General features: G+C 42.1%; 5 protein-coding genes across 21 annotated transcripts; 2 read left to right on the top strand and 3 right to left on the bottom strand.

Annotated features, from left to right (window-relative positions):
• Positions 1–25,751: 25,751 nt before the first annotated feature.
• NSD1 (nuclear receptor binding SET domain protein 1) lies at positions 25,752–173,330 on the top strand. 12 transcript variants are annotated; one of them, XM_045447278.1, is made up of 24 exons: positions 25,753–25,871; positions 27,803–27,916; positions 28,657–28,746; positions 90,104–90,239; positions 99,004–99,176; positions 101,500–104,071; positions 119,417–119,541; positions 121,617–121,887; positions 123,079–123,188; positions 125,886–125,961; positions 128,321–128,439; positions 129,387–129,530; positions 131,725–131,848; positions 138,435–138,635; positions 139,948–140,127; positions 145,989–146,145; positions 147,608–147,813; positions 151,753–151,865; positions 156,826–157,095; positions 158,440–158,556; positions 159,834–159,975; positions 163,043–163,149; positions 164,896–165,100; positions 166,935–173,330. In XM_045447278.1, exons 2-24 carry the CDS (start codon positions 27,887–27,889, stop codon positions 168,563–168,565), a joined length of 7,299 nt encoding a protein of 2,432 aa, XP_045303234.1. In that variant the 5' UTR covers positions 25,753–25,871; positions 27,803–27,886; the 3' UTR covers positions 168,566–173,330. The 12 variants fall into 12 exon arrangements, with proteins under 12 accessions (XP_045303156.1, XP_045303234.1, XP_045303211.1 ...); XM_045447255.1 differs by lacking the exon at positions 25,753–25,871 and adding an exon at positions 26,049–26,118; XM_045447239.1 differs by lacking the exon at positions 25,753–25,871 and adding an exon at positions 26,228–26,350.
• On the bottom strand, positions 164,632–176,402 carry RAB24 (RAB24, member RAS oncogene family). 5 transcript variants are annotated; one of them, XM_045447368.1, is made up of 9 exons: positions 176,286–176,402; positions 176,134–176,202; positions 175,855–175,933; positions 175,679–175,746; positions 175,503–175,602; positions 175,238–175,288; positions 175,036–175,098; positions 171,845–171,915; positions 164,632–165,208 (listed from the first exon to the last, which is right to left on the bottom strand). In XM_045447368.1, exons 1-8 carry the CDS (start codon positions 176,400–176,402, stop codon positions 171,863–171,865), a joined length of 600 nt encoding a protein of 199 aa, XP_045303324.1. In that variant the 3' UTR covers positions 164,632–165,208; positions 171,845–171,862. The 5 variants fall into 5 exon arrangements, with proteins under 5 accessions (XP_045303324.1, XP_045303315.1, XP_045303339.1 ...); XM_045447359.1 differs by lacking the exon at positions 164,632–165,208 and having other exon boundaries at positions 171,734–171,915; XM_045447353.1 differs by lacking the exons at positions 164,632–165,208; positions 171,845–171,915 and adding an exon at positions 174,541–174,918.
• Positions 176,403–177,035: 633 nt separating this feature from the next.
• On the top strand, positions 177,036–180,438 carry PRELID1 (PRELI domain containing 1). Its single transcript, XM_045447332.1, has 5 exons — positions 177,036–177,144; positions 177,705–177,930; positions 179,164–179,277; positions 179,391–179,469; positions 179,701–180,438. The coding sequence occupies exons 1-5, from the start codon at positions 177,053–177,055 to the stop codon at positions 179,847–179,849; spliced, it is 660 nt and encodes a 219-aa protein (XP_045303288.1). The 5' UTR covers positions 177,036–177,052; the 3' UTR covers positions 179,850–180,438.
• Positions 180,439–180,513: 75 nt separating this feature from the next.
• Positions 180,514–186,175, bottom strand: MXD3 (MAX dimerization protein 3). The gene is made up of 6 exons (XM_045447342.1): positions 184,618–186,175; positions 184,259–184,364; positions 183,580–183,609; positions 183,338–183,452; positions 181,088–181,271; positions 180,514–181,013 (listed from the first exon to the last, which is right to left on the bottom strand). The coding sequence occupies exons 1-6, from the start codon at positions 184,685–184,687 to the stop codon at positions 180,898–180,900; spliced, it is 621 nt and encodes a 206-aa protein (XP_045303298.1). The 5' UTR covers positions 184,688–186,175; the 3' UTR covers positions 180,514–180,897.
• A 23,108-nt stretch (positions 186,176–209,283) lies between these two features.
• LMAN2 (lectin, mannose binding 2) lies at positions 209,284–229,378 on the bottom strand. Of its 2 annotated transcripts, none has more exons than XM_045447311.1 (8): positions 228,953–229,378; positions 228,666–228,784; positions 216,058–216,175; positions 215,376–215,455; positions 215,032–215,193; positions 214,810–214,924; positions 211,731–211,850; positions 209,284–209,962 (listed from the first exon to the last, which is right to left on the bottom strand). In XM_045447311.1, exons 1-8 carry the CDS (start codon positions 229,146–229,148, stop codon positions 209,802–209,804), a joined length of 1,071 nt encoding a protein of 356 aa, XP_045303267.1. In that variant the 5' UTR covers positions 229,149–229,378; the 3' UTR covers positions 209,284–209,801. The 2 variants fall into 2 exon arrangements, with proteins under 2 accessions (XP_045303267.1, XP_045303277.1); XM_045447321.1 differs by having other exon boundaries at positions 209,824–209,984; positions 228,953–229,363.
• Between the last annotated feature and the right edge of the window lie 743 nt (positions 229,379–230,121).

Below are 230,121 nucleotides of genomic sequence, written 5' to 3'. Positions count from 1 at the left end.
CACCATCGACTGGATGGAACTCTTATACCCTCTGCACATGCATGTGCATGTGCCTGCCCTGGGACTGTCCCCAAGGGAGCTGGCAGCACCCCTCCCCCATCTGCTCAGCATTAACCAAGCTGACCGTTAACACAGCGTGAAAGCCTAAAACACAGCTTCAAGGCTGCTGCCTGCTCCCACGCTCTGCTGCTCAGGCTGGGGGCTTGTGGGGGCTGTGCCTGCCCCGCCTGCCCCACCCTGGCCAGTCTCCCGGGCAGCAGCTGGTTGCCGCCCAGCTAGGCTGCAGCTGTCCCTGCCTGCCTGGTCCTCCCCTGGAGAGACCGTCATGGCCCTGTTCTCAAACACCCTCTGGGGAGGGGGTGAGGAGATCAGTTTCCCAGGGCTCTGAGCCTGGAACCTTCCCGGGGTCCATCCAGGCAGTTACTGCTGCTCTCCAGCCCCTGAACCAGGGTGGAGTTACCTGACCCAGTGCCTGGTGCTCCCTCCTGCCCTGTCCTCCTGGGACAGGACAGACCCTTTGTGGAGGCCACCTGGATTGCCTCATGGCCTCCCAGGGGGTGGCAGCTGAAAATACATACAGGGTCAGAAGGGACAGGATGTAAGAATCTGGGGCTGGGAGCAGCCTGAGACTGAGCAGCAGCTTCTGGCCATGCTTCTCTTCCTGTTCCAAGTCTCTTCGCACTCCCACCAGTGCCCCCTCTGACTCACCATGTCCCAAACTGAACTACTCATCTTCCCACACAAAGCCACCTCCATGAGGACCCCTACCCCTCATCTCAGGGAAAGGCATCAGGCCAGAAACCAGGGAGTCATCCCTGACTACTTCCTTTCCGTTGGAACTCTATTCCCTAATGGGATGGAGAGAACACCAGACTTGGAGCCAGGAGGTTCAAAGCCTGCCACTTCCAGTGTCCCCAGGCCAATGCTATTATTTCTCTGATTGTCACTTTCTTCACCAGTGGGGTACGCCTACTCTGCCTACCTCCCAGGGCTAGGAGTTTACGATGAAATGAGACTTGGATGAGCACATGCTTGGGAAAGGATGCCATGCAGAGTTCACATGGGTTTTGTTGAGCATTGCACTGAGAACTGGTACTTGGGCTTCACAGCAGCCCTGTGTGTCCTCCTCCTAAGTCACCCCCTCCCAGCCCAAGGCCTCCTCCCCTTCTCTCCCATTCCCCTGCAGGTGGCTTGGGAGGCAGCTTCCACAAGCAGCTCTTGGCTTATGCTCCCCCTGCACTCAAGGACCCCTGCTAGCTTCCAGGAGCATGCAAACTTTCTGAGCCCCGCTCCCAAACCCAGTCTTCCACAGGAGGTCACTATGCCTAGCCCAATCAATCACATGACAGGCAGGTCCCTAAGAACTCACCTGGGGGAGGAAAGTGTTGGGAGGCTAGAGTAGTGACAAAAACAGGGAATGATGTATGAGAACTCCCATTTTTCCACTTTCCCATTATAAGCCCACGGCTGAGCTGGGCTCAGCCACCCACCACTGTCCCTCACTACAGCCTCACCAGACAAACATCAGCCTTCCCAATTTAATGATGGGGAAACTAAGAATGTGATAGGCCCAGGATCACAAGGATGGGAGACTAAGGAAGGAGCTGAGTTGACCCCTGTCCCCCACCTCCCCCAACCTTCCCCAGAGCCTAGGTTCCTAGAAGGTCCTGTGCACATGGGAGACCAGAGTCAGGTCACTCAGAATGACAGAGGCAGATGGTGCCTTGTAGGTCTCGGGGGCCAGGAGGGGTTCCACTACCCACCCTGTGCCCCCTCCCTGCCAGCCTCCTTGGCAGGCACCCGCTTGCCACATTCCTGACATCCCAAGTCAGAATGAGACAGATGCTGCTAATTCCCCCATGCAAGCTTTCCGTTCCAGCTTCCCTCCCCCGAGCCTCTCAGACCAGCATGGCAGCATCTGGAGCCTGGCCCTCTCAGTCTGCCAGAGTTCTGAATGGCTTCCTACCCAGTGATGCTGGCTTCAGGAGCTTGCAGAAAAAGCACAGGGTTATCTCCAGACTCTGCCATTTGCTGGTTGTGTGTGTATTAGTCAGGGCTCTGGTAGGAGCAACAGGTAGATAGTCACACCAATCTGGAAAGTCCAAGCCAAGGAACAGGAGTCTACTGGGAGGGAATCAGCACCTGGGAGGGAAGGTCAGGTTGTCTGGGGGGAGGGGGGGGCGGGTCACTAGGGATGTTACGACTGAAGTTACCCTCTCTGAGCCTGAAGCACAGAAATGATGACACGTCTCAGAGAACTGTTAGAAGCCCTCAGTCAACAATGGCTGTTGTGGGGCACCTGGGTGGCTCGGTCGGTTAAGCGTCCGACTTCGGCTCAGGTCATGATCTCACGGTCCGTGAGTTCGAGCCCCACATTGGGCTCTGTGCTGACAGCTCAGAGCCTGGAGCCTGTTTCAGATTCTGTGTCTCCCTCTCTCTCTGCCCCTCCCCTGTTCATGCTCTGTCTCTCTCTGTCAAAAATAAATAAACATTAAAAAAAAACAAAAAACAATGGCTGTTGTTACTCAGAAATTAGGAGGGAATGGCTCCCAGGGCTGGGTTGCCATGATCTCATTCTCTCCTCATGGCAGCCCTTCCTGGAAGGCATTTTTATTCCTGCTGCCCAGATGAGGACACTGAGGCTCAGAAGAATGAAGTGACTGGGCCAGGGTTACATGGGGGCAATTGAGAGAGTCAGTGCTTTGGACTAGGTGCTCTGTCCTAGTGCAGAACTCATTCTCACAGCCCCAACTGCCCACTGTTCCAAGGACCAGGTTTTCATGAAGAGACATCTACTAATGAAACGTCCATGCACGCAGGTGGATGGACCTTCATGACACCCAAGCACAGAGCTCTTTGAGCCCCAGCCCTTTGACTTACATCCCTGTCACCTCACATGGCTGTGTCTTCTTGGGCCACACTCTTTAGCTAAACCCTTCTTGCCCTGTTGCTCTCACTCAAACCTAATTTCTCCAGGAGGCCTCCCTGGTTCTCCTTTCCAGCCTGGGCTCCTCCTCCTGATGAGTCCCGCTATTCAGAGGTTAGAGAAGAGATGCTCTCAATTATCTCCTTCCCCATGGGGCCCCTGGGTGGCACAGTGGGTTAAGTGTCCCACTTCAGCTCAGGTCATGATCTTGCAGTTCGTGGGTTCAAACCCCATGTCGGGCTTTGTGCTGACAGCTCAGAGCCTGGAGCCTGTTTCAGATTCTGTGTCTCTCTCTTTCTCTGAGCCTCCCTCACTCGTGTTCTGTGTCTCTCTCTCAAAAAAATGAATAAACATTAAATAATAATAATAATAATAATAATCTTCCCCTAAACTGAACACCAGGAAGCAAGCACTGCTTTAACAGTTTTTTTAATCAGTAGTTCTGAAACCTTAACACATATCAGAATCACCTGGAGATTGGGGTGTCTGGGTGGCTCAGTCAGTTAAGTGTCCAACTCTTGATTTCAGCTCAGGTCATGATCTCAGTTGGTAAAGTCAAACCCTGCATTGGGCTCTGACAGAACAGAGCCTGCTTGGATTCTCTCTCTCTCTCTCTCCCAAAATAAATAAATAAACATTAAAATAATAAAAAAAATAAATAAACTTAAAAAAAAATCACCTGGAGGGCTTGGATTGCTAGGCTCCACCCCTGAATTTTTTATTTGGCAGGTTTGAGGTGAAGTCTGGAAATCTGCATTTCTAATGAGTTCTCAGGGGATGGGCACCACTTTGAAAAGGACAGTTTTATTTTTTATTTTTATTTTTTTTAATTTTTTAACGTTTATTTATTTTTGAGACGGAGAGAGACAGAGCATGAATGGGGGAGGGTCAGAGAGAGAGGGAGACACAGAATCTGAAACAGGCTCCAGGCTCTGAGCTGTCAGCACAGAGCCCAACGTGGGGCTCGAACTCACGGACTGCGAGATCATGACCTGAGCCGAAGTCGGACACTTAACCAACTGAGCCACCCAGGCGCCCCATGGAAAGGACAGTTTTAAAGAGGCATACAGTTTAAACAATTTAAACAAAAACCCCACTGGCATAAAGGATTTTCAATGAGAAGCAACCCCTTATACCCACTTTCTCTGCTCCCCAGGGGAAACTGTGTCTTCTTGCATGCTCCCCCCTCCTCCTGTTTGTATAGCCCTAGATCCAACTTAGTGGTTACTATCCTTGCCCCTAAAATCCAGGGCCTCGCCTGGCAGAACCAAGGGGCAGTATAGTGCTGAAGGAACATAAAGAGACCCATTCCCAGGTACAGACACACTCAGGTGCACACCCTAGGCCTGCCACTGCCCACCCCTTCCCACACCCCAGCTCCCTGAGAGTCTCCCCTCCCACTCCTCCACCTGCTGCAGGATTTAGCCTAATCCCTGAGTATGTGCTTAAGGCAGCTGCAGCTCTCTCTGAGGGGAGAGGGCTCCCCTCTGGAGGAAATCTCCTTGTATTCTCTTGCTATGGAAATCTGACCTTTGTCTGCACCTGGGCCCCACGGCTGGGGTCTGTCCCCAAGAAGTGGCTGAGGAGGGGGCGTGAAATTGCCAACAGCTGAACACACCCAGCCTTTCCCCACATCCTCTCCAACCCAGTGGCTGTTCACATTCCATAGCACCAGCTCTTTCCGGGCCCCCCAGTGCCAGGCTCATGTTCTTGTGTGGGTATTTGGGGAGCAGCCTGACATGGCCCTGCTGGTCTTGCCACCTGGCCCTGCGTGGGATGGCTGTGGATTCCTCACAGCTCTTGAACCTCCAAGTCACCCTTGTACCCTTCAGAACTCAGCTATCTCCTCCTCCAGAAAGTCCACGCTGAACTCACAGCACAGCCTAGGCATTCCACTGCTTTGCACAACTGGTATGACCCACTGATGTCTCCTTCTGTCCCACTCAGGGCAGGGGCCTCTCAGGCTCCACCTCTGGGAACTCAGGCCCAGTGCAGAGCAGGCCACTCTAAGGCTTGTCAAATAACCGTATGATCTGGTAAGGGTGACAACGTGGTTCCCAGCCAGACAGGTCCTTTCCTCCAACAACTGAAGCCCAGGAGAGGTGGGTTGGCTGGCAGGACTGAGACAATGAGACCAGTATCAGGGGGCACAGCTCTAGAATCTTTAAAAAGGAACAGCTCTTAGATCCTGGGGACCAAGATAATTATTGTTGCTGGGGGACCCAGCACACATGCTTAGGAGAGCTTCACCAACACGGCAGAGCTTCTAACCCTGTGTGTGTGTGTGTGTGTGTGTGGAGGGGGGGCCTTCTGAGCAACCCCTGAAGAGAGGTTAAAAATAAATGACGGGTAGCATGGAATTCTCTAGCTCAGCACAGTCCAACAGAACTTTCCGCAATGATAGAAATGTTCCAGATCTATACTGTCCAAGACAGTGGCCACTAACCAAATGTGGCGCCTGCGACTGAGGAACTGATTCATTTAGTTAATTTAAACATAAATATAAGGAGCTGTGTATGGACAGGACAGCTCTAGAGCCTTCACAAAGGGGCTGCTCTAAATGCACACATGGGGAGTTCTCTCCAACTTTACTGAGGGGGAAATGGGAGGTACAGTGTGCCTAGGGCATTCATATCCATGTGAAGTAAGTGCCTGAGGTTGTAGGGATGCAATGGTTGGGGAACGGTGGGCAAGTGGTCACAAAGGTTGCTTCTGGGGAGGGGAACTAGGCAGCTAAGGTAAGGGAGGGAGGGGACCTTTGTTTCTTTATATTTTTGTACATGGTACGTGCATTACTTGTTTACAAAGATTAAAAATAGAAATTTTTTCTTTAAAAAGTAAAGAAAAATCACCAGAGAATTAAAGTACTCCCTTTGGGTACACACCAGCTTCCAAGGCTGGCTGGCCCAAACCTCAGGCTGCCCCATTGCCAGATTCAGAACCTGCAGGGCCTAGCACCCTCCTAGACAGCCATACCGTCCTTCTGCCTGCTTTCTACACCAGCTCAGGCTGAAACCAAGGCCTACTAGACGCAGCCGGAACTGATCCCCGCCCACTCCCCAGATCCCTCGCTTACCCCTCCTCCACCTAGTCTCCAGCCCCACTAATTGTCTTTCTTTTTTTTTTTTTTAATTTTTTTTTTCAACGTTTATTTATTTTTGGGACAGAGAGAGACAGAGCATGAACGGGGGAGGGGCAGAGAGAGAGGGAGACACAGAATCGGAAACAGGCTCCAGGCTCTGAGCCATCAGCCCAGAGCCTGACGCGGGGCTCGAACTCACGGACCGCAAGATCGTGACCTGGCTGAAGTCGGACGCTTAACCGACTGCGCCACCCAGGCGCCCCTGTCTTTCTCTTTTTGTACCACCCCAAGCTTACATGAACCTCAGGGCCTTTGCACTTATAGGTCTGTGCCTGTAATGCTTGTCCCCTGGTTCTTTTGGCTGGCTCTCAGAACAAAGGTCACCTCTTAAGAGTGTCCTCTCCTGAACACCCTGGCTAAAGTCCTCCCTCTGTTATTCCATATTTTAGCCCTTTATTTGTTTCCTTCTGTAACTATCTTATTTGTTCATTCTTTACCAGCTGCCACCTCATTAGAAGGTGAGCTCTGAGAAGCTAAAGGGCTGTTCCGTCCACAACTGTATCTCAAATGTCTACAATGGGGTGTTTCACATAGTAAGTAGTCCATAGATGCTCATGGAATGAATACATGTTGAATGAAATTCCCAAATTCAAAATTCAAATCCCAGGTTGGCAAACTGATCTCAAAGAGGCCTCCCAAACCCATTGGGAGCTGAGACAATGCCCCTGTAATGTACATGTAGCCTCCTGAGGGAACCACAGTGATGGGCCCCACAGTATCCACAAAAGAGATGGTCAACCCACCCTCTGACTTGGGGCCCGGTCCTGATGTGGAGCTGGAAACCCAGGGAGGCCTCAGGACTGCCAGTGCCCTTAAAGGACCTCCAGACTCAGGGTTTCTGCTTGTAAACCAGCATTCCCCCACAGTGTTGAGGATAGCATGGGAGATAAGGGATCAATCTCTAAGAAAGGATTGTAAATATACAAGAAAAAGACACCTCCAGATGCAAATACAGAGAGCATATGATAAGGTAATTGACCGATAAGGATACAAGCATGTGAGAAGATCCTAACAAAAGAGTCCAAGAGGGGCACCTCAGTGGCTCAGTCAGTTAAGTGTCCAACTTCAGCTCAGGTCATGATCTCACAGTTCATGAGTTTGAGCCCCACATCAGGCTCTGTGCTGACAGCTTGGAGCTCAGAGCCTGAAGCCTGCTTCGGAGTCTGTGTCTCCCTCTCTCTCTGCCCCTCTCCTGCTTGCTCTCTCTCTCTCTCTCTCTCTCAAAATTTAGAAAGCTAGAGAATGCCAGGTATGGGCAGGAATATGGGGGACCTTTCTAGACTGTAGGTATAGCCATCCCAGGGCCGTCTGGGAGCTTGCAGCTAATTACATAAATATATATCCTATGATCTAGCAATTCTGCCCTGAATGTACACCTCCAACCCCCAATCCTCACAAATGACCACACAGAAAGGCTTGGGATGGGGTTGGAGGCACTCTGGAGTTCATTACTGGGAAATGAATCAGTAACATGTATGGAGGACCCAATGGACATAGCCACATGGAGGGACCTCAGAAACCTAGTGCTGAGGGGAAAGGATAAGAAGTAGAATGAGCTCTAAAGCATAAAGCCATTTGGACAAATGAAATGACACAGAAACCACACATTACGAGAGCACACACAAAATCATTAGCACAACTACCTGAAGGGCAGGGTGGTAAGAGTGGGGAATGAGGATCAAAGGGAATTCAAAAACAGACAAAAGAATGAGGCCCAGGAGAAGCAGGTGCCCAGGTGAGGGGTCAGTGATACTTCTAGGGGAGGTGACCCGGGTGCTCAGGTTGGGAAGAATGAAGAGCTAACCAGACAGAAGAAGGTCTAAGTGTGTGTGTGTGAGTGTTGGGGGGGCAGAAGGTGCAATAAATCAACAAATGTTTATTGAGCACCTACTATAGGCCAGGTGCCATTCTACTCATTGGGTATACCCTGTGATAAAGACAGGTAAAATCTAGAGATGGAGACAGACATTACACCAACTCCTAGGAAAGTGCTAAGTAAATACAGACTCTCAAGGCCAATTGTCTGCAGCTCTGATGGTGACTACAATGGTGACTGATCCTGACCTGGCTCAGAGAAGGGCTCCATGAGGAAGTGATATTTGTGATGAAGGAGGGGAGCACTTGGCCTTGTGGTTAGTGTTAAGCATTCCAGGCAGAGGAACAGTCTCCATGAAGGTCTGGAAGCAGGCAGAGGAGTGGGGAGAATTTGAGGCATTCAATTCCAGTCACTTGGGCAGAGCATATACAGAGTAAAGGAGAACATGATGCCAAATGCGGCCACACTACAGACAGCCTTGCAGGCTGTGGATTTCATTCCCAGGAGAGTGAAGAGGCCAGAAAGCAAGGGGCTACTAATGCAGATGTGGGGAGATGGGTGAGGAGACTGTCACAGAATCTAATTGATTCTGGATGCTACAGAGCTGGGAACAGGAACAGCACTCCCAAATATATACATGGTCTCCCAAGGGGTCAGAAATAATGAGCCCCAGAGAGTCTACAAAGGAACTGTCCACTTCCCCTCTTATTCTCTGACCTGGGACCAGCACTATCCTGCAGAGCTGCATTGCAGTCCCCTAGGCTTCCACCAGAGGTAGGGGGGCGGCCTAGGCTTGGAAGGGTGTGTGGGGGGGGGGGGGGCGGTGCTGGTAGAGGATGGAAAGAAGTAGAAATTTATCTAAGATGTAGAATAAAAGGATTTGCTAATGGGGACAGGAAGGAGAGGAAGGTGGTCAAAAACTTGTAGATGGAAAAGGGCCAAGAATTGGGAGACCAGGTAGAGTCCACATGTGTTTTAGGCGCCTGAAGAAGGGTAACAAGGAAGTAGGCAGGGCAGATAATGGTGAAAATCTAAGACGAATGCACTGTGCTCAACCCTGAAAAAAACCAATAGGGACCCAACACCACCCCCACACCCCCATCCTTGTGCCTTGCATCCCAACCTCTCCCAGCTTCATGCCTGGGCCTCTTCCTTTCCTTTCCTCATCCACCTCTTCTTTCCTCTCTGGTCTCTGCCTTGTAATTGTGTTCTGGGAGAGGTCTCCAGCAGAGAGAGAGAGAGAGAGAGAGAGAGAGAGAGAGAGAGAGAGAGAGGAGGGGGATACAGTAGGGTGACGGTGCCACCTACTGGAAGCTACAAGAAGTGCAGCATCCCACCTCATCCTGTGGAGTGAGGTTTGCGTCCCTTGGGCTATACCTACAGAGGTTTCATGAGGGGATCCTGTGAAGAGATGTCTTCTCCTGCTGGTGATCAGGTCATTCCTAGAGGACTATTCAGTTCTGGGTGCTGTATTTTTAAGCGTGGTGCTGATAAGCTCCTCTCCACCCCACCCAGGGGAATCACTGGTAAACAAAACTACTATAATTTTTATCCCTGCTCTTGGCGCCTGGGTGGCTCAGTCCGTTGAGTGTCCGACTTCACCTCAGGTCATGATCTCTCAGTTCACAAGTTCAAGCCCCACGTCAGCTGTGCTGACAGCTCAGAGCCTGGAGCCTGCTTCGGATTCTATGTCTCCCACTCTCTGCCCCTCCCCTGCTTGTACTCTGTCTCTCTCTCAAAAATAAACTTTTTATTTATTTATTTAATATATGAAATTTATTGTCAAATTGTTTCCATACAATAAATAAACATTTTTTAAAAATTTAAATTATCCCTGGTCAAAAACCTTCCACTGCCCTCAGAATTGGGTCCAAGACCTTTTTTTTTTTTTTTAAGTTTATTTATTTATTTATTTTTTTTAGTAATCTCTATACACAACTTGGGGCTCGAACTCACGACCCTGAGACCAAGAGTTGCATTCTCTTCCGACTGAGCCAGCCAGGTACCCCTGGGTCCAGGCTCTTTAACAAAGCATTTGAGGATTTAGACCTGGCCTTAGAAACGCTTCATTCCTATTAGTTTCAATCCCAACCTCCTCCTTCTGCTCTCCCTCCCCCGTTCCCAACACTCCCCCAAGCATCTCCACCCCTTTTTACAGGTTGTTCTCTCTTCCTAGAACACTCTCCTTCTCCCTACCGGTTTTCCAAACTCCTACTCTTCTTTCAGATCTCAAATTCCATATCTGCCAGGAGGAGATCTTCCAGCACCCCAATATTAACTAGGCAAAGAGGGGAGGGAAAGAGTGTTTCAGGCAGTGGGCATGGCATGTGCAAAGCCTACAATGCTTTCATGGAAATGGGAGGGGGCTAGAAACCAGAAAAAAGGACAGAGCTGGCACACTGCAGCCACAGACTTCCACATGGCCTGGCCAGTTGAAGGGTTGATTCCTGGTGAGTGACAAGATTTTCTGATCAGATGTATGTTTGGAAAGGCCCACATGAAAGTAAGCCAAAGCCAAGTGAGAAATGCCAAGTGAGAAAGGCATTGAAGAGGCTAAAGTGGGTGTGGGGAGAACAGGCAGGGGTTGCAAGGTGGGAAATGATGGGTGGACCTTTGAACCCCTACTTCTTGCTGTCTGGGTTCTGAGTTGAGACTCCCAGTTTTTGGCTGTAGCCTCCCAGAGGGGACCCCTACTTACTTCAGTGTGTTCCACACCAGCTCTGGCTGCCTGCTCCAACCCCCTGCACCCAACTTCTCATCTCCTGGTGCTAGGTTTCCAATGCTGTCCGCCCCTCTGACCTAGAACCTATGTACTATGGGAGCTGCCATCCCATTTTAGAGCAGGATAGGACACTAGGCTCAAAGTTGGGAAGTCAGTACTGAGTGGCAAAGATGATGAACCAGAGTCTGTTTGCCCGTCTGCCTCCTCCACTACACTAGGTGGCCTAGCAGTTACTGGCAGGGCTCTGTCACCTCACAGCTGGCTGATTTTAGGTGGCTGGCTTTACCTTTCTCTGCCTCAGCAGAGATTATTCAAGTCTTCTACAAAATTGGAGTAATCACAGTAAATTGTTCTATGGGGTCTGTGAAGAAATAAAATGTCCATAAGGGGCCCAGCACAGCACCAGGCACATATTAGATGCTCAATAAAAGGTTGCTGTTCACATGAATACTGTCACAGGAACTTAACATGCTCATTGGGGAAATGTGTTTCAGAGTCTTGAATCAGGGGAGGACAAACAAAGCTTATGGGGTAGGGGACAAGCTGGGAAGGGAGAAGAAAGCAAAGAGAGCATCTCAGAGCAAGTCTGGAGCTAGGATGCCCTGAATTCCAAGCACAGAGCAGGTGTCAAGGGCACCAGCTCTGAAGGCCTTGAATGTCACATCAAGGAGCCCCCAAAATTTTGGAGTCAGAGAAGGTGCAGATAGTTCCTACACCCAGGGGTGGAATGCTTTCTCCTCTACAGGTGACAGCACTGGCCTTGGAGGCCCGAGGGAGCTAGGACAGCAGAGGAGGGCACTGGCAGCAGGGAGCACATTCTCAATCCTCAAACTTGAGTCCAGGGAGCTCTTCCCAGGCTGGAGAACCTCCCCTATGTAATTCCCCAGCTAGTCACACGGTGGCAACAGTGCAACATGAAAGTCCTCTTAACCACCCTTCTTTTCAGCCAAAACAAGAGCGAAGTACCAACGTATTCTAGGTACCTCTAAGAGCTCCTGCTCCCATCACTAGGCAGTGCTGCCTTGGCTGAGCCTACAGGTTAGACTGCCGTGGAAGTGAAATATTAGATAGGACACAGAGGACTTTCACATTGGCTTTCTCTCTCAGAAGTTTAGCTCACTTATGTAGCTTTTACTTTTGGAGGTGAGGTGATGGGACTGTTTCCATCCCTGCGAGGAGAGGAACCAGGATGAGGGATGTAGCAACTTTAAGCACCTCCTCTGTGCCAGGCACTATGCCAGACATTCATTCCTACATGAAATTAGCACACAGTAATGAGGCATCCACTGTGTGCTGGTCACAAAAGACAGCAACAAATAAAGAAATATTTATATGTTTATTTTACATATAAAGATAGATTTTAAAATATATTTGGATTAGAAATGAGCACACTGCTTAACAAACATTAACTGAAGGGCACCGAGCTGGCTCTGCCAGGGGAGCATGTGACTCTTGATCTTGGGGTCGTGAATTCAAGCCCCCACCCCTGCCGTTGGGTGCAGAGATTAAATAAAACTTTAAAAATAAATAAATAAATAAATAAATAAATAAATAAATAAATAAATAAAGTAAATAACCTACCTTGAGCCCGAGGTACCCAAGACATGCAGGTAGCGAGTTTGGAGCTTTGAGACAATCTAGACTAGAGATTGAGACTCAGGCATTGCTGGCATTTAGGGAATGCCAGTGATGAGCAGATGAGACTCCTCAGGAAGACTGGGTAAATGATCAGCAAAGTGGGCCTCTATTTGCTGGACAGGAAAAGTGGGAGGCATGCCTGCGACATGAACGCATAGAGAAAGGCTTGTAGGAGGGGTAACAGACAAGAGTGGGAGTCCCCGGAACCTTTTCAATTCCAAGAGGTCAACAGAGTCCAATGCTGCCCGAAGTGGAGCATCAAAGGTTATGAAATGCCCCCAGGTTTGGTCAAATTGGGACTGTTGGTGACCTGAGGACAGCCTGCAGGGAGATGAGGGAGGAGATGAGGGAGGCCCTAGGTGGTGGAGAGAAGAGGCAGAGTTTGGCTAGAGGGGCAATAAGGTTTTTCTCCTGAGAGAGCGAGCGAGACTACATTGTGGGCTGCCATGGGGGAGCAAAAAGACCGGAAGGTTGGAGCTCCAGAGCAGCATGAGGAGCAAGATGAACAAAAGCGGAGGAAGCATGAGGGCGGGATCCAGATCCCAAAGGAGAGCTGGCACAGTCGACTTCCGTCTCCTTCGGGGAGCAGTGGGAAAGAGTTGGTGACGGCAGAGGGCCAGCGGAGACGCTGGCTAGATCTGGAGCACGCCAGACATCACCGGATACTTGGCGGCCTTTTCCCGGTACAACCCAATAAAGATCACCTTTTCCTGACTCCAAGCCAGCGGTGCAGATCGCGCGGCCCACGGCCTGGCCACCGCTGATTGGTCCGCGGGAACCACCTGACCGAGCCGGCCAATCAGAGGTGCTCTCCCAGGAACGCGGCCCTACGTGTGGCTCAGAGCTGAGTCCCAATCTGCAGTGCAGCCCCGCGGCCCAGAGGGCCACGTGCGTGTAGCCCCTGTGGACCAGGGCGGAGCTCCAAGGCTGCGGAACTCCAAGGCTGCGGTCCTGCCTTCCCCCACCATGCCGGGTTTCCGCCGGCTCAGAAGTACAAAACCCGATCCCTTTTGCTAAATCTTCTTTCTACTCTCTCGCCCAGTGTTGCTGCCTGGCCCACTGGTCCAAAGCGGTTATTTGGAGGAAGACAGAACCAAGTTCAAGTCACTCACCATGTGACTTACGACAGGTGTTTGATATTTTTGAGCCTTAGGTTCCTTATCTGTAAAATGGTACTATTGATACTTACCTAGAAGTTTTTGTGAAGATTGTGAAACCCAGTTCCTGGTACGTGGTGAGCTCCCAAAAATTATTGGTTATGTTTTATGATTGTTAATACTGCTAACTATCCTCAAGGAACTCACCATCCTTGTCACACATGGCCTTGTGTTAAGGCTACTTTTTATTCCTGATGCCTTACTAAGAATGTAAACTGCTTGTCATCAAGGATGTGCCAGTATGCCTTTTCAGTCTTCTGACCTTACAATCCCTTCATTTGTTTTCCCAAGGGTAATTTTAACCTACAGAAACAGAAGTTGTAGAACAAAATCATGGAATCTATAGCACAGAAAACAGCAGTTAGATGAGGATATTTCTAACACAAAAGGGTGTACTGGAAGAACATCTTTGAAGGCCAGCTCTGTAAGCTTAGGCAGACCTTGATTTTTTGAATCTCATTAGAACAATAATCATGAATCACTATTCAAACTCATATTAATTCCCAACAATCCCACTTTATAGAGAAGATACACAGGTACAGAGAGGTTCATGGCTATTAAGTGGCAGAGCTGAGGAATTCAAACCAGGCCTTCTAGGTCACAGCCTGTGTTCGTAACTTCAGAGCTTGCTGCCACTCAGACACCAGCACAGGTAGCTAGCACACTAAAGACCCACCACACGGATCTATGGAGAGGGAAAAGGCTTCTGCATCCAGGATCCAAAGGAGGTTAGTGTGGCTGAGAGGTGGATAAGGAGGGGAACAAGGTAGGCAATGAGCCTGGACTTGCAGGCAGGACCTCATCTTGGAAGGGTCTTAGGCCATAGTGAAGAGCTGGTGTCAGCACATGGAAAGCATGTGACGGGGTGTTCTAAGGGTGTTTCTGACTCATCATTACCACAGGTCTGGGATATAGAAGGCAGCAGGGGCCTCTGTTACTATAGTTTAGCTTCAGTCCCTGCCCGCTGGAGAGACCCAGGCCCAACATGGCCCTAAATTCCCTGGCAGCCCCCTGGGCTCCCTCCCTGGGCAGGGCTGGAGATGCCACCAACATGAAGCCTCCCAAGTCCTCCTTTCTGATCTTATTTGTTGATGTAGGCTCATTAATGCAACTAACCAGACTTTCTGAAACCAACTGCATCCTCCCATTGACTATCCAAGCCTGTGCTTCCAGTTTTGATTTGGAGATGTCCTATCATTTAAGGTCTCTGAAATTCTCCCCAGGGTTCTTGTTATCAACTCTAGACCCATAAATTGACTCTCCCTATAAGGGGCCCAGGATTTGCGGGGGGGGGGGGGGGGGGGAAGGGGTGGCTTTTTGACTGTCAGGCCTCAGGTGGTCATCTCATTATCTTGTGTTACCACTCACTCTTTTGGAAACTCCCTGGGATTCTCCTTCTCACATTCCCTGTGTTTTCTTACTGCCTCTCCCATCCCCACCAAAGACTTCAGGTCCCATCTCCTCTGTGATGACTCTTGCAGTATATTCTCTTGCTTGACTCTTCTTCCAGATCTTTAAACCACATGTATGTCAAGCTGTGGACAGGATGTCTACCCCTAATGCCCCTTGGGCTCCCCAAACCTAACATGTCCAAACACCAGTAGCTGCCTTACTTAAAATCATTCTTGCTAAAAACTTTAACCCAAATCTAATCAAGCCCCTGACCTAATGTCCACTTTACTGGAAATGCAGGGGCAGAGGAACAGATTAAATGACACCAAGGGGAAGCATCAGCTAACTGCAAACAAGGGGCATTCTCAGGATAACTGGCCTGGTCACTTCAAAAGCCAAATGTCATGTAAAACATGATGTGGGGGCATTTTATTATTTGTTTATGTTTTGATGTGTGGGAATTTTATCATATGATTAAGATTTTTTAAATGTTTTTACTTATTTTTTGAGACAGAGAGAGACAGAGCATGAGCAGGGGAGGAGCAGAGAGAGAGGGAGACACAGAATCCAAAGCAGGCTCCAGGCTCTGAGCTGTCAGCACAGAGCCTGACATGGGGCTCGAACTCATGGACTGTGAGATCATGACCTGAGCCAAAGTCGGATGCCCAACTGACTGAACCACCCAGGCACCCCTGATGTGTGGGAATTTTAGATTATAAGAGGCATAAGAAATACAAAGACCAATACAATATATGATGTTGATTAGATTATGGGTCAGAAAAACCATCTCCCAAAGACATTTGGCGAAAATTTGAATATGGAAAGAGTATTAGATATTGAGAAATCATTGTTAGGTGGTATTTTGGTTATATAAGAGAACATCCTCATGTTTGAGAGAAGTTTGCTAAGTGCTCAGGTGAGAAGTATCAGAATATATATTTTTCACTTTGAAATGCTTCATAAAAATTATCTATGGACAAGTATGCCACAAAATGTTAACATATATTGGAGTGCCTGGCTGCCTCAGTCAGTAGAGCATGCAACTCTTTATCTCAGTGTCCTGAGTTCAAGCCCCATGTTGGGTGCAGAGCTTACTTAAAATATCTATCTATATATTAACGTATATTGAATCTAGATGGCATTGGTCATATTTTTCTTTCTTATTTTTCTGTATGTTTGAAAACTGTCACAATACAATATTAACAACAACAACAACAGAAAGAATCTATTTCCTATCCCTGCCCCAGCCATATTTCTTCTGTCTCCCCATCTCAGTGGTTGATAGCTTCATTCCTTTAGCCACCTTATCTGAGCTGGAAACTGGACCCTGCCTTGACTCATCGTATTCCCTTAATGCTCCTTTTTAGTTTCCAGGTCCTGTCCATTCTACCTTCTGAAACCCTTTAGTCCATTCTTTATCCCCATTTCCCTGCCACCATCCTGGTCCAGGTCACAGCTACCTCTTGCTTCATGACCTCAGCATCTTCCCAGTTCTCCCTCCACTCTCACCCTCCCCCATGGTCCCACGGCCATCTTTTTCAATGTTACATCTGATCTTGGCGCTCCTCATGCCAGCAGAATTAAGCCCCAATGCCTCTGAGCCTTTTATAGTCTGCTTCTGATAACTTCTTAAAACTCTCCTCTCTCCCTTTTAGCCACATTCAACCATTTGGTTCCTCTATATGCCTTTTATATTCTTTAAGAATACCTTCCAGAAGGGTGTCTCAGTTGGTTGAGCGTCTGACTTTGGCTCTGGTCATGATCTCACAGTTCATGAGTTGGAGCCCTGCATCGGGCTCATTGCTGACAGTGCGGAGCCTGCTTCAGATCCTCTGTCTCCCTCGCTCTCTCTGCCCCTCCCCACTTTCAAAAATAAATAAACATTAAAAAAAAAAAAAGAATATCTGCCAAGACCTCCTGAAGGGTGGAGAATATTACAATTTGCAGACAAAAAGCGTGTAGACAGGAAGTCTAGAGACTAGCCAAACTCATTAAGGGGCACAGGCATGTTGGTTCATTTAGCTGGGCCTCATTTCTATTCCCAAGCTGGCCCCCATGGCTTACCTTTGTCCCTATCCCAAGAATGTTGGCCAGCTGTGCTGCCATAAGTCATAACTTTTTTTCCCCCCATTAAGCAAAACCTAGTTTATTACTGCAGTAAGGGAGAATACCTCCCTGACTAGATCTCAGAAGACTTTTAAGGTCTGGGTTGGGATGGACTAAAGTAGATATTTCAATGAAGGAATCCAGCCTCAAGTCATTCCGGCTTTTAGAAGTCACCCACAGAAGGTAGCCCTGTCTAAACCCTCCTTAGCACTTCACACTATCCTGTGTGTGTCTAGGGATGGCTGGCACTTAGGGTTTAGAAAAGGTTGCCTATGGTCAAGGGCTATGTGGTGTAGTTCTCCTGTTTCTGCAAGCCTGGGTGCCAAGGCTACAACCTTACATTCCCCCTTGCCCCTTCATCTACTGTCCCCTAGGACCCTGAAGGAATCTAATCATGAGTATGCCAACTGTTTAGGTCCAACTCTGGGCTCAGGCCCCAAGGCCCTCAGCTATTCTTAGCTTCCTTGAGCCTATACCTCCTGCCTTCCCTCTTACTTCCTACCTCTCCAAGAAAACAGAGGCACTGTGAGGGACCGCTCTCAATTTCCTTCCATTCTCACTTAAAACATAGTGAGACTCTATTTTGCCTTTCCCTACACATTCTCAGAGTATAAGGGATTTCTCCTTTGCTCCAGGGCCCATCGCTTCACCCACAATACATTCACACACTTTGCACCTCCTTGACCCGAGGGACCTCTTGCTCCTATACCTTTAACCTTCCCCTCCCAATGGCTTCTTCCCAACAGCATTATACACACTCAAAGATTTGTTCATTCAATCCACAAATATTTACTGAGCACCTAAGCACCTACTCCACACCAGGCCCTGTTATGGGCATTGGAAACACAGCAGTAAAGGAGTCTTGACCTCTTGGTACTTATATTCAAGACAGTGAGAAAGATGGGAGTGTGGGGGGTGGGAAATTAGTCTATGAAAACTGTGTAATACATAAAGATAGGCTTATCAGTCAATGGAACAGATCGATTGAGAATTCTAAAATAAACCCATGCTTCTGTGTTCAGTTGATTTTTCATGAAGGATGTCAAGACTATTCATTGGTAAAAGACAATGTTTTCAACAAGTGGTGCTGGGACAACTGGATATCCACATGCAAAACAATACAGTTAGATCCCTATCTCACACTACAAATTAACTCAAAATGGATCAAAGTCCTAAATGTAAGACCTAAAACTATAAAACTCTTAGGAGAAAACATACGGGTAAGATTTCATGAACTGGGATCAGGAAATGGTTTCTTAGATATTACCAAAAGCACAGCAACAAAAGAAAAAAAAATCGGCAAGTTGGACTGCACAAACATTAAAAACTTTTGTATTTTGAAGGATTCTATCAAGAAAGAGAAAAGACAATTCACAGAATGGGAGAAAATATTTGTAAATCTTATATTCAATAAAGGACTTGTATCTAGAATATGTGAAGAGCTCTTTTAACTCAACAACAACAAAAGACAAATTAACCAATTTTAAAAATGCACAAATAATCTGAGTAAACATTTCTCCAAAGAAGATACACACACACACACACACACACACACACACACACAAAGAAGAAGAAGAAGATACACAAATGGCCAGTAAACACACTAAAAGGTGCTCAATGATTATTAGTCATTAGGGAAATGCAAATGAAAATCACAATGAGATAACATTTTACACCTACTAGGATGACTGTACTCAAAAAAAGCAGATAACAACAAGTGTTGGAAAAATGTGATGAAATTGGAACGCTTATACATTGCTAGTGAGAATGTAAAATGTTACAATTACTTTGGTAACATCTTCAAAAAATTCTTCAGAGTTAAACATGGAGTTACCATCTGGCTCAGCAATTCCACTCCTAGATTTATACCCAAGAGAAATAAAAACCTACCTCCACACAAAAATTGGTACACAAATGTTAAAAGTAACATTGTTCAGGGGCGCCTGGGTAGCTCAGTCAGTTGGGCATCCAACTTCGGCTCAGGTCATGATCTTGCGGTTGGTGGGTTCGAGCCCCACATAGGGCTCTGTGCTGACAGCTCAGAGCCTGGAGCCTCCTTCAAATTCTGTGTCTCCTCCTATCTCTGCCCCTCCCATGCTCATGATCTGTCTCTCTCTGTCTCTCAATAATAAATAAACATTAAAAAAAAGAGTAACATTGTTCATAATAGCCCCAAAGTAAAAGCAACCCAAATATCCATCAACTGAGGGAAATCAATTGATAAACAAGTGTGTTATATCCATACAGTGGATTATTATTTGGCCATAAGAAGGAGCGTAGTACTGATACATGCTACAAGATGAATGAACCTGGAAAACATTATGCTCAATGATTAAAAAAAAAGCCAGACATAAAAAGACCACATATTAGGGACACCAGGCTGGCTTAGTTGGTAGAGAATATGACTCTTGATCTTGGGGTTGTAAGTTCAAACCCCACATTGGGCACAGAGATTGCTTAATAAAAATTTTTTTAATAAATAAAAGGCCATATATTAAATGATTTCACTGATATGAAATGTCCAAAATAAGCAAATAGAGACAGAGAGTAGAGTGGTTGCCAAGGCCTAGGAGAAGGGAGGGAATGGAGAGTGACTGCTAATGGGCACAGAGTTTCTCTTAAGAGTAATGAAATGCTCTGGAATTACATCATGATGATGGTTGCATAACTTTGTAAGTTTATTAAAAACCACTGGATTGTACTCTTAAAAGGGTGAATTTTATGGTGTGTGAATTATATCTCAATAAAAATAAAATAGAGAAAGAAGTAGTAAAAAAAAAAATCAGATAATTTCAGAGAATGGCAATTGCTCTAAGTCACTTCAACGGAAAGATGTGATAGAGTGACCTGGAGTGGATAGGGTTTCTGAAGGTGAGGGAGGAGCCAGGAGGTCCTGTCTGAAGAGGGACTCTTAAGCTGATTGACAGAATCCTGGGAGACCTGGGAGGGCAGTCCTCCAGGCAGAGGAAACAGCAAACACAGGCCCTGTGGTGGAACAGTTTACACAAGACCAAGTCTCTTCTGCCTTCAGAAAAAGCTCTCTATCTCTAGTCCCTCTCCAACAATTGCCTCCCGTTTTCTACACAGCCACACATTTTCCAAATGGTTTTTGCCTAAGGTCTTCATCTTGGGGATGTGAAGATTTTCCAGATTATTCTTACCATGGTTGTTTTCCCAGTCACAATTTTTGCCTAAAGTCTGCACCTGATAGATGCGAAGATTTTCCAGATTGTTCTGACATGGTTGAAGTTAATGGAACAAGTACCCATACTTAAATAACTTTTATTTATTTATTTTTTTTTTAATTTTTTTTTCAACGTTTATTTATTTTTTGGGACAGAGAGAGACAGAGCATGAACGGGGGAGGGGTACTTAAATAACTTTTATATGAAATCCTTGGTCTACCTGAGAAAATACCTCTCTCTACGTTTCTTTTCAGATGGTTTTTATGTGAAAAGCTACATTTCACCCAAATGACTCTCCCCTGCTGGAGTACTTCAGGAGAGTGGGTGCTGGGAGACCCCTCAGAGCTTCCCAAGGACTTCTCTCACCACAAACTCAGGGCAAGGCTCTAGCCTTGTCTGTCTGTCCTAGGACTAGAACCCAGCAGGGGGAAGGTTGTCATCGGGATGCATAATAATATAATGGCTTTAATTGAGAAACGGAGTCATCTTTTTGGACTGATAGTCAGTCAGTTGGCTGAGGGATTTGATGATGGGGCCTGACTGCCATTTTAGAAATAAGGGGGATGTTTTCTCCAGATCAATAGAGCTGAAAAAAAATAGAGCTGAATCTACAGCTCCAAGGTTTTGATTAAGATGTATTTAAAATTTTTTTAATGTTTTACTTATTTTTGAGAGAGAGAATGGGGGGGGGGAGGGGTAGAGAGAGAGAGGGAAACACAGAATCCAAAGCAGGCTTCAGGCTCTGAACTGTTAGCACAGAGCCTGACGTGGGGCTCAAACTTGTGAACTGTGAGATCACGACCTGAGCTGAAGTTGGGAGCTTAATTGACTGAGCCTTCCAGGCACCCCAGGGATGGTTTAAGTCTTACCTATTTGGTCCATAATTTAAACCATAATTCTTTTGTCTAATGGAGACATGAACATGGAGAAGAGGGGAGAGGACAGATCAGGCATTAGGAAATGTTTCTCTAGTACTTCTCTGTGCCTCACAGTCTTGGGCTTGGTCACTGGAGATCAGAGAAGTATATGTCCTGAGCCTGGTGTAAAGGGCTCACCAACCTGCTGGGACTGTATTTGGAAGCCAATGGTTACTGTAGTGGCTCATTCAGAGAAAAATGACTGCCTGCTGGGGTAGGATCAGGGAAGGGTTCCAGGAGGAGGAGTCTTCTAAACTGGGCCCCGAAGATTGAGTAGGAGTTTGCCTGACAGTAGAAAAGGCAGAGGGAATAGTATGAGCACAGGCTGGATGGAATACAGTCTGTCCAGGCACAGTGAGTACATTGGGCAGCCAGGGAAGTGATGAGGGCAAAAGGGCAGGGATCAGTGGTCACCACACACAGGGCTTTCATAAGAGAATATCTGAGAAAAAGAACACTTGAAGGTGGAAACTTGAGTCCTTCGGGCTGGGGCTACATGGTCAGATTAGCAGAGAGAAACCTGGTATTTGGGGTAGGAAGGAAACACTGCTGGAAAACTATATGGCTTAAGATGTGGCCAATCCTTCCTTGATCTTAAGTAGAAGCTTGATCCAGTTCTGGGGAAACCACTGAGTGGGCAGAGAAAGGAATTCCCAACCCCTAGACCCATAAAAAGGGATGATTGTGGTGTTTACCAGCAGCATTTAGGACTAATTAGCAAAGGCCTCCATACCTCCCCACCAGACCTGGCTGTTTAGTCAGAAAGCAGATGATGTCCACGTCCAGTGGAGATGAAGAGTGTGAACTGGGAGTTTGGGTTAGGAGTTTGGTTTTGACAAAGTCATGCTTCCTCTCCTGAAGATGGGGAGAACAACAGTGCTCAACTCAGGATTAAATGAGAGGGTGTCTTGGAGGATATCTGGCACAAAGGAGGAGAAGCCACAACTGTTACTGATATGACAGTTCTAGCATATCCCAGAGGCAAGACCCTGGCCAGGGTAGTGTTTCTAGAGGAAGTACCAATGTCATCTGGACACTGCTGGCAGAGTTAGCTTTGTACTGCATAGATGTGATCCATAACCTTCCATGGTTTCCTACTGACCTCCAGAGAAAGCCTAAATTCTTTAAAAACTCTTTTTATTATTATCTTTTTAATGTTTATTGTCGAAAGAGAGGGAGACAGAGTGAGAGCAGGGGAGGGGCAGAGAGAGAGGGAGACAGGAATCTGAAGCAGGCTCCAGGTTCCAAGCTGCCAGCACTGACCCTGACATGGGGTTTGAACACTTGGACCGCGAGATGATGACCTGAGCCCAAGTTGGACCCTCAACCAACTGAGCCACCCAGGTGCCCCAAGCCTAAATTCTTTAATTTGAACAACAAGGCCCTGCATAGTCAGGCACCCATGGCCTTTCCTATCCTTACCTGAGACCTCTTATTGCTTCCCTGACTGCCCCTGAGGCCTCCCCAAATCCCCCAGCACCTTCAGCTTCTCTCTTACTGTTCAGCTCTCTACCTGGTTTTTATTTATCTGCCTTCTTCACAAGGCTATGAGGGGAGAGCTTAATAAATATCTGTAGAATTAATGAATGAAAGGGGGGCAGTTCTAAGAAAAAAGGGGTCACTGTACATTGGCCAAAAGTCTTGACAGATATCTATCTCAGCAGGGTAGGAATTATCAGTAACTATAATTCACAGATGAGGAAACTGAGACTAAGGTAATCTCACTGCCTGACACTCAAATTCCTGAACACCTGTGGGTGAGGCACTGTGTTGGGCCCTTAAAGATGGTGTCTGTGTGCCAGCTAAGAGCAACAGATAAGGCCAAGCACACCAGGTGACAGTTAAGACTCTGACACCTTGCTTAAACTTTTGGACTTCAGTTCTTCACAGGGCTGCTGAAGGGTTAAAGGAACTAAGGTGCGTCAAGTGCCCAGCATGGTATCTAGCATACAGCAGAGACTTAGCACGTATTTGATTCTAATCTCAGTCTTAAGGATGAGAGATACAGGGCCAGAAAAGGTCCCTGAGCAAAGATGAGGAGGAGGGTAGGACCAAATCCTGTCCCTTCTTCTCTGACTTCAAGAGCCAGTGTCCTTGTGAGAATATGTGGTCCTGTGGGTCCCTTCAACACAAAACAAACATACATGAGGCGCTTGGCCAGGGCCCGGTGGATGTGGAGGCCCCAGAGGGGGCTGTTGTAGTTGAGACCATTGCAGCCAAATTCTACTTAACAGGCAGGAAAGTCCAAGAGTTTTACCCTGGGGTTCCAGTAACCTGTTCATCCAGCTGCCTGTCTCCCTTTTAACCCCTACTGCTTTTTCTTGGGGGCTGGAAAGTTGTAAAGAGGGCTTCCCGTATTGCAGTGATGTCCAGAGGTCAGCTCTGGGAGGAACCATTGGCCCCATACCTCTTCATACTCAGCACCTTTATTTGTCTTTTCCTGAGGCCTGGGGATTCCTGGGGCAGGCATCTAGTCCTTTGTTTTTCCCAGCACCCAGCATATCGACCAGAAAGCAGAAATTGTTTGCTGAATGAAGCAATGAATTACATTTCAGCATTCAGCAGGTGCTTAGTCTGCACAGGCTCCTAAAACTTACCTTTCCCTTGGAAGAACCTCACAGCCACCCCTGTTCATTGTGCCACAGGTGAGGAAACTGAGGCTTGGGGCTGTTAAGTGACTGGCTCAAGCCCAGACAGGGGCAGCTCTGAAGCCCTCAGGTTGGTCTGTGGGAAAGTAAAATGTTGAGAGGAGCCTTGATGAATTGGGGCAATTGGCAGGGGGTAATTGTCAGTCAGAAATGCTTAGCTCAAATTATTAGGTGTGAAAAAGGAAACAGTCAAAGCTTCCCCACTGAATTGCCCAGATGGGGTTGGCAGGAATGACTCCTTAGCAGAGCAAGGGCTGGTCCCTGTAGGGCAGGACCCTGTGGTGTAGACCCAGCTTTTCTCCTGCTGGTCCTAGTGCACAGAACACTGCCAACCTTACTTTGTACCTGGGAACCTTCAGAGTACCTCAGAAGCCCCCTGGGGTCATAGTTGGAGTGCGGGGGTGGGGGTGGGGGCGCATTACTTTGGTTCCAGGGGACATCTTCCCTCTAAGAAAGCCTGCTTGGTGTCTTGGCAGGGGCTGCATCCCAGCACCTACACGGTGTGCTATGGACCTGTTTACTTGTGTGTCTCCAGGGCTGGACTGTGGGCTTTGGAGAGTAGGAGATTAGGGGCATCCTCAACTCCTAGTCTACTGGGGCCAGTCTCCGGGAGAAAGGTGGGGAAGGATTAAGGGTGGCGTTTAGGGACTCCCGTGCCGACGCCGCGCAGGACAAGGCCAAAAGCGGCCTTTCTCCCAAGTGGGCTCACGGCTAACAGATAGAAGGGCTGCGGGTAAACACTCCACTGGGGCAATAATTATGCACATTTACTAAGCCCAGGGAGGACTCATGGTCACGTGGCTCTCGAGGGCGGCGCCCTCAGCTTTGAGATGGAGTGAACTCTAATCACAGAAGGCTTTCTGGAGGAGGCGGGATTTTTATGGCGGTAGGTTGTGGTTTTCTCTCAACAGCGAGGATGCCCTTAGCACTTTAGGTTAACAACTAGCTGCAGAGGTGAGCTTTTTGCCGGGGTTCAAGCCCAGGGGGCGACGAAGTCAGAGAGAACTGGGGGAAGGGCTTAGGGGGCCGGAGTCTCGGGGTGAGGCTGGGTTTGGTTTCCTTGACCTGTCCTTACGCCGTCTTTGATGGTTGGACGCGTCGCGGCCGCTCTAGGCCAGAGCTGCGGGGCCCCGCGCGCTGGGTGCAGGCCTCGAGTTCCAAGACGACCTGGGAGCAGACAGCACACCAGGCCGAGGATTAGGCGATTAGGCCATTAGGCCTGGCTGGGCCAGCCCGGCGGTCCGCCCTCCCAGCGCAGTTCCGCCGGGGTCCCGAAGCCCGGCTCGCAGGGGCGAGGCGCGCGCTCCCGGGGGATGAGGGCTGCGGAGCAAGCGGCCTGCGCTGGGCGGCTGTGGCACGAGAGGGCCATCTGCCTGGGTGCGGAGAACTGCAGCGTCCGCGGTGCGAGGCGCGGCCCCTCCGGGCCCCCAGCTCGCGTCCTCTGCCCCGCGCGCACACACCTACTGACGCCCGCCCGCGCCTGCGGCCCGAGTCCCCGTGCCAGGCCCAGACCCAGACTAGGCGCGGGAGGCGGTGCAGGGATTAGTGGACCCCTCCCCCCCGCGCTCCCCTCGCCCCGCCCGAGGCAGCGAGGACCCCTGGGCTCGGGGGTGGTGAGGGAGCTTCGTCCCGGTGGTGCCCGGGCTGGGGACACGGCCTCACTGGGCGGGGGCCGCACGGCGGCAGGCCGAGGTGCGGGCGCGCAGTCAGGCTGCTGCCCGGCTCCGGTGCGGGGGGTGGGCTCGGCGCGGGGGTCGCCTGGCTTCATCCCCCGGCCGAGGCCACGGCCGGGCAGGCAGTGCCCGGGCCGGTAACCCGACCCGACCCGGCTCCCGATCGCCGCTCACCCCGCAAGGCCGGGCAGGGGGAGGGAGAGAAATAGGGAGGAGGGGGAAGGGAAGGGGTGGTGGGTGAGGGGCTGTGGGGACCGCAGGGCCGAGTCCCCAGCCTGACTGCGCTGCTCTAGGGCGGCTGCCTGTTTTCCCCGGAACGAGCCAGCCCCCTGCTTCGCGGGCGTCGGGCCTGCGGCAGGAGGGAGCCCTGGGGCTGCACAAGCTTGGCTCTGGGAGGCAGACCCGAGCTGCTGCCTCCATTTTGTTTCCTGCTCAGCTTGGTCTGTGGTGGTGGTGGTGTGGGTTTGGGGTGCGGCTGGGCAGGGGGTTCACCTGCGGCCACGCCTGCTCGGGGCCTGAGGCTTCGAAGACCCCAGCCCAAGCCCCCAGGTGAGCCCCGCGGTAGGAGGGGGGTTGCCTTGGCCTCGGGCCGAGCCGAGCGAGCTGAGGGCAGGTGCCCAGTGGATGGGGAGCCGGGCTGTAACCTAAGATGGAGGCTGGGACTGACGCGGGCCCGAACGGGGCTGGCTGGGCGGTCGGACAGGCCTCAGCCGGGCCAGGTGCCGCCGGGGATGGGGCTCGAGACGGGTAGGGTTCAGGAGCCGTGTGCAGCCCGGGGCCAGCGTAGCGCCCTGAGGTAGGTGAGGGGATCTGAGTGCCACCCACGACGCCCGCAGGCCCAGACACTCCGGGGAGGCGCGCGAGGCCCCTGGGGAGCCTGCCTCAGGCCCCGCCCGGGCTGCCGGGCCGGCCCGTAGGCCCGGGCCGCGAGCGGGCGCGCAAGGGGAGGGGAGGGGGCGGCAGCGGCGGCTCCGCTGATTGGGCGGCGCGCTCGCGAGCCCGACTTCACCCGCCCTGAACCCCGAAGAGTGAGGAGAGGGAGCGCGCGCGCGGTGGGGGGAAGGGGTGCGCGCGCACTCGGTGCCCCAGCCGCACGCGGGCCGGCGCGAGGCGCTGGGTCGCACGCGCCGCCGCGGGGGCGCGCGCGGTGGGGGTGTGAGGAGGAGGAGGCGGCGGCGGAATAGGCCGGGGCAGGTCGCGCTCGCTGCCTTCTCCCCTGAAGAGAGACGCGGGGGGGAGGGGGGTGCAGCGAGCGGCTCCGCTCTCTCCCCTCAGCTCCGCTCGCGCCCCAGTGTAATGAGGGTCACCCCCTCCCCCCAGCCGGCCCGGGAGGGGGCGCGGGGCACGGTAACTAGTGCGCTTGGGTGGGTGGCGGGCAGGCGCGAAGAGGGAGGAGGCGGCCGGGCGGGGAAGATGGTGGTGGCCGTGAGGTGAGGGGCGCGGGTGAGGGCCGGGCGCGGCGCGGTGTTGGTGGCCCGCGGCGTTGTTGCCGCGGGCCCCCTCCCCCTCCATCACTACCAGCCGGGCTCAGGCCTAGCCGGCCCGGCCGCGGAGAACTTCCTCCCGGCGCGGCCCGTGCCCCGCCGGCCTCCCGCGCGCACCTCGGCCTCCGCCTCCCCACAGGTAGCCAGCTGGTGGGCGCGGGGCCGGCTACCCTCCTGCAGCAAACTTTGCTTGCTGCTTAATATTGATGAGTGCGATCGGCTCGGCCAGGAGGTGCTGCCGCGGCTGCGGGAAGGAGCGCGGCCCGGGCAGGCGGCGGCGGCGTCGGCAGCAGCCATGTTTGTCAAGCTGTAGCAGCTGCTGCTGCCCTGACTCGGCTTCGCCGGCTGCCTCTGTTTCTCTCCCCCTGCCGCGTCGTGGCCTCTGGGCCCTGCAGCCGTGGACTGAGCAGTCTTGCAGTCTGAAAGGCGAGGTTCGGGGTGCACCCGCTTAGGCCGACTCGCCTGCGGCCTGGGCACGGCCGCTGCAAAGGCTTCAGTGCCGGCTGGGCGCAGGGTGCAGCGCTATTGTGACCGCTGCGCCCGAGCGATCCAGGAAGGAGGAGGGTAACCTTTTTGTGCAGCGTCCGGGAGCCCCCTTCGAACCCTGCAGCCCTCTCCCTTTGGGAGATCCGGCCGCTGGACACCCCCCTCCCCCCACCAGCGGGGGATGGGGAGGACAATTTCTGTTTGAGATTTAGGAATTTCTACTGCCAAAGGGATTTTAATGTTAGTTCAGCCCAACTGTCCACCAGTCTGCACTGCAGGAAAAAGGGACGGGCTGTTTGCATGTGGCAAGATCTGCCCAGCTCCGGGAAGATGGAGTTTGCGGAGGCTCACCGAGGCCATTTTTCCATCGTCAGCTGGGGAACTTTTTCCGCCCATGGAAGTGCAGCAGAAAGGCATTGAGGCCACTAGGCCTTCAGAAGTGGCTGCCATTTTGAAGATAAGAGTCAAATGGCCTGTAAACTAAGATTAATTGCTGTTTTTGGATTTCAGGTTGATGCTGGCCCAGGATGGATCAGACCTGTGAACTACCTAGAAGAAATTGTCTGCTGCCCTTTTCCAATCCAGTGAATTTAGATGCCCCTGAAGACAAGGACAGCCCTTTCGGTAATGGTCAATCCAATTTTTCTGAGCCACTTAATGGGTGTACTATGCAGTTATCGACTGCCAGTGGAACATCCCAAAATGCTTATGGACAAGATTCTCCATCTTGTTACATTCCACTGCGGAGACTACAGGATTTGGCCTCCATGATCAATGTAGAGTATTTAAATGGGTCTGCTGATGGATCAGAATCCTTTCAAGACCCTGAAAAAAGTGATTCAAGAGCTCAGTCGCCAGTTGTTTGCACTTCCTTGAGTCCTGGTGGTCCAACAGCACTTGCTATGAAACAGGAACCCTCTTGTAATAACTCCCCTGAACTCCAGGTAAAAGTAACAAAGACTATCAAGAATGGCTTTCTGCACTTTGAGAATTTTACTTGTGTGGACGATGCAGATGTAGATTCTGAAATGGACCCAGAACAGCCAGTCACAGAGGATGAGAGTATAGAGGAGATCTTTGAGGAAACTCAGACCAATGCCACCTGCAATTATGAGCCTAAATCAGAGAATGGTGTAGACGTGGCCATGGGAAATGAACAAGACAGCACATCAGAGAGTAGAAATGGTGCAGTCAAATCGCCATTCTTGCCATTAGCTCCTCAAACTGAAACACAGAAAAATAAGCAAAGAAATGAAGTGGACGGCAGCAATGAAAAAGCAGCCCTTCTCCCAGCCCCCTTTTCACTAGGAGATACAAACGTTACCATAGAAGAGCAATTAAATTCAATAAATTTATCTTTTCAGGATGATCCAGATTCCAGTACCAGTACATTAGGAAACATGCTAGAATTACCTGGAACTTCATCATCATCTACTTCACAGGAATTGCCATTTGTAAGCAGTTTTTGGTACAACTTAAATATATACATAAGTGTATATATACAGGCAACTTAAAGGGAAACATAACTGATTGGTTTTTGGTTGTTTATCAGTTCACAGCTGAGTGCCTATTGCTAATGATAGGCTTTTTGGGGAGATTTTACTCTGATTTTTAAATTTATCTCTGTTGTATGATTTTTTTTTCCCTCAGATTTTTCCAGTTAACTCTCAGTTGAGGACTGGCTAAGAGTTAAAACTTTTAAGGGCCTTTAATTGAGTTCAGGTTTCATTTTTCAAGATGGAGCATACATTTGTTTAGTTTTACTTAGTTATTTTTTAAATGTTTTGGCGTACTGGTATCATGAGTGCAGGTGAACCAGTTAGTTTCCTGGAGTTCTTTTTTTTACGTAAGGCCTGGCGTGTTTTTTTAGTTGATGGGGTGATGCTTGCTTCACATTGAAGTGCATTTTGGGTACAAATTGAAAGTAGCTAAGATGAGAAGACCTTCTTGGACATCAGTCAAAATTTGAATTAGGCCAGTTTTTCTGAACTACCTGTTGTGAAGGTATAGTATCCTATTGCTGTAGGTAACTGCCACCATCAGAGTAGACTCTTGAACTTAGGTTTTAATTTTGAAGTGTTTGTGTGTTGTGGTATGTGTAAGTGTATAGAAACGGAAGAAAATCTACTTTGAGTTGTTATTTAGTAGTGCTGTGTATTGTTGTTAACGAGTGGTAAATGATAAAGTTCTTTTTTATTTGATCTTATACAGAATTTCTTGGACTGTCCATAGTTAGCGGAATGCTCAGTTCTCTTAACCTCAGTTTCATCACCTTTAAAATCAAACTTCTTGGTTGTTAAAAAATTTTTCTCAGCTTTAAATATTTCATTCTGGTTTTGTTTCTCCCCAGATGTATTGTTATGGTCACCTGCAGTGTGGTGCGGAGGATCTCCTTACTTCCATGCCTCTGCAATCTGTATAAAAATTTAATCAGAAAAAAAATTGTATGTGGTGACTGTTTTGAGTGCATTAAACATTCACTTTACCATATAGCCTTGATATTCTTTAAAGTCACAGAGAATGTGGGTGTGTTGCTTTTGTTTGTTGATTCATGTTTTAAATATGTTTTAGTACTCCTTGGTTTCTTAAGTTGGCAGTTGCACATTTTAAAAATTTGTTTTGGTAGTCACTTTGAGTCTGTATTGTCCTTGGTATTTTTTAGGGTGGATAAGTTGTGTTGGTGACCTATTGGCAGCTTAGACAAACTCTTTCTTGGGTTCACATGGAAATTTTTTTACATATATAGTGATGCCCTTGTGTTTACATAAAATCTTGCATTTGACAGTGGAGATGTTTCTCTAGAAGCATATATATAATGACACATCTGTTTCTTGTCAAAGAGATGTCATTGGAATATTGGCTCTATTATAAACAATTGAAAATATTGGAGCCTATAGATAGTATGTTATGTATCTAAAATGGGAGTTAGCAAAATTGTATATAAATAGAAATTTTTTTTTTCTGGCAGAAAGTATAAATTGCTTAAAGACTTTATGGGCTTGAAGAGGCGAGTAACCAATTGTAGGCCTTTGGTTTAAGGTCGTGGATGCAATGCATTGCTTTGATTTTTGCCTTTGATATTTTTTAGCTGAAGATTTGAAATAGTGAAGTTAGTGTTAGAGTGCAAATTTAGCTGAATAACATAGTTTGGGAAAGGTGTAATTAAAAGTAATTCTATATGGCTACACACTTAATATATACAGATTACTGCACAGTTGATTCATTGCAGCAAGTATAGAGCACTTACTCTGCATTAGATTCTGTGTCTAGGGCTGGAAATTTTAGAGAATCATTAGCAAATGCTGTTGGTATTTTTTGTTATGTGATACTTTGATAAAGATTCTCTTGGTGAGAGTAATATAGTTATTAGGATTGTAAATTCCCTTTATAGAGTTAGAGAAAGGCACATGATTCAAAATCATACTGTCTTATTTTGTATGTCTAGCTATAAGCAGACTGTTTGCCCTCTGCCATAAATAAGCAGCCTCTTCAGTTTATCCTCTGCTTTTCAGTTATTTTATCTGAATATAGTGATGTGAATAATCATTGTCATTATAGTTACTAATCCTGACTTGGTGCTTTTATATCTAATTGGGTTGACACCTTCTAATTCCTGCCAGTGAACGTATGCAGTGTATAGTGCTTAATAATATGTAGGTACTTGATAAAATACTGAAGGAAAGTTGGTCCCAGAGCTAAGTTTAAACAGGCAATAATTTACAACTTATTAAGTGCTTTGGTCTGTATTGTCTCATTGGATCTTCATAGCTTTGTAGTGAAAGATGTCATAAAACACAGGTCATCCTTCAAGGCACTTGAGATTATTAGAGACAAAACTAAAACCCTTGAAATCCTAGAACTATCTCAGTACTCTTGGTTTTCTGTAGTGACTTCTGAAGGTCTCTGACACTCTTGGCTGGGCCTGGTTTACTCACTAGGCTGTTTGTAGCAGTTTGTTTTCTACTCTTCCCTTAGATGTTTTATGGAGAATTTATATTGTGGTGGTATTCATGAATTTAGGGATACTCAAAATTCTTAGGATGTAGCTAGCTAGCTCCAGGATAGTCTGATGTACATATTGTACTTTTAATTTAAAGAAGGTGACTAAAAATGAATCCACTTACAGTGGGAACTAAAATTTCATAATAAGGAGAAAAGGGTTTACTTAGGATTTTATATCGAAAAATTAAAATGAAGAAATATGAAAATAAACTTTTTAAACCTTTATCAAAACTTTGGTTGTGATGGCAACTATTTGTTATAATAAGGCAAGAATCAAATTGAGTAAAAAAAATTTTGTCCAGGGGCACCTGGGTGGCTCAGTTGAACGGCTGACTTTTAATCTTGCCTCAGGTCATGGATCTCAAGGTTTGTGGGATCAAGCCCTGTGTGGGGCTCTGTGCTGGTAGCGTGGAGCCTGCTTGGAAATCTCTCCGTCTCTGCTCCTCCTCCTTTTTCTTTATCTCTCTCAAAATAAATAATAAGCATTAAAAAATTAAAAAAAAATTGTCCAGTGGAATTGTATAAGAGGGAGGTGACATACTTTATTTTGTTTCACTCTCTCATGATTATAATGAGGTTAAATTTTTGTAAAATAATGAGGTAATCCGTTTTAGTAAGGTTCTCTTTTAAAAGTGTCCACAATAGGGGTGCCTGGGTGGCTCAGTCGGTTAAGCATCTGACTTTAGCTCAGGTCATGATCTCGTGGTTTGTGAGTTTAAGCCCCGCATCAGGCTCTCTGCTGACAGCTCAGAGCCTGGAGCCTGCTTCAGATTCTATGTCTCTGTGTCTCTCTGCCCCTCCTCTGCTCACACTCTGTGTCTGTCTCTCTCAAAAATAAATAAACATTTAAAAAGAAAAAAAAGTCCACAATAGAAAATTTCAAGCATATACCAAAGAGAGAATCGTAGAAATGCTTGCATACTCAGTGGTAACTGCTATTTTACTGATCTTGTTTTATTTTCCCTCTGTTATGTCATTGACTTACATTGTTTTTAAGTTTATTTAAAGAGAGAAAGTGCATGCGTGATTGGCGGAGGGTCAGAGAGAGAGAGGGAGAGAAACAGAATCCGAGGCAGACTCCACAATGTCATTGAGGAGCCCATCGTCAGGTTTGAACTCAAAGACTGTGAGATCATGACCTGAGCCAAAACCAAGAGTTGGGTGCTTAACCAGCTCAGCCACCCAGGTGCCCCAACATATCTTAATCCTTTGATGTTTATCATGTCACTTTTTGAAGTTTCTGTCCTATTATTGTTGTCAGTTGTCACTTGTTTACTGGTTGACCTAGATCATCTTTTCCATACCTGTAATCAGAGTGGTTTTTCTTTATTATTTACACTGATTTCAAGAAACACAGCATCTTTTTGCCAGATTTGTTTGCAGTTTTACCTTGTAATTGGCACTGTAATAGTAGTTCATTATTAGGTGGAGATAGACACTATATTGTCCATAGGAAGATGTTTGAATAGAGGCTTCTTTTTGCCATTTAAAAATAGATATTTTGGCATTGTAACAATCCTGTACAATCTTGGGGATTTACAAAGTACTCAAAAACCACCCACCTGTACTGAGTTCTATGCTGTGGATGTTTAAGTGGTTAAAGAGTTGAGTAGAGAGATGAATGAAACCTAGAGTAGTCAAGGCTTCAAGGAAGAAGTGGAACTTGAATTGGCTTTGGGTGGGTTGGGTTTGGTTGGGTTTGGAAGGCTGTTTTCGTCTTCTTAAGTTTATTTTGAGAGAGAGAGCACAAGGAGGGGAGGGGCACAGAGAGGGGTGAGAGAATCTCAAGCAGGCTCTGCGCTGTCAGTGTGGGGCTCAAACCCACAAACAGATCATGATTTGAGCTGAAATCAGGAGTCTGGATGCCTAACTGACTGAGCCACCCAGGTACCTCCTAGAAGGGTATTTTGCATGTAGAGAATTAAGTGACCATAGTATTTTCAGGAAGTATTTGTTGAGGATTGGTTGGGTAGGATAAGTGTAGTCTGGTAATAGGGCCTAAAAATTTGGACTGTGGCATTTGATGTTGAAGTGATAGGACTAGGAGCCAGCAAGGGATTTTAGCTGAGATGTGATCTGATGAAATCTGTGTTTGAAAAACTTTGGCTGGGGGAGAATAGAGGCAACCTTAGGATGTCAGAGTCTGTTGCAATAGTAGTTAAAACTTAGACTTGGGGGCACCTGGGTGGCTCATTCGGTTAAGCGTCTGACTTTGGCTCAGGTCATGATCGCACGGTTCGTGAGTTTGAGCCCCCTGTTGGGCTGTGGGCTGACAGCTCAGAGCCTGGAGCCTGCTTCAGATTCTGTGTCTCCCTCTGTCTCTGCCCCTTCCCTGCTGATGGGCTGTCTCTCTCTCTCAGAAATAAACATTAAAAAAAAAAACCAAAAAAACCCCAACAACAACAAAAAAACATGGGCAGAATTAGTAGTAGAAAGAAAGAGGGTAAATCGAAAAGATTATTTCAGAGGAGGGAAATTGGCAGCCATTTTGGGCTATCTGGTTTGGAGGCAAAATCAGAGTCTGGATTTGAGGAAAAAAGGAGAGATGAGTGCAGATGATCTTTGTACGGCTTGTGGTGGTCCCTGAGACAATGATTCCTCAGATTCTCTCTGCTCTCCTCATCGTTGCAGCAATTCTCTGCCCTCTTCTTTCCTGTCTAAAAAGAAAATAGATCCTATCTCCATACCTCTCATGTTCTGCTCTCATGTCCTCCCTGCTAGAGGACCTGGTGTTACTCATTCCTCTTTCCTCTTTTCTTCTGGAGTCTATTTTCTACTTTTCTACTTCATTTTTTTCTGCCTAAAAACGGGATGATACCTTCCTATTCTAAAGGCATCTTCCTGTATCCTATAACCCTTCCAATGATCTTTCCCCTTTAATGGTGAATTTCTTGCAAGAGTTAACTGCTTTTTTAACCTCTCCTTAAAGCTCTGTGGATTGGCTTCTATATCCTCTACTCTGCTGCAACTGTTCTTTTATAAGTCCCAGGTGACACTTCAATACTTACCCTATTAGATTTGCAGTATTTGACCACCACTCCTTTAAACAGCCCTTCTTTGCTCACTGTCTTTTCTTCCTCTTTGATTCTCTGCAGTCTCATCCACTTTCATGGATTTACTTTATTCTTATTCTGCTGTGTGAAAATGCTCTTGATCTGACTTCTGAGCTTCAGACCAAGAAATTCTAATCGCCAACCAACTTTCTCTTCTACCTATATCATATTCAATTTTGAACCTATCCTTTATGCCAAACATGCATTTCCTTTTGTGTTAATGACGGCATCATCCTCCTGTTCATTTCAAGGCTGGAAACTTTGGAGTCGCTCATTTTTATGATCAAACCACATTTGAGTGCTTTCTCTGTGCCAGGCACTGCTAGTATTAAAAGGTAAGACCTACTTTGTGTTTTTAAGGAACTTTACTATTTAAGGAACACCAGTGTAAACATTGACAATACAGAATAGTAAGTAGTTTAATAGGTCTTATAAATACAGTACTGTGGCATGTCTGGAGTAATCCTGAAGAACTTCACAGAAAGGTTATGTATAATTGAACAGAGGCATGCCAGTAAGTAAGAAGGAGTAGGATATAGAAGTGCCAAGAAATTCTTTTGATAGGAATCTGGGAGAATGGGGTTGTCAGGAGGTAAAGTATAAACATAGGTCTTGTATGCCATCCTATAGAGTTGACTTTTTAAAAAATTTTTTTTAATGTTTATGCGTTTTTGAGAGAGAAAGAGCGTGAGCAGAGGAGGGGCAGAGAGAGGGAAACACAGAATCTGAAGCAGGCTCCAGGCTCTGAGCTATCAGCACAGAGCCTGACGTGGGACTTGAACTCACTGACTGCGAGATCATTACTTGAGCTGAAGTTGGATGCTTAACTGACTGAGCCACCAAGGCACCCCAAGAGTTGACTTTTTTTTTTTAAGTTTTTATTTTTACTTTTATTTTTTAAATTTTTATTTAAGTAATCTCCACCCAGCATGGGACTCAAACTCATGACCCTGAGATTAAGAGTCACATGCTGCTCTTCCGACTGAGCCAGCCAGGCACTCCATTATGCGATTTCTAAATTACACAGATTCTCCAGTCTTTTTTTCATTTCTTAATTCCCATTCTACTATGAGGTCTTTATCACTCTTCATATAGTTTTTCTTTCCAGTCTGTCTTATCCAAAATTACTTCTGACCTCCAAAATGAGAAATTCTAGGTCTCTGGTTAAAGCTTTACCTTCAGTGCCTCACTTCTTTCCCTATTTACCTAACAAACAAAGCCCATATTTAGTGCCTCTTTGATAGGACCCTTTCTTGACTTTCTCAAATCTCATATATGGTATATCCAAGGTGTTCTGGGTTCAGTCAGACTGAACTATTTACTAATAGATTAGATTTGCTTTACTTCACACCCTCCCCTGGCTCATGTCTTTATCCTCTTGGTCTGATTCATCGTTGCATTTTATAGTATGTAGCATGATGCCTTTTTTGTAGTAGTCCTTTATATAGTTACCAAAGGAAAGGGTGGATGGTGCTATTATAGCAGTACAACTTGGGGAGGGAAGTAGATTTTATTTTACTTATGAAAAAAAATTTTTTTAATGTTTATCTGTTTTTGAGAGGCAGGGAGGGGCAGAGAGAGAGGGAGACACAGAATCTAAAGGAGGCTCTAGGCTCTGAGCTGTCAGCACACAGCTCATTGTGGAGCTTGAACCCACAAGAGGTGAGATCGTGACCTGAGCCGAAGTCAGAGGCTTAACCGACTTAGCCACCTAGGTGCCCCAGGAAGTAAGTTTTAGATAGGAAGGTGATGAATGGACTGTCAGCTCTTCTCCTCGGTGTACCAAATTTTAAAACCTCAGAATTTTTTTGACTTTATCTCCTCATGCACTCAATTTCTAAGGTCTTTGAACTTGAGTTTCCTAATATCCTAATATTTTTCTCCACATTCTCACTTTCAATCTTTTAACAAGGTAATTTTTTTTTTTTTTATAAATTTTTTTTTTTTTTTCAACGTTTATTTATTTTTGGGACAGAGAGAGACAGAGCATGAACGGGGGAGGGGCAGAGAGAGAGGGAGACACAGAATCAGAAGCAGGCTCCAGGCTCTGAGCCATCAGCCCAGAGCCCGACGCGGGGCTCGAACTCCCGGACCGCGAGATCGTGACCTGGCTGAAGTCGGACGCTTAACCGACTGCGCCACCCAGGCGCCCCAATTTTTTTTTTTTAAAGTGGGCTCCACACCCAACTTGGGGCTTGAACTCATGACCCTGGGATCAAGAGTTGGATGCTTTACCGACTGAGCCAGCCTGGTGCCCCCTCACTTTTCAGTCTTTTAATTGTGAATATTAAATCATAGTGGTCTTATTATTATTTTTTTGAGTTTATTTTGAGAGACAGTGAGAGCACGTGAGTGGGAGGGGGTGCAGAGAGAGAGAGAGAATCCCAAGCAGGCTTCACACTGTCAGCACAGATCCTGACGTGGTGTTCAGTCTCAAACCACGAGATCATGACCTGAACCGAAATCAAGAGTTGGACACTTAACTTACTGAGCTACCCAGGTACCCCGAATCATAATGGTCTTAAATTGAACAGATCTCTGAGTGTGTCTGAGTGTGTACTGTTCTTCCTGTTTAGTTGGAGAAGTCCCTTTAATCTCTGAGGCCCAGTTCCTCATCTCTAAATTGGGGCTAGTACCTTACCTACAGGTTTGTTTGAGAGTGCAACAAGATACTAGATGCTAGTTCTGAAGTAGGTGCTCAGTAAGCAATGCCTATTATATGCAAAAACCAAACACCTTTTGGGAGAGTTACTCGTGAATTTCGAGAAGCCTGTCTTTGCATTTTTGCTTTTTTTTCTTTATTCTTCTGAACTCTTCTGCCTTACTTGGTAAGTTAAAGACATAAACTACTGTTGACAGTTTCTATTTCTGTTTAATAGAATTTTATCCATTTTTTCTTGGTAATCACGAGAATTTATTTTGTGTAGTGGGATCAGGATCTTTGTGTACTCCCAGCTGTTAAGTGGTATAACTTTATTATGTTGTTTTGCTGGTTGTCTTTTGTCATTGTCACGGATGTAAATGTTATATCTCTACCCCCTAGTTTTCACAAGAACCCACTGAAAGGAGATCCCATCTCTTTTGCAGTGGTGGGTTTGATTTTCATTGAATGATTGTTCCTTAGACTTTTAAAATAATTTCAAGTGTGGCCTTTTGAAGAAATGGCTAGGATTTTTTTTTTAAATGTTTATTTATTTGTTTTAAAAGAGCAAACAGGGAAGGGGCAAAGAGAAAGGGAGAGACCAGAGTTCCAAGCAGGCTCCGCCCTGTCAGTGCAGAGCTCCATGCTGGGCTCAAACTCAGGAACTGTGAAATCATGACCTGAGCTGATATCAAGAGTGGGACACAGGGTGCCTGAGTGGCTCAGTCGGTTAAGCATTTGACTTTGGCTCAGGTCATGATCTCACAGTTCGTGAGTTCAATCCCCATATCAGATTCTCTCTGCTGTCAGCACAGAGTCTGCTTCGGATCCTCTCCCTCTCTCCCTCTCTCTCCCTCTCTCCCTCTCTCTCCCTCTCTCTCCCTCTCTCCCTCTGTCTCTCTCTCTCTCTCTCTCTCCCTGTCCCCCCACTGCTCACACTCTCTCTCCTCTCTCTCAAAAATTAATAAAAACATTAAAAAAAAAAAAAGTCAGATGCTTAACCAACTGAGCCACCCAGGCACCCTGGCTGTGATTCTTTTTAGTTAGAAAGGTAATAAATATTTGTGGCAAAAAAAAGTCAGACTTAAAAATGGAAGGTAAAAGTTTCTATTTCTGTCACGCCTCATGTACTTAATGTTCTATTAAACTTTTCTTTTTATACAAACCTTTTCTTTTTTTTAAATTTGGTAATGTAAATGGCCTGTATACGTGTTCAATACCTTGGTTAATATATTAAGGACATATTTTCATATGAGCATGTAGATAGAGCTCCACTCTCATTTTTATTATTGAAATTTTTTACTGAGATAAATGTAGATTCACATGTAGTTTTAAGTAATAATACAGAGGGATCTCTTGTGCATTTTGCCTGGTTTTGCAATGGTAATGTTTTATGAAAACGTCAAATATTACAACCAGGATATTGATGTTGATATAATCCATCAATCTTGTTCACGTGAACCCAGTTTTTGTTTTTCATGTTTTTTTTTTCCTAGAAGAAAATTCTGTATTTCTAAGAAGATGTGTTCTAGATGTCTCCAGATCTACCTGTATTCATTTTGTGTAGTACGTAGAATATATAATGTGTATATTAAGTTCTCTACATTTTTATCACTGGTGTAGGTTCACATATGTGTCACCACGGTCAAGATACTAAACAGTTCCAACACCACAAGTATCCCTCCCTTGGCCCTTTTATATCAAATCCATTTCTTTTCTTACAGCTCCTTCCCCAGCCTTTGCTAATTACTTACTCTGTCCTTTGTTTGTAAAATTTTGTTATTTTAAAAATGTTACATAAATGGTATCATATAGTATATAGCTTTTGGGGATTGGGTTCTTTCACTTATATTGTGTAAGTTCCTGGAGATTCCTTCAGTTTATTCAATGTATCAATATTTTATTCCTTTTTATTACTAAGTAATATTCCACACAGTGTATATTCCACAGCTTGTTCAGCCCTTCACCTGTTAAAGGACATCTGGCCTTATTCTAATTTTTGTCTATTGGAAGTAAAAGTGCTATGAACATTTGTATATAGGTTTTTGTGTAAACATAAGTTTTCATTTCTCTGGGATAAATGCCCAAGTACAATTGCTGAATCATATGGTAGTGACATGTTTAGTTTTATAAGAAGCTGCCAAGCTGATTTTCAGAGCAACTCTATCATTTACATTCTTACTGGCAGTATATGAGTGATGGAGTCTCTTTGCATCTTTGCCATCATTTGGTGTTATCACTATTTCTTTCCTTTTCTTGGTCTATTTTTTTTCTTTTTTTAAGTGTTTTTTTTTTTTTTTTTTTTTTGTTTTTGATAATCTCTACACCCACTGTAGGGCTTGAACTTACAACCCTGAAATCAAGAGTCACATGCTGTACCAACTGAGCCAGCCAGGCGCTTCTTTTCCTTTTTTCTTTTTTCTTCTCTTCTTTTTTTAATTTACTTCCAAATTAGTTAGCATATACTGCAACAATGGTTTCAGGAGTAGATTCCTTAGTGCCCCTTACCCATTTAGCCCATCCCCCCTCCCACAATGCCTCCAGTAATCCTCTGTTTGTTCTCCATATTTAAAAGTCTCTTATGTTTTGTCCCCCTCCCTGTTTTTATATTACTTTTGCTTCCCTTCCCTTATGTTTATATGTTCTGTCTTAAAGTCCTCATATGAGTGAATCTTTTCTTTCTTTTTCTTTCTTTCTTTCTTTCTTTCTTTCTTTCTTTCTTTCTTTCTTTCTTTCTTTCCCTCTCTCTCTCTCTCTCTCTTTGTTTCTAAAATTCCAGTACAGTGAATGTACAGGTTATATTACTGTGAGGTGTACAGTATAATGATTCAACAATTCTATACATTAGTGTGCATCAAGATAAGTGTACTCTTTTTTTTTTTTTTTTTAAAGTTCATTTGAGAGAAAGAGAGGGCAGGGAAAGGGCAAAAGAGAGAGGGAATGAGAATTCCAAGCAGGCTCCAAACTGTCAGCACAGAGTCCGACACAGGGCTTGAACTCATACTGTGAGATCGTGCCTGAGCTGAAACCAAGTCAGATGGTCAACCAACTGAGCCCCCCAGGCACCCCAAGATAAGTGTATCTTACTCTTTTTCACCCCTCCCCGAGATCTACATGCCCTCTGGTAACCACCAGTTTGTTTTCTATATTTAAGAGTCTAGTTTTTTGTCGGTCTTTTTATTATTTTTTTTTTTTCAACGTTTATTTATTTTTGGGACAGAGAGAGACAGAGCATGAACGGGGGAGGGGCAGAGAGAGAGGGAGACACAGAATCGGAAACAGGCTCCAGGCTCCGAGCCATCAGCCCAGAGCCTGACGCGGGGCTCTAACTCACGGACGGCGAGATCGTGACCTGGCTGAAGTCGGACGCTTAACCGACTGCGCCACCCAGGCGCCCCTTTTGTCGGTCTTTTTAAAAAAATTGTTCTTTGTTTCTTAAATCCCACAAGTGAAAAATATATTTTTGTCTTTCTGTGATTTATTTCACTTAGCCTTATGCCCTCTAGATCCATCCATGTTGTTGCAAATGGCAAAATCTCATTCTTTTTTATGGCTGAGTAATAGTCTGTTATATATGTATGTATGTGTGTGTATGTGTATGTATGTATGTTTTGCCCATTTCTAATTGGATTGTTTGATACATATATATATCTTCCATATTTTCTTTATTCATTCATATGTTGATGAACATTTGGGTTGCTTCTATATCTTGGCTATTGCAAATAATGTTGCAATAAACATCGGGGTGCATATATATATATATTTGAATTAGTGTTTTTGTATTCTTTGGGTAATACCCAGTAGTGGAACTACTGGATCATCTGGTAATACTATTTTTTATTTTTTGAGGAACCTCCATACTGTTTTCCACAGTGGCCGTACCAGTTTGCATTCCTGCCAGCAGTACACAAGGGTTCCTTTTTCTCCACTTGCCAACACTTGTTTCTTGTGTTTTTTTTATTTTAGCCATTCTGACAGGTGTGAGGTGATGTCTCATTGTGGTTTTGATTTGCACTTGTGTTGTCACTGTTTTTATTTCAACCATTTTGATAGTTATATAATGATCTCTCATTATGGTTTTAATTGGCATTTTCCTGATAGCTAATGATGTTGAACATCTTTTTGTGTGCTTATTTGCCATCTGTATATCCTCTAGTGAAATATTTTCATCTCTTTTGCCCATTTTCTAATTGAATTGTTTGATTTTTTTTTTTAAACTGTTGAGTTTTGAGAGTTCTTTATATATTCTAGATGCTTTACATTCTTTGTAATGGTTATATACAAACCATAATTTTAAACATTGCTTCCACTTTTAGATAATTTACTAGAGAACCAACAAAGTCATACACATTTGTGGTTTCCCCTTAATAAGTTGGAACAGATTTTAGTGTTGCTTTATTAGGCAAAATGACTTATTAAGGTTTCTAAAGTCCTTTTCACATTCCAGTGATTTTATATAAAATACCATAATATTCTGCTAAAGATTGCTGGAAGGATAAAATCCATTTTGGAGTATGAACAATTGTATTTACACATTAGATTAAATTAAAAATAATTACTGGTTATATGATATCCCCTTATATACCAGGAAGAGTCTGAAGGTTAGTCTTTGTAAATTGCAACGGTATATTCCCCTTGTCATTTCAAATTTCTCTTGATAGTGTAATTGGAGCTGTTGGGGGTCCCTGGTGCAAGTAGGTGATGTAGAAGTTGTCTCTGTACTCACTAAAAATAATAGACATTAATGCCATCCTAATTGTCTTTGGAATTTTACATCTAAAGGCATTTATTCAAATTACATTTGGTTCAACTGACAATGTCTTGAATTTGTTTTTGTAGTAAGTATATCAAGGAATAGCACCTCTACTTATGCCACCATCAGTAAAGAATTGCAGAGCAGTTGTTGAGAGGTAATAAAATCTACATTTCAGATGTTCTTCTTTAACATAGTAGAGTGGGCAGAAGTATTACAGTGCAGTTAATGAAACCACTGAAATAATTTCTTTGGTGGAGTAGATGTTAGAGTTGTAAGTAGAGTCTTGATAGGTAATATCTGTGGAATTATTTCCTTGTAATAATTTCATAATAATGTTTGTGGAATTATTTCCTAAGGATAAACTGCTGGTAGTAGAATATCAGGGTAATGGGTTAAATTTTTTGTATCTTGATGTATGTACTTCTCTATGGCTTTCCAAAAGGATCGTACCATTTCAATAGTTTTGGTTTTGGTTTTTTTTTTTTGCATTTCTTTTAAATTTTTTATTTATTTTGAGAGAAGGAGAATGAGAGTGCAGGAGGCGCAGAGAGAGAGGGAGAGAGAGAATCCCAAGCAGGCTCTGCATTGACAGCATGGAGCCTGATGTGGGGCTAGATCTCACAAACTGTGAGATCATGACCTGAGCCAAAATAGAGTTGGGTGCTTAATTGACTGAGCCACCCAGGTGCCCCAATCTCTTTTCAGTTTTAGTGAATGCTTTTCTGTAGTTGTACAGCTGAAGTTTGATTTTTCATTTACCCAGATCTGTGTTTTGAAGTGATTTCTTTTATCGATTCAAAGCTTATTGTGCTTCTATGTATTTGATTAACTTTACAGACATAAAAATGTGAAGAAATCCTATCTGTCACAGTTACTGATTTAATATGGATTTTATTTTAATATCCAGTACCATGATGATGACAATTTTTATAGTGTCTTTAATACCTTTTTGAAAACATAAATTCTTAAAGCTGTGAAAGGAATGTTTCCCTCTGTATTAGTTATCTATTTTGCCTAACAAATTACTTTCAAATTTAGCAGGCTAAAACAAACATTAATATCACAGAGGGTTAGGAATCTGGGAGTGGCTTAGTTGGGTGGTTCTGTCTCAGTGTCTCATGAGATTACAAGCAAGATGTCAGCCAGTGCTGCAGTCCTCTAAAGGCTCTAGGATCCCTGTCTAAGAAAATGTTGCTGGTTGGCTGTAGGAGTCCTTAGTTCCTTGTCAGATGAGCTTTTCCATAGGGCTGCTCATAGTATGTACTAGTTTCCCCCAGGGTGAGTGATCCAAGAGAGGAGAGACCAAGCAGGAAGAATTAAGGGGATAAATGTGGGAGGGGAAAACCATGGGTTGAATACCATGAATACCTAGAGATGGGAATCATTGGGGACCATCTTGGAGGCTGGTTACCACACCTATCCAACAAGAAATGAATTTAAAAAAAAATTATTTTTAAAATAATGTTTTTTAAAGTTTTATTTATTTTTGAGAGACTGTGTGAGTCGGGGAGGGGCAGAGAGAGAGAAGGAATCCCAAGCAGGCCCCTTGCTGTCAGAACAGAGCCCTGTGCGAGGCTCAAACCCACAAAACTGAGATCATGACCTGAGCCAAAACCAAGAGTCGGATGTTCAACTGACTGAACCACCCAGGCGCCCGTATTTAAAAAAAATTTTTTTTAAGTTTCTTAAAATGTTTATTTTATTTATTTTTTTTAAAAAAAAATTTTTTTTTTTCAACGTTTATTTATTTTTTTTTTTGGGACAGAGAGAGACAGAGCATGAACGGGGGAGGGGCAGAGAGAGAGGGAGACACAGAATCGGAAACAGGCTCCAGGCTCTGAGCCATCAGCCCAGAGCCCAACGCGGGGCTCGAACTCACGGACCGCGAGATCGTGACCTGGCTGAAGTCGGACGCTTAACCGACTGCGCCACCCAGGCGCCCCAAAATGTTTATTTTAAAGAGAGACAGCGCAAGTGGTTGTGCAGAGGCAGAGAGAGAGAGGGAGAGAGGGAGAGGGAGGGAGACAAAGAATCTGAAGCTGGCTGCAGCCTCTTGAGCTGTCAGCACAGAGCCTGACATGGGGCCCGATTCTATAAACAGGGAGGTCATGACCTGAGCCCAAACCAAGAGTTGGATACTCAACCGACTGAGCCACCCAGGCATCCCTATTTTTGAAATAGTTCTTACTTTTGTTTATTTTTGAGAGAGAGAGAGAGAGGCAGAGAGAGAAGGAGACACAGAATCCGAAGCTGGCTGCAGGCTCTGAGCAAGCTTGTCAGCATAGATCGCGATGCGGGGCTTGAGCCCACAAACTGTGAAATCATGACCTGAGCAGAAGTTGGACGCTCAACTGACTGAGCCACCCAGGTGCCCCTTGAAATATTTTTTAAATGTTTATTTTTGAGAGAGAGAGAGTGGGGGAGGGACAAAGAGAGAGGGAGACAGGATCCAAAGCAGGCTCTGCACTGACAGCAGAGAGCCTGATGTGGGGCTTGAACTCATGAACCGTGAAGTCACGACCTGTGCTGAAGTCGGAGGCTTAACCGACTGAGCCACCCAGAATCCCGGAAATGAATAGTTTTTTTTTTTTTTAATGTTTATTTATTTTTGAGAGACAGAGACAGAACGAGCAGGGGAGGAACAGAGAGAGCGGGAGACACAGAATCCGAAGCAGGCTCCAGGCTCTGAATTGTCAGCACAGAGCCTGACCCGGGGCTCGAACCCACGAACCGTGGGATCATAACCTGAGCTGAAGTTGCACGCTCAACCGACTGAGCCACCCAGGCGCCCCTATGAATAGTTTTGATTAAAGGAGAAAGCTTAAGGGGCGCCTGGGTAGCTCAGTCATTAAGCATCTGACTTTGGCTCAGGTCATTATCTCATGGTTCTTGAGTTTGAGCCCTTTTTCAGGTGAGTGTGAGCCCTGCTTCTCCTTTTCTCTCTCATTTGCTCCCGCCTTCAAAAAAAAAAAAAAAAAAAAAAAAGAATGCTTAAGTATGCAAAATAGACCATGATTAACTACTCTTTTTTTGTTTTGAGAGAAATTTCCTGTGAGCGGGCAAGGGGGAAGAGAAAATCCTATTTTTTTTGTTTATGTTTATTTTGAGAGAGAGAGAGATTGGGAGAGAGAATCCCAAGCATGATTAGTGCTGTCAGCACAGAGCCCTGCTTGGGGATTGATTTCACGAACCTTTGGATCATGACCTGAGCCGAAACAGAATCAGAAGCTCAATGGACTGAGCCATTAGTTGCCCCAAGGGAGAGAGAAAATCTTAAGCAGGCCTAGCGCTGAGCGTGGAACCCAATGTGGGGCTTGATTTCAGGACCCTAAGATTATGACTTGAGCCAAAATCAAGGAGTCAGACCCTTAAACTAACTGAGCCACCCAGGCACCTCTCCTATCTATCTATCTATCTATCTATCTATCTATCTATCTATCTATCTATTTATTTATTTTTAAGTTTATTTATTTTGAGAGAGGGAGAGAGAGAATATGAGCGGGAGAGAGAGAATCCCATGCCCAGCATGGAGCCTGAGGTGGGGCTCGATCTCATGACTGAGATCATGACCTGAGCTGAAATCAAGAGGCAGACACTTAACTGAGAGAGCCACCCAGGCACCTCAAAATTTTATTTTTTATTTTTTAACTTATTTTTATTTTCTTAAATGTTTATTTATTTTGTGAGAGAGAGCACCAGCAGGGGAGGGACAGAGAGAGGGAAAGAGAGAATCCCAAGCAGGCTCCATACTATAGGCATGGAACCTGACACAGGGCTCCATCTCATGAACAGTGAGATCATAACCTGAGTTGAAATCAAGAGTTGGATGCTTAACTGATTGAGCCACCCAGACACCCCTTTTATTTATTTATTCATTCACTTATTTGTTTGTTTATTTATTGTACCCTTCACACCCAGCATGGAGTCCAACACAGGGCTTGAACTCATGACCCTGAGATCAAGACCTGAGCTGAGATCAAGAGTCAGATGCTTAACCAGTTGACCACCCAGGTGCCCCTAGTTTTTAATTGTGGTAAAGTACATATAACATGAAATTTTCTACCATAACCATTTATTTAAAAAGTTTATTTTGGGAGAGAGGGAGGGGAAGAGCGAGTTGGGGAGAGGTAGAGAGAGGGAGAGAGAATCCCAAGCAGGCTCTGCACTGGCAGCATGGAGCTGGACATGGGACTCAAACTCATGAACATTGAGATCATGACCTGAGCCCAAATCAAGAGTCAGATGCTTAACTGATGGAGCCACCCAGGCGCCCCAAAGCACAAGGTTTTTAATTTTGATCAAGTCCAGTTTATTTAATTTTTTTTTTCTTTGTGCTTTTGGTGTCATATGTAAGAAAACATTGTCTAATATAAAATCAGGAAGATGGGGCATCTGGTTGGTTTCAGTCAGTAGAACATGCAACTCTTGATCCCGGGGTTGTAAGTTAAAGCCCCACATTGAGTTTAGGGATTACTTAAAAATAAAATCTTAAAAAGATACATACTAGGGGCGCCTGGGTGGCGCAGTTGGTTAAGCGTCCGACTTTAGCCAGGTCACGATCTCGCGGTCCGTGAGTTCGAGCCCCGCGTCGGGCTCTGGGCTGATGGCTCGGAGCCTGGAGCCTGTTTCCGATTCTGTGTCTCCCTCTCTCTCTGCCCCTCCCCCGTTCATGCTCTGTCTCTCTCTGTCCCAAAAATAAATAAACGTTGAAAAAAAAAAAAAAAGATACATACTAAACAAACAAAAAAAAATAAAATCTTAATCAGGAATATTTACTCCTATGATTTCTTCTAAAATTGTATTTTTGCTCTTAAATTTAGGTCTTTTATCCATTTAGAATGTTTTGTATATGGTGTGAGATAGGAGCCCAACTTCTTTTGCATGTGGGTATCTAGTTGTCCCAGCACCATTTGTTGAAAAGATTATTCTTTCCTTAGTAAATGATTTTGGCACCCTTGTAAATATGTCAGGATTTATTTGTGGACTCTCAATTATGTTCTTCTGTTGATCTGTATGTCTATCCATAATTATGCCACTGCCACACATTTATGATTGATATAACTTTGTAGTAAGTTTGAAATCAGGAAGTATATGTCCTCTAATTTTGTTTTTCATTTTCAAGGTGGTTTTGTTTATTCTGTCCCCTTGCATTTTCATATACAGTTTAGGATCAGCTTGTCACTTTCTGCAAAAAAGGGAACTGGAATTTTGATAGAGATTGTGTTGAATTTATAGATTGTTTTGAGGCTTTTCTTCATCTTAGCAATATTATCTCCAATCCCTAAACATGGAATATTGTTTCATTTATTTAGGTCTTTAATATTGTTTGGTGGTGGTTTATGGTTTTCAGCATACAAGTCTTGCACTCCTTTTTTTTTTAAACATTTTATTTTATTCTAATTTCTTAATGTTATTTATTTTTGAGAGAGACAGAGTGTGAGCAGGGGAGGGGCAGAGAGAGAGAGTGACACACAAAATCTGAAGCAGGCTCTAGGCTCTGAGCTGTCATTACAGAGCCCAGTGTGGGACTCGAACTCACAAACCATGAGGTCATGACCTGAGCCAAAGTCGGATGCTTAACCTGCTGAGCCACCCAGGCGGCCCTCGCAATCCATTTAAACATTTAATTCTAAACTTTTTTGATGCTATTTTAAATGGAATTGTTTTGTTTTGTTTGTAAGTAGGCTCCATGCCCCAACACAGGGCTTGAACTCAGGACCCTGAGATTGAGAGTCGTGTATTCTACCAACTGAGCTAGCCCCTTAATTTTGTCTTGGGTGATTTGTTGTTAGTCTGTATATCTTCTTTGGGAAAGTGTGTATTCAGGTCCTTTGCTCCTTTTTAATCAGATTATTTTAATCAGACTATTTGTTTTAATCAGATTTTTTGTGTTGTGTAAGTTCTTTGTATATTTTGGATATTAACTTCTTATCAGATACATTATTTGCAAATATCTTCTCCCATTGAGTAGGTTGCCTTGTCATTTCGTTGATGGTTTCCTTCACTGTACAAAATCTTTTTATTTTGGTGTAGTTCCATCCCCTCTTCATTTTTAATGTATGTATTATATTGATTTTTTTGTATATTGAACCAGTTTTGCATTCTTGGGATAAATTCCATTTTGTGTAGAGTTGTATATTTTTTGTAGGTTGCTGTATTTGGGTTGCTGGTATTTTCTTGAAGATTTTTACATTTTCAGGCATTAGGGATACTAGCGTATAGGTGTATAGTTCTCTTGGAATGTCCCTGTCTGGTTTTGATATTAGGGTAATAATTGTCCTGACAGAATGAATTTTACTTAATTTTTTATGTGGTTATTTTTATAGTAGGAGTTACTTTCTAAGGTTTTTTGTTTTTTTTGTTTTTTTTGGTTTTTTTTAGAGATGGGGAGGGGCATTGAGAGGGAGAGGGGAATCGAGGATCCAAAGCGGGTTCCGTCCCGGCATCAGCAAGTCCGAAATGGGGCTGGAACCCATAAGCCGTGAGATATGACCCAAGCTGAAGTCGGACACTTAACCGACTGAGCCACCCAGGCACCCCAAAGTCACTTTTAAAACTTAGAAGTTAGGAGCACCTGGGTGGCTCAGTCAGTTGCGTGTCCAACTTCCACTGGGGTTGTGATCTCATGGTTTGTGGGTTCAAGCCCTGCATCTGGCTCTCTGGTGTCCGCAGGAGGCTTGCTTTGGATCCTTGGTTCCTTTCTTTTTGCACTGCATGCTTTCTTTCTCTCAAAAATAAATAAACATTTAAAAAAAATAAAAAAATAAAAGTGACACTAGCAAGTATATTTTATTGTACTATTGCATTTTGATAATTACTAACAATAACTGAGACAGTGCATTCATTTGCCAGTTATTTTTTATTTATTTATTTTTTTTATGTGCAAGCCATTTGTAAGATGGGAATATGGTAGAAGTTGGGGCAGGGGAATGTGTGCTAGGCTGAGAAGAATACGATTTAGGATTCCAAAGATTGAAGTAGCTGCTGCTTTAGGAGAATAAAGAGTTGAATATGTTGTGATTAGTTAGGGAGGGTGGGGCAGGAAAGGATGTTGTTCAAGGTGGGTAGTCAAGGTCTAGGCCTTTACCTGAGTTCTCCCTTTTTTTGTTTAAATGATTGGATTATATGGGGCGCCTGGGTGGCTCGGTCGGTTAAGTGTCTGACTTCAGCTCAGGTCATGATCTCACGGTCCGTGAGTTCGAGCCCTGCATCGGGCTCTGTGCTGATAGCTCAGAGCCTGGAGCCTGCTTCGGATTCTGTGTCTCCCTCTCTCTCTGCCCCTCCCCCGTTCATGCTCTGTCTCTCTCTGTCCCAAAAATAAATAAAACATTAAAAAAAAAATTAAAAAAAAAATGATTGGATTATATTCCTCCCCTTGTATTTAGTTGTATTTAGTTATTTCTTATTTTTGGTTGCTACTCTTTAGGAAAAAACATAGATTAAATCCCATTTAAAAAAATCGTAAGAGGGGCGCCTGGGTGGCGCAGTCGGTTAAGCGTCCGACTTCAGCCAGGTCACGATCTCGCAGTCCGTGAGTTCGAGCCCCGCGTCAGGCTCTGGGCTGATGGCTCAGAGCCTGGAGCCTGTTTCCGATTCTGTGTCTCCCTCTCTCTCTGCCCCTCCCCCATTCATGCTCTGTCTCTCTCTGTCCCAAAAATAAATAAACGTTGAAAAAAAAAAATTAAAAAAAAAAAAATCCTAAGAGTTTTTCTATGCTGTTAAGGATTTTTTAAAATTGACCAAACTGGAAATCATTATAGCATGTATGTATGTATTTATTTTTAAATATAGTTTTTAACTTTTTTTTTTTTTTTTTTTTTAAATTTTTTTTCTTTTCAACGTTTATTTATTTTTGGGACAGAGAGAGACACAGCATGAATGGGGGAAGGGCAGAGAGAGAGGGAGACACAGAATTGGAAACAGGCTCCAGGCTCTGAGCTATCAGCCCAGAGCCCGACGCGGGGCTCGAACTCACGGACCGCGAGATCGTGACCTGGCTGAAGTCAGACGCTTAACCGACTGCGCCACCCAGGCGCCCCAGTTTTTAACTTTTTAAGTAAGCTCTGCACCCAGCATGAAGCTCAAACTTACAACCCTAAGATCAAGAGTCACATGCTCTACTGACTGAGTCAGCTAGGCTCCCCTGTAGTTTTTCTTTTTTTTTTAAGTATTTATAAACATTGTATTTAATTAGCCTTATTATGTTTTTACTTTTCTATATGAAATGTGAAGTAATTTAATTAACTTCTCCGTTAGTTGGTAAATAATGACAAAGTTATAAAGATGAATATGTTGTATAGAAAGGCAATTTGGCATTGTAGAAAGAACATGGGCTTTGGAATTGGACAGATCTCCATTTGAGACCACACTTGACTCCTATGTTTAGTGTCTTAATGCATAAAATATTTGGAAAATTAAGTTTTAGCACAGTGCATGGCATATGGTGGATATTGGCTCCTATTGTTAATTATAATATTTAACATATATTGAATTCCATATGCTAGGCAGCCAGGCTCTCTACTAAGCACTTAAGTATTATCTCATTTTATAATCCTCAGAACAACCCCATGAGTTGCTAGGCACAGTCATTATTTCAGGTTTACACATTAGGAAATACAAGGTTAGACAGATTGAGAGGTTTCCCAAGTGATGGTGCTAGTATTCTAGTCAGGGCCATCTGGTTTCAGAGCATTTTTCTCTCTGCTATGCTGCCTCTTCTGTTACAAAGGACTAAGGGCACTGTTCATTACTAATGTATTTTTAGTGGACTCTTGTCTTATAAATGGAAGATTAAATTGGAGGTAGACATTTGATTATTAGTTTCTTTCATGTCTGCGTGTCAAGTTGGCTTAAAAACATTGGAGAGACAAATGTTACCTGCAAATCTGTACTGTATTTTAAAGCTACATGTTAACTTCTACCTAGTATGAGAATTTATTTGTTTGATTTGAGTTATATCTATTTACTAATAAATAACCACAGTGTCAGTGTAACTATGAAGTAGTGAAATGTTCTTTAAGTTTATCATACCATATACAAAATGTTCCATTTAAAAAATAGTTACCTTAGGAAACTAGACACTTAGTTTTTTTGTTTTGTTTTATTTTTTTAAGTGAAAAGACTTTTTTTTTTAAATTTATTTATTTAAAAAAAAATTTTTTTTTCAACGTTTATTTATTTTTGGGACAGAGAGAGACAGAGCGTGAACGGGGGAGGGGCAGAGAGAGAGGGAGACACAGAATCAGAAACAGGCTCCAGGCTCTGAGCCATCAGCCCAGAGCCTGACGCGGGGCTCGAACTCACGGACTGCGAAATCATGACCTGGCTGAAGTCGGACGCTTAACCGACTGCGCCACCCAGGCGCCCCTGAAAAGACTTTTTTTAAGTTTATTTATTTTGATACAGAAAGGGACAGTGTGAGTGGGGGAGGGGCAAAAGAGAGAGGGAGAGAATCCCAAGCAGGCTTTACACTGTCAGTGTGGACCCTGACCTGGGGCTCGAACTCAGGAAACCGTGAGATCATAACCTCAGCCAAAACCAAGAGATGGATGCTTAACTGACTAAGCAACCCAAGTGCCCCTAAATACTTAGTTTTTAAGAAAATGAGATCAGGGACACCTGGGTAGTTCAGTTAAGCATCCAACTCTTGATCTCAGCTCAGGTCTTGATCTCAGGGTTGTGAGTTCAAGCCACACCTTGGGCTCAATGCTGGGCCTGAAGCCTACTTAAAAAAAATGAGGTGCAATTTAAATAGCTTATAAAATTTACCATTTTAGCGATTTAATTTATGTATTTATTTATTTATGAGAGAGAGAGGGCGTGCTTGTGCAGGAGCAGGATAGGGAGAGGGGCAGAGAGAGAGGGAGACATAGGATCCAAAGTGGGCTCTCTGCTGACAGCAGAGAGCCTGACACAGGCCTCAAACCGCAAGATCATGACCTAAGCTGAAGTTAGATGCTTAACCGACTGAGCCACTCAGGTGCCCCACCATTTTAATGATTTTAAAGTATACAGTTCATTGGCATTTCTTTTATTTACAGTGTTGTGCAACCACTACCAGTATTTAATTGCAGAACATTTTTATCACCCAAAAAGAAACTCCTGATTCTTTAACCAGTTGCTCCCCATTTTCCCTTTTTCCTTTTTTTTTTTTTTTAAAGATTTTGTTTTTTAAATTTTTTATTATTTAAGTTAAAAAAATTTTTTTTTGGAAAGAGAGAGAGCCAGCAGGCCAGCAGGGGAGATGCAGAGAGAGGGAGGGAGGGAGAAAATCTGAAGCAGACTCCATGCATCACCACAGAGCCTGACTTGGGGCTCAAACTCAAAAATTGTGAGATCATGACCTGAGCTGAAAGCAAGAGTTTGATATTTAATAAACTGAGCCACCCACCTGTCTATAAAGATTTTATTTTTAAGTTATCTCTACACCTAACGTGGGTCTTGAACTCAGAACCCTGATATTTAAGAGGCACATGCTCCACGAGGTGCCCCTTCCTTTTCCCTAACCCATGGAAACCACTGTTCTTCTTTTGTCTTAATGGGTATGCCAACACTAGACATTTCATAAAAATGGCATTAAAGTATGTGGCTTTCTGTGTTTGACTTTTATGTAATATCGTGTTTTCAAGTTTCATTCACATTATAGTGGGTATCAGTACTTTTATTTCTCTTTGTGGCTGAATGATATTTCATGATGTGGATTTACCACATTTTTTTAGTCATCAATTCATCGATATTGGTTTGTTCCCATTTTTTGTATTTTACTTATCTATTTTGTTGGTCATATATCTTTTTTAAAAATTTTAATTCCAGTATAGTTAACATAACAATGTTATGTTAGTTTCAGGTGTACAATACAGTTGAGCAATTTCATTCCTCACCCAGTGTGTATCACAAGTGCACTCCTTAATCTCCATAACCTCTTTTACCTCTCCTCCCACTGACCTCCCTTCTGGTGACTATTAGTTCTCTATCTTAAGATAGAGTCGATTTCTTGGTTGTCTCTTTTCTCTCTTCCTTTGCTTATTTGTTTAGTTTCTTAAATTCCACATATGAGTGAAATCATATGAAATTTGTCTTTTTCTGACTGACTTATTTCTCTTAGCATTATACTCTAGCTCCATCCATGTCGTTACAGATGGCAAGATTTCTTTCTTTTTTATGGATGAATAATACTCCATTGTATACATATATCACATCTTCTTTATCCATTCATGTATCAGTGGGCACTTGGGTTGCTTCCGTTTTTTGGCTACTGTAAATAGTGGTATTATAAACATCAGGGTGCAGATATCCCTTTAAATTAGTGTTTTTGTATTTTTTTGGTAGACACCCAATATTGTGGTTGCTTGATTGTAGGGTGGTTCTACTTACAACTTTTTGAGGAACCTCCATACTGTTTTCCATAATTCCTATACCAGTTTGCATTGCTACTACCAGTGCAAAAGTGTTCCTTTTTCTCCACATCCTTGCCAACACTTGTTGTTCCTTTTGTTTCTATTTTTTGGCTATGATGAATGATGTTGCTGTAAATAGTTGTATACAAGTTTTATTTGAATACCTATTTTTGAATCTCTTGTGTAAATACCCCAGGGTGGAATTGCTGTGCCATATGGTAATTTTAACCTTTTTCCCCTTTAATTTTTTTTTTTGTTACACAAAAGTGTACATATTTATACTTCTTTTTTTTTTTTTTTTTTTCCAACGTTTATTTATTTTTGGGACAGAGAGAGACAGAGCATGAACGGGGGAAGGGCAGAGAGAGAGGGAGACACAGAATCGGAAACAGGCTCCAGGCTCTGAGCCATCCGCCCAGAGCCCGACGCGGGGCTCGAACTCACAGACCACGAGATCGTGACCTGGCTGAAGTCGGACGCTTAACCGACTGCGCCACCCAGGCGCCCCTTAATTTTTTTTTTAACGTTTATTTATTTTTGGGACAGAGAGAGACAGAGCATGAACGGGGGAGGGGCAGAGAGAGAGGGAGACACAGAATCGGAAACAGGCTCCAGGCTCTGAGCCATCAGCCCAGAGCCCGACGCGGGGCTCGAACTCACGGACCGCGAGATCGTGACCTGGCTGAAGTCGGACGCTTAACCGACTGCGCCACCCAGGCGCCCCGTACATATTTATACTTCTTGATAAACTTAAAGATCAGTATACATCTGTAGAATTAGCACCATACATAATGTCATACATTGAACCATGGGCTTAAAAGTTTCTTCCCTCTTTTTTTTTTAAGCACCTAGGCGGTTAGTTTGTGGATGTGCCCTAAATGTTTATTTCTTGTTTTTTATTTTTTTAAATTTTATTTTAGAGAGCTAGAGCGTGAGCAGGGGAGAGGGGCAGAGGGAGATAGATAGAGAATCTTAAGGAGGCTCCATTCTCAGCTCAGAGCCTGATGCAGGCCTCCATCTCATGACTGTGAGATCATGATCTGAGCCAAAATCAAAAGTTGGTTGCTTAACCAACTAAGCCACCCAGGCACCTCCCCTTTTTCTTCTTTTGAGAACATTAAACATAAGACCTATCCCCTTAACATATTTTTCAAGTATATAATATAGTATTGTTAACTGTATGCACTATGCTGTGCAGTAGATCTCTAGAATTTATCTTGTATTTGTGAAACTATGTATGCTTTAACTAACACCTCCCTGATATCCTCTTCCCCCCTCAACTACCATTCTACTTCTGTGAATTTGACTAGTTATGTTTGTGATAATAAGTGGGATCGTGTAGAATTTGTTTTTCTGTGTCTGACTTATTTCCTTTAGCATAACGTCTTCTGTGTTGATTTATGTTGTAGTAAGTGGCTGGATTTGTTCCATGAGTTGTTGCCCCATGTTGGGTGTAGAGCTTGCTTTAAAAAAAAAAAAAAAGTTGGGGTGCCTGGGTGGCTCAGATGGTTAAGTGTCCGACTTTGGCTCAGGTCATGATCTCATGGCTTGTGAGTTCAAGCCCCGCATTGGGCTCTGCGCTAACAACTCGGAGCCTGGAGTCTGCTTTGGATTCTGTCTCCGTTTTTCTGCTCCTTTCCTGCTTGCTTTCTCTCTCAAATATAAAATAAAACATGAAAAAAAAATTTTTTTTAAAGGCTGAATAACTCCATTGTACGCATATATACCACATTTTCTTTAACTATTCATGTATTGATGGATATTTAGGTTGTTTCCAGGTCTTTGCTATTGTAAATAATGCTGTGGTGAACATGGGAATGTATATATCTCTTTGAGATCCTGATTTCAATTTTTTTTTTTTTTTGGTGGTTATTTATTTTTGAGAAACAGCGTGCTTGCGTGAGTAGGGGATGTGTAGAGAGAGAGGGAGACAGGATCTGAAGCAGGCTCTGTGCTGACAGCATACAGCCCAATGTGGGGCTCCAACCCACAAACCGGGAGATCATGATCTGAGCCAAAGTCGGGTGACTTAACCCCCTGAGCCACCCAGGTGCCCTGGTAGTTCTAGTTTTATTTTATTTTTTTCTAGTTTTAATTTTTTGAGAGACCTCCATACTGATTTTCATAGTACCAATTTCCATTCCCACCAACAGTGTACAAGGGTTCCCTTTTCCTCCACATTCTCAACAACAGTTACCTGTTTTTTTTTTTTGAGAATAGCCATCTTAATAGGTGTAAGGTGACACTACATTGTGGTTTTGATTTGCATTTCCCTGATAATTACTTACATTGAGCGGCTTTTCTATGCCTGTTAAACCATTGTATTTTATGTCTTCTTTGAGAAACGTCTATTCAGATCTTTTGCCCATTTTTTCTTATTTATTGTTTATTTATTGTTTTTTAAGCAAGCTCTACGCCCAATGTTAGGCTTGAACTCAGGACCCCAAAATCAAGAGTCACATGCTCTACTGACTGAGCCAGCCAGGCGCCCCTTTTTTGCCCGTTTTTTTTTTTTTTTTTTTAAATTTTTTTTTTCGACGTTTATTTATTTTTGGGACAGAGAGAGACAGAGCATGAACGGGGGAGGGTCAGAGAGAGAGGGAGACACAGAATCGGAAACAGGCTCCAGGCTCTGAGCCATCAGCCCAGAGCCCGACGCGGGGCTCGAACTCACGGACCGCGAGATCGTGACCTGGCTGAAGTCGGACGCTTAACCGACTGCGCCACCCAGGCGCCCCATTTTGCCCGTTTTTAAATTGGATAGTTTTGCTGTTGGGTTATAAGAGTTCCTTCTACAAATTGGATATTTCCTTTTTACCAGATATATGATTTGCAGATATTTTCTCTCATTCTGTATGTTGTCTTTTCACCTTGCTGATCATTTCCCTTGGTGTGCAGAAGCCTGCATATCTATTGTTTTGTTTCCCATGCTTTTGGTGTCATCCAGGAAAGTCATTGCCAAGGCCAGTGTCAATAAACTTTTCCTTTATATTTTCTTTTAGAACTTTAAGGTCTTAAGTTTAAGACTTACTTAATTTAGAGTAGATTTTTGTATATGGTATAAGTTAAAGGTTCTATTTCGTTCTTTTGTAAGTGGATATTCACTTTTCCCATACATTTGTTGAAGAGCCTGTCCTTTCCCCAGTGTATATTCTTGCCCTTGTTGTTGAAGATAGTTTACTATAAATGTGTGGGTTTATTTTTGGCCTCTCTTTTCTGTTCTTTTGGTCAATATGTCTGTTTTTATGTTTGTTTTGTTTACTGTAGCTTTGTAATGTATTTTGAAATCAGAAAGTGTGAGACTTCTTGCTTTGTTCTTCTTGCTCCTCATTATTGCTTTGAGTATTCAGGAGTCTCTTATGGTTCCATATAAATTTTAGGGCTTTTTTTTCTATTTCAGTAAAAAATGCCTTTGTAATTTTGATAAGGATCGAGTTGAATCTATAGATGGCTTTCAGTAATATGTACTTTTTTGGGTAAGATTTTATTTTTAAGTAATCTCTATGCCCGGTGTGTGGCTAAAACCCACAACCCTGAGATCAAGAGTTCCATGCTCTACTGGCTGAGCCAGCCAGGTGCCCCTCAGTAGTATATACATTTTGACAATATTAAATCTTCCAGTTCATGAACACAAAGGTCCTTTTTTTTCCCCATCTTTCTTTATTTTGAGAGACAGAGAGCATGTGTGCACACAAACGAGGTTGGGACAGAGAGAGAGGGAGAGAGAATCCCAAGCAGGCCCCATTCTGTCAGTGCAGAGCCCGACTCAGGGCTCCATCTCAGTAACTGTGACATCATGACCTGAGCTGAAATCCAGAGTGAGACGCTTAACCGAATGAGCTACCCAGGCTACCCCACCGCACTATTTTACATTCCTACCATCAGTGTATGAAGATTCTAATTTCTCTACGTCCTGGCCAATACTTACTAGTTTTTTGTTTTTTGTTTTTTAATTATATCCATCTTAATGAATGTGAAGTGGTATCTCATCATTTTATTTGCGTTGCCTTAATGACTAATGAGCATCTTTTCCTGTGCTAATTGGCTATTCATCTTTTTTGGAGAAATGTCTATTTGAGTCCTTCACTTATTTAAAAAAAAAGAGTGTAAAATATACACACATAAAATTTATATTTTAAAGATTTTTAGGTGTGTATTTCAGTGGCATTAAGTACATTTACATTGTTGTGTAGCTATCATCACCATACATTTTCAGACTTTTTCCTATATCGTTTCCTTTATCTTTTTCTGTTGTTGAGTTGTAGAAGTCATGTATATATTCTAGATATGAGACGTTTATTAGATACGTGGTTTGTAAATGTTTTTTCCTATTGGGTGGATATCCTAGCACTCTTGATAGTGCTCTCCACAAAAAACTTAAGTTTGATGAAGTCCAATTTACCTGTATATTCTTTTGTTGATTGTTCTTTTGGTTTCCTTTTTATGAATCTGTTGCCAAATCCTAGGCTATGAAGACTTATTGCTGTGTATTTTCAAAGAATTTTATAGTTTTAGCTCTTAACATTTAGATTTTTGATGAGTTTGAGTTAATTTTAGTATGTGGGGGCAGATAAAACTTTGTGTTAAATTTTTAATAGCTTTATTGTGGTATAATTCATACACCATTCAATATACCCATTTAAAGTATGTAATTTTAGGTATTTGGCTGGTTCAGTCAGTGGAGCATGAGTGTTTTGATAACATGGTGTTATAAGCTCAAGCCCCATGTTGGGTGTAGAGATAAAAAAAGATAAAATCTTTTTTTTTTTTTTTTTTTTTAAGTTTATTTTGAGAGAGAGAGAGTGAGCTAGCTTGAGTGGGGGAGGAGCAGAGAGAGAGGGAGAGGGAATCCCAAGCAGGCTCTGCACTATCAGCACAGAGCCAGATGGAAAGCTTGAACTCACAAATGTGAGATAATGACCTGAGCCCAAATCCAGAGTTGGATGTTTAACTGCCCTGAGCCACCTAAGTGCCCCAAGATAAAATCTTAAAAAGAAAAAAAAAAGTATATAATTCAGTGATTTTTAATATATTCATTGAGTTGCACATCGATTACCATAATCAAACTTTAAAAATTTTCATTATGTCATTAGCAGTCACACCCCTCAGCCCTAAACAACCACCAGTCTGTTCTTTTTCTATGGATTTTCCCATTTTGAATATTTCATATAAATTGAGTCATATAATATGTGGTCTTTGTGACTGAGTTCTTTAACTTAGCATAATGTTTTAAAGGTTCATTCATATTGTAGCATGTATCAGTACTTTGTTCCTTTTTGTAATTAATATTCCAGCGCATGAATATACCACATTTTGTTTATCTGTTCATCAGTTGATGGATCTTTGGTTTGTTTTCACATTTTGGCTATTATGAATACTGCTAGGAAGATTTGTGTACAAGTTTTCATGTGGGTTGATGTTTTCATCTTTCTTGGGTATATACCTAACGAATCCACATTTAATGTTATTTGAAGTTTTAAAATTAAGTATCATAATTAAAATGAACTATTTCTGAATTATTACACCTGTTGTCTTGTACAACTCCAATATTCTCCTCCCCCTTTTTAAAGAACTGTGGTAGAATGCACAAAATGTAATATGTCATTTGATATTTGTACATTGATACTTGTACATTCATAGTATTGTACAGCTGTTGCCTCTATCTAGTTCCAAAGAATTTTTTACCACCTCAAATGAAAATCCCATACCCATTAAGCAGTCATTCACTTGACATTTATCAGTCTGCTTTCTGTCTCTCTGTATTTGCCTATTGTGGATATTTCATGTAAATGAAATCATAAAATACATGTCTTTTTACATGCCTGTAATACTTACATGCCTGTAATAATGTTTTTTGCTTAACATAATGTTTTCAAAGTTCATCCGTGAAGAATGGATCAAAATTATTATTTTTATGGCTGAATAGTCTATTGTTATTTAGTTACCACAATTTTTTGTCCATGCATCAATGGACATTTGTATATTTTTTTCACTTTTTGGCTATTATCAGTAATACTGCTGTAAACACATGTGTTTAAGTCTCTATATAGATACATATTTTCATTTCTGTTCTGTCTATACCTAGGAGTGGAGTTTTCTAACAGTTTTATAGTTTTAGTTCTTGTATTTAGGCCATTGATCTAATTTGAGTTAATATTTGTGTATGGAATGAGGAAGGAGTCCAACTTCAATCCTTTGCATATGTGATTCACATATCTCAGTACCATTCTTGCATAGACTATTCCTTCTCCATTGAATGGTGTTGGTGCCATTGTCAAATATCTGTTGAACATATTGGTGAGGGTTTATATCTGGACTCTCAATTTTATCCATTGATCTGTTTCTCTTATGCAGTATCACACTGTTTTGATTACTGTAGCTTTCTGTTAAGTTTTGAATTCAGGATGTATGAGTCCTGTTTTTTTTTTTTTTCAATATTGTTTTGTCTTTTCTGTCTGCTCGCAGTTCCATATGAATTTGAGATTCAACTTTTCCATTTCTCCAAAGAGGGTTTTGGAATTTTCATAGAGTGTGCATTGAATATGTACATCATTTTGGGGAGTATTTAAGTTATTTCCACCTTTTTGAATATTGTGAATAGTGCTGCTACGAACATGGGTGTACAAATATCTGTTTGTGAGTGCCTGCTTTTACTTATTTTCAGTATATAGGAGTGGAATTGCTGGATCATATGGTGATTTTTTTGTTTACGTTTTTGAGGTATTGTTTCCAATTTTTATTATATATTTGCTTGGTTACCCAGTAGTTCAGTAGTTTACCCTGTTTTGATAGTTGCTTGTGATAGTTTTTTCTCTGTTTATGTTCTATTTTTTGTGGTGAGACCCTTGAAATTGTCTATTTACTTGTTTCTTCTGATGTTGCTCTAGACAACGTAGCTGTGGCAACCTCTGCTTAAAATTTTGGAACTTATTTTCTGCAACTGCTTTCAGAAGTTGCTGCTTTATCTGGTGAAGAAGTTAAATAGTTAGATAACAGTTTAGGTTCTAAATGTGACTTGAAATTAACATGAATGATATTTATCATGTGATCTGTAGAGTTCACTTCTTAGCGGTAGTGTTTGGCAAACACCTGTGTTTGTAACATTTCATGAACCAAGAATAGCTTTTAGGGGTGCCTGGGTGGCTCAGTCGGTTAAAAGTTTGAGTCTTGATTTCGACTTAGGTCATGACCTTATGGTTCATGAGATCAAGCCCTTAGTCAGGCTCTGTGCTGACAGCTCAGAGCCTGCTTGGGATTCTCTCTGTCTCTCTACCTCTCTCTCTGCCCCTTCCCCCTGTGTGCTTTCTCTCTTTCAAAATAAACTTAAAAAAAAAAAAAAAAAAGAATAGCTTATACATTTTTGAAAGGGTAGGAGGAAAAAATATTTTGTAACATGTTAAAATATCAGATTTCAGTAACAATATATACAAAGTTCTGTTGGAACATGGCTTTTTTAAGTGTTGTTTATGGCTATTTTTGTGCTATGATGAGAGTTGAGTAGTTGGGAAAAAGACTGTATGTCTTATAGAGTAAAATATTTACTATCCAGTCCTTAACAGAAAAAATTTATCAACCTCTTGTGTATGTCATCCCGGAGTTATTAAATGGCTTTGTAAGGACAATACCTGCTTGTCAAGTTCTGGTGTGTATATCAAAATATTATTTGCTCTTAAGCACATCTAATATTTTAAGTTTTAATGAATGGAGATGGTAATTTGGTAGTTAAATTAACTACGATGACAACTTTTCTAGTTAACGGGGAAGATGTTTATAGGTAGTCTGATACTCTCATGTCATTTTGGTCAGCGTTTCTCCTTGATTTTCAGCAAGGAGGGTAAAAAGTCCTTTGGAGTTTCCATAATACTGTTACAGCATGTTTTATAATACATTTTGATTATTATTCCTGTATCCTCCACTAAACTTAGAACTTCAAGTTTGGGATTTGTGTTTGTTAAACTGTCTTTATTTTATATCCTTGAGGCCTGGCACAGTCTCTGGTAAGCAGGTAAATAGTGATCGCTTCAGGAGGAATGAATATAAGTATTCTGTAAATATAATTTGCAAATATACAAATTATATAAATTATATTCTGTTGTACAATTATATAATTATAGTGAGTATTCTATAAATATCTAAGTCATTTCTCATCTTGGCCCTCTTGCAGAGAGGAAAGCTAGGTTCGTGTTTCAGAAATGTAAAAAGAAAATAACTAGGGACCTGTGAGAGACTGAATCAGTTGGAGAAAATTATTATACAGTCAGGGCACCATTGCCCAAAATAGTTATCTTCCTTTTAGCTCATCAGAGTATAGTTTGTATATATTTATTTTGTAGATTTTGTTTGGGTTGTATTATCACAAATGTGATCACAAAAGATATTAGGGTTAATTTCCTGTAATTTCTGTGGTGAGTAGAAAGATAATTTGAGTACATACATGAGTTACATAAAGTAATCGCATTTTGAAAATTGCGTTTAGAGATTTTTTTTCTTAGGCAAATGTTAAAGCTTTTGACTACAATAGTGATGTATCATTTAAACCTCATGGAAAAAGGATACTTTGTGTGTCGTTTAAACATGCAGGGTAAAGTTTTAAAGAATTAATCTTTTAAAAAAAATTTTTTTTTAATGTTTATTTATTTTTGAGACAGAGACAGAGCATGTCAGCACAGAGCCCGACGCGGGGCTCAAACTCACAGACCGCGAGATCATGACCTGAGCCGAAGTCGGCCGCTTAACTGACTGAGCCACCCAGGCGCCCCAAGAATTAATCTTTAGAATGGCAAGGGATACATCCTGTCTGCATTTTATAGCAAGGTTTATTGGTGAATGGAACATTGAAATGAGAAAATTCTACCTTTCTTCATTTCAGCGACTTCACAGTGTTTTGAATTGAGGAGGAAATTGAAGAAATAATTTAGTATTAGATTATTCTATCAGTTTTTATGATTGTATACCCAGTATAATGATGCCTGCATTTAACTGGAAAAAATATATATATATTTTTTAAGTTTTATTTATTTAAGTAATCTCTACACTCAATGTGGACTCGAACACATGACCCCAAGATCAAGAATTATGCACTGTTCTTTTTTTAAATTTTTTTTTTTTTTTTCAACGTTTATTTATTTTTGGGACAGAAAGAGACAGAGCATGAACGGGGGAGGGGCAGAGAGAGAGGGAGACACAGAATCGGAAACAGGCTCCAGGCTCTGAGCCATCAGCCCAGAGCCCGACGCGGGGCTCGAACTCACGGACCGCGAGATCGTGACCTGGCTGAAGTCGGACGCTTAACCGACTGCGCCACCCAGGCGCCCCTGCACTGTTCTAACTGAGCCAGCCAGGCGCCCCTAACCAAAAAATTTTAAATTGGCTTTTGTCATTACTTTTCCTGATTAGCACAGTAAAAATCAGGGAGTACTTGTGGCACCTGGGTGGCTGAGTCAGTTAAGTAGCAGACTTTTGATTTTTGCTTAGGTCCTAATTTCAGTTTGTGAGTTTGAGGCCTGAGTTGGGTTCTCTGCTCACTGTGTGGAGCCTGCTTCAGATTCTCTGCCTCCCTCTTTCTGGCCCTTTCCCAGTTGTGAGCACGTGTATCCCCCATTCCCCCCCCCCCCCCCCCCCCCAGAAATAAATGTTAAAAAAATTTTTTTTAGTGTTTTTAAATTTATTTTTCAGAGAGACAGAGCATGAACAGGGGAGGGACAGCGAGAGAGGGAGACAGAATCCAAATCAAGTTCCAGGCTCCGAGCTGTTATCACAGAGCCTGATGTGGGGCTTGAACCCACGAACCATGAGATCATGACTTGAGCCAAAGTTGGACTGGACGCCTGACTGAGCCACCCAGGCACCCTGCCCCCCGTCCCCCCCCAATTTTTTTTTAAATCTGGAAATACTAAAAAAAAAATTTTTTTAACATTTATTTATTTTTTAGACAGAGAGAGACAGAGCATGAACGGGGGAGGGTCACAGAGAGAGGGAGACACAGAATCTGAAACAGGCTCCAGGCTCTGAGCGGTCAGCACAGAGCCCGATGCAGGCTCGAACTCATGGACTGTAAGATCATAACCTGAGCCGAAGTCGGATGCTTAACCGACTGAACCACCCAGGCGCCCCTGGAAGTACTCATTTTTGTAAAGTATAAATCATGTTGGAAGAAGTTAGGACCATTAAAAAATTTGTTTTTTGTATTTTGCCAAAAAGCCTTTGGTGGTGATCTGAGGATTCTTTTAACTCCAGAACTTAGTCCAGAGCCCAGCTAGATACCCAGACTTTGGGAACAGTTAGGGTTGAACTTGGCAATTAATGATATCCTAGTGGAAACTCTCTGGGGTTTCTCAGTAGTATATGCAGGTAATACCTACCTACCACGGTTTTTTATTCTGTTTGCTTGCTTTCTTTCTTTCTTTCTTTCTTTCTCTTTCTTTTCTTTTCTTTTCTTTTCTTTTCTTTTCTTTTCTTTTCTTTTCTTTTCTTTTCTTTTCTTTTCTTTTCTTTTCTTTTCTGTAACATTTATTTTTGAGAGACAGAGAGACACAGAGTGTGAGCAGAGGAGGGGCAGAGAGGAGACAAAGAATCCGAAGCAGACTCCAGGCTCTGAGCAAGCTGTCAGCACAGAGCCCAATGTGGGGCTTGAACCTATGAACCATGAGATCAGGACCTGAGCCGGAGTCAGATGCTCAACTGACTGAGCCACCCAGGCTCCCCGATTCTGTTTCATTATATATGGGAAAGGCTTGGCACATAGTAGAATGTTCTCTCACATGTTATTTTCCTCTCTGCCTGAGATTCATCTTGGTCTCAGGTTTTAAAGTTTCACGATTTTTCTTTCTCTTTTCTTTTCTTCTTTTTTTTTGTTTATTTGGGGCGGGGGAAGAATGAAGAACAGAGGGAGAAAGAGGATCTGAAGCAGGCTCTGTGTTAACTCAGGAACTGTGAGATATGACCTGAGCCAAAGTATGATTAACCTACTGAGCACCCCAGGCACCCCAAGACTTTTCTTTTAAAATTCAAATACTGGACCCCAACCATTGGGTTTTTCAAATTATACATGTCACTAATCAGTTCAACATACTTAATTGACTCAGCAAGTTTGCTAAGTTGGCTCTTTGATCTTTTGTTAAGTTGGTATTTGATCCTACTTGTTCACCAGAAACTTAAATTTTTTTTCTAGTTTATTTAGAGAAAGTGAGTGGTTGAGTGGGGGCAGGGCCAGAGAGAAAGGGAGATAGAGAATCACAAGCAGGCTCTGTGTTGTCAATGCAGAGCCTGTCTCAGGATTCCATGTCAGGAACTTTGCAGTCATGATCTGAGCCTAAACCCAAGAGTTGGACACTCAACTGACTGAGCCACCCAGGTGCCTCCACCAGAAACTTTAGATACAGAAGTTCCATAAATGCAGTAGGTTTAGCTTTGAGAATCTAAGCAGTGTGGATCGACTATGGAATATACTGTTTTTTTTCTAGTCCCCTCCATATCTGTATCAGGAGTCTCTTAGCACTTAACCTCTGTGTGTGACTCAACCCTTATTCCACCCAAAGACACTAGTTAAGTTTCTGGAATATTTCTAGTAGATTACCAGCAACTGGAGGACAAAGTGTCCTTTGGCTATGGTTTTTAATGTGACATTTCCAAGGGATACTTTTTACCTTTGTGCATTTAAACTTTCCCTTTGCATTGCATGCTGTGTTTTCTCACCTAGGTGTATTTAACGTTTCTTTGGGGTGCCTGGGTGGCTCAGTCAGTTGAACATCCTACTCATTGGTTTCAGCTCAGGTCATGATCTCACGGTTTGTGGGTTCAAGCACTACGTGGAGCTTGGCACTGATAGTGCAGAGCCTGCTTGCGATTCTCTCTATCCCTCTCTCTCAAAAATAAACATAAAAAAAAAGTTAACTTATGTTCTAGGGATTGAAGTGGAAGATAAACACTTTCCCATTTACAACATTTCCTTATGTTTTTGCTCTTTGTATTTATTTGTTTTTCAATGAATACTCAGCACTAACAGTGTGCCAGACACTGTTTGAAGTCTGGGAGTACAGTAATGAGCAAAACATACATGGTTAGTCCTCATGGATCTTCAGTCCAGGGTGTGGAGAAAACATTACACAAGTTATCCCATAATAGTTACATAATTGCAGTTAAACCTAGGATAGGAAGAGAAGTGTTAAGGAACTTTGAGCATGTATTCCCAGGAGACCTGATTTGGTTTAGTGTTCAGGAAGGCTTCCCTAAGAAAGTGACATAGAGACTGGGATCCAAAGATTGAGTTAAGAGTTACCTTGGGGCGCCTAGGTAACTCCATCAGTTGAGCGCTCATCTTCGGCTCGTGAATTTGAGCCCCACATTGGGCTCACTGCTTTCAGCGCGGAGTCTGTGAGAGCCCACTTAGGATCCTCTGTCCCCCTTTCCTTCTGCCCCTCCCCTGCTGGCGCTATATTAAAAAAATAAACGTTAAAAAAAAAGTCAACTTGAGTATAAAAGGGTCTGAGAGGGTGGGAGTGGGATAAAAGAATTGAAAGAGCATTTTTGGCAGAGGGACCAGCTTGGGTAGATGTCAAAGGGTCATGATCTCCAAGTTTATGATCTCACGGTTTGTGAATTTGAGCCCTACATTGGGCCCCTGTTCTCAGCACAGAGCCCATTTCTGGTCCTCTGTCCCCCCTCCCTCTGCCACTTCCCCACTTGTGCTCTCTCTCTCAAAAATAAAATAAAACAAAAGCTGTGCATCCAAATTGGTTAGCATTTAAAACAAAAAAAGTGTTTGATGCCCAACCAACTCAGCCATCCAGGCACCCCTGATATATATATATGTAAATATATATAAACACGCACACACACATACTTTTGAGAAGAAGTTTGTTTATTTTGCGAGGGCGGGGAGGGGCAGAGAGAGGAAGAGAGAGAGAATCCCAAGTAGGCTCCGTGCTTCAGCACCGAGCCCAACAGAGGGCTTGAACTTGTGAACCATGAGATTATGACCTGAGCTGGAACCAAGAGTTGGACCCTTAAAACCGACTGAGCCACCCAGGCGCCCCTGAGATATATATTTTTAAGTGTTTAAAAACTAATTTCAAACTATGTAAAAATTCCCTATCATTTTTATAGTGCTTTTCTTGGAAGGAAAGTTCTATTAGTTATTTAAATGTCCAGGTATAGTGTTATAATTAATTATGCTTTTTAAATAAAGTCATTATTTATGAGTAATTATGAATACAAGAATATGAGTAATTATTTTTTTTTCAATATATGAAATTTATTGTCAAATTGGTTTCCATACAACACCCAGTGCTCATCCCAAAAGGTGCACTCCTCAATACCCATCACCCACCCTCCCCTCCCTCCCACCCCCCATCAACCCTCAGTTCTCAGTTTTTAAGAGTCTCATGAGTAATTATTTTTTATATCTTTATTTTTATTTATTAAGTTTATTTACTTTGAAAAAGAGAGCGAGTGAGCTGGGAAGGGGCAGAGAAGGGGGTGGGGAGGGAGAGAGAGAGAGAGAGAAAGAAAATCCCAACCAGTCTTCATACTGCCAATGTGGAGTCCTACACGGGGCTTGAACCCATAAACCGGGGCTTGAACCCATAAACCGTGAGATCATGACCTGAGCCAATACCAAGAGTCAGAGGCTTAACTGCCTGAGCCACTCAGGCACCCCTATTTTTTTTATATCTTTAGCCGATTGCAAAGTTAATCTCTATTTAGTCAGTTATAAGCTGTATTAGTAATCAAAGGTAAACAGATTAATTTACTTAAGTTTAGGTTGCATTGGAATTGGTTTTAACTCAATAAGAAACTTTGTTCTCATACAGGCTTAATGTGCCTGGCATATTGATGAAAGTGCTACAACCTATATATTTTTGCATACTTAATAGTAATTCTGACAGTACTTAACCAGGGACTAATAGCAGATTGGTATTACATCCATTTTATAGATGAGCTCAAAGGGAATTAACTGCACAAGATTGTACACCTCTGATTCTAGGGAATGGACACTCTTGTAGGGCCTTCACAACACCTGAATTATAATCACTGTTTATTTGAAGGTCAGGCCCTGTAATTGAGCATCTAATTCAAATTAAGACTGGTGTATTGTATAGTTGGAGAACAGATTCAAATCTTGAGCTACATTTAGTTTTTTGAGGGAGATGTCTCATTGTGTTTTTGGCTGGGGTTGGGGAGATATTATGTCTTAATCATCTCTGTAGCCTAGGGCCTAGTTTAGCCTGGTGGTCAGTGAACAAAAGTGATATTTTGCAGGTTTGTTATGGTTTAGTTTCTTTTCTTTTTTTTTTTTTTTTTAATTTTTTTTTTTTTTTCAACGTTTATTTATTTTTGGGACAGAGAATCGCTTCTCGGCCTTTTGGCTAAGATCAAGTGTATTTTTGGGACAGAGAGAGACAGAGCATGAACGGGGGAGGGGCAGAGAGAGAGGGAGACACAGAATCGGAAACAGGCTCCAGGCTCTGAGCCATCAGCCCAGAGTCCGATGCGGGGCTCGAACCCACGAACCGCGAGATCGTGACCTGGCTGAAGTCGGACGCTTAACCGACTGCGCCACCCAGGCGCCCCAATGGTTTAGTTTCTTAAATGGACTCCCTCAAATTAAAAAAACAAAACGGTACACAAAATAAACCCACTCTCTTGTTCTTGTGAGTTATCTCCTTCTCTGGTATTCTTCCTGCTGAGGCAATAACTGGTTTGGACCAGCCTTGGAGGGACATCAGAGGCGTGGCACAGGTGAGGTACACAGACCCTAAAGTGGAGTAACTGTCTCAATGACCAAAGCTTATTTTTTTTTTCTTTCTTTTTTCTTTTTTTTCTTTGTTAAGTTTGTTTGTTTTGAGAGAGAGATTATGCGGAGGGGAGGGGCAGAGAGGGGGGTCAAGAGAGGGAGAGAGGGGGAGGGAGAATCCCAAGCAGGTTCCATGATAAGCACAGAGCCTAAGGTGGGGCTCTATCTTATGAACCGTGAGATCATGCCCTGACCTGAGATCAAGAGTTGGACGCTTAACCGACTAAACCATTCAGGCAAACATCTTTTTTTTTTTTTTTTTTTTTTAACGTTTATATGTTTTGAGAGAGAGAGCGTGTGCACCCACGAGTTGGGGAGGGGCATAGAGAGAAAACCTCAAGCTGGCTTTGTGTTGTCAGTGCAGAGCCCGATGCAGGGTTCGATCTCATGAACTGTGAGATGATCATGACGTGAGCCAAAATCAAGAGTCGGGTGCTTAACCTACTGAGCCATCCAGATACCCCCCAAAGCTTATCTTTGATTTAAGATGATCAGTTATTTGAATCATGAGTTGTGGGTGAATTTCAAAAGTAATGTGTGCCAATAGCTTATTGAGTGTCTTATACTGGAACTGTGCCAGACCCTGTGTAGAAATTTATTTCTAAATATATTATCTCCATTTTACAAGTGAAGGACTTGAAGTTCAGAGAAGTTAAATAACTTGTCTGAATTTACAGTCAGCAAGTGTTAGTGTCAAGATTGCTTCATACCTAGTTTTGTTGAGCACCACAGCCTCTGCCTAAATTCTTGTGTCCTGGGGGCCTGGCTGGCTCAGTAGGTAGAGCATGCAACTCTTGATATTGTAGTCATGAGTTCAAGCCCCATGTTGGGCGTAGAGCCTACTTAAAAAAAAAAAAAAAATTCCCTGTGTCCTGGACTTGTCTATTGTGCAGGAGGGATTGGGGATATATGATATTACGACTGGAAAAACATTGTTTTTGAGAAAAGGCATTAGAACAGAAGATGGGATGTTCTAGTCTTTTTGTCTTAAGAAAATCACTTAAGTGTCAGCATCATTTTGCTTTTTTAAAGGCACAGGTAAAGTTTAGGTAAATAGCTAATAAAAGTTGTTTGTTTTTAAATAAAAAAAAAAGTTTTTAATGTTTATTTTTGAGAGAGAATGTGAGCAGGGGAGAGGCAGAGAAGTGGACAGAGGACCCGAAACGAGGGCTTGGATGTGGGGCTCCAACCCACGAACTGTGAGACCATGACCTGTGCTGAAGTCAGACACCCAACTGACTGAGCCACCATGGCACCCCAGATTGCTAGCTAGCTAGCTAGGTAGCTATTTATTTATTTATTTATTTTTATTGCAAAAGGCTGTGTATAAATTGTTTTATTATGTTTTCTGAAAATGTCTTTGTTTTAAATGTAAGCTAACTCTAATCTCCAGTTTAGTATTACTCAATGGTGACTTACCTTTTAACAACATTAATTGGCTTTGACCTAGGTAAAGAAGTACAGTAAAGAGCACAGATGTGTATGATGTGTCTGTTTTGAAGAGACCAGGGGCATCTACCGTTAGTTGCATTATAGTGTAAAGGTGTTGTGAGAAAAATTTGCTTGATGAGAGTTTGTAAACAGAATTTTCTCATTGAATGAGAGTATGGTCACAGTTGTGCCATTAAGTGCAGTTACAGGTACTAAAGGCTGAAACAGACTAATGTTACAATCTTTTTTTCCCCTGTACATAGTGGAAAGAATGCAATCGAACAGAGCACAAGTATGGCTTTGTTTGGCATTTGGGATTTCCCATTTCTGAGCCTCAGATTCTATACTTAACAACAACAAGGAGATAGTAATTAATACCTGCCTCATTATCAGTATGACATTTCAAAGGGAATAGAATGTGTGGATGTTCTTAGCAGTTTATGGTACTTGGGTGTCTAAGTACTTGGGTACTTGGCTTCCTTTCTCAAGGCTGGGCTTCTGCTGATGGTCACCTAGCCCCAACCTTACCATATGGTCCTCAGTGTACCAGTTTCTACAACCAAACTAGCAGCTTTCCAGCTTTCCAGCTTTCTAGTTCTTCTTTCCAGCTTTCTTGTTGGACTCTCTGCTTTTCCTCTGTCCTTTTCCAAGACTTCAGCAATTTCCTTTGGTCTATTGTCCAGGCTTTCTATTTGATCTATTGTTCTTGGGTTCTAGCCAATAAGCAAGGGTCATTTCTTAGTTACTCAGTAACAATTAACTTTTACACAGTAATTTTTAGTCCTTTGCCTTGTTTGCCACAGGCTAAAATTGTAATGCTGCCAGAGATCATTTATCTATTATTCCTTGCTAGATTTGCTTCCCTGGGTTCCAGGTCCCCTTTTCATCAAAGCAAAAGTTAACAGACTGAGTTCTGACTCCCTCTGCCAAGGTAGAGAGGATTGGCTGGAGGAGACTTCAAGTACTCTACACCTTTCTTTTGCCCTTGGTGTGGTGGAGTAGGGGGTCAAAAGATACTGGCCACTAATTCCTGCTTTTTGCTAAAAGGCTCTTGACCTCTGGCAATGTCACTCTGAGCCTCTCTTTTCTTGTGTGAAGTTATGAGATAATAAAACTGTGTGCCGCCTACCTTACTTAACCTGGTTGTTTCTGAGATTCAGGTGATACAAAACATTTTAAAAGGGCTTTGAAAAACACACGTGCATTTATTTTATTATTATTATTTTTATTCATCTAGTTTATTGAGGTGGAGTTGACATAATATTATTTTTAGGTGTACAATATCATGATTTCATATTTATATATATTGCTAAATGATCACCACAACAACTCTAGTTAACACCTAATACCACGCATAGTTACAAGAAGTCTTTCTTCTGATGAGGTCGAAGATATATTCCCTTAGCAACCTTTAAATATGCAAAACAATATTATTATTGTTATTTTATTTTTTCTGTTGTGTTCCTTTTTAGAAAATTGTTTAAATTTACATCCAAGTTAGCTAACATATAGTGTAATAATGATTTCAGGAATAGAATTTAGTGATTCATCACTTACATATAACACCCGGTGTTCATCCCAGCCAAATGTCCTCTTAGTGCCCCTTGCCCATTTATCCATCCTGCCAGCCAAAACCCCTCCAGCAACACTCAGTTTTTTCTTTGTATTTAAGAGTCTCATAGGGTTTATTCCCCTCCCTGTTTTTATATTATTTTTGCTTCCCTTCCCTTATGTTCGCCTGTTTTGTATCTTAAATTCCACATATGAGTGAAGTCATGATAATTCTTTCTCTAATTTCACTTAGCATAATACACTCTAGTTCCATCCACATTGTTGCAAATGGCAAGATTTCATTGTTTTTGATCACCAACTGATATTCCATTGTGTGTGTGTGTGTGTGTGTGTGTGTGTATCACATGTTCTTTATCCATTCATCAGTTGATGGACATTTGGGCTCTTTCCATACTTTGGCTATTGTTGATAGTGTTGCTATAAACATTGGGATGCATGTGCCCCTTTGAAACAACACTCCTGTGCCCTTTAGATAAATGCCTAGTAGTCCAATTGCTGGGTTGTAGGGTAGTTCTATTTTTAATTTTTTGAGGAACTTCCACCCTGTTTTCCATAGTGGCTGCACCAGCTTGCATTCCCACCAGCAGTGCAAAAGGGTTCCTCTTTCTCCGCATCCTCGCCAACATCTGTTGTTGCCTGAGTTGTTCATTTTAGCCATTCTGACAGGTGTGAGGTGGTATCTCATTGTGGTTTTGATTTGTATTTCCCTGATGAGGAGTGATGTTGAGCATCATTTCATGTGTTGGTTGGCCATCTGGATGTTCTTTGGAAAAGTGTCTCTTCATGTCTTGCCCATTTCTTCACTGAATTATTTGTTTTTTGGGTGTTGAGTTTGATAAATTCTTTAGAGATTTTGGATACTAACTCTTTATCTAATATGTCATTGGCAAATGTCTTCTCCCAATCCATTGGTTGCTTTTTAGGTTTGTTGATTGTTTCCTTTGCCGTGCAGAAGCTTTTTATTTTGATGAGGTCCCAATAGTTCATTTTTTGTTTCCCTTGCCTCTGGAGACCATCAAGTAAGAAGGTGTTGCGGCCGAGGTCAAAGAGGTTGTTGCCTGTTTTCTACTCTAGATTTTTTCGATGGCTTCCTGTCTTACATTTAGGTTTTTAATCCATTTTGAGTTTATTTTTATGTATGGTGCAAGAAAGTAGTCCAGGTTCATTCTTCTGCGTGTAGCTGTCCAGTTTTCCCAACACTGTTTGCTGAAGAGACTGTCTTTATTCCATTGGCTATTCTTTCCTGCTTTGTCAAAGATTAGTTGGCCATATGTTTGTGGTCCATTTCTGGGTTCTCCATTCTATTCCATTGATCTATGTGTCTGTTTTTGTGTCAGTACCATACTGTCTTGATGATTCCAGCTTTGTAATACAGCTTGAAGGCCAGAATTGTGATGCCTCCAGCTTTGGTTTTCTTTTTCTGGATTGCTTTGGCTATTCGGGGTCTTTTCATGTGCCGTACAAATTTTAGAATTGTTCTAGCTACGTGAAGAATGCTGGTGTTATTTTGATAAGGATTGCATTGAATATGTAGATTGCTTTGGGTAGTATTGACATATTAACCATATTCTTCTAATCCATGAGCATGGAATGTTTTTCCATTTTTTTTGTGTCTTCAATTTCTTTCATAGGCATTCTATAGTTTTTAGTGTTTGATTTTTCACCTCTTTGGTTAGGTTTACTCCTAGGTATTTTACGTTTTTTTGGTGCAATTGTAACTGGGATTGATTTCCTTGATTTCTTTTTTTGCTGTTTCATTATTGGTGTATAGAAATGCCACAGATTTCTGTACATTGATTTTGTATCTTGTGACTTTGCTGAATTCATTGTTCAGTTCTAGCAGTTTTTTGGTGTAGTCTTTTGGGTTTTCCACATAGAATATCATGTCATCTGCAAAGTATGAGAGTTTGACTTTCTCCTTGCTAATTTGGATGCCTTTTATTTCTTTATGTTGTCTGATTGCTGAGGCTAGGACTTCTAACACTATGTTGGATAACAGTTGTTAGAGTGGACATCTTTAGTATATGTGCTGCCAAAGCGAACACAAGAGTGGACATCTTTGTGCACTTCCTGACCTTAGGGGGAAAACTCTCAATTTATGATATTGATATCATAAATGATATTAGTGGTGGGTCTTTCATTTATGGCTTTTATGATCTTAAGGTGTGATCCTTCTATCCATACTTTCTTGAGGATTTTTATCAAGGAAGGATGCTGTATTTTGTCAGATGCTTTTTATGCATCTATTGAGAGGATTGTGTGGTTCTTACAGAATACACACATGCATTTATTAGATTATATTGCAGTGGGAGTAATGCTTATGTTTGTAGTATATTTTATTTCACCATACCTACAATGGTATTGAATCCTTTCTTTGTAATTTTGAATTGAGACTGGGAAAAGAAATCACAGTTCTCGTAAGGTAGAAGAATTGTTGCCAGCTAAACATAGCTATCTTTTATTATTGATGCCCTGTACTGGATTAAGAATAATCTTAGATTTAATATTTGTTCAGTTGATACAACCTCCTACAAATAGGAGGCAGTGTTATCCTACTTTTACAGTTAAAGGAAACAAGGTCAGATAGATGAAATAACTTTCCAAAATCTCACTGGTGCAGAAATTAAGCCCCATGCATTTCTAGTATAACACAGAGCTTCTCTACACAGAACACATAGCATAATGTGTAGAGAAATCGAATCACTGAATTGTAAACCTGAAACTAATGTAATATTGTGTGTCAACTACATTTAAAAAAAGAAAAGTAAACAAAAACCCAATACACAGAGCTTCTGTTATGGTGGCATACAAAGTATGATTCAGTATGTATCATTTCTCATTTGAATGTAATGTATATAAGGGATTAAGATTTTAAAGACTTAGTGATTTACCAATGCACAGAATAGTGTGGATCTTTATCTTTTTACCCTGCTTATCCCTTAGTCTTGGACAAGTCATTTGTTCCCTCTGCCTCTCACATTTTTTACTTGAGAATACTCTATCCCTCAGGACATTATTTTTAGTAAGTTATAATGTAGATCTTGTTATTAGATTTAAGCTGGCTTAAAAGAAAAGGTAATGATTTGTAAGCCTATTTTGGGTTTGATAATGTTGTGACTTTGTGTGTCTACATATTCCTGTCATATGTTAATAGTTTCCTTAATAAAAATGATCCAAGACAAATCCTTAATAGCAGCAGCAGTAGCTGCATCTCTAAAGTGATTAACACGTAAGATAGCAAATCAGCACTGCCAAAAAAGGGGGGAGGGGCAAGATGCTGTGGGAGTAGGTTATTTGAAGAGGGAAGGGTTTATTCAACCTGAGTCTTGAAGGAAGCATGGGATAGATTTAGAGAAGGCATAATGAAGGTATAGAGCACTCTGAGGCAGGAGGAATACCATTCGGGGAAATATGTAGTACAAATTACACTCTGCTTAGATTTTAAAGTGTAGGAAAGAGATTATGTAGGAAATAAGGTGGGGTGAACAGATTGGGGTCAGTTTATGGTGGGTCTTGAATACTATTTGGGTATGTGGTATGTACGTTACCTGAGAAATAGGCATCAAAAGTTTTGATTTTTAAAGAAATGGTCAGATATCTTTAAAAAAATAAAACTTATTTTGAGAGAGAGTGCACGAGCAAGGAAGGGACAGAGAGAGAGAATCCCAAGCAGGCTCCTCTCTGTTAGTGGGGAGTCCAACTCAGGGCTTGAACCCATGAACCATGAGATCATGACCTGAGCCGAAATCGAATCAGATGCTTCACCGACTGAGCCACCCAGGCACCCCTAGTTTTTAAGGAAGATCATAACAGTATTGGAATTGTGCTAAATTGTGTTTCTATTTAAGCATTATTTTAAGGTCATTTATTCGGAATTTGAACTATTTTTTCGTAAATATAGTGTTAAATGCAGAGTGCCTATACTGTCATATATTAATTATCTAATTGAGTAAAAGTGATGGAAATAACATAACTTTTTAAGGAAATACAGGGAATAATACTATAGCAACTGGTTTTTGAATTGTTACTATAAGCCAGACACTTGGACAACTTTATGAAGCATGACTCCAGAAAGTCTTTGCTTTTAACCATTACGTTGTACTGTCTCTCAAAATAATGGCTTCACACTAGTAATTAAGATAAAAAAGAGAACCTTTGAATGTTGTTTAGGCTAGAGTCAGACTTGAATAGAGCAGGGAGAATAGGCTTCTAATTTCAACGTTTTGAAAGAATTTACTAGTTTCCATCTCCCCATTATCCATGGGAGATATGTTCCAAGACCCCCAGTGATGGCTAAAAACAGGGATAGGATCAAACTTTATATATTTTAATTTTAATAAAAAATTATTTTAGAACCGAACCCTATATTCACTGTGTTTTTCTATACTTATATACCTATGATGAAGTTTAATTTAGAAATTAGATACAGTAAGAGATTAACAACAATAATAATAACATAGAAAAATTACACCCATATACTGTAATAAAAGTTATGTGAATGTGGTCTGTCTTAATATCTTGCTGTACTATATTCATCCTTTTTAAAAAATTTTTATTTGAGTATAGTGGACACACAGTGTTATATTAGTGTCAGGTGTACAACATAGTGATTCAGCAACTCTATATGTTAAGCTTTTGTTCACTAGAAGTGTAGCTACTGTCACATGCAACTCTGTTACAATACCTTTGACCATATTCCCTGTGCTGTGCCTTTTATTCCTGTGACTTACTCATTACATAACCGGAAGACTGTATCTCCTATTCCCCTTCACTCATTTTGCCCCTCTCCTCCAATTCCTCCTTTCTGGCAATCATCAGTTCTCTGTATTTATAGGCCTGATTTTACTTTTTGTTTTGTTTATTTTATTTTTTAGATTTCATATATAAGTCAAATCATTATAATATTTGTCTTTCTCTCTTATGTCACTTATCATAATATCCTGTAGGTTTATCCATGTTGTTGGAAATAGCAAGACCTTAGTCCTTTTTTATGGCTGAGTAATATTCCATTGTATATATGTATACACAGCACAACTTCTTTATTCATCTATTGGTGGTGTATTTATCCTTCTTCCTGAGATGTTATGAGGTGATAAAATGCCTATGTTAGAAGTGATAATAGGCATTGAGATGAAACACTAGGCTACTATTGTCCTCCTGGGGATAATGTCAGGAAGAGGATCATCTGCTCCTGGACTGAGGTTGACCAAGGGTAACTGAAACCGTGGAAAGCAAAACTGTGGATAAGGGGAGACTCGTATCAGCTAACACTTACAGTGCTTACACATTGTCACTACTGGCACTTCACATAGTAATTTGTTTACATATTAGCTTATTCAGTACTTGTAATAGCCCTATGAAAGTAGGTACTATTGTTCCCATTTTACAGATGGTACAAATGAGGCATGGAAACAGGGCACTTTCATATTCTTTCAAGACAATTCAGGGGATGAAATGCTGATTTTGTTGGTGTACTTTTCTCAGTATTGCTAGGAAATTCTGCCCTGTTGCATTTCTCTGTTTTATTTTGCCCTACAAGGGAAATATGTGTTAAAATTTACTTCAAAATATTAAGCAAGCTGTACTAGAAAGTGTTGATTTGGACACTTTGAAATAGCCAAAAACCATGATTCTTGTGAGTTGATTTTATCTCAATAAAAAAATATACCTAAAAAACTATGCATGTAATTCATGTTGAGTGTCTAAAAATTAGAAAATGTAGATAGCCAAAAAAAACAACTGGCAATATCTAGCAGTCCAGTTAATCTTTGTGAATTCTGTCTTCCATACTTTTCCCTAAATAATTTGCATATGAAAATGTATATCTTTAAATTTGTAATCATTGTATACATGCCTTTTTATAACTTTTTTCACTGTGTCTATAAAATTTTTGTATAGTATTCCAGTGTATTGATGTTCTATAATTTATTGAGCTAAGACCCTTTTCAACATACAGATTATTTCCATTTTTTGGCTGTTTAAAAAGTAATGAGACTAAACTACATTTAAAGTATTACTTTTCTAAACTATACCATGTTCTTTCAAGCTGTTTCTGAGATTTCAGTTCTCTCCTTGGCTCAAGAAAAGGATATCAGGTAACTAGAAAATGTGTTGACAGCTGCAGAAGAACAGCATCAGTGGCTTTGCTTGTGTGATAGACTTTAGATTGTTCTTTTGGGTTTTTGTTTGTGTGAGAGAGAGGGAAATTGCAAACTGGGGAGAGGGGTGAGGTTAAGAGAGAGACTAGCAGGCTCCACACTCAGCATGGAGCCTGACAATGGGGCTCAGTCCCACAACCCTGGGATCATGATCTGAGCTGAAATCAAGAGTCGGATGCTTAATCTACTGAGCCACCCAGGCACCCAAACTTTAAGTTGTTCTTGATTGAGGAATATTTGGATTTCCCAAATTTTGGGGTAATATAAGTTATATTTAAATATGTGGAGGGGCGCCTGGGTGGCTCAGTCGGTGAAGTATCCGACTTCAGCTCAGTTCATGATCTCACCATTTGTGAGTTCGAGCCCTGCGTCAGGCCCTGTGCTAACAGCTCAGAGCCTGAAGCTTGCTTCAGATTGTGTGTCTCCCTCTCTCTTGGCCCCTCCCCTGCACACACTCTGTCTCTCTCTCTCTGTCTCAAAAATAAACAATGTAAAAAAATTAAAAAATTAAATGTTGTGGAAAATTCATTTGTATAGAATCCTTTCTAAGAAAATTCTGGTTTATCTTTTGAGAATAGTCATTGTAAAAGGCATTTGTACTGGAGTCAGGTTTGAATCCTCCGCTGTATTGCTATTTTAATACTAGTTTTATGAACGTAGACAAATGACTTCATTTCTGCCTCAGTTTTTTCATCCATAATATGGAGAAAAATACCCTTCTAGCCTATCCTTAGAAGCTACTGTGAGGTTATGAAATAATTATTTAAGTGTTCAGTGTCTGATTTTTGTGCCAAATGTAGCTAGCTAGATCACTACACTTAGTACAGTTATTTTATTTAACAATTCCTCAGTGTGTGCTGTGGTTGAGGTGCACTTTGAGTCCTTTTCAATTCTTTTTTTTAAACAATTTTTAATGTTTTACTTTATTTTTGAGAGAGAGGGAGGGAGTGGAGGGAGAGAGAGAGAGAGAGGGAGAGAGAGAGAGAAGGTGAGTGGGAGAGGGCAGAGAGAGAGGGAGACACAGAATCTGAAGCAGGCTCCAGGTTCTAACTGTCAGCACAGAGCCCGATGTGGGGCTTGAACTCATGAACCATGAGATTGTGACCTGAGCCAGTGTTGGATGCTTAACCAACCAACTCAGGTGCCCTGAGTCCTTTTCAATTCTGACTTGAATGAAATATTGTTGTGACACTGGGCTAGAAGGTTTTTTGTTTGGTTGGTTGGTTGGTGGTTTTTTTTTTTTTTTTTTTGGTCTGTCTTTGAAGGGGGACTGGGGACCCTAGAATGATTTTGAGTACTCACACATAATTGTGAAGACTTACATAGGAAATCGCTGGGATGTTTCTAACTTACTAATACAACATTAGAAGTAGGTTTCCATTTTCACTTGTGCTCAGAAAAGTTTAAGTTAGAGCTGAGAGAGAGGCTTTAGAGAGGAAGGTTTATCTGTGACCCTTCCCAGAATTTCTACCGTTACCAGGAAACCAAATTTGTTAGTGTACCCAGTGTCTAAATGGACTTACTGCAGCTCATATTCTCATGATGAGTAAATGTTGGGGAAAGAGATAATTCCATTGTACTGGGATATTTGTTTTGAAAGCCAGAGTACCTCCTTTCCAAAATCTGGATATTTGGGAGACTCATTGCTAATCTGAAGGTTGCTTAGAGAACTATGATTTCACAGTTTAATAGTCTGTGACTAACTTCTGATGTGCTGTTCTTTCCCATATTTAGTGGTATTCCCCATTTCCAAATCAGGGAGTTAAGGGGATAGAGACTGATTGCTGGTCATCTTTGAAGTAAAGATCTGTAATGTAGATATGTTTGACTATGTCAGGGGACCTGGCTGGCTCAGTAAGTGGAGCATGAGACTCTTGATCTCCAGTTTGTCAGTTCTGAACACCACATGGGTTAGGTGTAGAAATTACTTAAAAAAATTTTTTTAAATAAAAAAACAAATTTAAAAATTATCATTTATCTTTTTAAGACAAATGAGGTTTTGTGGATTAAGGACCCATAAGGTTTTTATTTTTTCAAGCCTTTATTTATTTTTTAATGTTTGTTTATTTTAAGAGAGAGTGTGTGTAGGGGAGGGACAGAGAGGGTGAGAGAGAATCCCAAGAGAGAGGGTGAGAGAGAATCCCAAGAATCTCTGCACTGTCTGGCAGATCCTGACTTGGGCTCAGTTTCATGAACTGTGAGATCATGACCTTACCAAAGATCAAGATTTGGATGCTTAACCAACTGAGCCACTCACGTGCCCCAAGGACCCATATGTTTTGACAGTTGCCAAAGTGGACAGAATAAGGCATCTAATTTTGCTGCTTAGGAAATGGCTTATTGTAGCCTGTTTCAGTTCAGTTAAAACATTTTTATTGAACATGTGTTTTGTCCCAGATAATGGAGATGTAGGAGTGGATGATACCTTGTCTTCTTGAAGTTTAGAGACTGGAATAGATAAATACAAATTCTAAATTCTGTATAATGGTAAACCAAGAGATAGGATAGGATATAGTAGACACTTAAGCACTTAGCCCAGCCAAGAGATAGGAGGTGATGGAAGTAAGGCTTTCTGAGAAGACCTAGGAGAAAGAGGAATTCCAGGCAGAAAGGAGATGGAAGGACAAAGAGTATGATCTAAAAGGGAAACTGTGGACAGCTTGGTGTAGTGTTAGCTTTTGAGGTAGGAATTGGTGGAATAGGAGATCGGAGACAGAAATATTATCTAGGTTCTAGCCTTATTTTACAGCTATTCTTACCTTGACTGTCACTATCTCTTGAAGTTTGTTTTGAGAAATTTGTTACTAATAATAAAACTAGTGATCTTTCTTCCCCAAGATGAGTACACCTCCCATCCCAGTCCCAGCTTAGGAGCTATAGTGTTTTACTTCGTTCATTTCTCTCTCCCAGAGAGACTGAGCTCCCAGAGGACTTGTTTGTTCCATCTCTATATTCAGTTATGTGCTAGTCAGAATATATTTTTGTCCTCTAGTGATGAACTATAGAAATGATCCCTGAAAGTGTAGTCTTGTCACTCATAACATTTATAAAATGCTTAAATATAAAGAAGTTTCCTTGAAAATAATTTACTAACATAATAATAAAGTGTGTCTTTCATAATTTTCACCCCCTAGAAACATCACTGTTTTTACCACTTTCCAAACTTAGTAAATATTTGAATGAGTGATCCAACATGAATTACTTAAACTAAATTTCATCAATTCAGCAAACATCTGGGCATCTACTATTATGTGACATGCTACAGAGACAGAGATAAGACCGTCATTTCTACTTAGGTTTTTTAGTATTGTTAAACAATATATCTTAAAATGACTGAGGAGTAATGGGAGAAATTAAAAAACCCATTTAGCCAGTTTTACTTGTTACATCTTTATTTATGTATTAAAAAAATTTTTTTTAATGTTTATTCATTTCTTGAGAGAAAGAGCATGAGCAGGGGTGGGGCAGAGAGATAGAAGACACAGAATCCGAAGCAGGTTCCAGGCTCTGAGCTGTCAGCACAGACCCTGACGTGGGGCTTAAACCACAAACCGTGAGATCATGACCTGAGCCGAAGTTGGATGCTCAACTGACTGAGCCACCCAGGTGCCCCTACTTGTTACATCTTTTTAACCAAGTTGCATAAAACAATTGCATGATTAAAGAATGTTTAAAGTGAAAAAAACCTCAGAATTCTGTACCTAACAATTACAGTTTTTGTATTTGTTTATTATGCAAGTTTTGTTTCCACAGTGGTAATACCAACTTTTTAGGAGCACCTGGGTGGCTCAGTCTATTCAGCTTCTGACTCCTGGTTTCAGCTCAGGTCATGATCTCATGGTTTGTGAGTTCCAGCCCTGGGTCAGGCTCTGCAGTGGTGGTGCAGAGCCTGCTTGGTATTCTCTTTTCCCCCTCTCTCTGCTGCTCCCCTGCTTACCCTCCCTCTCTCCCTCAAAATAAATAAATAAACTTAACAAACAAACAAACAAGAGTCGGGTGCTCAACCAACTGAGCCAGCCACCCCAGTGCCCCTTTTGTAATTAATTATTAGCTTAATTACACTATGGACAGGAAATATATTCCATATGATTCCAATCCTTTCAAATTGATTGAGATACACTTTATTGCTTAGGGCATGGTAAATATTTATAAACAGTCCCAATGCTAGAAAAAAAGGTTTATTTCAGGGTGCCTGGGTGGCTCAGTCATTTGAGCTTCTGACGTCGGCCTAGGTCATGATCTTGTTTGTGAGTTTGAGCCCCACGTTGGGATTCTCTTTCCCTCTCTCTTCCCCTCCCCCACTTGCCTGTGTGCCTTCTCTCTCTCTCTCTTTCTCTCTCTCTCTCTCTCTCTCTCTCTTTTGCTCTCTCTCTCTCCCTCTCTCTCCCTCTCTCTCCCTCTCTCTCCCTCTCCCTCCCTCTCCACCTCTCTCAAAAATAAAAATTTTTTTTTTGGGGATCTTTGTGGTTTTCTACATATAAGATCTGCAAATAGACATAATTTTACTTACTCATTTCAGATGTGGTTTCCTTTTATTTTTCTCGCCTAGTTGCTCTGACTAGGACATACAGGAATTTGCTGAATAGAAGTGGAGAAAGTAGGCATCCTTGCTATGTTCTTTATCTCAGAGGAAAGGCTTTCAGTCTTTCTCAATTAAGCATGATGTTCTCTTTGGGATTTTCATATATGACTTTTATTATGTTGATAGTTTCCGAATCCTAGTGTATGGGTTTTTATCATGAATGAGTGTTGAATTTTGCTAAATACTTTTTCTGCATCCATGGTCATGATCATGTGATTTTTTTCCCCATTCTGTTAATGAGGTATATTATATTTGCTGGTTTTATATGTTGAACATTCCTTGTCTTCCAGGAATATATCCCACTTGGTTATGATGTATGGTTTTTGTTGTTGTTGTTTGTTTTTATTAATTTTTTTGATTCCAGTTTAGTTAACCAGTTAAAAAAAAATTTTTTTTTAATGTTTATTTTTGAGAGAGAGAGACAAAGCGTGAGTTGGAGAGGGGCAGAGAGAGAAGGAGACACAGAATCCGAAGCAGGCTCCAGGCTCTGAGCTGTCAGCAGAGTCTGATCAGGGCTTGAACCCATGAACTGTGAGATCATGACCTGAGCTGAAGTCGGATGCTTAACTGACTGAGCCACCCAGCTGCCCCCCATTTGTTTTTTAATTGACATGTAATTGTTGTGTAACATTGTGTCATATAACAAAATAATGTTTTCATTTGATACTCTGTTTTTTAAATATAATTTTCAATTTGTTTTGCTAGTATTTTGTTAAAGATATTTGCATCAATGTTGGTAAAGGATATTGGTCTGTATTTTTCTTGTGGTGTCTTCATCTGGCTTTGGTATCAGAGAAATACTGGCCTCAAAGAATGAATTAGGGAGTATTCCTCCCTATTTAGTTTTTTGGAAAAGTTTGATAAGGTTGGGTGTTAGTTCTTATTTAAGTGTTTGATACAACTTCCCAGTGAAGCCATTAGATCCAGGGCTTTTCTTTGCTTTTTCTCTTTCTTTCTTTCTCTTTCTTTCTTTTTCTTTCTTTGCTTTTGTTTACTCATTACTGACTCTATCTCTTTGCTAGTTACAGGTTTATCCAAATATTGTTTCTGTGTCATTTAGTTTTGGTAGTTTTTGTTTTGAGGATTTAGGGTTTTATCTAGGTTATCTAATTTGTAGGCATACAGTTGTTCATCTTATTCTCCTAATCCTTTTTGTTTCTGTAGAATCAGTAGTGATGGCCACACTTTTATTTCTGATTTTAGTAATTTGAGTCTTTTTTATTGGTCTGCTAAAGATTTATGAGTTGTGTTGATCTTTTTAAAGAACCAGCTTTTGGTTTTGTCAATTTTTTTTTTTCTATTCTTGATTCTCTTAATTTTCCCTCTAATCTTCGTTGTTCTTTCTGCTTGCTTTAGGTGTAGTCTGCTGTTCCTTGCTAGCTTAAGGTGAAAGTTTAGGGTATTTGAGAGATTTAAAAAATATATACATGTCCTCAGCTATGAAATCCCTCTAAAACTGCTTTTGCTCTGTCTTTTAAGTTGTGGTATATTTTGTGTTCATTTTTTTTCAAAGTATTTTCTAATTTTCCACGTGAATTCTTTGACTTACTGGTTATTTAGTAGTATATTGTTTAATTTCCCAATTTCCCTTGTCTTTTTGGTTTCTAATTTCGTTCCATTGTGGTTGGAGAATATATTCTGTATTCCACTTATTTTAATTTTATTTTTGTGGCCTAATATATGGTCTATCCTTGAGAATGTTTATATATACTTACTTAGGAAGACTGTGTATTCTGTGGTTGTTTGGTAAAATGTTCTTCAGATGCCTCCTAGGCCTAGGCCTAGTGCTGTTCACCCCTTTTATGTTCTTAGTGATCTTCTGTCTAGTTCTCTCCATTACTCCATTACTGAAAGTGGGTTTTGAAGTCTCTGTTACTGTTTCTCTTTTTCTATATTTCTATGAGTTACTGCTTTATGAATTTGGGAGTCTGGTTTGTTGTATGTATATTTGTAATTGTTATACCTTCCTGTTAGATTGACATTTTGTCATTATACAATTTCCATGTTTGTCTCTAGTAACCTTCTTACCTTTAAGTATATTTTGTGATATTAATATAGAGAAGCTACCCCTTTTTGTTACTGTTTTTGTGTTATTTCCAACCTTTTGCTTTCAACTCCTTTTTTTGAATTTGATATAAAGTGTTTTGTAGACAGCATATAGTTGGATTATATTTTTTGTCCATTCTGCCAATCTCTGCCTTTGAATTGCAGGGCTTTTTTTATTTAAATTTTTTTTTATTTTAGAGAGAGAGAAAGTGGGATTGAGGGAGAGGGGCAGAGGGAGAAAAGAGAGAATCCCAAGCAGGCTCCACGCTCAGTGCAGAGTGAATGTAGGGCTTGATCCTGCAACCCTGGGCTCATGAGCTGAGCCAAAATCAAGAGTTGGATGCTCAACCATAAAGCCACTCAGGCAACCCTGAATTGTAGTTTTAAATCCCCATACATTTTATCTAAGTAGTGATAAGGTAGGATTGATGTCTGCCATTTTACTTTTAATGTATCTTATGGTCTTTTTGTTCCTCTGATTCTGTTACTATCTTCTTTTATGTTAAATAGATATTTTCGAGTGTAACATTTTAAGTGTCTTGTCATTTATATGATAGTGCCCCCTCCCTCCCTAAATACACACACAGTCGTTTTCTTAGTGGTTGCTCTGGTGAAGTAGTTAAGATTGCAATTAACATCTAAATTTGATGCAATGTGGTTTGTATTAATACCACATCAAGACATTCTTTATTCATGAAAATTTGAACTGTTGTCCTTTATTTCAGCTAAAGAGCTCTATAATAATTTCTTGTAAGGCAGATTTGCTAGGGACTCTCCTTTAAATGGAAATACATGCTTAAGTATTTTTTTTAGTAATAAAGTATATACCATGTTAGTTTGTGGAATCAGCTAGGCAGTACTTACTGAGTATCTATTCTTTACCAGGTACTGGGCTAAGTGTTAGATACAGGTAGGATGAGAAGCCAGTTCTTGATTGTGATTGAAGGAAATGCTTTAAAAATAGCACTGACAGGGTTTTACAGGAAATTTTACTGTTGAAATGACATGTTGCTGTCCATGAAAGACTGGAAATGGAGATTTTGAACCTGTTGGTTTTTAGATTTGATTTAAACACTTAAAAACAAGTTCTGGCCATATTCATTCAGTTGAAATTGGAAAAAATGTGTTGTATTAAAAAAAAAAAGCATGGTCTTTAGAATTAATCAGGTTTAAATTTTAGGTCTTTACAGTTGTGGTGTAACCTTTTCAATCCTCAGTTTCTTTTTTTTTTTTTTTTAACGTTTTTTTTCTTTTTTTATTTTTGGGAGAGAGAGAGAGACAGAGCATGAGCAGAGGAGGAGCAGAGAGAAAGGGAGACACAGATTTCAAGCAGGCTCCAGGCTCTGAGCTATCAGCACAGAGCCCAACGTGGGGCTTGAACCTGCAGACCGTGAGATCATGACCTGGGCTGAAGTCAGATGCTTAACCAACTGAGCCACCCAGGCACCCCAATCCTCAGTTTCTTTATATGTAAAATGGAGACATTGCCATTTCATCATGTGAGGATTAAACAAGATTATGTGTATTGGTTTCTGGGGCTGACATAATAAAGTGTCCCAAACTGGGTGGCTTAAATAGTAGAAATTTAATTGTCTCACGGTTCTGGAGGCTAGAAATTCAGTGTTAAGTTGTGGGCAAGGGTTGTTTTTTCCCTGAGGGTTGTCATATTTGTTCCAGGCCTCTCCTTAATGTCTATTTACCTCAAGAGTTCCTTAGTTGGTGGAAGGATTTTTCCCTGTGTCTTCCATCATCTTCCCTCTGTGTGTGTCTGTCTCTGTTTCCAAATTTTTCCTTTTCATAAGAACACAGTTATTTTGGATTAAGAATCACCCTAATTGACCTCATCTTGATTATCTGCAAAGACTCTATTTCCAAATGAGGTCTTGTGGGGTATTGTGGGGCATACTTTTGGGTAAGCACAGTTCACTTCAGTAGTGTATATAAAAAGACTTAGAACCATTGTATTTTTTCCAACTGTACATATACAGATATTAGGAAAAGCCATTCTGGAATGTGCCTGTCCTGCCTAAGTTCAGATGATATTTCTTCACTCTATTCTTCCTTGATATTCTCCAAGTGTGTTGGCATCAGGAATTCATCCTTGTGTCTCTTTAAAAAAAAATTTTTTTTTAATGTTTATTTTTGAGAGAGAGGGAGACAGAATCCAAAGCAGGCTCCAGGCTCTGAGCTGTCGGCACAGAGCCTGACATGGGGCTCAAACCCACAAACTGTGAGGTTATGACCTGAGCTAATGTCAGACACTTAACCGACTGAGCCACCCAGGCGCCCCCCCCCATCCTTGTGTCTCTTGTTCAGCTTTCTATTGTGGTTGTTAAGTAAGTTTGTATGCAGATAAATTATGGGTTTAACATTGGTTATTTGGAAGTTTTACTTTTCCAAGGTGAAATCTTTAAGCTCTTCTAAAGAGAAGGGTCATATTTTTCCTTATTATTTTCTCTGCTTCATGAATGCAGGCCTCTCTTTGGTCTGGAATCCTTGCCTGTGTCTAATTTTTTATGTGTTAAAGTTAGTTGGATTTGGTTGTTATTGTCTGTGAATAATATAATATTAACAATATGCATTTATATCGACATTTTCCGCTGTGTTTGCACACATTGTTTTATTTGGTTCTCATGGTTAATCAGTTAAGATAGCATTAGAAAGAGGCTGGCTCAGTCAGTAGAGCATGCGACTTGATCTCAGCATTGTGAGTTTGAGCCCCATGTTGGAAGTAGAGATTACTTAAAAATAAAATCTTAAAAAAAAAAAAAAAAAAAGAGCATGGGGGAAAATGAATGCTTCAAGTTTGTGACAATCTTTATCCATGATACCAAAAATTTAATGAGACTTTTTTTTTTTTTTTTTTTTGAGATAGCACCTGCACACAAGTGAGGAAGGGGCAGACAGGCAGGGAGGGAGAATCTTAAGTAGGCTCCTCGCTCAGAGTGAGCCCAACTCTGGGCTCGATCTCACAACTGTGAGATCATGACTTGAGCCAAATGCAAGAGTTGGATGCTTAATTGACTAAGCCACCCAGGTGCCCCAATGGAACAATTATTTGTGTTTCTCACTGACTTTGTTATTTTTTAAAATCATCATTATAGTTTCAGTGTGGTTTCTGAATGGTTACATTATATGTGTGAGTGTGTGTTACATCTTCATTATTCCATAACTTCATCTGCACTTTGCATATTTCATTGAGTTGTCAGCATATTTCATTTAACAGGTCTCTTGTTGGACGTTAACTTTTTGTTGTCATAAATAGCTACTTGAGGGGCGCCTGGGTGGCTCAGTCGGTTAAGCGTCCGACTTCCGCTCAGGTCACGATCTCGCGGTCCGCGGGTTCGAGCCCCGCGTCAGGCTCTGGGCTGACGGCTCAGAGCCTGGAGCCTGCTTCTTCTGTGTCTCCCTCTCTCTCTGCCCCTCCCCCATTCATGCTGTGTCTCTCTCTGTCTCAAAAATAAATAAACGTTAAAAAAAAAAAATTAAAAAAAAAAATAAATAGCTACTTGAAGTATTTTTCTACAATTCATTTACTTTTTGAGTTTTTCCTTTGGGTTACAATATTAGGAATAGAATTGTTTTCATTTTGATAGTTCATGGTAGAGCAGGTGTTTCTTGATTCTATAGCTTAGGAAACAGGTTGAATTAAGTGACTTAAGATAACATAATTTGTAATAGAGTCAGAAGACAGAACTCATTACTACTTTGTCTGGTTATGTGATTCAGCTTCTGGCTTTACCTAATACCACTTATGTTATGTTCCTTCCTTGCTATTAAAAGTATATTTTTGGGATGCCTGGGTGGCTCAGTCATTTGAGTGTCCAAATCTTGAATTTGGCTCAGTTCATGATCTCAGGGTTCCTGGGATCGGGCCCTGCACTGGGCTCTGCACTAACAGCACAGAGCCTTCTTCAGATTCTCTCTCTGCCTTTCGTCTACTCACATATTCTTTCTCTCTTCCTCAAAAATAAACATTAAAAAAATGTTTTTTAAAAAATTGCTTGTTGAGATATGGTTGACATTTGAAGGCATGTGTTTTATGGCTATACTTCTGATAATATCACTTTTTTGAAGTAACATGAGGAAGACTGAACCAATATCATGTCATAGATTGATTATGGCTTAGTTTATCATAAAACATATAATAGTCATAGGGTTTTATTGTTACTGGATGATAAGGCAGTGGTTGAGAGTTTGGGCTGTGGCATTGGACTACCCAGATTTGAATCCTGGCTCTGCCACTTGCTAAATAGCATATGACCATAGGCATGTAGTAAAATAAGAGTAGTAATACAGTATTTACCTTAAGAGAATTAAAAAATGTGTGTCTAGCACATAGCAAACAAGCAAATGTTAGCTACTATTTTTAAAGTGATTTAGGACTTGAATAAATCAGCCAATATAATATTTAGCAATGATTGCCAAATAAATGATCATAAATTATATGGGAACCTACTCAAATTGTAGTTTTTAGTACAGGCAAATAAAAAATTTGTTTTCCCATCCTGTCTTCGTATCTTGGTTTTAAAGTTTCAAAGTTTGAAAGCCAAGTTTCAAACCTTTTTTTCCTGATAACTTACAAACTAATAACAGGCAAAAATGGCCTTTTTTTTTTTTCCTTTCAAAGCATAACATGTAGTTTGTCTTATTTCCCAGTAACTCTATACTTGTAGAACTAATTACAATATTTTCAATAAGGGCATTCCATGGGATTTAACTTCTGTCAAATTATTGTCAAGTTTATTTATTTTCAGAGACAGAGACAGGGTGAGCAGGGAAGGGGGGGGGAGAGAGAGGGGGAGAGAATTCCAAGTAGGCTCTGCGCTGCCAGCACAGAGCCCAATGGAGGGCTTGAACTCAAGAACCATGAGATCATGACCTGAGCCAAAATCAAGAGTTTGATGCTTAACCCACTGAGCCACCCGGGCAGCCCTGAAAACAGAGTCTTAAAGTTGAATTGGCTGGGGTGCCTGGGTGGCGCAGTCGGTTGAGCGTCCGACTTCAGCCAGGTCACGATCTCGCGGTCCGTGAGTTCGAGCCCCGCGTCAGGCTCTGGGCTGATGGCTCGGAGCCTGGAGCCTGTTTCCGATTCTGTGTCTCCCTCTCTCTCTGCCCCTCCCCCGTTCATGCTCTGTCTCTCTCTGTCCCAAAAATAAATAAACGTTGAAAAAAAAAAAAAGTTGAATTGGTAACTTACAAGTCATTGGATTGAGCTCAATTCTTTGATTTCCTTGAGGTGGAGTATTATTCATTTGAATACTCAATTTATTTGAATGATTTCAGTCAGTTCATTTAGCATACTCTTTATTGAATCCTTAATTCATTTTAGGCATTAAGGAGGGAAGATTGAGTCTGGAGGAGGAGCTCACCAAACCTTTTTCAAGACATGGCACTTTCAGAAATTTGTATGTCTCCTTGAAGTAAATGGGAGAGGTTGATCTTTGTCCAAGTACCCTAGGAGCTTCTTTTGGCTACCTAGGAATATCTCAGTGCACTTACAACTCCTTTGGTGTTGTGGGAAGCTCAGTCCTACTGAACACAAAGCTGTCTTCATCTTAAGCAAGAGGTCTGCTTATGGTGTGTTAAAGGCACAGGCATGGGTTTAGAGCTTAGATGGAGGATGTTGGATTGCAGATAAATTAGGCATATTATTTTTGGAGAAAAGATGCAGCTAGAGTCTCTACATTAGACAAGTCCAAGAAGCTTGATTTGTATTCTTTTTATTCTACATGAATGGTGTTCCTTGGAGTTGTGCAGTATACCGTTCTGCAGGTCCAAAGTCTGGGTCAGTTGCATTGACACTGCTAGAGCTTAGCCTGTAGCATTCAGGATTATTTCATTAGAGCCATTATTGTTATGTAATTAATAGGAATGTGTATGTTTGAGAAGGATGTCAAATATAACCTGCAGAAGGGATCATAGTCTACCTGCCTCCCCCCCCCCCCATTTTATTGAGATATAATTGACATGTATTTGGGACAACATAGTCCCTTGACATTATTTCTAAATTCTTTTTATAATCTTCCCGCTCTCACCTAGCCATGTTGTGATGCAAAGACTAGGGCAAAAACATCTTCTAGGAATGATTCTGTGTCTTTTTTCAGTTTTTAGGTTTTTATAGTTCAAAATAATTACTTTTTTTCTTTATGAATGTAGGTAGATTACTTACATAAAATAAATATAAGTTAAGAGCTGCTACTGTATAAAGGGCTGTGTTATGAACAATTAAGACAATTTAGTTCTTTGTAATTGCTGTTAAGCTGGTCGTATTCATCTAGAATTCTGTGCATTGCTTTCTCAGAAGGCTAATAGTAAAATAGTACACCATTTCAAAGGTTTTGATTCTTACTGATGACCCATGTTTTGTCTGTCTAAAGTGTCAACCCAAGAAAAAGTCTACGCCATTGAAGTATGAAGTTGGAGATCTCATCTGGGCAAAATTCAAGAGACGCCCATGGTGGCCCTGCAGGATTTGTTCTGATCCATTGATTAACACACATTCAAAAATGAAAGGTAATACTAGTAGTTGATTATATGTTATAAAATACAGTATGGAATAAAAAATTTGTAGCTATCTTTAGTAATACTCCATTTTTACCTTTGAGTATTTTGTGGATGAATTGTTGTTAATATATTTTACCTTTTTGAATTTTTTTAAAGTTTTAGTTTATGATTTAAAAATTCAGTTATTCCATTTATAGATGCCAGGAAAATGTTAGGTTTATTACCTAAAGTTCCACATTGTCACTTTGAGAATCTACCTCAGTCTTTAGGTTTGTATCTTTGCTGTTAAGTTTTCAAGCTGAAACAATTATAATGAAGGCTTATGAATTACTTTGAATTTTAAAATCTTGATTTAGAGTATTCCCTTTAATTACTGTACTTTGTTTCTTATTCGCCTTGTTTGAATATCAGATATCTTTTTTTTTTTTTTAATGTTTATTCTTGAGAGAGAGGGGACAGAGAATCTGAAGCAGGCTCCAGGCTCTGAGCTTTCAGCACAGAGCCCAGTGTGGCACCTCAAAATCATGAGCCGTGAGATGAAGTCAGATCCTTAACCGACTGAGCCACCCAGGCGCCCCATAAATATCAGTATCTTTAAAATAATGTAAGGTGGGGGCCAGAACTTGATCTTAAGCTGCCTTTTTTCTATTAAGATGTTCTGTGATTTAATTTTAATTTTAATATATGTGTATTTTAGTTTTTGCATAGGTCATATATTCACAATATCTAAAAAATCAACTCCCTCCTTTTCTCTGATCTGCTGTTTCAAAAAGAGTAACCAGTTGTTTTTAATATTTCTTTCTATAAATCCAAGTATATATTCTCATCTTTATTCTAACACAAATGTAGCACTTTTTGTTGTTGTTGTTGTTGTTCATGTTCTACAGCTTACTTTTTTTGCTTGTTAGAGGTTTTCCATGTTAGTGCATTGAAGACTGTCTTTTTTAATTTTTTAAATGTTTATTTTTTATTTTTTTATTTTTTTAAATTTTTTTTTTCAACGTTTATTTATTTTTGGGACAGAGAGAGACAGAGCATGAACGGGGGAGGGGCAGAGAGAGAGGGAGACACAGAATCGGAAACAGGCTCCAGGCTCTGAGCCATCAGCCCAGAGCCCGACGCGGGGCTCGAACTCACGGACCGCGAGATCGTGACCTGGCTGAAGTCGGACGCTTAACCGACTGCGCCACCCAGGCGCCCCTTAAATGTTTATTTTTGAGAGAGAGAGCGAACGAGTGTGCATGCGAGAGCTAGCGCTAGCTGGGGAGGGGCAGAGAGAGGGAGATACAGAATCTAAAAGCAAGCTCCAGACACTGAGCTGTCAGCACAGAGCTCAATGCAGGGCTCAAACTCATGAACCACGAGATCGCATGAACTGTGAGATCATGACATGAGCCAAAGTTGGACACTTAACTAACTGAGCCACCCAGGCGCCCCAGTTTCTCTCTCTCTCTTTTTTAACAGCTGCATAGTTTTCCACTTTTTGAATATGCTGTACTTTATATAACCATTTTCCTGTTGATGGACGTTTAGGTTGTTTCTGATCTTGTGTTGTAAAGCCTATACATGCATATTTACATAAATATGTACATAACATAAATGTGTCTCTGCACACACAACAGTGTCAAGAATAACTTCCACATATGCATGTCTGTCTGTAGGATGATTTACCAAAAGTGGGATTAATTGCAGGATTTGATTTTATATTTTGAATATTGAGGTATACCTAAAGACCTTTATAGGTTTTTTGTTTTATTCATCTGTAAATCTGAAGCCTAAAGACCTACTGTTTTTTGTTTTATTCATCTGAATTTTTAAAAGTATTTATTTTGAGAGAGAGAGAGCAGGAGAGGGGCAGAGAGAAACAAAGAATCCCAAGCAGGCTCTACACTGTCAGCGCACAGCCTGACATGGGCTCAAACTCGTGAACTGCGAGATCATGACCCCAGCTGAAATCAAGAGTTGGATCTTTAACCAGTTGAGCCCCCCAGGCAGTCCAGCTCACTGCTTTTTAAATATCTTATTCTTTGTGGCTTGTTTGGATATTTAAGTACTACTAGTAGAAAATTATTTTATTCCTCCCCCTCTGCTCTTACTTGTTGTATTATTCTATGCACCCTAATTGGGTCCATGCCATTTATTCAACAATTTCTAGCTATATTGTACAGTTAGTGTGCTAGGTATTGTGATCCATTAATGGGCAAAACATCAGTCCTGCTTGCCCTTTTATATAATTAGAATCCAGTTAAAGAGATAAGATAACAACAAATAATCAGGCAAATAATTACTTAACTGAGAAGTGTGTCCAAACTGGTGTACAATTAGTGATATAGCAGGGGTACCTAATTTGGACTTGTGGTGCAGGATATTCAGAGGCAGTTATGTTAGTAAAGTTATCTTTGATCTGAGACTTGAGAGGATGAGTTGGCATTAACTAGGAAAAGAAGGAGATGATTGTTCCAGGCACAGAAAATAATGTGTACTCTGGCTTTGAGTGGTCTTCCACCCATAGAGTGATGGAAGGTGGCACAGTATGAAGCTGGGAAAGTTGATATGAGTCAAATCATGTAGCATCTTTTAGACTTAAAATTTTAAACTTTATTCTTAATTTTTTTTAATGTTTATTTATTTTTGAGAGAGAAAGAGACAGTGTAATCGGGGAAGGGGCAGAGAGAGGGAGATACAGAATCTGAAGCAGGCTCCAGGCTCCAAGTTGTCAGCACAGAGCCTGACGCGGGGCTCAAACTCACGAACCGGGAGATCATGACCCGAGCTGAAGTGGGATGCTCAACCGACTAAGCCCCTCACGCATTCCTGTACTTTATTCTTAGAACAGTGTGATGCCATTAAAGGGCTATGAGCAGAAGATGATGTGATTTGATATGTGTTTTGTAAACTTTTCTATGACTGCAGTGTAGAAAATGGATTGGAAGAGGTTATAAATAAGTAAGAGCAAATTGCTAAAAGGGTCATTGCAGTAATTATGGTGAGGCGAATATGGTGAATAGAGAATAAAGAACAACTTAGGAGATAAATCTATATGATTTGGTAATGGGTGGGTAATGAGGAGTGAGGGAGAATAAAGTGTTGAGGTTTCTGTATCTTTGGATGGCTCCCAAGATTTTATCTTCACCAGTACATCAGTAGTGGTGCCATTTAGTGAGAACACTGAAACATCCATAAGGTGACATCTGCTTGTTGTTAACTGAAGCCATGAACAAGGCATGGATGAGATGGCTTGTGACAAAATGTACAGTGAAAAATAGGGTGGCTTTGCGGAAGCCATTATTTGAGGCCTGTATGTAGCTACTAAGCTTGGAAGAGAGATGGAGGAAAAAGCAGAGATGGAAGCGGAAATCCAGGATTATTTGGTATGTGGTACTGGTGACTAGTATGTTTTACAAAGGAAGATGTGATTGATTTGGTTGAACTTTGCCTGGAGAGCAAATAAAATGTCCATTAGGTGTAAGGGGGTTGGAGATCAGTGATGTTTTTGGTGTTATGTTGTGGCTGAAGTTAGATTAGACTGGAAATGGAGACAAAGGTAGAGAAGTGGAGATGCGACAGGTAGAAAGATATATGGGGTCCAGAAGAATTGCTAAAAGTGGGGATGATCATGTTAGTAGTGCTGATGAGAAGAGTCCTGGAGATAGAGGGTATTGACAGGAGTTGTAAGGGATCAAAGACAGGATCATAACAGGATTTCGGGAAAAGGAAGAGGTAGATGGGAGTCGTATCACAGTGAGAAATTGGCCTCGGTGGGAGGAGAGGTAGCATCCTTAACACTAGGGGAGGGCAAGGGTGCAGTGACTGGAGGTTTGGTGTAGTATACTTGAGGATTCCTGTCCGGCCTGTTTCTTGTGAGTCAAGAATGTGATCACACCAGAGAGCAAGTGCCATTACTGACTGGAAAATACCATGTTTTATTTTTGCACTATAAAAAGGTTAAAACTCTTAAATTCAAGACAGCTTCCTATTGACAAAATGACAAAACATGTTAAAATGGATCTATTTAACCTTACAGCTAGTTATCTCATAATATGTCTCCCCCCCCCCTTTTTTTTTTTTGGTAATTTTTACTTTTGTTTTCATTTCCCTATATTTATGGCCAGCTGTAGTCAGCCAAGTTCTGGAATCCTAATTATTACTCTTAGTAGTTAACGCTCCATTTTTCTTTGAACATGCTCTTTTTTTTTATTTTTTATTTTTTGCTTGTCTCCTTCATAACACATCAACTGGTGGAATCACCTGTCTTGCCATTGACCCTGCCTAGTAATAGGACATTTTGGATAGACTGCTGTCAAAGTTACCTGTTTCCCACCACACTGAAAATATGACCAGTATTAATGTCTGACTGTTTTGTAGTGGTATAATTTCCCCTTCCTACCTTTTGTTTTGAATATTTCAAACCTATAGACAAATTGAAGAATAGCACAATGAACACCCATATACACTTTACTTAGGCTCAACAGTTACTACTTTGTATCACTTTTTAGTTGATACCAGTGAAAAATTAAAAATTGTACTTCAGTGTTCATATTATTGTGCTCATTCATGTTTATTGTTTTCTTAGCAAAGCCAAATGTTTCAAATGGTATTAGAAAAACCCACATTTGGGGCGCCTGGGTGGCGCAGTCGGTTAAGCGTCCGACTTCAGCCAGGTCACGATCTCGCGGTCCGTGAGTTCGAGCCCCGCGTCGGGCTCTGGGCTGATGGCTCAGAGCCTGGAGCCTGTTTCCGATTCTGTGTCTCCCTCTCTCTCTGCCCCTCCCCCATTCATGCTCTGTCTCTCTCTGTCCCAAAAATAAATAAACGTTGAAAAAAAAAAATTAAAAAAAAAAAAAAAAAGAAAAACCCACATTTTTTTTTAAAGCTTTTTTATTTATTTTGAGGGAGAGAGCGAGCGAGAGAGAGAATGAGCAGGAGAGGGGCAGAGAGATGGAGAAACAAAATCCTATGCAGGCTCAGCACTGTCAGCTTAGAGCCTGACACAGGGCTCAACTCATGAACCCATGAGATCATGACGTGAGCTGAAATCTGGAGTTGGTCGTTTAACCGACTAAGTCACCCAGGTGCCCCAGAAAACCCAAATTTTTATAAAATCACTTTTAGAAGTCATTGTTTACTTATGTTATATACAGTGCATATGATTAAAAAAGTCAAGTGGTTAATTTTGTAAGCCTTGTTTAGAAAACAGTCTGCTCTTTCTATACCCTCTCTTTAAGCTTTAACTGTCAGCTGGATCTTTTGAAAGTTAATTTCTGTATCTCAAAGTTCCTTCTGGATTACTTTTTACTTCTCACTATAGAAGTTGTGGATTAATCATTTTAATCCTTGCTTTGGGCCTTAACCTCTCACCAACCTCCAGCATCCTGCTATCTTACCTGTTATAATTTTGGTTAGGAATTTAGTGTTATCATGTTAACAGTATACACAGCTTAGCCATGTAATGTCCTGTGCTTACTTTGCCCTCACAACCTTTTGATTTTTCTGCAGTTATATGTGTGTGTGTGTGTGTGTGTGTGTGTGTGTTGGTGACGGAGAGGGTTCTTAATTTATTATGAATTCATAGTAAAACTCTCCTAGTTTTAATTTTTTCCACGTGATCTGATACATTGGTTGTCATTTTCATCATCTTTTGGAAACCTCACCTAGAGCCTTAGGCTGTTGACCCTTGAACAACAGAGATTTGAAATGTTTGGGTCCTTATGTAATCTTTTACACACAGATGTTTTTCAGTAAATATACTATAGTACTGTAAATTTATTTTGTCTTCCTTATGGATTTTCTCTCTCTTTTAATGTTTATTTATTTTGAAGGAGAGAGTGGGGGAGGGGCAGAGACAGAGGGGGAGAGAGAGAATCCTAAGCAGGCTAAGCACTGTCAGCACAGAGTTTAATGTGGGGCTCCATCCCATGAACTATGAGATCATGACCTGAGCCAAAACCAAGAGTCGATGCTTAACTGACTGAGCCACTCAGGTGCCTAATGATCTCTACTTTTTCTTTTTTTAAAATGTTTATTCATTTTTGAGAGAGAGAGAGCGTGAGTGGGGGAGGAGCAGAGAGAGAGAGAGAGACAGATAGACAGAATCCCAGCTGTCATCACAGAGCCCGACACGGGGCTTGAACTCACAGACCACGAGATCATGATCTGAGCCGAAGTCAGATGGTCAACTGAGCCACTCAGGGGCCCCTGATCTCTGCTTTTTTAAAAAGTGAATGTTTATGGTATTGCAATTCTCATGTTCTTTTACCATAATCTGTTTGTATTCTCTTAACCCACCAGGCTCTGAGTTTTCTTTTTTTGTCCTCTTTACAGTTCTGGCACATTATAATGTGTTGTTTGAATTTACTTGTTTATATGGGAGAATTATTTACTTCTCAATTGACTTTCTGAACTTATATATAGGTACATATATGTCTTACCAATTTTTAAAAATATTTTTTAATGTTTATTTATTTTTGAAAGAGAGAGAGAGAGACACACACAGAGCATGAGCAGGGGAGGGGCAGAGAGAGAGGGATACACAGAATCCGAAGCAGGCTCCAGGCTCTGAGCTGTCAGCACAGAGCCCATTGCAGGTCTCCAACTCATTAACTGCGAGGTTGTGACCTGAACCAAAGTCAGATGCTTAACTGACTGAGCCACCCAGGCACCCAGTATCTTACCAGTTTTTTATTTTATTTTTTTATTTTATGTTATTTTATGTTATTTTTAAAATTGTTTGTTTATTTTTGAGAGAGAGCGCACGAGTGAGCACGAGTGGGGAAAGGGCAGAGAGAGAGAGAGACAGAATCCAAAGCAGGCTCCAGGCTCTAGGCTCTGAGCTGCCAGCAGAGCCCCAAGCAGGGCTTGAACTCACAGACAACGAGATCTTAACCTGAGCCAAAGTCTGACGTTCAACCGACTAAGCCACCCAGGTGCCCCTCTTACCAGGTTTTTAAAAATGTTGTTTTAGAGAGGGGGAGAGAGAGAGAGAGAGAGAGAGAGCGCACAAGTGGGGGAGGGGCAGAGAGGGGGAAACAATCTGAAGCAGGCCCCAGGCTCTGAGCTGTCAGCACAGAGCCCGATGTGGGGCTCGAACCCATGAACTCATGAATGTGGGGCTGAGCTTAACCAGCTGAGCCACCCAGGCACCCCTATATCTTACCAATTTTAATCCCCCTTTATAGGTGGTTTCTATTCAAAGGATTTAATCTATTCAAAGGATTTAATTTAAGTAGGTAGAGACTATAAGGAGTTTAACCTTTTTCATAGAATTGTTTTTGAAATGGACTAAAAAACAAAATTTGACCATGTAATTTTTTTATTAAGCTATATTTTTATAGAAACGCAGGCATTGCAACTAAAGTTTATGAGAGCTCATAGGTACTCTTCATTCTTTGGTTATGTAGCTTTGAAATTAGCATGTATAAAAAAGTTGCCATTGAAATTTACTTGATATTTTGGCTCTTCCAGTTACTATGGAGACCTTAGTTTTGTTCTAAAGTTCAGTTTATAAATTTCCTCTCCCTTTCTTTCTTCTTTCCTTTTTCCTTTTATTCTCTTTTTGTTTTTCCTTTCTTCTCTTCTCACTCCTTCTCCCTCTGTTCTTTCTTTTTCCTTCCTTCCTTCCTTCCTTCTCTATTCTGAAGGAAGTAGGCTTTTCCTTATTTTTTATTGAAAGAGATGTTTGTATTTTTTGTGTTTTAAAAAATGGTTAAGGGAATTAGTTGTGAGTTCCTGTATAAATGAATTTGTATATTAGATGATTTCCTTTTCTAAAAAGAGACAAATCATTACACCTTGTATAGTCCTGGTATATTTCTTTTGTGAGATTTTTTACTGCTATGAAAAATGCCAAAATGCTAAGTATGGATGGAAGATACATATACTAGGTAAATTTGCTTATAATCTTTTCTGAACAAGATCTGTATTTTTGTTGTTGTTGTTAATTGTATGCTTAGAATTCTGGACAACTAAGAAACTAGAATAAACTAGAAACTAGAATAACTGGATATATTTTTATTTTTATTGCTCTTGGGCTTTTTTTTTTTTTTTAATTTCAGTATTTTGAAGTATCAAGTTCTGCTTTCTCTGTAAAGCCAGTGTTTCACTCTGAATTTGCCTTCTCTGAAGTTATTTACTTACTGTGTCTATAAAATGGGGATTGTACTACTTATTTCTTAGAGTTGGTTGTTGTGAGGACTAAGACTCTTTGCAAAGTACCTAGTGTAAATGAGTGCCTGGTCAAGAGTACCCATTCCATAAATGTTAGCATATCATATGTGGCATAGTGTTGAAGAATTTTTTTTTTCCCCTCCATTATATTTTAGCAAAGTGTTTTAAAGTTTGTTTGGTGGTTAGTTCTTACTAATTATTTTATTTCTGGTGCTGAGTCTTATTAAATGCCCTTTGTATTTTCTGGTAAGAAGGGTATAAGACTTTTATAGATTGTTGGTAGTGGGAACTTGATTCCTATATTAATTTGTTCTATGATTAACAACTAATCGATCTCTCACAGGTTTGGAATATATAGTATATCAAGTGACCAAACTATTGAAGTTCTTTCAGAAACTCTTGGGCATTTTCTTGCCACATGAATTGAAATATTTAAAATTTTCCTTCTTTCTGACCTGTCTTAGAGTTGATTGTTCTATAGGTTTTCTAACACTTTTTCTTCTTCTTTTTTTCAAATAGAGATTTCTTTGGCAATAATTGCATGGCGCTTCTCTTGATGATGAACAGTCATCTTTTTAAAGTAATGACACTGGTTCTTATCTTTATCTAGTTTCAAACCGGAGGCCCTATCGACAGTACTACGTGGAGGCTTTTGGGGACCCTTCAGAGAGAGCCTGGGTGGCTGGAAAAGCAATCGTCATGTTTGAAGGCAGACATCAATTTGAAGAGCTACCTGTTCTTAGGAGAAGAGGAAAGCAGAAAGAAAAAGGATATAGGCATAAGGTAAAAAAAAAAAAAAAAAAAAAAAAAAAAAAAAAAAAAAAAAGCCTCTCAAACTGTCTTTTTTGTGGTGGGCAGGGAGAAGGCAAGGAAGAAGTATTATATTTTGAAATACAAGTTCTTTCCTTTGGTTATCGGATATTTGTGAGAAAATAGCTGAAAGCAATAATTTTTGCAGGCATGAAATAGGGCTAGCCTTCCAAATATTTATACTTGATTTTTTTGAGAAAGGATTTCAGATAACTGTTACCATGTCACTTAGATGTGACAGTATAAAATAACATGACCAGTCTTCTTTGGTCATATCTTTTGTAAGAAGAACATGGTCATTGAGATGAAATACTCTACTTCTCACTCTCTGGATTAATTATTTCTCTTTAAAATGAGAAATGTAAAGCTGCAAACATTTTTCTTTGTTGTCTTGGGTTTATTTGTTTTTGTTTAGTCACCTGGTGCTCCTCAATCCCTATCACCTATTTCATCCATCCCCCAGCTCACCTCCCTTTTGGTAACCATCAGTTTGTTCTCTATAGTTTAAAGAGTCTGTTTCTTTTTGTCTCTCTTTCTCTTTTTACCCCATTGCTCTTTTGTTTCTTAAATTCCACATGAGTGAAATCTTAGGGGATTTGTCTCTCTGACTGACTTATTTCACTTAGCGTTACACTCTAGCTCCATCCATGGTGTTGCATATGCTGTTTTTTGTTTTTTGTATGTGTTTGTTGACACTTAAGGTTGCATTTTCATAATCAGTTTTTTTTTTATTTTTTAAATTTTTTAATGTTTGTTTATTTTCGAGAGAGGGAGAGTGCAAGCAGGGGAGGAGCATAGAGAGAGGGAGACAGAGGAACTGAAGCGGGCACTGTGCTGACAGTAGAGAGCCCACTGTGGGGCTCGAACCCACAAGCCATAAGATCATGACCTGAGCCAAAGTCCGATGCTTAACCGACTTGAGCTACCCAGGGTCCCCCCTCACCCCCCCTCCTCCACTCCCCAGTAATATTTTAATAAAGAGCATTGTTTTTTTCCATTTGCTTGATGATTTGTGTTAACGTTGGCTGAATAAAATTTGGTTTATTTCTTTTACTATTCCTTTATTGTCAGTCCTAGAAGGTGAAATAGTTCACTAGGGCTTTCAGGTTTTGGAAAGTTGATTAATTCTTATCACAGTCATGAGAATTAATGAATGTGTACTTGAGTGTAAAATAAACTAGATGGTCAGCTCATTGCTTTATAAGAGGAGGCTACCTATCCAGTGACTTGAATTTTTACATGCTCAGTGAAACACCCCTTTTACAAGTATTAAAGTATAGTTAGCTGATAACTGGAACCTTGCCTAATATCTCTTGTATAAAGCCAAGGAGGTAAGTAAATGTTTGAAAAAATAGGTGTATTGCATGGAGCATCAGTGTCTCCATGTTGTGAGGAATCAAGAAAGGAACATCTGTAATACCCAAGGTTTTTTGTTGTCTCTGGGCTACATGATTAAGCCTAGGAGACTGCTTGGTTATAATTCAGATTTTATGTAACATGTGTAGAACAATCAGATACATCACCAGAAATAAAAGGGCTTAGTGATAACCAGAAGTTCAAATTTAGGGTTCCTAGGGTGGATCTGACCTCATTTCACCTTTCTTTGTTTTTCCATGTTCATCTTCTTTAGCCTTTTGCTTTTTCTTTTATACAACTGAGCAAGTGCTTGACCTTTATAAGTCAGGAAGAAAATAAGTCCTTATTTTAAAGTGTGGAGGCGTAGGTAGGAAGAGTCTGATTATTCCTTGATTTAGTAATGTCATGTGCATGAGTAATGCAATCCTGGTTAATGATCCACTCTTTTATTCTTTATTTTATGGGAGAGTGGAGGGTGTATAGGATTAATCTTTCCTCTAACGATAGATCTTAATGGTAGAAATAGTTTTGAGGAGTCCCCCCATTTGTTAGGCTTTGGGTGAGCAATGGGTGCTAACCACCTGGCTAGTACCATAAAAGTGTCTTGATTCACCTGGGTGGCTCAGTCGGTTAAGCATCCGACTCTTGATTTGGGGTCAGATATGATCCCACTGTTTGTGGGTTTGAGCCCTGCATTGGGCTCTGCACTGGCAGCGCAGACCCTGCTTGTGATTCTCTCTCTCTCCCTCTTTGCCCTTCCCCTGCTTGCTTTCTCTCTCGAAATACATAAATGAATATTAAAAAATTTTTTTTCAAAAAGTGCCTTGAAGAAATTATAAGGCTTGAAAAAGCTTATTTGAGAGGTCTTCACTGATAATCTCCCTGTTCCCTTTCACATTTTTTTTGATAAGTTACAATCTTTTTCTCCTTTAAATTTAAGGTTCCTCAGAAAATTTTGAGTAAATGGGAAGCCAGTGTTGGTCTTGCTGAACAGTATGATGTTCCCAAAGGGTCGAAGAACCGAAGATGTGTCACCAGTTCAATCAAGTTGGACAGTGAGGAGGACATGCCATTTGAGGACTGTACAAATGATCCTGAATCAGAACATGACCTGTTACTTAATGGCTGCTTGAAATCTCTGGCTTTTGACTCAGAACATTCTGCAGATGAGAAGGAAAAGCCTTGTGCTAAGTCTCGAGCCAGAAAGAGTTCTGATAATCCAAAAAGGACTAGTATGAAAAAGGGCCACATACAATTTGAAGCACATAAGGAAGAACGAAGGGGAAAGATTCCAGAGAACCTTGGCCTAAACTTTATTTCTGGGGATGTATCTGATAAGCAGGCCTCTAATGAACTTTCCAGGATAGCAAACAGCCTCACAGGGTCCAGCACTGCCCCAGGAAATTTCCTGTTTTCTTCTTGTGCAAAAAACACTGCAAAGAAAGAATTTGAGACTTCAAATTGTGACTCTTTACTGGGCTTGTCTGAGGGTGCCTTGATCTCTAAACATTCTGGGGAAAAGAAAAAACTCCAAAGAGGTTTGGTATGTAGTTCGAAAGTACAGCTCTGTTATATTGGAGCAGGTGATGAAGAAAAGCGCAGTGATTCCATTAGTATCTGTACCACTTCTGATGATGGAAGCAGTGATCTGGATCCCATAGATCATAGTTCAGAATCTGATAACAGTGTCCTTGAAATTACAGATGCTTTTGATAGAACAGAGAACATTTTATCTGTGCAGAAAAATGAAAAGGTAAAGTATACTAGGTATCCTGCCACAAACACTAAGGTAAAAGCAAAGCAGAAGTCCCTCATTACTAATTCACATACAGACCACTTAATGGATTGTACTAAGACAGGAGAGCCTGGAACTGAGACATCTCAGGTTAATCTCTCTGATCTTAAAGTGTCTACTCTTATCCGCAAACCCCAATCAGAGTTTAGAAATGATGGTTTCTCTCCAAAATTCAACACACCATCAAGCATTTCCAGTGAGAATTCCCTAATAAAAGGTGGGGCTACAAGTCAAGCTCTGTTACATTCAAAAAGCAAACAGCCCAAGATCCGAAGTATAAAGTGCAAACATAAAGAAAATCCAGTTGTAGTGGAATCTCCAGTTACAAATGAGGACTGCAGTTTGAAATGCTGCTCTTCTGATACTAAAGGCTCTCCTTTGGCCAGCATTTCCAAAAGTGGGAAAGTGGATGGGCTAAAACTACTGAGCAACATGCATGAGAAAACCAGGGATTCAAATGACATAGAAACAGCAGTGGTGAAACACGTTCTGTCAGAGTTGAAGGAACTCTCTTATAGATCCTTAAGTGAAGATGTCAGTGACTCTGGAACATCAAAGCCATCAAAACCATTACTCTTTTCTCCTGCCTCTGGTCAGAATCATATACCTATTGAACCAGACTACAAATTCAGTACATTATTAATGATGTTGAAAGATATGCATGATAGTAAGACCAAGGAGCAACGCTTAATGACTGCTCAAAACTTGGTTTCCTATCGGAGTCCTGGTCTTGGGGACTGTTCTACCAGTAGTCCTGTAGCTGCTTCTAAGGCCTTGGTTTCAGGAAGCTCCACTCACAATTCAGAAAAAAATGGAGATGGCACTCAGAACCCAGTCCGTCCTAGCCCTAGTGGGGGTGACTCTGCACTGTCTGGGGAGTTGTCTGTATCTGTCCCCAGCTTAGTGTCTGACAGAAGAGACCTCCCTGCTTCTGGTAAAAGTCGTTCAAACTGTGTTACTAGGCGCAACTGTGGGCGATCAAAACCTTCATCTAAATTGCGAGATAGTTTTTCATCCCAGATGGGAAAGAACACATTAAACCGTAAAGCCTTAAAGACAGAGCGCAAAAGAAAACTGAACCGACTTCCAGCTGTGACTCTTGAGACTGCACTGCAGGGAGACAGACCAAGTGGGGGTTCAGAGAATGGCTGCTCAAGAGGTGGACTAGAAGACCCTGGTAAAGAAGAACCCCTTCAGTTAATGGGTCATTTAACAAATGAAGACAGTGCCCATTTTTCCAGTGTTAATTTTGATGACAAAGTCAACCAGTCTAACCCTGATAAAATTCCTGAAAAAGGCCCCTCTTTTGAAAACAGAAAAGGCCCAGAGTTGGATACTGAAGTGAACAGTGAGAATGATGAACCCAATGGTGTAAATCAAGCGGTGCCTAAAAAGCGGTGGCAGCGTTTAAACCAAAGGCGCACTAAACCTCGTAAGCGCACTAACAGATTTAGGGAGAAAGAAAACTCTGAGGGTGCCTTTGGGGTTTTGCTTCCAGCTGACCCTGTAAAGAAGGGGGATGAGTTCCCAGAGCATAGACCCCCTACTTCGACAAACGTACTAGAAGATGCCCTGGCAGATCCAAATCATGCTAGCTGCTTAGATTCAGTTGGGCCACGGTTGAATGTTTGTGATAAATCCAGTGCCAGCATTGAGGAAATGGAAAAAGAGCCAGGAATTCCCAGTTTGACTCCCCAGCCTGAGCTCCCTGAACCAGGTAAGGATTCATGAGTATGATAAAGGGCTAGAGGAAGTGGTGGTAATGTTACCCTCCTGAAGGTGATTTGTTTTGATGAAAGGAGGAAGGGTAGATTGGGAAGAAAGACTTATCATGTGAAGTGAAGGGAGGGCTTTTTGTAGAAGGTCCTGAATTTTTACGACCAGGTTTCCATATACTTTCAGAAATTATGTATTAACCAGAGCTCTTTTTTTTTCTTTTTTTACTTTTGCTTTTAGACTAAAGAAATGTCTTTAAAAAGACATTTCCTGTTTTTTTAAATCTATGAACTTTTGGAGACTCAGTCTGGCATTTTAGGTAATTGAGAGGCTCTGAGCCTAAAATTTAAACATAGTTGTTAGTTTAGAGAAAGTGAATACATTTTATTGAATGATAGGCTTTCTTTACTACAATTTAAGGAAGGTCTACTACATATTATGTAGACAGAAGGGGACATGTGCTTTTAGGAAAAAGAAAGTATTCTGTAGTACTTACTCGAAGGCCTTAAGATGTCTTAACTTCCGTTCTGTAATGAGATTTGAGAACAACAAGAAAACTGAAGTACTAGGGTATCTTAACCTTAGCAGAAGAAAAATGGTCTTTTAAAATATTAATATGCAATATTATACACTATAGTTATTGAAGATAACACTGACTATCCTTAAACATACAATTCTCAAAGTTGTTTTATCACAGTAGATTCTGTTTTCTGACAGTTTTATTGAGATATAATTCACATACCTTGAGATATCCCATCATTTTAAAGTTTACTTCAGGGGTTTTTAGTATATTCACAGACTTGTGCAGTTGTCAGTACAATCAGTTTTGGAATATTTGTATCACCCAGAAATAAATACTATACCCTTTATTAATTTCCTTTCATTTCTCCCCAATCTGTAGATTTGCCTGTTCTGTACATTTCTTTTTTTTTTTTTTTTTTTAACTTTGATGCTGACTGTTATTTTTTTATTTTTATTTTTGTAATATAATTTATTGTCAAGTTAGCTAATACACAGTGTATAAACTGTGCTCTTGGTTTTGGGAGTACCTTCCTGTGATTCATCGTTTACGTACAACACCCAGTTCTCATCTCAGCAAGTGCCCTCTTCAGTGCCCATCACCCATTTTCCCCTCTCCTCTGTCCCCTCATCAACCCTCAATTTGTTCTCTGTATTTAAGAGTCTCATGGGTTTGCCTCCCTCTCTGTTTGAAACTGTTTTTCCCCCTTCCCTTCGGTCTTCTGTTAAGTTTCTTAAGTTCCACATATGAGTGAAAACATATGATACCTGTCTTTCTCTGACTGATTTCATTTTACGTAATACTCTCCAGTTCCATCCATGTTGTTGCAAATGGCAGGATTTCATTCTTTCTCATTGTCAAATAGTATTCCATTGTATGTATAAACCACATCTTCTTTATCCATTCATCAGTTGATGGACGTTTGGGCTCTTTCCATGATTTGGCTATTGTTGAAAGTGCTGGTATAAAATTGGGGTACAAGTATCCCTATGAATCAGCACTCCTGTGTCCTTTGGATAAATTCCTAGTAGTGCTATTGCTGGGTCGTAGGGTAGTTCTATTTTTAATTTTTGAGGAAACTCCACACTGTTTTCCAGAGCAGCTGCACCAGTTTGCATTCCCACCAACAGTGCAAGAGGGTTCCCCTTTCTCTACATCCTCGCTAACATCTGTTGTTTCCTGAGTTGTTCATTTTAGCCACTCTACCAGTGTGAGGTGGTATCTCAGTGTGGTTTTGATTTGTATTTCTCTGATGGTGAGTGATGTTGAACTTCTTTTCATGTGTCTGTTAGCCATCTGGATGTCTTCTTTGGAAAAGTGTTCATGTCTTCAGCCCATTTCTTCACTGAATTATTTGTTTTTCAGGTGCTGAGTTTGATAAATTCTTTATAGATTTTGGATGCTAACCCTTTATCTGATATGTCATTTGCAAATATCTTCTCCCATTCCGTCAGTTGCCTTTTAGTTTTCTTGATTGTTTCCTTTGCAGAAGCTTTTTATCTTGATGAGGTCCCAGTAATTCTTTTTTGCTTTTATTTCCCTTGCCATCAGAGACGTGTTGAGTAGGAAGTTCCTGTGACTGAGGTCAAAGAGGTTGTTGCCTGTTTTCTCCTCTAGGGTTTTGATGGTTTCCTGTCTCACATTTAGGTCTTTCATCCATTTTAAGTTTATTTTTGTGTATGCTTTAAGAAAGTGGTTCAATTTCATTCTTCTGCATGTTGCTGTCCAGTTCTCCCAGCACCATTTGCTAAAGAGACTGTCTTTTTTCCACTGGATACTCTTTCTTGCTTTGTCATTAGTTGGCCATACATTTGTGGGTCCAATTCTGGGTTCTCTATTCTATTCCATTGGTATATGTGTTTGGTTTTGTGCCAATACCATACTTTCTTGATGATTACAGCTTTGTAGTAGAGGCTAAAGTCCAGGATTGTGATGCCTCCTGCTTTGATTTTCTTTTTCAACATTACTTTGTCTTCTCAGGGTCTTTTGTGGTTCCATATAAATTTTAGGATTGTTTGTTCTAGCTTTGAGAAGAATGCCGGTGCAATTTTGTTTGGGATTGCATTGAATGTGTAGATTGCGTTGGGTAGTATTGAGATTTTAACAATATTTGTTCTTCCAATCCATGAACCATGGAATGTTTTTCTACTTCTTTGTGTCTTTTTCAATTTCTTTCATAAGTTTTCTATAGTTTTCAGCATACAGATTTTTTATCTTTGGTTAGGTTTATTCCTAGGTATTTTATGGTTTTGGTGCAATTGTAAATGGGATCGGTTTCTTGATTTCTCTTTCTTTTGCTTGATTGTTGGTGTATAGAAATGCAACCAATTTCTGTACAGTGATTTTTGTATCCTGTGACTTTGCTGAATTCGTGTGTCAGTTCTAGCAGCTTTTTGGTGGAGTCTTTCGGGTTTTCCATGTAGAGTATCCTGTCACCTGCAAAAAGTGAAATTAGACTTCTTCTTTGCCAATTTGGATGCCCTATTTCATTTTGTTGTCTGATTGCTAAGTCTAGGACTTCCAACACTATGTTAAACAACAGTGGTGAGAGTGGACATCCTGTCGTGTTCCTGACCTCAGGGGCAAAGCTCTCAGTTTCTCCCCGTTGAGGATGAGATTAACTGTGGGCTTTTCATATGTGGCTTTTATGATGTTAAGGTATGTTCCTTCTATCCTGACTTCTTGAAGGTTTTTATTAAGAAAGGATGCTGTATTTTGTCAAATGGCTTTTTCTGTATATATTGACAGGATCATATGGTTCTTACCGTTTCTTCTATTAATGTGATGTATCACATTGATTGACTTGCAAATATTGAAACAGCTCTGCAGCCCAGGAATGAATCCCACTTAATCATGGTGAATAATTCTTTTAATATACTGTTGAATTTGGTCTGCTAATATCTTGTTGAGAATTTTTGCATCCATGTTTGTCAGGGATATTGGCCTGCAATTATCCTTTTTAGTGGGGTCTCTGCTTTGGGAATCAAGGTAATGCTAGCTCCATAGAATGACTCCGGAGGTGTTCCTTCCAGTTCTGTTTTTTGGAACAGCTTGAGAAGGATAGGTATTAACTCTGCTTTAAATGTCTGGTAGAGAGGTGCCTGGGTGGCTTAGTCAGTTAAGCGTCTGACTTTGGCTCAGGTCATGGTCTCGCAGTCCATGAGTTCGAGCCCCACGTTGGGCTCTGTGCTGCTGAGAGCTTGGAGCCTGTTTCAGATTCTGTGTCTCCCTCTCTCTCTGACCCTCCCGCATTCATGCTCTGTCTCTCTCTGTCTCAAAAATAACTAAACGTTAAAAAATTAAAAAAAAAATAAATGTCTGGTAGAATTCCCCTGGGAAGGCATCTGGCCCAGGACTCTTATTTGTTGGGAGATTCTTGATAACTGATTCAATTTCTTCACTGTTTACTGGTCTGTTCAGAGTTTCTGTTTCTTCCTGTTTGAGTTTTGGTAGTATGTGGGTATCTAGGAAGTTGTCCATTTCTTCCACGTTGTCCAGTTTGTTGGCATATAAGTTTTCATAGTATTTTCTAATGATTGTATGTGTGTGGTGTTGGTTGTGATCTCTCCTCTTTTATTTGTGATTTTATTTATTTGGGTCGTCTTTTTGAGTAGTCTGACTAGGAGTTTATCAGTTTTGTTTATTTTTTTCAAAAAACCAGCTCTTAGATTCATTGATCTGTTCTATTTGTTTTTTTGTGTGTGTGTGTGGTTGTTTTGTTTTTTGATTCTGTATTGTTTATTTCTGCTGTAATCTTTATTATTTCTCTCCTGCTGGCTTTGGGGTTTCTTTGCTGTTCTACTTCTATTTCCTTTAGGTGTGCGATTAGGTTTTGTATTTGGGATTTTTCTTGTTTCTTGAGATAGTCCTGGATTGCAATGTATTTTCCCCTTAGGACTGCCTTTGCTGCATCCCAAAGTGTTTGGACTGTTGTGTTTTCATTTTCATTTGCTTCCATATATTTTTAAATTTCTTCTTTAATTGCCTGTTTGACCCTTCATTCTTTAGTAGGATGTTCTTTAACCTCCATGCATTTGGAGGCTTTCCAAATTTTTTCTTGTGCTTGATTTCAAGTTTCATGGCATTGTGATCTGAAAATATGCATGGTATGATCTTAATTCTTTTATATTTATTGAGGGCTGCTTTGTGACCCAGTATGTGGTGTATCTTGGAGAATGTTCCATGTGCACTGGAGAAGAATGTGTATTCTGATGCTTTAGGAAGAAAATACTAAATATATCTGTCAAGTCCATCTGGCCCAGTGTATCATTTAGGGCCATTGTTTCTTTACTGATTTTCTGTCTAGATGATCTGTCCATTGTTGTAAGTGGAGTATTAAAGTCCCCTGTAAGTACCACATTATTACCAATAAAATTGTTTATGTTTGTGATTGTTTTATATATTTGGGTGTTCCTGAATTTTGTGCATAGACATTTATACCTGTGTCTTGGAGAATGTTCCATGTGCACTTGAGAAGAATGTATATTCTGCTGTTTTTGGATGAAAAGTTCTGAATATATCTGTCAAGTTCATCTGATCCAGTTATCATTCAAGGCCATTGTTTCTTCTGTGCATTTCATGTCAATAGAATCATACAATATGTGGTACTTTGGTGTTTGGTTCTTTTGGTTAGAATGTAGTAATGGGTTATTATTGTAAAAAATACATAGATTTAACTTTTGAACAAGTGCCATATATACATTACAGTATTAAGTGTATGCACATTGTTGTACAACAGATCTCTAGAACTTTTTCATCTTTCATGTCTGAAGCTATACTCCTTGAACAGCAACTCCCCGTTTTTTCCCTTTTTCCCCCATCCCCTGGCAACCACTATTCTCTTTCTGTTTTTAGGAGTTGGATTACTTTAGATACCTCCTATAAATGGAATCATGTAGTATTTGTCTTTTTGAGATTGGATTATTTCACTTAGCATAATGTCTTCAAGATTCATTCATAATCTAGCACATGACGTGATTCCCATCTTTATTGAGGCTGAATAATAGTTCATTGTATGTACATAACATGTATTTTTTTAATCTATTCACCTATCAGTGGACATTTGAGATTGGACATTTAAGTTCTTCCATAACTTGACTGTCATGAATAAGGCTGCATTGAACATGGATGTGCAAATACATATCTCTTTGAGATCACATTTTCAATTCTTTTAAATACATGCCAGAATTGGAACAGATCATAGAATTCTATTTTTAATATTTTGAGGAAACTATACTGTTTTCCATAGTGGCTGTACCATATTATAATCCTACCAACAGTGCACAGTGCACTAGTGTCCCAATTTCCTCACATCCTCAGTACTTGTTACTTATTTTTTAATGGTGGCCATCCTAACAGGGGTAAGTTGATGTCTCCTAGTTTTGATTTGCATCTCCTTGATGATTAGTGATACTGAGCATCTTTTCATATGCTTATTGGCTATTTGTATATCTTTGAAGAAATGTCTCTCCAAGTCCATTGCCCATTTTTGAGTTGGGTTGTTCTTTTGTTAACTGATTTGTTTAATCTGGGTGATCACCCCTTATTTGATATATGGTTTGCAAATATTTTCTTTCATTTTGTAGGTTGTATTTCCATTGTGTTAGTTGTTTCCTTTGCTGTGCAGAAAATTGTAGAAAAAAGTTTCATGTAGTCAAATTTGTCTGTTTTTGGTTTTGTTGTCTGTGCTTTTGATGTCCTATCAAAGAAAAAATTGCTCATTTCATTTATGAATTGAATCTATTTCCTTTTCTTCTGGAGTTTCATAGTTTCAGATCTTAGATTTAGGTTTTTGATATAATTTTGAGTTAATTTTTGTATGTAGTGCATGATAAAGATCTATCTTTCTTTTTTGCATGTGAATACCCACTTTTCCCAGCACCATTTATTTATGTATTCATTTAAAAAAAAATTTTTTTTTAACGTTATGTACTTTTGAGACAGAGAGAGACAGAGCATGAATGGGGGAGGTCAGAGAGAGAGAGGGAGACACAGAATCTGAAACAGGTTCCAGGCTCTGAGCTGTCAGCACAGAGCCCGACGCGGGGCTCGAACTCACGAACTGTGAGATCATGACCTGAGCCGCAGTCAGACGCTTCACCGACTGAGCCACCCAGGCACCCCTCCCAGCACCGTTTATTGATGAGACTATCCTTTCCTCGTTGTGTAGTCTTAATATACTGGCCAAAAAGAATTTGACCTTACACCTAAGGGTTTATTTCTGTGCTCTCCTTTCTGTTCCAGTCATCTATATGTCTGTCTTTATGGGAATATCATATTGTAATGTAGCTTTGTAATATATTTAGAAAACAGGATGTGTTTGTTCTTTTCCAAAATTATTGGCTATTATGGGGTCCTTTAAGATTCCATGTGCATTTTCGGATTTTATTTTCTATTTTTGCAAAAAATTCCTTTGGGGTTTTGGTAGCAATTGCAGTTAGTCTGAAGATCACTCTTGGGTAGTATGAACATTTTGACAATATTAAATCTCCCAGTTCATGAATGTGGGAATCTTTCCATTTGTCTTTAATTTCAGCAGTGTTTGTAATCATCTGTGCATACGTTTTTCATGTCCTTGGTTAAATTTATTCATAAAGTTTTTATTCTATTTCATGCTATTGTAAATGGGATTGATTTCTTAATTTGCTTTTTGAATTGTTCATTATTAGTGTTTAGAAATGCAACTGATTTTAAAAGTTGATTTTTGTATACTGCACCTTTATGCAATTGTTTATTCTTAACCGGTAATTTTTTTTATTTTTTGGTGGAATCTTTAGTATTTTCTTCATGTAAGATCATGTCACCTGTGAACAGAGACCATTTTACTGTTTTCTTACCAATTTGGATGTTTTTTATTTCTAATTCTTGCCTAGTTGCTCTTGTTTGGACTTCAGTATTATGTTAAGTAGAAGTGGCAAGAGTGGTCATCCTAGCCTTGTTCCTGATCTTAGAGAAAAAGCTTTCAGTTTCTATGATAGAATATCATGTTATGGTATTTTCATATATGAAATATATGCTATTTTCTCTCTCTCACACGCACACACAGCCCCCACACGGATTTACATATGTGACTACCTAGTTTGTTGAATGTTTTTCTAAGGAACAAGTATTGGGAGGAGTGTCCGACTCGCTCAAGGTCATGAGTTCAAGCCCCATGTTCGGCCTAGAGCTTACTTTAAAAAAAAAAGTTAGATTTTGTCAAGCCCTTTCTGCATCAGTTGAGATGGTCATGTGATTTTCATTTTGTTAATGTCTTTATTACTTTTTTTAAAAATATGTTGAACCATCCTTCTATCCCAGGGGTGAATCCCACTTGGTCATGGTGTGTAATCCTTTCAGTGTGCTCTGTTGAATTCAGTTTGCTAATGTTTGTGAGAATTTTTGCAACAATGTTCGTAAGGAATATTGGTTAAATTTTTCTTTTTTTAATTTTTAAGTATATTTGTCTGGCTTTGGCATTAGAGTAATGCTCACTTCATAAAATGAATTTGGAAATATTCTCTCCTCAGTGTTTTGGAAGAGTTTGAGAAATTTTGGCATTAATTCTTTTTTATTTTTATTTTTATTTTTATTTTTAGTTATTTTAAAATTTTTTTTTTTTTTCAACATTTATTTATTTTTGGGACAGAGAGAGACAGAGCATGAACGGGGGAGGGGCAGAGAGAGAGGGAGACACAGAATCGGAAACAGGCTCCAGGCTCTGAGCCATCAGCCCAGAGCCCGACGCGGGGCTCGAACTCACGGACCGCGAGATCGTGACCTGGCTGAAGTCGGACGCTTAACCGACTGCGCCACCCAGGCGCCCCTTATTTTTAGTTATTTGAAGAGAGAGCAAGGGACAGGCAGAGAGAAGGGGAGTGGATGGAGGATCCAAAGTGGCCACTGTGCTGACAGCAGAGAGCCCAGTGCAGGGCTCAAACCCATGAACTGCAATATCATGACCTGACCCAAAGTTGGATGCTTAACTGATCCACTCAGGCACCCTGGCGTTAATTCTTTTTTCTTTTGTTTTTTTTAATTTCTTTTTTTTAAACGTTTATGTTTTGAGAGGGAGAGACAGAGCACGAATGGGGGAGGAGCAGAAAGAGAGGGAGACAAAGAATCTGATGTAGGCTCCAGGCTCTGAGTTGTCAGCACAGAGACTGACTGGGGCTGGAACTCAAGAACTGCAAGATCCTGACCTGAGCCAAAGTCAGACACTCAACCCACTGAGCCACCCAGGCGTGCCCTCCCTCAACGTAGTTTTTAAATTATAGTTATTTTTTATGGTCATTTGTCTTTTATTTATTTTTAAATGTTTATTTTTGAGAGAGAGCATGAGCTGGGAATGAGCAGAGAGAGAGGGGATCTGAAGCAGCCACTGTGCTGATAGCAGAGAGTCCAGTGTGGGGCTTGAACTCATAAACCGTTAGATCATGATCTGAGCTGGAGTCAGATTCTTACCCAACTGAGCCACCCAGACTCCCTGATATATATATGTTTTGTTTTTACCATGTCAGTACCACAAAGTCTTAACTTGCCCTATTTTTGTAGTAATTATTGTAGTTTTGAAATTGGAAAGTGTGTCCTCCAACTTTGTCAATTTTCAGGATTGTTTGACTTTTCTGGATCTTGTGCATTTCCATTGTAATTCTCAGACCAGCATGTTAATTTCTGCAAAAAAGCCAGCTGGGATTTTGATAAGAATTGTGCTGGATTTGTAGATTAGTTTCGGCAGTGTTGCCATTGTTAAGTTTTCTAAACTATGAACCACAGGACGGTTTTCTGTGTCTAATTCTTGTGGTTCTTTTGTTTAATTTATTCTTAAATATTTTATTTTTTTAATTTTATTTTTTGATGCTATTACAAATGAGATATGAAAATGATCATTCTTGGGTTGTTCATTACAAGTATACAGAAATACACTTGATTTTTGTATATTGATTTTGCATGTTGCAACCTTGCTGAACTCATTTTTTAGTTCTAATTTATTTTATTTTGAATTCCTTAGGATTTTCTATGCACATGATCATGTCATCAACTAATACACTTTTACTTCATCCTTTCTCATCTGGTTATTTATTTATTTATTTATTTATTTATTTATTTATTATTTTCCTTTTGACTAATTGCCCTAGCTAGAGCCTCCAGTGCAGTGTTAAGCATAAGTGGAGTGAACAGGCACTCTTGTCTAGTTCCTGATCTTAGGGCATAGATACCCAATTTTTCACTATTAACTATGATGTTAGCTATGACTTTGATAGATGACCTTTCAAGTTGAGAAAGTTGCCTTTTATTCCTGGTTTGTTAGGTGATTTTTCTGTGTCTGTTAGGATGATCATTCCTTTTTATGCCCTTTATTCTGTTAAACATGATGTACTAATTGCTTGACTTTTTTTTTTAATAATTTATTTTTCGTAATTTACATCAATTGCTTGATTTTCTTATGGGAGCTACAAATCCACAGGAGCACCAGTCACAGCTTCTCAAGGACTTATTTTCCCTCCTGCTCCCCTTCTACTTCTTGCCAAGGTACCTTTCCTTGTGGTCTCCTGGAGGCTGGGACATGGTGTTCTTTTGCTTTACTGTAACTCTGAGGATAAGAGTTATTTGGGGCCCTAGTTTATTCTCTCTCAAACTTCTGCCTCGTATGCTTTAGCTGGATCTCAAAGTCTTCAGGACCTAATCCATTTCATTGCTTTATTTCTCTAGTTATTACTTGTAATTTTTGGTTTGTAGTTCATTACAATCTTGTCAGTGCTTTGCTGCTTTTAAAGTAGTTTTAAAAACATTTTGTAGCATTTTTACTTGTTTTCAACAGGAGGTTGGGCTCAGTAACTTTATTATTATGAAGGAATGTGTGGACTTTTGCCTTTTTTCCCCCCTTCCTTTATCTCTTTTGCCTCTGAGGTTTCCAAACTAGGAAAGTAGGTGTATGACAAGGGTTAATAATGTGTAGTGAGGAGTGATGTTGCTCTTAGTACTTACTGTAATGTAGTTCTTTAGGAAAAGAACTGTAATTCAGTATTTTTTTTTTTTTTTAGTTTATTTATTTTGAGAAAGAGAGCACGAGGTACAATTTATACACCATAAGGTTCATACGTTTTAAGTGCATAAGTAAGTGACTTTTAGTAAATTTATTGAGTTGAGCAACCATCCCCATAAATCAGTTTTAGAACATTTGTTCTACCCAGTGAGAGTCCTCCATCCCATTTATAGCTAGTTCATTTGTACTCCTAGCCCCAGCAACCACTGATTCTACCCCCAAACCCCCACCATTTGCCTCTTCTGGACGTTTCATATTAATGGAATCATACAGTATGTGATCTTTTGTGTTTTGCTCTTTTCATTTAGCATAATGTTTTTGTGGGTATCCATATTGTAGCATGTATCAATATTTTGTTTGTTTAAAGTTTATTTATTTTTGAGAGACAGAGCACAAGCAGGGGAGGGGCAGAGAGAAGGAGACACAGAATCTGAAGCAGGCTGCAGGCTCCAAGCTGTCAGCACAGAGCCTGATGCAGGGCTTGAATTCATGAACCACGAGACCGTGACTTGAGCCAAATTTGGACGCTTAACCAACTGAGCCACTCAGGCACCCCTCAATATTTTGGTTTTTATTGCTGAATAGTATTCCAGGGTATAGGTACACCACATTTTATTTATCCACATTTTATTTGTCTTTTCTTCAGTTTGTGAAAATTTGGGGTTGATTTAACTTTATGGATATTTCATTATTTTAGCTGGTATATATACACTCTGTAGTCAAAAAAGACATTGCTAGGCTTGTCCTGTATGAGTAGTGTGTCTCCAATCTTTACAACAGGTCCTGGCTCTGTGCTAGGAATTGATATGTAGTTGCCAAGAAACTTAATTATGATTATACTTTGGCTCCTGCTCAGTTTCATATTTGCTCTGTGCCATGTATTGAGATTTGCATAATTTATTCCTCTCTCCATTAGCTTTTGTAATTTTCTGCCTTTTAATATTTACCTTTAGTATCCAGAAGGTCATATTCCTCTTTTACTCTTGATATTCTTTATGTTGGTTTGGCAAGTCATTTCCTTTTGGCCATTAGTAGAATAGTTGGATATGGTGAGTTATTTCTCCAGGTGCTTTCAGCTCAACTGTGGTTTTGTGGGATGAGCAATCTAGGTGAGAACATAAGTGGGAGTAGGGGGTTGTGGTGGCAGGTGTAGTTGAGGAGGACAAGAAACAAGCTCAGGAACAGAAGTTCAGGAAGCATCTTAGGTTTTAAGTCATTCAGTTGTGATCAGGCTGTTTTTATTTACAGGGTGTTAACTCTATTGTACATTTAAGGGGAGGGGGGATTGGTAATCCTTTCCTTAAAAGGACAGATAGTAAATATTTTAAGCTTGAAACCATACTGTCTTGTCACTCTCAACTCTCTAGCACAAAAGCAGTCATAAGTCATTAGTAAATACATGAGCATGGCTGTATTCCAGTAAGACATTATTTATAAAAATAGTCCCATTGGTAGTGTGCCAAACCCTAAACCTTTAAAGGATTGTTTTATATAACTTGGTGAAGAGCAATGCATGCACTTGTGCAGGAACCTCTAATAGGTATGTCAGATACAGTGTTCCTCTTAATTTCTAGGTCTTTTGTGTTTTTGCTGATTTTCTTGTGGATCTCAAGGAAGTGGAGAGGTAAAGGACTAAAGCTTAATCTGAGAAGTTACTCTGTGAGAGAAGTGAACCCAAAGGTAGAATGGGGGACAGAGGCTTCAGGAGGAAAAGAAAGAAGGATTAGCCCATGCAGCCTTTTAAGACAACAAAGGAGAGAACACAACCTCTGTAGGACTGAGATTTAATTAGTGTGGGGAAGTAGTGATAGATGGGGGCAGGGAGACTGGTTGAGGAATATGATGATGTGACAACACAGGGATAGGTTTTAGTAAAAAGTACCCAATGGTTTTGGAGTGTGGACAGATTTTGGTTCGAATCACTGCCTTGCCACTTAAATAATGGACTAACTTGAATGGGCTTAGGCAAGACACTTTCCTCTTCAAGCCTCAGTTGCATTTTTTTATAAAATGGGGATGTTATCACCTATCTTGTAGATTGAAGATTAGAAATTCATGAATATGACATGGCTGAACTGTGACTTGGGCATAGTAAATCCCTGTTATTCCCTATCATTTCTTTGGTCTTACTTGTGTTAAAAAATGCTGTTGGTGTTTAAAAAACTTGGATGCTATGTCTAATGGGAATATATTAAAGGCATAATGTATTTGCCTCAGAGCATAAAGTTATTACCCATCAACTATCATAGGTACAGATGTATATATTTATTTAAAGATCTATTTGGCTATTTCTTTGCTCTAAGAGAGATTTTTCAGATATTATTTGAGGGGAACATTTTAAGTAATTGCTTGGCTTTGGGTATTTTAACTTCTTTTGAAATACTTGCTTGGGAAATACCAGTTTGGATCACTTACAGGTTTATGGTCTAAAAATGTTGTTAGGAAAATTGCATTGGTTGAAAGGTTTAACAAGCCCCATAATTATAGTGGGAGCTCTATAGGTATATAAATTTGGTAGTTATTTCAGCTTCTACCATTAACTTTTTATTTTTTGTTAATATTTTATTTTTTTAGAGCAGTTTTGGGATCACAGCAAAATTGAGGGTAAGACACATAGATTGCCCACTCTGTCCACACACACAACTTTTCCTGTTACCAATATCCCCCACCAGAGTGGTACATTTGTTTCGATTGATGAACGTACATTGACACATTATAATCGCCCAAAGTCCATAGTTTACCTTGGGGTTCATTCTTGGTGGTGTACATTATTTGGGTTTGGACAAATGTGTAATGACATTTTTCCATGATTATGGTATCCTACAAATTATTTTCATTGCCTGAAGTCTGTGCTCTGCTTATCTATCTATCCCTCTTTCTCTGCTAGGCCTCCCCTCCTCACCCTGTAACCATTTTTTTATGGTCTTCATAGTTTTGCCTTTTCCAGAATGTCATATAGTTGAAATCCTATAGTGTGTATGTAGCCTTTTCAGATTGGCTTTTTTCACTTGGTAATATGCATTTAAATATCTTTCATGTCTTTTCATGGCTTGATATTTTAGTGCTGAGTAATATTCTATTGTCTGGACATAACACAGTTTATCTTTCCATTCACCTGCATCTTGGTTGCTTCCAAGTTTTGGTAATTAGGAATAAAGCTGCTTTAAAAATTGATGTGCAGGGGTGCCTGGGTGGCTCAGTCAGTTAAGTGTCCGACTTCAGCTCAGGTTATGATCTCACAGTTTGTGGGTTCAAGCCCCGTGTCTAGCTCTGTGCTGACAGCTCAGAGCCTGGAGCCTGCCTCAGATTCTGTGTCTCCTCTCTCTGCCCCTCCTCAACTCGCGTCTCTCTCTTTCTCTCTCTCTCTCTCTCTCTCTCTCTCTCTTTCTCAAAAATAAATAAACATTGAAAAAAAATTTTAATGATGTGCAGGTTTTCAGGTGAATATACGTTTTCAACTCCTTTTATATTAGATTTAAATAACTAAGTGGTATATTATTATTGTGAAATTATAGTAGTTAGAATTAAAATTATTTTCCATATTTTGTCATAATACAGTTTTATGGCTTGTATCTAAGGAGTAAAAGCCTTTGCCAAGCTGTAATTTGACCTTTTCCTTTTAGTCTCAACTTTTGCATTTCTTTTATTGAGAGAACGTCAGTATTGCCACATTCAACTGAGGCAGAAATTGTTCCCTCTGAGGTCGTCGTGTCATGAAATACCTCTTGCTTCTTGAGTACACTGTATCTTACATTCTGTATGCATTAGCTTTTGCTCCAAAAACCTTGTAAAATGATGATAGCATGTTAAGCTGAGACAAAGGTCTATCAGGAAACTATAATAGATTATTGTTTTACCATTAATTCAGAGAAAACTGGTGTGATACTTTGAAATTTTGACCATAAAATATGACAGGTTTTTTTTTTTTTTTTTGGTACCCCAGACTATGTATTTTTATCTTATTTTCTGCCTTTGACATACATGGCATATACATTTTATGTCATTGAGATAATGGTGTACATATACTTAATTACATATTTTTAAATGATTCTGTTTAGAAATACTCCCGTTTCTTTTTTTTTTTTTATTTTTTTTTTTTTTTTTTTTCAACGTTTATTTATTTTTTTGGGGACAGAGAGAGAGCATGAACGGGGGAGGGGCAGAGAGAGAGGGAGACACAGAATCGGAAACAGGCTCCAGGCTCTGAGCCATCAGCCCAGAGCCCGACGCGGGGCTCGAACTCACGGACCGCAAGATCGTGACCTGGCTGAAGTCGGACGCCCAACCGACTGCGCCACCCAGGCGCCCCTAGAAATACTCCCGTTTCTAATGTGAAACTCACTACAACTATGATATGAAGTTTATGTAAATTGTTTTTGAAATTCACATGGTAGTACTGATTAGGTAAATATTTCATCTGAATATCCATCCAGTATTCTGCATAATCCAGAGAGATGTTATTAAAAAACTCATTGTATATTTTTTGAATTTGCTTGATTTAGACTATATTTTAATATTAGCTGTATCTGTCACTATGGAATACCAGTTAGTTTCAATTTAATCTTTTCCTTAACTTCAGATGGGCTATGTGTATGTGTATAGAGCAACACAAGTCTCTCCCCTCTCGACTTTTGCATATGAGAAACCATAGCAAATCACTTTTAGCCTTTTGGAGCTTAAGCAGAGTGTTTGAAAAACAAGAGTTTTTCATCTCTGTACCTTTGAGAGTGCAGGGATGGTTGTATGAAACAATGAGTTTTCCTCTAACTTTTTTGGTTAATATGAACTTGTTCCTCTTTTAGCTATGCGGTCAGAGAAGAAGCGTCTTAGGAAGCCAAGCAAGTGGCTTCTGGAATATACAGAAGAATATGATCAGATATTTGCTCCTAAGAAAAAACAAAAGAAGGTGCAGGAACAGGTGCACAAGGTATGTTCCAACATTTCAACAGTCTTTTCATCAATCCTTTAAGATACTGCAGATTTGCCTTCAATATTATATTTTGTCTGCATGGGATAATAAATTTCTTAACTGGGATCTTACTTTTTCAGCTTTTTAGCTCCAGCTTCTGGCACAGTACCTAGAATATGCTAGTTATACAAGAAATGTATAAATGTGTCTATGCACTGTGTATAGTAATATATATATATTTACATATATATATAAATTTTTCCCTTTTCTTTCAAAGAGTGTTTAATGATTTAGGGTGAAGTATTTAGTAAAATCATAGAATATAAATTTGTATGGTAGGATCGTAATTTTTTTTTTTAGGATCGTAATTTTTTTAAGGAAATGTTATTGATACCTTATTTGCTTTATTTCTTAATTCAATTTTTTTTGAAGTTTTGTATTTATTCAAGTAATCTCTACACCCAACTTGGGGCTTGAACTCATGACCCTGAGTTCAAGAGTTGCACACTCTTCTGACTGTGCCACCCAGGTGCCCCTTAATTCAGTTTTTTTAAGCTGAAGCACTTTATTTTTTTTTTTCATTGAATTTTTTAAAATGTTTATTTATTTTATTTTCGAGAGATTGAAATAGAGCACGAGTGGGGTAGGGACAGAGAGAGATTGAGGAAGACACAGAATCTGAAACAGGCTCCAGACTCTGAGCTGTCAGCACAGAGCCCGATGCGGGGCTCGAACTCGGGAATTGTAAGATTATGACCTAGGCTGAAGTCGGATGCTTAACCAGCTGAGTCAACACAGGCGCCCCTAAGCTGAAGTACTTTAAAGTAAATTTAAGACACTTTACTTTCTCCTCCTAAATAATATGCGCCTCTAAAAAATAGAACGTTTTCCTTCATAACTGATAAAGCATTACTATATCTCATATGATCAGTTTATCTGATAAGAAATCCATATTTAGCTTTCCTCACTTGTCCTTTAACCTTTATATTTGGTTTATCCATTCCAGGATTACACGTTGTATCTGGTTGTTACATTTCTTAAATTTCTTTTAAATCCAGAACAGTTCCCCTGTTTTATGACCCTATGTATCTAAGTAATGAGAGTGAGTACCTTTACAATATCTCCCTTCTAGATTTGTATGATTGCTTCTTCATAGGTGTCACTAATCTATCCTCTTTCTTACTAAGTCGAAAACAATTTGATGGATTCACATTAAACAATTTTAGCTAGATTAAATTATAGGTGCTATTGTGTCATATATTCCATGACATTAGAAGGTATTTAACATTCAGTTGTCTACAGTCTTGACTGATTTCTTCTAAGTCATATTTTGCTCCCTTTGATCAAGAAGCAGTATGTGTGTGGGGCACCTGGGTGGCTCAGTCAGTTGAGGGTCCAGCTTCGGCCCAGGTCATGATCTCGCAGTTTGTGGGTTGAGCCCTGCCTTGGTGCTGACAGCTCAGAGCCTGGAACCCGTTTCTGATTCTGTGTCTCCCTCTCTGCCCTTCCCCAACTCATGTTCTGTTTCTCTCAAAAATAAATAAACATTAAAAAAAAAAAAATCTTTTTTGGGTGGGGAGGATTATCACTATGGCCTTAAAGAATTTTTATAGTTTTACTGTATCTTAATTGCATTTTCCCCTTTTTAAAAAACTATAGTGAAATCCATATAAAATTTAGAATTGTAGACATTTTTAGGTATACGGTTCTCTGTCTTTAAGTACATTCATTCACATTGTTGTGCAACCAGCACCACCATCCATCATCTCTAGACCTTTTTTTCATGTTGGCAAACTCAAACTCTGTACCTGTTAAAGAATAACTTCCTACTTTACTCTCTTCTCAGCCCTTGGCAACCACCATTCTATTTTCTGTCTCTATGAATTTTTACCATTCTAGTTACCTCATTATAAGTGGACTCATACAATATTCATTCTTTATGTCTGGCCTATTTTACTTAGTGTAATATCTTCAAGGTTCATTCATGTTGTAGCATGTGTCAGAATTTCATTTTTAAGTGCATTATTCTTTTTAACACTGGAATTACAGTAACTTTGTGGTCTATGGATTCTACTTCTATTTTTTGCCCTTAGGTAAGTTCCCGCTGTGAAGAGGAAAGCCTTTTAGCCCGATGTCGATCTAGTGCTCAGAACAAGCGGGTGGATGAGAATTCTTTGATTTCAACCAAAGAAGAGCCTCCAGTTCTTGAAAGGGAGGCTCCGTTTTTGGAAGGGCCCTTGGCTCAGTCAGAACTTGGAGGTGGACATGCTGAGTTGCCACAGCTGACCTTGTCTGTGCCTGTGGCTCCGGAAGTCTCTCCACGGCCTGCCCTTGAGTCTGAGGAATTGCTAGTTAAAACACCAGGTAAGATGGGGATGGGGTCTCAGTATGTAAGTGGATAGGATTTTAGTATGTTGTGATGAAAAGCTAATAGTGTATCTCTATATAACAAACTACCCACTTTTCTCCTGGAAATCCCAAAAGTGCTGGCTAATTGAATGTAATTCAGTGACCATGAATTGGGGGTACTCTGTCCAGAAGACATTTTAAAAACTACTCTCCTTACTCTACTGTTGATCTTCATGACTGTTGATCAAACACCATGTGAGTGAATACTTAGGATAACAGTGTTTTAGGGAGGGGCACCACACAGTATAATAAACAAATGAAACTTATGCTTCAGATACTAGCTCTACCAATCCTTGTGTTACTTAGAAAGTTGTTTAACCTCTCAACATGTTTCCTCATATATAAAATGGACATCATAATGTAATTTACCTGACACATAGTAAGCAGCTAATTATAAATTCTCCCTTGAAGTTAACCAATTGCTTTTCACTTTATCATTCTTTATATACATGTCAACCTGGTGGGAGCTGGATCTAAACATATGGTCTTTAATTTACCTTCTGACTTTTGAATATTATTGTCACCCAAGGAAAATTTTGAATGTAACTTTTTTATATTCCCAACAGTAGCTTGTGGTGTTATTCCTTAAAGTAAAAAAAAGTATCCCAATTGTGCTTAATTAAGGCAGAATCACAAATACTTTTAAAAGGAGTAATAATGATAGTTACTATCTCATTATTTATGAACCAAGCTCTGTTATTAGGCTTTTTTATATAATTCTTAAGAACAGCCCTACAAAGTAAATGTCTCTTTTATTTGTTTAGGAGTAGAATAAAAATTGTAATCTTGGTGCTGTTATGCTTGGAATTCAGGCTCTACTCCACCTTACTTCTTTTTTCCTTACTAACAGTTAATTAATATAAAAGCAGTTTTGCCCTTTTGATTTTTCCTTTAGTCCTTTTATGAGAGATGTATATAAAAATATCTTCACATTAGTTTGTATCTGCATTGAGAACTATTTTCTTGTTTTATGTTAACTAATATTTTAGAATAAATAAATTCCTATCCTGTCCCTACCCAGAAGATGAGGAGGAAAACAAAAAATACGGTGATTCATTTTTCTGTGGCATATAGATTTTTTTTTTTTTTTTAATTAGCATGTGCTCAGTTTCTAAATCATCTAATGAAAAGATATATGCATTTCAGGAAATTATGAAAGTAAACGTCAGAGAAAACCAACTAAGAAACTTCTTGAATCCAATGATTTAGACCCTGGATTTATGCCTAAGAAAGGGGATCTTGGTCTTTCTAAAAAGGTATGTTATTTTAGTCAATTCTAAAATATGATTAAACCATATGGAAATATGTGATTTTAAAAACAGAGCTTTTAGTAATACTTAGCAACATTGATGCACACTTAACATAGAAATTACAGAATGTTATAGTATATACATTTGGTCTAAGATTCTATATTGAGAGACTGTTCTCCATTTGTATGGACATGTGTATCAGTTGTTTTTAGATTTTCTTTTCAAATGAAAATGAAAAAAGGTTTTAAGATTGAGTAAAATTTGTGTTTGTTGTCATTTCTTTTCCAGGCTCAAATCTCTTAACCTGATTTCTACCTCACTTCTGTCTGTATACGCCACTAACCTACTCTTATCCCACTGCCCTGTTTTCATACCAGCTAAGAAAAGACTCAGCTCACTTATAAACCAAATAGAAATATTTGAACTTAAGTTTTTGAGTTTGCAGATTTGGTTTTCATTAGCCAAGAAGGCATCATTAAATAGTAGATGGAGATAGAAAATTGTTTTCTAATTCTATAATGATGATAGCTGGATATTAATTTTTAAGAAACTTCCTGTTGCCCATATGTATGAGGAGTAATTCAGGGTTTTAGAAATTAAGTTGTTAGGATACACAGATTTCCTTTTTTTTTTTTTTTTTTTTTAAATTAAAAAAAAAGGTTTTTTTTTAATGTTTATTTATTTTTGAGAGAGCCAGAGACAGAATGCGAGTGGGTTAGGGGCAGAGAGAGAGGGAGACACAGATTCCGAAGCAGGCGCCAGGCTCTGAGCTGCCAGCACAGAGCCTGACGCAGGGCTCGAACCCAAGAGCTGTGAGATCACGACCTGAGCTGAAGTTGGACGCTCAACTGACTGAGCCACCCAGGCGCCCCACAGATTTCCTCTTAAATTTTCTTCTTTAAAGAAAAAAATGGAGATTGCAATCAAATCACAAATTGAGTTTTTAGACTTTTTTCCTCAGCTATAGCAGCCTTCTATCATTTAATCCTATATTGAAGACTCTAGTTTTGTTTTTGTTAGATATTCACCCATGTCAATTAGCATGTAAATGTAAAACTCAATATTTGTGTTTTTGTACCTCATTTTAAAGGCTGCATTATATTCTTTAGTTCTTTTATTCTTTTCAATGTCCTAAGACTGGGATTTTGTCTTTGGACATGGACTTTTCAATTCTTAGGTTCATCTGCTCTCTGAACTTTATCTGCAGTTTGTACAACGATCAGTAACAGTATCATGTCCCCAAATCATCATCCTATCATTGCACCTTATACTTTTAAGGCTGTGATAGTTTTCTTCTGCAGTGCTTCCCCTGGCTCTGTCTTACTCAAATCTTAGCCATTTTTAAGATTGTTGAAAGAGGTATATTGTAAGGGACAGGGAAATTGGGATTCAGTTGAATATTTTGAGAGTGGAAGGGACATTTGCAATCAGGTGATAACTTTAGTAGTGTTATACAAGGTGAATTATGTAAGGCTGTGGGATCACTGCTAGAAGTGAGATAATGACAGATTTTAAAGAAAAGCAGAATTTGGGGCAATTAAGTAAATGATCCCCCCGCCCCATTTTATTGATATGTAATTGACATACAGTAAGTGAATGGTTTGATTAATCTATATGGTGAGCATTTGGAAATTTGCTGTGTATTTTGTCTTGTTTTCACCCCAACTTCTAGTACCTTTACAGCAAGAATAGCATCCATTATGTTGACTTTTTGTGGCCACTAAATTTTGTTTTACACTCATGTTGAAGAATATTTTTATTGTAGGAGAAGCCATTTTCTTGGACTGGAACTAATTTATACAGGCATTATTAGTAGGGGTATAACATGTGTAGGAAATTACTCTTGATATCTAAGTGTTTTGAGTTTTAATGTTGCTTTCATTTACATTAACCTGCAGCCACTTAAATCAGGAAGACATTCTGTGGTTCAGAGCTTTCCAGTATATGTGCTTCTGAAGTGAGCACTGATCCAGAGCTCCTTAATATTTAGAATTCATCAAATAAATAAGTCTTTGTAAAAATAATGGCATAAATTCAGTTTTAAGAAGATAGATTTTAGGGGCGCCTGGGTGGCGCAGTCGGTTAGGCGTCCGACTTCAGCCAGGTCACGATCTCGCGGTCTGTGAGTTCGAGCCCCGCGTCGGGCTCTGGGCTGATGGCTCAGAGCCTGGAGCCTGTTTCCGATTCTGTGTCCCCCTCTCTCTCTGCCCCTCCCCCGTTCATGCTCTGTCTCTCTCTGTCCTAAAAATAAATAAACATTGAAAAAAAAAAAATTAAAAAAAAAAAAAAAAGAAGATAGATTTTAAATACAGGGTGGTATGAAATAGAACAGAGATGGTGGGTCAGTTTCTGGGACCATGCCCTTTGTCTTTGTCTACCACTTCAATCAGAACAGCATTCTGTATCTGCTTGATCTATTGGGGGTCGCTGCATAATCCCACCCACCTCTTATCCCTGGTTTTTGAAGGAGTATGTGTTTGTATGAGTCTTTTGGAGTTGTGTTTTTTGTTGTTGTGTTTTATCTCATGTCTTTCCCCATGTAGTTTCTGTTCAATCCATTATTGTCATATTTTTTTTTTTTTTAATTTTAATATAGCTAGGATTTCTGTATCTGTGACAGTAGACAGTTCAACTTTTAGCATATAATACAAAAGGTTTATTTTCTGTTCCTTTGTAAACCTGTTGCATTTTACTTATTTGTAGTGTTATGAAGCTGGCCACTTGGAGAATGACATTAATGAATCACGTGCTGCATCTCATTCTAAAGAGTTTGGTGGAGGTGCGTATTTTTGAGATTTAAATGTTTGAGATTTAAAAAATGTAATGTGGAAATAACTAGGAAACACCTTGTCAGCTAACTAGAAAAGTTGTTACATATGTAAGCAAGACCAGCAAGGTTGCAACTTCTAAGACTTGTTTGCCCAAGGGGCTCCTGGCTGGCTCAGTTGGAAGAGCACGTGACTGTTGAACTCAAGGTTGTGAGTTTGAGCCCCATGTTGGGTTTGGAGATTACTGAAAAATAAATAAGCAAACTTTAAAAAAGAAAAAAAAAAAAAGACTTGTTTGTCAAAATATGCTTCCCAATAGAATGCATGACACTAGAAAATTGTCTGGTCATCTTCAGTTTCATGCTGAAATTAGAATTACAGATTTAGAATGTAGAATCCTGGAATTAGAATTCTGTTAGAATAAGTAACTGGTAGGAACAATAGAGAAAATGAGCTACTTAATTTTCTTATTAGATGGTTCTCCAACTCTATCATTACTTTCTTGGCTTTGATTCAATTTTTGTTGTGTAGGACAGAAAATAAGGAGTCTGAGTTGAGAGGGAAATTACAAGTCATCTAAGCCAGTCTTTCACAAATAGTCTTAGTTTCTTTTACCACATCTTTGATCTTTGGTGAGTGAGTATATGCTTGAAAAAGGGAGCTTACATTTCAGTCTGGTCCATTGTGGTTGCTTCTTAAGGGCTTTGAAATCTTTTAAATTGTTTTTTAATCTGACTCCTGAAACTTAGACATGGTGATCTTGGTTCTGCCAATTGGAGGAATGGGCAGCTCTTTATTGAGTAACAGATACAGTAATCATAGTTTGTGCATTTGCTCTACCATGTCCTTTGCTCAGTTCCTTTGTTTAGGACTGTTAATCTCTAATCCATCGAAAGCATTATAGAGAATTAGGATATTATCCATATTATCCCTATTTTATAGAAGAATGTGAAGATGAAAGAGGTGGCAGAGTTGGGAGGACTAATTCCAGACCTGACCACATTCATTGCGACACTACCATCTTGTTATACACCCCAAATTTTCTACATGCCAATTCTTCGTGTCACTTTGATCATTCATCTGCCGGTGCCATTTATTGATTACTGTTATTTCTGAAGTGTTAGGCCAGATTTGAGCACATAGCATCAGATGTGCCAGCAAAGGGTATCATGGGAAGGTATATTGCATGTGATCTTAAATGAGCACATCTTTAAATGTGACCCATGATTATTAAGTTTTTTAGTAAGTAAATCTAGCAATATGTTCACTTATGTTAATCTTGTGTGAAAATATAATTTCATCAATTTGCTTGCTTTAGGAAAAAAACTTTCAAAGTAATATCAGCTCTTCTCTTACACTTTTATACTCCAGTTTTTGTAAAACCCAAAACTTATTCTTTATCTTTTGTAAATTTCATCTGAATATTTTAGCTACTGAGAAGTTTGAACCTTCATTCTGCTATTCTGTTAATTATTCTTTTAGTTATAGGCAGCCAGCAGCTTTGATAGCAGAGCTTCTCCATCTGTATCAGGCAGTCCCAAGAAGAGAATACTAAGCCAGTTTTCCAAAGTCTAGCCTTCATGTTGATACCTAGCCTAATTATCCTGGAACATTTTATGAAATATTACTTTAAATTCCTGATACTTCTGTAACAGAGAGGTGAAATAAGTATAAAATATAATGAGGGAAGGACTGGAATGTCATTTTGTATATAGGCCATGTTAGAGCAGGCATATGTTTTAAATTGTTGGATGTTCAACGTTATAGTACCATTGCTAAATATCCTTTAAGTTACTAAATGTGTTAAGGGAGATCTCCCTTTCCTCAAGCCAGATATTATGTATTTCAGCTTTTCATCTTAATCCTTAAATCATATAGTGCTATAATGTACTATCTTTAATGTGGAGGTCGAATTTTAGTATCTTTTCCTGACTACTAAATGTATTTCCTCCCCATTTACAGGATGTTAAAGTCCTTTGAGGAATTAAGAAGTTTTTCATTTCAATCATGTAAAATGAAATTGTTTTAACCTACTTATACGTTTACTATTTAATCTGTATGAGGCAGAATTTATATGTGTGTAGCTATTTTCCCAACTAATTATGTAGTCGTGGTGGGTAAATCTCCCCACCCTGTGCCTTTTTCCCTCATCTACAAAGTTGGGGAATTAAATGGGCTTTAAGATTGGTTTTTTATTCTAACATTCTCATAATTCTATGAGGTCCTTTTAGTTGAGGATTTTTTCTAACATTTTTATTCTAGTTTTATTCTAACATTCTCATAATTCTATGAGGTCCTTTTAGTTGAGGATAGGAGTTCTTGGACATGTAAGTGATTAGCCAGGAGGTAACACCTGTTTTCCTGTCATAGGCACTACGAAGATATTTGATAAACCAAGGAAGCGAAAACGACAGAGGCATTCTACAGCCAAGGTGCATTGTAAAAAAATGAAAAATGACGACTCATCAAAAGAAACTCCAATCTCAGAGGTATTACTCAGTTCCTCATCTTTTGACCTTCCAAAGCAAATCTACTTTTCACAGTAGAGGCCACATCCCTCTTTCCCTTGAGTAAAAGAGTAATGTTCTACTGAAATAGCTAATGAAAAGCTGTAATAGGAATCCTGGAGTAGAAAGAGAGTCTGATGCTAGTAAAAATCAGGCAAGACAATATATGGCAACTATGGGTATGATCTTTAACATCCTATGCTCTAGGTGTCTGATAAATTTTGTAACTGTTTCATCACAAAGTAAGCTTTTTCTAAAACCAAAGAGCACAATGCCAAGTAACCATATAATCTGAGTGAACTTTCATACTGCCCTTTTATAGTTGAGACTGCTACATTTAGAGGGGAAGGAAACTCAATTTGCTTATTTCTTGAAACCAGCATCTGCTTAATTTTAGAATAATATTTATAAACATTGGCTTTAAGGAAACAAAGGTAGATTTAAAACCATTTCCTTGCAGAGCATCAGTGCAGTCATTGATGCTATCTCTGGCTTTTCAACTCAAGTTAAAAGAGAAATAGAACAAGTCAGGTCAGCATTACACATTATGATACAGAGTGTTTCTTTCCAGAATAATTTGAATAGAATGCCCAAGGTGGGCATTATTTAGGAAACACTGATCTTGGAAGGACAAATAAGTAATCAAATAAACTTAAGAATGTTTTCTCTCCCTTAGTGAAACCTTAAAATGGAACAGCTCAAAAAGTTCCAGTGGAACAGCCTCAGAGCAGTTAGTGGCAGGGCATGAGGCGCCCACTACCCGCCCAATCACAGCAGGGTTAGAACTAACATTGCATGCAGTCCGCCCGCGTGATTGGCTGAACATCTGTAAGTGCTTAATGGCTAGACAAATAGCAGCCCAGAGGGCGGGGGTCAAATGGAGGAGACATGAATAATACAGATATGGGACATTATTTTTTCTCTGCAAGGGAGAACTGATGACACACAGAACGGCTGCAAGCCCCAAGGACACTGTTGAGGAGGGTGTAGAGAATGATCATGGGATGCCAGCATCGAAAAAGCTGCAGGGCGAACGAGGCGGAGGAGCTGCACTCAAGGAGAATGTCTGTCAGGTAGAAGATGTTTCCCACTTGCATTTTGATTGCTTGCTTGTCTTTTAAAAGAAGGCCTCTTCATGTCTTAATAAGTATATATGTAGTACCTACTATATGTCAAGAGTTTCCATCACTTTAAATTACATCATATAGTCCTAACAATCTTGTAAAGTAGATTACCATTATTACCCTCGCTTTTATAGATGAGGAAACTGAGGCATAAAGATGTTACATAGCTTGCTTATAGTCACACGGCAAAGCCAGGATTGAAACCCAGGCAATCTGGGTTTAGAGTCCTAACCACTCTGTTGTCTTGCCTCTCTCTAAAGAGCCTTTATCAGACTTGATAGTAGAGTCCATTAAATGGATGCTTTGATTATGCTCTCTCTTTATGGGCTTGATTTACCTTTGTAAATTCTTAAAAGCTGACATATAAAAAAATTGAAGATACTTGGTTTTTCTTCCTCTTTTCTAATTAAAACGGCTAAAAAATAAAAATAACCCAAGCCCAGGATATGCTATGATGAACAATAGAATTTCAACTTTGTTTCTTTGTTCATTTTCGCTATTATATAAAGATTGATCATATTCGGATGAGCACCCAAACACACTGTTAGTTCTCAGAGAGTGTATGCCCACAAAGATTATCAAGAAAAAATGGTTAAAGATATAGTGGCCTTATGGCCCTGGATTGTTTGGGCACTCTTTGTTTAAATCTATTGTCCTTGTATAATTTATCAATATTGTGTCCTTTTATTATGGTTCCTAATCTGAAAGATGAATTACATAATCATCCCAATTAAAGGGTTAGTCCATAACATTTGGTTAATTTTAAAACATTATTCTTTGATATGTATTGTAATTGAAGTTTTCCTGTTTAAATGATGAAAGCAGATTTGTTTATTGTATATAAAAGCTGGTATCACTGGCACTGTGAATATATAAAACATGGCAGTTGTCAATTTTTATGTGAATAGGAGATAATGAAAGAGACAAAGTTTAAGACTAACTTGCACTATAGGTTGATTAAGACCTTGGGGGTCTGTCTGTTCTTAACCCTGGCTGCCTCTGGCCTTTTCCCCAAAGTTCTCCTACTCATTTGTTTATTTAAGTTATGATGTTAAGTGGCCAAGACCAGTTCTGTTTCTTGGGTTCTTAAATGTATTAGACTTGCCTAGTCACCTTTCCTCACCCAGTAAGTATAAGACTTTTTGTCATTTTTATATTTTTCTGCTAATCAGTGTGGGGAAACAAGTCAGGATGTTAGAGGGATAAAAGTAACAAATGTTGGGAATTTGTAGAATTTTCATAAATCTTACGGTGTTTTGAAACAAACATCCAGATCTTTATTTCCTAAGGCTCTATCAAAAATGGCACCCTATCTTAGATGAGATCATCTTAGAAAAGTGGCCTCTCTGAGATGGTTGTAGATGTATCTCAAAGGTCATTCAAACCTTGAGTAGAGCCCTTTTGGGACTGTTACAATTCAAGTCTAGCTAGTCAGTATCTCTTGCTTGAACTATTAGAGTAGCTTCCTTGATTGTCTCTTTGCTACTGTTCTCACATATCTCATTCTTGAACTCATTTTCCATGTAGTAATCAGAGAGATCTGTTTTTAAATGAATATTTGATTTTAGCCTTCCCTTGGTAAAGACCTTTGATGGTATACCTTTGTAATGAGAATAAAATCTGAAACTACACCATAATGTGTAAGGCCACACAATCAGGCTGTTGCCTTTTTCTTACCTCATCTTCTACCACTTCTAACTTTTGTTCCACTTTAGTCCACTGATTTTCCTTATGATTTTTAGACATGACATAGTTTTTCCTGTCTGTGGACTTTCTGTACTGGTCTTCCTGGTCTTTCTGTCTGACTAAATGACTGACTAGTAGCTTAGAACCCTGTCTGAGAGGCCGTTCCTAATCATCCAATCCAAAATAGCTATTTGAATTCTCTACTTAATCTTATCATTATCTTTCCTGTTTGTTTGTTTACTTGTATTTTCTGTTCTTAGAATACATGAACCATGAAAGCCAAGGGACCTTGTGGTACCTGGCATAGAGGAGTTAATCACTAAATATTGGCTGAATAAAGAGAGGGCTTTCTGCTTTCTAGAAAGCTGCTAGTTAACCTCTGCCTTCATGAAGGCCTTCTGTTCTGGACTTTAAAATCCTTTTTCTGTAGACATACCTGTTTTCTTTCTCTTAACAGAACTGTGAGAAACTGGGTGAGCTGCTGTTATGTGAGGCTCAGTGCTGTGGGGCTTTCCACCTGGAGTGCCTTGGACTAACTGAGATGCCGAGAGGAAAATTTATCTGCAATGAATGTCGCACAGGTGAAGTAGATACAGGAGGGTCTTCTTCCAAAGATGGTCTGAGTTTTAAGTTTTTCAGGAAAACCCAACATTTATTGGATACACTTTTTTTGTGGCGATACTGGGCTAGTTACTGCAGACACGGATAGGTGCTTTGTAATCTTTGCCCATAGAAAAGAATTCCAAGTGAATAATGACTTTATGGTATAATGCGGTGCAAAAGTATTGTAGTAGAGATACATTTAAAGTGATAGGTAAACAAAGATGAACCAGTGCCACAGAGAAAAAAAACTGAGTTTGGTTTTAAGAGAGACATGGTCATTGGTGTGGGGAGAGGAAGAATAGAAGGTCCAATAATTAAAGTATAGACTGTTTAGGGAATAGGAGGCATAGGTTTGTGTGTTTAAGGTATTTTAGGGAAGAGGCATTGGTAGTGACAAGGAGGATTTCTGGATTACTGTCAGTGTTTTCTGTTTCTTGAGCTGACTGGTGATTACATAAGCGAGTTTATTTTATGGTTATTTGTGAACTATACACTTAGGATGCTGTACTTTTCTGTGTGTATATCATATGTCAACAAAACTGTTTACCAAAAGAGAAAGACCTATTTTAAGAGTTATAATATACAAATTGGGTCAGAAACTAAGAATGGTCAGATGGAACCAGCCTGTAAAGTACCTCACAGGCTGTGCTAAGGAGATTGTTCTTTCTTCAGCATTATATGTGAATGTTACAGATTTAAAAAAAAAAATTTTTTTTTAACGTTTATTCATTTTTTAGAGAGAGAGAGTGAGCGGGGGGGGGGGGGGGGGCAGAGAGAGAAAGGGAAGGAGACACAATTCGAAGCAGGCTCCCACCTCCGAGCTGTCAACACAGAGCCTGATGTGGGGCTTGAACTCATGACATGAGGTGAAGTCGGACTGAATGTTACAGCATTTAAGTAATAAAAAAATGGGGGATGACAGCTGTTACACTCCTAAGTCATTAAAATCGTAAGTGTGCATGATCCTGCCCTGAGTGAAAGCATGCGTAGAGTGAGAAGCGGGCGGACAACAGTACTTAGGGCATGTCCACATAGAAGAACTACTGGAATGTGAGGAGGAGCTAGTCAAAGAATGGCTGTGAAGCCGGGGGCAGTGGGGTGTCATAAGCAGTGGCAGATGTGGCAGAGAAACCAAGGAGGTCCTGGCGTGAAAAGAGACCGTTGTATTTGGCAGTGAGGAAAGGCTTGACTTTTTGCCAGAGGGTGCCATACTAAACCAGGTTGAAGGGTGCCTGGATACCAGTATACACTATTTCTTATAGAAGCCTGATACCATGGAAAAGAGGGCAGTAGTTGAAGGGAGGATATTATAGGGTCAAGAGGAAGAACATCTTGAGTGTTGGTAGGATAAAGGTTAAAAACCACATAGAGAAATAAATTCTTATAACAGAAGAGGGAATCATTGGAGGAGTACAGTTATAGAGACAGGAGAGAATAATTTTGAAGAGGCAAAAAGATAAAATAGGAATGTTCCTTGAAGTTGTGAGGCAGAAGAAGGAAGCTGAAGTTTTTTTCTTACATTGGTGAGAATGATGGGGAAAGGTGGTCTCTCACTTGAAGGATAGAGTGTAGGTTTAGAGTAGCCCATGTGGGAACAAGAGACAGAATTAACTTGTGTCTTTATTTACTTTTTTTTTCTTTTTTTTTTTTAACGTTTATTTATTTTTGAGACAGAGACAGAGCATGAACGGGGGAGGGTCACAGAGAGAGGGAGACACAGAATCTGAAACAGGCTCCAGGCTCTGAGCTGTCAGCACAGAGCCCGACGCGGGGCTCAAACCCACGGACCGTGAGATCATGACCTGAGCCGAAGTCAGACGCCCAACCGACCAAGCCACCGAGGCGCCCCAACTTGTGTCTTTAAATAAGTGGCTCTGTCACATTGAGTTATCTCATCTTTCTGCCACTACTTTTAGTAGCGTGTGAATAAAAGCTGGAAGACAAGATAGCTGTGGGTCATTTTGTCCCTGCATGGTGGGCTTTTTGATCATTATGGAAAATAGTGCCATCCAGCCCTGTAAATGAAGTTTAGAAAAAAATGTTTTGGTATGTGCATATCTCTTATCCTAATCTTAGAGCTTCTTGCCTTTTGTGCAAATGATCCAGTTTTGCTAGTCTTACCTTTTTTTTTCTTAATATTTTATTTTATTTTTGAAAGAGAGAGAGAGAGTACGAGCAAGAGAGGGGCAGAGGGAGAGGGAGATAGAATCTGAAGAAGACTCCAGGCTCTGAGCTGTCAGCACAGAGCCCAACACGGGGCTCAAACTCCTGAACCGCAAGATCATGACCTGAGCAGAAGTTGGATGCTTAAATGACTGAGCCACACAGGCACCCCACTGTCTTATCTTTACTGTAATGTGATATTCTCTGACCAAGTTAAGGCAAAACTATTTTTTTTTAAGTTAGCCTCACTGAAGTATAATTTACCTACTATAAAATGCACTCGTTTTCATGTATGTTTTGATAGGTTTTGATAAAATTTATATACACCTGTGTAACCACAACCATGGAGAAGATTTAGAACATTTCCATCACTTCAGAAGGTTCTCTTGTACTTATTACAGTTAATCCTTATGCTCCCCTCTCCCCCAAATCTTATTTCAGGCAAATAATGATCTGCTTTCTGGTACTACACATTAAACTTACCCTTTTTAAGGGTTTCATATATATAAGTGGAACAAAACATATATAGTTTTTTGTGTCTGGCTCCATATAACGTTTTTGATGCTCATCTATGTTAATGTGTGTATCAGTAGTTCATTCTCTGTCTTAAAATAGTAATTGAGGTATAGTTGATGTACAATAAACTGCACAAAGTGTAGTTTGATATGTTTTGACATATATATGTCTGTATGTGTATATAACACCTTGTGAAACCATCCCTCAGCATAGTTAATTTGAGATTCAACAACATTGTTGCAGGTTCATTCCTTTTTATTGCTGGGTAGTATGCCATTGTATGGATATAGCACAGGTGGTTTATTCATTCATCTATTGATATACATTTGGGTTGTTCTCAGGTTGGGGTATTACTAATAAAGCTGCTGTGAACATTCAAGTCTTTGGATGGACACATTTTCTTTTTACTTGTGTAAATACGTAAGGGTGGAATGGCATGGTAGGTATATGTTTAATTTTTTAAGAAACATTCAAACTGTATTCCAAAGTGTTTGTACCATTTTAAATTTTCATCAGTAATGCATGAGAGTTTCAGTTCTTTCACATCTTCATTAACACTTGGTATTGTCAGTCTTTTTAAATTTAGCCCTTCTGACAGATGTATCATGGTATCTCATTGTGATTTTATTTTTAAATATTTATTTTGAGAGAGAAAGAGCAAGCGTGTGCACACGTGCTCAAGGAGGGGCAGAGGGAGGGAGAGAGAATGCCAAGCAGGTTCCACCCTGTTAGCACAGAGCCTGATGCAGGGCTTGATCCTATGAATCGTGAGGTCATAACCTCAGCCGAAATCAAGAGTCATATTCTTAATCCACTGAGCCACCCAGGTGCCTTCTCATTGTTATTTTAATGTGTATTTCTTTCTTTCTTTTCTTTAATGTTTATTTATTTTTGAGAGAGCCAGAGACAAAATGCAAGTGGGTTAAGGGCAGAGAGAGAGGGAGACAGAGAATCCGAAGCAGGCTCCAGGCTCCGAGCTGTCATTACAGAGCCCAACTTGGGGCTCGAACCCATGAGCTGTGAGATTATGACCTGAGCTGAAGTCGGACGCTCAACCGACTGAGCCACCAAGGTGCCCCTTAATGTGCATTTCTTAATGATGAATGATATTGTGTATCTTTTTTGTTTTTGTTTATATATATATATATTTTAATAATTTTTTTAATGTTCATTTTTGAGAGAGAGTACAAGCAGGGATGGGGCAGAGAGGATGGTTACAGAGGATCCAAAGTGGGCTGTGCACTGACAGCATGGCTCAAACTCAGAAACCATAAGATAATGACGTGAGCTGACATGAGACGCTCAACAAACTGAACCACCCATGTGCCCCTGTGAATCCTAATGTGCTTTTTGACTTCTTGATGAAGTGTCCGTTCAGACCTTTTTTTTTTTTTTTTAATTTGTTTATTTTCTTACTTTTGAGTTTTAAGAGCCCGTTGTATATATTCTGGGCACAAGTTCTTTATCTGATACATACTTCTAAAATTATTCTACCAATCTGTGGGTTGGTCTTTCATTTCCTTAATGGTGTCTTTTGAAGAGCAGTTTTTAATTTTCATGAAATTCAGTTTATTAGTTCTTTTTAGAGATTTTGCTTTGGTGTCATATTGAATAAATCTTGCATAATCCAGTGTCACAAAACTTTTCTTTGTTTTCTAATGAAAATTTTATAGTTTTAGGTTTCATATTTAGGTCTATGGTCTAGTTTGAATCAATTTTTGTATAGGACGTGAGGTAAAGAGTTATTTTTGAGGGTAGGAAATTCTATTCTGGTTTTAGTAAAGATGAATAGAGTAAGAATAAAGGAGTCATTTCTTACCCTATTTTCCTAATGGGGAGTGACTGTCCCGTGATTTAGGTTATTCTAATCTAATATTGGCTGTGAGTTACTTGGCATTAGACAGTAAGTAGTTTGCCTCTTTCCAAATGCATAATTAAAAATTTTTCCTAAAATCATTATTAGTTGGGTAAACTTACTATTAATAGGTGAGATGGGCTATTTTAATGAGCTTCTATTTCCAGCAAGTGTCAGAGGCAAGTTCAGATGTGTCTTTCAAGCCTGAGCTTTTTCCTTTACATTGTATTGCTTCTCAGAGAGAGGTGGATTTTTTTTTTCTTTTCTTAAACTTTGTATTACAGAAATCCTCAGACATTCAGGGTACCTGGGTAGCTCACTCAGTTAAGCATGTGACTTTGGCTCAGATCATGATCTCACTGCTTGTGAATTGGAGCCTGCTTCGGATTCTGTGTTTTTCTCTCTCTCTCTCTCTCTCTCTGCCCCTCCCCCACTCTCTCTGTTTCTCTCTCAAAAACATTAAAAAAGAAAGAAATCCTCAGACATTTATAAAAGTAGAACAGTGTAAAGATTCCCCCCGTATTCATCACTTAGCTTCAGTACTTCTTGGTGTTCTACCTCTGTTTACCCATGTATTTCAAAAGGTGTAACAGTTACTACTTAAAGGTATATATCTAATGTGTAGCAAAATTATACAGTACCCAGTCTCATTTAAAAATTTTCCAATTTGTTTCAAAGATGTCTTTTTATAGTGTTTGAATCAAGATCCAGATAAGGTTTTCTTTATTTTTTGATATGTCTCTTAATTTCTCTTAATCTACAACATTACTACTCCCACCCTATTTTTAAGTGTCGTTTATTTGTTGAGACAACGGTGATTTGTCCTGCTCAGTTTTCCACATTGTTAATTTGGTTGATTGCATCTTTGAGGTGTCCTTTTAACTTCTTCCTCTATCTCTTCCATATTTCCTGGAAACTTGTAGTTAGATCTAGAGGCTGAATTAATTTCAGGTCAGTTTTCTTCTGGCAGGAATGCTTTGTATGTAATGTGTAGTTCCTATTGTGTCACATTAGCAAGCAAACATTGTCAACATTTTCTCAGTAGTGATTGATTGTTCAGTGGGTTCACGTTGTCATCCTAATCAGTCTCTTAGAAAGTTCTTTACTGTGATATTGTGATTTATACTAAGAAATGTGTATTTTGGTCTTTAGTTTATGGCACAGAGCTCCCAAGACCTTGGTGTCTCCTAAGGGGTGAGAGTAATAAAGATGTCCTTTGTGTGTATTTTATTATGTTAATGAAAGACACACCTAAGGATGGGGGCTTGATTGCCAGAAGAACCCATCCTGATAAGAGGGCTAGAACTTTCATTCCTAGCCCCCTAATCTCTAGCGAGGAAAAAGGGCCGGAGGTTGAATCACTGGCCAGTGGTTTAATCCGCCATGCCTATGCAATGAAATCTCCATCAAAACCTAAAAGGGTGGGTTTCAGAGAGCTTCTGAATGATTGGTGAACATGTGGAGATTAAGAAGAAAGTGGTGCCTCTTGGAGAGGTCATGAAAGCTCCATACCCTTTCCTCCTATCTTGCCCTATTCGTCTCTTCCATTTAGCTGTTCATGAGTTACAACCTTTTGTAATAAACCGGTGATCCAGTAAATAAATAAAAATCTTTCTCTGTGAGCCATTTTAGCAAACTAATCAAACCTGAGGAAGACAGGGTCATGAGAACCTCTGATATATAGCCAGTCAGAAGTATAGGTGACAACCTGGACTTGAGAGTGGCATCTGAAGTTGAGGATGGGGCAGTCATGTAGAACTGAGTCCTTAATCTGTGGGATATGATGTTATTGCCAGGTATATAGTCTCAGAATTGTAAGATACCTAGCTGGTGTTGGAGAATTGCTTGGTGGTATGGGAACTACCCTTCCCGCTCCCCCCCACCCACGCACACACATACTCACACGCATACACACACCCCATATTGGAACTTAGTACAGAATTGTGTACTTACAAACTTTCATCTAATGCTTTAGCATTGGATGAACTCTTAAATTGGTGTTAATTTATTACTTTATTTCGGTTTCCCAGGAATCCATACCTGTTTTGTTTGTAAGCAGAGTGGGGAAGATGTTAAAAGGTGCCTTTTGCCCTTGTGTGGAAAGTTTTACCATGAAGACTGTGTCCAGAAGTATCCACCCACTGTTATGCAGAACAAGGGCTTCCGGTGCTCCCTCCACATCTGTATAACCTGCCATGCTGCTAATCCAGCCAGTGTTTCTGCATCTAAAGGTATGAGTTTCTCACATGGACCAGTCTAATTGTAGAACCTCGCTTTCATTGGCAGTGTGTATTTCCAGGTGCTATCTGGCATCTCTTCGTGGCCTCTCTAGCTTTTGTCAAGAGTGTCAGCATTTTATGTGAGAGAGAGGAGAATAATGGACTAGTCTAGCAGTTCCCACATTGTATTCTGTAGAGCCCTAATGTTATGTGGTGGTTTGAAATATTTCGATTTCTCAGTTTGAGAAAATATCGTGCTACATGCCTTTCTCCCCCTACTCCATTAGACCAAAGTGTATTATTGGTTTCCTATGGACCCTTTATATCTATGGTTGTCAGATGTGATATCATTCAGACATGGATTTAGGGTAGAATTGAGGTTTTTGTTTTGTGTTGGTTTATTTTTTTTTTAAATGGAAACTTCTATCCTAAAACCTCTTTCCTGCATTATAGTTAGATTGAGAGCTAAAGTTTCCAAAACTGCCTATAGTTCGAGGTAAATTCAAGTTTTTAGGTCTATTCTCATTGGGAAAACAATCATTTATTTCTGTTCAATAATAATAGGGTCTCTTACTAATTTTCCCAAGCCAAATATTGTGTCTCTACTATTAAATGCTTGTGTGCCCACAGAGCCCTCATTTCTCCCATAGGGGATTGAGGAGGAAAAACGTAGCAGTGTTTTGCCTTTGCTTTTAATTAGACTGGCAGTACCTTTTGTAATATGATTCCTTGGACTTATAGATCTCCTCACTCTTAAGTACAGTAATTTAACTTGCTTGATCAAAATTACAGTTTAACCATCAGTTTACCTTCCCATTTTTAGTTGCTATTGTAGATTACATTTAGATGATTTGGTAATGGTTTCTATTTGGTGTGATACATGTTAGAGGACATATTTTATCTGGAAGGGGTTCATTCACCTTAAAGTTCCGGCTTTAAGAATCACATAGTACCAAGCAATATTATTTATTAGTCTTTCTCTCTCCCAGCTGGCCTTTCTGATTGTGCACATCCCTTCTATTTAGTTTGAGGCTGATTCCAGGTTTCCTAGGAGTCTAGGCAATGGATTATATAGGGTTTTTCTTGGTGAGGCAGGCTCACTTAATAGTCGTGAGATCTGACTCTTTGTGGCAACTTATCACATAGCTCCCATCTGAGCTTTTCATAGTGAATTATGTGTTTTATCATCCCTTGTGCTAGTAGTGTTTCCTTCTATTAGTGACATTTTCTCAGTGCTGACAAAGATTTCAGTAACTCGTGTTGTTTTATATTTAATCTCTTTGTTTTTTGTCTGCTACTCTGGTTTTCCTGCTTGTAATTTTAGGTCGTCTGATGCGCTGTGTCCGCTGCCCTGTGGCATACCATGCCAATGACTTTTGCCTGGCTGCTGGGTCCAAGATCCTTGCATCTAATAGTATCATCTGCCCTAATCACTTTACACCTCGGCGGGGCTGCCGAAATCATGAGCATGTTAACGTTAGCTGGTGTTTTGTATGCTCAGAAGGTAAGACATGACTGCTTAATGTATGAATAGTCTAAAAAGAGGTTAATACAATATTTTAAGTGCAACAAAAATCATTTTCTTCACATTGTTAGTAGAGAAAATATTGGGATGTAATGTCTTGAACTTAGGGTAACATAGCAGAACTTTTAAACTTGTTTTTTTTTCCCTGATAAGGGAGAGGTTTTATTTTGTTATTTTGAATAATGACCTTATTTTCATTAAAATGATAAATGAAACAAAGAGAAAGATAAGGGAAAGGAAATAGAATCACCCTTGGAAAATGGGGGAATGTGATCAAACAGTACAAACTTCCAGTTAGAAGATTGGTAAGTTTGTGGACTTAATGTACACCACGGTAACTATAGTGACTAATACTGTATTGCATATTTGCAAGTTGCTAAAGAGAGTAGGTCTTAAAAGTTCTCGCTACCACCAAAAAGAAAAAATTATATTTATGTGAGATGTTTGATGTGTTCCCTAACCTTAGTTGGGCAATCATTTCACAGTATATACATCTAGTCATTATGTTGTACACTTTATACACAATGTTATATGTTAAATAAACTGGAGGTAAGGAATAATAATTAATAAATAAATAATCCCAAATCGTCCCAAGTTCCACCATCAGAAAAAATCATTACTTAATTTTAAGTGATACTACATAAGACATTTGTGCACATAAGCAGATAGCAGGGGTATATATCTAGATAGAAATAGTTCTAGAAGATGGTATTATATTGTACAATTGTGTTTCTTTTTTGTTAAATCGTTTATTCATGAATATAAAAGGAAAGTGAAGGAATTTATGAACATCTATTAAGTATTTTTTTTTTTTTTTAATTTTTTTTTTTCAACGTTTATTTATTTTTGGGACAGAGAGAGACAGAGCATGAACGGGGCAGGGGCAGAGAGAGAGGGAGACACAGAATCGGAAACAGGCTCCAGGCTCTGAGCCATCAGCCCAGAGCCTGACGCGGGGCTCGAACTCACGGACCGCGAGATCGTGACCTGGCTGAAGTCGGACGCTTAACCGACTGCGCCACCCAGGCGCCCCTATTAAGTATTTCTTAACTGTTAGAGGTATTCCTAAAGTTCTTCTAAAGTGGAAGAAAAATAAATTTTATATCTTTATATTTTTTTTTCTTCAACTTAAAACGTACTTCTTTGATAGAGTTAGTGTTAAGCTTCTACATTTTCTTTCAATTCCTCACAGCCTGATTTTTGCTAGTTATTGTAAGTGGATGGTTTAGTAATCATCACTACTCTATTTACTATGGTGCTTATAATTCTGATTTCCTTATTTTAATTTTTCTCTTGGTTGACTGAACTTCTAGGAAGCACCCAGAGGTGCTTATTTCTCTGCTTGAGGCTATCCATCATTTGCTTCTACACTAGAAGCATGTGTTGGGTTACTATAAAACAGGATATGTGTTCTTTTTCTAAGACTGTTGTGGACATTGCTTCAATGTTTTTTCTGGTGTTGATGGTGACACCAGTTCTCATGTAGTTTCTTCATTACTTTTCAAATTGACTAAATTTTATTGATTAGTAATTTAGGGGGAACAATTTCTCTCACTTCTCTGTTTTTTTAATACTTATTGGCTATGCAATTTCATGAAAACTTGGCTGGTTATGAACATTCTGAGGGACTCATTTAAAAAGTCAGTATGTCAGGGGCGCCTGGGTGGCGCAGTCGGTTAAGCGTCCGACTTCAGCCAGGTCACGATCTCGCGGTCCGTGAGTTCGAGCCCCGCGTCAGGCTCTGGGCTGATGGCTCAGAGCCTGGAGCCTGTTTCCGATTCTGTGTCTCCCTCTCTCTCTGCCCCTCCCCCGTTCATGCTCTGTCTCTCTCTGTCCCAAAAATAAATAAACGTTGAAAAAAAAAAAAATTAAAAAAAAAAAGTCAGTATGTCTAATTGAATGAACATCCCCCTTGAGAAATTTGGATATATACTAAATAGTGCTAAAGTCATAGAAGAAGGTTTTTCAACTGCTTTATATGATTGAAGTGGTCAATTTGGACTTTTTGTGCTCTTAGAAGATTCATGTAACATGACAATTTAAGGAAAAGATACACTTAGAGGACATGGTTTGTATCCTCAAACCATTCTATGCTGCTAATATAGAATAAACAAAAAGCACGTTAAGTGCAGTTACAGATAAAGAGGGAAGCCTTTGGGGTAGAGATGTTTTAATTCACAAAGAGGACATTCTTTTTGTTCTTCTAATACCTGCTCCTTATAAACACTGTCTTGTGAACACTGCTGCCTATTTATTATACCACTCTTCTTTTGTTTAGAAGAAAGTTAAAGACAAGAGTTAGGTATTTAATAGCTGTTAAATATAACATTCTGGGGGCACCCAGGTGGCTCAGTCAGTTAAGCATCCGACTCTTGATGTCGGCTCGCACCACGATCTCACAGTTCGTGGGATGGAGCCCCACATCGGGCTCTACACTGAAAGCGTGGAGCTTGCTTGGGATTCTCTCCCTCCCTCTCTCTCTCTCCCCTCCCCCCTCCTTCTCCCTCTCTCTTCCTCTCTCCCTCCCTCTCCACCCCCCCCCCCCCGCCCCTCTCCCACTTGCTTAGTCTCTCTCAAAATAAATAAACTTTAAATACAACATTCTGTAATTCTACTCTTAGAATAAAAACAGGTGTCTGGGAGGCTGAAGTGTAGGCTCCAAAAGTTTTCCACATTTCTTGGAGATGGGACGATGAAAACAGTTTCAACATTAGACCATTTCTAACTCCAGAGTGGGATGAAATGAATAAAAGCGAGAGTGCCCATGTGATAGCATTCCTAACATGGAGCATCCTAACTGAAAAGCTACTGAATCCATTAATAGATATACATAATGGTAACTGAGTTTCCGAGAAAACTTAGTAGCTGCAACAGTAGCAGCTTTCAAAGTGTAGGCCCTTTCAGAGGCTTCCATGAAATCATAACTCTTTTCATAATAATAATAGTAAGATACTACTTGCCATTTATAATTTGTTGACATTTACACTGATGGTTCAAAACTAGTGGTGGGTAAAACTGCTGCACCTAATAGAAATCAAGGCAGTGGCTCTAAACCATATAAGTAGAAGCAGTCCCTTGTGTTCTGTGTCACCACACACTCTCAGTTTTTTTAAAAAAAGTTTCACACAAGACTATTCTTATATAATAATCATTAATTTTATTAAATATCAATCCTCAGGTGAACATTGTTTTTAATATTCTGTATTATAAAATGGGAAGTGCATACAAAGTGGTTCTTTTGTATACTGATGGTTATCTTAAGTTAAAGCACTCATGCAATTGAGTTGCAGTCTGAACTAGCTGCCTTGTTTATGGAATGCCAGTTTTAGTTGTAAGAATTACTGTGACAAACCATGGCTCTTCACACTTGGATATTCGTCAGACATTTTCTTGAAAATGGATAAAAGTGAGCCTGTTTTCAAGGAAAACACAGACAGAAGTTGTTGCCAGTGATAAAACTTGAGCTCTTAAGTGAAAATTAGAATTTGGAAAACTGGTAACTATCACCCTGAAGCTTAACAGCTTTTTAGTATTATTGTGAAACCCTCATGATATGAATAACTGATATTATAATAGTATATAATGAAATAGATCAACATTTGGAAGATCTACCTAATTCAGCAAACTAGTATTTTCCATATGACCAATGTGCAATGTGCACATTAAAAAGTTAAAAACCGGGGCGCCTGGGTGGCACAGTCGGTTAAGCGTCCGACTTCAGCCAGGTCACGATCTCGCGGTCCGTGAGTTCGAGCCCCGCGTCGGGCTCTGGGCTGATGGCTCAGAGCCTGGAGCCTGCTTCCGATTCTGTGTCTCCCTCTCTCTCTGCCCCTCCCCCGTTCATGCTCTGTCTCTCTCTGTCCCAAAAATAAATAAAAGTTGAAAAAAAAAAATTAAAAAAAAAAAAAGTTAAAAACCATATATAAAAGATCCATTCAAAGTGCAAGACAGATCAATGAATTTTAATGTAGTAGTACTAAAAGTTTATTGAAATTATTTCAGATTTGACATTGCAACTAAAGTCTACCCTATGGAGTTTTAGTGTATAGATAGTATCAAAGAAGGAATTTGTATAGGTCTTGAACAAGTTACTAAAATAGTCCTTTTTTATAAGTATTTATCTTAGAAAGAACAGATTTTCTTCATATGCCTCAACCAAACAGCATATTGCAATGAATTCAGTTTAAAATATTTGTAAAAATGTGAAACACTGAGCCCCATTAACATATATTTTGGAAAATAGTTATTTTTTTTTTTACAAAATTTATATTAATAGAATTTGATATTTTTAAATGAATTAGTAAATATTTAAAAATTTTCTTAATTTTGATTTCTGTTTAGTAAATATACATATTTTTAGCTTACATAAACAAAATTTATTTTGGGATCTCCAAGAATATAAAGTTGTCGTGAGGCCAGAAAGCCTGAGACCTGCTAGACACGAACATATATTTTGCTAAGGCTTTACCCTTACTAACTCTTCAGGACAAGACTTGGAGTTATATGTTTGAGTCTAGCATGTTTGAAGCATGCTCATTTGTGGCCTTGAGGTATTTATTATATTCCCTAGATATGATTCCTCTTTACCTGAAATTCTTTACAGTCTGTAACCATGAGGATTTCAGCTTCAGACATAAAAATTGAATCACTTTAAGTGAAAATCTTTAGGAAGTGAAAATTCCTTGTCATTGCAATATACGTAATTATCCTGGTGTCTGAAAACCTCAATGGAGAAGGGAGAACATACATTTAACTGAATTTTAGGGCAACAAATCACCTTAGTACCTGTGACTTTTTTGTCAACTGTGAAAATCATAGGTATTTCATTTGTTGTAGATATCTTAAAGTATTTTGCAGTCATTGCTACTGCTAGATCTTATTTTTGCATTACAAAGAAACATACAATTTCTTGTTCTAACATTTTGATAATTATATCTTAATGTAACATTGTCTTTCCAATCTATATGTTAGGTTTATGCATTTATAAATGTTACTCTGAAAAGAGCCCATAGGTGTCAGAGTACCAAACATAAAAATGATTAAAGAGTAATTTCAAAAGAGGGAAGGAACTGACCATATGGAGACTGTGTATGTGTCAGACACTACTGGGCCATTTTTTCACTTATCTAGTCTTCAAATAGATGTGATTGTGGAAAACATCACTGAGGAAATGATACCTTAGCGAGAAAAGTGAATTCCCTATGGTCATATGATCTTGGTGCTCAAAATTGACATCACTTAAAATTTGTGCTCTTCATACTCTGGTCATTGTGTGTCACTGGTATCCTTTTTATTTGGTGTGTCTCTGGTGTGTGAAGAGAAAGAAATAAATATGTGTGCATGTATATATTTTTAGAAGTTGATTTTTTTTTAACTTTTTTTTAAATGTTTATTTTTGAGAAAGAGAGACAGAGCATGAGCAAGGGAGGGGTAGAGAGAGAGGGAGACACATAATCCGAAGCAGGCTCCAGGCCGTCAGCACAGAGCCCAACATGGGTCTCAAAGTCATGAACCGTGAGATCATGACCTGAGCCAAAGTCGGCTGCTGAACCGACTGAGCCACCCAGGCACCCTAGAGGTTGATTTCTGACCTCATTGCCCTAACCTCATTTTGCCAGTAAGATCTCATATTTATTTGTTGTGAATCTAACAAACCCCCAAGGTTGTGGTTCACAGGAATATTGGAGAGGGAATAAATGCTCTTGTAGAAAATCCTTTCTGGATAAATTACTAAGTCCTTAGCTGAGAGATAAATAATTGGTTAGGAGCAAAAGCTATTTCATCTGGGTCATGATATGTGGCCTTGTGATTCTGAGTGCCAGATTTTTTGATTCCCACAGGAGGCAGCCTTCTGTGCTGTGATTCTTGCCCTGCTGCTTTTCATCGTGAATGCCTGAACATTGATATCCCTGAAGGAAACTGGTATTGCAATGATTGTAAGGCAGGCAAAAAGCCCCATTACAGGGAAATTGTCTGGGTAAAAGTTGGACGATACAGGTGAGTGAGCATGAAGGAGACTGACACTCTTTTCTTTTACCATCCTCTGTTTCTTGGGATCTTAAATACAGTGTTTAGCATTTTTTTCTTTAATTTTTTTACAAAATTTTTCTGATTAAGCAAGGTGCACCCCCCCCATTAATTTTTCATTATAAAAGAAAAAAACTCATTTTCTGTTTTGTGATTATAGGAATAATACATATTCTCTGGAAAATTCATGAATGAAAACAAACCTATAACAAGGAAGATACATTGCTAATATTTTAGCATATTTACTTGAAGACACACCAGTGCATGTTCCCTCAAAATAATTAGCCTTATGGTTTATACCCAGTTTTGTGTCTTTTCTTTTTTTTAATTATTTTTGTTGATCGTGGAATATACAGAAGAATATCATAACATGCATGATTTAAGAGAATCAGAAATTTACCTTTCTGATACATACATACATAAATACATACCTATGTATGTTCCTCCCATTTAAAGAAATAGCATATTGCTGGTACTTGAGGCTCCCTCCATGACCCTTTCTGAATATACTGTTGCCCCACTCCTAGCAGTAACGACTATACAACATTTTGTGTTTTTTATTCCTTTGCGTTACTATATGTTTACACATGTATAATGTTTTGTTTTGCATGTTTTAGACCTTTATGTAAAGGAATTGATGCTATATTTTCCTGCTACTTGCTTTTTTCATTCACTATTATGCTCCTGAGATTTATAGTGGTTAGTGTAGTGCTCTAGTTCATACTTTGCCATTCTTCATTTGTTTTTCATATAGACTTCCGATATAGTATAGTTAATTTATCCATTTTCCTGTTTGGAGCAGTTTGTCAGTGTTCCTTAGTGTACATGCACAGGAGTTTTTCTTGGATAGGGGTTTCCACCTTAAATAACTAATGCCAAATTGTCTTCCTAAAGTGGACATGTGAAGTATTAATTTACATGTATTTTATTTTATTTTATTTTATTATTTTTTTATTTTAGGGGGCATTTCTTGGTGTCATTTTTCTATATGCCTAACAGTTTTTTAAAAGCCAAATTGTATTTCATTGTATCATTTGCCATAGTTACCTTATCATTCATTCCCTTATTGTTGAACATTTAGATTGCTGTCCAGGTTTTCATTCTTAAAGATAATTCTTCAGTGAACATTATAGTCAAAAGCTTTGTTCATAGCTATGTGATAATTATTATTTTGTTAAATTATTGTTTCCTTTTATAGATTCTTTAAATTAGAATAACTGAATCTAACTTTATATGTGAGTATATCTATGAAGGTGGGCGTTTTCAGCACATACTACTTGTTTGTTCTCTAGTTAGATTGTAAAAATGGCTAGGTTGGACTTTAATGTGGATAGACCTTGTTATTCCTTATTCCTATCCTAAAAAGTAGCTTGTTTCCCTAATTATTCTGCAGCCTTCTAAAGGTTTCCTTGCTTGTTTTCACCTTTCCCAGGTGGTGGCCAGCTGAGATCTGCCATCCTCGAGCTGTACCTTCCAATATTGATAAGATGAGACATGATGTTGGCGAGTTCCCTGTGTTATTCTTTGGGTCTAATGACTATCTGTGGACACACCAGGCTCGAGTCTTTCCCTATATGGAGGGTGATGTGAGCAGCAAGGATAAGATGGGCAAAGGAGTGGATGGGACATATAAAAAAGGTAACTTTATCCTTTTTGTTTCTCAGGCCAGCACAGATCTCTGTTACCCAAGTATTTGTTCTGTTATGTGTTAGAATTCACATATATTCCATTAGCTGCTGTGTTCTGATCTCTGGGGCATTATGTAGCTACAGCTATAGGATTTTACAGGGAACTTGATCCACATTGCTTATTATTTTTAGCCGAACCTTTAGGTAACTAGAATTTCCTTGAGGGAGTTTTTTTTTTTGTTTATTTATTTACTTTTGAGAAAGAAAGAGAGAGAAAGCCTGAGTGAGGGAGGGGCGGGGAAAATTCCAAGTAAGCTCTGTGCTGTTAGCCCACAATGTGGGCCTTGATCCCACGAACCTTGAGATCTTGACCTGAGCTGAAATCAAGAGTGAGACGCTTTAACCAACTGAGCCACCCAGGTGCGCCTTGAGGGAAGTGTTTTATCAGTTCTGTTTTCTCAGCATCTTATCAAGTACTGGAACTTTGGAACTATTTTATAGTATAAACAGTATAGTTTGCTAGACAAGAGTCAGAATCTCTCGTAGAGTTGTTTGTTCCACAAGGTTTTTTTTTGTTTTGTTTTGTTTTTGATTTGTTGGGAAGAAATAAAATTCACCAGAAGTTAATAAAGGAAAATATTGAAAATGAAAGCATTAATGTTCTGAATCAAAAGAGATTTTTTTTTTAAGCTGGCCTGGTAGTGAAGGAATGGGGACATTTGGGGCTAGGAGGGGTTGAATCAACTATGAGCCTCAGTTTTCTCTTACTGTATAATGAGTAAAGGTTGCTTTGAGAATTCAGTGAGATAATAAAAACATCAACCACAGAGCACATAGTTGAATTGGTATGCCATCAACAATAATTACTTTCTTCCTTTAGCTGTCCTTTGAAAGACAGTATAAGTATCTCTTATTTCTTAATTTATTTGGACATTGACATATGTAAGATTTTATCTGCATGGTGAGGTGGAGATTCTAAACAAGTGAAACTTTCGGGGCACCTGGGTGGCTCAGTCAGTGGAGCCTCCGACTTTGGCTCAGGTCATGATCTCGCAGTTCATGAGTTCAAGCCTCACATTGGGCTCACTGCTGTCAGCTCGTAGCCCACTTTTAACCCTTGGTCTCCCTCTCTCTGCCCCTCCCCAACTTGTGCTGTCTCAAAAATAAACATTTAAGGGTTATCTGGGTGGCTCAGTCTGTTAAGTTTCTGACTCTTGGTTGCAGCTTAGGTCATGATCTCACAGTTGGTGAATTTGAGCTCCAAGTTGGGCTCTGTGCTGACAGAGTTTTCTCTTTCCCTCTCTCTGTGCCTCTCCCCAGCTTGGGCTCGCGCGCTCTCTCTCTCTCTCTCTCTCCCCCAAAATAAATAAATAAACTTTAAGTTTAAAAAAATAAACATTAAAAAATAGTGAAACTTTTTGATTAGATGAAGATTCTTTATAAGATTGTAAGCAGGTAAAACTTTCTTGATGAGGAATGAGAATGATGTCCATAGGGAACAAGTTTCACAAAGGTTCCATTTGCCTCATGTCATTTCATTGGGCCCTCACTTATCTGTTGACCATGTCGTTTCTGTGCAAATATGGGCTGTTAGTATTAATACTATAGGAGCTTGGCTCTTGAGTCTTGTAATCTTGGATGGTCGGGGACCAGTTTAGCAACATCTTTGTCTGCATAGAGCTGGCCACCACAGAGGCTGGGGGAGAAGGTCGAGTTGTAGGGAATACCACAAGTCTGAGCCCACTAAAGCTCTGGGATTCTGCTCTTTCTGCGCCTCTACCCTGGGCTGGCTGGGTACCTCTGCCTTCAAAGAATACACGTTTTATGGGCAAATTCGAGATCTAAGCAGTCAAAATGCCATTCTTTGAGTGTTGTGGCAAAAATGTGCATGGTGTGCTATGGGAACAGACCAAGAGGAAGCATAACTGTGCTGGGGATCAAAGTTAGAAGTCCTGGATGGTTTTTTTCCAAGTGACTTTGAAGAGTGAACCATAATAATAGTTCTCATTTATTGTTTGCCAGACCCTGTTCAGGTTTTTTCTGCTTTAAGTCCTTGTGATACCCCCTGTAAGTTAGATGTTGTTATCCTTATTTTATAGATGAGGAAACTAAGGATCATAAAAGTAAAAATTACTTACCCAAGGTTCCAGTGCCAATAAGTGATAGAGGAAGGTTTCAAACTCTAGCAATTGGACTCCAGAATCCAAACTCTTAAGCCCTACTCTGCCTGCAAAGAAGTTAACAAATGGGGGACACCTGGATGGCTCAGTTGGTTAAGTGTCCCAACTTCAGCTTTGGTCATGATCTCACGGTTTGTGAGTCTGAGTCCTGCATCAAATTTTCAGTATGGAGCCTGCTCAGGATTCTGTCTCCCTCTCTCTCTGCCCCTCCCCCCAGGCATGCTCTTTCTTCTCCTCCCTCCCTACCCCCTCCCCACCTCTAAAAATAAACTTTAGGGGCACCTGGGTGGCTCAGTCAGTTAAGCATCTGACTCTTGATTTCAGCTCAGGTCATGATCTCAAGGTTCATGAGTTTGAGCCCCACGCCGGGTTCAGTGCTGGTAGCACAGAGCCTGCTTGGGATTCTCTGTCTCCATCTCTCTCTGCCCTTCCCCAGAACACTTGCTCTGTCTCAAAAATAAACAAACATTTAAACTTAAAAAAAAAATTAACAATGAAAATGTTAACAAGACAGCATATGTGAAAGTATACATTAAATCATAACACAAACTGAGTTAGTGACCTCTATGCAGTACAGTTGAAGATGGGGTTGGGGAACACAGGGCTGTTTGCCAGAAAAGGTAGGTAAATTACATGGTCAGAGCAGACTTTTTAGAAACTTTTGTCTAAGTTAAACTTGAGGACCATAAACGTGAGAGGCTATAGCCAGAATGTCAGTGAGATGGCTGTTTCAGTACTTCTGAACAGAGATGATAAGACTGTCACAGTGAAGTGACTCTGGGGTGGAGAGGATGATGAGTATTTGGATAGACATTAAGTAGACAGACTAGGCAGGACATGGTGAATAATATCATGAAGAAAGGAGTGATTATAACAATTAGAGGATTCAGGGCAACACGAATTCTGTTAGATGGTGACAGGGAAATGGAGAAAAACGGGTGGATCAAAGGGAATATTTTCTTTAAATAGCTAACAGAATATGGGGAAAGCTGCAGAGAGGAAGGAGGGGAAAGAATTGGAATTCTTTTCAGAATTTTTAACCTGGTTCAGGAATAATGAATTCTAAAAAAGGAGAATGAATTAAAAATTAGTTTTACATGGAAAAAGAAAGAATCTTAAGATTTTGTTGGACTTCTAAGATATTACACTCTTTCAAGCATATGAAAGTATAGTACTTGAATACAAATCAGCTATGAAGATCTGTTACTGTATCTTTATTGCTAATAGTTGATATTTACAGAATGAGCCTTAGGAGAGGAATAAGACAGGTACTCTAGAAAATTGGGTAAGAAGGAGAGGAAAACTTTAATTTTGAATTTCTTCCAAAGGAATGTAGCATGTTATTTTGGCACTAAAGAGACGGAGTGTTTCTGGAGGCAAGAGGTTCAGAACTGAGGCAAGAATTTGGCTTAATGAAGGACAGTGACTTTGCTGAACAGATGCAGTCTCGTTGTTAGGAGATGTTATTTGTGGGCTTTTTCAAATCATTTGGCTGGATTTGTTTTTGTTTTAAATTTTCCTCTGAAGGTGGTAGCCTGCATTGTGCCATTTAATGGTGGATTATGTTTTGTATTAATGCTAAATCTGAATACCCTGGGAACTATAAATTAACTTGAAAATAGCAGTCATATATACTTCTTAATTTTCCATATAATGCTGGTTGTGTTTTGTGTAAAAGACGTGGATTTTCTCCAACTTTAAAGGGGAAAAAAAGGCAAAATGAACAAGTCCACCTAAGATTAAGTGACTTGTGCTGTGTGTTTTCTTAGCTCTTCAAGAAGCTGCAGCAAGGTTTGAGGAGTTAAAGGCACAAAAAGAGCTAAGACAGCTGCAGGAAGACCGAAAGAATGACAAGAAGCCACCACCTTACAAGCATATAAAGGTGAGAGAAGACCTCAGGAGACTCTGTCTCTAGGAGAGACCCTATATAGATCTCTCTCTCTCTTCCTGCTGTGTTCATGAAGAGGATTGGAAGCACAAACACGTTGCTTTTAGGTAGAGGTATGAACTTGAAAGAAGATAAAAAGTTCCAGAGCAGCATTCCTAGCACCTGTCTACACTTTTATGTAAAATCAGTTGTGTTTTATAATTTTTTCTGTTGCTTTGGAAAGTGTTTTTATAGAAGTAGATTGGATTAGATTATGTGCACAGTCAATATCTTGCAGTTTGAAGGGGGTTCAAGAACCATGATAAAAAGTGATAAATAGTCCCGAGATAGTGTGAATAATACACAGGGTAAGTCTTCTTGGTAATGGCTGATACTAAAGATATTTTAGGTGACCACTATGACTGGGTTTCCCAAGGTCAGTAAAGTTCCTGTTAGGTGTACCTAACCCTTAATGAACCTAGTAGAGTAAGAGTCCTCACTGTTTATTATCAAGGGTCCTTCGGATCCTTTGTATTTTTTTATGTTTTAAGTCATTTTTATGAATAATTAAGAGAAGTTAAAAATACAGGAATAATGTAGAACAAATTTACTAGACATTTCAACAAGTATTTACTAAAACTTCTTTATTGTTTTTTTTTTCTAAGTTTTATTTATTTAAATAGGTAATCTCTACACCTAACATAGGGCTTGAACTCATGACCCTGAGATCAAGAGTCACACACTTAACTGAGCCAGCCAGGCACTCCAATAACCTCTTTTCAAAAAACCTTTTTAAGAAGTTAGTTGTGTTCAAACGTTAGAAGACACGAACGAATGCTATTATTAACTTTGTTAACAAAATGAGACTGTCCAGTTTCTTGTTGTACAGTATTTATGCTGATGTCATTCCTGAACACCGTATTTCTTTTTTGTCTATAGAAATTTATTATTGGGGCGCCTGGGTGGCGCAGTCGGTTAAGCGTCCGACTTCAGCCAGGTCGCGATCTCGCGGTCCGTGAGTTCGAGCCCCGCGTCAGGCTCTGGGCTGATGGCTCAGAGCCTGGAGCCTGTTTCCGATTCTGTGTCTCCCTCTCTCTCTGCCCCTCCCCCGTTCATGCTCTGTCTCTCTCTGTCCCAAAAATAAATAAACGTTGAAAAAAAAAAAAATTAAAAAAAAAAAAAAAAGAAATTTATTATTAGTATTCCCATTGATATTTGAGCTTCTAAAGTCTTCTAGTCTGAGGTTTCACTTAAAGATCAATTTCACCATCTTTAGAGGCTAATGTAGTCAAGTATATCCCAAATATTCCATGGGACATACCTAAACTAGAAACCTATTTTTTTTTTTTCAATCTGAAATTCAAATTTAATCAGGTGTCTGGGATTTTTATTTGCTCAATAAAGCAACCCTACTAAAAGCAAACTACAAAGATGTTATCTCGACTCTTTAATACATTCTGGAAAGATGATTTAGCACTTTGGGCAATGCCATACAGAAACTAAAATGTGAGTGTTGAACTCTTGCATGTATGAACTTTGGTGATTTCATTATTTTTCTGTTTTCTTGTCAGTTAAATCTTTATTGGCAGAGTTGGGAATCACTGATGAGTAACTATGAGTAATGATAAAATAGTAAAATGTTATGAAATATAGGAAATTAAGAACACTAAAATTCCATAATATAGCTTAGATTTTTAAAAGGGTTTTAATGGATGTACATGGTAGTTGCAAGATAGAATGAGGGTGGTTCCCCCCCTCCCCTTTTTAAAAAAAGGTAAATTTGGCTTTTGATCTTTGGAAGACCTCTAAGAAAGAATAAGATTAATAAAATATAAATCCTTACAAATAAAAGTGATGAAAAGAGACTCAATCTAAAATTGAGTCTAAATGGACACTGGTGGTGATATACTGAGAGTTAAGTGGAGTTATTGTGCATGGAGATATAATGCATAGAGATCTAAGTGTAGTTAGGCCTCAAAAAGGGGAAAGTAATCTGGTTTCCCACAGTCATAGATGTCAGATAATAGCAAGGGAGGCATTTCTGAGTAGCACGTCAACTATATTGAGCTGTTGAGAGAGAAACTTCTTGTGAGTGATCTAAATCACAGAATTTAGAAGCCAATTTCTTTCCTTCATACATCGTCCCCACCTTTTTATAAACAAATATATTTCCAGGAAAAAGTTTTAGATCAAGGGTTGGCAAACTGTGGTCCATGGACCAAATGGCAAACCATTGGCAAACCAACCAACAGTTCATGGACCAAATCTGGCCTACTCTGGTTGGGAAAAATATAAAAATGAAAAGCAGGACATGAAGATTATATGAAATTCAAGTATCAGTATCCATAAATGAAGTTTTATTGACACTCATCCATGCTTCTTTAGAAATTCTCTTATGCTACTTTTGTGCTCCAATGACAGAATTAAGCTACATGCACCAGAAATCTATACCCTTCAGAGACTAAAATTTACCATCTAGCCATTTACAGGAAAAGTTTGTCAATCTCTGATCTAGAGTGAGCTAAATTTAACTGTACTTACATATTTATATTTTATTCTTACTAAACAATGTGTTTTTTTTTGTTTTGCTTTATATTATGTTAGGCAAGAAACTTACTTGGGATTAGTAACAAATTAGATTAGATCTTCCGAATGATTGAAACATATCTTTATAGAAGAAAAGGAGTAGGATGAAAATTTTGTGGGAGGGAGGTCAGGTAAGGGTACTCATCTTGAGACAGAGGTGCATGTTCAAATGCCCTATTTGTAGGACCTGCAGTCTGAGGTGATTGAACTTAGTCCTTACCTCTATACTTTTAGAATTTGCTTTCTTGAGTTTTGTGACTTCAGTGGTAATAGTATGCCTTCAATAGTATAACTTCATGTGGTAACAATATTCCTCCATTAACAAGAAGTTTACAATTTTTACCAGTATTTGAAAAATCTGGGAAGAGATCTGATAGAGTTACATCCTTCTAAGGTGCTATCGAGAACTGGTTTGAAGACATTATATTTCTGCAAAGACAGTGGAGATTTTATGATATTGTTAAACAGTAGGCAAAAACTAAAATGTTAGAAATGAAACTTTTTGGGAATTTAGCAGGTGGAAATAACTTTTGTTAATCATAGTGATTTTAGATTGAATAGATAGGGTAATCTCAAATATTTGATGTGACAAATACTTAAAAGGGACATTAATATGTGCCTAGCTGACTGAATCAGTTAAGCATCTGACTCTTGATTTCAGCTCAGGTCATGATCCCAGGTCGTGGGATCAAGTCCTGCATTGGGCTCCATACTGAGCATGGAGCCTCCTTTTAAGATTCATATTCTCTCTCTCTCTCTCTCTCTCTCTCTCTCTCTCTCTCTCTCTCTCTCAAATAAATAAATAAATAGATAAATAAATAAGATATTAAAAGGACAACTTAATTTTAATATCTACCATGTTTAAGAGGCTGTAGTAAGCTCTGTACTATAACTTTTACTTGTTATTTCTTATTCTCACAACAGTGTTAACAAGTGATTTATTAAAATTTTGATAAAATTCCTGAATAGCCAATTTTTATGAAAGGGTTGAGTTTTTAAAGACTCACAGTTTAGGGGCGCCTGGGTGGCGCAGTCGGTTAAGCGTCCGACTTCAGCCAGGTCACGATCTCGCGGTCCGTGAGTTCGAGCCCCGCGTCGGGCTCTGGGCTGATGGCTCAGAGCCTGGAGCCTGTTTCCGATTCTGTGTCTCCCTCTCTCTCTGCCCCTCCCCCGTTCATGCTCTGTCTCTCTCTGTCCCAAAAATAAATAAACGTTGAAAAAAAAAAAAAATTTAAAAAAAATAAAGACTCACAGTTTGACTATTACCCATGAAATAATACCAGGTAGGGGAGACTCATTCTCATAGTACACAAATCCATCTGTATTATGAAATGTCTGTTTTTTGCCTCAAATTGTTGCTACCAGCATTTGAAAAACTAATGGCTTCAGTGTTATAGCAGCTGTTTGTTTGACCTCTGTGTTTTACCTCAGCAGATTTTCACTGTTTTTGACTACTACTAAATAAATGCATGAGTGACATTGCTATAGTCTATTAAAAAGATTTCATATTATGGTAATAAATATTAAAATATATCTTCACATAACAGGAACCTCAGTTACCCAAAGACCTTCTCATGCAAGCCATTATAATTTAAGAATTTTTTTTTTTTAATGTAGCTGCTAAAGTGGTGCCACCATGTGGTAATAGCAGAAACTCAGTTTACAGTTCACTTTGGCGTACCAGCTGTTAAACTACATTTTTTTAAGTGTTTTTCAAAAATTTTTTGTGGGATTCATAATTTGTATATTAAGTAAGGCTTTATGTCAAACGTGCCTAAATCTTTTTTCAATTTTTTTATTGTAAAATATAGATAACATAAAATTTATCAGCCTAATCCTATTTAAACATACAGTTCAGTGATATTAAGTGCATTCATAATGTTTGCAGCCATTACCACCATATATCTCCAGTATTTTTTTTCATCTAGTAAACCTGAAACTCTACCCATTAAACATTAGCTTCCCATTCTCCCCTCCTCTCATTTCTTCAAAACCACCATTCTACTTTTTGTCTTTATGATTTTGACTACTGTAAGTACCTTATATAAGTTAGAATCATACAGTATTTGTCTTTTTGTGACTGGCTTATTTCATATACAATAATGTACTTCAGGTTCATCCATATTATACCATGTGTCAGAATTTCCTTTCTTTTTAAGCTGAATAATATTCCATTATTTATACCACATTTTGTATATCCATGTGTTATCTATTTGTGGATGTATATGGGTTCTTGCCACATTTTAGCTATTGTGAATAATGCCACTAAGTTCAAAATCCTGTAAAATGTGGCATTCAACTTCAAGGAAAAGAGGTCTATCTTTTAATAGGTCCTAAACTGGCTTGTGTTGGCTTGCCTGATGTTCTATAGTATGTATTTCTTTTCCAGGTGAACCGTCCTATTGGCAGGGTACAGATCTTTACTGCAGACTTGTCTGAAATTCCCCGTTGCAACTGTAAAGCTACTGATGATAACCCCTGTGGGATAGACTCTGAGTGTATCAACCGCATGCTGCTCTATGAGTGCCACCCCACAGTATGTCCTGCCGGAGGACGCTGCCAAAACCAGTGCTTCACTAAGCGCCAGTATCCAGAGGTTGAAATTTTTCGCACATTACAGAGGGGCTGGGGTCTCCGGACAAAAACCGATATTAAAAAGGTAAAGAAAGTTTTTCATAATTTATAGATTTTTTTTTTTTTCTTCTTTGCATTTGCTTAATAGGAGTAGTTATTCTTGATGAATAGGAGATGATCATTAGAGGGAAGATAACATAGTTAAGGATTAACCTTACTATTAGTCTTGCTGTGTCCTTCTAGAGTTTATAGGCTTGGGAAAGTCTCCTTTACCTCTAAAGTCCTTAGTATTAAACATGTTCACTGTGTATGAGGATGAAAAAATGAAGGGAATTCATAGAGATACTGTGACCTTATTTGCTCTTTTGTGACAATCCTGGAACCTGTAGTTAAGAGAAAGGGGGTAATGAACATGTGATACAAAGGTGTTAATCACCTAATAAAATCTGTTTTCACTGGGTTTGAGTTCATGGAAAATGAAGAAGAGGATTAGGCCCTCTGTACTAAAAAGCACACTAACATCTACAATTTCAAACTTAGAAGGACCTGCAAGTTTCTGATAGATAATCTTATGTAGTCTTTGTGTAGAATAAATCTTGACATTTTAATAAAATAAACTTTATTCTAGTTATGCTTTCTGAAGAATTCTGAAGTTTGTCTCTAGAAAAGGAAGTGAATATCAGTCTGTTTCGTTATTTGCTAAGTGGTTATTATCTACTGTGTGTTGGGCATTGTGCTCCAAATGCAGTGATCAATAATAGAGACATGGTCCATGTTTTCATAAAGTTTACATTCTAAGGGGGGCAGACATTGATCAAGTAATCACCCAGTGTGGAAGCACAAAGGGTTCTGGAGGCAGTGGTAAATGGTAAAGGGCCTGAAACTAGTTTTGACTCTGAGAATATTTTAAGTTGAAAATTGAAAGACAAATAGTTGTTGGCTTAGACTAGTTGAGTGTTAAAGCATTGCAGGCAAGGTGGACAGCAAGAGTGAAAGCTAGTATGGCCACAGTGTCAGGAGGACAGTATTGTAAAATGTGGAAAGGCAGCAGACAGAGCATGTTCTCCGGAAAAGGATCATAGTTTAGGGAAACTGACTTTCAGGTTTGGGGGCACTTAAAGGGTTCAACTATCCATATCAGCATTATAATGGAGCCCTAGTTTACTTACTTTCATCTTGGTTGATCTTCATTGTCCAGTGTATCCCAGTCTTTCTCCTGGTAACCGTGATAGGAGTGGGGAGGTGGTTTTCATTGTCAAATAGTTGAAGCATCATATTTGTGTTTCTTGAATAATCCTTTGCTAAAGTGACTAGTTACGTGTACATGAACTTCTTTGGAGATTGTTATTTTCATTAATTTTTTAAAAAATAAGGTGTACCTGGGAACACAGTTGTGCTTTTTGCCATTAAGAGCTATTTCGTGTTCTAGGGTGAATTTGTGAATGAGTATGTGGGTGAGCTAATAGATGAAGAAGAATGCAGAGCTCGAATCCGTTATGCCCAAGAACATGATATCACTAATTTCTATATGCTTACCCTAGACAAAGTAAGTAATTTGTGTTACTTCCATTGTTATAAGATTGTGAAATTGATATTGTCCTAGTCATAGTGTTTGTAGGCATGGATTCACCACCCAAAATAGTGTCTTTCCCTTAAATTTATAGGGATTGCTTGGTCAAGGTTCTGGAGTGGCTCAGTTTGCCCATTTCTTGGTATACATTCATTGCCAGAGGCAACAAAGCTATTTGCTTTCTTTTTGAACTGTTTAATTTGGGTATTATGTCTTTTAGTTTTTCCTATAGGATTAAAACTTGAAGCCAACAAAGTAAATAATCATTCTTTTACCCTTTTGCTTTACAGATTGAGAAACTGATTTGTTAATATTTAGTACATTAAGAAGGTCTTAAAAATTGATTTTAGAACTCAGCTTCTGAACCCAACTCATCTTTCCAATTATAGGAATTTGCTGATGAGTTTCATTTCATCAGTGCCTAGAATTCTATTTGGGACTCATTCCTGATTCTAGCATCTTAGTGTGTTTATTTTCTGTGTATCAGATTCTTCCTTGTATCTGAATATTAGGGTCTGCCAGCTCCCCACCCCCACCTCTTCCACTGGCTGTTACAACAGATTTCTTTCCTGGTGTGAAACTTTGTGAACATTTATCAAGTTGAACCCTTTGGTTTATGAGATCATCACCTCCAGATATTCACATCTTAGTTTGGGATGGGGTCACATTATCAGTATTAAAATCTGCTTAGGTGATTTTTTTTTTTTTAATTTTTTTAACTTTTATTTATTTTTGAGAGAGAGAGTGCAAGTAGGAGAGGGGCAGAAAGAGAGGGAGACACAGAATCTGAAGCAGGCTCCAGGTTCTGAGCTGTCAGCACAAAGCCTGACATGGGGCTCAAACCCACGAACTGTGAGATCATGACCTGAGCTGAAGCCAGACGCTTAACCAACTGAGCCACCCAGGTGCCCCCTACTTAGGTGATGTCTAATGTGTAGCCAGGGTTCAGGACTAACTAATTGAGAGGATGGGACAAGCTGCTGCTTCTAAGACAGTGGTCCTAAACTTCAGCATGTATCATAATCATCTAGTAGGCTTGTTATAACACAGATTGCTGGGCCCCACCTAAAAGTTTCTGCTTTAGTATATCTGAGGTGCAGCCCAAGAATTTGCATTTCTAGCAAGTAACAGATGTGGATTAGTGACTACACTTTGAGAACCACTCCTGGGAGAGTCAGATTTGACAAATAGGAATTCTAGCTTATTAAAATACACAGGAAGTGTCTAATGAGCAGCATCTTTTGGAATTCTAGGACCGAATCATTGACGCTGGTCCCAAAGGAAATTATGCTCGGTTCATGAATCATTGCTGCCAGCCCAACTGTGAAACACAGAAATGGTCTGTGAATGGAGATACCCGTGTTGGTCTTTTTGCCCTGAGTGACATTAAAGCAGGTAAGAATCAATTAAGGATTCTGGAGCTAAGAAAGGAAGGTCAGGTTTGAGCATCTAAAAATTCCCATATGCCCCATAATCCCAAAATGAGGTTTGCAAATTTTTGAGGATATATAAAAGACTTACAGGTACCGGGTGGTACTTGGCTTGGAGTATTTTCTTGGTGGTGGTGGTATGGTAAAATATACATAACATAAAACTTCTCATTTAACCATTTTTTAATGTGTATAATTTTGTGGCATTAGATCCATTCATGTTGTTGTGCAACTAACACCTCCATCCATGTCTATAACCCTTTCATCTTCCCCAAGTGAAACTGTGCACCCATTAAATCCTAACCCCCATTTTCTCTCTCCTCAGCCCCTGGCACCACTGCCAGACACTGTTCCAAGCATATTATATTTAATCCTTGCAAAAATGCAAGGTATATGGTATACCTATGTTACTTGAATTCTTAAGTCTGGCACTTCTAACCACCCTGGAGGAGTGTCCTGTGTATTAATTACTCAAATGTTAGCCACATGACTTTAGTTCTTAAATCTCTCCTGACTGCTTTCAGTACATTTGTACTTGGAACTTTATAGTCTTTATCCCTGGGGGTAGATTCCTCTACCAGTCTGGCACAAGTTTTTCTTCTCTTTTCTCCCACATTCACTTAGCTCAAGTAGCATGGTGTGGGAATTCACAGACCTTGTTCTTGTTCTCACTTGACTTCCAGTCTGCATGGGTGGGATGAGGGGAATGAGACAGAATGTGCTCAGTGCTATGTGGAGTGTCTGTGGGAGCTGCAGCCTTGGCAGGTAGAGTCTGAACTTTTCAGCTTGCTCTCCTTATCTCATTCAGCTTCATGGATTCTTCACATATCTGTTATACTTTCTGTCTACTACATGTATCATACTCCTTGTTTATCTTTTCTCCATCGCCCTTTGCCATCCCCTAAGTGCAGACCTCTCAAGGATTATTGTATATTGGACTCTTTTCTAGAAACGTATGAGTCTTTCTTTTATGTGTACCAGTACCTTCTGATTTATCCTCTGTGCAGTATGTTTATATAGTGGATGGTGGGTAAGCAGCAGGTTATGTCAAGTATCCTGCTATCTTAAAGTTTGTATATATATGGTTGAGCTGCTTTATAAGTGCATTACATTAATAAAAATTCGGTTATATACTTATAAATTGTGTAATAAGAATGGAATTGTATGAATAGAATTATCTATCATTCAGTGCGGTGTTTCACAGTGGGTGTGAGAGGGGAGACATAACCCTGCTGTTATCTGGGTCAGTCTCAGTTCCTGTAAGCTCCTTACATTGTGCACCTCACCAGGCTATGAGTGATTCGAACCATTTGGACCCCTAAATGTAAGGCAACTGCTTTATAATTTGCTTAGCCAAATAAGCAAATAATGATCTATATTAATTCAATATTAGATGAAAAACTATATGTATTGGTTAGTCTCACTGATGGAAGATAGGTCAGTCTGCAATGGGAAATCTTCCTAAGATTTGATAATTTTGACCTAATGATTATCATTTTATATGTTAATGGTGAACCATTACCCCCACCCAGAAATAATCTCTTTTGCATACATATAGAGAATTATTTTGTTAGGCTTTCCCTAATGTGCTTTGAATTTGAATGTTGGTGTGTTTTCTTTGCCCTTTGCTCTGATAAAATGCACTTTTGACAGAAAGGGGACAATTTGTATCTTAAATCTGTACATCTTTGTTTTGTTTTTTTTTAATTGTTTTAGCTCATGTATTTATTTTGAGAGAGAGAGTGCGTGTGAGCCAAGGAGAGGGAGGGAGGGAGGGAGGGAGGGAGGCGCAGACTCCTCACCATCTGCACAGAGCCTGATGTGGAGCATGAATTCACGAACCACGATGTCATGATCTGAGCCAAAATGAGTCAGACCCTCAACCGACTGCGCCAACTAAGGAGCCCCTGTACATCTCTTTTTAAAGTTTACAAATTACTGCTATGTGCATTATGCCAAATTTTCTAAACAAGCTTGTGAGATTATTGTTGTTTCTTCATTTAACAAATGTACTCAGGGCTCAGATCACCCAGCTAGATTGTGGTAACAGGGATTTAAAGCCAGACCTTAGGTCTGTGGTATAGAGTTCTCTGGCATTACTCTGTATTGAGATGTCTCTCTTACTTAAGTTCTGCCAGGTTTGGCACAGAACAACAGATGTTTTCTTCATACTTGCATTCCTAGTGCCTAGCAAATCACTGTATACAATGAGTTGTTGTTTGTTAGGTTTTGGTAATGAATTAATATATTTAGAATCTGAATGGGTTAGAAAACAAACAACTTGAGGGGTGCCTGGGTGGCGCAGTTGGTTAAGTGTCCGACTTCAGCCAGGTCACGATCTTGCGGTCCATGAGTTCGAGCCCCGCGTCAGGCTCTGGGCTGATGGCTCAGAGCCTGGAGCCTGTTTCCGATTCTGTGTCTGTCTCCCTCTCTGCCCCTCCCCTGTTCATGCTCTGTCTCTCTCTGTCCCAAAAAAAATAAATAAACATTGAAAAAAAAAAATTAAAAAAAGAAAACAAACAACTTGGGATAATTAACATCTCTGTAGTAAAGGCTATTTTAAATACTAAGTTGCTGAGCCATTTATGTTTTTCTGTTATTAAGTGTATTTGCTGATTAATAATTTTACAGGATTAGAATTTATTAATATAGTGGTGTTAGAGTTAATAAATCCGTTCCTACCCTCCCAAAGTTTTGTTCTCTAATAAGTCAGTATCCTTTATGATTAATACAGAAATAATGTAATCAGGGGTACCTGGGTGGCTCAGTCAGTTAAGCATCCCAACTTCAGCTCAGGCCATGGTCTCGCAGTTTATGCATTTCAGCCCTGCATCAGGCCATGTGCTGACAGCTTGGAGCCTGGAGCCTGCTTCAGATTCTGTGTCTCCCTCTCTCTCTGTCTCCACCCCGTGCTTGCTTGTGCGCTCGCTCGGTCTCTCTCTCAAAAATAAACAAACATTAAAAAAAATTTTTTTTAAAGAAATAAGGAATCAAAGCCATAGATGTTAATATATTCATGGTCTTTTATGCAGGCACTGAACTTACCTTCAACTACAACCTAGAATGTCTTGGGAATGGAAAGACTGTTTGCAAATGTGGAGCCCCAAACTGCAGTGGCTTTTTGGGTGTAAGGCCAAAGGTACCTTCCAAACGTTTCCATCGGGAATAATGGTGTGGTCCTCCCTCCCTAACCAGTGGCACGGCTGACTCTTTAAGATGTCTCTTTGGAATTAAAACATTGGGGTCTGGCACTTAAATAAGCATTCTGATGATCAGTTTGGTTATACAAGAGCTGATCTTTGGGTATTGTTGATGTGTTTTAAGCAGTCTGACTTCTAATTGGTGATACCTTTCTAGCTAAAAAAGCTGTAAAATAGGAATCCGTAAAGTAGGTTACTTTCCATGTCTTTATTGGTCTCAGCTGATCTCACATTTCCTAATAAGCTTCTTACATTCTTGGTGTCTGTGTCTCCCTCTCTCTCTCTTTTAAAGCTATCAATCCAATATTGAATTTAAGATTCTAAATGTAGTATAACACTGTAGATAAACATAGGACCCTTAATCTTTTCATCTTAACAAAGTATAAATATTGTTGTGTCTTACTTCCTGGGTTTTTATGTACATTTTAACTGATCTACAATTCTGTAAATGTAAAGAATTGCTTGCAAGTCTGTATCTTAAATACTATAAAATTTTTTTCCTTGCTGTTACATCGTCTTCTTAACTATCATCTTTAGTGACTGTTAAATTTTTTACATAATGGATGGACCATAATAGATGAACATGCATCTAGATTTCTCTATCATAAGTTACAGTACACTGAAAATCGAAGTTTAATTTTGATGAAGAGTAAACTACACAGTGACTCCAATTGGGTATTTCCTATTATGCTTTTTTGATTATAGAAGTCAATATTAAGAACTGAAAAATGCAAATTAGCATAGAAACCAATAACTAAAGGGGCTCAAAAACACATGAAGATGATGAACACCCACAAAATATTCTTTTATTAAATAACAAAATTATCTTTATTTTTTTTTCATTAGTCGGTTGGTTAAATGGTCTTGTTTCTTAAAGGTGTCCAGTTGATTTATTCCCTATAAATCAAAATAATAACTATGTTTAACGCAAGTGTAAAGGTGTTACATTCACTAGGGATATCAGTTTCTGCATCCTTAACATCTGTGTAACATTTCACACATGAATCAGTGAGAAAGAATTTTGAGAGAAGTTTAGAAATGGGAGATCACTGTGAGATAGTAATAAGTTGAATTGATCCTGGATGTTTCTAATCTAACATAAATAATGCGATGAAAACCATGGGGTTTGGTAAGCAAGTGTGGGCTGCAGGGAACACAGAGGAGACGTGCTGGCTGCACCAGGGTCTGTCTTGGGGAGTAGTGGACATGAATCTAATTTGACATAGATGAAGGCACATAGCTTGTTGAGGGCAAGGATAATGAATTAGTTTTCTGTGTCTTCCTAGCATGTGACTCTTACTAAAGTGCTCAGTGAAGGGTTGTTGAATAAATTAAGAAATCTGTATGCATACACACACATACATACCCAGACAAACATAAAAATAAAACTTACAAAAGGGGAACCTTTAATACCAGCCTTTTATGTTAACAAAAAAGTTTATTTCTCTTACTTCATGCAGGTGGCAGGAGTAGTTCATAGAAAAGTTAGAATTAATGCAACTATTTATTGGGTACCTATGATGTGCCAGGTGCCTTTCCTGTATTTTCTCTTATCTTTACAACAGTCTATGAGGATTGTCTCTTCCCAGAGGAGAGACTGAGGCTCAGAGAGAATAGTTAACCTGGTCAAGATCATACAACTAATGTATCGACAGAATGCTGACTGCTCAATATCTGACCTCTAGAATCAACCCATTGCCACGGAAGAAAAGTCAAAGAAATTTAAGAAGAAGCAACAGGGGAAGCGCAGGACCCAGGGTGAAATCACAAAGGAGAGAGAGGATGAGTGTTTCAGCTGTGGGGATGCTGGCCAGCTCGTCTCTTGCAAGAAGCCAGGCTGCCCAAAAGTTTACCACGCTGACTGTCTCAATCTAACCAAGCGACCAGCAGGTTGGTGCTAAAATCCATTTAGGGTGCTCTTTGTTCTCTGCCGTAATTGTAACAGCCCCTTGGTCTTCCCAAGCATAGCGTTGAGGGGGTATGGTTCATGTTCTCATTCTGGAAATAAATGACAATAAAGGCTTGGAATCCTAGGTTACAGAGAAGCGAACAGAAGCTTACTCATTATATGTGAAGCACTTTATTTACAATTTATGTTATTTTATCCTCCCAGCAACCCATAAAGATGAGACCTTTTCACCTTCCCATGATGCAGATGAGGAAACTGAGAGTCCAGTTTGGTGAGATGAATTGTCACAATAGAGCATATAGATGGAGGAGCTGGATTGAAAGCCAGGTTTTCTGACCTCAAGGCCACTAAACCATGTTTCCTTTCTAAAGAAAGAGAGGTTAAGACAGCATAGAGCTTGGGGTTATTCCAGTCAGTGAGTTGTGGACTAGACACCCTTTTAGCCCCCCTCACCTACACCCCTCTGAAGGAGAGTCAACTGTATCAGCTAACACGTGAGAGAGCTTCTTAGGCAGACAGTGTCTGGGAATTGGTAGCTGGAGAGGCCACTAACTTTTGAGCAGTTACTTGGAGTTAGAAGAGTTTTGAGGGACTTGGATATGTGGTCTGTTTTTGATGACAGAGGTATGAAAGCAGTATGGAGCCACTCCCAGTGAGATTATACGTCACTAGTGGCCTGCTTCCAGGAATTGCAGAAAGAGAAGAATTTCAGGGTGAGAGTGAGAGGAGTTTGTCTCTGAACTAGCTTTCCTTCAGTGTTCAGTTGCTAGGGTAATGAAATCATATAAATGGAGGTAGTGTGAGGGCAAGGCCACAACATGACCTGTCAGCGCCAGGAAATAGAAATGGAGAATCGTTTCAAAATCAACAACTCAAGATTATAGCTGGCACAGGCCACAGTAGAACTGATCTTGCCTATGAGCCAGGAGTCAGGGCTAGCATAGTTTATTTGAAAACTATGAGCCGAGGCAGAAACACTGTCCATGGCAGAGACTCTCAGGTGTCATGAAATGGGGGCAAATAGATGGTAAGTAAAGGTCTTTTCCACTGGTTCTGTGTGCACAGTATAGATAAAGTTTGTGCTGGTTTCAAGGCTTAAAATTGAGCAAAGGAAAATCTGTTCCCATTTTTCACAGTTGTGTATCAGTTCCCTGTTCCTAAATATAACCAAATAAGCAGAAGTTTAAATAATTGAGATTATCCCCTTAGAGTTGAATATTTTAAAGGCTATATAAGACAAATGGAGTTTGCAAACCTGTGAAAGTACTATCTTCACATTCTATCTAAAGGGACATTTGGGTTTTTTTCCCCCCCTTTTTTTTTTTTTTTTTTTTTTTTCAACGTTTATTTATTTTTGGGACAGAGAGAGACAGAGCATGAACGGGGGAGGGGCAGAGAGAGAGGGAGACACAGAATCGGAAACAGGCTCCAGGCTCTGAGCCATCAGCCCAGAGCCTGACGCGGGGCTCGAACTCACGGACCGCGAGATCGTGACCTGGCTGAAGTCGGACGCTTAACCGACTGCGCCACCCAGGCGCCCCATTCCCCCTTGATAGAAATAGTCATAGTAATAAGAAATTATCTCTGCTTGTATATTTAGTTGATACTTACTTGCTACTTGGTACTTGGCTTTTATTTTTATGTGTTGTACAGGAGAATCTGAGATTCTGGGGCAAGGGGAGGTATTGGATGAGTGACCTGATCTGCAGAAGGTGGCAGTTTGAAATCACTCCTTTGACCCAGGCTCAGAGCCATGGCCCATTTCATGTACCTTGCTTATTTTCCTAAGGGTTTGTTTCACATCTGTGTTTTCAGGGAAATGGGAGTGTCCTTGGCATCAGTGTGACATCTGTGGGAAGGAAGCAGCCTCCTTCTGTGAGATGTGTCCCAGTTCGTTTTGTAAGCAGCATCGGGAAGGGATGCTCTTCATCTCCAAGTTGGATGGGCGTTTGTCTTGTACTGAGCATGACCCCTGCGGGCCCAACCCTCTGGAACCTGGGGAGATCCGTGAGTATGTGCCTCCCCCAGTACCGCTGCCTCCAGGCCCAGGCACTCACCTGGCAGAGCATTCATCAGGAGTGGCTGCTCAGGGGCCCAAGATGTTGGATAAGCTGCCTGCTGACACCAACCAGACACTGTCACTGTCCAAAAAAGCTCTGGCAGGAACTTGTCAGAGGCCACCGCTGCCTGAAAGACCTCCTGACAGAACTGACTCCAGGCCCCAGCCTGTAGATAGGGTCAGGGACCTTGCTGGGTCGGGGACCAAACCCCAATCCTTGGTATCCAGCCAGAAGCCACTGGACAGGCCACCTGCAGTGGCAGGACCAAGACCCCAACTATCTGACAAACCCTCTCCAGTGACCGGCATAAGCTCCTCACCCTCAGTCAGGTCCCAACCACTGGAAAGACCTCTGGGGACAGCTGACCCAAGGCTGGATAAATCCATAGGTGCTGCCAGCCCAAGGCCCCAGTCACTGGAGAAAGCCCCAGTCCCTACTGGTCTAAGACTTCCACCTCCAGACAGACTGCTAGTCACCAGTGGTCCCAAACCCCAGACTTCAGACAGGCCCCCAGACAAATCCCATGCTTCTTTGTCCCAGAGACTCCCACCTCCTGACAAAGTACTATCAGCTGTGGTCCAGACCCTGGTAGCTAAAGAAAAAGCACTGAGGCCCGTGGACCAGAATACTCAGTCAAAAAATAGAGCTGCTTTGGTAATGGATCTCATGGACCTAACTCCTCACCAGAAAGAACGGGCTGCTTCACCTCATGAGGTCACATCACAGATTGATGAGAAGATGCCGGTGTTGGAATCAAGCTCATGGACTGCCAGCAAAGGTCTAGGGCAGATGCCGAGAGCTGTAGAGAGAGGCAGTGTGGCAGATCCTATCCTGCAGCCACCAGGGAAAGCAGCAGTCCCTTCGGAGCACCCCTGGCAAGCGGTTAAATCACTCACCCAGGCCAGACTTCTCTCTCAGGCTCCTGCCAAGGCTTTTTTATATGAGCCAACAACTCCGGCCTCAGGAAGAGCATCTGCGGGGGTGGAGCAGACACCAGGGCCTCCCAGTCAAGCACCGGGCCTGGTGAAGCAGGTGAAGCAGATGGCTGGGGGCCAGCAACTACCTGGACTTGCTGCCAAGAATGGGCAATCCTTCAGGCCTCTTGGGAAGGCCCCATCCTCCCTCTGTACTGAAGAGAAGAAGTTGGCAACCGCAGAGCAGAGTCCCTGGGCCCTGGGAAAGGCCTCACCAGGGCCAGGGCTCTGGCCCATAGTGGCTGGACAGACAATATCACCGTCTTGCTGGTCCTCTGGGAGCACACAGACATTGGCACAGACTTGCTGGTCTCTTGGAAGAGGGCAAGACCCTAAACCAGAGCAAAATACACTTCCAGCTCTTAACCAGGCTCCTTCCAGTCACAAGTGTGCAGAGTCAGAACAGAAATAATACGAGTAAACGTCACATGACCAGACCAGCTGCCCCCAGGGTTCTTGGGGAAGGGAAATCATCTTTCTTTTCCCCTCTTAAAAAAACAGACCCCAACACTTTCCCACTGTTATTCTTTCCTTATATCCCAACACTCAGAACTCTTGTGACATTAGCCAGTGGGGGCATGTGGTTGTGTAAACCATGTATGGAAATCCAAGTGGGCCCCAACCAAGGAGACAGACAGACTTGGGTCTTTTTCCTCCAACCTTTACACGTGGTAACTTGAAATAAAAAGTCCACTCTGGAGTCAAGCATGGGATTCAATTCCACTGGTTAGGTTGGAAGCTAGAGGGGCTCTCGAAGCTATTTCTCTAGTTCTACGGAGCCCCATTGAGGGCCCTGATGAACACTTGGGAGGAACTGACATCTATTCATATCAGTGGTGATTTCTTGAGCATTCACATGTGCTAGGCCAGGTGCTAGTCACTGACAGGAGATACAGAGATAAAGAAGACCTGATCCCTGTGAGCCTAACATGCCTGCCTGGGTTCCCAGGCTGTTTTCACGAACCTTTGGCCAGGAAATAACAGGAAGTTCTGAGGGGCCCTGGGGCTCCACAGACTTATTTTGTAATGTCCTCTGTGGCCCCAGAAGTGGTTGTGTTGAGTAAGTGTCTCCTGGTTGAGTGTGCACATTTATGCACACACCCTTATGTGGAGGTCTCCTCTATAGGTGAGAGGGGGTTGCATCAAGGCCATGTGGAGCTGTTGGCTGGGCAGAATCTAAAGATCTGTCCTTGGCAGAGGAGCTGGTTGTGGGGGCTGAGCTCTACAAGGACGTAGCTTTCCCAGAGTATAAGAAGGCAATTGGCAAGCTTACCTTTCTCTTTTACTGATTTTCCTCCTTTTACATCAACCCACCCCATGCCTGCCCCCCAAACACTCAGGTGCTTTCAGATTTCAGAGTCGGGCAGTGGACATAGGGAATCTCTGGCAAGCTCTGGGCTAGATCTACCGCCGGCTCAGGGAGAGTGCCAGATCCTGATAGAAAATTACTTCTCTTTTGATCCTTTGCCCTCCTACCTGAATGGAGGGAGTCCTCTCCTTCACTGGTAGATTCTACCACCCTATCCCTGAGAATTGCTGTGTTCTATATTGAGAGCACCTGCCTGCTGACTTAGTTCAAAGGCAAGCCAGAACCCTTCCCCTATGACTGGCAAGATATGGTGTTTAGAGCAATGTCCAGTCTGAGAGATGATTCCTCATAACTGCTGATTATCTGTTACTGCTGCCCTGAGCTGGGGCCCAAGGGCTGGGAAATCTGTTGGTGCTACCCTGCCCTACTATTCACCCAGCTCACCAACTGCCAACAGGAAGTGCTGTTTGGCCAGTTCCTTCCCATTCACTCACTCACTCCTTTGTCCCTAGACCAAACATTTACCTCTCTGCTTTGCCAACTTAGCCAGCAGCTTTAGCCAACAGGCCATCTCCTGGCCCAAATGTCTCCCGGCCATTCTGTCTCAGTTATGGCTTTTACACCCTCAACAGGATTCTGTATTTTGTCCCAATTTCCTCCTCCTAAGTTCCTATTGAGGTTACCCATATCATTTCTAAGGAGGGAACAATAGTTACAGAAGCATTTGCGCTTTATATAAAGATTAAAAGAAGAATTTGCATCTATTTCCCAAAGTCTGTCTCGGGATGAGACACTTGAACTCAGGCAGAGGTACGAGGCTGGGCAGGGCTGTCCCAAGTTTAGGGGCATACCTCTGCATCTCACTTAGACCTCGGAATCTCCTCTGTAAATTCCACCTGCCTAGTTCTCCCCTTTTCATCCTCTCTTCCCACATCATGAGAGAGGAAATTCTCTTTATTCAAAAGGAAGAGAAAACAAAGCATCTTATTTTCTTTTAAAAAAAATTTTAAACCATGGAAAAGATATTTTTAAAGAAATCCACCCAGAACATTAAAGTTCACTATATTAAGTATTTATCATGTGTGAGAATAATAAGTATATAACTGCAGCTAGTAGGTCCCTTTCCCTAATCTCTTAGGCTGTATGAGTAGGGTTTGCTTGGTGCCAGTCCTGTGCCCTTTTCTCTCCTGTCATCAGTAGTTGTGATCAGAAAAAGATATTCGCACTGCACTGTCAGAATCTCCTTTCACTATGTTGTGTGTTAAATTACCGTAGCTCTTTGTTTCATGAAATAAACTGTGAATTTGGGGGGGCGGGGTATGTGCAGGCTATGTAAAAAAATTTTAAGTGGAGAAGTTTGATCCTTAAATAGCTTCTCTGAAGTAGGCTTTGGTAGGTAATTGACTTGACAGCCGCTCTAGGACAAGGAGTTAAGGGAAAGGTGGGCCGTGATTGGCCACTTTGTGATTTTGTTTTGGTTCTTTCCATTCTCCACCATTTACTGGAAACTTCCTTCCAGACTTGCCTGGGAAAACAACTTTTGAGTTGTGCTTGGTTTGGGGTGGGGGATGGTGGCAGTTCTTTATCTAAATGGATGGACAGCCAGGCTTTTGTGAGGGTTACTAAAAGACTCTTAGGTGGAATGGAAACTAGAAATTGAGCTATCAGGCCCACTGATAGCAGCATCTGATACCAGATTGTTAACATCATGAAAGCAGTCACCATACAATTAGAAGCAGAGTTAGAAGGACTGGACTGTTGGGAAATTGAGACCCTTGCATGAAGGACAGTGGTGAGGGAGTGACCTTGCCAGTCCTTGGGGACTCTCCTGGAGTCTTGTACTGAGACCTTTTTTCCAGAGGGCGTGAATTGGCAGTTAAAAGGAAAGCTTTTCTCTTAGAAACTCCTGATCTTTGTGCAGGATGGTATTTTGGTATTTGGCCAAGGGCCTGGAAATCAGGATCTCAAGAGCATCTGCCTCTAAGCCAGTCCTCAGGAAATGTTTCAGAGGGGGAAGCCATGGCTGGCTTCCATAGGTAGCTAAAGAACCAATAGTCTCCTAGCCCTGTTAAGTCAGAAAAACTGTTGAAATTTGAATTCAAAGCCTCATTTGCTTCTCCTGGAGCAAACCCATTGTAATAGCAAAATAGCTGTCATTGCTACAGAAGCATCCCAGGTTTTTAAATGTCTGCTTCCCCCTGAAGTTACTGAGTTTGAGGTGATTTAAATCACTGTGTTGATCCTCTAATGAAAAACTACCAAATCTGCATCTTTAGCATTGATGGAAATAATTATTTTATCTTCACATTCTCTACCCCACACTACAGTCAGGGCACGAAGTGCATCAGCGATCCTTTTCCAGGCTCAGCAGCATCTACTTACTGGAGCTGGACTCCCAGGTCACATCATGAGAACAGAATGGCAGGAAGGAAGTCTGGTCCTGGCAGCTTCCCCTGTGGAGAGGAATCAGGAAAGCACTAAATGTGGATGGATTTTGCCCTCAGCTCTTAGAAAGTGGGTTTTCTCCTAAGGCTTTTTGGGGGATATTGTCATCCTCTTGGGGTTTGTCAACCAGGAGGTCAGAGTGACCCAGTGTCCTAACCTGAGATCATGACAAGAAAGGAGCTGCCACAGCCCCTTTTCCTGCTGAATAATGCTTGGGCTGCTTCATGTGCTAGACATTCCAGATCACTTAGAGCTAGGTAGCTGCTGCATGAGACTTTCGTTGGCTACAGCCAGTGAGCTCTCAGCTGAGCTTCCTAGGGCCAGTGCAGCAGGGCCAGAGGTTGCTGTAGTACAATTGAAATAAGAATAGATAATTGCTTTGAACACACACAAAAAAATGTAATGATGGTGCTAATTTTCTGGTATAAATAAGCACTGCCAAGGGGTGAGGGACTGGTGACTTGAGAAACCCGGGTTCCTGTTTGGGAGGAAGAAATTTCATGTGGAATGGTTTCTTTGAGGCTCTATTAGAGAAGAAGGCAGAGCCTCAGTGAATCCTGCACCCAACCCTGGAGTGGTTCAGCGCAGTCCTAAATGGAAGAGATGCTGTATCCAGACGAGGGTGGTCATTGAGTTTCTCAGGGCTGGTGTCACCTTGTCACCTGGTGTAGCCTCCGTCCACACTGCCTAGGACAGGTTGGTAGAGAGCTCCTACTGTGGGGTTCTCCTTCGGTTACCTTCTGCCCCTCTCTACCTCTTCCACTCTCATGGGAGCACCTCTATTGCTTATGAAGACTAAGGGTAATATTTCTTGAGGTGGAAAGAGTTTATTTTAATTAGAAATCCACCGCCTGAGAAGAAATGTTTCCTACCAGCATAAGCAAAATCATGTTAAACTCTTACATGGTCCCTTCTCTGGAGCTGCTTTCCCATGGCTTTCAAAACTTCAGGCTATTGAGGGGCTTCAGGTGTAACACGCTGGAAGTCCAGTAAAGCTTTGTGGACAGGAGATGAGCCCAGGGAGTAGGAGCAGAAGTGAATGGTCCTGGTGCTTTAAACTTCCAGGGGAGGGGCAGAGAACAGGCGGTCTCCAGGTCCAAGGTGGGTGCTGCCTGTGTGTGCATGTAGAGGAGTGTGTTGAAGATGGATGAGTGCAGCACACAGGAGCTCATGGAAGAGCAGCTAAGTCTTGGCAAAGAAACAAGCTGACAATAGAGATCTCTATATTTTTAAGAAAGGGGTGTGGGGGGGTGTCGGCTGAGGTCCATCACTGGTCTTTTGCCCCCTCCCCCCATAGATGGTCAGCTGTAAGTGAAACTCTTAGTGAAAAAGAGGGGAGCCCTGTAGGAGTCCCCATAAACATGTACTGTAATTCTTTGTATATAGAAAAATTACTGTAAAGTAAAGTTTAACTTTACTCTTATGGCCCTTGCCCTGTGTTTTGTTTGTTGTCCGTGGGGAGATGTAGCTTTAACAGGAGGGAGGATGTGTTTGGGTGAGAGCAGAACCAGCCCCTGAGATAGTTCCCAGGTCCGGGACTTGGTGGAGGTGAGCCTCTCCTCTAAGCATCTCCCAGGAGTTGTGTGGGTTTTCTCCCTGCAGCCACCATCTGCCAGAATGTTTTTCACTTCCTTTGGGAATGGCTGGTGTCTGTTTTAGCCCCTATACAGGAAGCTTCCATTACCCATAAAGGAAGGGTATTTTGAGGAATTGGTTTTAAAAAGGGAAGTGGAACCATAGTACTTTCTGAGTGTGAGTCTGGCCATTTTGGCCAGGTTTTTAGTTCTTCAGAGATAGGTGCTAGGCACTGTAGAAGACCTGGCCCAGGCCTCCCATACTAGAAAGAACTGCCATATGCTTTTTAGTTGAAGAGGAAGCATCAGCCCTGTGTACAGTAATGCCTGATACTTCTAAGGCCCAAAAATATACTTCGAGGGAATCTTGGGAGTCTGTCTCTCCTTCTGACCTAGTCCTGAACTTCCTACCCCTTCAGCACAAAGCCCTGGGGCGGGGGGGGGGGGGGGGGGGTAGCGTGAGAAGACAAGCATTCAGTCCTAGAGTTATTTTTTGCTCTGGATCTTCAGCATCCTGAACTGGGTGATGGTCACCTCATTTTACAGATGAGAAACTCAGGCCGAGTTCAGGTCCCTTTTCTGTTGATAGCTGAACTGGATCCCAGTCTGGATCTAAAAGACCTTTCTGTCTTGCAGAATGTAGGATTCTTCTTCCATTAAACCACATTGTAAGATATTGCTGAGAAGCTTAGGATCTGAGCCACAGACATGACTCATGGACCTAGACATGACAGTAGTGGTAGAACCAGCCAGTCTGAGGTAGGAGTACTTGACCCTTTGATCTCTGGACACCATTTAAACCTTGCTCTTCTCGACACCAAGATGGAATCGTGAGCTTTGCATTGCCCCAGCCACAACCTCTCACCTATCTTTGTCTCCCCTAAAGAACAGGAAAAAGCCCTTTTGTTTCTCTATTATCTCAGCTGCATCCCTGGGGTGAAGTTACTTGGTTTCCAAAAGAGTAAGAGCTGGTAGGAGCCTTAATATATAGGAAGTTAGGACAGCCAGGTGGTCCCAGAAAGAACTAGGTGTCTTGGCACAGCAGGGAGAGGGGCTGAGTGTGATTCACAGTGCATTGATTTTATTTACAAATCAGAAGCCACTTAAATAATCTGAAGACACAAGTGCTGTCCAGGGCAGGAGCCTGGGTCCAAATAAGCCTTTACCCTCCTCGTGCCCATCAGTCAGACCAATGCTGCCTCCATTCCATGGGCCAGCACAGGCAGGTGCCACCCCTGCTGCCATGGGGACTGGGGGTAGCTCAGAGAGTTGACCACTCAACCCCAGATGAGAGCTAGGTCTAGCTCTTCTGGGGGAATCCCTTTAATATCCCCTTCAGCCCCCCAGGCCAGGTGAGCTGAGCAGTGGTGACTCAGTGATGACAACAGCTGTAGAAGTAGGGGTTTGCCTTCTGGCCCAGGTCCACGCCCTTGTCCTCTGTCAAAGAGAGGTGGCAACTTAGCACCGTTCTGTTTGGGGATCAGGTAACTTGTGAAGGGGGCAAGATGCAGCGGGCCTAGAGGAAGTCTCCAGAGAGGCTGGGGAAGCACACACCTGTCATCACCTGGAAGGCAGCCACACTGACGTAATCCTCTGCCACTTTCTGGAAGAGCTCGTCTGGCAGGAAAAAGGACAAGTCAGTGAGGGCTCAAAGCCAGTAACCCTGGAATCACCCAATAACCCAGCCCTCTAGGCTCTTCTCTGCCGCCTCTGGTGCCCCTGCCTGTTCTGCTGTGAGGCCCAGGACAGCACTCACCCACACTCTGGCCTGTCTTGCTGGATGTTTCAAAGAGCTGAGCTTTGATATCTGTAAGGAGAAATGACTAAAGCCTCCTACCTGAGAATCAGGTGGACAAAAAGGGGAAGGCTAGCAATTCAGGGAATCTTAATGGACCCCACACATTCAGGGAGGCCAGAAGACTTTCCCAAGGGATCTTGCCATGGCAGCTAAGGCAGTCCCTATTTTATGATCCACCCAACCAGCCACTTCCCCCACCCCCAGAGAGCTGAGGAATAGCTACTGTCTGCATAGTCCTGGACGTCGTGGAAGTCCACACGTCGACGCCGCCTGTCCTCCTCCAGCAGATCACTCTTGGTGCCGCACAGGTAGATCTGACAGCCCTGGAGCAGAAGGCAAGGTCAGGGTCACTCCCATGGACCACCAGCCTCTGGTCCTCTGGTGAGGTCTGGCACTTACCTCCTCTAGGTTGCGCAGTTCCTTCACCCAGAACTTTGCCCGCTCAAAGCTGCTGCTGTCCGTCAGGTCTTGATGTGGGACACACAGGAAACACACCAAGAGTCAGGGGCTGTTCTCTAAGGCCGGCCTGACACCCAACCCTTCTTGTTTGAGGAACAGGCCAGAGCCTCTCTTACCGTAGCAGACGATGGCAGCCTTGGCACCCCGGTAGTAGATTCGGCTCATCGCCTCGTAGCGCTCAGAGCCTGCTGTGTCCTGAAGGGCAGGGGGCGGCTCAGCCCTGGCCTGAGTTACTGAGCTACTCCCCAAGACTGCAAACTCCTATCACGTCCTTCAGACCCCTATTTTTAAACTGGGGTTTAGAGAACGGCCTCTAAGAGACAAGTCAGTCAGTAATAGAACCTAAGCCTCCTCAGGATTGGGTGATCTCAGGACTACTTGCCCAGGGGACTTACCCAAATACCTAAAGTCACCGTCCGGTCTCCAACGGACATCACCTTGGCCACGAAGGCTGCCCCGATGGTCTGCAATCAGGGGGAAGCGATCAGGGCCGCGGGTGCCGGTCAGCTCCCTCCCACTCGTGCCCGGCCCCGCGGAGCGCACTCACGTTCTGATAGGGCCCCACCAGGAAGCGGTCGTGCACGTATCGTTCCACCAGGCTCGTCTTGCCCACGTACTCCTTGCCCAGCATCACCACCTTGACGTCCACGCGCTGCCCGCTCATGCTCCCGGGGCCGCCTCACCCGCGTCAGGGTCCTCAGTGGGGGCGGAGGCAAACCCGGATCTCCGCTCAGGCAGGCAGCGCCCAAACCTCGGTCCCCGACCCCAGGCACCAACCTACGACTGGAGACACTGCGTCGGCTCGGCCTCCGGCAGTGCCCCCGTCTGCCCCGTTCTCTGGCCCCAGGCGCGGATCCTCCTTCCAAGTCCCCCCAGGACTCGGGGCGGCCTGAGAGCGCGCGCGGCAGCGCCCTTAACGGCGCCGCACGCCGCACGCCACCGCCCAGCTCGTTTGCTGGGCTTAGGCGTCGTTCCCGCACGGATTCCCCACGGAACCTGGGGCCCTTTCAACCTGGGTCAGACCCGCAGCTCCGCGACTCCCGCGGGGGAGGGGGAGGGGTGAGGAGGGAGGGGCGGGGCCGCTGGATCACGTGTGCGGGCGCCGGAAGTGGTGGGTACTGCGCGGATGCGCCGGAAGTTGCGCGCGGTCGGACAACTCCTCATGGCGGCGGCGGCTTCTTGGGCGCGGTGCGGTGGTGACTGAGCTGCGAGCCTGGAGGGCGTGCGCCGAGCCGCGGCCCGGCCTCCGCGTGCCCACCCCGGGCTTTGCACCCCTGATGCTGCTTGGATGCTGAGCCCGCCCCGGCCGGGACGATGGTGAAATATTTCCTGGGCCAGAGCGTGCTCCGGAGTTCCTGGGACCAAGTGTTCGCTGCCTTCTGGCAGCGGTACCCGAATCCCTATAGGTACGTGGCCCTGGAAAGAGCAGTCCTCCCCTCTCGCTGTTTGGAGATCAAAGTGTGGGGCCGGGAAGGACTCGACATCGAGTCGGAGGTAGGGGATCGGCGGAACCGTGGCCATCTGTAGGTTAAGAAAACCCTATCCGGGAAGCGGCCAGGCCTGCAAGGTAGTGGAAAGAGGCTGGGCCTGGGCGGTGGTTTACTTGAGGCTGTAGTCCAAGGTTCTCTCATTTCGGGGTGGTGAGACAGGAAGAGGCGGGGGAACTTGAGTTGGGAGGGATCTTGAGGTTGGAAATCCGGGCGTTGGCCAACTTCAGTGCCTGTGGCATTCTCCACGGGTGTAATAAATCATGAGGTCCAGCTGGACCGGTCAGCAAGGGGGCGGGAGTTGGAATTTGCGGATAGGCTCAACGAACTCTAGATTAGGTCCGAGGCACGCCACTTATCACTGCAGGTGATCGTGCCAAGTTTGGGGAAGGCATGGCCATTCTGGGCCAGGAGGCTCCAAATGGGAAACCCAACAGGCGGCATGCTCCCTAGAGTCACCTTTACTCTGATACTTGCAGCAAACATGTCTTGACGGAAGACATAGTGCACCGGGAGGTGACCCCTGACCAGAAGCTCCTGTCCCGGCGTCTCCTGACCAAGACTAACAGGATGCCCCGCTGGGCCGAGCGACTGTTTCCTGCCAATGTTGCTCACTCGGTGTACATCCTGGAGGATTCTATTGTGGACCCGCAGAACCAGACCATGACCACCTTCACCTGGAACATCAACCATGCCCGGCTGATGGTGAGACTACCCTCCCCTTGTTCCCCCAGAAGTAGAAAACTCTAGGTACCTATGGCTAGGGAGCCATGAAGGAACTTCTATGGTCTGGGGCAGATCTGGGTTACTAGGGAGTGATAGCTCTAGAGTGTAACTCAGATGATCTCTTCAGCTGGTATCTCTGGACCAGTCTTTTAACTCATTGATACTGAGGGTAACTGTTCTACAGAGTTGTTCCAAGTATTAAATACAGAGTACCCTCACTGTGCCTGGCACATGTATAGTTTGGGCTCACAGGAGTGATGATGAGGAAGGGAGGTGGTAATTTTCAAACAGGAGTCCATCAAGCCATAAGGAATTCCTTTGTGCCTCAGAGGGGAGAGGTTCTGGGCCTCTTGCCCCATAATTAGAGGAGTCCTGTCTTATGATGTTTATTAAGACATTTATCTGTCTTATGTAATGGATTTTTGTCTGAGATTTTGGTGGAAGAGGTTCATACACGTTTTGATTTTTTGCACATTAAAAAGCTTGAAAACTTTAAAGAAAGCTAGTGCAGTATTTTCTCACTTGTGAATATTCTAAAAGCTTTCAGAGAACTCTTCATTCTCTTTCTCAGCTAATCTTCACAGTGACTCTGGAAAGGTGGGTATTACTCTCTATTATGCAAAGAGGGAAGTGAGGTTCAGAGAGGGGAAGTCACCTGCAAGGTCACAGAGTGAGCAGGCACCTTGATATTCTCCCCCAGAGTTTTCTGAAGGCTTCACAGCAGACTATCCTGAGGGCATAACCTGTTTTTATAAATTACAAAGATAGTGATCCAGCAGTCAAGACATGTGTTTTAAGTGTTTCTTTTGGAAATACTGGTCCACTTCTCTGATAATGAGCTGTGACGATTGCCAGATTTCCATTTTGGAAATGGGAGCTCAAGAGCTGTAGTGGTGGAAGGCAGGCTAAAAGCACTGCATGGAAACCTAGCAAACAAAATCCAGGACCAGGATAGAGCTGGAAGGCACCCTACTGACCTCGAGTCTGTATGCCTTTTAGTTTGAAGAGTTAGAGGAAAGGTGTTAGCAAAATGGCCTTTTTTACGTTCTTGCTCTTCCTAAAATGCAGATTTGGCATACAGTAAGTGAAAGAAGTAGGTTTTCATTTTATTGCCTTACCTTGTGAAAGAGAGGCAGGGGATCACATTGATGTGCAAGTTTGGTAAAGTGAAAGACACCCCCACAGTTGTGGTTGGCCTGATTCCCTGCACAGGTGGTGGAGGAACGATGTGTTTACTGTGTGAACTCTGATAACAGCGGCTGGACCGAAATCCGCCGGGAAGCCTGGGTCTCCTCTAGTTTATTTGGTGTCTCCAGAGCTGTCCAGGTGAGCAGCTTTGTGGGGGTGCTGGGTCTTGGGGGGCCCAGGCATTTGGCACAAAGGCTTGGCTAGGGATCAGTGGGAAGCTCCAAATCTTTACCCCTTTCTTCTTTTGCCAGGAATTTGGCCTTGCCCGGTTCAAAAGCAATGTGACCAAGACTATGAAGGGCTTTGAATACATCTTGGCCAAGTTGCAAGGTGAGGGCTCTGGGCACAAAGAGAAGCTGGAGTCAAGTCCTAGCTGCCCTGATTTGTGTGGAGTCTGTGGCTATCACCACCCCACTCTAAGCCTGGGACTCCTGATCTCTCCCCTGGGGCAAATACCACCTTTCCAATGGGGCCTGGCCCAAAGAGGGTGAATGTCATGGAGGGGTGATGAAATAGGTCTTCTTGGCATTCTCTGAAGCCAGCCCCTGCCCTTTGCTGCAGGTGAGGCCCCTTCCAAAACCCTTGTTGAGACAGCCAAGGAAGCCAAGGAGAAGGCAAAGGAGACGGCACTGGCAGCTACAGAAAAGGCCAAGGACCTTGCCAGCAAGGCGGCCACCAAGCAGCAACAGCAGCAGCAGCAGTTTGTGTAGCTAGCCCAGGCCCTGGTGCGGTAGGACACCTGACCACCCGGCTCAAATCCCTCCACCCTTTCCCCCTTGTACTTTATAATTAAAAGTCAACTTCCAGCCCTTTCTACTGTCTGGGTGGTGGGTTGAGGGTGGGTGTCCCATTTGCCATTTACAGTGCACCAGGCATGTTACCATGTCTGAGCTGGGCCTGCTTACTCCCGCATCGGGCAGCTGAGGACAGGCACAGAGAGGCGCGGTAAAGTGCCCAGGGTCACAGGCATTGTGCAGATGCAGTGGTAATAAATGCTAGACTGTAAGCTCCATGAGGGCAGGGACCTTTATTGCACTCTCTGATGTGTCCCAAGTACCTGGAACAATGCCTAGCACATAACAGGCACTCAATAAATACTTGTTGAATTCAGTCAGCCCTAGCTCTGGAGTCAGAAAGCTTTAGTTTGAATCTTGACTCCGTGCTTTCCTGGCTTTGGACCTCAGGCAAGTCATCTCACTCAGCCTCATCCTGCCCATGAATTGGGGACAGACAGCCCCCAACTGTGAAAATTAAAGGGACACTGCTGGTATGGTCAACAGTGTCAGTAATGGCTACTGATCTCATTTCCTCTTTTCCAGTTTGTCTGCGGCTGGGAGTTCCCCATTTTCATCGGGCAAGACCATGTACAGGAAGTTAGTAAAGAGGCTTTTAATGAAAATACTGTACAGTATCTGGGACAAAGGCCAGAGAGCCTTGTCTAGGAAGGAATGTGAGGGCCCAAGAGGCTTCCTGCCCCCTTGGGGACAGCAGAGCCAAGTGCTACAAAAAAAAGGCCTGGAAGAGTGGCCCAGGCCTAAGCTGCCTGCCCTGTGGGGCTCAGGGGAAACCCAGGCACCCCTTCCCCAGGAGGGACAGCCGGCGGCAAGGTTGGGGGCAGGCACCTATTCCCACTCAGGGTCCTTTTAGTCCATTGCAACAGGAGGTGACTCCGAGCAGCCCCTGAGGCTTTGGGGAGGACTCCTGCCGGCAGAGCGGAGAGTATGCTGAGGGTAGAGGCCCACTTTGGGGCGGTGAAGGTCATAGCCAGGTGGTTCTGCTGTGTGAGTAGCTGTGCTCCTGGCCTGCGCCGAAGCCCCGCAGCAGCTCAGCCTCGCCCCCGAACACCAGGCTCTCCACGTCCACCTCTGCCTCCTCTACACAGGGAAGGGTCCAGTCAGCAGACCCGGCCCACTCAGTCTACACAACCCCTCAGCTTTGGGGCACTCACCTTGGTCTGAGTCCGAACGCTCCGACGAGAGGCCTGAAGAGTCCAGGCTGTCTGCCCGTGGCCGCTCCCTCTCACCTGGCCCCGCCAGCCCCCGGAGCTGCTCCAGCTGCTGCTGCAGGCTCTGCTGCTTACTGCGCAGCTTCTCCTTGAGCCGCCGCGCCTGCTGCTCCTGCTCCTCAAGCTTCTGCAGGTCCCAAGGGAGCAAGGGGCTGTGGGGTCAGCTGCCTGGGGGCCCGGGGCTCATCCCACCACACCTCAACAGTGACTGTCCGCTCCGGACCAGGGGCGTCTAAATTTGGGCCCCAGAGAGCTCCCGCATCTTCCGGGAAGCCAGCCCTCCTGCCCTCCGGGCCCATGTAAATGGCCTGTGAACGCTCTCATGTTGAGGAGTTGGGGAGGGCGGGCACCACGATCTCAGGCCTTCAGAGCCTGGTCCAGCGATGTGAAAGGAGTCTTGTAGTGGCAAGCAGCAGGTTTTGGGGAGGACTGCCGCACGCCTGCAAGTGGGCACCACGGCTCAAGGTGGCCACCTCCAGGTAATAGCCAGTTACAGCCACATGCAAATGGGCTTGGTGCTGCCAGACATCCTAATTTCTTTAAGAGAAGCTGGAAAGTCAGACTTTTTCATGTCAAATGTCCTTTTAAGTGCTGCCAACTAATTTAAATTTTTAGAAAACTGTAGACCGAACCGAGGCTACCAGTTTATGACTCCTAGTCAAGACTCTCCCAGGAACCCTGCACCTTCAGCATTAATCCTCCTCAAGCTCTGCCAGCCTGGGTTCCGGGGACTTGGAGGGCCAAGGGTCCTCCCACCAGAGCCTTTGGTGGGCAGAAGTCTGCATTAGTCAACAAGAAGGGGAGTACTGGATGAGGGGACACTTGTACTGGGTGCAGAAGGATAAGTAAGAGCTGCCTAGGCAAAATGGGGCAGGAAGAAGCATCATAGCAGAGGGAAACTGAGAACAGCATGGAGACAAGCTTTTCTGGTGGGGCACAGGGATATGGGAGACCAAAAGCTGACCAGTAGCAAGGCCTGAGTTGTGAAGGGCCTGCAGTTTTGCAGGAACTGGGACTGTCCTGTCAAGAGCCACAGAAGGTTTCCAGCAGTAGACCTAAGGACATCTATGTGCTACAAAGAACATTCTAGGGCAAGATGGAAGACGGCCTGGAGAAGGCAAAACAGGTAGGGACAGGACAGGAGATATAGGACTTCAAGGAAGGAGCAATCCCTAGCTCCTGCCCATGGGCCAGCCAGCACCCAAGGGGCACACATTATCTCTCCAAGAACCACGCCAGGCAAGCTCCATGTGAGAAATGGGCCTGCTACCTGACCAGGGTGTCCTTCAACAGAGTCCAGGGATGCAGGCACTATGGGGTGGTGCTGACGTTCCCTACACCGTGATTTACTTGCTGCATAAGCACCTGGATCTCTCTACCACAACCCCTGGTGCCTACAACAGGTCCTGGTAGAACAGGTGCTCAATAAACACTTGAAGGAAACTGCAAATCAGGGAACTTGGGCCTGGGTTATGATTCTGCCTCTCATTAGCTGTGCTGCTTGGTCCTTAGCCTCCTGTGCCCCCATTTCTTCCTAGGCCAAAAGGACAAGAAAAGGCCTCTTGTTTCCAAGGCCACTTTTAGTCCATTCCCTAAGCTCCCATTGGGGGTGGGAGTAGGGGTGCTGCCTGGGGCATACCCCACTCCTGTCCACCAGGGGGTGCTGAGCTTAGCCCAGGCAGCAGAAGGGCCCTGGGAGGATAGGTGACTGACTTCCTCTGACCTTCCCCTCTCCTGGCCTCTGGAACTACTCTCCAAAATGGTATCAGAGTAGAGGGCTCAGAACCGGAGGCCTTGAAGGACGGGAGAGTGGGAGAGTGAAAACCAGCCCTCTGCAGTTCTAGGGACCCTGACACATGACACATCAAAATATTGTCAACAGACATGTCCCTCCTTACAGAGGAGGGTAAAGTCCAGAGAGGCTAAGTGACTTGCCAGTTAGGATTGAGGTGATACAATAGCTGTAATAGCCGTGAACATTTACTGAGCAAGCTCAAGCCTCATAGCAATCCTTACTTTCTGCTTTTCTTCCTACTTCACACATATGGAAGCTAAAAGCATAGAGAACTGTCCCATGTCACACTGTTGACCTATGACCTCAGGCCTCTCTCCCCAGTTCCACTCAGCCCCTCCCTACTATACCTCTCAGGAGTTCTGGCAGGTTGGCCCCAGGGTGCAGGGGTAGCTCCATACCTGGATATGCATCCTGGCCCAGCGCAGAAGGCTCAGTGTGGTGTACCGGGCACAGTCAGCCCCGAGGGGCATCTGCTGTTTTAGCTCTTCCAGGCACCTCTTCAACTGGGCCCTCCTGCAGGGGAAGGGGTCTGAAGGGCAGTGCCAGCCCAGCCTTGCTGGCCACAGGGGCAGTAGGGGAGGGGAGGCCAGAGGGAGGTGGTTCCTGGGGCCTGGTGATGTCAGGCAAAGCTAGGACTCACCTGCGCTTCTCCAGCTCGTTGTGCACAGACCTGTCAATGCCAGGGAGGATGGGGTGAGGGGGTGTCAGCTACTACCACACCCTCAGTCCCAGGGGCTTAAAATCCACTATAGTTGTCTGCTCCAAACTAGCCCAATGTGGGGATCTTGTGCCGGCCTTGGGCACTGGAATCCCCAAGAGAGAAAGACAAATGGGGCCAAAAGCTGGGAGGCCTGCCCAGGTGGTTGTGGGGTCCGAAAGAGGCCACCTACCAGCAGTCAGGAAGGGCTTCCTGGGCAGAGATGACAGTTGAGCTGGGCCAGAAACAAGCTATCCAAAGTGGGCAGTGGAAGGAGAGGCATTAAAATTGGAGGGAATAGCATGTGCAAAGGGCTGACACGAGAGAAGAGGAGGAAGCCTGTGGGAGAAATCGAGTGGAGTGAGATGTGGAGTGTGCTAGTGTGAGTGGAAGAAGGACCCTGAAGTATCCTATTTATAGCTCCTGACACAACAGGGGTGCTCAAGAAATAGTCCCTGAACGAATAGAGGGGAGTGAGGAGATGGCAGGAGAGGTCTGAACTGCCTCCAGAGTGAGGATCTGGCCCAGAAGATGCAAGCAACAAGGAGGAAGTGGGCAAAGGTGAGGCCCGGTGAAGGGACCCATCCCCCCTCCTCTCCCCACCGTCCCCAGCACTCCTCACCGCCCACTGTCCAGCGTGCCAGAAGCTTGGGGGGATCGCTTCCTCCTCTTGTTGACTGGGCCCGGACTGCGGTGCGGGCACAGGGACGCGTAGCCATGCTCAGCTTCTGCCAGAGACAGCCCCCGCCCGCTTCAGGCTGGGGCTGGTCCCTGCAGGCGCCCCTGGCAAGGCACGGTCAGGGAAGGGTTTTTGGCGCCAGGGCCGTTTTCCCAACCCCACCACCCCGCCAAACTGAGAAAGGGTGCCTCAGGGTTACTGCCTAAGGCCATGCATGCATCCTTCCAGTTGGGAGCCAAGTCTAGTCCAGGCCTGTGTCAGCGAGGTTGCTGCCTGGAGTCTGACCAATGTTTCTTCCTCACCTCTCTCGCGGCGCTCTAGGAACTCGGCCGCCTGCAGCAGGACCTGGATATTGCTGGCCACAGGTTCCATGTCGGAGACAGCTGGTGGCGGGCGGGCCTAAGGTGCTGGCCCGAAGAGCGGCTGCACCACTTTTGTTACAATGTAACTGACACGGTGCAACAAACACAGGGGCCCCGGCCCCGCCTCCGAGACACCCCGCCCCCGGACGGCCCAGTTCTTGGCCCCGCCCCTCTGGAAAGGGACCAGGGAACCGCAGCCCACCTCCACGAGCCAGCCCGGCCCCTCAGACTCCCAGGGCTGCCACAGGCGCTTCCTCCAGGCCCAGTTTTTGAGTGAGTCCCCAGGCTGAATGGGGCCGCATCTTGCCCATTTCGTTCAGCGACCCCACGCCGACTACTTGGAGTATCAGGGCCTCAGTTTCCAGCCCGGTGTTGATAGCGAAGACTCTGCCCCTAGAATGGTAATCCGGGCACCCGTGGTCTCTGGGAGGCCCCAGCTCGACTGCTGCACGTGGGCGCCATGGAGGCGGGGCCAGCGGGCACCTTTGCCCATTTGCCCATTGCCTACTGCGGCTTGCTGTCGTCACCTTCAGGGCGGGGCCGGGGAGCTTGTGAGGCACTATTGGCTGCGTTCGGCCCCACCCTCCCCCTCCGCTGGCCTACAAGTTCGGGCGGGAAAACGAGCAGGTTTCAAATTTGAAAACCCGGGCGATTGGGCGGGGTTGGGCGGGAACGGAACTGCAGTGCGCAGGCGCCAGGGGAGGGGGCACGGATCCAGCTCTCAAGGCTCGGGGGTCTGTGCCCTAGCCTGCCTGCCATCTGCCCCTGCAGACCCCTGCTAGGCCTCAGCTTCCTATTGTGGTGAAGGGGAATGGTCTCCTGGCTCCTCCTCCCCCTCATCTGCAGGGAAACTATTGTTGCTAGGAAAATGTCAGTAGGGGGTACCAACTTCACAAACCAGGCCATACTCTGGAAGCAGGCGACCTAGTTTGTAGGGGAGCCCTGGGTTCTGGAGCCGACAAGGTTGGGTTCCTCTCCTGTCCCTGCTGCTTCTCAGCCGTGTGACTGGGAAGTGATCTCGCTCCTGTAAGTTCAGGAAGCCCTGTGACGACAGCGCTGTCGCAGGACAAGAGCCCTTGCCCATCTGTGCCCAGTACGCTGCAGCTGACTTCTGAGGCCAGGGCAACCAGACGCAGGTTTCTTCCTCCCACTGAGCCCCTGGTTACCTGAGTTCAGGGCCACTTCTTTAACATGACGTTTTAGCTTTCTAAAGGAGTATATGCAGTGACTTCTAAGGGCAGCACCAGTAGGTGTGCCAAACCTGCGGGAACAGTGACAGTCCTAACCGTGGAGACAGGAAGATGAAAGCAGCTGTTACAGGGTGGAGAATTAAGCCAGGCTGGGGCTGAGTGTGAAATGGAGAGGGAGGAGGAGAGGAAGGATTCTTTTATTAAGAGACAGTCCTGGGGGGCGCCTGGGTGGTTCAGTTGGTTAAGCCTCGGACTTCGGCTCAGGTCATGATCTCGCGAATCCTGAGTTGATCATGAGTTCGAGCGGCGCGTTGGGCTCTGTGCTGACAGCTCGGGCCTGGAGCCCGTTTCAGATTCTGTCTCTCTCTCTCTACCCCTCGCCTGCTTGCACTCTGTATCTCTCTCAAAAATAAACAAACATTGGGGCACCTGGGTGGCGCAGTCGGTTGGGCGTCCGACTTCAGCCAGGTCACGATCTCGCGGTCCGGGAGTTCGAGCCCCGCGTCGGGCTCTGGGCTGATGGCTCAGAGCCTGGAGCCTGCTTCCGATTCTGTGTCTCCCTCTCTCTCTGCCCCTCCCCCGTTCATGCTCTGTCTCTCTCTGTCCCAGAAATAAACGTTGGGAAAAAAAAAAATTTTTTTTTTTTAAATAAACAAACATTAAAAAAAAAAAAAAAAGAGTCCTGGGAAACACATGATACAAAGCAGTTAGTCCTTGAGGGGAAAAACCTTCGGGTTTCTCTAGGAGTCACTCCTAGAGGAACCGCTAATATTCTAGGGCCAAACTACTGCTGGAACTGCCCACCCATTCACCCATCCATTCACTCACAAGGTATTACCAGAGCAGTTACTGGACCCCAGACTCTGTGCTGGTTACTGGAGAATACAAAATGGGCAAAACCAGACAGAGTTCCTGCCTTTGCAGAGCTCACAGGCAAGAGGGATAGGGACCGACATAGTAATCACACAAAAGAGTTACAACTTGGACAGGTCCTCATAGGAAAAGACAGAGTGTAAAGGCAAGTTCTTAGAAGCATGTGTGTGTCCTAATCCAGGAGGTCAGAGGTTTTTCTGGGCAAGTGGTGACTAGGTGTAATCTCTGTATAGGAGGTATGTAGAATTCCACACAGAGGAGCAACAGGTGCAAAGGCCTGAGGCTGAAAAGACTGCATGCAGACCAAAAGAAGGCCGATGTGGCTAGCATACAGAAAATGAGCATGGTGCAGACTGACTCCATAGAGGCTGGCAAGGCCCACGGTAGGCTGACTGGTTCTCTAAACCCTCACCCACAGTTAATTATGTCTGAAGAAAGGATGCCACACAAGGCTTGTGAATGAATTTCCAATCTTATTTCACTAACATCAGTACCCATACAGTGCAGGCACAAACCTACTACTCAGACCTCTAGGACCCAGGAGGTCCAGCTTGGAATGGAGGGAAAGATGGCAGGGAGGGATTCTGAAGAAGGAGAGTTCCCAGAAGAAGGTAGCAAGGCACACTTGAAAAACTAGAGACACTCCAACTAGAAGTTGTGGGAAGTGACAGAGCAGCTGCAAGGGAACTACAGTGATCACACTGAAGACCAAACTTCATCCTGAAAGTCACGGGTGGGATTCAAGCTACAAACAGCATGGAGACTGTCAGGGCCACCACCCGGGGGGGGGGGGGGGGGGGCAGGAAGCAACACCTACCTCTCAGGAAACAGGGCAGGTGGGGAGGATGGGGAGGGATGTGTCATTTCCCTCTATCTCCTTTTAAGTTTTCTCTTGATGATGGTTTTCAGCTGTTGGCTATGGTACACCTGGGTGTGACTTCTTTGTATCTGTCTTAAGAATGTTGTGAGTTTCTGGAAAGTTTTTCAGTCTTTATTTCTTCAAATATTTTTTCCTGCCCTATTTTCTTTCTCTTGATCCCAATTTCATGTATGCTTCCCAGTATCATAATATATCAATGCTAAGTGATGTTGTTAGTGTGGTCTGGGCTTTTTTTTTTTTTAACGTTTATTTATTTTTGAGACAGAGAGAGATGGAGCATGAACGGGGGAGGGGCGGAGAGACACAGAATCGGAAGCAGGCTCCAGGCTCCGAGCCATCAGCCCAGAGCCCAACGCAGGGCTCAAACTCATGGACCGTGAGATCGTGACCTGAGTTGAAGTCAGATGCTTACCCAACTGAGCCACCCAGGCACCCCTGGGTTTTTTTTTTTTTAAACATTTTTTAATGTCAGCACAAAAACACTCAGATCAATGGAACAGAATAGAGAACCCAGAAATGGACCCACAAACATATGGCCAACTAATCTTTGACAAAGCAAGAAATAATATCCAATGGAAGAAAGACAGTCTCTTCAGCAAGTGGTGCTGGGAAAACTGGAACATGACATGTAGAAAAATGAACCTGGACCACTTGCTTACACTATACACAAAAATAAACTCAAAATGGATGAGAGAACTAAATGTGAGGCAGGAAGCCATCAAAATCCTCTAGAAGAAAGCAGGCAAAAACCTCTTTGACCTTAGCTGCAGCAACTTCTTACTCAACACATCTCCAGAGGCAAGGGAAACAAAGGCAAAAATGAGCTATTGGGACCTCATCAAAATAAAAAGCTTCTGCACAGTGAAGGAAACAATCAGCAAAACTAAAAGGCAACCGACAGAATGGGAGCAGATATTTGCAAATGACATAGCAGATAAAGGGTTAGGATCCAAAATCTATAAAGAACTTATCAAACTCAACACCCAAAGAACAAATAATACAGGGAAGAAATGGGCAAAAGACATGAATAGACACTTTTCCAAAAAAGACATCCAGATGGCAAACCAACACATGAAAAGATGCTCAACATCACTCATCATCACGGAAATACAAATCAAAACCACAATGAGATGCCACCTTACACCTGTCAGAATGGCTAACATTAACAACTCAGGCAACAACAGATGTTGGCGAGGATAAGGAGAAAAAGGATCTCTTTTGCATTGTTGGTGGGAATGCAAGCAGGTGCAGCCACTCTAGAAAACAGTATGGAGGTTCCTCAAAAAAATTAAAAATAGAACTACCCTACGATCCAGCAATTGCACTACTAGGTATTTATCCAAGGGATACAGGTATGCTGTTTCGAAGGGACATATGCACCCCAATGTTTATAGCAGCACTATCAACAACAGCCAAAGCATGGAAAGAGCCCAATGTCCACTGATGGATGAATGGATAAAGAAGATGTGTGTGTGTGTGTGTGTGTGTGTGTGTGTGTGTACACACACACACACACACACACAATGGAGTATTACTTGGCAATCAAAAAGAATGAAATCTTGCCACTTGCAACTATGTGGATGGAACTAGAGGTATTATGCTAAGCAAAATTAGTCAGAGAAAGACAAATATCATATGACTTCACTCATATGAAGACTTTAAGACACATAACAGATGAACATAAGGGAAGGGAAGCAAAAATAATATAAAAACAGGGGGACAAAACATAAGAGACTCTTAAATATGGAGAAGAAACAAAGGGTTACTAGAGGGGTTGTGGGAGGGGGGGATGGGTTAAATGGTAAGAGGCATTAAGGAATCTACTCCTGAAATCACTGTTGCACTGTATGCTAATTTGGATGTAAATTTAAAAAATAAAATTAAAATAAAAAACAACAAAGCAAAATAATATCCATCAAAGTTAAACAAACAAACAAAACAAAACGTGTTTTAATGTTTATTTCGGGGGGGGGGGTGTGCACACAAGGGGAAGGGGCAGAGACAGGGGGCAGAGAGAGAGAATCCCAAGCAGGCTCTGCACTGGCAGCGCAGAGCCCAATGAGGGCCTTGAACTCATGAACTGTGAGATCATGACCTGAGCCGAATTCAACAGTCAGATGCTTAACCAGCTGAGCCATCCAGGCACCCCTCAGGTTTGTTTTTTTCTTTTAATCTCTCTGCTTCAGTGTGGTAAATTCTATTTATTTGTCTTCAAGTTCACTTATTCTTTCTTCTGTAACATCCAATTTGGTGTTTAGCCCATCCATTGTGGTTTTTATTTTAGCTACTATATTTTTCAGATCTAGAATTTCCATTTGGTCCTTTTTAAAAAGTTTGCTACCATATCCTAAGATATCTCATTACCTTGTGTATTAATTTCCTAGGGCCATAACAAAGTACTATAAAATGAATGGCCTGAAACAACAAGAATGTATTCTCTCACAGTTCTGGAGGTCAAAAGTCCAAAATCCAGGTGTCAGCAGGGTTTGAGGTTCTGAGGGACAATCTGTTCCAGGCCTCCCTCCTCACTTCTGGTGGCTGCCAGCAACTGGCATTCCTTGGCTTGCAAATGCCTCACTTCAATCTCTGCCTCTGTCTTCACAAGGCCCTCTCCTCTGTGTCTCTCTGTATCCGTTTCCCTCTTCTTGTAAGGACACCAGTCACTGGATTAGGGCCCAATATTAGGGCCTCATTTTTAACCTAATTACATCTGTAAAGACTCTATTTCCACATCAGGTCACATTCTGAGGTTCTGGATAGACAAGAATTTTTGAGAAATACTCTTCAACTCATTATACCCCTTCTCTATCCCTATTATTATTCTTTTCCAGTTATTTTATATATTTACAATCATTTATGTCCTTATCTGCTAATTCCAGTAACTGGGGTTTTTTTGGTGAAACTTCTGCTGAGTATATTTTCTCTTGATTATAAGACATGAGAAGAAGAAAATATGCTTTATAATTCTCTAATTCTAGAACATAAAAGTGAGGAAAAATAGACTGTAAGTCTATCAAAGTGTGTGTGTTTTATCTATTTTCCTGAGAGACCAAGTCCTTGCCTATCTGACAGAACAAACAGCTTAAGATTCAGATTCCTCTTGAGTAGAGTTTTGTGAGGAATTTAGCTAATTGTAGAGTAAGAGTGAACACAATCTACACAAGACCACGGTCACTTCTTCCACCAACTGCAAGTTCAGGGGATTCCCAAAACAACTACTGGGGAGGACTTGTTAGGATTCACAGAACCCACTTAATGCTAATACTCACTGTATACACTCTATTATACCGTTTCTTACAGGAAAAGGATACTGAGGAAGACTGGCCAAGGAAAGAAGCTCATGAGTCTGGGGAACTGTGAGATACTATGAGGACTCCCACACCCTCTTCCCATGCAGTCAGAACATGTTATTTTCCCAATATCAATGTGTGACAATACACATAGAGTACTGTGCACTGGGGAGGCTATTCCAAGACTCATTCTCAGTTTTGGGGGCTCCATTACATTGGCATGATTAATTAAGCCCCCATATGGTTGATCTCAAGTCTCCAGTGGACTGCTACCATGTGACCCTAAGCCTCACCTTAAATCACATTGCCATTCCTTGTCTAGCCTAAGCCTCTGGGCAAACAAAGATCATCTTCCAAGAGCTGAGGGCAGAAGACAGAGGCCTCTTCTGTGGTGAAGTTAAATGCCACCCTTGTCTCCAGCCAAGACTCTTACAGCAAAATAATCATACTCCCTAAGATTTGGAGGGGCCAGTGTGGAGGTGGGGATAGATTTAAAGACACTATTATAAAGCCAGTATATACATTTTCATATTTTTGTCTTAATTATTCATCCCCCACCACCGTATCTTATGATAAACTAGTTCTAAGCAGAACTATTCAGCTTAGAAATTAGCTGGCGTTGGGGTGCCTGGGTGACTCAGTCAGTTGAGCATCCTACTCTTGATTTTGGCTGAGGTCATGATCTCAGGGTCACAGGACTGAGCCCCATGTCGGGCTCTGCACTGAGGGAGTCTGCTCGGGATTCCCTCTCTCTCTGCTCCTCTTCCTGACTTGCGTGCACGCGTGCGCACTCTCTTGCTCTCTCTCAAATAAAAATAATAATAAGCAGGAAAAGGCTCTGACAGAAAAATTTAAAAAAGAAGAAGAAGAAAAGAAATTAGCTGACACTGAGGTAAATACAGTGCTTTCTCAGGCCATTTTCCATCTGTGTTACTTCCTGGGGAGGCTTTAATTCAATTTCTGAATACATCTATCAGTATCAGTACTGTAATAAGCCCAGTGATACGCCCTATCGAGTGTGCTGGCACATGTGTCCTGAAAAGCTCTGGCACATTACTAGAGTCCCACTCAGGCATTAACAATTGATCTAGTCCATCATCACACTGTGTGACTGCAATGTCCCCCAGAGTGATACCATTCAGGTTTGCAGACTCCCATTCAATTTTTTTTAGGTCCCAAAAGCAAGAGTGGTCTCACAGCAACATGCATCTCCACCATTTCAGGCACCTGGTGTAACTGGGTTGAGAGACAACAACATCCAACTTTGAGCCTCTCCCCAAGTGCCAATGCCATCCTGCATTTCCCTCACTGCATAAGCCACTCATTCACTCCTTTACCCCCAGCTACCATTCCTCCTCTTCTCCATTGACCGCCTAACTTTTCTACCTTTGGAAGGGGTATTAGGTTTGGCCACTGCTGGTCAAGGTTGCCAGGAGAAATATTAGTTTAGCATACACCCCCCCCCCCCCGCCCCGGCCTTTCAGGCCTCTTCCATGTCGGGGCGGGGGTGGGGGGAAGGCTGGAGTTAACGGGTACAGAACTAAGGTGAACCTGTCTAGACCACCACTTGGCAATACAGCTGCATTCAGTGGCAGCCCCAATTTTGCCAGATGCGGTGAAGGCAAAACCTACCCCATCAGACCCTTAGCAATTCTGCCATAAAGGTTTAAAGGTATAGTTTCTTACTTAGGGATCCCCTGCTTCTGGCACCTGCAGTTGCAGGCCTGGTCCTGGGACCAACTGTATCAGGTAGGACAAAGGAAGTTGAGGTGATGTGGGAAAAATTAGAAAGTACAGTGATCCCAGCATTCTTCCCATTCCCTCTTCTCCAAATCCGTCCCCAAAAGCAGAGGAATCTCTCTAGTGGGGACCCTCCCTTGGCCTCATGTTGAGTGTGAGCACACACTCATGGAGGTGTGTAAGCCAGTCCTTCATGCCTTTATTTCCCCGTCTTAGACCAAAAAAAAAAAAAAAAAAAAGTTTCAGCTTTTTAGCTGAACATTTAGCTGAACATTTAGCATGTTCCAATTTTTCAACAAACCATTCCTCTGAAACTTACATCCCTCTGTCTACTGTTGGACATTATGGGCTGTAAAATGTGTTCCTTGGAGGATATATGATCTGACAGTCCATATAGTTCTCATGTCTTCTGTTCCAGTCCTTTTATTGCATGCTGAGCACTTACGTCTACCACGGAATAGACTAAGCCAAGAACAGAGTAACTGTCTGTTCCTGTCACAATCCATTTGTACCACCCCCACCCCCAGGTTTACTGGCACCAGTCTGATTTGCCAGATACGTGGTGGCTACTGCCTGTAAGTCAATAAAAATGCAAACATAGGGGCTTTTATCTTTGTTCAATTCTTCCATAATTGCTAGAAAAACAGCATACAACTCAGCCCAATGAACTGATTTGTTTTGACACTCTCCATTAGAGTAGTGGGCTTCTAAACAGGAAGCTGTCCATTTACCATGGAACTGCCCTCCAGAAACCAAGCAACTCTTTGTTGGTCAATGGAGAGCTTTCTATAGGGTGCTTCCTGAGCAGCCATAGGATCCAACAGCTACTAAGATGGTTCCAGAATCAACCATAGGGAAAAAGAGGCTCCCTACTCATGAGTACTTCCTCTCATTCTCCTGGTGGCCTGTTCCTATATAAACCATTTCCATTTTATGATGGAATACTTCTGGGCATTACCCTCCCCATTAAAGTACTTCCTCAATGTCACCAGAGGCATTGTGGGTAGTTCAGGTTTCAAAATTATTTGATGTCCTTTAGTCACAGGAAAAATCTCAAAGTCCAATAGTAACTATCTCTCAAATGGGAATTTTTCTGGTCCCAAATCCCAGCAATTGCCACTAGGTGGCACTCACAGGCTTTTGCCATAAGTTCCAGTAGGCTCCATATGGGGCTGTGTTACAGCAAATTAACAACCAAAATGGGCTTGTGCAATTTCATGGATTCCCATTTAGCATGTCCAATCAATATTGGTGGAAGGGCAGATTTTCATGCCATCTGTTATACAGCACAGGCATAGATTTAGTATAATTGTTAAAGGCCCTAGGGTTTTTGAAATAGTTTTTAAAAAGTGGTAAGAAATGGTGTAAAAAAAAAAACAAAAAACAAAAAACAAACGCACTGGCTCGTACTTAAAGTCACCACCTGTACTAGCCTGTCCCTTGCAGCTTTGAAGCCAGGCACTGACTGCTCCTCTCTAGCTATGAAAGTCCTACATAGCATCTTCTTCCAATATAAGGCTGCTTGTTTGGTGTACATGGAAAATGCTGTGTAGTGTAGCCACCTTCATGAATTATCTTGGCTACATCTTCTGGATAACTCGCAGCTTCTCCATCAGCACCTGCTGCCTCATCTTACACTTTCATGTTATGCAGATGGTTTCTTTCCTTAAACCTCTGCCAGCTTCAAACTTCTCTTCTGCAGCTTTCTCACCTCTCAACCATCAGAGAGTTGAAGAGAGTCAGGGACTTGCTCTCAATTAGGCTTTGGCTTCAGGGAATGTTGTGGCTGGTTTGATCTTCTATCCAGACCACTCAAATTTTCTCCCTATCAGCAATTAGGTTGTTTCACTTTCTTATCATTCATGTGTTCACTGGAGTAGCACTTTCAATTTCCTTCAAGAACTTTCCCTTTGCATGCACAACTTGACTGCTCAGCACAAGAGGCCTGACTTTCAGCATGCCTTCCTCACTGAGCTTAATCATTTCTAGCTTTTGATTTAAAGTGAGAGACCATGAGACTCTTCCTTTCACTTAAACACTCAGAGGTCACTGTTGAGTTATTAATTTGCCTAATTTCAATATTGTTGGGTCTCTGGGAACAGGAAGGCCCAAGGAGAGGGGGAGAGCAGGGGCAAAGACCAGCTGGTTGAGCAGTCAGAACACACACAACATGTATCAATTAAGTTCACCGTCTTACAAGAGCGCAGTCCTTGGTGCTGCAAAAACAATGGTAACATCAAAGAGCCATGACCACAAATCACCATAAACAATATGATGATAATGAAAAAATTTGAAATATTTCAAGAATTACCAAAATGTGACACAGAGACAGAAAGTGAGCAAACACTACTTTGAAAAATGGCACCAACATTGTGCCATGGCTCTACACAGGGTTGCCACAAACCTTCAATTTCTAAAAAACTCAGTATCTGCAAAGCACAATAAAGTGAAGCACAATAAAACGAGGCATGCCTATACAAACTCAACCCCAACAACACTGTTCCTTGGAGAAGCCAATGTGTTCAACCCAAGAAAATGGCAGGGAACCAAGAAGTCCACCAGTGAGGTGAAAATCTTCACCGTGGTTTTGAATTTATATAATTATTTGATGTGCAGTGCTATTTGGCATGCTTTCTCTACAGAGGTGAAGCAAGGGTTGTTCTGTTCCATGGAAAGACTTCCTTGGGTAGTTGACAAATTTGACCCTGGCACTGAGGCCAGGTATTGGTAAAACCCCAAGGGTCATAGTTTTTTACAACTACTATCCTGCCAGAAGTATTTGGGTTTTTTTAGCGAGCGAGCATGAGTGGGGGAGAGGGGCAGAGGGAGAAAGAGAGAGAGAGGGTGGGAGGGAGAGAGAGAGGGAGGGGGGAGAGAGAGAGGGAGGGGGGGAGTGAGAGAGAGAGGGAGGGGGGAGTGAGAGAGGGAGGGGGGGAGAGAGAGAGGGAGGGGGGGAGAGAGAGAGACAGAGAGAGATAGAGGAGAGGGAGAGAAAGAGAGAAGAGAGAGAGAGAATATCTCAAGCAGGTTCCATGCTCAGCACAGAGTCCAACGTGGGGCTCAATCTTATGACCCTGGGATCGTGACCTGAGCCAAAATCAAGGGTCAGACGCTCAACCAACTGAGCCACCCAGGTGCCGCATGCCAGAAGTATTTGTAAGGTCCTTTTGAGTTCCTCTGGTTTGCGTTCAGGAACTAAGGGCTATCACACCAGCTGCTACCAGGTTTCACAGAATCTTTAACTGGACAGGCGTCGTCTTTCTTGAGATCCCCAACTTTGCCAATGTGCCTGACTTGCCAGAAAATGATCTCCTTACTACCCATAGGCTTGAACTTCATGAAGGACCATCAAACAAGCAACAGACCAGCTCCCTGGAGCACTTCACAAGCACCTTCTCCACAGGTGCTCAGAGAGTGCCGACCAGCCCTGAGTGAGGCACAGTTGGCACTGGTGTGGTCACAAGTCCAGCTTATCTAGCAACACCCTGGTAGGAAGGAGGGTGAACTCTGAGCCTATGCAAAGAGTTACAGTGCCAGGGAAAGTAAAGCTGCTTGTCTGGCAGTTCCTCAAAAAGGTAAACACAGAATTACCATATGACTCAGCAATTCTACTCTTGGGTCTATCCGAAAGAACCGAAAGCGGGGACTCAAACATACACTAGCCAAAAGGTACAAGCAACCCAAGTGTCCATCAGCAGATGAATAAAATGGGGTATATCCATACAATGAAATATCGTTAGGCCATACTATTCTGATACATGTTAACCTTGATGACACTGAAACCCTAACCTTGAAAACATATACTAAGTGAAAAGAAGCCAGACACAAAAGGACAAATAATTACATGACTGAACTAACATATGAGGTATCTAGAACAGGCAAATTCAGACAAGAGTAGAACAGAAGTTACCAGGGGCTGTGGGGAGGAGGCAATGGGTTTTAGTGTTTAATGAGTAGAATATCAGTTGGGGAAGATGAAAAAGTTCTGGACATGGATGGCGGTGATGGTTGCACAACACTGTGAATATACTTAATGTCACCGAGCTTACACTTAAAAGTGATCATGTACATAGGGGCACCTGGCTGGCTTGGTCGGTAGAGCATGCAACTGTTGACCTCAAGGTCATGAGTTGGAGCCCCACACTGGGTACAGAGATTACTTAAGTACTTTTTTAAAATACAATTTACACTGGGGTGCCTGGGTGGCTCAGTCAGTTAAGCATCCAACTTCGGCCTAGGTCATGATCTCACCATTCCCGAGCCCCTCGTTGAGCTCTGTGCTGACAGCTCAGAGCCTGGAGCTTGTTTCAGATTCTGTGTCTCCCTCTTTCTTCTCCCCTGCCACTCACCCTCTGCCTTGCTCTCTTAAAAACAAATTAACATCTTTAAAAAATACAATTTAAGCAGTTTGCTTAACATTTGACCACCACTGGGACGCCTCAGGGCCCCAGTTGACTGAGCACGGACTCTTGATTCCAGCTCAGGTCAGGATCCTACAGAGCCCCATGTCGGACTCCCCGTGAACATGGAAACTGCTTAAAATTCCCTCTCTCTGTCTGTCTCCCTCCCTCCCTCCCTCCTCTGCCACTCTCCCCAGCTAACACTCTCTAAAATAAAAAAATAAAAATAAGTTTTAAAAAAATCATTAACATTTGGGGCACCTGGGTGGCTCAGTCGGTTAAGCGTCCAACTTCAGCTCAGGTCATGATCTCATGGTTTGTGAGTTCAAGCCCCACGCCAGGCTCTGTGCTGACAGTTCAGAGCCTGGAGCCTGTCTTCAGATTCTGTGTCTCCCTCTCTCTCTGCTCCCTCCCCTGCTCATGCTGTCTCTCTCTTTCCCTTCCTCTCAAAAATAAATAAAACATTTAAAAAAATCATTAACATTTGACCTCTATTTTGGGTAGTTTTACAGATGAGGCAGGTCAATATGTCCTTTTTTCAAAGAATCATCATCTTATCAAGATCTTCTGGTGATTTGCTAGCCTATAATCTATATGATCTCCCAGGGGATATTTTTCCTTAATACTAATGATTTAATTTAGTTGGAACAAGATATCAAAGAGGGTTTCATTTCATTTTGTACAAGTATGGCTTGTACGATTAGAGAGAGAGAAAGAAAGGATTAGAGTTAGATCAAGAAAAACATCAAGCACTTCTTCATATACCTCTCAGGAAAAAAACAACATTAAAAAATACCAACTCTGTATGTTATGCATAAATTAAAAGTTACTTAAAATAACAGTGCTCAAAAACAAATCACCTCAGTTGAGTTTTAGTATATGTGCTGCCAAAGCGAGCACAACCTCGATCAGTTTTTATCAATCACACAAACCACACAAAGGAAGAGTGTGAGGTATCTGGACAACCAAATAAAGCTGATCTAATAAAGATACATCAAATTCTACCTCTGAAGACTACACAATTTCAAACCACAAGCCCTACCTACAGAAATCGACTACTTTTCACATCACAAAGAAAAAGCTCAACTGAATAATGCGAGCATATAGACCAGACCTCAATGGAAGACATGTGCCCTTATGTCTCTCTCCAAAAAACTCACTATTAGAAAAAAGAACACACAAATGGTCTGTTCAGACCCCACAATTTTGAGAGAAATTTCTACAGGTCAGATACATATGGACAGAAAAGCTTAAGCAGAAAAAGCAACAACAAAAACAAAAAACAAAAACAAAAAAACACCCACAACACCCCACATCTACAGGATGAGACTATTCAGAGGGTAAGCACCATGCCTGAAAGAATATATGGGAAGTGACTCCATTAGATAGCGCTCAAGGAAACAAGAACTAAAATAAGACAGTTTTCCATCTCTGTGGTCTGGGGAAGCGGGTATGTGATCTGCCCTACAAATGGTGGGTGTGCTGATCCAGGGGCAGACCAGAGGAAGTCAGGCTTCAAACACTCCGGGGCAATAGAGGGCATGGCACCGGAAGACTCTAGGAGAATACCGACCAGATCTGAGAGATGGTACCTCTGTTGGTGCAGATAAAAAGGCACAGGCCACAAGTTGATCAGAAATGGGAAAATCGTCAGAAATGCAGGCAGGCTTCCCGCCCCTGCACACCTGGGGGCTCACAGGAGAGCCAGACAAGCCACAGGTCGAGCAGGAGTGCAGCTGAATAAAATGCAGGTTTTCTTAGTCAAGGTGCTCGAGAGAACAGCAGAACTGTAAATACTTTGAAAACCTAGCTATTTCTTTTCTTTCAAATAGGGCTTGAACCTTTCTGAGTGAAGAATTAGGTCCCACTGGGTAATGTAAATTACGGTTAACTAGGTTTAAAAAAAAATCAAATTCCAGAGACTCTTCAGAATCCCCAGAATGGTTTCGGGAAATTGGTATTTTCATTAAATAACTGAAATTTCTCATGCACCAGTTAGAAACTGAGTTAGGTGAGGGTAAAAGGCCAACCCATGTATTAACCAAGCAGAGATTTGTTTTTCTCTCGTGTTAATGAAGTGTTCAGCATCAGGAGTGCAGACTGATAGGAGGGCTGCAGACCGGCAGCTCCTGCCTTCTGCTTGCCCATCCTTAGCATGAGAAGTCTGTCCCAAAGTTCACCTCATAGTCTGAGAGGGCCACTGCACTTCCGAACATCAGTGGGACACTCCAGCAAGGAGGAGGGGTAGGGCAGAAGGGTGTGCTTCAGGCTGAACCAGCCCTTTCAAAGAACTTTCTAGAAGTGCCACCTGATGACTCCTATTAACTTCTAACCAACATCAGCAAGACAGCTGGAAAAGGCCACCCCAAATTAAATCTGGATTTGTCAGTGTGCACATAGGATTCCCCTCAAGTGCTTATTAAAAATGCATATTCCTAGGGCACCTGGGTGGCTCAGTCACTTAAGTGTCTGACATTGGCTCAGGTCATGGTGTCATGGTTCATGAGTTCAAGCCCCACATCCAGTTCTGTGCAGTGAGGAGCCTGCTTCAGATTCTGTGTCTCTGTCTCCCTCGATCTCTGCCCCGCCCCCACTCACACGCGCGCACTCTCTCTCAAAAATAAGTATTTTTTAAAAAATGAATATTCCGCGGCGCCTGGGTGGCTCAGTCGGTTAAGGGCCCGACTTCAGCTCAAGCCATGATCTCACAGTTCCTGAGTTTGAACCCCACGTCAGGCTCAGAGCCTGAGGCCTGCTTCGGATTCTGTGTCTCCCTCTCTCTCTGCCCCTCCCTCTCTCTCTTTCTCTCAAAAATAAACAAACATTTAAAAAAATGTATATTCCCATGCTCCACTACCAGCAGTCTGGTGACTCACAGACCCCATCCTGAGAATCATGGTCTAATTATGCCAGTCATTTGGATGTCTGCATCCCATCTTCCTGAGACTAGAAAGGGCAATGCTCATGTTTTTCAAAGACCTAGGCTTCAACACCCAACACTCTGAAGAATTCACCTAGTTATAAGGTGCACAGCATGTCTGTTGTATATTAAAGTAGGTCAAGTAGGTCAGGAGCCACTTACCCTAATTATACAAACCTGTGGCCTTGTATGTGTAGGGACTGCCCTTCCCTTGCCTGCCAGAGTGGGAAGAGGTGGGTACCTTATCCCCAAGGGTCAGTTAATGGAGGAAGGCATGTATGCTCTTAGTCCAAATGTCATAAATGTGGACTGCAGAGTCAACATGAGGTATTTATTGGCTAAAGGCTCACATCTGTAGTGGGAAATGCCTACTTTCCAACAACCAGATGACCGAAAACACAAGACCACAGGATGATCAAGGCCGAGACCACTTGAATGCCCTTTCCCCTCCTCTACCTCCAACGGAAGTTCAGAAAGAGAAATTAAGAGATGGCAAGGAATGTATGTGGTCCAATCATCTTCTGCTGCATAAAGGGCTACCCTGAAGCCTAGTGGTGTAAAACAACAATCATTTTTATGCTCACGGGTTCTGTGGGCTGGGAATTTGAAAAAAGCATGGAAATGTGAACTCATCTCCACTCCATGACATCTGGGCTTCTGTTGGGATGACTTGAACAGCTGATGCAGGAGCCCAGATGGCTCCTTCCTTGCACATCTGGCACCTGGGCCCCAGTGGCCAAGGATGGACACCAGCTGGAACTGTCAGCTGGAGTGCCTCCACAGGGCTCCCTAGCAGGGGACTTCAGGTGGTGGGGTTTCTTACATGGTGGCTGGAGCTCCAAGGGCCAGTGTCCCTGCCAACCTGGAGAAGCTGCCTGACAGCTCTGGTTTTGCCACAAAACCAAAAAAAAAAAAAAGGACACAGGACACAAGAATCACAGAGCAAGGAGACTAGAAAAGCAAGTAATTGCATATTTTAAAACATTAAAACCAATTCTGGAACCAAAATCCCAAGTAATTTCCGTCGGCTTCCTGTTCTGCCCTCCCGGGTGGCAGTGATGCCACACAACTTGAAATTGCTCTCGCAGGCAGAGTGAATCTTGGTTCAGGAGTCCAGAGATCTGGAGATGTCAGCCAAGCAGTGGTGCCCAAGGAGGTCAGCTGAGACCATGAGGATGCGCCACTGCACTGGCACGTGACTCAAGTCCCCCAGCTTATTCTGTATCAGTCACTTCCACCACATGACTCCACATCAGCCAAGGGTTTGCCCATATCCCTCCTAACATTCTCCCTCCACAGGATCCCACTCCCTTCTAAATTTACCAACTTACTCATTTCAAGTCTTCCCTCCTTCTACATAATAGATTCTCCCTCTGGTCGCCAATCCCCACTTGCATGAGCCAGGATTAGGTTCAGCTTTGATTTAAAGAAAACCCAACACAATATATGCACAGAAGTGGGTTTCTCTCTGTATGAATACCATCTGCAGTGGTGGCCAATCCAGGGTCCTTGGCGTCCACCCTCCAGATGGTCTCCCACCCAGCAGCCTACTGCCTGCAGGTTATTCACCCACCATCTCTAAGCCTCAAGCCTGCCTTTCTATACCGTTGTGTGATTCTGGGTCTGGAACTCTGCACCGTTTCCCAGGCTCCCTAATCAGCTGGCCTCCTGCTGAGTTCTGCTACTGGGAGGAGGTATTAGATGGAAGAGGAAGCAGGAAAAAGGGACTTGCTTTCTTCCAAGGCCAGCAGCAGGTGCCAGAGGGCTCCTGCCTCCAGCACTCCCAGCACCAGAAACTTGCCCTGCAGTCTGAGAAAGCCCAGCTGCCCCAGGCTCCCTCCCCACCAAGGCTGTGGCTCCCTTGCAAGTCCAAGTAACCACCAGCTTCCATATGCTCACAGGTTTCAGCACCAACCACAGGGCCCTCCAAGCTCCAGGGTTCTGGTAACATCACCTCTTCTGTTTGATACCTCTGGGAGGTATCTGTTTCCCACACTGAATTCCTGGTGTATCTCAGGGCCCCTTTTTGTTCTTTCAGCCTTCCCACACCCCCATGACCAACCCCCTATATTAAGTGCCCTCTGTCTGAAATACTTAGTGTGGCATATTGTCCAGACTGGATCCTGGATCATACAATCTATGTTCTCAGCCAGAGTTTGCACTCCACAGAGGCAGGACCTGTACTTCTGCATCCCTTGCCTATTGCCTAGTACATACTAGTTTATTAACAAAGACTTGTTGAATTAATTAGCCTTTATTCCATGATGGAACTAAAGTCGGAAATCAAAATAAAGCATGATAAAACAATGGGCCGGGTGCCTGGGTGGCTCAGTTGGTTAAGCGTCTGACTTGGGCTCAGGTCATGATCTGACAGTTCATGGGTTCAAGCCCCATGTACAGCTCTGTGCTGACAGCTTGGAGCCTGGGGCGTGGAGCCTGCTTCAGATTCTGTCTCCCTCTCTCTGCCCCTCCCCTACTGGCACTCTGTCTCTCTCTCTCTCAAAAATAAACATTGAAAAAAAAAAGCCCACGGGCAAGATCTTAGTGCACATACACAACGCCAGTATTATTGACTGAAGTCAAGCAATGCCAAATAATGATCATAAGATTCTTACAATGCTACTCTTTTGAAAACAGAAGTAAAAAATAAAGTATTGGGACTACATCAAAATAGAAATACTTTGTACGGTGATTAAAAGCCATCAACAAAATTAAAAAGCAACTTATTGAATGGGAGGAGATATCTGGAAACAATCTATCCAATAAGCAGCTAATATTCAAAACATATAAAGTTGTACAACTCAACACCAAAAACACAAATAATTCAACTAAAATGTGGGCAGAGGACCTGAAGAGACTCTTTTCCAAAGAAGACAGATGGTCAACAGACATAAATTGATGCTCAACATCACAACCAGGGAAATGCACATCAAAACCACAATGAGATAGGATCTTACATCTATCAGAATGGCCAGAATCAAAAAGACAAGAAATAAGTGTACGTGAGGATGTGGGGGGAAAAAAGGAACCCTCAAACAACTATTGGTGGGTGTGTAAACTGATGCAGCCACTGTGGAAAACCGTATGAAGTTCCTTAAAAAATTAAATATAGAGGGGTACCTTGGTGGCTCAGTCAGTTGAGCATCTGACTTCGGCTCAGGTCATGATCTCACAGTTTGTGGGCTTGAGCCCCGCATCGGCTCTGTGCTGACAGCTCAGAGCCTGGAGCCTGCTTCAGATTCTGTGTCTCCTTTCTCTGCCCCTGCCCTGCTCACACTCTCTCTCAAAAATAAACATTAAAAAAAATTTTTTTAATAAAAAAAAATTAAGTACAGAAGTACAATATGATCCAGTAATTCTACTACTGGGTATTTACCCAAAGAAAACAAAAACAGTAATTTGAAAAAATATATGCACCCCTATTCATTGCAGCATTTACAACGGCCAAGGTACAGGGGCAACCCAAGTGTCCCACTGATAAACAAATGGATAAAGAAGATGTAGTATACACACACAGTGGAATATTACTCAGCCATATAAAAAAAGATGAACTCTTGCCATTTGCGACAACGTGAATGGACCCAGTGGGTATTATGCTAAGTGAAATAAATCAGAGAAAGACAAATACCATATGACTTCACTTATATGTGAAAACTGAAACCAACAAAACAAAGAAGATCCAGATATACAGAGAACTGATGGTTGTCAGAGGGAAGGGATGGGCAAAAGGGGTGAAGGGGAGTGGGAGATACAGGCTTCCAGTTATGGCATGAATAAGTCACAAGGATAAAGAGTACAGCATAGGGAATATAGTCAATGGTATTGAAATAGCGTTGCCTGGTGACAGATGGCAGCTATACTTGTGGTAAGCACAGCATAACAGCGCTGCCAATTTCTTATGCTGTACACCTGAAATTAATGTAATATTGTGTGCCAATACTGCAGTTAAACAAAAAAAAAAAAAAAAAGCTGTTTCTGATATCTAAAGTTAATGTTTCTTGAAATATCATACATGGAAAGAGAGGCACCTGCGTGGTTTAGTCAGTTGAGTGACTGACTTCACTCAGGTCATGATCTCACGGTTCCTGAGTTCAAGCCCCGCATCTGGCTCTGTGCTGACAGTGTGTGGACCCCAGGGTCTGCTTTGGACTCTGTGTCTCCCTCTCTCTCTGCCCCTCCCCTGATGGCTGTCTTCGCTCTCTCAAAAATAAACATAAAAAAAAAGAAATATTATATATGGAAAGATACACAAATCTTAAGCTCAATGAATTTTCATTCCGTTTCCCATAGATTGTTAGTCAAATGCAGGTCTTTCTCCATCTTCATCTGACTCCCTGTATCCGTTTTCCCTAATTTTGTTCCCCTTAATCATTGTTGCAGGTTGAGTTATGTTCCTCCAAAAAGCTATGCTGAGTCCTCACCCCAGTAACTCAGAAAATGACTATACTTGGAAAGAGGTTCTATGTAGATCAAGTTCAGATGAGGTCACAGGGATGGCTTATCCAATGTGACTGGTGTGCTAACAAAAAGGGGAAATTTGGAGACAGAAGGAAGACAATGTGAAGACTGCCATGCAATGATGTTGTCAAAGACAAGAGTGACAGGTTTACAAGCCAAAGAATGCCAAGTATTACAGAGAATCTCCAGAATTTAGGAAGAGGTAAGGATGGATTCTCCCTTAGAGCCATCAGAGGAAACATGGCCCTGCAAGCACCTTGATTTCGGACTTCCAGCCTCCAGACTGTGAGACAATAAACTTCTGTCATTTAAAGCCACCAGTCTGTGGTACATAGTTACGGCAGCTACAAGAAACAAATGTAAGTACTAACATGGCATACGTTATACTTACTACATACTTTTAACTTACTTTATACTATAAATATTTATTTCACCTGATTTCCCCACCAGACTGTAAGTTCCATGGGGGACTGTAGTTCCTTTTGCTGTCGTGTCCCAGGGCCTACAACAGTGTGTGGCATTGAATGGGCACGTCAATATTACCTGCAGAGAAGACCCCTACAGGTTAGAAAACTTGACATATACACAGCAGGGGAGAGGGCTATTCTTAGTCTCAAATAACAGAAAACATGACTCATGGTAGTTTGAGCAAATACAAATTTATTTATTTTACATAAAAGCCCAGCAGTCCAGGGCTACGGCAGCCCTGGATGTCCTGAGGACACATGCTCCACCCAGCTCTGGTGCTCACTACTGCCCCCATGGTCACAGGGGGCTTTTGCACCTCTGGGGGTCACCCCCGCTGTCCAGCAGGAGGAGGATGGGCAAACAGCCACGCCAGCTGCCATCTGGCGCTTTTTACCGAGAGTCCCCTCGGCAGGCACAGCTCTCACAGAGCCACCCTAGCTAAGAAGCTGGAGAATTTAGCTAAACATCTGGCCTTCCAGCCATGAAACAGGAGGAAGACGAGGGAGCGGTGTCTGGAGCACTTGATTCAGCAGCGCTGTGGCTTGTGTGGAAGAATGAATGTCAGGAAATGTTTTGACAACTGGCTATACATAGTGGGAAAACCAGATCCCTACATCATACTCCACACAAAAGTCAATTCCATGGAGATTATAAACTAAGTCTGAACAAAATTTTCAGACTTTTGGGGGAAAAATATTTGGAAAAGATTAGTAATTGACATTAAAATATAGACAGTAAATCATATGACATTAGAAAATCAAAAGACACACATGCTGAGAGGTAATCCGCAAAAGCACATACCTGAAGATCCCATGAGAATGGGCATGTAACCACAAGAAAAAGGTGAGGGGCAAAAAAATTACACCACCATGGACGGATCCTTGAGGATACAAAAATCCTCAACCTGATTAGCTGAGAAATGCAAATTAAAACTTTTATACCTATCAGATCATCAATAAGTAAACACTGATAATATCAAGTGCTAAGAAATGGGCAGGGGGAATCTCAGTCACCAAGGTGGGAGCAGAATGAATACAACCCACAAGACCAATCTGACAACCAGTAAGACTGGAACGTACATAAGTTACAAGTAAGTTACAACCCGGCAGTTCCTCACACTTGTGCATGGATGGAGATGGGCTCCAGAACATTTAGAGCAGCATTTTAAGAGCAAAAACCTGGAAACCATCCAAACATCCAGCAGTGGCCAAATGGAGAAACTGGAGTCCACTCATGCCACATCTTGAGCTACATCTAATGCAAAGATTCACAAACAGTGCTGAATTTTAAGAGCTGAGGAATACATCTGTGTACCATTTGTAATTTTTTAGAATGCAAAACACTACTATGAGTTTAGGGATACATACCTCTACAGTAACATTTTTAAGAAACATAAAACAAAATCAGGGGCACCTGGGTGGCTCAGTTGGTTGAGCACTGGACTTCAGCTCAGGTCATGATCTCACGGTTCATGAGTTCAAGCCCCATACTGGGCTCACTGCTGTCAGCTTCAGATCCTCTGTCCCCCTCTCTCACTGTCCCTTCCCCACTTGCACTCTCTCTCTCAAAAATAAATTTAACATTAAAGAAAGAAAGAAACATAAAAAAATCAGAATCCACAGCAATTACCTCCAAGAGGGGGGGCACCTATTTTGGGCAGGGGACAAAGAAGGGTGCAAATGCATCAGCCACGTTTCATTTCTCATGCTGTACAACAGGTGCAGTGATATACATTTATATCTAACTTCTATATGATGAAATAACTCTGTTTTTAAACTCACGTGACAGGGCACCTAGGTGGCTCAGTCGGTTGAGCATCCGACTTTGGCTTGGGTCATGATTGTAGTTTATGAGTTCGAGCCCCACAGTGGGCTCACTGTGCTGAAGCTGCTGTCAGGGTGGAGTCTGACTTGGATCCTCTGGCCCCCTTTCCTGCCCCTCACCCCCCTCAAAAATAAACATTTAAAAATAATAAATGCATGTGGCAAAAATGTAGATTACAGTAGCATGAACCCACATATATGAAAAAGCAGATGTGAGAACACAAATCTAACCTTCTAGGAAAGCACCTCCAGGTTTGAACTTTGAAAGGGATGCAAACAAGCCGCTGACCGCCAAGAACAGACCAGGACCACTTCAAGATCAGCCTTCAAATCACTAGTCTACACCTGCCACTTCTCAAGCCTATATGCTCATCTGAACCACCCAACGTGGTTGTTTTCAAACTGCCCCTGCCCACACCCCACCTACTTCTTAAACCCAAACTGTAAAGCACAGAGGACTGAGTTTCATTCTCCAGATGTCTCCAACATGCAGCCAAAGGCAAGAGCCATACAGGACAGGATGCCAATTTGCCTAATAATTCAGGAACTCGGGGAAGGCCAAGATAGGGCCAAAATTAAAGGCCAAATATGGCGAGTGTAGTGCAGATTATGGTGGTTGTAGCAGCCACAGAGAGTTCCAGATTCCAGGCCTCAGTCATTCATGTCAGTACAGACACAGCACTCGCCAAGGAAGATGCTCAGTGAGTCAGGAGCCACCCAGCCTAGCAGATTTTTGATGTTCAAGTGGGTTAAGTGTTGTGGAGAGAAATGAGTTAATACGTGTCAACTGCTCAGAACCACGCCTGGGATATAGTAAGCACTCAAAGTTAGCTACTTTTCAAGTAAAGAAATTGTTCTGGGGAAAGTGCTCAATAAAATATTTCAATAAGGAAGATCATGTTTTCTCTTACAGCTTCATGAACAGGCTCCCAGCCCCATGAGAAGAAAACACAGCTCAGAATTCTCTGTCACTGTGAATTTATAAACAATCTCTTGACATCTCACCTGCCAAAAGATGGGTCCTATGCGTACACAGGACACATCGAGAGGGATAAGAGACCATGAACAGTAGATCAATGAAGAGCTCAGGGGAGTGAGGGTGAAAGACTGACAGGAATATATATTCTTACTCTTCACCACATCTACTTCTATCCACTTTTTATAAGAATCTCATCAAGAATGTTAATTATAAGAAGCCTGGTTACAACAGGGAGACAGGTTGCTCTGTTTTTAAAATGGAGAGTTGGGGCGCCTGGGTGGCTCAGATGGTTGAGCATCCAACTTCTGCTCAGGTCACGGTCTCACAGTCTGTGGGTTCGAACCCTGCGTCAGGCCCTGTGCTGACAGTTCAGAGACAGGAGTCTGTTTCGGCTTCTGTGTCTCCCTCTCTCTCTGCCCCTCCCCCAAATAAACATAAAAAAAAAATTTTTTTTTTTTTAAAAGATGGAGACTCAAATGTCATTTAAGTGGAAGATGCTGGGGGCACCTGGGTGGCTCAGTTGGTTGGGCGTCCAACTTCGGCACAGGTCATCATCTCACAGTCCGTGAGTTCGAGCCCCGCATTGGGCTCTGTGCTGACAGCTCAGAGCCAGGAGTCTGTTTTGGATTCTGTGTCTTCCTCGCTCTCTACCCCTCCCCCACTCAAGCTCGCTCGCGCGCTCTCTCTCTCTCTCTCTCTCTCAAAAATAAATAAAACATAGGGGCGCCTGGGTGGCGCAGTCGGTTAAGCGTCCGACTTCAGCCAGGTCACGATCTCGCGGTTCGTGAGTTCGAGCCCCGCGTCGGGCTCTGGGCTGATGGCTCAGAGCCTGGAGCCTGTTTCCACTTCTGTGTCTCCCTCTCTCTCTGCCCCTCCCCCGTTCATGCTCTGTCTCTCTCTGTCCCAAAAATAAATAAACGTTGAAAAAAAAAAAAAAAAAAAAATTTAAAAAAAAAAAAAAAAAAAAAAAAGTGCAAGATGCTGAAGATGGCTCCGGAATGGATGGGGACACACTGTTCCATGGCGGGGTCAGAAGCACCGAAGAACAGTCTGGAGAGCAGAGGCAGGCCATGGCCAGGACAGACAGACCCAAGAAAGCTGCCAGATGATGGTACTTTCCTTTTAGCTGCCGGCTTCCTTCCACTCCCTGTGCCATCTTTCTCCCCTCGAGGCACCCCAAAGGGAATACCATTACCGACCCCAGCCTGTCCTTCTGTACCCACAAATCCCTTCCAGATCTTCCTGAAGCCCCCCTTAGCCCGAGTTCCCTAGAGTTCGCTTGCACTTAGGTCCCACCCTCTGTGTGGTACCCTACATCTTCCCCTGCCCAGAGTGAGAGGCTCAGAGAACGTGGAAGATGGCACAAGGCCCCATCCCCATGACCTCATTTGCTATGTGACACTGGGCAAGTTTCGCTTGACCTCCCAGAGCTGTGCTTCCCCATCTGGGAACAGGGAGCACAGCACTTGCCTCCTGGGGCTGTGTGGCAAGGCCGAGGGGAGGAGGCTGAGAGCTGTAAAGCACTGGCCACCTGGAAGTTACTTGAAGGAAAAGAAAAGCAAGCCCCTTAGGACAGTCACACAGCTGAGGTTGGTTATTTCACTTTATTTAGCAAACGGTCACACTCTGAGCCCCACCAAATTGCTCCTCCAGCCTCACTTGAGGCTCTGCCTTGGGAAGAAGCTCAGAGGGTGACCAAAAAGGCCCAGGTTCCCCAGTCAGCCTCCTTTTCCACCAACACACACCGCACAGAACAAAATCACTGCTTGCATCGTCAGACACCCACCACAATGTGTTTGGGGGGCCCTCCAGTGTTCAAGAGCCACCTGCCAGGGCCCAGCTCCAGGCACAGACTCCTCCCTGCTCCTGAGATGGGTGAGGACCTCTGCCCCAGGTGTGGGGATGCCAAACCCTATTCCCCAGCCCTGCAGCTTATCCCTGCTGGGCAAGAAGCAAAATGTACGAAAATACTTTAATTATTTCTTTGAAACGGTTAAGAAATAAGGTCGTCTTGTTTTTCTTTTACAATCTCAGTAAAAAAAAAAGTTCACATTAGTGCCGGGGCCCAAAACCAGGCCTTCCCCAGAGCAGAGCGCCGGCCGCTCAGTAGAATCGCTTGTTCCGCTCCTGCCGCTTCTGAAACACTACGGCCCCCACCACGGCACACACGATGATGCCCAGGAGCGCACATAGCAGCAGCAGGAACACCCGCCACCCCGTCAGGGGCCCGCTGCGGAAGTTTCCCGTCGGGTCATCCACATTGTCTGGGGGAGAAGAGAGGGGGAGCTGAAGTGGTAAAGTGGAGAGAGAGGCCAGGCGGGCTCCCGGGAGACAGGGAGTCCAACAGGACTGAGCAGAGCAATAGGCCGCAGCCAGCCCTGTGTCCTGCTCACAGCTATACCAGAGAGGGGCGGGGGAATGGACACAGGAATAATCCCACTGGGACTGAGGTTCCCAGGGAGCAAGGCCTCAGGTGTCTTCTCTGAAAGGGGCTGGTGAAAACCGAATTCCTGGCCTCCCCAGGAGAGCCTGAGTCAGCACAAGGCAAGCCCAAGACCTGCATTCACAAGCCCCACCCTGGCCCCATGCAGTCAGTGGTCCAAGAGCCTGACCTAGAGAGACACAGCCCTGGCCGAAAGCGGCCCTGACTTACACCTGGATGTATTCCATGGTCCCTAGGTGGGGGGAATCTCCCAGGCCCTCCATCCCCTGTCCTTCTTCTCCAGCCACACCACTTCTCTGCTTGCTAACATCAAGAATTCTACCAGAAACAAGGCCCTGACACATGAGATATTCTCCTGGAATCCCAACTACCCTGGGATGGGGAGCTCATAATCTCACTTTTAGAGAAGGCTGAGAGCAGGAACAGACTTTGTCAAGTTCACTAGTCTGTGGGTGAAGGGACAGGAATCTGGACTCAAGTCCTCCTGCCCTGTGCAGCCTCGGCCCTATTCCTGCCACTCGGCCTCCCTCCGGAGCCACAGCCCTAGCCCCCCACTCCTCACTGTGGAGGAGGCCTGGAATGCCAGGCAGGAGCCAAGCTACGTCATCCTTTCCCACACAACCTAACCAGGGCAGGCCTGCTGACGTGGTCTCACCACCAGCCTCTCTTTTCCTCTGCCCCCTTCTCTGCCTCAGTCACTAGACTAAGCCCTAGGATGGCACCTAGCCCATGGCTAGGCAGTGAATGAAAGCTCTGGAACCATCTGCTAAAGGAGCAAATGGATCAACACGTCTGCAAATGAGTTAAGCCCTGCCTGGCCAACCTTATTGGGTTGCTGGGTAGGTCAGAGCGGAGGAATTCTCTGAAAGCCGTCAGCCAGAAACCCTCCAATCAAAGGTTGCAAAAACAGTGGGTACACGGCAGGATTTGTTTAGCCCCTGAGATATTTGTAAGCAATATGAATCTTAAAAAAGTGAGAGGTCACATTAAGTGCTGGGTTCCACTCTGGCTCACACTCTACATGGTGACCTTGGGCTAGGCTGAGAGGCTCCTCAGTGCTCCCATCCTGGCCCATAGGCAAACTTCAGGGTTCTTGGATGTCTACACACATAGGAGTTTCACTTCAACCAGAACTCTTGCTCTGTGAGGAGAGACTGGTGGCTAATTAGCACCATGGAAAGAGTCCAGGCTTTGGGGCTTTGCAAAAACTCAAAGTTGATTCTTGTCTTTACTTCTTTCTAGCTGAGGAAACCTGGAGGACCAGTTGCCCTGGCTAGTGGTAGCACCTACTTCCCAGGCCATTCACTGAGACCACACACATGTTGTATCAGAATGCCCTGCATGCCACCTATACCAACAAACTGGCCCCTCTGGCTTTACTGGCCATTAACCCCGCACTAAGCACTAGCCGAAATAGGCACCAGGTGCTCACAAATCTACTCATTAGCACTGGCTGCTGATTCAAGACCCCAAGCCACAATCACAACTGGACCAAGCAAGAGCAAATGGACCATACACACTCAGCCAAGCCAGCCCCACTGCAACCCCATACCAGGCCACCCAGGCCCAGGTGGGCCTTGCATACATACCTTTGGGTGACTTGAGGAAATTGACACTGGGCTCAATCTTGGTCCAGTCAATGTTCTCTTCATCAGGCGTATGTTCTACCATCAGCTGGAACAGTTTCATGGAGATGATGTCATGATTGTCTGTAGGATCAAGAGTTAGCTTAGAAGGAGCATGGAGACTGCCTTAGGGCCCATGGCCTTCCCCAGAGAGAAGCTGCTGCTCCAGTCCCTCAGAGTGGCGAGGTCCCCCAGGGAGAATTCTGCTCCTGCCTAGTGAGGGGTCTGTTTTCTTCCCAGTGACCCCCAGCTGCCCCTAGTAGGTATTCCAGGAGCTAGAATACCTCGAGAACTCAACAATAACAAACCTGGGAGGAGGCAGGACAGAAAAAAAGCATGGATTTTACAGTCAAAATCACCTGGGTCTAAATCCTGAGGCAGTTTCCTTGTTTGTAAATCCAGGTTATAATCTCCATCTTGCCTGGTAATCATGGCAAGAAAATGAGAAAGTACACACAAAGCAGAGACAGACTGCCCAGCAGAGAGTTTGTACCAGAAAAGGACCTGCATGTTACCCTACAGCCAATTGAGAAGTCTGATCTTCCCGAGGGGCAGGCAGGCAGCTGCCAGGTGCTCCCATCAGAGACCCAAGTTCATAATGCAGATGAACGACTCAGCAACCAGCTGAGGGTGAGGCTCTAATACCTGGGCAGTGATTGTCCCAGAAAACACTAGAGACAGGCTCAGGTATGGGCAGAAGAGAACTTCTGCTTGACAGTAAGTGACCACCCCATTTGTGAGATGGGGAGGTTGAGATCAGAACCAAGACAGGGGTCCTGGTCCCTTGATTCCAGCATCAGTTCAGCTAACCTACTGGAACCTGAGGAAAAGCCTCATTTCAAGAGGAACTCTGTGGAAACCAGAAAAGGGACAGCCTAAAGAGCAAGGACCTGGCAACTGGGTCAGGCAGAGCCAAGTGGTATCTCAGAGCCCAGCACACACAGCCCCGGAGGCATAGGGACAAGTCCTGACTCTGAAGTTCGACCAGAGTTTCCACCCAAGCTCTGCCCTTCCTAGGTGTGATCGTGGGGAAATCCCTTCAACTCTCAAATTCCCAATGGTCTCAGATGTATAAAAGGGAAAAGAGGGGCGCCTGGGTGGCTCCGTCAGTTAAGCGTCCAACTTCAGCTCAGGTCATGATCTCATGGTTTGTGAGTTTGAGCCCTGCATTGCACTCTCTGCTGTCAGCGCAGAGCCTGCTTCAGATCCCCTGTCTCCCTCTCTCTCTCTGCCCCTCCCCTGTGCGTGTACTCTCTCTCCCAGAATAAACAAACAAAAAAAGAATTAAAAGGGAAAAGAGACCACTACATCATGTGACTCCCCATGAGACGCCTGCTGCAGAGGCCAGCATTCCCAACTTTCTGATTAATGGTCAGGCACTACTGTGTAGATAGTCAATTTCCAACACTCTTTATTGGGCCTCTCCAAATAGCCTTGGAGAGCATCCACCTGCCACAGATCTGGCTTTGTTTCCAGAACCTTCTCCTGACATATGCTGATGTACTACCCAATGAAATTCCAGATAACCTGAGTTGAAGGACTATGACACAAGACTGACATCCAGCTGGTAACTAATTACCAAGTAATCAACGAGCAAGTAATGATTACCTGAAGCTGGGTAACAGGGGCAAAGGGACTTATTGGACTATCCACACTAAAAACTTTAAAACCCCAAAGCAACGGACTCTCTAGGAACCTCGACATTTCAAGGGTGAAGGGGAGGCTCTCAGAAACGTCTATCCTGAGGATAAATAAGCCCTTTGTCTGGTCCTATACGTTGCTTCCCACTTCTGGTCAGCAAGAGCTGACCCTGGGCTTGCTGCCAGCCCTCTGAGGACCCTGATGCCTTCTGAGGACCATGGCCAAGGGTCACTATAGAGTGTCACCCAGGCCTGGTGGCCCAGCGAGGCTTGCATAGGCTAGCAGCATCCCAATGCATACAGACACACTTTGGGCCAAAGAAGATAAGAGCCCTGACTTTATGAAGCTTACAATTCAGTTAAACATACCTAGGAAATGAAATAAATTACATGGTAGATTCCAAGATGGTTAAATGCTATGAAGAAAAATAAAGCCAAGAAAGGTGGTAAGGAGTGCATAGGAGACTGGGGTATGTAGGAATCAGGGAAGGCCCCAGTGAGGAAGTGACATCTGAGTAAGACCTGAAGGAGGTAAGAATGAGGCACAGGTAAAAAGGCCAAAGCAGGAGGGCGCTGGTGTATCTGAAGAAGAGCTGAGAGTGATGTAAAGGAGCAGGAAGCCATGAGTCACGGCTGATGCGGTAGGGGAGGCATGGCACACAGGGCCCAGCAACCGCTACTGGGACAGACAGGGGCCTTGACTCTGCAGAAGACGAGAGGAGTGGCAAGACCTCATTTGAGCTTTAACGGAATCGCTCTGACTGAACTGGGAGAGACTGTTGGGGAACTGGTGTGGAAGGAGGGGACCACATGGGAGGCTCCTGCAGTTGTCCAAGCGAGTGAAGATGATGGCCTGGACCTGCCAAGTAGTAAGAGAGGAAAAGTAGTCTGCTGCCCTGAGAAGACAAACCTAGCAAGACTCACCAAAGGATGAGAGGTGGCATGTGAGAGAAAAAATAGAGACCACAGTGGCACCAAGTCTTCTTGGACTGAGCAACTAGAGTAACAGAAGTGCCATTTATGTCTTGGTGGCAAGATGTGGGCTTCAGCTATTGGCAGGTGAAGGCTGAAATGCCTGTTGGGTATCCAGGCAGAGATGCTGAGCAGGCTGTTGGGTGACACAGGTCTGGAAAGGTCTGGGCTGGTGATGGAAATGTGGGACCCTGTAGCATACTCAGCCCCCTAGCTGCAGAGGGGAAGACTGCTGAGGGAGTGCTCACGGAATAAAGCCCCAAGTGTGACAACATTCCCAGATGCTAGAAAGTAGAGGAAGAAACCCAGGTGTGTGTGGAACCAAAGGAAAGAAGTTTAAGAAGGAAAGCTATCAACTATGTCACGAGCTCCCGACAGACCAGGGAAGGTCAAGACTGAGACTTAATGCCTCCCTCAGCCCAGATGCTCACCAGACAGGTCTCCGGTGCCAGCCGAGGCTCCAAAGTAGTAGCCAGTGGGCAGGCGCACTCCCGTGATGTCGATGCAATTCTTCCACTCGTTCTTGTCCTCTAGGTCGGTCATCACCTGCAGCCAGCCAGCAAGTCAAGTACGTGCCAGGTCCAAGCCCGCCCATCAACTTAAGCCTCCACGGACTGGCACAGGCATAACCGGACCCCATCCTGCCTGCTCACCGTCAGACGGCCACGGGAGTAGCGAACAGCCAGGAAGGTATCATGATCGCGGTTGCGGAAGTCAGCCGTGCAGCCTGCCAGCTCAGTCCAGCGGCCATCCTTGCTATGGTCGTAGGACAGGGAGCCATTGTTCACCATCACCGAGATGTACGGGAACACACGCTGAGACCGAGACACCAATTACTCTATGGCCAGCCCATCCTGTGGGAGGCACTGGGGTAGCCCGCCACCCTGATCCCTGGAGGCCCCTTTTGTGCTGAGACCAGAGAGAAGTCTTGGTTCCCACCCCCCAGCCAACTGCCCAGTCCTTCTTGTCCTGTCTGAGGGAGAGAGCAGAGGCATACCTCTGTGGTCTCATCATTGGGATATGTGTCCAAGAAGATGGCTAGGCCATGGAAGTTGTCTTTGCTTCCAAACACAGGCCCTGGAATTAGAAGGAGATGCTTTTGTAATGGGAGATATTGGAGTTGTCCCCTGGGTACCTGAAGGACAAAGTATTGCCAGTATGGGTGGGGGAAAGGGAGGCTGATTTGTGGTCATTCACCCAGGAAAGAGAAGGGATCTCTAAGGCAGGAGGAGTTGTAGGGGTACAGCAGAGAGGACTCAAAGTTTGAAACCGTTAACTGTTGAGGGGTCAGTACCTGGACATGTGCTCTGACATGTCAGGTGACAAGGGGGCAGAAAGGACTCCTACAGAAGAAAGGAAACCCCATCCTCTGCCCAAGGGTCAGCAACTTTCTGTCAAAGGCCAGACAGGAAACATTAGGCTTTGCAGCCACATATGGCCTCCGTCACAGTCTTCCTTGTTTTTGCTTTTTTAAAAACAGTAGAATGGTAAAATCCATTCTTAGCTGGTGTACAACACCAGGCCACAATGGGGTTTAGAGTTGAGCTGCAGGATCCAGCTATCCCTCTTCGCAAAGGGACACTCCCTAGAGCAGACTCGAGGTCCCAGGTTTCCTCAAAGAGGAGCTCCAGTGCCCTAACCTGGGCAGAATGCCCCCACCTATACAAGCACCTCCCTACCTGGCACAAGGCGGTCCCGGGTATACCACAAGGCAATGCCATCTCCATGGAGATTCTTCTTCCCTGCACCGTGGACTTTGAAGTGGACATGCATCTCCCAGTCCTTGAGGAAGCAAGGCTGGAGAGAAAGCAGAGAGAGCTACTTCAGAGCTCCCTGGGCCTTCCTGCCAAACAGAGGTGACCCATACAGGCCCATCTCCTCCACAGAGACTAGACACTCCTCGAAAAAGGGGCAGGTAGCAGGGTCACAAGTGCCACTGACCAACAGACCACCTCAGCATTCTCAGCAGGAAGAGAGGGGGGGAAGGAGGGAGGTCACACAGTGTCCCAAGCTGTCTGAGGCCCAGACTCTGCCCACTCTGGCCCAGTCTTCTCTTGAGCCTGGCCACAGGTTCTCACACTGATTCACCTTCCTCAACACCAGCCAAACCCATCAGCCCTGTTTCCTTTCCATCTCCACCGCTCCTGCCCCAAAATCTTCTCGAACTAACCCTATTGGAGCCACATATTTTACAAAAAGAAAACCCATTCAGAGACAAAATAACTTGTCCACAGCAGGTATGGATGGTCTTGACTCACATTCAGATCTGTCTTAGAAACTTGTATTGTGTCTTATATATCTCCCATGGCCTTCACGCCTTTAACACAAAGTGCAGCAATTCTTTTCTGGTCTTCCATCCCCACTGTCTTTCCCTTCTAACCAACCTTCTGGATGACTCCAAACCCCAAGTTCTTGGCCAGCATACCTACTGCCTCTTGCAGGCCCAGCCGAACTTCAGTGTGATGACAGTGCCAGGGCTGGGGGGCTGGAAAGGTCATGTTCTGGGGTCTCTGGACAACTGTGATACGAAAGAAGGCAGATACACCCAGGCATTCAGGAACATCGGTGCAGAGCTGGACACTGTCCACAATAAGGGAAACAGCCTGGCCTCATCCACTAGAAAGTTCCTCATGAAAACTAAGGTGTTGACAAATACTTTAACAGGAACCCACTTGGAGGAAGTCTGCAGTTGGGTACATGAGCAAGTATTTAAACAAAGGCCCAGGGGCGCCTGGGTGGCTCAGTCAGTTAAGTGTCTGACTTCAGCTCAGGTCATGATCTTGCGATTCTTGAGTTCAAGTCCCACATCAGGCTCTGTGCTGACAGCTCAGAACCTGGATCATGCTTCAGATTCTGTGTCTCCCTCTTTCTCTACTCTGAGTGCACACGCTCTCTAAAATAAACATTTAAAAAAATTAAAATAAAGGCCCATCAGAAAGGCAAACTAGAACAAGATGTTGTTGACTTATCCAATTGGCAACTATTAAAGAGATCATTAATACCAGTGTAGATGAGGATGGAAAGAAACACATGTTCTCAATCAATGGGATTATTGATACTCCCATCTTCTGGGGGTCAATCTGGTTGCTGCGGGTTTTTAACAGACTCAAGACAGATCCATAAGCCTTTACACCTGAAGATACCAAAGATACTAAGCGAAAGAAAGTAAGTTGCAAAAGTGCTTTTAAAAAAAATTAGTAGGAGCGCCTGGGTGGCTCAGTCAGTTGAGTGCCCGACTTCAGCTCAGGTCATGATCTCACAGTCCGTGAGTTCGAGCCCTATGTCAGGCTCTGTGCTGATAGCTCAGAGCCTGGAGCCTGCCTCAGATTCTGTGTCTCCCACTCTCTCTGCCCCCCCCCCCACTCATGCTCTGTCTCTGTCTCAAAAATAAAAATATTAAAAAAATTTTTAATAAATATTAGTATATATAGAGAAAAAAACTAAAAGAACATGAACCAATATTAACGATAGCTGACTTTGGTAGGGGAACTACAAGAAATGTTTACTTTCTATGTTTGAATTTTGTATAATGAACATAATTTAAAAAATCAAAAATAAAAGATCAAAAACAAAAAACTTTAAGGGGACCTGGCTGCCTCAGTTAGTAGAGCACAGGGCTCTTAATCTCAGGATCGCTGGGCATAATGCTCACTTAATTTTAAAAGATGTTTAAAAAAATGAAAATAAAAAACTGAGAAACTTTACATCCCACCACGGGTGATGTGGCTTGTGCATTCACTGATTCATCAGTGTACAGTTTCAGTCAGCTGTGGGCATCAAAAACCAAGGTGATGAGACCCAGCTCCGGCCCCTAAGAATGCAGAGCTGGTGGACACCTAACAACAGCTTGCAAGTAGTGTGAAATCTTAGCCTTCCCAGCTCTTGGCCAGTTGTGGCTCTGGGGAATCTGCAGATTCTACAGGGGCAACTGAGAGGTGAGGAGACAGATAGACGGACAAAGACTCTGCCCCAAGGCCTACTGAGGGAGTGGAAGGCCTGGTGAACCAAGCTTGCTTTGGGCTGGAACCGCAAAGACAGCAACCCAAAAACAAGAGTGAATGAGGAAAGGCCCTCCCGGGGCAGTAGCTCAGCTTGAGCCCTCTCAATCCCTGAAAAGTACATTAAAGTGACTCACCCAGGCCTCAAATCTTTCAACAAGCAATATTACAAATACAGTATCTGGCATACAATAAACAACCAGGCACATAAAAAGACAAGTTATCAACAAGGCCAGAAAAGAGGGAGAAAACAGGCTGATGGGAATTCCAGATACTGGACTTTCAAATAACTAGTTAACTATAATCAAGGGGATAAATATAAGATGGAGAATTTCAAAAAATAAAATAAATTTTATATATTTTTTTTAATGTTTATTTATTTTGACGGGGGGGGAGGGGGAGAGAGAGAGAGAGAACGAGTAGGGAAGGGTCTGACAGAGGAGACAGAATCCCAAGCAGGCTCCATGCCACCAGTGCACAATGCAAGGCTTGATCTCATGAACCATGAGATCATGACCTGAGCTAAAAACAAGAATGAGACACTTTAACTGACTGAGCCACCCAGGTGTCCTAAAAATAACTGGGAAAAAAAGGAAAAAAAAACAAAAAAAAACCAAAACAGTCCTAGAACTAAAAAAACACAGTAACTGAAATTAATAATGTAATGGACAGGTAGATTAAAAACAGATGAAGAGAGGGGCGCCTGGGTGGCGCAGTCGGTTAAGCGTCCGACTTCAGCCAGGTCACGATCTCGCGGTCCGTGAGTTCGAGCCCCGCGTCAGGCTCTGGGCTGATGGCTCAGAGCCTGGAGCCTGTTTCCGATTCTGTGTCTCCCTCTCTCTCTCTGCCCCTCCCCCGTTCATGCTCTGTCTCTCTCTGTCCCAAAAATAAATAAAACGTTGAAAAAAAAAAAATTAAAAAACAGATGAAGAGAGAATCTGTGATCTCAAGGCCAGAGAGGTTAAAAAAAAAAAAAAAATATGTAGGATGAAGCAGAGAGAATGAATGGTAGATACAAAATTGTCAGTAAGAGAGAGTGAAAAACTCTAAGATACATAAACTGGAGTTTCAGAATGAGAAGTGAGAGAACAGGGCAAAGGAATATTTAAAGAGATGTCCAAGCACTTACTAAAACTGATTCACAGACATTTCACCACAAATCTTAAATCTTACAAACCAAAGACGACAAATAAAAAGAAAACCAGGGGCACCTGGGTGGCTTAGTCAGTTAAGCAACTCACTTCTGCTCCGGTCATGATCTCATGGTTCGTGGGTTTGAGCCCCGCACTGGGTCTGCACTGACAGTGTGGAGACTACTTAGAATTCTCTCTCTCTCCCTCTTTCTCTCTGCCCCTCTCCTGCTTGCATATTCTCTCCCTTCTCTCAAAAATAAATAAACTTAAAAAAAAAAAAAAAGAAAACCACACCTAGGCACAAAAAGGAAGGGAGGGAGTCAGTTAAGCATCCGACTCTTCATTTCAGCTTAGGTTATGATCTTATGGTTCATGGGATTGAGCTCCACATGGGGCTCTGAGCTGGCAACATGCAGCCTGCTTGGGATTCTCTCTCCCTCTCTCTCTGCGTGCACTCTTCCCCCTACCCCTCCCTCTCAAATAAACATTTTTAGAAATAAGTGAATAAGGGGCTCAGATGGTTAAGAATCTGACTTTGGCTCAGGTTATGATCTCACAGTTTTGTGAGTTCAAGCCCTGCGTCGAGCTCTGTGCTGACAGCTCAGAGCCTGGGGCCCGCTTCAGATTCTGTGTCTCCCTCTCTCTCTGCCCCTGCCCCACTTGCACTGTCTCTCAAAAATGAATAAATATTTTTAAATTTTTAAATAATAAAATGAACACAGGATTCTATGCTTAGCAAATGCATCCTTCAAGAATGAAGATAAAATTAAGACATTTTCAGATAAAAAAGACTTTTTAAAAAGAGACATTTTTATTTATTTATTTTAGTTTATTTATCTGAGAGAGGGAGAGTGCAAGCAGGGGTGGGGGGGAGAGAAAGAGAGAGAGGGAGGGAGGAAAAAAATATGAATCCCAAGCAGGCTCCTTGCTGGCAGGGCTCAAACTCACAAACCACGAGACCATGACCTGAGCCAAAGTTGGACACTTAACCAACTGAGCCACCCAGACGCCCCCAAAAAGAGCCGTTTTTAGATAAACAAAAACATTAAAACTGTCTTTCATTCATCAGAGAGAAAGAAAATTATCCAGATGTAAAGTCAGAGATTCAGGAAGGAACAAAGAACAAAAAAAACCCAATAAATATGAGGGTAAAAATCTAAATAAATATTTGCATGAAACAATGTTTTAAAATAGAATTAAAATAAATGACAACAATGGGGTAAATAAAGTTAAAGTATTCTAAGATCCTTGCATTGTCCAGGAAGAAGGTACACATTATCGTTAGACTTTGGTAAAATATGGCTGTGTTTTAAACTCGAGTAATCACTGAAGAATTGGGAAGCAAAGAACTTTCGAGCTAGCAGAAGAGTAAAAATGGAATAAAAATTAACCAACTCAAAAGAAGACCAGAGAGAAAAATGAACAGAGAATGAGCAGTACAAATAGAAAGTAAATAATAAAAAAATAATAACTTAAAATTGTTTTAATTTTTTACATAAAAATAATAGGAAGGTGGATTAAAGCAAAACACATCAGTAATTTTACTAAATGTGAACTACATTCTGATAAGGGTACATAAGGTCTCCCTGTATTATTTCTTACAACTGCATGTAAATTTACAATTATCTCAAAAAGTTTAATTTTAAAACTAAATAAAGGGTAAAAGCCTTAAACTCAAGAGCTAAAACCATAAACCTCTTAGAAGAAAACACAGGGAAAATCTTCACAACACTGGATTTAGCAAGATCTCTTGGATAGGACACGAAAGCACAGACGACAACAACAAAATAAAGTGAATTTCATCAAAATTAAAAATTCTTGGGGCACCTGTGTGGCTCAGTCGGTTAAGCATCTGACTGGCTCAGGTCATGATTTCACAGTTAAGAGTTCAAGTCCTGCATCAGGCTCTCTGCTTCAACGCAAAGCCCACTTAGAATCCTGTCTCCCTCTCTCTGCCCTCTCCTGCTCACACTTTCTTCCTCTCTCTCAAAAATAAACAACAACAGGGGCGCCTGGGTGGCGCAGTCGGTTAAGCGTCCGACTTCAGCCAGGTCACGATCTCGCGGTCCGGGAGTTCGAGCCCCGCGTCAGGCTCTGGGCTGATGGCTCGGAGCCTGGAGCCTGTTTCTGATTCTATGTCTCCCTCTCTCTCTGCCCCTCCCCCGTTCATGCTCTGTCTCTCTCTGTCCCAAAAATGAATGAACGTTGAAAAAAAAAAAATTAAAAAAAAAAAAAATAAACAACAACAACAAAAATTCTTGCACATCAAAAACATCAAGATAATAAAAAGACAACCACGAAATGGAATAAAATATTTCCAAATCATGTAACTGGGAAGGGATTAATGTCTCCAGAATATAGAGAACTCCTAAAGTTAAAAACACAATTTAAAAATGAACAAAAGAGGGGCACCTGGGTGGCTCAGTCGGGTGAGTGTCCGACTTCGGCTCAGGTCACGATCTCACGGTCCGTGAGTTCGAGCCCCGCATCGGGCTCTGGGCTGATGGCCCAGAGCCTGGAGCCTGCTTCCGATTCTGTGTCTCCCTCTCTCTCTGCCCCTCCCCCGTTCATGCTCTGTCTCTCTCTGTCTCAAAAATAAATAAACGTTAAAAAAAAAAAATTTTTTTTAAATGAACAAAAGACTTGACATTTTTCCAAAAAGAAGATAAACAGCAAATAAGCACATGAAAGAATGCTCAACGTCATTAGTTATTAGAGAAATGCAAATCAAAACTACAAGATATCCCCTCACACTCATTAGGATAGATGGCTATCATAAAAAAAACAAAACAAAACAAAACAAAACAAAAAACACAGAAAAAGTGTTGGCAAGGATGTGGAGAAACTGGAACCTTTACACACTGATGGTGGGAATGTAAAATGGTGTAGCTACTGTGGAAAACAGTTTGTCCTCAAAAAGTTGAATATAGAATTACCATAGGACCCAGCAATTCCACTTCCTAGGTGGGGAGGAAAAAAAAAAAAAAAGCAAGGACTCAGACACTCATACACACCCGTGTTCTTTTTTTTTTTTTTTAATTTTTTTTTTTTAACGTTTATTTATTTTTGAGACAGAGAGAGACACAGCATGAATGGGGGAGGGGCAGAGAGAGAGGGAGACACAGAATTGGAAGCAGGCTCCAGGCTCTGAGCCGTCAGCCCAGAGCCTGACGCGGGGCTCAAACCCGCGGACCGCGAGATCGTGACCTGAGCTGAAGTCGGACGCTTAACCGACTGAGCCACCCAGGCGCCCCCACACCCGTGTTCTTGACAGCATTATTCACAATAGCCAAAAGGTGGAAACAACCCAAGTGTTCATCAACAAATACATGAATTAACAAAATGTGTACACACACAGAATATTGCTCAGCCATAAAAGGAATGAAGTACTGACACAGGCTACAACATGGACAAACTCTGAAGACATTATGCTAAATTATAAATTAGTAAGCCAAACACAGACAAATAGTCTAGGATTTCATTAAATGAGGTCCCTAAAAGAGTAAAATTCAGACGGAAAGAAGAATATTGGTTACCAGGGGCTCTGGGGAGCAGGAAATGGAGAGTCACTGTTGAATGAGTACAGAGTTTCAGTCTGGGAAGATAGGAAAATTCTGGAGATGGACGGCAGTGATGGTTGCACAACAAGGTGAATGAACTGCCACTGAACTGGACACTTAAAATGGTTAAGATGGTAAATTTTATGGTATGGACATTTACCGTAATAAAAAATGTTTCCCCAATTTTCTTTTACACGTGCAGCTACATAAATACGATAATCAAATTAATTTTTTATAGATAGCCATTATATTCCTTTTAATGTTTATTTTTGTGAGAGAGAGAGAGAGAGAGAGAGCACACGCGCGAGTCCACACACGAGAAGGGGAGGGGCAGAAAGAGGGAGACAGAGGATCCTAAGTGGGCTCTGCATTGACAGCAGACAGCCTAATGCAGGGCTCAAACCCACGAGCCAGGAGATCCCCACTTGAGCCAAGATCAGACACTCAACTGACTGAGCCACCCAGGCACCTCACCATTACATTTTTAAACACCGTTTAAATGCCAAGGAGCATCCTACTGAAGAGAATGGTTTCATAAATTAAATGATTTAAAAGTGGGGGAAAAAAGGTTAAAATGGTAAATGGTGTTATGTGTATTTTACCACAAAAATAAACCAACAACCCCTCAAAAGACTAATTACATGGAGTTTACAAGAAAATAACTCTAAGTCATAAAGAAATGGAAAAAAGGAAAAGGAAAGGAAAAGATACAGCATGCAAACACTAAACCGAAAGCAAGCTTGTGTAGCTATATCAATAACAAAATTTAAAAAGGGACATTTTAATAACAAAAACATTTTTTTTTTTAACATTTATTTATTTTTAAGACAGAGAGAGACAGAGCATGAACGGGGGAGGGGCAGAGAGAGAGGGAGACACAGAATCGGAAGCAGGCTCCAGGCTCTGAGCCATCAGCCCAGAGCCCAACGCGGGGCTCGAACTCACAGACCGCGAGATCGTGACCTGAGCCGAAGTCGGACGCTCAACCGACTGAGCCACCCAGGCGCCCCCAAAAACATTTCTTAATAAAAGATTCCCTTTACCAGGAAAATTTTGGCCTCAAAAATCTGTAAAGCAGAAACTAACGGAATTACAAAAGTAAAAACAAATCCACAGAGAAATTTTAACATACTTCTCTTAGTAATCGATAAAAACAAGCAAAAACATCAGGAAGAATACAGATATTTGAACCCAATCAGTAAATTTAACTAAGGACCAAACAGCACACTGTACTCAACGACCTGAGAATCCACATTCTTTGCAGACACACACAGAAAATTTTCCAGAAACCAGACCATTTGCAAGACTCAACAGACCTCCAAGAAATGAAATAACAGATTGCATTCCTTGACCATGGTGAAACCAAACTAGATATTAACAACAACTTATTTTTCTAATAACTAGAAAAGCCCTTATATATTTGAAAAAAATTTTTTAAATATCTCACCTCCACAAAAGTTAGCCCAGAAACCAGATTCCAAACTGTCTCTTTGGTGCCCAGGAGTTTTCTGTACCTGAGAACAATGCACTGAGCTAAGACCCCAAGCTGGTGCAAGGTGTGCCTCCAAGCAGAAGGGCAACTGAGAACAGGGATATGAGAAAGGAACACCTATCCTCCTGCCCCTGGTATGTTCATAGGGAGAGGAGTTTCAGGAAAGAGTATACACAGAAGTTGAAACCTGGAAACTGATTCCTACAGGACTATCTGGGCCTTAGAAAGTCTTTGCACGTGGCAGATTGAAGACTGTAGATCAGTGGAGGGAAATACCAAAATAGAGACAATATAAAGCCTCTGAAGGATTTTAAGCAGGTGCAGGTGAAGTACCAGCTGGAATGGACTTAGAAGCTGATTTTGGAAGGAGGACTCGACAGCCGTGGTTTTCCATCCTAGCTGCACAGCTGACCCAGCTGGGGAGCTCAGAAATCTTAATGCCCTGACCCTCCCCCGAGCCAATTAAACCAGAATCATGTGGCAATCATACAGCATTTTACACTTAGTGGTTTCCACGTCCTTGTAACTAGCGGAAGGCAGAGCTAATCCAATAGTTAACTGATACATCATCATTTTGATGAAAGATCACTACATGATTTTGAGTTTATAAACCAACAGAAGTTTAAAATATTTAGTGTCCCTGCTATAACAAAACTCCCTGCATCTCCATCTACTATTTAAGTAAACACAGATTCTCAGCATTCACATCTATAAAAACACAAAGTAGAAGTGGTGCTGAGGCCTGTCTCATTCTGACAATAATACCCATCCAGACAGGGACTGGAGGGACAACAGCTTATTGAGATGCATTTCAATAAATTTTTATTTTTACAATAATTATCTCAAAATTGTGTAATGAATTTATTTTGACCAACTGTGTTATCAATAATAATTGTAACATCCCCCCATATTAAAACTTAGTTTCAAGGTCCCAACAAAGTTAAAATGTTAATTTTTTTCTAATTTATTTTTATTTTAGAGAGAGAGAGAGAATGGAGGAGAGGGGCAGGGAGAAAGAGAGAGAGAATCTTAAGCAGGCCGCATGCTCTACAAAGAGCCCGACGCAGCACTGGATCCCAAAACCCTAGGATCAAGGCCTGAGCTGAAACAAAGAGTCAGATGCTCAACCAGAAGAGCCACCCAGGCGCCCCCAAAGTTAAAAGGTTTAAATTATTATATTTATTTTAGTTACAGAGAATAGAACAAGCTAATCAAGAAGAAATTTTCAAGCATTAAATACATGGCATAGGATGAAATTGTGTGGGATGAGATGAAAACACACATTGAATTAAAAAAACTGATGTAGGGGCGCCTGGGTGGCGCAGTCGGTTAAGCGTCCGACTTCAGCCAGGTCACGATCTCGCGCTCCATGAGTTCGAGCCCCGCGTCAGGCTCTGGGCTGATGGCTCAGAGCCTGGAGCCTGTTTCCGATTCTGTGTCTCCCTCTCTCTCTCTGCCCCTCCCCCGTTCATGCTCTGTCTCTCTCTGTCCCAAAAAAATAAATAAAAAACGTTGAAAAAAAATTAAAAAAACAAAACAAAACTGATGTATAATTCAGGCTGATTCAGTGTTTAAAACACACAATGGATACCAAATTGAAATATTTAGATTCCACTGAACATACTGAAGAGTACCAAACAGCTTTATTTTAAAATGGCAATATTTAAATATGCTAGAAACTACATCCTTTGCAAATATTCAAACTTACAATAAGTAATTTGGGATATGAACTTTAATTTTTTTTTTTTTAATTTTTTTTTTCAACGTTTATTTATTTTTGGGACAGAGAGAGACAGAGCATGAACGGGGGAGGGACAGAGAGAGAGGGAGACACAGAATCGGAAACAGGCTCCAGGCTCTGAGCCATCAGCCCAGAGCCCGACGCGGGGCTCGAACTCACGGACCACGAGATCGTGACCTGGCTGAAGTCGGACGCTTAACCGACTGCACCACCCAGGCGCCCCTGGGATATGAACTTTTAAAAAACACAAGAGGATATATACTTTCAGACAGTACATCAGCCAAAAAAGGTCAACCACCACCTCTGCAGCCTCCACACAAGGCTCCTCAAGATGGGGCCCAATCAGCCCCTTGGGCATCCCCCTATGTCCTGTGCTCCAGTCAGTCTTGAGACTTCACCTTGGGGCCACTCCATGGTCTGGACCTCGCCACTGAAACAGCACAGATGTGTTTTTCTCTTTGCTCAGAGAACACCAGGTGCTTAGGAGTGTTTGCTAATTCAGTCCCTCTCCCAGGTGGGGGCACGCAACAAAGAAAAGTCCAGAAACCAGCTCTCCAGCCCAGTAAAGGAAGAGGTGGTTCTTGGGAAGCACTAGGCAGAAAATTCTAAGACTTCCAAGCAATTTCTTTCAAGATTTACAGGAAACATTCCAACCTTTTAAGAATATCTGCAGGGCCAAATAGGAAAGACCCTAGAACTGAATGGGGATGTGGGGGAAGAACAGTTACATTCCAGACTAAAAATCTGATGTAGTGTAGAATCCTCTCAGCCCTGTGACATTGCCACACCAGTGACAATGCCAACCAATAGTTATATATACAACCATAATTAAGTTACTTGTAGCTGAACCAATTTCTAATAGTTCTAGCCCTATTTGTACCTTCCTTAAAAAATAAATTTAATGCTATACTGAACTCACTTCCATAAAAAATGTAACCCTACAGTATAATTTTTTAAAATTATCTGGAAGCCCTAAGACAGAATAATGTGACAGAATGTGACTTGGGGAGATAAAGTAGTTAATGAAATACTGAGTGGGTGGCACTCAAGCTGAGACACACCAGATGAGAAAGAACCAGGCAGGCATGAAGAGCCAGAAGGCAATGTGCCCAGACAGAGAGAACAACAAGTGCAAAGGTCCTGAGGCAAGAAAGCAGCCAGAGAGGCTGGAACAAAATTACTAGAATGAATGGAGACACCAGGCACCAGGGGCCAGATTGTATAGACATAATGCTTGTTTATCCCTTGATGAGACACCCCAGGCTCTGAGGATCAGAGTGAAAGCTGAAGAAAGTAAACCAGATGTCCCTAGCAAAGGAGAGGAGGAGTGGAAGAGACAGGCAGATGAGGCAACACAAGGACGGCGTAGTCTCCCAGAACTTAATGAGGAAGCCACTCAGAATGGACCAAAGAACAGGGTGGAGAAAACTAGGACAATGGCCAACAGCTTAAGCCATGGGAAGAGTTGGAATCAGGTAGGCAGGGGCAGCATCTGCCCCAAGCTGTGACCCAGCCCAAAATTATTCCCCTTTCACCCCTTTCCTTACCTCGACCTCCTCAGTGTGGAGTCTGTGTAGCGACTTATCTTGGCCACTGCTTATGTATGACATGCCAGTGACACTCCAGGTTCCCTAACCTCTAAAGCAAAAGTCACAGAAATTAAAACTGCCTACAAGTCCAGCTCCTCTATACCACTGATGACAAGATCATCAATGAAACACTGGGGAAATGGATGGAGTCTGCAAGTATTTCTAAGGGATTCCTCCACCGTACAGGGGTAGGGGGTCAAGTGTAGCAAGTGAATTGCTGGGCTTAGATATCAGACAGATCAGAATTTAAACGTTTATACCATTCGCTGTGTTAGCTCTGCATAAAGCCACAATAGCCAACTATCTCAAACAGCCTGTTTGAGAATTAAATACAATAAGGCATCATAAGGCCAGTGCCTAACACAGAAACCACCCAATAAAGATGTTCATTCCATTTATCCCACTGTTGAGGGTTCAATTCAGGCAGCCGGAGAGTTCCGTGCTTACTAGCTACGTGACTTTGAGAAAGGCACTTTCAACTCTAAGCCTCAGCGTAGTCAGTAAAATGGAAATAACATCACTTACTTCACAAGGCTTTTGAAGAAACTAAATGAGAAAGGTGGAAAGTGTCAGGTGCAGTTCCTGACACGTCGTAGCTTCGGTAGTCATTACCTGTTAATGTCACCACTGATGAGCGTTACCAAGATGAGGAAGACCGGGGCGGGAGAGAAAGGTGCCAAGCAAACCTTCGAACTAAGCTCAGGTCTGGGTGCTGCAGAGACTGGGAGTAGTGGCTTACTTAAGGGTACACCTAACCTCCTGGGAGCCACTCACCTGGTGGTTCCAGATAGAGCCCTCTTTGCTGCGCTCATCAGGGGTCAAACGCACGTACTGGCTCGTGAGTATAGTGCTGCCTTGGAAATCCCAGAGGGGCATGGAGCTGGAACCGACCCCTGTGGGCAGAGACGGACAGAGATAGGTGCGTAAGAAGCCATTCCAGGACTGGCCTTGCCAAAGACAGGAAACCCACAAAGCTGCTTTGCTCAGGAGAAAGGAACTCCCTTGTCCAACCCTGTCCAGCCTCGTCCTCACCCAGCACCCATTCCCGCCCCAGGCCTCACCTTGGTAGGGCTTGATAAGCGAATGCTCCCGCTTGAGGTGTTCACTGTTGCCGTCAGTTATATCTGCAACAACCGGCCCCAGCAACAGAAAAAGAAGTAGAGGTGTAGTGGGGCCAGGGCCAGGGCCGGGAAGCCCAGGCCTCCCCGGGCACCGCCGGCCCCAGCCCCAGCGCCAAAACCAGCCTTCCGCCGCCATTCTCCGTTCCTCTCGGCCACTTCCGCCCTGGGACTTCCGCCTTCCGGGTGTCCCATCTAATGGCCTCCGGCCGGAAACCCTCCAAACCTAGTCTCACCGGGAAGTTAAAAAAAAGGCCTCGCAGCCGGAGGGAAGGCGGCTTTATTTACCGACCAGCTCCCCCAGCCTGGTCGAGTGCTGTTACATCCCCTTAGCGGCTGCGAGGAACCTATCGGCCAGCTTCGGCAATGGGTTCTTATGAGCGACAAGAGCTGCAACCAATCAGTGAACAGCACGTTAAGCTTGTGAGCCAACGAGGAACAGAGGGATGGTTTGAGTCAGGGGAAGAGCGAGGGTCCTCTGCGAAGCGAGGCGTGCTGGGACTTGTAGTTTTTGGGGTCTTTCGCGCAGGCTGGAGAGACGAAGACTACAACGATCCTGTCAACCTGCCGGTGATCGAGTCTGGACTAACGTTTCTCAGAATTGAAGGCGGAGGCCTGAACTCCAACTCCTGTGCTCCCTCGGACTCACTGGATGGCCCTAGCTAGTTTTCTTTAGCCGTCTGTGGCCCCACCGCTCCCCAGCATCCCGCCTTCGGAAAAATAGAGGGTGTACACAGTCCCAGCTCCTAATACCCAATCCAGTTTACGCAGTAGGAGCAGACCGAAATCCTGTCCGGGACCCCAGTGATAGTTGGGACCCATCTGGATCCAAACCATGTTAGTGCCCATCTGCTGCAGCTGGAAGCAGCAGCCCTTAAAGGTTGAGGAAAGCTGACTGTGGGACAGAGGTCAAAAACTGCTGGCCTACAGCCGGATAGGGCTCTGTTTTACCTGCTCATGCTATCTCAATACATGATTCAAATACAGATATTTTTGGTTTGGTTTGGGTTTTGGGGGGTTTTGGGGGGGGAGAGGGAGAGAATTGAGTGGGGGAGGGGCAGGAAGCAAGAGAGAATCTTAAGCAGCCTCCACACCCAGCGTGGAGCCCTACT

This window comes from Leopardus geoffroyi, chromosome A1 (assembly GCF_018350155.1).
Source record: "Leopardus geoffroyi isolate Oge1 chromosome A1, O.geoffroyi_Oge1_pat1.0, whole genome shotgun sequence".
Taxonomy (NCBI): domain Eukaryota; kingdom Metazoa; phylum Chordata; class Mammalia; order Carnivora; family Felidae; genus Leopardus; species Leopardus geoffroyi.
The sequence above is the reverse complement of the archived record's forward strand: the minus strand, read 5'-3'. Positions and strand labels throughout refer to the sequence as shown.

What these genes read in the sequence shown, in the direction of transcription:
- NSD1 (XM_045447200.1), top strand. Translation starts at nt 27,820, where the DNA reads ATGGATCAGACCTGTGAACTACCTAGAAGAAATTGTCTGCTGCCCTTT. An exon ending in ATTGCTAGTTAAAACACCAG is followed by an intron (nt 121,888 to 123,078) that starts GTAAGATGGGGA and finishes TATGCATTTCAG; the next exon opens with GAAATTATGAAAGTAAACGT. An exon ending in ATATGCTTACCCTAGACAAA is followed by an intron (nt 158,557 to 159,833) that starts GTAAGTAATTTG and finishes TTGGAATTCTAG; the next exon opens with GACCGAATCATTGACGCTGG.
- MXD3 (XM_045447342.1), bottom strand. Translation starts at nt 184,687, where the DNA reads ATGGAACCTGTGGCCAGCAATATCCAGGTCCTGCTGCAGGCGGCCGAG. An exon ending in CCTAGAGCGCCGCGAGAGAG is followed by an intron (nt 184,365 to 184,617) that starts GTGAGGAAGAAA and finishes TGTCTCTGGCAG; the next exon opens with AAGCTGAGCATGGCTACGCG. An exon ending in GCGTTCGGACTCAGACCAAG is followed by an intron (nt 181,014 to 181,087) that starts GTGAGTGCCCCA and finishes TTCCCTGTGTAG; the next exon opens with AGGAGGCAGAGGTGGACGTG.
- LMAN2 (XM_045447311.1), bottom strand. Translation starts at nt 229,148, where the DNA reads ATGGCGGCGGAAGGCTGGTTTTGGCGCTGGGGCTGGGGCCGGCGGTGC. An exon ending in CCGGGACCGCCTTGTGCCAG is followed by an intron (nt 215,456 to 216,057) that starts GTAGGGAGGTGC and finishes TTCTAATTCCAG; the next exon opens with GGCCTGTGTTTGGAAGCAAA. An exon ending in CCAATGATGAGACCACAGAG is followed by an intron (nt 215,194 to 215,375) that starts GTATGCCTCTGC and finishes TCTCGGTCTCAG; the next exon opens with CGTGTGTTCCCGTACATCTC.
- RAB24 (XM_045447353.1), bottom strand. Translation starts at nt 176,402, where the DNA reads ATGAGCGGGCAGCGCGTGGACGTCAAGGTGGTGATGCTGGGCAAGGAG. An exon ending in TGGTGGGGCCCTATCAGAAC is followed by an intron (nt 176,203 to 176,285) that starts GTGAGTGCGCTC and finishes CCCTGATTGCAG; the next exon opens with ACCATCGGGGCAGCCTTCGT. An exon ending in CGTCCAGGACTATGCAGACA is followed by an intron (nt 175,289 to 175,502) that starts GTAGCTATTCCT and finishes TTCTCCTTACAG; the next exon opens with ATATCAAAGCTCAGCTCTTT.
- PRELID1 (XM_045447332.1), top strand. Translation starts at nt 177,053, where the DNA reads ATGGTGAAATATTTCCTGGGCCAGAGCGTGCTCCGGAGTTCCTGGGAC. An exon ending in TCAACCATGCCCGGCTGATG is followed by an intron (nt 177,931 to 179,163) that starts GTGAGACTACCC and finishes TTCCCTGCACAG; the next exon opens with GTGGTGGAGGAACGATGTGT. An exon ending in GTGTCTCCAGAGCTGTCCAG is followed by an intron (nt 179,278 to 179,390) that starts GTGAGCAGCTTT and finishes TTCTTTTGCCAG; the next exon opens with GAATTTGGCCTTGCCCGGTT.